A 288,358-nucleotide genomic window follows, 5' to 3' on the forward strand; every position below is an offset into this window, starting at 1 on the left:
GTTAAGTTACAGATGAACACACGAGAACATTAACAATAAAGTAACAAGTATAGCAGATAAGCATATATGTAAATATAGCCTGGCGGCTGAAAAGAGGCTCCTGAGCAATTCCGTTAAAATGTCAACCTTGCTATGAGAAAAATTAAGTTTTTACCAAAATACGGGAACGGTTTCTGTTTTTTTTTTTTTTTGTGTGATCAAGTATTTTACAGTACTTTAAAAAATACTCAAAAGTGCATCTGTCAATGTTTTCAAACTATTATTTGAATTATCAAAGTAACACAAGTGGCAATTTCACATGTCACATCCATAACGGAGAGATGTCAAATCAATAACAACACTTTTTCCTCATAAATGTGAAAATATTAAATAAAACCAATCATTTTTGTTTCATAGAGAGCCAACTTATATCCTTTTGATTATCATTGTTTCTTTTGGGTTGTGCAGATTAATTAGCAGAATTTCTACAAAGTATGTTGTGTACAGTAAACCCGCAGACTTTTTTGTCACATCCATAACGCATGTTTATTTTCCACATTTAAAGTACAAAACATGTTTACAGATTGATATTTTTCTGGTCCCTTAACACATAAAAACAAAATTCAATATAATGTTATAATATACTTTCTGTGCGAACTTATGTTTTGAGTTTTTAATGTCACATCCATAACGCTGGAATTGTTCATATTCATTTACCATAAATAAAATACGAACAATCAAATTGTAACTACTAAAACCATTACATTTTATTGGTTTCCATAAGGATTTATTGGTTTTAAAATGCCAGCAATAGAAGGGTAAATAAATAAATACCATTAGACTCACTGCAATTACCATTATAACAATAAAACCCCTACAAACCATTAAATCTTCTGTGATGGTTTCAAATGTTTTTAAGTATTTAAACCCCAAATTAGAAAAAAATGAAAAGAATAAATCACTTTTTTACCCCCGAGTTGCATCCCACATCCAGCATTAATACTCGTTCACCATCGCCAGAAGTGAATCCGATGTTTTGAAGCAGCGCTTCTGGTATCAAACTCAGGCGATTCTCAGGTGGGTTGAAGGTGTAACCCAGATAGCAAATTACATCTGGCCCAGATATGGCCCACATCCCCCATTTTCTTCTGGCCCACATACCGTGCGGAATGACGGCGATGACTCAACCTGATTGTGGCTGACATAAGGATCCAAAAGTCAGCTACAACTGAACCAGATCTGGGCCATATCTCAGAAAAAGCATGGTCCATATCTGGGCCAGATGTGGCCCATACATTTTCTCAGATCTGGCCCAGCTGCGGCCCATGCACATTCTCAAATCTGGCCCAGCTGCGGCCCATGCACTTTTTCAGATCTGGCCCAAATGCAGCCCATGCAGTTTCTCAGATCTGGCCCAGACGTGGTCCATGCAATTTCACAGATCTGGCCCAGATCTGGTTCAGTTGCGGCTGACTTTTGGGTTGGATGTGGCTCACATCTACATTTGGTAGCTATATAAATCACATTAAAAGGAATGCTTAGTTTAAATTGCTTTATTTAAAAAAATGCTTTAAAGGAAGCATATAAATTGATAAATACAAATATATAATTTATATAAATTATATAAATAGATGCATACAAAAAAAACAACAACAGTTTGATCAATGCAATACAAATAAATATATGAATTAGATAAATAAATGCATACAGAATTATCACAAATTAAATGCAAATAAATATATATAAAAGTTAAAATTAGGTAAGTGGATACACAGAATAAGAAGAACATACAAACACAAATGTATATACAAATTAGATAGATACAGAATAAACACAGAAAATATATATATATATTTTTATAAAATGCATATTATTTAAATTAACAAATATTTTATAACCATAAAGCCAGAACCAATAATTAAAAAGATATATAAAGGGCAATCCAAAAACAAGATCAAAGGCGAGGCAGGGGTCAAATAAACAAATGATAATTACAGAAACAAGATAAACAAGTATGAGTAGACGGAACAAACACAGAAATCGCATATTTAACTAAACATAATACTTAAATAATTACAACTAAATATTTATTAGCATTTTCCCAGAACCAAAAAATAAAAATAAAAATTAAATTAAATAAACTGAAAATCCAACAGGGCAGTCCAAGAGTGAGGTCAGGGGCGAGCAAGGGTCAAAGCCAAAAAAAAAAACAGTCCAATGCAAAACATCCTGAAAATAGGAGGACAACAATTAAAAGGTGCTGTTTGCAGAGTACATACAGGCACAACTCGATTAGACTTTTAAGCACTTTTTTAAGCACCTATTTTTATTTTTAAGACTGACAAGCAACGTATTGAACACCTGAAATGTATTCTCAGCAATACATAAAAACATTCCATAGGAACTACCTATTGATTTATAAAAAATAAAAAAATAATATTAATATAATATTTCAGAGTATTAAACCTATTTTAAATGTGCTTGTGAAATTATTGTTTTTTTTATGTTTTCGTAGTTGGAAAGAGAACTGAAAATTAAATTACAATAAATTAAAGGACTAGAAATACTATTACATTGCTAAAATAAAACAAATTTTAGTAAATAATACTAATACAGAGTAAAAGTACATGGTACTATTTTAGTTAGTTAAATTTGAAAAAAAAAAATCAGATTTTCATAACGGACAAACAAGTGTAAACTTGTTTGAATGGTTTAATTGTTTAATTACAAGACTACATAAAAAGAAATTTGCACTAACAAAGAAAGTTTATTTTAAGGAAATATATTTTCAAGCTTAGGAAGGTTTTATGTATATGATGAAAAGATGTAAAAATTTAAAATGTAGCCTTTTATTTACACATTTTACACAGTTTTTCTTGTTTGCTCATTCTGTGTCTGCCTTTACAATCTGGCAAATTTGTTGCTTAAATAACTTTTATAGTACTTAGATTTTTTTACATAATTATAAACAAATGACTTTACAAAAAAATATATTTTAAAAATAATAAAACAAATGACTTCATTTCATTTGAGGTATTTGAAATATTTTTTTACATTTTCTACATTTTTCGAAGCAGTGTTTTAAGAGCCTTATTGTTTATTTTGATAAATTTAATAACCGATTGCTTTGACCTGTAATGCCTGTACAATTTAGTGACGCTTTAAGACAGACTATGTATAAATCATACAAATACCTCATTCAAAAACGTTTCCATCATACCAACCCCGTGACGTCAGACACAGCAATATTACAAGATGGGGGTGCCTTTGTGCTAAAAGCTTTAGTAAAACATGCCCTTTTCATCAAAATTGTTACATTAATCAAGTTTGGTTATTATATTTTTATTAAATCGGAAAGCAATTTACGAAATAACGTAAACTTGATTGACTGCATCACTTCTACTACAAGACACTGGGAAGAATTTTTGCTAGGAAGATCTGACACTCAAAGTTTACTCCATCAATTCATAGTCTGAAACCTTGGTAATTAGTGAAAGTACCTTTGAACTGACTGCAGATCTTGATGTGGTCTTTTTTGATCTGGTCTTCTCCACTTTCGATCCTTCCCTGGGTTCATCTTTACAAGGAACCTGCTGAATGGAAAAAAAATACTTAGTGATAAAAACCTGGACTATATCATGCTCTAAAATGTTTGAAATAAAAGCAGCGTAACAGGACAAGCTAGTGGTGGAGGTTTGCTAGAAAAATCTGTGAGAGAGGATGTTGTGTGTGAGTCAGACTGAGATAGACTGTTGTATGAATGTGAGAATGCATTCACAAGAGTGTGTGTTAGTTTGAGGATTTTGCTATTTTAAATATTAGGGTCCAACAGAGTAATTTGTTTAGTTAAGTTGTTTAAAATTATTTTCATTGATTAAATACTTGCCCATTTATAGATGTAAAGAATAACCAAAAGAAATAATGTATTAAAATGTCATTATATTTTATATTCAATCTGCTAATCATTTGTTGTGAAATTTGAATGACTTCCATTCAGTATATGAATAAAATTAAATTAGAATAGGAATAAAACAATAGAACTCTAAAAAAAATACTTCCTATCAAAATAAAGCAGGTGCTTTTACCTAAAGGAACTTTATTAGTATGGTTCCCTGCTTCCAGTTAGTTCAATTTCAGATACCTCCATAATCTGTACTCTGGTGCTTTATTTGGTTCTTGACTTAAGAGTAACTGGTGTCGCATTCCAGGTCCATCACAATCTGAGCTAGAAGGACAATATGACAAAAGACAAGACAAATATGAATACACATAACACACAGAATAAAACATTTAAAGATGTAGTTTACTATTCTGCCACCATTTATTCATCCTCTACTTGTTTCAAAGCAGTTTGAATCTGTTCAACACTAAAGCAGATATTTTGAAGAATGTTAGAAACCTGTAACTATTGATATACATAGTAGGAAAAACTGGGTTTGTGTTCATTCATTTTCTTTTCAGCTTCATCCCTTTATTAATCTGGGGTCACCACAGTGGAATGAACAGCCAACTTATCCAGCATATGTTTTACACAGCAGATACTCTTCCAGCTGCAACACATCACTGGGAAAAACCCATACACTCTTATTTACACACATTCACTATGGACAATTTAGCTTACCCAATTCACCTGTACCGCATGTCTTGTGGGGGAAACCGGAGCACCTGGAGGAAACCCACGCCAACACGGGGAGAACATACAAACTTCACACAGAAATGCCAACTGACCCAGCCGATGCTCGAACCAGAAACATTTTTGCTGGGAGGCAACAGAGCTATCCACTGTACCACCGCACCGTCTGAGTTTACAGTATGTTCAACAGAACAAAAAAAAAAAATTGAAACAAGTGGAGGATAAAAGATGTCATTATTATGTCATTATTAGATTTTTAAAATAAGCTATGACCTCACACAGTGATAAAATAGCACCAATAAATCTTGTAATATTTTAATAATAAATAAAACATAAAATATATTATTTCAGTTCCCAACAACCAGTCTGACATATACAAGTTACAAAATATGTACAATATTGTACCTGGTGTGCTTGATGATGAAGTCAAACAATTAGTAATGCACTGATGTGAGAGTTGTCCTTTCCTTCAGCTTGCATCCTTGCATGATTCCTTTCTTTTCTGTAACAAATTAATAAAATACAATCAATTTATAAAAATATTATTTTTACTTGCCACAAAACCATTTGTTTGGACTTGATACATATGTACAAGATTAATGGTGCAATTCAGTTTCCAGGCTGTTTTGAAGTAATATAAAACATAAGATATGGATTTTAAGCTTATTTAACACAATTGATTTTATTTTTTAACAAGGTTTAATATTTCATAACACACTTAGCCTTCTTTTTTAGCTAATTAATTTCCTTCATAAGTCATTTAACACATCATGTTTCAACTGTGGATTTTTTTTCAAACGTTTTGGCTTTAAACATTTTTTTTATGCAGACCAGTCTCAACAGTGGCCAGCATGAACCACATAACGTTACTCTGCAAACTTTTGCTGAAACTTGATAAAACACACATTAACAAGCAAATCAAGATCATTAGGATTAACGTTACCAAAAAGAGACTGTTCGTTCAGTGTTTGAGCTAAAACCAGTACAAAAGCAGAACTCGGCACCTTTTACAACTGTATAAAACGGACAGCATATGATTCATTCATTCAAGCTCCCGTTTCGACACTGTTCTTCATATAACACGTCTAATTGATCATTTAATTGGGAATAAAGAGCGATTAAAAGGACAATTGTTACTTAAATGAATTTGTTAAAACCCCGAGCACAATCAACTTAACATTAACGTTACTGAACTGACGGCTGCCACCATTCTTAGCCGTTTTTAGCCATATTATCCACATATAAGTTACAGTTTTATCACTTTTCAAAACAGGGGCTTTTCTAACTAATAAAAACATTACCTGACGACAAATATCTCACAAATATGATTTTAAAATAATAACTTACCCGACATAAAGAAGAAGATGAAATGGCGGACTTGACTTCACTTCCTCGTTTGAAAAAAATAACCGTCATTCACGAGGCTCCGCCCACTCCACCGTAATGCAAGGATGAAGCGAAACACAAATTCGCCACCAGGGGGCAGTTTTACGATTATGTTTTTAAATAAATAAATAAATAAATAAATAAATAAATAAATAAATATATATATATATATATATATATATATATATATATATATATATATATATATATATATATATATATATATATATATATATATATATATATAAATAATATTATATATATTAGGGTAAGGGTAATTAGGCAAGTTATTTTATAACAATGATTTGTTCTGAAACTGTAGAAAAAATATATAGCTTAAAGGGGTTAATAATTTTGACCTTAAAACACTTTGAAAAAAATAAAAAACTGCTTTATTCTAGTCGAAGACTTTCTCCAGAAGAAAAAATATTATCAGACATACTGTGAACATGTCCTTGCTCTGTTATGTAACATGCTGTAATTCTAGAATATTTACTGTTATTTTTAATATTCAATAGCTTGTTATATAAAAACTATAACACTTTAAGATATATCTACAATTAACTAATTGCTAATTAACATGCTTATTAATAGCAAAATGTCTATAAAATTTGTGTACGCTGTTACAGGTGCATTAAAATTGGTCAGATTTATTTTATTATTTTTTGTGTTCTGTAGAATAAGTAAATAAAACTTTGTGTTGTTTACAAAGATCAGCTTATTCACGAACACATTCATGTTATTCACATTCTACTGCTCAGTTCTCTGACATTTTTTTCTACATAGTACATATTTTATTCATAAACAAAACATTTATGTCTATTTAATATTCAAATTAAATAAAAAAAGAACAATGTTGTATGTGGCATTTAATCAAACAAAATCATTGTAAAAATGTAGAATTGCAAAAAATAACACCAAGAAAACAGCACTTTAATTTAGCATTATTAGATTATGAATTCATTTGTAAAATTGTTCATTAAAAAGTAGTACTAATAGCAAATTAAATCCACCCAGTAGGTGGCGGTAGGACACTGTCTTAATTCATTCAAATGGAGAAACTGAACAAAACATTAATGGATCAAAACATAATAAATAATGAAACTCATTGCATTTATAGACATTTATAGACATACCAGGTAATATGAAAAAAAAATGAATTTTACTCATGCTGGAATATTTACATATAACAGATAATATAAATTTATATTCGTAGCAGCCTTAAAGTAAAAATAAATCCATTATTGAGGAAATAAACTGAATTAATATGTGATAAGGTTACAAACATATACTTTTCCGGATAAGCAATAGCTTATTCCTATTCTTAGTAACCTAAAAAATCTTTTTCAATCTCAGAAAGTCTTATTTAGAACATGCAATGTTATTATTTTCAGAGAAGGTGTAGCGCTCTCACTGCCTGATGAGGGACAATAATGTTAATATAACACAGGAAACACAGAACTGCTGCTGCTTCACCTCAGAGTCTGTGTAATGTTTGAGCAGCAAGCCCCTCCCACTCATTAGGTATGCAGTCAATAGGCAGAAGTAGCCGATTGGAAAAATGTAAATCCTTGCATCACATTACATTAATTTACAATATTTATTTTCTATTTTCTACTTCATAAAACGAAAGTGTACAGACTTAGAAAGACAAATTAACTTTGATTTTCAATTTCTAATAATTTGTAACCACTTCAAAGGCTCCCGTTCATTTATAGTTAAACCGTAACTAAAAATACACAACTCGCACTACACCCGATGTGTCACACACAGGCCACATCTGGCCCACATACAGCAGGCCACAACTCACACTAGACCCGCTGTGTCACACACGGGCCACATCTGGGCCACATATGGCAGGCCACAACTCACACTACACCCGGTGTGTCACACACGGGCCACATCTGGCCCACATATGGCAGGCCACAACTCAAACTACACCCGGTGTGTCACATACAAGCCATATCTGGCCCACATATGGTAGGCCAGGACTCACACTACACCCGGGGTGTCACAGACGGGCCACATCTGGCCCACATACGGCAGGCCAGAACTCACACTACACCCGGGGTGTCACAGACGGGCCACATCTGGCCCACATACGGCAGGCCACAACTCACACTACACCCGGGGTGTCACACACGGGCCACATCTGGCCCACATACAGCAGGCCAGAACTCACATTACACCTGGGGTGTCACACACGGGCCACATCTGGCCCACATACAGCAGGCCACAACTCACACTACACCCGGTGTGTCACACACGGGCCACATCTGGCCCACATACAGCAGGCCACAACTCACACTACACCCGGGGTGTCACACACGGGCCACATCTGGCCCACATACAGCAGGCCACAACTCACACTACACCCGGTGTGACACATATGGGCCAGATGTGGCCCATATGTCTCCTGCCATTGCCAGAAGTGAGCCATATGTGCCTTAGTTGGCCCAGATGTGGCCCAGAACTGTATGCTATCTGGGAATAGTTGATAAAGTTTCCATAAGGAGCAGCTCCTGGATTTTCACTTTCCTCTGAGTTCACATGGGCGTCATGAGCCTCCATGTCTGTCCAACAACAAAATAATTCCTGAAGGCGAGCGGTAGCCTAGAAAGTAAATAGTTCCACGTTTGACTAAAACTATACACAAATCAATGACGTTACAAACATTCAAATTCAGCAATAAAACTAAGATATTCGAGAATTTACCAAACTATAAATATTAGTTTTTAGATTACAAAGTTTATAAACGTAGTCTCTTTTTAAAAGAGAAAAACGCAATTATTAACGTTACTTTTGGCCCTTCTGCTTTGCCATAGAGTTACGAAAAGGAACTGCGCATGCGCACTAACACCTGCCTTTGACATTGAGAACAGCATTGCATTTCCTCATACTTTGAGTTGTAAACTAAACAGGTAAGACTTTGCATTTTGTAAATAAACGCAGCAACATTAATCTACATTCGGCCTTAAACGAGGGTATTTATACAGAAGGAACTTGAATGAAATGTATGGTGTTTAGTGCGAAAGAAATCGAGCTGTTGAGATCTAAGACGCTAACTCATGCTGATACTGTGTTTTCAGAAATCAAAGAAAATAAAATGAGTTCTCACGAACATCTTTCAACACTGTGGCATTATTTGACTAATGAAATTAGTATATGGGAGCCATTTTTAAAACAATGTTAGCTCATACGTAGTTCGAGACCCTTTATCTCAGATCAATTACTGTTAAATTAGTTATTAAAAGAGAAACACAAACTAAAAATCAACCTGTTTTCTTTTTAACAGCTATTAATCTCAATACAGTTTGTAGCTGATTTTCTAAAGCGATATTTTGCACATTTTCTTTAAGGGTTAGTTCATAAAAAGAGAAAGCCAATTGACTTGCCCTTAATCCACCCAAGAGAACACTATTTGTCTTAGTAAAACAAAAAATAAATAAAATTAAGCTTGTTTTCAGGAGAGCCACAGGCAGTGGTGTAGTCCTTGCTATATGAACTTATACTCAGTATGCTTACTTTTTTCCATGAGCTGTTTGGGTATTACGACTTCTGAGGATCATACCCTCGGTATACTCATTTGTTTTGGTGATTAGACTTCCCTAATTTTTATGTAATGAGTTTGGTGTTTGAGTTTTTCGAAGATCATAACAAATCAGCTGAATGATGTCTCGCTGTAAAGTAAAATTATAAAACAGCATGGGCATTGCTTTAGCCCTCCTATATTTCCATTCAGCCCCCCTAAAACTTTTGCGATTACCCTATGAACTGTACACTACTAAATGATCGCCTCATTCCCCTTTAAATTTAATGTAAAAACAGCGGCAGAATCCCGCTCCTAAACTTGTTTTTCAGTTAGTCAGCAAACCACAGCTGTGCAGACCGTGAGCACAAGGTTTGTTTATCAATAGATTGTTAGAATATCTGCATATTTGCAGTTCTTTGCTATAGAAACACTTGTTTCCTTGTTTGAGATATATATATATATATATATATATATATATATATATATATATATATATATATATATATCAAATGAATCAAAGACACATTGACTTTCGTCGTTTCTTTGCCTACTTTTAAAATTTGGATTGGGTGGGTAAGAGTACACTACCTTTTATTTTAGGACTACACCACTGGCCACAGGTATTCATTTTTGTTTCTCAGAGTGCTGTAAGCCATTGGGTTTAGTTTTAAAAATGAGCATGGCTACGCTTGTTTTAATATAGAAAATTAAGATATATATTTTTTGCAACACTCTACTAAAGAAAAAAGTTGCTGGTGTTGAGGGTGTGTAAAACAATCTCTGTTGGCTAGCAAAGCAAAGAATGTTTTATTAGATGGAAATAGAGCATTCCCTCTAGGTTGGGAGAACGTTCCTAAAACCTTTTTTTAGGTTGTTACCAAAAACCTTCGTGCAACATTCTGGGATGGTTACTTTTTGGTTAAAGTATGTACTCTCATTGAGGTAGAGTTATTTTTATTCACACATTCTGACCTTCTGAATAAAATAACTTCACAAAAATAATATTTGCAAATACTAAATAGTGAATTCATATTAGCAGCCAATGACTATCAAAGTACAACATTGTTCACAGTCAAATGAATAGTGCTAATGCTGTTTTAGAGTCATACTTACAAGTGATTTCAGATTGAACATTCAAAGTACCATGGTAAATAGAGGTGTGAACCTATACTGGTCTCACGGTTCGGTTACGATTATCATGCCTTCGATTCGGTTCAATTCGATATCATGGTGCATTGACGATGCTTTCCATATACAGTGTTATATTTTAGGAGGGAGGCTATAACAAACTGTCTGTATAAACCAGGGGTCACCAATCCTGGTCCTGGAGAGCCGGTGTCCCTGCAGGATTTAGCTCTAGCTTGCCTCAACACACCTGCCTGGGTGTTTCAACTATACTTAGTAAGACCTTGATTAGCTTGTTCAGGTGTGTTCGATTAGGGTTGGAGCTAAAATCTGCAGGACACCGGCCCTCCAGGAACAAGTTTGGTGACCACTGGTATAAACACACAGACACACAGCACCACACTGTCTCTCATTCAAATACATATACAAACATAGACAGAACCAAACAAACAAACAAACCAACACACACACACACACACTTAAGCTCTCGCAACAGGGAAAACGAAAAAAAAAAAAAAAACGGAAAAAAGAAGCACTTTTTCGATGGTCCCTTATTGAGAGCTCCTCTCAGCGCGAGCTCTCCCGGCTAAACACATATTGCGAGGCCTTAAATGGAGCAGCTTTAACCAGCTTTGTCTTTTTGTAGGAAAACACTTTAGATCTTTTTAGGGTAAGATGTTTTTTAGTTAATGCCGTCTATCACTAAATGTGTGTCAGGAATATCGTAAACAAAACCAACTGAACCGCGCTCATTTCGGGTGCCCCCCTGGATATACAGCGCCCTTAGCATTTGCCTATGGTGCCTATGCCACAGGCCGGCCCTGTGTTGGCTGAGTGTTGTAAATACTCACGCTCACCTCCCTCGCGACAGAGCGCACAGGAGATAAATGATGTCAGTGCATAATAACCGGTTATGATTATTACTGAACCGATACTGAATTGTCCGCGTCTGCATCGCAGTGCACCAAAGAAACAATTAATTTTGACACCCCTAATGGTAAACTATCGAGAACAGGTCGCACTGAATGAATGTGCGAATATAAAACCAACTTCACCTCAATTGTTATTTGGTTTCTAAAATAAATTATTGGGAACCAAATAGAGCATTAAGCTAAAGTTCATTGTTTGCAGAGCAGAACACTCCAAAACAAAAACATTATCGTCAGCAAATGGTTGAATAATGTTCCCCTAACATTCCTGAAACATTATACACTCACCTGCCACTTCATGAGGTACACCTGTCTAACTGCTTGTAATGCAAATTTCTAATCAGCCAATCACAGGGCAGCTACTCAACTCATTTAGGTATGTAGACATGGTCAAGACGATCTGCTGCAGTTCATACCGAGCATCAGAATGGGGAGGAAATGGGATTTAAGTGACTTTGAATGTGGCATGGCTGTTGGTGCCTGAGTATTGCAGAAACTGCTGATCTACTGGGATTTTCACGCACAGCCATCTCTAGGCTTTACAGAGAATGGTCTGAGAAAGAGAAATATCCAGTGAGCGGCAGTTCTGTGGGCGCAAATGCCTTGTTGATGTCAGGGGAGAATGGCCAGACTGGTTCCAGCTGACAGAAAGACAACAGTAACTCAAATAAGCACTCGTTACAACCGAGATCTGCAGAAGAGCATCTCTGAATGAACAACACGTCCAACCTTGAGGCGGATGTGCTACAGCAGCAGAAGAGCACACCGGGTGCCACTGCTGTCAGCTAAAAACAGGAAACTGAGGCTACAATTCACACAGGCTCACCAAAACTGGATAAAACTGCGTAATGCTATCATATCAAAATGGACCAAAATATCTGAGGAATGTTTCCAGTACATTGTTGAATCTATGCCACAAAAGTGGGTCCAACCCAGTACTAGTACGGTGTACCTAATAAAGTGGCCGGTGAGTGTAGATTTTCTTGTATGCCATAGTTGACTCACCTGTGTGTATTTTCACAGATCCATCATGGTCAGCGGGAAGCGCATCGCTGACGTGGGCTACAGGCTGTTTTCGGGCTCCATGATGCTGCTGACGGTGTACGGCGGGTATCTGTGTGTCGTGCGGGCTCAACGCTACATGCAGAGAAAGAAACAGCTGGAGCTGGCGGCACAGAGCGAAAACACGGCCTCAGAAATCATCAAAGAATGAGGACTTCATCACTATAATGGACACTGATCATGACAATGTGGAGACGTGTAACAACAGAAACCTGCACTCATTGGAAATGCATGTGGAGTTCAGTGGCTCAGAATGAGATTTGTGTTGTAATATATTAAATGTTCTTTGTTAAAGCGATGACTTCTGTTTGCTTTATTAATATGCAGGGTTCCCACAGTGGTTCACAAATATATATTTTTTTTTACATTTGTTATTGTTTTAGGTCAGGGATGTCAAACTCAATTCTTGAAGGGCCGCAGCTCTGCACAGTTTAGTTCCAACCCTGCTCCAACACACTTACCTGGAGGTTTCAAACAAGCCTGAAGGACTCAATTAGTTTGATCAGGTGTGTTAATTAGGGTTGGAACTAAAGTGTGCAGGGCTGCGGCCCTCGAGGAGTTGAGTTTGACATACCGTGCATTTTAGAGCTGAACACAAATTGAAATGATTTTATTTCAGTATTTTTGTTATTTAAATATTACATTAAAATATTAAATAAAACAGTTTAATTTAATAATAAATCAGAAAAAATAATAAAATAAAATTGTGTTTTAGCATTGTTATTAAATAAAAATATTAAATAAAACAGTATAATTTAGATAAAAATAAATTTGAAAAAAATTGTGTTTTAGTATTGTTATTAAATAAAAATATTAAATAGTTTAATTAAAAATAAATCTGAAATAAATAAATTGTGTTTTAGTATTGTTATTAAATTAAAAAATTAAATAAAACAGTATAATTTAATTAAAAATAAATCTGAAAAAAATTGTGTTTTAGTATTGTTATAAAATAAAAATATTAAATAGTTTAATTAAAAATAAATTTGAATAAAATAAAATTGTGTTTTAGCATTGTTATTAAATAAAAATATTAAATAATTTAATGAAAAATAAATCTAAAATAAATAAATAAAATTGTGTTTTAGTATTGTTATTACATAAAAATATTAAATATTTTAATTAAAAATAAATCTAAAATAAATAAAATAATTGTGTTTTAGCGTTGTTATTAAATAAAAATATTAAATAATTTAATGAAAAATAAATCTAAAATAAATAAATAAAATTGTGTTTTAGTATTGTTATTAAATAAAAATATTAAATAATTTAATGAAAAAGAAATCTAAAATAAATAAATAAAATAAAATTGTGTTTTAGTATTGTTATTACATAAAAATATTAAATATTTTAATTAAAAATAAATCTAAAACAAATAAAATAATTGTGTTTTAGCATTGTTATTAAATAAAAATATTAAATAATTTAATTAAAAATAAATCTAAAATAAACAAAATAATTGTGTTTTAGTATTGTTATTAAATAAAAATATTAAATAGTTGAATTAAAAATAAATCTGAAAAACAAAATCAATAAAATTGTGTTTTAGCATTGTTATTAAATAAAAATATTAAATAAAACAGTTTTAATAAATCAGAAAATAATGCATTACTGATGAAAAGAAAGAAAAACTACACATCAAAAGTACTAAAATGAAATTAAAATGACATATTTGCCAGTAATTCTTAAATGATTTTGCTTCAGGACGGCCAATATAGGTGCACAATTGAAATATTATTTTCATAAAACAAATAAAAATATCCTTGCGAACAAAAAACAGCAATTTTCCATCATCTGCAAACAACTGCATTATAAAAATGTACTTTATTTAGTTCAAGCCTTTAAAAAAAACAAACAAACAGACTTGTTCATCGTGGGAACCCTGAATTTATCATTTCCACTTTATAAATTATATTTATTTGCATTTATTTTATTTCATTCACATCTACCCAGAACATCAACGGAAGGTGAAAGCTCACCAAATTAAACCAACAAGCGCCTTATTACAGGAAAAAAGGCCCAGCTTTCAATTTTAATAAACTTATTTGGTTTTCCAAAATAAAAAACAAAAAAACGGCGAAAAAAAAGAACCAGCACAGGAAAACAAATTACAAACACATCAGTAACCAAAAAACAACCAATAAAAAACAAAATAAAGCAACTGCATGTGGAAACTCAAGTACATCCAACCATTAAAATCTGAAGAGGAAAGTCTCCAGCAGGAAAAACCGTCTCCCAAAACCAGGAAACGAGGGAATGCAAACATCACTAATTTAATCGTTTCTCTCTTTCACAAGCTTCTCATAGTGGCCGTACAGTCTTTATGGAAAAAAACAAAACAAAACTCCTCAAAAGCCACCATGGAGTGTCAGGAATCCCGCAGCAGGATGTTGTAGTTGGTGTTTTTGGTTGTTGGAGTGAGGTATGGGGATGAGGAATTAGTCCCGACGCCATATTTCTGGGACTGGAGTTCTTTGTGCGAAGGCCACGAGGACGAATTGTCACCATTCACTATGGTTTTGGCTCCAAGTTTTGGAGCCAAAATGACCGTTAGTGCCGTTTTCTCCTCGCGGCGAGGCAGATTTGAGTCGCTCTTTGCCTGACGTTTCAGTTTCTTCCTCAGAGCTGCTTTCAATATCGCTGCGGTCATCTTTGGACACCTAAAACAACAGTTAACAATCATTTTATTGTGTATTTTTTTGTGTACAACCCTGCCGACAAAAACTGCTTAAACCAGCATAGGCTGGTTGGCTGGTTTTAGCCAGTCGACCAGTCTGATTTTAGGGGGGGGTTTAGCCATTTTCAGGCTTGTTTCTTAGCTGATCAGGCTGAAAAATGACCAGTTAAAACCAGTTTGTGTAAGCCTAGTGTAAACTGGCTAGGCTGGTCATTTCTCAGCCTGAAATGGCCCAAACCCATCTAAAATCTACAACCAGCAAATATAGGCTGGTTAAAGCCGTTTATTCAGCAGGGAAATCAACAAGCTTTTGAATAATGTCGGTGGATGTCCGCTAGGTGGCGCTAATGTGCTTTAAAAGCATAATTCTTCAGCATTTGCACTCAAATCTTCCTAGTTTTTCTTTTAGACTATAGGTAAGGCCAATTAATTGTTTTATTTTTATGTTTTTAGTCTATGATGTGTTTCAGATTAATGATAATATCCTTCCAGCCACATGGTTATACCTATTTTTGAACAATAGAAAACAATAGACAATTATGTAGTTAGATTGCTTAGTATTTGAGATTATTTTACAAGTACAGGTCAGAATATGTATTTTGCTTTTTTAAACATGAAAATATTAAATAACTAAATATATTAAGAAATAGATAACTGCTCTCTATTTTTGAATTTCCAGTTAATTTACTGTTTGGAAATCAGAAGTGAGACTTTTTTTTGTAAATGATGATAATTTATTCTTAATTTATACTGTGTTTATAAAGTGCCATAAAAGTCAGCAAGTTTCATACCATCATAAAGTCAAAAATGTAAATATTTTTTAAATTAAAACGCTAACAAACTAATATACATAATGTGTTCATATTTGTCAAAAGCCAATTAAGAGAAAAATTCTTCTCAAATAAAAAAATAGTTTATAATAGTTTATTTTATTTAAACTATTTCAAAATAAATTTATTCAATTTGCTCAAAATAAGCAGAACTGTCTTAAAACCTGATTCATTCAAATATTTTTGAACATGACAAAATACAAACTAAATTAATATAATTAGTTCAAATGCATTAGAATAATATTTATTGGAATTCTTATGATAAAAATAACCTGTTTATTGCATATTTAAAGCACATTTTAATATATTAGCATTTAACATAATATTGCAAAAATCTGCTTAAAACCTTTTTACATTTTAGTATGTTTTTTGTGCTTTGCTTCTTTTTTAAACATGAAAATATGACAATACTACATTAATTTATGCATATTTTCGATGGTTCATAGTTTGTATGCTAAATAATCTCTCTATATTTTTGAAATCCCATTTACTTTTCAGTTTGAAAATCACAAGGGGGTGTTTTTTATTTTATTTTAATTTATACAGTGTTTATAAATAGCCATAAAAGACAGTAAGTTACATCATAAAGTCAAAAATGTTGCAAATAAATTTAGTTTTTGATTAAAACGCTAACAAACTAATATACATAATGTGTTCATGTTTGTCAGATATGTCAATTAAGAGAAAAATTTTAGTTCTCAAATAAAAAAATAGTATTCGTTTATTTTATTAAAATCATATTCAAAATGCATGTACTAAAAATGCTTAAAACAAGCATCAATGACTTAAAATCTGATTCATTAAAAATGTTTGAACATGACTTAAAATACTAACTAAATTAATATAATTAGTTTAAATGCATTAAAATGATATTAATTGGAATTCTTATGATAAATATAACCTCTTTATTGCACATTTAAAACACATTTTAATATATTAGCATATAGCATTTAGCATAATACTGCAAAAACCTGCCTCAAACCTTTTTTCATTTTAGTATGTTCGACAAATTTGCATCGCATTTAGTGTATTAGTTAATTATTAATCCAATGTCCAATGGTATCCAAATGTAAACAGTTAAGTTTGAGTTCACGCTAAATATACTATACTATGATCCAAATTGGACAGAGAGTTTATATGTAATTCCAAAAAGAAAGTCTTAAATTTATAAATAATATATCAGGAATTTAGGCCTACACTTGCCCAATTAGTTAAACTTGCTGGAAAAAAAGAAAAAGTAAAAACTCTGTAACCTAAATTTTATATGCAATTCTCGCACATAAATCTTCAACTTGCCCTCAAAAGAGCAGGAGGTTAAACCCACGATCCGGGACGGCAAACTACTTTAAAAGGGATCATGGGAAAGGAGTAAAGAAAGCAGACTTACAGCTGAAGAGAGAGAAAGAGAGAGAGAGAGAGAGAGACTAGCAGAAAGAGCGACAGATTTCTATTGGGAGAGAAGCTGAAAGACAGGAACCATCTTCTAGCCAGCGAAAGAGGGAAAAGACAAACCAGTTCTGCAGAAGAGAAAGAGATAAAAGAGAAGAAACGCACGTAACTACACCAACTTCTGGAGAATCTCCTCACTGAGAGCTAAAAAAACAGGCTGATCTGCTTCAGTCTGACGTCATGACACGGTTTCTGGGTCCAAACTCTACATCAGACGTCAAATGTGAATAACAAAATGGTGCCAATATACACTGATAATGTGTCATTTCAATATTAAAATCACGATCGCAATGATTTCAAGTTTGACGGATTTATTTTAGGAAGGTTAAAATTACTGTGTTGATCTTTATACTATTCAACAACTCTTCTGATTTTACATATTAATTCAGCGTATTAATAAAGTCATCTGGAATGGCAAAGAAAGCGTTCTTGCAGGACTCCCAGAGTTCAAAGATTATTTGGATTCATCTTCAATGCCTCCTCCTTTATCTTACGCCAGACATGCTCAATAATGTTTAAGTCTGGTGACTGGGCAGGCCATTCCTGGAGCACCTTGACCTTATTTGCTTTCAGGAGCTTTGATATGGAGGCTGAAGTATGAGAAGGAGCGCTATCCTGCTGGAGAATTTGCCCTCTCCTGTGGTTTGTAATGTAATGGGCAGCACAAATGTCTTGATATCTCAGGCTGTTGATCTCTGCAGATCTCTCACACATCACAACATCATAATACATCACAATTATTTTTATATCGTAAGTCAATCAGCCCTTGAATGTGATATGAATAACCATTGGCCATAAATGGAGACTGTTATCGAGTTCTCAAATGAGTAGAGGCTTGGACCCGGGAACAGTATTTCATTCGTCACGACTGAACAAATACAAAATGAAGTTGTTTTTTGCGCACCTTTCCCCTGACGATGGCTTTGAAGGCGATGCGAGCGATCAGATACGACCAGAAGATGTGTAGCACCTGCAGAACCAGCAGCAAGAAGTTGAAGAGCCACCAGGACGGGTACGGCCCGATGATCTGCCAGCTCTCAAACAGAGTCGTGTTCAGGATCCTGAGACCGTCACAAAAACAAATGAAGAATTGACTTAACATTTCTGAAAAATGCCCATTCTGACTTTGAAAGAAAATAAATTAACTAAAAACCCACTGACGACATTTCCAACCAAATTCATGAATTTAAATTTGAATATTGCAAAAAATAAATTTCTATATGAAGGTTCATATTTAGCTTAGAAATGCAAATAAAGCAGTTTTTATCCGGTGTTTAACAGAACTATATTTATAAAACATACATTTCTAACCAAAGTTGCAGACGTAACTTATATTGCAAAAAACATTAGCAAATTAAGTGGCTTCCTCCAATGTGTTCAAAGAACAAAACGAATGCAAAAAATATTTTCATTAGCTAATTTTCAATCAAAATTTAAGAACGTAACTTGAAATATTGCAAAAAATACGTACGTTACTTAAATTTCTATCCAAAATTGTAGTCGTAGCTATTGCAAAAAATGCGTAGTTATAATCCCAAAGTGTTTGAAAGTACTAAACGTAACCACAAAAATCTTTATACCATCAAAACTTCTATCCAAATTTGCAAAAGTAACTTGAAATAAAGCAAAAAAAAATAAAAAAAAATAAAAATAAAAATGGAAATAAAGTGCTGTTTTCAAAACAATTAGCTAAATTTCCTTCCAAAGCTGTGAACATAATTTAAAATATATTAGAAAAAAAATATTGCTATTTTTATCCCATTGTTTTCGAAAGAACAAAAATTTTTTATCAAAGTTTACGAAAGTAACTTGAAATATTGCAATGAAAAAATTGCGAATAAAGTGCTGCTTTCAAAAACAGTTAGCTAAATTTGCTTCTAAACCTGCGAACATAACTTGAAATATTAAAAAGAAATATTTGCAAATAAAGTTATACTTTTATCCTAATTTTTTCGAAAGAACAAAACTTAAGCTAATTTTTAAATTAGCAAAATTTCTATCAAAAGTTGCAATCGTAACTTGAATATTGCAAAAAATATAAACATTAGTCAAATCTCTAACCAAAATTGTAAATGTAACTTGGAATATTGCTGAAAATGCGTAGTTTCAATCCCAATGTGTTTGAAAGTACTAAACGTGACTACAAATCTTTACACTTAAAAATTTACATCCAAATTTGCGAAAGTAACTTAACATGTTGAAAAAAAAAAAAAGCGAAAAAAGTGCTGTTTTCAAAACAATTAGCTAAATTTCCTTCTAAAGCTGCGAACATAACTTAAAATATTAGAAAGTAATATTTGCAAATAAAGTATTATTTTCATCCAAAAGTTCGAAAGAACAAAACTTAACTCTAAATTTTTAATCCAAAGTTGCGAACATAATTAAAAATTTTAGAAATACATATTTGCAAATAAAGCTTTTGTTTTAATCCCAATGAGTTCAAAAGTACAAAACATTACCAAATTAATTTGTACTACATTTACCTAATATCTATATTTAATTATATACTATAATAATAATAATTAATATTTAACTTCAATTAAAACTATACAAATTTGGGGAAGTAACTTAGAATATTGAATACATAAAACATATATCAGTAATTTCTTTCCTCATTATTTAGCTCTCCACTTAAACAGAGACACTGAATCCAGATGCTTGGGTTTCATCTCTGCTGGAGTCAGTCAACGGAACAGTTAATTGAGCAATTACATTAACGAGCACACAGGAGACACACTGACCAGAAGGGGAAAATGATCAATCTCGTCCCGAAGAAGATTATCCCGAATATCACAAACACCACGTCACACACACGCTGGTATTTGGCATAGTTTGCTAACTTTGCCGCCTGTAAGAAGAGGGAAAACATAAATATCAAAGAAAATAACAGTGAAAAGTCAATAGGATAGAATTATACTTCAGCACTTCTCAAACAGATTCTTAATATAAATTATTAGAATAACAATTCGAATAAGACGATAAATTTTTGGTGATTTTGAGAGGATGATACTATATTTTTCTAATATATTCTTGAAGGATTTGTAGATTAGTGCTATTTAAAAGCTTTTTTGTCCAAAAAAAAAAAAAAAATCAATCATTAACATGGAATACTACAGAAAACACTTGAAAATAAAGCACTATTTTCATCCTAACATTTTCGAAACGTAAAAAGTACAACAGTCAAATTTCCATACAAATATGCAAAGTAACTTGCAATATTGAAGAAAAATGTAGAAAACAGTGTCTTTTTCAAACCAATGTGTTTGAAAGCTAAATTTCTATCCAAAGTTGCTAACATAACTTACAATTTAGAAAAGAAACATTTGCAAACAGTGCTATTTCTATTCTAGTGTTTTTAAACACTGATATTAGCTAAATAATATGCAAAATTGTGGAGGTAACTGGAAATATTGCAAAAAAATGTTTTGTATTTATTTACAAAAAAAATCAATTATTGACATATATAATGATTATCTTTAGATATTAATAAATTAAATGAACATAAAAATTATACATTGCAAAATTATAGGCTATGAAAAATTAAACATTAAATATGTAGAACTGAATCCATCAAACATACATGCATTTTTTAAGGATACTCTACTTTTATAATATATATACTTCATAGATTTGTATATATCTTTTTCAGCTTTTGAAAAATATTTAATGAAAACAAATAAATAATGTATGAATCAGTTATTCAAAGCCTAAAAGGAGAATAAATAAAGATATTAAATATTAAAAATTATCTTTAACTGGAAAATCCTTGGCATATATATATATATGCCAAGATATATACATGATATATGTCTATACATGATATATGTCTATATACATACATACATACATACATACATACACACACACACACACACACACACACACACACACACACACACACACACACACACACACACACACACACACATATATACATACATATATATATACATATATATATATATATATATAAATATATATATATATATATATATATAAATATATATATATATATATATATATATATATATATATATATATAATAATATGTTTCTGTAAAATTTTGATATTTGTTTTATTTAAAAAAAATGACAACTGAAAGCATAAAACAAATTATTTAGAATTATTTACATTATATTTATAAAATTATTTTTAATTATAATTACATTATAATTATTTACATTTAGAGTTAGTTACAGTATATATAGGAAAAATGTTTAGATCTTAATCAATTATATATATATATATATATATATATATATATATATATATATATATATATATATATATATATATATATATATATATATATATATATATATATATATATGCAGAAGTGCAAGTGTTTTGTTGTTGTTGTTTTTTTTACCTCCAGCAGGAAGTCGGAGGCATCATGAACACACATGACCAAACTTCCCACACGCAACATGTTATTTACATATGAGAAACTGATCAGGCCGATGGTGGCCAGATGATGAATGAACATGATGAGGAAATCCTGAAAGACACACAACATAAACCTTAAATGAATACACTAGATGCAAAACACAAACACATTATGCAAATTAATTACAGTCATACTACAGGGGCTGTTGGATGCTTGATTCTGATTGGCTGAGCATTCTAATAAAGATAAACATACAGCTAAATTAGTTCTGGCAAGTTTTGAATCTATACTGAGAATTGATTCAGATTTAATAAAAAATGAGTCGCGATTCATCAATGAATACATTTTTTTCACCCACCCGTACTAATAACACCTAAATATTTGGAGACATTGCAATGTGATTATAATTAAATTTGATTTATTTATTTTAAACAGTTTAAATCACACTCTTAAACTCATAAAAACAATTACGCAAACACAAATACATTTCACAATAATCAACAAAACACTTATATCAAATCTGCACAAACTCAAAATAACAATTGATTTTAACCAATTTGAAATGAAGCATGGTAAAGTACAAGCTTATAATTTATCAGTATGATCTGTATTTTGGTACTGACTCAATTTTACAGTATATCGGCACAAAAGAAAAAAAAAAAAAAAAAAAAAACGTTCTTGGTCCATATCCTTACAAATGGGTCAACTAAAAGTAAATCAGCATCTTAAGTATACAGTTTGACCGTTCCTGATCTCAAAAATAACAATTGAAAAGTGTCAATTATGCTTATAATACTATATTATTATACAATTATGCTTATAATATACTATAATACTCAGTATAGTGCAAATACTATCATAAACGTATACTTAAAACTATATAGTTTAAATACCACCGTAAACTTAAAAATAAAACTCAGTATAGTGCAAATACTATCATAAACGTATACTTAAAACTAAGTATAATGCAAATACTATTGTAAATGCATACTTAAAACTTGGTATAGTCCAAATATTGTCATAAACGCATACTTAAATCTTTGTAAAGTGCAAATACTATCATAAACGTACACTTAAAACTTTGTATAGTGCAAATACTATTTTAAATGCATACTTAAAACTTTGTATAGTGCAAATATTATTGTAAACGCATACTTAAAACTGTGTAGTGCAAATACTATCGTAAACGTAAACAACTCAGTATAGTGAAAATACCATTGTAAACGCATATATAAAACTTTGTACAGTGCAAACACTATCGTAAACGCATACTTAAAAACTTGTTTAGTGTAAATACTAACGTAAAAGTATACTTGAAACACTGTATAGTGCAAATACTATTGTATGCGTATACTTTAAACTTTGTATAGTGCAAATACTATCTTAAATGCATACTTAAAACTTTGCATAGTGCAAATATTATTGTAAACGTAAACTTAAAACTTAGTATAGTGCAAATACTATCGTAAACGCATATTTAAAACTTTGTATAGTGCAAACACTATCGTAAACGTACTCTTAAAAATGTGTATAGTGCAAATACTATCGTAAACGTATTCTTAAAAATTTGTATAGTGCAAATACCATCATAAACACATACTTAAAAATTTGTATAGTGCAAATACCATCATAAACACATACTTAAAAATTTGTATAGTGCAAATACTATCATAAACACATACTTAAGAATCTGTATAGTGCAAATACTATCGTAAAAGCATACTTGAAACTTTGTATAGTGCAAATACTATCGTAAATGCATACTTAAAAATTGTATAGTGCAAATTCTATCGTAAACGCATACTTAAAACTTTGTATAGTGCAAATTTCATAATTTTCGATTAAAGTATTTTCCTTCCAGCTTGATAACATGCACAACAGAAGCTCAATTAATTTCCTGAGTGTTACTGAAAAGATGAACGAAACCTCTGTGTTATGACTTTTGACTCACTGTCAGTTATTATACTAAACTATGGCCTCACAATGAACACCGCCGAGGGCCGAATCTTAAACAAATAAACCTGAAGACGCTCAGCGGACAGAAACAAATGCGTTTGTTTTCAAGAGCTGATGAAAATAAAGCAGCAGTGACAGGAGAAAAGAAAGCAAGTGCGTCTGACAGCTGTTCAATTCACACACACTCGTTCTGAAGGATTACTGCTGGAGTTTAAGGTCCTTTAACACACTAATCTGCACAAGCTTAAGCAGTTTAAATCTCCGTCACATGATGTAAGATCGCCGAGAGACGTCTTAAAGGGATAGTTCACCCAAAACTTTATCATTTACTCACTTGATTCAAACATTGATGAGTTTCTTTTTTCCTGTTGAATACAAAAGAAGATATTTTGAGGAATGATTGGAAACTGGTAACCATTGACCACAATAGTATTCTTTCTCCTACTATGGTAGTCAGTGGTTACCAGTTTATAACATTCTTCAAATTATCTTCTTTTTTTGTTCAACAGCTGAAAATGAAACTTGCATTTTTTTGTGTACTATCTTCTTAAGTGTGTAAAATAAGCGTATGTTGACCTCACCTGTATTTATTATAGTCACATACTACCTTGGTCGTTTATTTTGAAATGTTCTCAGGGGTCCACATATAATGTTAAGATTTTGACATAAAATAAATAGAGACTGCAAATTTTCTTGACCCATTCAGTTTTTTTTTGTAAGTGTAACCTGCTGATGTGATGTGACTAATTTAAAACTTTGAACAAGGATAGTCACAACACCTATTTATATTATACAAACAAAAAAAAAAACATCTGCTTTTATGCAATAATTATTTTTTAATAATTAAAATATTAGAAAATTATCAAAAATCACTTTGAAATGTGTTTAAAAATTACCTAAATATATCTTTTATTTCATAAAAAATATAAAAAAAATTACATTTTAAATAAACAGTACATTATTAGTGTGTGTGTGTGCGTGTCTGTGTGTGTGTTTATATATATATACCAGAATTGAATTGATAAGTATAGCAGATTTTTTTTACTCATGCAGCAAACATTTTAAAAATAGCTTAAAAGAAACACTTTTGACAAATTGTGTATAGTGCAAATACTATCATAAATGCAAATTTAAAAATTTGTATAGTGCAAACACTATCGTAAACGTATTCTTAAAAATTTGTATAGTGCAAACACTATTGTAAACGCATTTTTAAAAATTTGTATAGTGAAAATACCATCATAAACACATACTTAAGAATTTGTATAGTGCAAATACCATCATAAACACATACTTAAAACTTTGTATAGTGCAAATACTATCGTAAATGCATACTTAAAAATTGTATAGTGCAAATTCTATCGTAAACGCATGACAATTTGACAATGGCCAAAATTACATTTCAAGTATTAATCTTATATTAGTACTCTTTAATCTGGTAATCTGTGTGTGTTAGAGGAAGTGAATTTAAACAGGCGGTCATGGTGGCATACAGACTGTAAAACACCTCGAACACTGCAGTACGCAACATAGATTTGTTGAAAATATTCCAGAAAAATCTTCAGTCCTTGACCAATCTCTTCTAAAAAGCATGATAATTTAAAAGGGAACTATTTTCTATGCTGTTTTTGACCCTCATTAGAAAGCTTTAAGTGGGTGTGGCCGATTGTAGTCTCTAAAGTAAAGCCCACTTCTCAGACTGGCTGGAAATTTTTCATATTAAGGGGCCGTTCACATTGAATGCGCATTTACAATCCCAAAACGCACTGCCTTTTTGTTGACAAGAAAAAAAGGAACGTGTGCGCTTTTTTTTATGTCGCTAGGCAACGAGTGAATCAGCTGACACAAACACAAACACTGCAGGCGCCTCACGGAAACCCCGCCTCTGCTTCCATTTGATTGGAAAATGAAACAGACGCGAGTGATGTAGCGTGCTTTTCCTACTCAGAGTTGACTTTTTTTTTTTAATTGAGAGCGCATGGCATGCAAGGGCAAAAATGCGAGGCGCAGCAGGCGGTTAAAACGTGAGACGCGCAGGGCGCATAAGCAGCGCTCAAAACGCTCGCGGCTGTTAGCAAACTATTTGAGAGGCGCCTCTCAATGCAAAGAGCACATTCGTTGTGATCGGCCCATAAGAAAGCCAAATAGGCAGTTCAGTAGAAGTGGGCGTTAATCTTCTGTGGAGGTGGAGCTTATCCACCTTATGACATCATAGAGACAAACATTCCAAAGTCTGTGGCTTTGTCAGACGGCCTTCAATACAAGCCTTTTTGGAGGAAACTCAACGTTTTGAGCTCTGAAACGTACAGGATGTTCTTACAGTACTACGAGTCTTCATATGTCAAAAGACCAAGGGAATATTGGTTTCTGAGTTCATGACCCCTTTAAAAAAGAAATCTATTTTAAATATGTATCTCAGGGTGCTTTCACACCTGTGAATCGATTCAGTTGTTCCGAAACAGAGATTACAATTGTTACATTGTTGCTCTTTGCTCTTGGAGCGGTTCGCTTTCACACTGCAAAGTTTCTAATCGGACCAAAAGCCCTAAAACAAGTCACGTGCGAGTAAACTCTCCTCACATTGGTCAGAGTGTCAGGGTTTATTTTGCAGCGTCCCGCTCAGCTGTCAGGAGAGGTGGTGGTTTGGTGGTAATTGACAGGGTGCGCGCGCGATGTGTCTGAGGAGAGACGCGGTGGGGAGGGGTGAGAAGGGTGCGCGACGATGCCTATTTGAGGACCGGGAGAGAGACGCGAGATTACCGGGAGATCATCACTCGTTTGCGGGCATCCGGAGACTCGCGAAACTTCCCGCCCTACTCATAATTCTCTCTTCATATAGCCGTAAGCCTATTACATATCCATAAAACACTGTGATATAACCGCGCTCGGATCGGATCGCTTTCTCACTGCAATCGAACCGCACCAGGGTTCGTTTCAATCAAACCGAGACCACTTCATTCAAGCGATCTCGGAGCGATTACTTTGGCGCGGAACAAATCGCGATTGCCCTGTTCACATATGCCAAACGAACCGCGCTAACTGAGCAAACGAGACACGTTCCGAAACAAAAGTGTAGGTGTGAAAGCACCCTCCGATCTGGTAGGAGGCAAAGAGGTAAATTAAATGAAGTTTTGCTTTTATAAGGTTCTGGACTCACCTTTCTTTTGATGTCTGTGAACTGAGAGAACATGAGCGACCAGTAGAAGGCCAGTTCTGTTACATAATAATAATACAGGCCTGAGGTCAGCACCTACAACACACAAACACACACACAGACTTGGATTATAAAGCAGAAACTACTTTTGAGGAAACACTTAAAATGCCAAATTATAAATGGAAGTTGACATTTTTAAAAGACACTCATGTAAAGTTAATTTCTTATTTAAGCACATTCATTCCCCAAATCTTATATCGTGACTACACACAGTGCTCAGTATGAGTATACCCCATTATGAAAATAAATATTATACCTCATTTCTCAGTGAATATGAGTGATATATATTGGTGCATTTAAACAAAACATATTATTATTTTCCCCTGCTGTATGTGAGAACATACATTTTTTAAATTCAGGTTTTGCAAGGTTGTTGTTATTATCTAATAAACCATGCATGGTTGACAATGTTTTAACATGATTTGCTTCCAGAGAATGTCAAAGTTAACCATGGGGATTAATCTGAACCTGCATTAAAAATCATTCAAGCATTACCTGATAGGGGTAGTTGTACCAGCACTGTCTCGTATCCCACATCCACGGAGACTACAACACACACACACACACACACACACACACACACACACACACACAGTTAACTGGCATGAAAAAGCGTATAAATGTCATATCTGCATATAATCCTACACATTTCAGTCATATAAAATAGCAGGAAACTAAAAAGATCCATAAAGACCACTTGGAGAGCCAAACTCACCTGCCACAGAAAACGCATCCCATACGTAAATATAGACAGATAGAATGTAAACCTCCACCTGTAGAGAAAAACACAGCTGTTGTCAGAAAAACAACAACTAAACATACACACTCAAACACAGATAAGAGGAATCACATTGCATTATAATCACACTGGTATTTCCTCATTTACTCTCCACTCAACCTTTACATTAAAATCCGGTAAATATTCCTCATTTAATACTGCTAATCAACCAAACCAACCAGCTCTCTCAATAATGATTCGTTGTGTACTTTTTGTTTGACAACTAATGACTCTGACATTGTAATACTTTTAAACAGTATGCAATATACAAATATATGCATTTAGTGACTTTATAACAATTCCGCTAATATCGGCATGAACAAAATTACGTCTTATCATCAGTCTAATTGTATTTCTTTTATTGCTGTTTGGTAAAACAGTAGCTGGGTTTCCAACTTAAGGTGACGCAAATATTTTCAAAGTTCACCATACATCAAATAAATAAGTAAAAAAACTAAATAAACAATGCAAATGGGAATTAAGAGTGTTTCCGTTAAGTTAGTAAAGCAGCCGAATGTAGTATTGGTAACCTAGCAACCAACAGTAAACAAGGAAAAGATAATGGAGACTGCTGATTGGTCACGTGTGTGTAATGTCAAAGTTTAATTTGCAACAGCAATTCAGCAAACTTTATCGCACAAGTCCGAATCTATCTCAAGTGATCGGACTATGTAGTTTTTTTACAAATTAATCGATTATTATATATTTTTTTGCCTTTTTCATCGCTCATTTCTCAGGCGATATTTCAAAATGCGCATTAACACGGGATGATGTCAGCAAGAGTATTTATCCATCGAAAAATTTGTATTTAGTCGACCAAACTCCACAACATTTTTAGCTGGCGTGTGAATGTATCGTATAAAACGTCACTAATAGATTCCTTATTTTATTTGATAAATGCATCTAAAAATGGAAAAAGGTGGGTTTTGAGTGGAATTTTTATTATATTAAGAAGAAACGGTAATTTGTGAATGAAACTAAATTTAAAAATGTGCATAAAACAAAAAAGTACACGCAATTACAAGATTTACTTAAAACTTAACGCATGCTGTAGTGAAAATAATGTTGATAAATCCCTTAATAAAACAATAATTGATAACAAATACTGTATAGTAAATTAATAAAGTTTTACATTTCACAATGCATTCTGAATGGAATTTCCTTCATATCCGCTTGTTAAGTGTGACGTCACGCGAAGCGGCTTCCAGGTCCAAGCGCTCTATTCAACTGAATGGGACGGCTCATGAAATGGTAATAATAAACGTTTACAAAGCGATTTAATGCTTTCGAAAATCACGATTGCAGTATATATGTCCATTGCCTAATATCCGATGGCCAGAAAGTGATAAATTTTTTATATATTGTTACATTTTTGGTATTTGTTATGCAGCAAGCCCAGAGATAATTGTGTACACTATGACTTTATATAAGATTAACTTTAATGTGTGATAGGAATAAAACGTGATCATAAACGAATGATTTCTCCACTCAAATGAGTGGCGGCTTGGACCCGGAAACGGTATTACATACGTCACAAACACGTCACCACTCAACAAGCGGATTACAAAGAAACACCAAATGCTACATGATGAATAGATTAAAAATTCACCAAATATTAAACGAAAGTGAGAAATGTGCCTAAAAAAGAAAGAGTGAAAGCTTATATTTAATACTTGAAGCATGCTGTCGAGCAAATATTGCTGATAAATTACTTGGTGCATTTAATAAAATAAATAAACCTATACAATTCACCTCTGTGAAAGTTTACAATGAACACAATAAATAATTAAACCAAAATGAACAACCATAAAATCTAAAAATCAGCATGAAGCATGTCGTAATGCCAATAATTCCTCATTGTGTTTTGATTATGAATGCAGATATTCATTGGCATATTTTCATGTTACTCCACAAGCTAATTCGCTAGCAGGCATGCACAGTAGGATCAACTGGAAACCTACATGCTCTCGCAGAATTTGGTTCTTGTGCTGGGTTTGTCTTGGTTTCTTCTGTGTCGAAACCATCGCTGGACTTTTCGCACATCCCAGTCCAGCTGTTTAGACAGGCCTTCTGAATGCCTGGAGTCTGGAGACTGAAACAAACACAGAAATAAATAAATAAATAAATAAACAAACAGTTATGTTAATCTTTTCTCTAATTATTCTTCATTATATTGTGGAAGTGATGCTGACGGTAATGACATTTAGGCAATTTTTTTTTTAAATGTCCACTTTTAAACTGCTCTAAAAAGGCTAATAATCTTTATTAAATGCAATGAAATTTTATTTAACTTTTTTCAATCTGTTAATGTCACATAATATTGTAAAGTGATATTAATATCTTTAGTGATTTCATCATATTTGACAATACTTCTATTTCAAGCCCCTCAGTGACACTTTTGTCTGCTTAGTCAACAAGTATACTAACATTTAACAAAACTTTATCGGGCTAAAATAGTCTGTGATGGAAGTGATGTTATTCTTTCATTTTCCTTCGGCTTAGTCCCTTATTTGCCAGGGGTCACCACAGCGAAATGAACCGCCAACTGTTCCTGCATACGTTTTACGCGGCGGATGCCCTTCCAGCCACAACCCATTACTGAGAAACACTCATAAACACTCATTCACACATACACTATAGCCAATTTGGTTAATTCAATTCACCTATAGCACATGTGTTTAGACTGTGGGGGAAACCGGAGCACCCGTAGGACTCCCACGCCAACACGGGAGAACATGCAAACTCCACAGGGAAATGCCGATTGACCCAGCTGAGGTTTGCACCAACGATCTTCTTGCTGTGAGGCCACAGTGCTAACCACCGTGCCATTGACCATGATTGGAAGCTGCTCCAGAGATGTCTTTAAATAGCATATAAAACTTGTCTGTGAACTATGAGGGCAAAAAATGTATAAATAAATTACATTAATAAATCATAAATCATAGTAGATTTAATGATTAATTAATCGAGATTTTGATTTAAGGCCAAATCACCATGCACGGTGTTAAAGGGTCACGAAACACCAAAACACATTTTTTGAGCTGTTGACAGTCGTATATGTGTCCCACACTGCTAAAAACACTATTAGGACACCTATATTTCAATAAAAAGTGTAAATTGGTTGTTTTTGCGTTATTTTAAGCAAATTCGTACTTCTGGTTTGAAACAATTTTTGAAGCTGCGTCACGGTCATGACATAATAGTGTGTATTCCAGCGTGCAGACTGGGCGTCTGTGCCAGAGTGTGTCTTATTACGTCTTACAGTGTGATGCATTAATGCATGAGTAAGGCTTGGTTCAAACCAATCAGCGTGCTCTATTGTGCAACTTCATTAATATTCATTACTGTCACAGTGTTTAGACGACAAAGACGCCACGTTGTGTTGGCAAAACAAGCGTGAAGTGTTGCTTTTATATTTTGCTGCTGTTAAGTTTTGTTTTCATTTTCTCTCTGTGAGAGCTCAGCTGGAGTCACGTGTGGATTAACAGTGTACGCGACGCTCGACAACAATAACTTGCGTGTCTGAGGAGGATTATTGTTTACCTGAGAGCTGTTCTCATCTGCAAACGCTGAGATCCGGATTCGCTTTAGTCTCCTTTTTATAAAGACGCGGCTCTAGTTGCTGGTGATTGTCCTGTCTCTACAGATTTGGTAAGTAAGCGACCAGTGCTCTTTGTTTATTCAGTTTGTTTGTATCAAACTAACTATTGCACCAAGTGTAAACATGTTAGCACCACAACCAAACTTTAACCTCGTGTAGGGTTTTCACCGCATTTAGTGACCGGAATAACACACGCGGCTTTCTGACGCTACCTGCCGTGTGCATCTAAGTTTCCGGGAAATGCAGAGTTTTTTTTTCTCTCATTCGCCGTGCGGTATCAAACATTGCATGAAAAATACACGCTTGCAGAAGTTCCTCGAATCAAATATCTCGTTTGTCACGAGGGACATGAATGAATTCCCTGAATAAAAGAGCCAAACTGCAGTTTAGGTCCAACATTTAATAATTTGTCAAATAATTCGACTACAGATGTCCATGTAGGTTAAACACCATCACTTTGTGTGTGCCCTGTGTGTGTGTGTGTGTCCCCTGTGTGTGTGTATTTTGACTCTGAAACTCAGCGCGTGTTCAAATAGACACTCCCACACTGTGCCTCTTTTCTTCCTCCGACACTCCCCCCTAAACAGAGCTGGACACGCCCACTTTTCTGACTTTTTCCAAAGTAGAGGTGTGAAAACACCCTGCTGAAACGAGGGGGTTTCATGGCCCTTTAATATATATTTCACTGCTTCAGTTATTACAGTCTGAAACAGCAAGTCATTTTTGTATTATTGATTTACAATCAGGATCTGAGACCAACAAAGTAAACAAATAAATCAAATTCGAAGAATGCAAACAAGAAAATACATCAAAATCAGTGACAGCTTTCTGAGAAGCTGCAGAAAGACCTCCAGAATAACCAGTCAAACGAGAAGAGCGAAGCCCAGGCCGCATATTGACAGCTTCTGTCTTCCGGCGAGCGGCTCCAGTTATCAGATCAGATTTACACCTATAACAAAACGGCGCAGATAAGACACTTTTACAGCACTTTAAGCGCACGCCTCTTTGAAGTGACTGGTTATTGTAAAGTCAGAGCATTCGTTCCTTTATTTATCCATCCGCTAATGCTAAACCTGCATTTCTCGGCTAAAGTTGAAGTCAACGTCGCTTTTATGAGCTCATAAAATGCACAGGGAGAAGAAGAAAAACAGGTTCGTAAAAGAAAAAAAACAGACATTTATGACTGAAAACATGTTCATATTGCTGCTGTCGAATTGTATCCACCTTTTATTCTACATCCCATGATGCACTGCAATAATTATGGGAGTAAATAGAGCAAGAAGCTTTTATTAAAATCTGAGAGAGAAGTTTTAATATACAAAAAAAGAGGCGGGGTTATCCTTGATGCTACTGATGATGTCATCATTCTCGTTAACTATGCACGCAATGATTGGCTGGTGGGGGAGGGGTCTCTGTCAGAGATTTATACGTAAAATAACATTGAGAAGTGCAATATCATTATGTAGCCATATTCAAATAAAGGCATAAAAATAACCGTGTGGCCACATTTGAATACAAATTTGAATATGGGAATCTTTTTAAAATAAATGCTTCGAAATAAATGTGTTACTATATTTAGATAAAAGATTTAAATAACAGAATTAGGCCTGCCATATCGCATCCGCAATTATCACATCGCACGACTTACAATGCTGAGTCTGGATTAGAGTTGAGCAGGTGCCACAAAACAGGACTTTTAGAGTCACTGCTAAGATTAATCATAATAAAGATTGTTTATTACTTATTACTAGAGTAATGACTTTATTAAATATGACGACAGACAATTAAAGGTTAATTTTAGTATCTCAATAGAAGCTTTAAATGTAAACATGACGGGACAGTATGATGTCTGGTATGTTGAGAACGCCATCACTACTATGGTAATTCCAGTAGAATTCTAGTAGTTCCAGTGTTAATAAACATATTGCAGGTTCTACTACGCAAGCTCTGACTTGACCTGTATATGGATTATTTGCTGCACAACCTCACTATCTCCAGGAATTTGTTTATGTTTGAAAGCATGGGAAGTGCAACCCATAATTTGAACGGTGTTGTTTTTCCATTGCGCTGGTTCTGTCTGAATCATACCTTTGTGATGGATGTAAACACTTTCTCCAGGACGGCGTTGGGCTGAGCTCTCCTACTCAACTCCGTCTGGATCTGAAGCATGGAGGCACACGGACCTGCGATAAACCTTCAGGAGGAAATAACAGATAACATTACATTTAATCTACGAGTCGTCAGGAAAAACAACTCAACTACTGATCAAGATCAAATCTCCACTGATGTGATGCATTTTAAATGCTGATTGCTTGATTCTGATTGGCTGATTAGCATTCTAAGATGTGCTGTTATTTTTAAATAAATGCACAGCTAAAGTAGTTCCGGCAGGTTTTGAGCACATTACAGCTTCATATCACTACGCTGAATGAGTCATTAACAGCTTCAACAGTCACATCAAAACACAACAGAAGGCTTTGGTTGAGGAACTGGTCTATCATACATTAGCATTTTGAGGACAAAAACCTGACAAATGTCTGAAATACAACATCTGAACTGTGGCTTTAGCTTTGGGAACTATAAAATAAGTGAAATAATTGATGTCGGAATGTTGAATAATCAGAAAAATAATGCACACTTTCATTGTACATTATTTTATATCAATTCAACAGACCATCCTCAAATATTCTTGACATATTTTACTTAAAATGTTCAACACTATCGAGTTTCAGAGCAGCTTGCCCAACACTGGTAATGTAACTTTAACCCAGCTTAACCCAAAGTATTTCAAATTGGAGTTTGTTTACATTTAAAGAAACTAGAGATATTATTTAATTCAATTACTGAGCAGTTAAAATATATAATATTAATAATAATAATCTAAATAATAATAAATAAATCAATATAAAATTTGAAAGATGAATTATTAATATTGGCAAAGCAGTGGCGCAGTAGGTAGTGCTGTTGTCTCACAGCAAGAAGGTCGCTGGGTCGCTGGTTCGAGCCTCGGCTCAGTTGGCGTTTCTGTGTGGAGTTTGCATGTTCTCCCTGCGTTCGCGTGGGTTTCCTCCGGGTGCTCCGGTTTCCCCCACAGTCCAATTGGGTAGGCTAAATTGTCTGTAGTGTATGAGTGTGTGTGTAGATGTTTCCCAGAGATGGGTTGCGGCTGGAAGGGCATCCGCTGCGTAAAAACTTGCTGGATAAGTTGTCGGTTCATTCCGCTGTGGCGACCCCGGACTAATAAAGGAACTAAGCCGACAAGAAAATGAAATTAAATTATTAATATTGAAAGAATGCATTGTGTTCTAAGTGTAATGTTATAGACACAACAATTAAATAAATGAAATATTGCAAATAGTCTAGTAAGACGAGCTCAGTTTTCTGAGTGGCGGTCTGCTGTGGTTTGCCTCTTGGTTTTATCAGTTCAGAAATCTGTACTACGGATACACAATTTCAGCTAAGTGTTCTTGATCACTGTGTGTGGTTTAGCAGTGGTGAAGCTAATAAGAATGTGGCAGTCCTTCATATGAAACGTCTTTACAATTGATTAACAGTCAAATAAGAGTGACAAATGGGAAAAACAGCAGAATCAGTGATGGAAACAGGACTGCTGATGATTCAGATTCCACTGTAAAGACAGTAGTGTTAAAACTCGGATCAAGCCAGTTTGTTCAGATCAAGTCACTTTACTCAGACCAAACCACCTTGTGCAGATTAGGTGAGTTTTTAGGCTAGGTCAGTTTACACCAAACAAACCAGTTTGTCGAGATCAAGTCAGTTTATTCCAATCAAGTCAGTTTACACAAAGCAAGCTCAGCTTATTCAGATTGAGTTTGTGCAGATAACGTCAGTTTATTTTCAGAATGTTCAGTGGAAATCAGGTCATAGAGTTCAGATCAGTTTATTCCAATTAAGTCAGTTTACACCAACCAAGCCAGTTTGTCTAAATGAAGTTAGCAGATTCAGACTGAGTTTGTGCAGATGAAGTCAGTTTATTTGAGATTGTTCAATGTAAATCAGTTTATATAGATCAGGTCAGTTTGTTCAGATCAAGTCAGTTTATTCAAACCAAAAGAGGTTTGTTTAAATTAGAACAGTTTGTTCAGATCAAGTCAGTTTATGCCAAACAAACCAGTTTGTCAAGTTCAAGTCAGTTTATTCCAATCAAGTCAGTTTACACAAACTAAGCCAGTTTATCCAAATGAAGTCAGCTTATTTAACAATGTTAACAGTAACCTTATGCTAGCTGGAAAAACATGAAACAATAAAGAGTCTTGTTGAATTCTGAGGTAAGATTAGAAATCTACACAACAGCTCGAGCTGGTTTAGCTAGTCGGTCCTCAAACACACACATCCACTTCCATCAGCTGCGTTTCTGAAGAAGCAGAAGCAGACGTTCATTTGACTCATGCAAAACCCTGCTACATTCCAGAAACTTTGTCCAGAAAATTAGAACAGTTTGTCAAGATCAAGTCAGTTTATTCCAATCAAGTCAGTTCACACAAACTAAGCCAGTTTATCCAAATGAAGTCAGCTTATTCAGACTGAGTTTGTGCAGATGAAGTCAATTTGGTTCAGTTTGTTCAGACCAAATCAGTTTGTTTAGATTAGTTCAGTCTATGCAGATTAAGTCAGTTTACTCCAAACAACCCAGTTTGTTGAGATCAAGCCAACTTATTCCAATCAAGTCAGTTTACACAAACCAAGCCAGTTTGTCCAGATAAGGCCAGATTATTCAGAGTTTGTGCAGATGAAGTCAGTTTATTTCAGACTGTTCAGTTTAAGTCAGTTCATACAAATCAGATGAGTTTATTCAGATCAAGTCAGTTTGTCGAGATCAAGTCAGTTTATTTAGATCAAGTCAGTTTTGACTGACCAAGCCAGTTCGTCTAGATGAGGTCAGCTTATTTCAGATTGTTCAGATCAAGTCAGTTTATTCAGGCCAAAAGCAGTTTGTTTAAACTAGATAAGTTTATTCCGATCAAGTCATCAGTTTACACAAACCAGGCCAGTTTATTCAAATGAAGTCAGCTTATTCAGACGGAGTTTGTGAAAATAAAGTCAGTTTATTTTCAGATTGTTCGACTTAAGTCAGTTCATATAGATCAGGTTAGTCTGATCAGATCAAGTCAGTGTGTCCAGTTTACAAGTTAACAGTTTGTCAAGTTTACTCAATCAAGTCAGTTTATGCTTAGCGTTAACAACCAGTTTGATGATTTAATGAACTTCTAACATCAAATATTAAAGATTCAGTGTTTTTTTATATATAAATGAGAGATCAATAGTTCTCAAGGTCATAAACTAAGATGTGAAGATAAATTAAGATGCTTCAATTTGTGTAATTTAACAGCAAAACAGTAAAAGAAAAGACACAAATTTGTGAAAACTTAACACAAAATCAGCAATTATAGTCACTAAATTTTATTTCATTTTTTTAAAAATCCTGGAGGGACTAATTTGATTGAAATGTGTACCTAAATGTTTTGCTGTGATTAAACTACAATGCTAATTAGCAGTGTCAGCTAACACTAGTACCGTTTTTTATTATAGTTTGACAATTTATTAAACATCTAACATCAATTATTAAAAAAAAAAATCAGTGTGTAACTTGTCTTACAGTTTATCTGATAGAAAAATGTGTGATTCCTGTAAAACCTATCAAGTAGATGTTAACAGTAACCTTATGCTAGCTGGAAAAACACGAAACAATAAAGAGTCTTGTTGAATTCTGAGGTAAGATTAGAAATCTACACAACAGCTCGAGCTAGTTTAGCTAGTCAGTCCTCAAACACGCACATCCACTTCCATCAGCGGCGTTTCTGAAGAAGCAGAAGCAGACGTTCATTTGACTCATGCAAAACCCTGCTACATTCCAGAAACTCTGTCCGAAGCGAAAACAAATGATTCTGACTCACTGATTAATGAACGCCAGAAGCTGACGACAAAACCGGGAACATTAATGACTGTGGCACTTCAGGTTGGTGTAGATCTGCAAACAAATAAATCAACTGGAGCTCGATTTTGCATAGAATAATCCTGAGATTGTCAGAAGAGGTTTTTCCCCATTGTACATTATGAAGAAATCAAATTAGACTCAAATACATCCATGTCTATTTAAAGCAGGAAAGAAATAGAGCTTTGAATAATCTTGGATTTTCGATATAAGATATAAATTACGCAGTTTTACACAAGTATGTATTTTATGTATTAGTTGATGTTTTCTTTGATATTTTATAACTTTTTTGCCACTTGTTTCAACCCTTGTGCACTGTTCAAATTTACACTTAAAGTCAGAATTATTAGCCCCCCTTTTGAATTTTCTTTTCTTTTTTTAATATTTCCCAAATTATGTTTAACAGACCAAGGACATTTTCACAGCATGACTGATAATATTTTTTTCTTCTGGAGAAAGTCTGATTTGTTTTATTTTGGCTAGAACAAAAGCAGATCTTAAATTTTTATGAACCATTTTAAGGTCAAAATTATTAGTCCTTTTAAGCTATATATTTTTCGATAGTCCACAGAACAAACCATCGTTATACAATAACTTGCCTAATTACCCTAACCTGCCAAGCAAACCTAATTAAACTAGTTAAACTCATAAATGTCACTTTAAGCTGTATAGAAGTGTCTTGAAAAATATGTAGTCAAATATTATTTACTGTCATCATGGCAAAGAGAAAATAAATCAGTTATTAGAAATAAGTTCTTTAAACTATTATGTACAGAAATGGGAAGAAAATCTCTCCGTTAAACAGAAATTGGGGAAAAAATATACAGGGGGGCCAAGAAATCAGGGGGGTTAATAATTCCGACTTCAACTGTACTTGTTATATTATTGGTGAAAAACATCCACTGAATTAAACTGCTGTAAAAATACATCAGACAAATATATATATATATATATATATATATATATATATATATATATATATATATATATATATATATATATATATATATATATATATATATGTATATATATATATTTTATTTATTTATTTTTTTTTGCATAAATTTGTTAATCTACCTCACTCATGATAAAAACTACTTTTTTTTTTATTTTTAGAAAATTACAGCACTTTAACTCTTTAATTGCCAAATTTACAAATGATGTCACTGATTTGGTGAAAAAAAACACACACACAAAATGACGTTTTTTCAATATAAAAAGTAATTGTGGACTGGATTTTTTTTTTGTACCTTTTATCAAAGTCTTGGACATGTGAATGCTTAATAACAACCTTGGCTTTGATGCAATTTTAGATTTTCATTTTTCCTCCCTAATTTACTGTTGGTGGCAGTTTTTGCTGCATTGACTTTCATTATAACCACATTTGTTGGTGCACAAATACACAGTCTTTGTTTTTGTTTACTCCATGAAGTTTTGAGAGCTGAGATGCATATTTTTTTTTCTCAGACATATCAAGATAAGTGTGCAAAAGTCTCTCTTACACTCTCACAGACAAACATACACACACTTTAATTTGCTGTTATACTCCACATAAAATCCAGAAACTAAGCTTTTTTGCACAAGGGTTAATGGTGCCAACTGATGATCAACAGTAAAAATGACAAATTTGACCTCTTCCTAACAGGGAAACACCACCAACAATCAAAAATGCATGATTATACGCTGTCATGGTTTCGCAATCAAAAATGTGGTTTTAATGAAAATCAATAGGCCAAAAACAGCCCCGAACAGTAAATTAGAAAGAACATGTCCAATACTTTGATGAAAGGTTGTAAAAAAATCTAGTCCACAATTACATTTTATACTAATAATACATCATTTTGTGTGTTTATTTCACCAAAATCATTTGGGAATTTGGCATTTAAAGAGTTAAAATCTTGTAGTTTTCTAACCAATTTAGTAGTTTTAATCAGGGCAGAGGTTGATTAACAGATTTAAGCAAAAACATTTCTAAAAAATATTTATCTGATACATGTTTACAGCCGTTTAATTTAGTGGATGTTTTCATCCCGAACATAATGAAAGGGTGCTAAAATTGCTTAGAGTGTATTGTTGGGTGTCAAAATAAGATTTGTCACTAAAAATTATTCTGCTAGCTGAAACAGAAAGAGCTATGGCCCAATTAAGACTCAAAATCACCCCAGAGTGGATGAAAACATCCCCAACAGCACACAAGGGTTTCCAAACAGCTGTAATTGAAAATATTCACTTTTAGAAAGTTACATATTCCCAAATATTCAAGTTTTAGGAAAGTTTAGGAACATACATAGTAATAAACGTCAGTATTTGCTTAATTATTGTTAAATCATGTTATACAAATAAACAAAAATGCAACTTCGTAGTGTTTATTTATGAAAACACCCATTATTCATTTGTATTTAGAATATTACTGTACTTTACTTATTGCATTTAACACTTATAAACTTTGCTTTAATGAATTGATAGTCCAAAATCTTGGGTTTACTTAGAAAATATGTTTTTGAGTTTTTTATACAACTATGTATTTTATTCATTAGTTGATGGTTTTCTTTAAAATCCTTAACATTCATACTTTTTAGCCACATTTTTAAAATAATAAATAATTCATAATTTTCTTAATATTCGGCACTAAAAATATTTACTCACATTTGAGTTTTACAAAGTTTTTTTGTTTTTTGAAGTAAGAACATACATACACAAATACTGCCAACTATTACCATTTAATGTTAAATAATTGCATATATAAATTTTAAAAATATGAAATGTCGTAGTGTTATTCATAAAAACACTCCTTGATTATTTATATTTAGAATATTACTGTATTTTACGTCTTGTAAGTTATTGCAAAAAAACGACAACTATGAGCAACAATATAGATGCAATATTCTAAATATGCCAGAATTGCTCATTTTTAAATCAAAATACTAAAATGTGTGTGGTGAGGGGGCGTGGCCGAGAGCCGTGGGAACGGAATGAGGCCGCAGCGTAAGTGATGCACCTGTGGTGCACACCGGCCTCGAATCCCACGGATGGAGCTCTGGACTATAAGAGGAGGAACGATGGCAGAGGAAGCCGAAAGAGGACTGGGCCCGGGCATATTGTTTTACTTTTGTTTTCAGTCGTCCGTTTGTTTTGGTTTTGGTCCCTGTTATTAATAAATCATTTAAAACTGCGTCGGTTCTCCGCCTCCTCCTTTCTGGTGGCAAAAGGGCCCTAAACTTCATTACAATGTGTAAATAGAAATAGCAGATTTTCAGGTTTTCTTTTAATTTTTTGTTTATATCTGACAATTCTAACAATACTTCTCAAATTTGTAAGATACAAACTGGTATTTTCGAGTTTATATGCTGAAATTGTACGATATGAAGTTATAAACCCAAGAAAAAAAGTAATAATTGCAAAAAAATGTCAAAATTATGCAATATTTATTGCATTTCCAAATAAATATCACTTCTTTTAGTTATAAATCTGAATTCAAACTTCTTTTCACAAAAATCATACATCATAATCTGACAATGAAAGTTTCTAAGTTGAAACTGCGAGACAGTCATTTATTTTATGTCTGTATTAAGGATGTCGTTCCCATTTTTAAGTCTATTAAATGGCTACATTTGGGGTCGAAAAACAAAAAGAATGTCAATATATAATATCAGAGTTATGAAATATGTCTTGCAGGTAATATATTAGTTTTCAGGCATTAGAAATATACATAGAAATGTAGTCATTTATTAGAATTAAAAATGGAAAGGACATCCTTAAAACAGACATATAATCTTCATAACTGCATTTTTTTTTTTCAGTCAATTAATCATTATCCACATTTCATAACCCCAACAGTCCTGTTCCTCAAATCCTCACACCAAATATCTCCACCAAACCTTTACAAAAACCCACCCCAGTCAATTGCTGGTCAAAGTTCTTCATATAAAACTCGCTCCACGTCTCTCAAACCCATAAAATCAGAGCAGCGATCGGTTTAATAAATACACTGCTCCGTAATGACCGATATACTCAACGGCCGTTGCAGAAATGTGTTGACAATGGCTGTTTTGAGCAGTTCATTAACCTAGAATTGGCACACGCCGCTGAACTCATGTCTGCAGGCCGGCTAAACGCACAAACACTACAAACTAAACTGCGGAATCTGACACAAGCTGTAAAAAAAGCAAACATGACTAATATATTATAATTAAAAATTAGGAAAAGTTTTTTTTTTTGGAGTCTCACACTTGAGAATTTTGCATTGCACCAGAGTTTATTGCCGGGTCAAACATAAAGCTGTGTAAACACTGACTTTCACTGTTTGACACATTCGCAATATTTTATGACGACGAGGTCAAAGTGACTGCTGGGGCTGAACTAAATATTAGCTCGCTTTTGGGCAACAATGAAATCTCAGACGGTTCAATAGTAAACAAACACTGGAAACAATGTAATAGTTGAGCTTTTCACTGGCGAGTCTAGGATACCTGAACTGTCTGTCTGCATTTGAGTTTTTGAACAGCTTTAGAACTTTAGAGCTATGACATGTTTTCTGACATGATTATGATTTTCGTTTTTTTTTTTTGCTCAACTTTTGTTTGGGTAAAATTATTTTGCATTACTTTTGCCCACTTTAGGATTTTTTTTTTCGTTTTTTTGTTCAATTTTATTTAGATTAATTTGTTAGTTACTTTTTGGTTCGGCTCATCCCGTCATATTGAAATATACCTCCTCAAGTTCACTCTTTTCTCAGAGTAAGGTGGATAGGAAAGATGTCACACGACTTTCATTTTGCAAACACGTAGAAAATGTATTGTTGAAGACATCAGGTAAAGGTGAAGGTCATCTTTGTTTTTATTTTATTCTACAGTTCAGTATAGGGAAGAATGCGGCGCACGGTGCTGAAGATCTTTTCTTTTCATCAGTTTTTAGCGAGGTAAGGGGTTATTCATGAGTTAGAATTGTTTTGTTATATTTCTTATTTCTTACTCGAGTTTAACTAATTTTTGTTTGATAGCTACTTTATTTGAATTTGCTACTTTATTATATTCTTTTTATTTTTATTTTTTACTTTTGTTGGTAGTTCTGTTGTCAGTCTTTTACTTACACCCCCACATTGTGAAATTTCCACACTTTTTAAATGTTATTCCTTATAAGTAAGTTTCGTGAAAGTTAGGACAGATAGGCGTGAGATTTGTCTACGACGCGAATTATATTCCTGTACTCCACTGGAAAACAGAAACAAAGAACAATATTTAGAACAAAAGCTCATCATTATTAATACATTTTAATCAAATGTGATAAAATAAATATGTTTAAATTGGTTCAATTAGTTAGAGACAAGTGACGTCACTCTCAACAATGGGCAGCAAGGGGCGTGAGAGTACCGCAGTACATCACGCGAGTTTCGCGATGCGTATCGTGGTTGGTGTATCGCGATATTTTGGTTCGTTTTCCATGGCGACACAAAGTTTAGCTTATAACTAGTGGTCAATTCAAAATTTTGGTTCAGAATTCTGACAGTTACGCAATTCGTATACAATCCATCCTAAAATATTATTCGAAAATAATACATTCGAAAAACTGTAGTATGTTGAAAAGAGAATGCTAAAGATTCCTGGACTGTCAACTATTTCCGGTAGAAATTCAAAACATAGAACCATCCATACTCTAACTGCTAATATTGCACACAAAACATTGCGCAATGGACATAAATTCAATTAGAACTACAAACACAGCTAAAAAATGTGTAATCAAACTACAAAATCGGCAGATGCACAAGGCCAACCATCAAGTAGTAGCTATAAATTTCTTAACAGAATTTATTGCCGGCTCAAAAATGAATTGGTGGTGTAAACACTGACTTTAACTGTTTAACACATTCGCAATATTTTACGATAATGGGGTCAAAGTGACTGCTGGGGCTGAACTAAGTACTAACTTGCTTTGAGGCAACAATGAAATCTCGGACGGTTCAATAGTAAACATACAATGGGAACAAAGTAATAGTTGAGTTTTTCACTGGCGAGTCTAGAATCTTTCAACTGATTCTAGAACTTTAAAGCCCATATTCCATTTTAGTTTCCATGGCGACACAAAGTTCAATTAAAAAGAGTGGCTAATTCGAAATTTTGATTTGGAATTTCGATAGTTATGCTGCATCCTAATTCACATCCTATCTGTCCTGAATATTATTTGAAAATAAAAACATTCAACAATCGTAGTATTTGAAAAAAAAATGTATGCTAAAGTTTCCCGTATGGTCAATTTCCTGTAGAAATTCGAAATGTTGAGCCATCCGTAGTCTAATCGCTAATGATGAATTTAACTAGAACTACAAACGCAATTAAAACAATTTAACAAACTACAAAGAAGGTGGATGGGCTAGACCAAAATGTCAAGTAGAGAGGCAATAACATTTTTACAAGAATTTATTTCTGGCTGAAACATGAAGCTGTGTCAACACTGACCTTCACTGTTTTATACATTCGCAATACTTTATGGTGACGGAGTCAATGGGGGTGAACTAAATATTAGCTCGCTTTTGAAATCTCAGACGGTTCAATAGTAAACAAACACTGGGAACAAAGTTTTCACTGGTGAGTCTAGAATCTCCCAACTGTCTATCTGGAGTGCATTTTTAAACACCTTTAGAACTTTAGAACCTGTATTCCGTTTTAGTTTCCATGGCAACACAATGTTCAAATTAAAAGGGTGGCTGATTTGAAATTTTGGTTTGGAATTCTGCGTTTCAATTCGCATACAATTTATCCTAAAATAGTAATCAAAAAGAAAAAACATAAAAACTGTAGTGTGTTAAAAAGAGTATTCTAAAGGTTCCTGGATTGTCTACCATTTCCAGTAGAAATTTGAAATATAGAATTGTCCATACTCTAACCGCTAATATTGCCCACAATACATTGTGTAATAGACATACATTTGAACAGAACTACAAACGCAGCTTAAAAAAAAAAAAAAAAAAAAAAAAAGTGTAAACAAACTACAAAAGTGGTGAACAAGTGAGACCAACTCTCAAGTAGAGAGGCAATAATTTCTTTACCTTTATTGCCGGCTCAAACATGAAGCTGTGTAAACACTGACATTCACTGTTTGACACATTCACAATATTTTTTATGACGACAGGGTCAAAGTGACTGCTGGGGCTGAACTAAATATTAGCTCGCTTTTGGGCAACAATGAAATCTCAGACGGTTCAATAGTAAACAAACACTGAGAACAAAGTAATACTTGAGCTTTTCACTGGCGAGTCTAGAATTTGCCAACCGTCTGTCTGGAGTGTGTTTTTGAACACCTTTAGAACTTTAGAACTCCAATTCCATTTAGTTTCCATGGCAACAAAAGGTTCGATGAAAAAGTTTTTTTCGATTCGAAACATTAGTTCGGAATTCTGACAGTTACGTTGCATCTCAATTCAGATACTATCCATGTTAAAATAGTACTGGAAATAAAAAAATATATATTTGAGGACCATAGTATGGTAAAAAGAGTATGCCAAAGGTTCCCGGATGTTCTTTTTCCGGTAGAAGTTCGACGTTTAGAACTGTCCATACTCTAACAGCTAATATTGTCCATAATACTTTGCGCGTTAAGGCTGATTTTTACCTCATACAATAAGTTTCCATCTAAAGCTCCTCCATGAGACTCGACACTTTTAAACACTCGATCCATCTGGCTCATGGCTTTCAGCTACCACACACACTTGTCAACATTACCAAGCCAACCAATCACAGATCTTGTGATGCACATTGTTGCGATGTGTGGGCGAGGTGAGGCAGCGTCGGCATCAACAACGGCGAGGGCTATGCAACCACGCAAAGGCTTAGCCGGACCATATGAGTGTGCTTGACGCAGATATAAAAAAATCAGGCTTTAGACATGACTTTGTTTAGAACTACAAACTTGGGAAAAAGTGTAAACAAACATGGCTGACACGCAAGACCAACCGTCAAGTAGAGAGACTTTGGTACAGATGTTTGAATGACTATTAATAAAAAAATATCTAGTCTACAGGAAATACTTTAATCCCATTTTCATGCTATATTTATCTCCAACAATGTGAACTTATATAAAGATGTGTTTGGTCATTAATATCTGAAATAAAAATTATGCAAAGACCTCAGGAGATTTCTCTGCATAAAAAACTCGCGACTGGCAGATTCAGCTGCTGCTGAATCTCCAATAAGGTAGGAAATTAAATATAAAAGACATGTGGATGATGTGTCGAGATGATTGACATAACTAAGCAACATAATGGTCTTTTAATGAGGAGGTACAGTAGCATGTCCCAAAGCTTGCACACTCTTTTGTTATAAACTCAAAAGCATGTACTACTACTTCACAACAAAGTACATACATTTAGGGCGTAATATAAATAGGCTAATTGGGATGCAACAATGCATTGTAAGTTGTAACTGTGCTGCTCAAAGAGTTAATCTTCAATGCTGAAACCTCATTCATTAAAGCTGCTGCTGGCCTGTCGGGTCACGTGTGCATCTGTGTTTTGTTTCGGGCGAGTGAACGGCAGAAATGGTGGGACGTCTGAAGACACAAACCGGGGGAAAGAAAAGCTGCACTGGGATGAGCGCTTTTCCTATTTACAGACAAAAGAAGGTCTTGTCGTGTGAACACACACATGATCTTCTGTCGAGTATAAAGCTGTGTGTATCTGCACACAAGTGTCTGAAAGCTGCAGATACTGATGCTCTTCATTGGCGTTATTTTGCAATAATCAATGTGTGTTCACTTGAGAAGGAATGTGGATTAAGAAATGGTTGTTTTCTGAGAAATTGTTTGTTGATTTGAATGATTTTTGAGATAAAAATGATAATGAGTCTAAGGCGGGACGTCCATTATGATGACTGTATCAAAAAGTGTCCAAAAATGATCCTATAAATATGGAAAGTATAAAATTACATTGTCGACTTTAATGTTTCACATCATTTGTGATATTAAAAGGTAAAATAATTCAGAGATACACATGTTTAAGGCAGAAATTAAACATTCATTTATTCATTAACATCCGCTTTTCCAGGGTTGGGTAGCCGGGGCAACAGTGTCAGGATAGAACCCCAGACACTTCCTCCAGCTCCTCAAGGGGGATCCAGAGGCGTTCCAAGGCTAGCCGAGAGACATAGTCCCTTAAGTGTGTCCTGGGTCTTCCCTGAGGCCTCCTCCCGGTGGGACATGCCTGGTACACCTCCCTAGGTAGGCATCAAGGAGGCATCCGAAACAGAGGCCCACGCCACCTTAGCTGACTTCTTTCGATGTGGAGAAGCCGTGGCTCTACTCCGAGCTCCTCCCAGGTGACAGAGCTCCTCGAGCCATCTAAAAGGGTGTGCCCTGCCACCCTACGAAGAAAACTCATTTCAGACGCTTGTATCTGTATCTATTGGGGAAAAAAAACGCTCCTCTTTACTGTCTTTCCCTCTCCGCTTCACACACACACACACCAAACTGCAGCACCGCCCCTTAAAGGACCCGCACATTTTACAACACGTGTAAACATAACGGTTGTTTGTAATCCAATATGATTTTTTTGTTATTATCAACATGTTGCTTGCCATGTGTTGTTGATGTAAGAATGTATTCAGTTTGATCGGAATATTCACAATGATTTTAACGAGTGCGCGTTAGAGCTGCCACTGCACACACACACACACACACTGTGAGGTGGGGAATCCAGTCATAGGAGCTCTCAACTCGCCGCACATTCTGCCTTTATATTCTGCTCTGTGTTTGTCATAAAGTCCTGCTCAATGCAGGTTTTGTATCAAAATGTGACTCCGAGGGCAAATCTGCTCCAGCAGTTGAGTGAAACTCTCAGCAGTTTATCAAACTTTTCATCGATCATTTTCCCCGCAACTGACAGCAAGAACGAACATAGAAGCGTAGTCTGATCGACAAGCAGCACCAGCATGTGTTCAAAAGAATCTAAAACGCCAAATAGGATGAATCTATGTCGCATATCTAAAGTAACACTATCTGTATCTAGCTTCTCGTTTGTACAGTGGCTCTGAACAGTCAAAACACCTCTAAGATAGGCTTTACAGACATGACATATTTGTACATCACTGTAACACGTTTTATTCAAGAACAACTGAGCTGGCTTCAGCCCTTAGCTCTTTCCTTTTCATTTTATTGAAAGTATATTTAACTTGCTTGTTGATTAAATCCCATTTTGTTATTTAACCTACTATTTTTACGCAACAGTCTTATGCATATTAATTTGCTATAAAGACAAGGAAATAATTTATTTTTTGCATGTTGATTCATGTGAAATCGTGAATATAAGTCTATATAATCACCTTGCAATTTTGAAATAATAGCTTTTTTGCTCTGAGCATAAACTATTCAGTTTATAGGAGCGGTTCAATCTTTTCTGATGTTTGCTGAATAAAAATAAAACACTTTGAAATATTTATAATTATTGGCCTATATATATTGTAACGTTCGCTCGCAGAACGTATTTTGGATAAGTGTGTGCGTTCGTTTGTATGTGGGTGTGTCGTTTCATGCATGTGTTACAGGTACGAACGGCATTGGAGGATCCGCATTTCGTGCTGATGACGTTGGCCTCCAAGTCTGAGGAGATATTGGTTATCGGTATCGGCTAAAAAAATCTATATCGGTGCATCCCCACAAAAAACAATTCGTAAATACACAAATCCAATTCGTAACTTCAAAACACAACTGATAAATACAAAAATTCAGTTCGTAACTTCAAAACACAATTCATAAATACACAAATCCAATTTGTAACTTCAAAACACAATTTGTAAATACACAAATCCAATTCGTAACTTCAAAACACAATTCGTAAATACACAAATGTAATTTCGAAATTCAAAACACAATTAATAAAAATACAAAACAATTCATAAATTCAAAACACAATTCAGAAATATACAAAACACAATTCGTAAATACACAAATCCAATTCGTAAATTTAATACAGAATTCATAAAATTACAAAACACGATTCATAAATATACAACACAATTTGTAAACGCACAAATCAAATTAGAAACTTTCAAACACAATTCCTAAATACACAAAACAAAATTCGTAAATTCAAAACACAATTTGTAAATTCACAAGTAAAAAATCAAAAACATTCACCCAAGTGAATTGGATTTGTGTTCTTATGAACTGTGTTTGGCATTCACGAATTGTGTTTGTATATTTGTGAACTGTGTTTTGTGTATTTACAAATCATGCTTTGAAATCACGAACTGGATTTTGTAAGTATATAAACTGTGTTGTGCATGTATTAATTTTTAAGACTGATCTGGCTCCATAGATACAAGCAGCTCTGTTTCAGTGCGCAACAAGAGGAAGTGAGGCATCCGCAATAGCTCAGGGTCAAAAAGCCGAACGTTTGATTCATTCCCATTACATCACTGCCGTCACACGCATCATTTCTGGCACAGATTTCGCTGATGTTGTCATAGCGGGGATTCAGAACGGTCAAACAGGGTTTTTGGCCATATGTGTGTTTTGGGCTCAGCTTGCTTGCTAACAGAAGGGTTTATAGCGTCTGGCATTCTCTGGCTAACTCGATTAGAGTCTCTGATAAGTGAAACATGACCTGAGCCTGTCCTGAGCTGCCAGAGATCCGTTCTCTGTCTCTCAATGTCTTTGCTAAACAAAACCGTAGCATATGACAAGGTCAAGTCAACATGAGTCTGAGAAAGAAGACTGATAGCTCAACATCTGATAGTGAAAATTCAGCTTAAAACTATTTTCGGTGTTATATTTCTTGGGATATCTTAGGATATTGGTGTAAATGTTTAGTTTAATAAATGGTTACAAATCTCAAATTCTACACTGTTAAATTACTCTTGCTGCCTTAAATTTAGTTGAATCAAATGAACATTTCTAGTCATTTAAACTTACATCAGTCAAGTTGAACTTTGTATAACTTCATTCATTTAGCTGAAACCTGATTAACTTTTTAAAATAAGTTAAAGCAACATAAAATATTTGTTGTGTTCAAATTTTTCATTACATCTTTGAGAGTACATGTAATGCAATGGGAAAAACAACAACATTTAAGCAACTATTTGCTAAGCGAGTCTTTTTCTTATACAATACAAATAATATCTTATATATAATAACTAGGCATAGGACGATAAACGGTTTCAAGGTATACCAATGTTTGGAAAAGTCAAAGGCTACGTCTGAAACCCCCTATTACGCAGTAGATACTGAATTTCAATTTAAAAGTACTACTCGGTCGTTAGAAAGTACGTTTTACACAGAATGAAAAGTATGAATGGAATTTGGACGTATTACATCTGCCATTTTGTCATGTGACCGACCTTCGTCAGTTGCATCACTTCAGTCACATCATGAATTCTCTCATGGGGCATCATGGGATAGCGCAGCGTGCATGGAATGTGCACTTAAGAATCTCGCCGGAAGTAGTAAGTCATCCGGGTACTTCTCGCATACTGATTTTCGAATTCTATGAATTCCGACATACTACTCGGCTCACATACTGATTTTAGCATACTGTATAGTAGAGCTGCACGATTCTGGCTAAAATGAGAATCGCAATTTTTTTTGCTTAAAATAAAGATGACGATTTTCTCACGATTCTGTGGATGTAAAATAAAAGTATGGTAAAAACAAACATATGGCACAACCTCGATAATAATAATAGTATGTGTAGATCTTCTGGTTTCTATAAATAATTCTATTCTACTTATAATAATTCTGATGTTGATTTATTATGTTTGAGATATATGCTTGCAGTCTGTCATATTAGACAATTTTATTCACTGGTAAAATCAGACATTTGCCATTATCAGATTATATTCAACAATATATAGGCCAGAGTAGTTATACTGACATTATAAACATTTATTTAATGCACAACGGTGGGTTCACTATGAAAGAAAAACATATCAAATGCTTGTCAGAATCATTACTCTAAAATGCGATATGATCATTTAAATGAAGGGCACACTTTCGGTTTAATTTTAACTGCTAAGTGCTTGTTCATACTTCGCACGCGGCTCCCAAACGATCTCTCTGTGCCACAAACTGAATATTATTTACAAATGTATTACCTGTAACTCGCAACATATGCAGGTTCTGTTCACTAAAGTAGACGCGCGCGTCTATCATGAAGTAGAGCGCACGCTCGCGCCCTCTCTGTGATAACAGTTCACGGTCAGCAGCTCACGTCACGTGTGATTTCCCGATCGCGAAAACATCATTATATTAAGACAACGACATTTTTTTGTGAATTTTACCTTATAAATACAGTATGTGACTCATTCAACATCATTTGGAGGTGTCAATGTCACCGAGCAATGTGTGTAAAACAATGAAAAGACTCGTGCAGCCGCCTTCTCTCCTGAACTTGAAAATATTATTGGCAGAATCGTTGAAATGCTGGATTAATATCGTCAAGGGGGTCGAATCGAGATCTTTTAACGATTAATTGCGCAGCTCTAATTTTTGCGATTCTGTCAATCATATTGTCAAGTTCAGGAGAGAAGCAAAGGCGGCTGCACTTGGCTTTTCATTGTTTCACGTATGTTGCTCAGTGACATGGACACCTCCAAATAATGCTAAAAGAGTCACATACAGTATTTATAAGGTATAATTCACCTAAAAATGTCATTTACTTTACATCAACAGAATCGTGAGAAAATCTTTAAAAAAAAAAATTATATTAATAATTTGCGATTCTCATTTTAGCCAGAATCGTGCAGCTCTACTTCAGACTATATCGTACAACCAAAATCTATAAGGTTGCATCCTTAATTGTTCTGCTGGTTAAAACATAACATATAAATGTGTCTGAATGCAGAAGAAGCCTACGTCAGCAATGCACTGCTTTTGATGTGTGAAATGTAACATTTTGAAGGTTTGTAAACAAAAAAAAAAAGTCAATTGGACAATGCAGTTGTTTTAAAATACAATATATTAACATTTTAATGTAGAAAAAGCCAATGTGGGTGTCTTTATGAGCACAAATACAGCATACGGGCTCTTATATGCAGTTGTGTCATCACTCATATGGCAAGTCATATCTCTCCGGCCCTTCGTTTGGGATGCTTTTCATAAACCGACCCCCATGCCAAACTAAATGAATAGTCCTGGTCTAGGGGGTCAAATCGAGATCGCGATGTTTTTCCGATTAACGTGCAGCTCTACACAATAGCATCCTAATGTTTAAAATAGGGTTGTAACAATATACCGGTATAACGGTTTACCACGATTTGAACGTGCACGATTATCATACCATGAACAATTGCATATCAACGGTTTTAACCCTTAAAGACCGAGACAGGCGCCCGCGGCTAAAAATAAGTATTGCTCTTAAATGTTTAATAACTTTTGATCCGCTGATCCGATTCATACAATTCAAAGATTGGCATAAAGAAGAGAATCTCAGCTTTCCAGTGCTGTATTCCGGACTTTCAGAGGCTCCGGAATCAGTGCGGTTACATCATCAACATTTGACAACGCTGATTTGACAAAGAAACGCTCGTCACTGTGTCTCCGGACAAACCAGACATGATACATTGATGCATTGTCCCTCCTCCATGCCCAGATTGGTTCAAACTCGCTATATCACAACCAATAAGCATAGGTTTCGCTTTTGTTTGTGGACCAACAATGAGCTTTTTGAACAACACGGAATGAGAGAAAGGCATACATTTATGCGCGGCTAAATAAAACGCAAAAAAAAAAAGTTTTGCATGAAATAATTCTCATACTTAGTACTTTTGCATGCACAGCAGCACAGAAACATGACAAAACAGTGACACAGCAAAGACGAACTGCTGCTCTTGCTGTTTTCAAAAGACGTAAATGAAGATGCAGCTGTTTGTCTGCATTGCATACAACCATATCCAAATCCATATCCACAGACAACCATATCCATGCTGGCACATAAAACCTAAGGATGTTCCATATTGAATCTAGTTTCGTTATTTAACTATTTATAGTATAGTAAATATTTATATCTATTTTTTACTGAGGATTTGCACCATGTTTATTTGGACTTTATTTGGATTTTGACACATTATTTATTATTTTCTTATTTTTATTTGTTCATTGTAAGTGGTGTTGTTTATAGTAACTAAAAATATATTATTTGGAAAAAGTCAAATTTGCTTCACTGTTCTATTATTTTGTAACATACCGTATACCGCGAAACCGTCAAACCGTAGTATTGTTTTAGACGATTATCATACCGTGAAAAATTCATACCGTTACAACCCTAGTTTAAAAAAAATATAATCAAACTCATTAGGCGACCGCTAATAAATAAGGGACTGAGTAGAAGGCAAATTAATGAATGATCAAACTCATTAAAACTTTACTTTCTCTTTAAAAACACAGGAAGCTGAAAACATCAAGAGCCCTTTTAAATGTTAATTAAGCGTAATGATGTGTTCAACAGAACTTGACACTTATTTATAGCCGCGTGCGTAAGGCAACCGCTCGACGCATCGCATGACTCAGTCAAAAAACCCCAGCAGAGCTTCAGTCCTGGAGTCCAGAGCATTAACTATTCAGTGGCAGACTCCACTCCAGAGGGACGCAACCTGGAAACACACCATGACACTTCAGCAGGGGCTGAAAACATTGAGCAACGGCCAACGAAAGCAGAAGTCATGATGATCTGATGCCATCGTTATGAAAGTAAAACACATTCCTTCAGGAGAATGAGCCCAAACAAGCACGGCATGAATAAGAGTGTGTGCATGTGTGAGTAATGGTTGCGGAGTGAATGAAGGTGGAGTGAATGTTTTGAGTCCTCAGGCAATATTAAAAGCACACAGAGATATGTGTACACACAAATAAAGCGTGTGCTATTGTGTTAATACCACAGAGATGTACAATAGATAACAGATCAAATCTGTGCCTAAAACAAACGTTTACGCAGGAAAAAATTTTATCAGAATCAATAAACCACTGGACAAGAGCTAAACTATACATTAAGACAATCAGTCTTTTTAAACAGACACTGGTACAGACTAGGAATGCTCAAAACAATCGATTAACCATTAACCAAAAAGGTGCATTTTTAACCCATTAATAGTATCAGTTTATAGTATCATATTATTTTCAATATTTTTTTTAAAGTTTGGCTGCATAAGAGGCTGATCACACTGAACTTTTTTTTTTTTTGTCCTAAGAGGTGAATCTTTTGAATGGTTTACTAACAGCCATGAGTGTTTTGCACGCTGCTTGTTCGCCCTGCACGCCTCACATTTTTGCTGTTGCGCACTGTGTGCTCGCAGTTGAAATTAGTCAACACTGAGCGGTAGAGCTGTGAACCTACACTAGTCTCACGGTTCGGTTCAGTTACGATTATCATGCCATCGATTCGGTTCAATTCGATATTTCGGTGCATCATGGTGCATTGACGATGCTTTTCATACACAGTTTTATGTTTATGTGTGTGTGTGTTTGTGTGTGAGAGAGAGAGAGAGAGAAATGGAGTACTTTCATTCTCTCGATCTCAGTGAAATAGGGGCTTTTGTTGTATATGTCAGTGCAAGACTGATCCAGCAAACACACACAGTGAAATTGTGCACAGTTTATGAGTTTTAAGCGTTGTAAATACTTGCGTTCGCCTCCCTCGCGACAGAGCGCATATGAGGTAAATGACGTCAGTAATAACCGGTTATGGTTATTACTAAACCGATACTGAATTGTCTGCGTCTGCATCGCGGTGCACCGAAGAAACGATTAATTTTGACACTCCTACTGAGCGGAAAACGTTACGTCAATCGTGGCTTTTTCATTCTTCAATCGGATATAAGCAGAGGTGGGGTTTCCGTTGAGGTGACAGCAGTGTTTGTGTTGTCAAGAAGACTACGCAGAACTTTTAATGATGTGGAGAGAATAGTGCTTGCTGTTTCAAGTTACCCAGAGCTGTATGACTTTACAAATCTTAAATTTTGCAATATTATTAAATATTACAATTCTAACAATATGGACATAATTATAGATTGACAGGTTTTTCACAAGTGTAAGTTTGGAAATATGAGGGGAGTAAACCAAGTAGACACCTAGACCTTGTTTCGGAGCCTGACGCGTTTCCCCAGTTAGCGCGGTTCGTTTGGCATATGTGAATCCAGCAATCGCGCTCGGATTTGTGCCAAAACAATCGGTCTGAGATCACCTGAATGAGGTGGTTTCGGCTCGATTTTAACGAACTCTGGAGCGGATCGATTGTAGTGAGAAAGCGATACGATCCGAACCAGGCTATATCACAGTGTATTATGGATATGTAATAGGCATATATATGAAGACAGAATGATAGGGCTGGAGGTCATTCCTACTGGTAAATGTGTGATTCATGTCAAATACGAAAGTGAACGCATGCTAACTATTAACGAGAGCTGTTTATCCGTTAGGAAAATTGAACGAACTGCAGTCTTGGTCTATCTGTTATTTCACTCTATAATGGAGAATTCTAGCCAATTGCTATGTATGAGAAAGTCTTCTTATTTCTGGAGACGATGTATGTGGGTGTCACCATTCAAAATTAAAGCACAGATTTTCGCTTATACTGTCTTATTGCTTATGGTCATAAATAAAAATAAACGTGACTTGCTATTCTGGTCCGTTTAGAAACTTTGAAACTTTTTAGAACCGCACTAAGAACAAAGAGCAACATTGTAACAATTTTAATCCCGTTTCAGAACAAAGGAATCGATCCACAGGTGTGAAAGCAGCCTTCTAAACTAAGAAATGCCAATATGGAACAAAGATATGCCAATTGTACCAGCAATTCTAGAGTCAGCTATACATATGTGTGTGTGTGTGAGAGGGGTATCTGTGGTCTTCAGTCGGCACTGATGAATAAATGAAGTCACTCAGACGTTCCCCCTGAAACCAGACCAACCCCACTGGACCAACTAGTGTAATTGGCCTCCGCTGAGACTCTGGGTCAAAGACGAGCCTCCAGGACATGGTGAAACATGACAGGGGTGCGTGTGTTTGTGTGTGTGTGTATGCTTGACAACACACTTCTGCAGAACCAACAGAAAGAGCCTCAGTGAAGGAGATTCAATGCTGGATGTTCACTCTAAAGCACTGGACAATCCACACAATTCCTTCAAGTTTCCCCAACACAAATCGATTATCGTTCATTGATTTTCCTTTAGCTTAGTCTCTTATTTATCAGAGTTCGTCACAGTGGAATGAACTGAAAACTATTGTGGCTTGTTTTTACTGCAACCCAGTGTTGGGAAACATCCTTACACACTCATACATTACGGCCAATTTAGTTCAGTCAATTCACCAATAGTGCATGTGTTTGGACTGTGGGGAAACCGGAGCACCCGCACCAACACCGGGAGAACATGCAAACTCCAAATGCCAGCTCACCAAGCCGGGACTCGAATCAGCAACCTTCTTGCTGTGAGGTGATAACGCTAACAAAAAATTGCTTAAGTTAATTAACAAAAAAAACTCAAGAATTGTGTTGATTCAGCCCATTTTAAATAAGTAGTTGGAACAAGCAGCAAAAAAAAAAAAAAAAAAAAAAAAAACGTGTTGAAGAAGTGAATGTTCCTCAGGAGATGTAATGACATTTACAAGGTCTAGAGTGAGAATGAGGTCTGGCTGGATTCTCAAGATTCACCTATTCATAAAACAAAGCTTTGCTAAAGGCAAAAATAACAACGAAACAATAATGACAACTTCTCAACAAGAGCTATTAAAGTAAACAAACCATCGGCTGAAAAAATGTTCCACAAAACTCCTTCATGTTGTCCCAACACAAATCGAGTTCACTTATTCATTTCTACAAGTTTAAGTGGATTGAACATAAAACAATGAAGTTTTCCCCAAAAAAACGTAAGAATTATTGTGGCTTCAACTCATTTTAAATGAGTAGTTTGAACAATTTTTTGAGTGTAACTTGTTTGTTAATTTGATTAATGAAGAATCATTGCATCTAAATTTAGTTTCTGCAGATATCAATGTCAAATTTAAGACCTTTAATACCCTTAAGTATTACATTTAAGACAAATATCACAATATCAAAACACCCATAAACAGAGATAATGCAAAATCACAAAATTTACATGTGGACTAGTGAAATATAGAATTACAACACCAAAAAAACCAAGCAACAACAAGAATGAAATTAAATGAGCATTAGATGTAGCGTTACATGGATATTGAAAAAATAGGACCTGTGCAAAAGTATTTTAAGACCTAGAGCAGTGAATTTAAAACTTTTTAAGGCCTAAAATATAGATTTTTAAATTTTGGACTTTTTAGGACCCAGCGGAAAACCTGTATACACTGTATAAATATAACAGAAATGTATTCAAATTGAAAATAAATCAATAAAAAATGTAAATATTCATACAATTCAATATTACAAAAGCATTCAATGCTAATAAAGAAGTTGTTAATGGTAAAACTGTTTCTATATGAAATGAAGAGATACGAAATATGAAAAATAAAAATAGTATGAAATACAGATATAAATTGAAAGCTACTAATAATACCAAAGCCTAAAAAAATTACTAAATTATATACTATAATAAAAATCCAAACATACAACTAAAATCTGCATTTTTAAAAACAAACTTTCAGCATGTCATTGCTAACAAAAATCTCAAAATAGTGAAATGGTAAAATAACTAAATTAAATACAAATAAAAATAATAATGAGACAATCATTCATTTTCCTTCACCTTAGTCTTTATTCCAGAGGCTGACACAGCGGAATGAACCACCAACTATTCCCGCAAAAGACTTGTGCAGCGGATACCCTTTCAGCCACAACAATATTAATAACAATTATAATTAGCAATAATAATAATAATAATAATAATAATAATAATAATAATATCTCAATGGCAAAAAAACAAAAATAAATTAATAATACTAATACTACTACTACTACTACATATCTCAATGCTAATAAAAAAGCTAATTAATAAATAGTATCTAAAAAGAAAATACAGAAAAAATTTAATTAATAAAAACTAACAACATCATGTTGACAAATAAACAAACAAATACAGGCTAAAGTATCTAAAATGAAACAAAAAATTATTTTGAATGTCAATAAATAAATTAAAAAAAACAAATCCAAAAGAATCTCGATGTTAAAATTATAAAAATGCAATTAAAATATTCTAAACTTAACATTAAAAATCTAAACACTGAAAATAATTAACCTTATTTAGTTCAATCCTTTATTTAAAAGCATCCTTATAATATTAGCACAAACATATTTTAACGTTTCACACCTATAAAAATAACCCAGACACGTGTAGTGATGCCTCGTGTCTGTCACTTCTGACAACTGGTTTCGATTGTCATTTTCAGTAATCACCCACAAACCACACAAGCGCGAAACGTCTCAAACGACAGGTTTCAACCGTTTTACCACAACCGGTGCAACCAGAGTCAACTGGATCGTTAAGACGTGAACATCTGAAGAAGTTTCTCTCAACAGGTTCCTCGAGATACTTCTCATTCTGCACATCAACAAACCCTAAAGACGTTTTCTTTGGAAGAAACACCATTCAAATACCATTAGCATGCAAGTGATATTAAAATCCCATCTAAAAGTTCACTCTGAACCCAGTTTTTCTCAAGCACTTTGGGTTTTAGACATCAATCGAGGTCCTTCCCACCGAATCGTTCAGCTCTGGAATGTTTCTGCAGTCTATTCTTAGTCCTAAATCTACAATATTAGTTCAAGACGTCGAATGTGCTTCCTGCAGAAAGCCAACTGCAGATAGACCAAGGCTGGACCTTATGTAACATCATCATGTTATGACAGCAAACCTGGGCTTTGGTGTAACTTGCGCAGTAATGTTTAGCTTGTGTGAAGCACGTTTATTAAAATGAGAGCCAAAAATGTGGATTTAGTCATTTAAATGTGCTCAAAATGGAAAAAAGTTGCTTATAAACCAATAAAGCAGTGCATATAAGATATTATGTTCAATGGGTGCATTTACGAACCATCGTTTTCCAATAAAAAACAAATAAATGAAAAAATGACGCAAATTTGTGGTCCTTTTTTGGACGAAAATGGCATTTTGTGGGTCTGAATATGTAAACAATTGGTTACAGGGCGCAAGGTTTTAAAAATAATACATTATCTCTATATTTGTGTAGTGCGTTTGGTCTATATACACATGCGAGTGCTTGACGATCAAAAGCAACAATAGTAAACTACAGAAACGTTCGTGCGCAATCTCATAGTGTTTCTTTAAAAATCGATATCGCATCTAATGATCTGCCATGACAAGGTCTGTCACAATAATCAATATATTGACTTATCGAAGTACACAAAGACATGAGCTAAATTTTTGGTCATGCAACATACATCATTCATCAATTTGTTTAATTTAATAATTGTCGTCAACATTTGATCAGGCTGCACATTTAGAAAAAACGTTTAATACAAATTTACATGTACATTCTTTACTACTGCTGTCAATGTTTACATTATGACAATAACTTAAATATTTAATTACAGAATCTTGATAAGTTTAAAATGAAATGATTTTGTGCCTATTTGAATTATATTGCTGCTGTATAATCCTTATATGATCGTCAGCGGCATAAAATGCGCCTAAAATGACAATATTATCACTTATCGCAATAGTTTCAGTGCTAATATATAATCCCACAGAGAAAAAGCATTAATCGTGACAGGCTTAGCCATGTACAGTATAATACCCGTCAGTCGCTTTCATGGACACATGTAAATAGGGATTATTTCGATAATATTGTCTGCTGTGTGCAAAAATATGCAAAACACAAAGGGAAGAGTTTGAACCTTCTTAATTAATAAAGCTAACAATAATACAGAAATGCAAGTCATTAACGATTAGGGCCGTTTAAATTACGTTTTTGGATTTTGGCTGCATTCTTGTCATGTAAATGTAGCCTCGATTACACGTCGACGTGCCATACAAATTATTAACTTTGTATAGTTTTTTATTGTTAATAAAAACTTATTTAAAGTATAAACATGTTTTAATGTTTCAAACAAGAACGCCTAGTTCTCAGGACTGGTTTCACTTGGTTTTCTTGCTTATTGGTCACTGTTGTCTGTACGCAAAACCACAAATGCGAAAACTTTTCCATTATGCATACATTGCTATGGTGTAAACATATCCAGAGCCTTCTGAAGTCATATGATAAGTATAATGAATGAGATTATAGAAATATAGAAACCATTCATTGCTTTATGAATACACAGTGTGTGTGTGTTTGAAATCATTTTCAGAGCTTGTCAACAGCAGTCTGCATTCATTTTGAAAGTAATAGAAAAGACATTGGCTGCGTCTGAAACCGCCTACCAGTCAGTAGGTACTGCATTTCAATTAAAATGTACTATTCGGCTGTTAGAAAAGTATGCTCTATGCAGTATAAATGTGAGCAGTATGAATGGAATTCACATGTACAACATTCACCATTTTGTTATGGTCACATGACAGGGTCTCTGCACATTTTATAACAGCAAATTTAATAACTTTTAAGACCTTTTTAAGTCCTCTAAAAAGAATATTTAAGACTTTACCTAAACAAACCAACAAAAAAAAAAACAGGAAAATGTTCAGTGTGACAACACAGAATGATGTGGTGAAGCATTAGCGTGGCACAACTCACCATAGCAACGCTCAAGATAGGTCAAAGGGACGCGAAAACTTTTATACCAAGTGTTCATTGACCTTACAACCCTGACAACGGGGTGCCGGTTTCGTCAGTTGACCAATGTCTGACATGCAAATCATAAAGTATACAGTATAATACCCGTCAGTCGCTTTCATGGACACATGTAAATAGGGATTATTTCGATAATATTGTCGGCTGTGTGCAAAAATGTGCAAAACACAAAAGGAATAGTTTGAACCTTCTTAGTTAATAAAGCTAACAATAATACAGAAATGCAAGTCATTAACGATTAGGGCTGTTTAAATTACGTTAAATTTAACATTAAATTTAACCCCCCCATTAACAGTAAAAAAATAATGTTTTTTTTACATGACAACAGCCTTTTTGAAAATAATAATGGACCAATCTAAAAACGGGTTACAATGTCAGTCAGTGTAGTTAACAATTATACAGAAATGTAAGTCATTCATCTTTGGGGCCGTTTACACGACACCGATTTTAGTCCAAAACACAAATTTTTTTTTTGCTTATTTGTTTATGCTACAACACTTTTGGGACGAAAAAAAGAAAATGCAGAAATCTTAATTAAAAAATAAATAAATAAATAAACAGTAATGACAAAAAATACATAGTACATACCCAGTCAGAATAGTTAAGAACAATACTGAAAATTTAAATTATTAAAAATGTATTATTAATTATACAACCCTGACAACGGGGTGCCGGTCTTGTCAGTTGACCAATGTCTGACATGCAAGTCCAACTGTTTAGTTTTGGTTGCTGTGTTCATGGACTCACCGAACATTATGATGAAAGTGTCCTTGTTTGCCCGTAAAATTAGTTCCTTCTTTAGGTATGTGGTAGAGCTGTGAACCTACACTGGTCTCACAGTTCGGTTACGATTATCATGCCATCGATTCGGTTTAATTTGATATCTCGGTGCATTGACGGTGCTTTTCATACACAGTTTTATATTTTCTCCACGGCAGCAATTCTTGTATTAAAATGTATGAATATATTTATATACTATTTGTAAAACTATTTTGTCATTTAATAAAAAAAGTCAGATATATAAACTGTACCTTTAAACAACTCGAACATTTAGCAAATAATATAAACAAAAATAAATATCCCGCTGGCTTTCTGATCCTTGTCTTGTTCTCTTACACCCCTTTGATTGGTTACACCCTCAACAAAAACGGTTGCGATTGGCTCTTGCGCGCTGCTCACTTCATTGTGCACAGTTTCTGAGTTTTAAGTCGTTGGAGTGTTGTAAAATACTCGCGCTCGCCTCCCTCGCCATATAGCATATCAGATAAATGACGTCAGTACATAACCGGTTATGATTATTACTAAACCAAAACCGAATTGTACGCATCTGCTTGGCGGTGCAGAGAAGAATAAATTAATCTTGACACCCCTAGTATGTGGCAACACCAAATCGTGCTAAATAAGCTGGTTTTTCCCTTCCACATGTGAATGTACTCGCACACTCTGAGTCAGGGTACATTGCTTGAAAAACTAGGTTGTTGTCCTCATTTAAGGTGTACGAGTGGTGGCGGCTTACGGTTTGAAATACCCACAGTATTTCGGCCTTAAGTGTAGCTGCATTCGCAAAGCTGCTGAAGGCATTGCTTGAAGTGGACGGCCTTGAGGAAGGCTGAGAGATCGAAGTGCTCGATGAGAACATACTTATGGGCAAGCGACTTGCCTGCGACGACACATACTTCTTGTGCTTCTCTGCTTTCATGTGTGAATCGAGCACTTTGTGGCCCATTGTCCCCAGTTTTATCATCTTTTAACATTACTGGCTGTTTTCTTCAGCCAGCCCCGCCACTTTTCGTCTTTCAACCAATTGTCATCAAACAAACATTTGCCCATGCTTGCGATTTTGCAAAATGCCATGGTGGCGAACCATCAATGCAACGCATTCATCAATCACTTACTCGTATGTCACCGATGGAATGATGCAGGTTGCACCCACGAAGTGCTGCCCCCAAATGTTGCGCTGGTCAAATTGCGATTGAAAAAAAATAAAATAAAAATGACGAGTCGGACATGAGATTTAGGATCCCACATGAAATTTATGATCCTCCTTGTGGAAAATTACAGAATTCAAGACATTTTCAGACATTAAAAGTCAAATTGTCAGTTGCGTCGCTTCACTCCCATTCATGAATTCTCTCATGGGGCATCATGGGATAGCGTAGCGTGCATGGGATACGCACTTCAGAATAGCAAATCATCATCTTCTCGCATACTGATTTTCGAATTCTATGAATTCGGACGTACTACTCGGCTTGCATACTGATTTTAGCGTACTATATAGTATGGAAGTGTGCGAATTCGGACGCAGCCATTGACATTAAATATCTGCTGAGTTCAAAGTCTTTCTAAAATATTCAACATGTGAAAAATTTAAAGGTATAGGCAGCAACAATGCAATAAAAGATCTGTGAAAGTGACTACAAATGTTGTATTCTGGATGCAAAGCCAGCAAATGATAAGGAAACACTGTCCACTACTGTTGTTTAGGTACTCATTTATGGCTATAACACTCATTCATTCATTTTCTTTTCGGCGTAGTCCCTTTATTAATATGGGATCGCCACAGTGGAATCAACCGCCAACTTATCCAGCATATGTTTTACACAGCGGATGCCCTTCCAGCTGCAAACCATCACTGGGAAACATCCATACACAAATTTACACATATATACTACGGACAATTTAGCCTACCCCATTCTGGCTATTAATATATATATATACACCGAAAAACTAAATTTTGTTTTATTTAGCAGTTTAGTTTTAACTTTATTGTTTGTTCTGCTTAGCACAGAAAGGAACTTTCTCTTTAACACTGGTACAACAACATAAATAAAACCAAACAACAATCACTTACTAGCAAGATTCATCAAAACAACCACAAAAAATTTATTACTGCAGAGTGCAGATCATTTTTAACAACCGCAGCATTCACATTAAACAGTGATCCGATTTAATACAACAACTGCAATTGAGATGAATTACTTTTTATAGGCATTTCTTCGGGCTCTAGAATTTTTTAAGCTTGCGTCCTGATGGTAACATTTCAAAAACTGAGTGAAGGGAAGGTGTATTACCTTTGAAAATCACAACCGCAAAATAAAAATTTATAAGTTTTATAGTCAAAACGTTAAGAAAGGCCAGAATACATATTGTTTTTTCAGTAAAACTATACATATATACATATATACATACATACATATATATCATGTATTGTGTCATGTAAATGTCCAAAATTAGTATTGAGGTAAAGTTTTATATTCAGACATTCTACTTAATAAAATAATTTCACAAAAACATTAACTGCAAGTTCTGAATAGTGAAATCATATCAGCAGCCAATGACGATCAATGTACAACAATGTTTACAGTCAATAAATAGTGCTAATGTTGTTTTAAAGTCAAACTTATTTGTGATTTCAGAACCAATATTCAAAATACCATGGTAAACAATATAGAGAGCATGTAACAAGTTGTTTCTGATTGGATGTGCAAATATAAACCCAACTTTACCTCAATAAAATAAGTGGTTTCTGAGTGCACTAGCTCTTCTAAAACCAAACTTTCCCTCAATGACACACAAACAAATGTCATTGTCAAATCCCTTCAGCTCAAAGAACTCTAAAAATGCCAACAAATATACCTACAGTAATTTTTTACTAAGGTAATTTCATATTCACACATTCTTTGCCTTCTTAATTTAACTTTGGAAAAGCATTGTTTGCAAAACCTAAACAGTAAAATCATATTAGCAGCCAAATGGCTATCAAAGTTTAGCATTGTTCACAGCTAAATAAATAGTGCTGATGTGGTTCTAAAGTCATTCTTACATGCAATTTCAGACCTAATATTCAAAATACCATGGTAAACAATTTGGAGAGCATGTCATTAGTAGTCTATGATCGAATGTGCGACTATAAAACCGAGTTTACCTCAACAAAATAAGTAGTTTCTGAGTGCACTACACTGTAAAAAAAATCTGTAAAATAACAGTTAAATGACTGTATATTTTAACGGATTTTTTCCGTATACACGTATTACGGTTGTTTTTCCGTTTATATACATTTTCGAATTGCATTATGGGAAGGGGATCGCAGCTCAGGCAGCGTTTGATGGACACCGGGACATATTTCTTCCTCTGTTTTTTCCCTGGTAAGTACGATTAATAAAACATATAACAATATTTTAGTTAAAATACTGCTTTATTACATTTGTATCGTTATTTAAAATGATTTTTGTCTTGTCTGAAGCGGCCATGGAAAGTACAGCAGTAAATTACGTTTAATATTGTTAACAAGATCAGACTTTATATCATTAAGATCAAACTGAGCTATGAGTGGTTAAATGTAATTTAAACAAGCATTTATCTAATGAATTTTTACCTTTTTATGCGTTTTCCTCATCAGTAAATATGATATCTGTTCATTTACAGTTGTTTGTCCGTATTTTTCTAAACTGCCGTGCGCGGGAAGTGATGTGACGTCCCAATCACCCACTCACTCCCTCTGCACCTGCGCGAGTCAGACTGGATTAACGGTAAACGTCAGCTTGTCAGTGAGAGTGTAAAAGGTATGTTAATTATTTTATAGAGATAAAAATGTTTTCTTTGTACAGTGCATTGAACAAGGGATAGCATTTAAAGTTTGTGACACTGTGTAGTTTGGTTGATATAAGTTATAGTGATGAAGGTGTATTTCGATGACTGGTTAACGTTACCATTAATAAACCTTAACGTTAACGTGTTTCAAACGCTCGTAACACCTGACCGTCTGTGTTTGTTTGCATATTAATAAATAATTTCATATTTTTACTGACGTTATCAAATGTTAGCTTTAGTTTGACCGACGTATTAAGGCTGTGTGACCGAGTTTCAGTGGAACAGCTTTGCTGGTTTTTAAGTAACGTTATAAGTTAGACCCGCGTGAAATTGAGGCATTAGTAACTCGGTATGAGGGGAAATACACACTCATAAAGTTATTATTAGTGGTGGGCCGTTATCAGCATTAACGTGCTCGTTAACGCGAGACTTTTATCGCGCGATAAAAAAATATATCGCCGTTAATCTATTCTCAACGTTGGGTTGGGAGCTGGGTGACTTTCATACTTTGGTAGTTTAGCGCGGATGTATACCTGACCGGTGAGCCGTCTGACAAACAAGTGCCCTTCTGAATCAAATCAGCAGGATGCCTGACTTTAACTGCAGTTCGGCAGTTTCACTTTAACTCATGAACATTTCATTCATCCCGCGTAACAAACTGGGGTATTAGACGCAAATAAGAAGCAAGAACTGATGAGAGTGTTATGGAATTCAATAACGCTCACCAAATGGAACGAAAAAAAAAACTTCCGCATTTCGCGACGTGTGTTTGTGTGTAACAGATAACAGAGTGATACAGTAAGTGTGTGACATTTAAAATTATATATAGTGTTTAAACTGTCATGCGTTTTAGGCCTCAAATACAACGTGTACCTTAAAGCACACAATTAAATGTTTGTTGTAGTCGAGTTGAACTGTCATGGATATTATACTTATGAACGTCTTGTCAACTTGCAGATTCAGCCAAGTTCACTTTTAAGAACCTCAACGGCTGCTAATATGAAGATATAAATATGAGTTGTTCTTCCACAGTCCTAAAATTCTTCAAACTAACTGTCAGTTCGAATCATTATAGCAAATAATACTTTCTTTACTATTAGGAGATCAGGAGTTTTATTTTAATGAAGCCTTGATAATAGAGTGAACACAATGCATAACACATGGTGTTATCACAAATGAAATCTTTTTATGTAGATTTTGAGTCTGAGTGTTTTGCACATATAAGGTTCACTGATATTTTGTTTTGTTGACTTCCAGGTTCTTTTCAAGTACATGGTACAGGTAAATTAGATTCAATCCAAACTGAATTTGAATTAATATGGACAAATGAAATAAAATACACTTGGGATTTTAAATGTTTTAATTTTTTTATTATTCACAACGTTTGTGAAGTCTAAATGTATACTGTCTCAAACTGAATGAGTGTTATTTTTGTTGTAGGTGTGTTGGTGTAAAAATTAATCCTGACTGGTCAGTACTGCATTTTTAACCATAAAAATTATGATTTATATTTAGCATTGCATCTATTGTCATTTTACCAAGAATGTGTTTGCTCTTTCAGAACTCAGGCAGTTGTGCTGGACCTTCTGTACTTTATACAGGAGATGACAGTAAACTTTCAAGTTTAAGAGGTAAAATGTTCAGGGTTTTTCTGTTTGATTTTGAGTGTTTTGTAGATATAAGGTTCACTGATATATGATATAAGATTTGCTTTATGTTTATGCTGTCATTTTGGTTATAAGTACAAGGTACATGTACATTTTCACAGCAATCTAAATTAAAATCTTAAATTCAATCCAAACTGAATTTTAATTAATATGGACAAATTAAAACACACCTGGGATTTTAAATGTTTTCATTTTTTTATTATTTACAAAGTTTGTAAAATTTAAAAGTAGACTATATGCTGCATGTTTCAAACTGAATGAGTGTTATTTTTGTTGTAGGTGTGTTGGTGTAAAAATTGATGCTGACTCATCAGTACTGCATTTTTTAACCAATAAAAGAAACAATGATTTATATTTAGCATTGCATCTATTGTAATTTTACCAAGAATGTGTTTGCTCTTTCAGAACTCAGGCAGTTGTGCTGGACCTTCTGTACCTTATACAGAAGATGACGGTAAACTTTGAAGTTTAAGAGGTAAAATGTTCAGCGTTTTTTCTGTTTGATTTTGAGTGTTTTATATATATAAGGTTAACTGATATTTTGCTTTGTTGACTTCCAGGTTCTGTCATTTTGGTTATAAGTACAAGGTACAGGTACATTTTCACAGCAATCTAAATAAAAATCTTAAATCTTACGTTCAATCCAAACTAAATTTCAGTTGATATAGACAAATGAAATAAAATACACCTGGGGTTTTAAATGTTTTCAATTTTTTATTATTCACAAAGTTTGTAAAGTATAAAAGTAGACTACATGTTGCATGTTTCAAACTGAATGAGTGTTATTTTTGTTGTAGGTGTGTTGGTGTAGAAATTGATGCTGACTGGTCAGTACTGCATTTTTATAAATAATACAAAAAAAATATGTGTTTGCTCTTTCAGAACTCAGGCAGTTGTGCTGGACCATCTGTACTTCATACAGGGGATGACAGTAAACTTTCAAGTTTAAGAGGTAAAATGTTCAGCGTTTTTGTTTGATATTGAAGCTTTTATTTTTATTATTTGGCAAAACCAATTACTTGTACCTATATTTTTACTAAGTGTTTACAGGAACACATTTTGCTTCAGCAATTTTGAATTTTGTTAACATGTATTCAAACTAAAAGTACTGGGTTGATGTGGGTGTTTTATCTGGGTTTTTTTTAAGCTGCTACTGTAATCTGTTAAATGAATAAAGCAGTTATTTATTATTATTATTATTATTTATTTTTACAACATTTAAAATGTTACAAGTTTTTTATTTTGGTAATGTCTGTTTAAAATGATAAGAAAATAACTGGTCCACTGCTGAATCTCTTTTTTTTTCTCTCTTAGCCACCTGATGATGAGAAAGACATTTTCAATGTGGGCATCTTGATGGTGAGCCAGGCCTTCATGCTGATTTTGTGACCGTTTAATCTGTTTATCGTGATTGTAATAACATTTTTTTCAGGATGCAAAACTGGCTAAAAATCAACTTTAAATTTTAACATTAATTGTATGATAGTGTGGTTGATTTAACATTTTATTTAATGTTGGGTTCATTGTAAAAAATGATTTAATTTTGGTTGAATAAATGCTGATTTTGGGACAGTTTTGTCTATTTATCGTCATAGAATTAACATTATTTCAGGGTGGAAAACTGCCTAAAAATCAGTGATGACTTTTAACATTGTTTCAATGATAGTTTGATTGATGTTTTAACATTTCAATGTTAATTTAACTTAGGTCTGCTATCTGGAAAAGAACTAATTTTAAAAATGCAAAAAACTTATGAATGTGCCACTTGAATTTGGTATCACATGTAATTGGCATGTTATGGAATTTAACTATGGCAAATAAGTAAGAGGAGATGGAAAGCTATGATGTCTACACGTTTTCCTGAAACATTTGCAAGGTCAATTCTTTCTTGCATAAAGATAGTGGAAAAGAAGAAAAAGTATAACAAAATGGTTTGTCGTTTTTTTTATTTTGTTTTCTTTCCTTTGTTGTTTTTTGCCTTATTTTTGTTTCTGCACTATATTTATTTGATTAAGTAAATAATTTTTTAAAAATTTCTTTTAAATTATGTAACAGACATGTATTTGAATAATTTTACATAATAATTATATTATTTATATTATTATTAATAATATTAATAATTTAACATATAGGTGTGCATATAATATAGGAAAACAGCCAATTTTATATGTGTCACATATATCAAAAACCTATATTAAACCATATGTTTCTTTCCATATTCTTTCCATGTGGGCGTGTACCAGACCCAACACACAACTCACTTTTCTTTTCTTTTTTTCAGAAGAAGAGTCCACAGTCACAATAACAAGATCATTGAGCTGTCCCCTAATTGTGGTCAGCTACATGTTTAGTCTCTTATGTGCAAAACATTATGTAGCCTAAGGAAGCAGCCCTGACTCTGTAGTTTATATAAAGGTATGTTTTTACATTTTTAAGTTTATTTCATTTTTACAAGACAAGTAAGGTGATGCATGTTTGTTGTATTTACAACAGGAGCATGCTGAGTAACTATCCAGAACGTAGGTACAAAGCAGAAAAAAGGGCACCAAGCAGAAACATACCATCTAAACTCCTTCGATTCCTGTCAGACCAGAAAGACTTTCAGAATCCTTGGAAGATTTAAAGGTAATTAAGCACACCGATAACACTTTATAATAACTAAACACTATTGATTAATTTATTAAGCATTAGCAAAAAGTTCTGTTAAGCATTGACTCTACATTAATAGATCTTAGTATACAGTTTATAACTACAGCTGCAAATGCTGTAATCTTGACTTATAAGCACATCTATAATGTGCTTAATTATTTTGTTTTCATATTTTGTTAATGATTAATTTTTCATTCTAAATTTAGTATTGCATTATTTACAAACCAGTGATTTAAGAATAGTTGGTGTATTTTTTTTCTAATCATTCAGAATGTTTAAGTAAATGGTTAATAAACTATTCAAACTAACTTTTTAAATATCTTATTATTCAGGCATATAGTAATAGTTGGGCAGCACAGTGGCTCAGTGGCTAGCACTGTCGCCTCACAGCAAGAAGGTCGCTGGTTCAAGTCCCAGTTGGCATTTCTGTATGGAGTTTGCATGTTTTCCCCGTGTTGCTGTGTGTTTCCTCCGGGTGCTCAGGTTTCCCCCACAGTCCAAAGACATGCGCTATAGGGAAATTGATTAACTAAATTGGCTGTAGTGTATGAGTGTGTTTGTAAATAAGTGTGTATTGGTGTTTCCAAGGGCGTACTCAAACACACAGCAACACGGGGAACATCAAAAGTGGCTGATCTGTTCGGCTAAATATTTGACTGCGTGTTACTGCATCCCAAACGACTAAAACAAAATAATTTAAGAATTCACCACTGTGCTGAGAGAGAGCACTTCTTAAACTAAACGGGGCATCATCGATGATGTAAGAGTGCTCAGGCTTGAATGCAATGTGAATGCGGGATGTCGGGGGAGACGGTAGGGAGGACAAGCGTGCTTCGGCTTGGTTCAAGGCAACTGTACATAGTGCGAGTACACACTAAGCTGAAGGAAAATACATGAATGAATAGTAATAGTTATACTTGTATATAAAGTATAAAAAATAAGTATATAAAGTATATACAATACTTATTTTAATAAGTGCTTTTGTTAACTTCATCCAGTTTTGTAGCCTAAAGTGAGGATTGTTTATGCTTTGTAAATCCCCTTATAAATCACAATTAAAGGTTCAGTTATATTCTAAAAATGAAATTCATTTTATTGTATTAAATGAAAAATAAATCTTTTCTAAAATGAAATTACTGTACAGTTTAAACATAGCTAAATAACACTGAAATGTTGCATCGTAATATATCATTAAATTATTTTATTGTTGTTTTATCCAGTTTTATGTTATATTTTGTCACTCCTGCTATTCAACAAGGTTTCATATTTACAGTAATTACATTTTTTTAGATAAGACTGTAATGATTTATTGTTCATTTGATACTGAGCCTTTAACTGTCGTTTATAAGGATTTATAAATCATAAATAATCCTCACTTTAGATTAGGCCACCAAACTGGAAGAAGTTTTGTAAATAATGCAATATAATATAATATAATAATTAATATAATATAATATAATATAATAATTTTTTATATATATATATATATAAAAATAGTCATGTAAAATCAATCATTAAAGTTTGTTAACACAATTATTAAGCACATTATAAATGTGCTTAAGTCAAGATTACAGCATTTGTAGCTGTATTTATAACCGACTGCTAACATCTATTAATGTAGAGTCAATGATTAACAGAACTATTGACATGCTAGGAATCACCCCAGTTGTAAGTGAAATGTCATTAGTAATGTTTGTTTTTTGTTTGTTTGTTTTACAGCCATTGAAGTATCAGTATTGGAGAGGAAGAAGACCCAGTTGTATCGTCTGTTTCCTGCCATCTAGCAGTTAACCTGGTTTCTTAATGTAAAGTACTTGTAATTTGCCCACTTGTCCTCAATTATCTTAAAGCTAACATTTAAAACTAATTTGCTATGAGATTATTTGCCAAGACTTCTCACTGTGCGATTCACATGTCAATATGTATTATTGTTTGTATAACTAGCTATTTGGAATTCAAATGATTTGTTTTCATTAAAAAATCTGTTTTAATTGCAAAGTTGTTTTTGTACTAATCATTGTAAGTTCATAGATAAACTATTTACTGCTTCTCTACACATACAGTATAGAATAAGTGTTTTGTTTTACTATTGTAAACCATTAATAGTGTATTTCCCATATGTATATGTTAGTCCTTACCAATTGCCATTTCTATGCTGCTTGAAGACCATTAAATTAGTAAAATAATTATTTTTACAGTAGGTATCCCATTAAAACAAAGAATCTGTTAATTTTTTCACTGTAGGTATACTATTAAAACCCAAAAAACTCCTCTTTTTACAGTAGGTATACTATTAAAATACAGAATCTGTCTGTTTTTTTACAGTAGGTATACTATTAAAACACAAAAAGTCCTCTTTTTACAGTAGGTATACTATTAAAACACAGAATCTGTCTGTTTTTTTACAGTAGGTATACTATTAAAACACAAAAAAAGTCCTCTTTTTACAGTAGGTATACTATTAAAACACAGAATCTGTCTGTTTTTTTACAGTAGGTATACTATTAAAACACAGAATATTTCCGCTTTTTTACTGTTGGTATACCCTTTAAAACACAGAAAATAACCGTTTTTTATATAGAAAAACTCTTAAATTACTATAAAATGGTTGGTTATTTTACATTAGTTTAACTGTCAAAAAACTGATATTTTTTTGTTTTTTTAATGTGGACACACTTGTCAATTAACAGAAGTTTTCCGTTTTTAATTTACGGTAAAATATTTGTGTAATGAGCTGCCAGTACATTTTACCGTTTTTTTACGGAATTTTTTTTTAGAGTGTAGCTCTTCTAAAACCAAACTTTCCCTCAATGAAACATAAATGTCATTGTCAATTCCCTTCAACTCAAAGAACTCTAAAAATGCCAACAAATATACCTACAGTACTTGTCTCTTGGGATAAGGTTTATTTCATATTCACACATTCGACTTAACCTTCTTATTATAACTTTGGAAAAGCATTGTTTGCAAAACCTGAACAGTAAAATCATATTAGCAGCCAAATGGCTATCAAAGTATAGCATCGTTCACAGCTAAATAAATAGTGCAGATGTGGCTTTGAAGTCCTTACATGCAATTTCAAACCTAATATTCAAAATACCATGGTAAACAATTTGGAAAGTATGTCATAAGTAGTCTTTGATCGAATGTGCGACTATAAAACCGAGTTTACCTCAACAAAATAAGTAGTTTCTTTGTGCATAGCTCTTCTAAAACCAAATTTTCCCTTAGTGACACATAAACAAATGTCATTGATAAATCCCTTCAACTCAAAGAACTCTAAAAATGCCAACAAATATGCCTACAGTACTTGTCTCTTGGGATAAGGTTTATTTCATATTCACACATTCGACTTAACCTTCTTATTATAACTTTGGAAAAGCATTGTTTGCAAAACCTGAACAGTAAAATCATATTATTAGCCAAATGGCTAACAAAGTATAGCATCATTCACAGCTAGTTAAATAGTACTAATGTTGTTTTGAAGTCCTTCTTACATGCAATTTTAGACCAAATATTCAAAATACCACGGTAAACAATATATAGTGCATGTCACAAGTTGTCTCTGATTAAATGTGCAACTATAAAACTAACTTTAGATCAACAAAATAAGTAGTTTGTGAGTGCACTTGCTATTGAGGTAAAGTTGGTTTTATATTCTCACATTCGTTCAGTGACAACTTGTGACACGGTCCCTATATTGTTTACCATGCTATTTTGAATGTTCAATATCAATATTGAGGTAAAGTTGCGGTAAAGTTGCTTTTATATTCACACATTCAGACTTTCGCCCTTAATTGAAAAGTATAGCAAGTAGGGAAATCTTATTAGCAGCCAAATAACATCAGTACAACATTGTTCACAGTCATAAATAGTGCTAATGTTGTTTTGAAGTCACTTACATGAGATTGTTGTACTATAGTCACTGGTTGCAAATATAGATTTCTATATTTTTAATATATTTAATTTAATAGAATTATTAATATTCTTTGTATATAATATTGCTATATTTTCATGGAGAAAGTCTGAATGTGCGAATATAAAGCAAACTTTTTAAGTGATGCACAGACTGTATTGTTTACCATGCTACTTTGTATATCGTGTCTAAAATCTCATGTAATAATGACTTCAAAAACAACATTAGCACTATTTCAATAACTGAAACATAGGTATTGGCTGCTAATATGTTTCCCAGTTTGCAATACTTTTCTGCAGCTATATTATTAAGGAGAAGGTCTGAATGTGCGAATATTAAACCAACTTTACCTCAGTTACAAAAACAAATGTCATTGTCAATTCCCTTCAACTCAAAGAACTCTATAAATGCCAACAAATATACCTACAGTACTTGTCTCTTGGGATAAGGTTTATTTCATATTCACACATTCGACTTAACCTTCTTAATTTAACTTTAGAAAAGCATTGTTTGCAAAACCTAAACAGTAAAATCATATTAGCAGCCAAATGGCTATCAAAGTATAGCATCGTTCACAGCTAGTTAAATAGTACTAATGTTGTTTCGAAGTCCTTCTTACATGCAATTTTAGACCCAATATTCAAAATACCATGGTAAACAATATATAGTGCATGTCACAAGTTGTCTCTGAATAAATGTGTGATCTTTAGATCAACAAAATAAGTAGTTTGTGAGTGCACTTACTCTATTAAGGGTAAAGTTGGTTTTATATTCTCACATTCGTTCAGTGACAACTTGTGACACGGTCCCTATATTGTTTACCACACTATTTACAATGTTCCATATCAATATTGAGGTAAAGTTGCTTTTATATTCACACATTCAGACTTTCGCCTTTAATAGAAAAGTATAGCAAGTAGGGAAATCTTATAAGCAGCCAAATAACATCAGTACAACATTGTTCACAGTCATAAATAGTGCTAATGTTGTTTTGAAGTCACTTACATGAGATTGTTGTACTATAGTCACTGGTTGCAAATATAGATTTCTATATTTTTAATATATTTAATTTAACAGAATCATTAATATTCTTTTTATATAATATTGCTATATTTTCATGGAGAAAGTCTGAATGTGCGAATATAAAGCAAACTTTTTAAGTGATGCACAGACTGTATTGTTTACCATGCTACTTTGTATATCGTGTCTAAAATCTCATGTAATAATGACTTCAAAAACAACATTGACACTATTTCAATGACTGAAACATAGGTATTGGCTGCTAATATGTTTTCCTGTTTGCAATACTTTTCTGCAGCTATATTATTAAGGAGAAGGTCTGAATGTGCGAATATTAAACCAACTTTACCTCAGTTACAAAAACAAATGTCATTGTCAATTCCCTTCAACTCAAAGAACTCTATAAATGCCAACAAATATACCTACAGTACTCGTCTCTTGGGATAAGGTTTATTTTATATTCACACATTCGCCTTAACCTTCTTAATATAACTTTAGAAAAGCATTGTTTGCAAAACCTAAACAGTAAAATCATATTAGCAGCCAAATGGCTATCAAAGTATAGCATCGTTCACAGCTAGTTAAATAGTACTAATGTTAATTTGAAGTCTTTCTTACATGCCATTTTAGACCCAATATTCAAAATACCATGGTAAACAATATATAGTGCATGTCACAAGTTGTCTCTGATTAAATGTGCGATCTTTAGATCAACAAAATAAGTAGTTTGTGAGTGCACTTACTCTATTAAGGGTAAAGTTGGTTTTATATTCTCACATTCGTTCAGTGACAACTATATTGTTTACCACACTATTTTGAATGTTCAATATCAATATTAAGGTAAAGTTGCTTTTATATTCACACATTCAGACTTTCGGCCTTAATAGAAAAGTATAGCAAGTAGGGAAATCTTATTAGCAGCCAAATAATATCAGTACAACATTGTTCACAGTCATAAATAGTGCTAATGTTGTTTTTAAGTCACTTACATGAGATTGTTGTACTATAGTCACTGGTTGCAAATATAGATTTCTATATTTTTAATATATTTAATTTAATAGAATTATTGATATTCTTTGTATATAATATTGCTATATTTTCATGGAGAAAGTCTGAATGTGCGAATGTAAAGCAAACTTTTTAAGTGATGCACAGACTGTATTGTTTACCATGCTACTTTGTATATCGTGTCTAAAATCTCATGTAATAATGACTTCAAAAACAACATTAGCACTATTTCAATGACTGAAACATAGGTATTGGCTGCTAATATGTTTCCCTGTTTGCAAAACTTTTCTGCAGCTATATTATTAAGGAGAAGGTCTGAATGTGCGAATATTAAACCAACTTTACCTCAATACTAGCTCTTCTAAAACCAAACTTTCCCTCAGTGACACATAAACAAATGTCATTGTCAAATCCCTTCAACTCAAAGAACTCTAATAAATGCCAACAAATATACCTACAGTGCTCGTCTCTTGGGATATGGTTTATTTCATATTCACACATTCGACTTAACCTTCTTAATTTAACTTTAGAAAAGCATTGTTTGCAAAACCTAAACAGTAAAATCATATTAGCAGCCAAATGGCTTTCAAAGTATAGCATCGTTCACAGCTAGTTAAATAGTACTAATATTGTTTTGAAGTCCTTCTTACATGCAATTTTAGACCCAATATTCAAAATACCATGGTAAACAATATATAGTGCATGTCACAAGTTGTCTCTGATTAAATGTGCGACTATAAAACCAACTTTAGATCAACAAAATAAGTAGTTTGTGAGTGCACTTGCTCTATTGAGGTAAAGTTGGTTTTATATTCTCACATTCGTTCAGTGACAACTTGTGACACAGTCCCTATATTGTTTACCACACTATTTTGAATGTTCAATATCAATATTAAGGTAAAGTTGCTTTTATATTCACACATTCAGACTTTCGGCCTTAATAGAAAAGTATAGTAAGTAGGGAAATCTTATTAGCAGCCAAATAATATCAGTACAACATTGTTCACAGTCATAAATAATGCTAATGTTGTTTTTAAGTCACTTACATGAGATTGTTGTACTATAGTCACTGGTTGCAAATATAGATTTCTATATTTTTAATATATTTAATTTAATAGAATTATTAATATTCTTTGTATATAATATTGCTATATTTTCATGGAGAAAGTCTGAATGTGCGAATATAAAGCAAACTTTTAAAGTGATGCACAGACTGTATTGTTTACCATGCTACTTTGTATATCGTGTCTAAAATCTCATGTAATAATGACTTCAAAAACAACATTAGCACTATTTCAATGACTGAAACATATGTATTGGCTGCTAATATGTTTCCCAGTTTGCAATACTTTTCTGCAGCTATATTATTAAGGAGAAGGTCTGAATGTGCGAATATTAAACCAACTTTACCTCAATACTAGCTCTTCCAAAACCAAACTTTCCCACAGTGACACATAAACAAATGTCATTGTCAAATCCCTTCAACTCAAAGAACTCTATAAATGCCAACAAATATACCTACAGTACTTGTCTCTTGGGATAAGGTTTATTTCATATTCACACATTCGCCTTAACCTTCTTAATATAACTTTAGAAAAGCATTGTTTGCAAAACCTAAACAGTAAAATCATATTATTAGCCAAATGGCTTTCAAAGTATAGCATCGTTCACAGCTAGTTAAATAGTACTAATATTGTTTCGAAGTCCTTCTTACATGCAATTTTAGACCAAATATTCAAAATACCACGGTAAACAATATATAGTGCATGTCACAAGTTGTCTCTGATTAAATTTTCAACTATAAAACCAACTTTAGATCAACAAAATAAGTAGTTTGTGAGTGCACTTGCTCTATTGAGGTAAAGTTGGTTTTATATTCTCACATTCGTTCAGTGACAACTTGTGACACAGTCCCTATATTGTTTACCACGCTATTTTGAATGTTCAATATCAATATTAAGGTAAAGTTGCTTTTATATTCACACATTCAGACTTTCGCCCTTAATAGAAAAGTATAGCAAGTAGGGAAATCTTATAAGCAGCCAAATAATATCAGTACAACATTGTTCACAGTCATAAATAGTGCTAATGTTGTTTTGAAGTCACTTACATGAGATTGTTGTACTATAGTCACTGGTTGCAAATATAGATTTCTATATTTTTAATATATTTAATTTAATAGAATTATTAATATTCTTTGTATATAATATTGCTATATTTTCATGGAGAAAGTCTGAATGTGCGAATATAAAGCAAACTTTTTAAGTGATGCACAGACTGTATTGTTTACCATGCTACTTTGTATATCGTGTCTAAAATCTCATGTAATAATGACTTCAAAAACAACATTGACACTATTTCAATGACTGAAACATAGGTATTGGCTGCTAATATGTTTCCCTGTTTGCAATACTTTTCTGCAGCTATATTATTAAGTAGAAGGTCTGAATGTGCGAATATTAAACCAACTTTACCTCAATACTAGCTCTTCCAAAACCAAACTTTCCCTCAGTGACACATAAACAAATGTCATTGTCAAATCCCTTCAACTCAAAGAACTCTAATAAATATAGCTACAGTGCTCATCTAAAGGCGTGGTGTTCATTTATCATTCATTTCTGACTTTACTTACAGATAGCACAGTGTCAAACAGATAACCATGTACTTGAGCTCAACAAGGAAGTGTGTAAAAAGGCATGTTCTCCATAAATGAGAAAGAGAGAGTCCCTAAAAGTAGGTGTAAAAAAAACCACACATAAAACACAGTGAGTGAACAATGAATTCAATCCTCTTTTCTGAACAGGCCTTAAGCTGGTCAGCTGACAGATGCATCAGGCAGCAAGACTTCACAAGCAAGAAATCTCCCAAAGCCCAAATGAACTTTGAATACTTCAAGACACGTGCAAGCATCAACTTATCACACCCAACACTCATTAATGTGTAGCTTTCATATCTCAAGCTTGAAATTGTACACAGCAGTTGAGTTTAGCTGAAGTTTGTTAGGTTTAATTGGGTGCCAAGCGCGCTGAAAGCTTGTCAATAACGGCAGAAATCATACCTCTCGAAAAATATCCGCACCGCGAAGATCCCCAAGGCCAGCGGCAGCGCGGAGAGCAAGTGGCCGGCTTTCGGGTACTCCACCCCGGGCGCTGGGTCGGCCAGATCCGCCCAAGTGACATTGTGCGGAAGCCAAAAGCGCTCGTTCCAGAACCAGGCTGAGAGCGCAGCCATGTTTAGAAGAAAAACTACAGATCAGGGAGAGAAGAGGACGCGAAGAAAGAAAAATACGCGGGTGGCAAACGACTGACCGCCCGCTTCTCCCTCTTTCTCTCTCTTCCTCTGAATGTGGACGTGTTGAAGGTGTTTCCACACCCGTGATGAGGCTGCATGAGGAAGTGAGCGATGCGCATTACGTACACCTCAAAATTACGACACAGACAAGAGTGCTTGGTGGTACACACGCGAAATAGTCAAGAGGCGTAGTTTTAAACACAATGCCATTCTTTGGCTAATTATTTAGAAAATGTGCTGTTTGAGTCATTTTATGATTTGTAAATATTGTTTTGTTATTAGAATCAAATTGTGATCTAAATTACACATTTTACTCTAAAATTTAACGCTAAACCATGTTATATTTGACAAAAGTTCATTCATTTTTTTTTTAGTTTGAACTGCTTAATAAAAAACGCGCGAACGAACCGATTCTCTAAATCATTTTCAATATGTCAGTCAGTATGATGACAACTTCACCTTTTATTATTTGGCGCCCCACTGTGGACAAAATACAGCAGTTGAGGTATAGTTACATACCTCAATATCCAGACATATATGACTGCTTGATAGTACACATGCAAAATAGTATAGTAGTTTTAAGCATGATCTCATTTTTGGCTATTCCTTTAGAGGTGTTGTTCGAATCACTTGTTTAATGATTGTTCGTGGAGTAAAATTGTAAACTTAATTAAGCAATTTAGTCTAAAATTTAGCAATGAATAGTATGATATTTAATAAAATAGTTCACTTGAAATGATTAGAACTGATTTAGCAAAAAGAAAAAAAAAACGCGCGAACGAATCGATTCTCTAAAACGAATCATTCTTGCTATGACAACCTCATCTTTTATTATTTGGCGCCTCACTGTGGACAAAAAGTGTAATCGAAACACCTACGACATACTTGGTGGTACACGTGTAGTAGAGAGGTTTAGTTTTAAATGAATGGTCTCAAACTCAATTCCTCGAGGGCCGCAGCTCTGCATAGTTCAACTGCAACCACCTCCAACTCACACCTGCCTACAGTTTTTTTTTAACAGACGCTAGGATACATTTCTCAAAACTTTGGTCATTTTTACAAAACTCTTCACAGGATTCTCCTAACCCCCTTTCAGCTTGGCAAAGCAGTTCATTTCACAATTAAAATGCAATATAGCTACCAAAACACTTTTTTCAGGTCTCAAATAAACCCATTCTTCCAGAACACTAGCAAAGGTTGACAGCCAACAAACACACTGTCATCCACAAAACAATGAGCTAAAAAACATGTAGCATTACTCAAGTGTTTTCTTGTTTAAAACAAGGACATCCCTGTTTATAACTGCACATTGTGTTACTGGAATGAATCAGACATGATGCATAATTCCTCAATATTATATGTTGTTCATTTATTATTATTTTTTTTTGCACTAAGTAATTCCAAAACACAAGAGTTTGTATACACACCATCCACTGATACAGATACAATAGTAATGCTAATCTGGCTGGTTAAACGGCATTTTTAGGTTTGAAATATGTTTCAGTCAAATATTGCTGTTGAATTTTGCTCTCTTAGTCAGTTTTGCATTATATTATTGTTTTTAACATAAATTTAACAGTTTTAAAAACAGTAAGCATGTGCAAACTCTCCTGTACGTACAAAGATTTGAAAGATGTAGTCATTGAATGCATTTTGTGCCAAAACAATGATAATTGATCTTCAGTTTAGCCCACATAGACATCTGTTGTGCTCACTGTGTGAAGAGTTTCGCAAAAGTGACCCAAGTATTGAGAAATGTGTCCTAGCGTCTGTAAAAAAAACTGTAATAGTCTTCAGTAGTCTTGAACACCTTGATTATTTGGATCAGCTGTGTTTGATCAGGGTTGGAGCAAAACTGCGGAACTGTGGCCCTCCAGGAATTGAGCTTGAGACCTGTTCTAAATAATGCCATCTATTGGCTTATCATTTAAAAAGAGCATTGTTCGTATCAGTTCATGATTTTGTTGAATTGTTTTGTCTTGTTGCGTCAAAACTATGGAAGGATCATGGTTAAAAATTGTCAATGAGTAATGTTATTTTAACTAAAACATTCATTTAAAATGATTAGTGCTCTAGGAAAAAAGCGTGAACGAATCGATTCTTGTCTGTAGTGATGACAACCTCACATTTTATTATTCGGACGCCACACTTTCAGTTTAATCTAAACCTCAATACAATTAGTATGACACAGTCAAGACTTCTAGATAGTACAAATGCCTAAGCGTAAAGATATAATTTTAAACTTATTTTCATTCTTTGGGTAAAAAAAAGTGTTGTTTGATCATGATTGTGATTTATTTCTTACGTTTTTGTATTTGCGGCATTTGCAATATTTTGATTTATTTCTTACGTTTTTGTATTTGCTGCATACTTGGGCTTTTGTTATTATTTTAAAAGATGCATCTAATTATGGTTTAATTTAATTTATGTTTTAAGTTTTTTTTTTTTTTTTTTTTGGATAAATTTTACCTTGATTTATGTTCATCATGTTATGTAGAAAGATTTTTATTTTTGGCTATGTTTCTATGGTTTAATAACCCAATTCCTTAAATGTTTAGAAAATAATTAAATGAGTAATAAACTAGATAGCAAATCCAGTACATACAGTGCAATATTTAAGTCTACAGTCACTGGATCGTCATCGTCTTCATTTATAAATATATGAAAATATATCTCCACGTATAGCTGTCTGTCAGGGCCTCCAATAAATTCATTTGAAGATAGACAGACAAACAGATAGACTGATGCTTAAAGATAAATTAAAAGATGTAAACTGTTTATTTAATACTTTCAAATAAAACAATTCATATCTCAGTTAAAAAGAAAAGCTTATGAATCAATCATCTAAAGTATAAGGAGCAAAGGAGCAAAAAGTTAAGGAGCAAAAGTGAAAGCTACAAAGATGAACAGCATAGTAAATGACAGTCTCAAGTATTGAGGTAAAGTTGGTTTTATATTCACACATTATGACTCTCCTTAATAATATAATTTCCCAAAAACATTCTTTGCTAATTCTAAATTGTGAAATCGTATTAGCAGCCACTGACTATCAACATACAACATTGTTCAAAGTCGAATAAATAGTGCTGATGTTGTTTTCAAGTTACACATACATGTGATTTCAGACCCAATATTCAAAGTAGTGTTGTAAACAAAACGTTGTCACTGAACGAATTTGTGAATATAAAACTAGCTTTACCTCAATTCACAAGTAACAGCATAGATATCAGTAAAATGAAAATTAAGAAATATTGAATTGTTGCTATAATAATGGACTGTTTTTTTCATGGAAATAACAGTGGAAATTTAACACAACCGAGTAAAAAACATCATGCATGATTTAACAATAAAAATAACAAAGAAAGGTAGCTTTACAATTCATTTCACATTATTAAACAAGAGTTCTAACCAAACAAACAGCATTGAACTTAATCACAATAATACAAACTTTGATTTAAAGTTTAAAAAAGTGCACATACACAAAAATACATATTAAATAACCATTAAAACAAATTCTTAAAAAAATTTCCAAGATTTATTAAAAATTCATATCTAAATAAAATTTTTCTTTATATTTATACTTTGGATTTAAAAAAAAAATATATACACTATATACACTTCCGGTCAAAGGTTTGGGGACAGTAGGATTTTTTAAAGTTTTAAAATTAGCTTCTCCTGCTCACCAAGGCTGCATTGATTTCATTAAAATACAGTACAAAATGTACTATTGTGAAATGTTATTACACTATAAAATAACTGTTCAAAAATAGTTTAGAATTTAATTGAATTATTTATTAAAGTGATTTTAATGATGAATTTTCAGCTTCATTACTCCAGTCTTCAGAGTCACATGATCCTTTAGAAATCCCTCTAATATTAATTATTATTATTATTATTATTAATGGTAATAGTAAAAAAGCAATAATGACTGGAGTAATAAATATTTAATAAATTTTATATTTAATAAATGCCGCCTTGATGAACAGAATCATTTTCTTGAAAAAAAAAACAGAAAAAAACAGAAAAAAAGACCCCAAACCTGTAGTGTTAAAAATAAAAAAACTGCTTTTATTCTAACTGAAATAAAACAAGATTTTCTCCAGAAGAAAAAAAATTATCAGACATACTGTGAAAATTTCCTTGCTCTGTTAAACATCATTTGGGAAATATTTAAAAATGTGGGGGAAAAAAAATTAAAGGGGGGCTAATAATTCTGACTTCAACTGTATATATACATATGTATACACAGTTAAAGTCAGAATTATACAGCTGAAGTCAAAATTATACAGCTGAAATCAGAATTATACAGCTTAAGTCAGAACTATAACTCATCTCTAATAACTGATTCATCTTTGCCATGATGGTGACAGTAAATAATTTTTGACTAGATATTTTTCAAGACACTTCTATACAGCTTAACGTGACATTTAAAGGCTTAACTGTTGTAGGTGTATATATATATATATATATATATATATATATATATATATATATATATATATATATATATATATATATATATRTATATATATATATATATATATATATATATATATATATATATATGTATATATATATATATATATATATGTATATATATATATATATATATATATATATATATATATATATATATATATATATATATATATGTATATATATATATATATATATATATATATATATATATATATATATATATAATTGAAGCTAATGGGGCTAATAATTCTGACCTGTATATATTAAGTTTCTTTCTTTATTTTTACATTTGTCAACATTGTCAACATTTTTAAACATTTTTCATTTTAAGCCTAAAGCCTAAAATTGCACTTGGTAGTAAAATCACTATAAAACACATTAACTATTTAAAAAACAAATAAACACTCTGTGAGTAGGGATGTATACCATATCTTTTTTGATACTGTAGTAACAATTTTACACATTTTATAAAATAACTCGATAACAACATTTATATAGCAAAATAATGGGGCACAATTGTAAACTATAAAGACACTTTTTGTAGAAAATTGACCAAATAATATGACCTAAAACTTTTTGTGACCAATAAGCATCAAATTTTAGCAGAAAATATATATTTGTGTGCTATGGGACGAATTAAGAGACCACTTAAAACTTCAAGTTTACCTGCAAATATAATTTATATGAGGTAATACTAGTTTAAGTAAAACACTTTAATTTATTCTGTAAAATTCTGTTATTTAAAGCATTTTTGGACAAAGTATAAAAAAGGTGCTCTGTATTCATGTTTAAAACCACACAATACAAATGTTTTAGTTAAGAAATTTCTGACTTCCAATCATAATAAATGAAAACTTTTTCATTATCCTGAAAAACATTTGTTCTTCAAGACAATATTACTTATTTGAAATTCAGAATAATTGTTACCGGAACTTTTTGAATAACACAAACATTAATCTTTGACACAAACCCATACCTAAATCCAGATTTAAAAAAAGATTTCTAAATTATTTCCATAGCACTTTGATGCTTATAAAATGTTATTGTTGTTTGTTTTGGCTGATTGGGCCATTAAATCCAGATCCTCTCCCATCAGCTGGATTTGGCCCTTTTTCCATCAGTAGGACAACTAAAAAAATAAAAGTGTAAAGAGACAAATGAAATAAGCACATTTTGGCACTAATCAGTGAATAAGATTTAGATTTTATGGCTTAAAGGTCCCATGAAGTGTTTTGAAATGTGCATTTTTAAAAAAAAATTATGTTTGACGTAATCTCAACTGAAAAATGTTGAGAGTGTGGGACATATTGTGGCTCCTCCCCGTGAAAAAAAAAAAAAAAAAAAAAACGGCCAATAGCCTTTTATTTTATTACAGCTCTGCCAGTGAGAGAAGCCTCTTGATGGGGGTGGGGCATGTCAGATACTAGAGATTGGTTGGTCAAGATTTAATGAGAAACTGAAGTATGAGGTGATGTTAAATAAATCGTTGATCCATTTAGGCAGTAGTGACAAACTACAAGCTTTACATTTTTATTATTGTTTTACATTTACTAAATGCAAATTTGTCACTGTGTTGCAGCTCACTAGCTAATAGATATCCTTAAAACTAACAGACTGAAGTAACATAAAAAAAAGTAAAACATTTTCACAGGACCTTTAAAGCGAGTGTCACATCTCAACAGTTTCAACAGTATTTCACCTTTTTTTGGGGCTGCATACAGAATCTCTTTCAAGTTTTTCTTCTCATCTGTGTTAAAAAGCAATTCACACAATTAGAATCTTAGACAGAGTTCACCCAAAAATAAAACTTGTAATAATTTACTCACCCTTCAATTGTGTTCACTTTGTTAATACAAAAGAAGATATTTTGAAGAAAGCTGAAAACCTGCAATCACTGACTTCCACAGAAGGAAAAACAAATACTATAAAAGTCAGTAGCTATGTTTCCATCCACCTGTTTTTATACGAATTTTGGATATACACATAAAAAGACGGCCGATGGAAACACCATGATATGCATACATTTTGAAAATGCGCATAACTGTAGGATAAACTTTTTATTTGATAAGAAAAGATGAGCATAAACTATGATGGAAACACTTTTATTGCACAAATTCCAGGATGCGCATTACAAAAGTCATGTGATTTTGTTATAAGAGATCATATGGTAATCACTTCAGTATTAGTGTTATATTATTAATGACCTCCAGAATTGTCAAGAGTGTCTCACGCCTTCAAATGCCATACGTTCATTGCATGTCGGCATTCGTCTTCTGATGTACAAGCAATTTATCAAATACAATTTTTTTTAATCTATTTTCCCTGCCCCTGGCTCAGTTATATATGGAGAGTGTTTATTTATATAAAAAAAATTATATATATATATATATATATATATATATATATATATATATATATATATAGAGAGAGAGAGAGAGAGAGAGAGAGAGAGAGAGAGAGAGATTTTTTTTCTTTCTTTTTATTAATTTATTTTCTACTGTTGTATTCTTTGCATATTTGTATTTATATTTTTTGTGTATTGTTGTTTGGCCTAATATGTGTTTTTTTTTTGTGTTTTTTTAATTATTATTTTCCTTAGTGCAAGAATATGTAATTGTACTACTTTATTCACAGAGAATGCGAGCAAATTGTGTTCTGCCGCTACATTTGGAGCAGATGATGTCTAATGATTCTATGTATCTGATGCTGTGGCTCTCTGACTAATATATTTGAATAAAAAGCAGAGTGTAACTAATATAAATAAATAAAAAAAGAAGAAAAAAAAAGAAAAGACTGATGCAGCTTCTCCTACTGCAAAAAAAAATTACATTTTTTCTGTTGATATTTGGCGCCAGCGAATCAGTAAATCAAGATTTTGTTCTCTTTGACTTATTGGATTAACGCACGTCTTTTATGTGATATTCCTGTTTTGCGACTAATTTAATTTGCATCTTTGAATGGAAACATAGTGATTACCAGTTTACTGCTTTTTTTCAAAATTTCCTATTTTGTGTCCAACTTAAAATAAAATAAACTCAAAGGTTTGAAATCACTCAAGGGTGAGTAAATATGACTTTAATCCTTTCAAATTGGCCAACAAAAATGTTTTTATTACTTACTCTTTTTGGATGACACGCGACGATGGTAAATCACACCAACAGTTGTAGCAGCAATTACAGCAGCAGCAGCAGCAGGCAGCGTAAAATACGGTAGAATAGCTTTAAAAAGTGAAGATAAACCTGAAACAGCTAAACACAAACACAGATCTTCAGTGTTCTATATTCAATAGTTCACATCAGAGTGGAGTCTGGATTATTGACGACCAGGAAACATGCAAACCAAAAATCACTCTCGACACTTTCAAAATCTCTCACAATGATGACTGGCCATTGAAATATATAAAGAAATAATGCACACCTGATGTGGTGATGTGGACTGGTCATTATTTCCTAATAATTTAACAGCTCATTCATGTCAATTTTTATTTCGCCTAAACTATAATTCCCACAGCTGCAAACATTAATCAGATGTTGCATTTCAGACAATTGTCAGATTTTAGTCCTCAAGCTGCTCCTGTGTTAGGGCTATTCGATATTGGAAAAAATCCTAATCACGATTATTTTGGTCATAATTGTAATCACGATTATTCTAAACGATTATCAGTTTAATTCAAAATTATTAGCGCTCCTGAGAATTTAGTTTTTTTTTAAATAACTATTTCCCAAATTATGTTAAACAGAGCAATCAATATTAATAGTCAATATTAATAGCCCCCTTAAGCAATATATATTTTGATTGTCTGCAGAAGAATCTACTGTTATACAATGACTTGCCTAATTACTCTAATTAAGCCTTTGAATTGCACTTTAATCTAAATGCTTGTATTTTGAAAAACATCTAGTAAAATGTTATGTACTGTCATCTTAGCAGAGATAAAACAAATCAGTAATTAGACATGATATATCAAAACTATTATATTTAGAAATAAGTTTAAAAAAACTTCTTTCCATTAAACAAAAATTGGAGGAAAAGGGTTGCTAATATTCTGGAGGGCTAATAATTCTGACTTCAACTGTATATATATACAGTTATTTTCCTTCCTGCAAAGGAAAGAGAAACAAATACAATAGAATAAAAATATAAAACAAACTGTGCTTTAAGCATCTTCACCCTAAGAAAAACACTTTAGCTACAAATATCCTTCAGTCAAGAGCAGCGAGGAATTTTCTCGTCGTTTGATTAATGATAAAACAGGCGGCAGCATTTCACACTGTCTCTTTAATGGTTTCTCTTTAACGTGTCTTTTGATTCTCAACTCATTTATTACGCAAATGAGGGTTAATATGAATAATCACAAATCACCGCGTTTTGACACCTATTTGACCATTAAAGCACTCATGTTAAGATTACTTTAGAAGTCTGCGCTCCTCTGCTCGTCTCAGTGTGCGAATGAGACAGAATGCTGACAGCGTGCTTGTGCGCGTGTTGCACAAACACATAAGCACGCGGTCTTTCGCATTTTTGGTATATGATGCAATAATCGTTTATCTCGATTAATGGTTTTTCATAATCGTTAGAAGCCATAATCGAAATCGGATTTTCGATTATTTGCACAGCTTTATCCTGTGTGTAGCACTACTTTCTTACACGTCGCATCCTAAGCGTTCTGTTGTGTTTTGATGTGATTTTTCTACTGTTGGCTATAGCTGTGAAATAACTGAAATCATTCAGCATAGTGATATGGTGCTGTAATGCACTGCTTTTGCAGCTATAGCAGTGCATTAATCTAAAAAAATAACAGTACACATAAAATGTGCATTAGGTAATAAGAATTAAGCAGTCAACAGCCCAATAGTTTGGATAATGGTAATAAAATATGACAAGAATCTCAGATTGAACTGTGTTTGAACAAACAAATCTCAATAAAGCCAGATAACTTTGACAGATAAAGAATGCAGTCACAAAATTAATTGTATGATAATATTTACACAACACATTGTTCACCCTCAATAATTATGTTTACTTGGACATCAGTAATTAAATTGTTTGCCTTAATCTAATTAAGAAAATTATAAGATTAAGGTGTTTTCACGAGTTGCTTTTTGAATGTTTTTTTCATGATCCCGTTTTACATGTTATAGGACATATTTAAATTGACGTCATTGTGTCATCGTGCTCTCCGCATTTTCTCTGGAGTTTCATGCAAGTTCGGGTGTTTTATTATTAATTTGTCGACCTTAATTGCAGTTTGGCACTTTCACTTTCATTCAGGCATGTTCCTTATGACAAACGAGATATTAGATGCAACTATGAACTGCTGGAAGATTTGCTTTAATGGAAGTTCATGCCGCATGCTGAATGGAAGAAGAAAAACCTCCGCATTTCACGATGCAGGTGTCTGAGGTCTGCACTGACTCGGTAGGTGCAAAGAGTGTCAAACAGCCATGTGTGTGTATGTGTGTGTGTGGACTATCCTGTCACAAAACGCTGCGAAAAGTCCTACATGATGGTATTAGTTTGATTAAAGTGTTTACATGTGTCTGTAATGCATTTTAATAATGCGACTAAAATCGGCATACTCCACACGTCTTAATTCGATTTCTCTTTAGTTTGATTATGACCTTAATCTGATTAAAATTTATCAAAAAAATTGCTGTTTACATGGTCGACTCTTAGAGTATTGTCTTAATCGCATTTAAATCAAATTATTGGTGTCCATGTAAACGTAGTCAATGTCAGCCTCAATAATTTCTCTTGTAAAACATATTCATTAAACATGGACTTTGTTAGTTTCCAGACTCATTGCAGCAGCTCCTTTACTTTGAGCTTTTTAGTCCATTGTTTAAAGAGTTTTTTTTACCTTATTTTCTGTTTATTTTATTTTGCTATCTTTAACTTGCATAAATGAACTTTACTGCCCTGCAGACTCAAAGTACAGTAACTACACAATCACTAAAACTAAGAAAAATATCTTTATCTGTTACACCAGCTAGCCAATCATGTTGGTAGATAGTTTTGTTTCTCTGAAACAGGACGAAAAAGACTTTAAACACTATCACATTAAAAAAGTCCACATGAAATCAATATGGACAATGTTTATTTTACAATAATGCTGAGTTTTAAGCTGTGGTCACACTGCACTTTTCTCCCCATAGTCTTCCATTCATATGCACACGAAAGTGTCAGTCCGGTAACGCAAGCTCGTGAGACTTTTTTTTTTTAGTATGTATTAATGAATGTATATCATTGAAAGTGCGCTTAACTTGTGGGGTTCCCCAAGGATCTATTCTTGCCCCTGTTCTGTTCTGTTTGTTATTGTTTCCCTCGAGCTCAATATTCAGGAAGTATGGCCTATCCGGTTACTTTTATGCTGATGACACGCAAATCTATGTGCTTCTCGAACAAAACGAGAGTGCTAGTGTTACATCCTATGATGTCTTTAGGTAATAAGTTGTTGGTGTGAGTGGCAGCTTATTGCTCTCCCCTTTTGTTTTATTTATCGCTCTCTCTGCCTCTCTCTCTCTCTCTCTCATTGAGCAGCGTTCCAAACCAGCCGCACCTGTTTTCAATCAGAGCAAATCGGATCGGTCGCTGTTGATTGAGCTTCCAGGCTTTATAAAGAGGCAGAGCAGCAAAGCACGGAGAGAGTCCCTGTTTTCCCTAACCCAGTGATTATAGTGCAATAGAGATTTTGTTGGATATTTAGAACTTTGAGCTTGTGAATCTTGTGAGATTATAGTGTGAATAAGTGTGACGTGTAACTTTATGTGAAAAGTAAGCCGTGTAGAGAGACGAGTGCTGATTTATTTTTTTGTTTAGCCTTTAAGTTTCCTCCTGTTTCTGGATTTAGCCAGGTTGTGGGGTAAGAGCATTGTCATTGATTTTTGAGTCTGTCTGTCTGTCTATTTATATTTAAGGAAATCTAGAACTTTGTCAATTTAGGAAGCTTTTGTTTTGTTGGTTATTTTGGCCTTACCCTCTCATAATGATTTTGGTTAGGAGAATTTTTATTTAAGTATCTCTTTGTTTTTGTTTATCCTGTCTGGAAATGTAAAAATATATAAAAATTTGTTAAACAGTGAATAAAAGCTATTTTTCTTTTGAAATCTTTTTTTAGAGTTTTTTTGTTGTTGTTGTTGTTGTTGTTGTTATTATTATTATATCTGAAGTGAAAGTATGCTGGGATAGAGAAAAAAGGGGATTCTTCACGCACATTATTAAATATTAATTTATTATTAATTCGATCCAATTAAAATTTGAGATTTATTTATTTTTATTTTATTTTTTTTATCCTAATTTTATTTTGTTACTTGTCTCCGTACCCCTAGAAAAGGGACAAAACTGTAACAGCTAGGCTATGCATACTGTCTGCCTGTTTATTAGAGGTTAAGGCTTGGATGTCAAATTATTTTTTTTTAAACTAAATGAGAAAAAGACTGAGACAATTGTTTTTGGCCCTCTAGCTGGCTCGGGAAAGCTGAATCAAATGTTATTTGATTGATTGTACAATTTAGCTGACTGCGTTAAACCATCTGTAAGAAATCTAGGTTTTATACTGGATTCTGCCCTTCTATTTGACAAACAGATAAATGCAGTAGTTAAATCCTGTTTTTTTTTTTTTTTTTTTTTTTTTTTTTTTTTTTTTTTTTTCCCCCAGCTGAGATTATTAGCCAAAGTGAAGGGCTTTTTAACTCAGATTTTTAGCGCAGATTTGAAAGATTAATTCATGCATTTCGTCACCTTAGAATTATAAGGCTCTATCTGACATTTTTTGTCAAAATTGAGTTATTGACATTCTTATTAAATGAAATCTTATTTACGTTATGGTATGTTTTTTACAAGTTGTTTACATTTAAGACCTTTAATTTCAAAAACAAATGTTACACATGGACTGTTTGCTATATGGAATGCAAAACCTTTGAAGCTCGTTATCTCAATCACTCAGAACGCAGATAGAACCTTATAATTCCAAGGTAACGAATTATATCACCACGTTTGGATTATCGTAACTCCATTTATAAGAGTATTGGCCAATCCTTTATAAATCGTTTTCAAGTGGTCCAAAATGCAGCTGCTAGGCTTCTTACTGGCACTCTCAAGTTTAGCTACATTACTCCTATCCTGTGCTCTCTAAATTGTTTGCCGATATGTTTTAGAATTGAGTTAAAAATTTTAATGTATGTTTTTAAGGTTTTAAATGGCCTGGCTCTGATTTACCTGTCTAATCTTATCACTGTTAAAGAATCTGGCAGATGTTTAAGGTCATCTAACCAGAAAATGCTAGTTGTTCCCAGATCCAAAAAAAAAAAAAAAAAGGAGCTCGAGCTTTCTCAGAAGTAGGTCCTAAAATGTTGAATGGGTTACCCATGTCCATTAAAACAATTTTTTAATGAATCTTTGTTTAGAGGGAAACTTAAACTACACCTCCTAGAAAAAGCTTTTTAAATTGAGAAAATTAACCCTATTGTACCCGCTGTATCTGGTGTTTTGTTATTTATCGTTGTTGCTTGGTATGTTGAATGTATTACATTTTATCTTTTTATTTTTTTATGATTTGTTTTTAGGTTTGTACAGCACAATGGTCAACTGTTGTTTTATTGTGCTTTTATAAATAAAAAAACTAAACCTCTCTGGACAGAAATTTTATATATGGAGCAATCGCTCCGTTTTTAGATGTCTAATCATCTTGTTTAATCCTGCCCCTTTTCGTAGCAGCGTACAATAGAATTTTGCAAGCTCAAAATGTAGTGTGACTGCGGCTTTATTCTAAACCATGGTCCTGGAGCCACCAATTCATCAGTGTACTACTTATGCTGCGGTCCCACTAGAATTTCAGCATGCAAAATTCTATTATTCGGCAATAAAGCAAGGTGATTAGACATTTAAAAAAAGCGAGCGATTGGTCCATATTTTAAAGTTCTGTCCAGAGGGGTCGTGTTTTGATCTTCGATTGGTCTCACGCAGTCAAGTAATGTGATTTCGCAGGTCAGAGTTCACTAAGCTTGACTTTGTAACACAGCAAAATGTGAAACTTGTCGCATGCATTTTCAGTCTGACGCATTCGCGTGCGTATGAAGGGAAGTCTATGGGGAGAAAAGTGCAGTGTGACCGCGGCTTTACTGTTGCGGGGAGGGTGTGGTTGAACTACCTGCAACGCCAGAGAACGGGTTGGGAGACCGGCGGCTGAAAAAAATACATTAATCAAAGTAATCATGTTTTCTTTCAGTGATTGGGCCCGGAAAGACTAAAGAGAGAGGACGGATAAGGAACAAGAGAGAGGCACTTCTGAGTGCTCTGACTAAAAAATGTATAACATTAAAATCTTTTGAATTATCTGTATCGCCGACCCTGCCTCCTTCCAAGGGTTCTGCACCAGTTTAGTAAAAGTTTGTTTGGAAGAAGAAGGCAGGGTCGGTGGTACAGGTAATTCAAAAGATTGTATTGTCATCAATTTTTTTTAGTCTGAGCAATCAGAAGGGTCTCTCTCTCGTTCGTTCCTGAACTGTCCTCTCTCTTTAGTCAATCACAGAGAGAAAACATGTGTTAATCACTGTGATTGACATACTTTTTCAGCCGCCAGTCTCCCAAGCTGCTCTCCGCTGTTGCGGGTAGTTCGACCATGCTTGCATAATAAGAGTGGCTCTCTTGACAAATGCCCATGGCTTTTAATGATACTCACCAGTGACATTAACGCTGAAATTCTTTAAGATGGTGACATTGAAGTTGTTGCTTCTGCTGATCATGATCTCTACATAATAATCTCCAGAGTCTGTGGTGTTCATGATGGTCAGAGATCCAGTTTGATTGTCCAACATCAATCCCTCTCTGAAACGCTCCTCTCCATTTTCATTGATTTCAGCAATAAGATGGTCATTAAAATGCCACTTTATCACATCAGTGGTTTTAATTTGTATACGAGTGTCTAAAGTGACAGATTCTCCCCCTTTCACAAACTTTCTCTTCACTTTGGCAGCAGAATCATCTGAAACACAAACCAACAGATGAAAGAGGATGTTTATTTTAAACATAAACTGAAATATTGGATTGTAAGGAAATATTTTACACACAGTATTCCCTAATCCTGGGGAACAAAGTAAAAACAATTTAAACAGATTGTGGCTATTTTGCGACCAAAATTTTTTCCCCTATTAGAGTTTCGTAACATACTTGCATAGATGATTCTCAGCTTTATTTCCCTTCGAAATCAGGTACTGATAGTGTCCTTTTGTTGGCCTATTTTGATGACATTGAAAAACTGGATGGCCAATAATTTTCTTTAATTGAATTAAACAGGATTGAGGTTACATTGTTTGGCCCTCCTAACCTTTTTAAAAAATTAAGGCCAACTCTGGGCTTTAAAAAACATAAATTAAATAGTAAAACAGAGATTGAGAGGGAATCTTTTATTCTGAATTCAAATTTTACAAACAAATCATATCTGTAGTTAAAGCCTTTTTTAAAGCCAATAGTATAAAAATTCTGGTTCGTATTAACTCTATGCTGGGTCAAATATGGACAAACCTGATGTTTAGTTACTTTAATAAAATTTAATTTGAATAATATTTACCCCAACTGTTGGATTTGTCCATATTTTCAGAAGTAAAAGGAATTTATCTAAATCTAGGAACTTATCTAAAACTAAGAATTTTTTTTTTTTAGTTTTAATTAAACTGAGCTTGTTATTCATTCAGAAAGTATTCACTTTTTCCACATGTTTTTTAAGTTACAGCCTTATTCCAAAATGGATTAAATTAATTTATTTCCTCAAAATTCTACACACAATACCCCATAATGACAATGTGAAAAAAGAGTTTTTGCAATTGTTGCAAATTTATTAAAAATAAAAAAGCTGAGAAATCACATGTACATCAGTATTCACAGCCTTTGCACAATACTTTGTTGATGCACCTTTGGCAGCAATTACAGCCTCAAGTCTTTTTGAATATGATGCCACAAGCTTGTCACACCTGTCTTTGGGAATTTTTGCCCATTCCTCTTTGCAGTACCTCTCAAGCTCTATCAGGTTGGATAGTAAGCGACAGTGTACAGCCATTTTCAGATCTCTCCAGAGATGTTCAATAGGATTTAGGTCTGGGCTCGGGCTGGGCCACTCAAGGACATTCAACGAGTTGTTGTGAAGCCACTCCATTGATATTTTGGCGGTGTGCTTTGGGTCATTGTCCTGCTGGAAGATGAACCATCGCCCCAGTCTGAGGTCTAGAGCATTCTGAAGCAGGTTTTCATTCAGGATGTCTCTGTACATTGCTGCATTCATCTTTCCCTTTATCCTGACTGGTCTTCCAGATCCTGCTGCTAAAAAACATCCCCACAGCATGATGCTGCCACCACCATGCTTCACTGTAGGGATGGTATTAGCCTGGTGAAAAGCGGTGCCTGGTTTTCACTCCAAAGAGTTCAATTTTAGTCTCATCAGACTAGTTAATTTTGTTTCTTATGGTCTGGGAGTCCTTCAGGTGCCTTTTGGCAAATTACAGGTGGTCAGTGTCTTTCGTCTGGCCACTCTACCATACAGGCCTGATGGTGGATTGCTGCACAGATAGTTGTCCTTCTGTAAGGTTCTCCTCTCTTCACATCAGAACGCTGGAGCTCAGACAGAGAGGTTATTGATCACCTCCCTGACTAAGGATCACCGGCCAGCTCTAGGAAGAGTCCTGGTGACATCTTCCACTTACAGATGATGGAGGCCACTGTGCTCATTGCAACTTTCAGAGAAGCAGAAATATTTCTGTAACCTTCCCCAGCCTTGTACCTCGAGACAATCCTGTCTCGGAGGTCTAAAGACAATTCCTTTGTCTTCATGCTTGGTTTGTGCTTTGACATGTACTGTCAACTCTGGGAGCTTATATAGACAGGTGTTTGCCTTTTCAAATCATGTCCAATCAACAGAATTTACCACAGGTGACTCCAATGAAGCTGCTGAAACATCTCAAGAATGATCAGTGGACACAGAATGTACCTGAGCTTAATTTAGAGATTTACGGCAAAGGCTGAGAATACTGATGTACATTTGACTTTTTTATATTTACTAAGTTTGCAACAATTTCAAAAACTAATTTTCACATTGTCATTATGGGGTATTGTGTGTAGAATTTTAAGTAAATAAACAAATTTAATGCATTTTGGAATAAGGTTGTAACATAAAAAAAAATGTAGAAAAAGTGAAGCGCTATGAATACTTTCCGAATGAAGCACTTGATGTTACTAATCACCTTACTAAATTGTATTATTTTTCTATGCTTTGGTCGTCATCAAAGTTATTGGTTATTCTAAAATCTTGTTTATGAACTAAAGGGAACAGGGCTTTTTCATTTTCACAGGGTATATGCAGGAATCCTAATGGAAATTTCAATACCTTTTTAAGACGTTTTAAAGACCTTCTCAGAGTATTTAATACCTCATCGCTACTTCAAGTTCTAATCAGTATCAAACTTTAACATAATAAACAGTTAATAAACAGTTGTAGTTAAATAAATCTTTTTTCCAAGTTTAAAAGAATAAATTATATGGTTGTTTTCAGGGACAGGCTTCAGCTACTGTTTAAACTGGTCTTTCTCCACCTAGGAGTATTCAAACTTACATTTTCCCCATTTGTCATGTTTTGCTCTATCGCAGTGGTCACCAAACTTGTTCCTGGAGGGCCGGTGTCCTGCAGATTTTAGTTTCAACCCTAATCAAACACACCTGAACAAGCTAATCAAGGTCTTACTATGTATACTTGAAACATCCAGACAGGTGTGTTGAGGCAAGTTGGAGCTAAACCCTGCAGGGACTGGTAATCCCTGCTATATGGTTTCGCTACATGTGAAGAGCGACACATCACCTTCCCGCCATTGTTGCAAATGACGTGACATCACCCGGACAGAGGAGCTTGGCCAAACGATCATCGGCCCAAACCAATCGCGTTAATATTAATACATTGTTAATATTAGGAGGAAAATAAATACATTTATGCTTTTTTGGAGTCACTTTGTACAAAGCTTGAACAAAATTTAAGACCTTGTAAAAACATGATTAAGACTTTTAAATACCTTTTAAGGGCCTTCATTTTCTCATAATTATTTATCAACTCTTAACACTTTTTAAGACCTTGCGGACACCCTGTTTCAGTTTTTGGTCCTGTACACTGTGATTTATTAACTTTATCCATCAGATTATCCATCAGAATAATCTTTTGAAACATATTTTCCTCAGTATTTCTCTTAACTTGAAGAAGAAGAAAAAACACTTTTGTTTTTTAACTTTTTCTTTGTTTTGGTCATGTTTAGTATTATTACTCTATTTTATTGTACTAAACTTGCTAACATTCATTAATGACTCACCATTAACAGAAACTTTGAAGACATTTTGACGGGGTCTGCTGCTGCTGCTGAAGATGTTTAGTTTGTAATCTTCAGCTTCTGTTTTTCTGATGTTCATGATGGTCAGAGATCCAGTCTGATTGTCCAGCTTCAGTCGGTTTCTGAAGCTCTCAGTGCCATTACTACACTGAACATCTGTACAGATCTGACTGGGATTTACAATGATTTGAGCTATGAGAATATTCTGAAAATACCATTTAATTTTGTTCTGTTGGCTTGTTTCAACACCAGTGTGAAGAGTGACTGAATCGCCCTCTGCCAGTGAAATTCCCGTCGCGTCATCCTCAGACACACCTGCGGAAGGAATTGTTAATTATAAATCTCGTTTTAAACAAATAATTTAAAAAATGTAAGAGGAGATAATTGTGATTTTTTATTTTTTTTTTTACATCAATTTGTTTTTGGTGTTGTTGTGCCGACAGGTGCATTATAGTGCCAGTCACATTTCAAGAGTTCACACTTAGATATTGCTTGACAACTGTAAGCAGGTTTGGAATGCTGTCCCGGGAGAGAACCCTGAGCTCGGAGATAGTTGAGCCCAGGGCTCCCGCCAGGTCCATATAGCATGTGAGGGGAGTACGAGATCAGGTGGTTCTCGAGAGCTCCCCTTTTGTAAAGGAGAAAAGGAGGAGAAAGGGGGTGGATGGGGGGGGGGTTTCTTTGGAAAACGAAGATAAGGAAGTAATATCTAGCTAGGCTACTTATAGTGAGTTAGGATAGATCTGATTGGCTAACTAATGAGTGTAGATAGGTGGCCAGCTGCAGTCAATTATATCACGTGCTCCTCTCGAAATTAGTTTGAAAAACTTCACCTAAATAATAACCTACATTAAATGTAGTTGTTTAAATGCATATATTTGGAAGGAAAAACTACAAATGAAGATTTTTCTAAAGATATAACGTGTTTTTTGCAATAATACACTTTATACAGTACATTTATTATTATTTTAATGCATGTACAGCTTTTTGTTGTCATTGATTGATAAAAAGCAGCTCAAGAGTAGGGCTGGGTGATATGGCAAAAATCTCAATAATTGTTTTTTATATTGAATGATAATAATATATATTTCGATATATTAGTTGTTGATGCTTTTAGATTTAAAAAAGTACCCCAACAATGACTGGATCCACAACAATTTGAGGGTCTATTAAGCGACATAACATATTTCAGGCCGATACATTTTCGGTTGTCGAAAATTCTGTACATTTCTAACATCAACACACTTTAAGATTCCCATTGTTGCACATTTCTGCTGTGTGATTGGCTCTTAGATCAATATAGAGTAAAAAAGTTCAGTGCTGCTCCTTGTTTTTGACACAAATTTTATTGCAATTCGATATAATATCGTTTATCTGCCCAGCCCTACTCAAAAGTATGGTAATAATGTGTATTGTTAACTGTAAAGCATGTCTACTGTATATTACATATATTGTGTAGGCCTAGATGGCATAAGTCTAAAAGTAAATTGTACAGTATCATACGTGTATATATAAAATTGTACTTGACAACAGGGTGCAAATTATACAATTGAATCAATTTTTTCGGTTAGGGGAGAGCGCGGCGGAAAGTAACAGTTTTTGGTTTTGGCCAAAATAATGAACAAAGTAATGGAGCTGGACAAACCCTATTTTTTACCAACAAAACAAAAGCCTCTCCTACAAATGCGCGCTGAAATTATGATCGCTGGACCTATTGTTTCTGTGCAGTATTTCCAAAAAGTGCCAGGAGTAAAAATTTTACTATTTACCCCACCTGGGGGCACGTTGTAACAGAAAGGGGGTTAGCTTTAACATGTGCTTAACAAGGCAGATTTCACACAATTATCTTAATTTCTGTTTACTTTAAATAGTAGCTATATTTCCTCACTAAGCTCAATTTATAATTTTTTTTTAAATTTATTTATTGAATAAACACATTTGGATTTCTTTGGATTATTATCCATTATTATAAAATGCATTTATTTGCATTATTAGCAATAAAATATTTTTTTTCTATTAAAAAACATTTTTATATAAAAAGTTCTCAACATTACACTCAAAAATGAAACATTATTTTGTCAGTTTAATTGGTGTTCAACAGTGAGTGGCTTATTTGTAACACTTGGGGCCCTATCATACACCCGGCGCAATAAGGCGCAAGATGCGTTTCCCTGACGTGTTGCTATATTCAGATCAATGCAACCCTAATTTTCCCGTTTTTTTTTTGCACCAATTTGTTAAAATACCAAATCCATTTGCGCCAATTTGTGGACTCATGGGTGTTACAAGGTGTGTTAAGGCGCATTGTCTAAAAATAGACTTTGTAATAGACCAGTTGAAAGCAGGTCTAAAGTCCAGCGCAGAGTGCGTTAGTTGTGCGCTTCACATACATATTGCTTAAAACACACAGGATGTACAGCAATACACAAATATCTTTACTAATTAAAAAGAATGAAAGGAATTAAATATTAGAAAAATTATTATTTTTTAGATAAATATAAAAACCACTGCCTCTATGCCTTCTTCATCTCGGCGGGCTTTTTAGTTCATTCATGACAATTTGCTTTTGTATAATGTTATAATTATTAGAAATACTTATTATATGCATATTAATATTTGTTAAAAAAAAAACAAGTTTAGATGCGTCCACCTGTCAGGTTTTAGACCATATGGGAATAGGAACAGGACGTGTGTTTGAATAAAACTCTTCATTATTATTGTTCATTTATTCGTTTGCTGGAAATTAGAACTGAATTTAGAAATAGTTTGAAACAAATCTTTGTGCTTAACAAACGAAAGTAATTATGTAGGCTAATGTATGTGCGTACAACATGTTTCTTTATCCAAGAAAGAGAGAAAGTGAAAGAGAAAGTAAATTGGAGGCTGATTGGAGGAGGCTCATTCTTTATCCTCTCGCTGTAGAGGCTATTTAACTGTGTTCTCTCTAGTGATGCGTTCAGTTTTTCCACTTACAAAGTCCTCCATGAAAATGCACCGCGGCGCAGAGTGTATTTTTTCATCCTTAAAATAGCAAAAGTGGATTCAGACATACCCTTAATGTCATGTTTCGTGTTTTCCACAAAACTGGCTGACAGTCACTATATTTATTTTACATCTTTCAAAATGGTTCCATCTTTTAGCCTAGAGGTGGTAATTACAGCTATATCAAATTTTACTTACATACTTTCACAGATTTTTAAAAAATAAAATAACATTGACTATAATAAAAAATACTTTTATGCTGCAAAAATGGTTTCTCCTCTGTTTCTCACCCAAATTTCGCCGAACTTTTTCAATAATTGGCAGGAAGACGCCTGCCGACACTGTGGTGAAAACCTCTGAAGCATGCCATGGTTAACCCTGAGCAAATACCTTAAAACTCTGTGTTACATTTTACCCCCGTGCTCCCCTGTTTGGTAATATGCCTCAGTGAAAAAATGTTTATATTTTTAATTCAAATACATTTTATTTATTTGAGGGATATTGAGTGGTTCTCAATTACATTTGTGAAATTAAATAAAGGTAATTAATAAATGACCATGAAAGACTGCACATATTTTTTTATCTTACTGTTTAACTTCCATGTGCGAGCCAGTATATAATAACAAAATATGCATCTAGATTTACAGACACCTACAAACACTTTTTTTTAAAGAAACATGTTTTGTGAACATTTACAGTTGAAGTCAGAATTATTTGCCCCGTGAATTATTAGTCCCCCTGTTTACTTTTTTCCTCCAATTTGTTTAACAAAGAACAGATTTTTTTCAACACATTTCTGCACTTAATAGTTTTAATAACTAATTTCTAATAACTGATTTATTTATAGTAAATAATATTTGAATACATATTATTCAAGACACTTCTATACAGCTTAAGGTGACATTTAAATGCTTAACTAGGTTAATTAGGTTAACTAGGCAGGTTAGGGTAATTAGGCAAGTTATTGTATAACGATGGTTTGTTCTGTAGATTATTGGAAAAGAAATTAGCTTCAAGGGGCTAATAATATTGACCATAAATGGTGTTTGTTTTAAAATTTAAAAAAAAAGAAAAAAAAAAATCAAAAGGGGGCTAATAATTCAGCTTTCAACTGTACACTGTCTGTTATATTTTTCATGTAACGTAATAGCTTATATAGTGCTGATGAAAGGCAAATATATTTTAGTTTAATAGAAAACTCGGCCTCTTCATGATATAAGGATAATTTCCAACATATGTGCTTATTTTCTATTTATATATCTTTTGAAATATGGTAGTTGAGTGCGTGAAGTGTCCATCATTACACACTTCATTTTAGCGGCTGAATGAGTGCATCATCCGGGAAATTAAAGTGCACTTATTATTTTTATAGTTTTCAGTGTGAACACACTACTTACACTGTTTATACTTCAAAATGGCGTAGAATAGTGCATAAGTATGCGATTTGGGACGCAGCTATACTGTCTACTGTACGGTGGCCCAGTATGGACAAAACGCAAAACGCAAAAAAAAAAAAAAAAAAAACACAACACAATAACATAAAAACACCAGGGAAACATTGCACAAAAGCAAGATCAAGCATTAAACTGGGATTTTCAAACTATCCTGACTTAATTTTGTCCTTAGTTGCATAAAAGCAGACTAAATTAAGCTAGGAAGTTTATGGTTGCTTTTTTAATTCCGTTGTGTTGTGCACTACTGGAAATTTTTATTCATTCATTTTATTTTCGGCCTAGTCCCTTTATCATCAGGGGTCGCCACAGCTAATGAACCACCAACTTATCCAGCATATGTTTTACCCAGCGGATGTTCTTCCAGCCGCAACCCAACACTGGGAAACACCTATACACTCTTGCAATCACACTCATACAGTACGATCAATTTAGTTTATTCAATTCACCAATAGCGCATGTGTTTGGACTGTGGGGGAAATCGGAGCACCCAGAGGAAACCCACACCAACACAGGGAGAACATGCAAACTCCTACTGGAAACTTCATTTATTTATTTATCTAATTATTTATTATTGAATAACGTAAAGAAGTACAATACAAGTCAAGTACAACAAATGCAAAGAAATTTTCAAAGGCTATAGGGGAGATATGAACAATATCATAGGGATACATTAAATGATTTACAGACATGTACAATTCCCATAGCTTTTTGATTCTTTGAGAGTAATATAGACTCAATATATGTAATGCTTTACTTCATTTTTAATGCAAAAAAAAAAAGAATTTTTGCCAGAAAATTTACATTCATGAAAAAGAAATTGGGCTATTAAAATAAAGAAATTAATTTTAAAAATGTATGGGTCTTTTTGTTTCTAGAGTTTTCAAAAATTCCCAAAAGAACATCTTTCCAATGCAAACCAATATTTTCATCCTACTAGAAACTTTATGAATAGATTAAGCTGATCGGGAGCACATCAATCCACTCAAGTCATGTAATTTCCAGTGGTGTACAGTAACAAGCTACAAATACTCAAATTACTGTAATTGAGTATTTTTTTTCCTCAGGAATTGTAATTTACTAAGCAGTTTTATAAATGTGCACTTTTACTTTCCCCTGAGTACATCTTTAGTGCACTATCATAATTTACTAAGCAGTTTTATAAATGTGCACTTTTACTTTCCCCTGAGTACATCTTTAGTGCACTATCATAATTTACTAAGCAGTTTTATAAATGTGCACTTTTACTTTCCCCTGAGTACATCTTTAGTGCACTATCAGTGCTTTTACTCCACTACTTTTCTTCAAACTGCAGTCTCTACCTAAGATTTTCTTGTCTATGGAGATTAGAAAATTCAATCCTGTTAGTCCAATCAAATCACACAAAGAAGGTAAATTGCCTCATAATAAACTCCCTCAAGACATGGGCGATTTATAATTGCAGCAAACTGTTTGGAACCATTAAAAGTGTCCAAGAAGATGTCCAAAATCTTTACACGCATTGACCCAGAGACTGTTTAGATGCATGTCACTTATGAGAAGATGACGGATGTTTACTGTACGATGACCGAAATGACCCTAAACACCCAGCAGGCACAAGACATCAGATAGATGTTGTAGCCCAACATCGTGGGGACATTGCATTTTGTTTGGAAATGAAAATTGGGTTGACGTCCAACCTAAAATCACCCAAATATCAACTTATCACCTTGAAGATATGTGGATGTTACCATTGTGACGTCTATCAGATGTTAGATTTTGGTTGCCAAACCTGATGAATAAATATCAATATGATGTTGGTTTTAGATATTGGCTCGACGTTGGATTTTGGTCACTTTCTAACAACCTAAAATCAACGTCACTTGACATCATTATTGGACATCAAAATAGGATTGTCATTAGATGCTGGCTAAACATTTTATTTTGGTCACCTGACATCACAACCTAAACTTAACATAATATTAATGTCCTACGACATTGTGTGCCTGCTGGTGAAAAACTAAATGCACTACAGAATGTCACGTTTATACATCCACAAATTCCATGTAAATGCATCAACTTTTTACCGTGTAATCACTACTCTTGAGTACTTTTGAAAGGGCTACTTTTCACTCATACTTTGAGTATTATTTACAGCAGATACTTTTACTCTACTTGCACTACATTTTTAGGCAAGTAATGGTACTTTTACTCAAGTATGATTTTTCAGTACTCTTTCCACTCTTGGTGATTTCAGTAGATGGATCAGGTTTCTCTTTCATCAGAGTTAAGGTCTTAGTAAGGAATTAGTTTTGGATGGATTTTGTGTAATAACGTCATTATAATTTGTTCTTTGATTTAGTTTGAAGTATACGAAGGGCACTTCAAAGTGAAAACAAACATGACCACCCCTATTGAAGTATCATTCCAAACTGGTCACTTAAAATTGCTGTTCGGAATAAAGGATGTGCAGGGATAGGACCGATAGACACTTTAGGCACCGATGATCCTTTGCTCAGCAAATTTGATTGATGTCACAGAATCACAGCTGGAGTTTTACTTTGCCTATTGTATTTCTTTCTATAACAAGCAACTACTGTAATATTTCTGAATACATTTATAAAAGAAAACAGTTATAAGTAGAAAAATAAAAAATGCTAAATACAGTTGCAGTGAGAGTTACTCAAGCCCCTGAATTGTTAGCCACCTTGTTTATTTTTTCCCCTAATTTGTGTTTAACAGAGATTTCTCAACACATTTTTGAACATAAGAGTTTTTTATAACTCGTCTCTAATAACTGATTTATTTTATCTTTGCCATGACAGTAAACAATATTTTACTAGATATTTTTCAAGACACTTCTATACCAGCTTAGTGACATTTAAAGGCCTAACTAGGTTAATTAGGCAGGTTAGGTTAATTAGACAAGTTACTGTATAATGGTGGTTTGTTCTGTAGACTATTGACAACAAATATAGCTTAAAGAGGCTAATAATATTGATCCTAAAATATAGTTTATAAAATAAAAAAAAAAAAAAAAAACACTACTTAAATGGGGGCTAATAATTCTGTATATTATATAATTTCAACTGTATATATACCAAACACAACTATACTGTAATGAAGGGTCTGACACAGAGATCCATTTACAGTTTATTTATTAAAGAGGTTAATAACAAAAAGCACACAGATGTTATGCATGTGCGAACTCACATCAAACAGTTGCATCAAGTCGAACGGCTGGCGGCAGGCAAAAACAAGGTGAGTATTCAGGTATGGGTCAGAGGCAGGCAGCAAGGATCAAGTCGGTATACAGGCTAAGGTTCAGGGTAGGCAGCAGGCAAGACAAGACAAGACAAGGTTGAGATACAGTCCAAGGTAATTCACGGAAAAGTAGGCAAGGATAAGAACCGCTCAGTAGTGTTAGCCGGGGCAGAACAAGACTTCGCACTGAAGCGTGAGTGTGTGTGTGTGAGTGCAGCTTACATGTGTGTGCCAGGTGATTATGAGATGTGCTGCAGGTGTGTGTGACAATCAGTCAATGAGGATGACGTAATGTGTTAGAAGTCCGGTGATGATGACCTCTGCTGGCCTGTGAGGGGAATGACTGGACCGAGTCGGTGACATATACACATGCAGACAAAAAGTGAGAGGAAAGCACGCCTCCTTGATCGTCTCATTAAGCTGGTGCAGAAGTGAATTCCAAAAAGTTTAATAATGTTTGACTCTTTTTAATAACTATTGTTTGACAGCGTTGTCTTCCAGCATTATTCGTTGTTGCATGTCCATTAAAGCACAGGTGTCAAACTCAGTTCCAAAAGGGCCGCAGCTCTGCACAGTTTAGTTCCAACCCTAATTAAACACACCTGATCAAACTAATTGAGTCCTTCAGGCTTGTTTGAAACCTACAGGTAAGTGTGTTGGAGCGGGGTTGGAACTAAACTGTGCAGGGCTTCAGCCCTCCAGGAATTGAGTTTGACACCCCTGCATTAAAGCATCCTTGATCTATGTCACTATATTTAAAATGAAATGTATTAATGTTGTTACTTAAAGCTTTACTGCATTATGTTCTATGTAGTTGACATTTTTCCACTATTAATTAATCAAATCATAGAACTGACTAGTTTCAAATAGACAATCTGAAATCCTATTGCTCTAATAATTCTCTATACCATCTCTATTGCATTTTGCTAGGCTACATATTTAACATTTCCACCTGCCTTTCGTTTTTACATTTTTTAATGAAACAAAAAAATTTATTAAATTCATTCCATGTAGTATTTTTTCTAATAATCCAATGTATGACACAAGGGGGAGCAGTGAATGTTTCTGGTGACAAATACTAGTGCTTTCACTTTATGTCTAAAGCAGTTTTGTATTAATTTAGTCGTTCATTTATTTTATTTTCGGCTTAGTTCCTTAAATAATCCAGCGTCGCCACAGAGAAATGAACCGCCAACTTATCCAGCACATGTTTTATGCAGCGGATGCCCTTCCAGCTGCAAACCATCACTGGAAAACACCCATACACACTCATACAGACAATTCAGCCTACCCAATTCACCTGTACCGCATGTCTTTGGCCTTTGGGGGAAACCAGAGCACCCGGAGGAAACCCACGCAAATGCAGGGAGAACATGCAAACTCCACACAGAAACGCCAACTGACCCAGCTGAGGCTCAAACCAGCGACCTTTTTGCTGTGAGGCGACAGCAGTAACTACTGCGCCACTGCATCGCCCAGGAGATTTCCGGTCCAAGTAATAAAGATCGTCCTCCAAAATGCTGCTTTTCTGTGTTTATTTATCATACAGTTTGTACAATAGCTTTTTTCTTCTCACAGATCCATTTCATCATGCACTCATGAACCACATAAGATGGTTTTCTATGCTGCTTTTCCACTCTCCCCATCACAGTCACAGTCAAAAAATACTCTCTCCTTGATGACACACCTGTGTTGTCTTCATCTTCGTGTTTTTGAATTGGCGTTTGGCATACAATTTCGAGGTGCATTTCCGCCACCTAGTTAGGAGTGTGGAACAGAAGTAATATTTCCATCCACATATTCATTTTCTATTATATCCTCCTGAGACCCTTTTTTCTGTGATTTCCTACATCATTTGGGTTAATTATTATTATTATTATTATTTTTTTTTTTTACAATTTAGAGTTTCTACATTTTGTTTTTATTTTTAATTTTCAAGCATGTCCACTGTAGTGGACCACAGGACTTTTTTAGTTCGAAATGACCGCCAAACTCAGACAACAAAACTGAACAGGATATGCCTGTAAAGGGATATTAATCCAATATTAATATAACAAAAACTAAACAAAAGCCATTTTTTTCCTTTTGTATTGAAATTCCTGAAACAGTTTAGTCTGAACAACAACAAAAAGAAGTGATGCTAATCCAGAACAAATTTAACATAAAAGTGATTTAAAACTGATTGTCATTCTCTAATTGTCTCTTATTGTTTGATTGTCAGACTCTAGGTCAGAGTCTCCCTCAGCTATCTTATAAAGAATCCTCTCTGCTTCAGTTTTGCCTCCTACAACATGCAGCCATTAATTACATTAAGATGGTCCTGGTGTCCACTATAGTGGACTTTAAAAAAAGGATAATATTTTGTAACACAAACAAGTTAACAGCTTTGAAAGCTACATTTATTGTTCCTGACACTTTGATAAACAAATATATATGTAATAATAACAGGAAAAAAACAAACATTTAAAAAGCTCAATTGTACATGCCTCGCTCCTTCCCATGAAATGTGCTTGTTTGTATGTCGGCCATTTTGGATACAGTGTGAGAAGTGGTTCTTAGCATGCCAGCCAATCAAATAACATATCACTAGAAAGCCCAAGATGTCCTCTGAACAGTACAACAGGACTTGACAGAGTAGCTCAAAAAATTCAAAGAAAATTCATGAAAACGTAATGTCCACTACAGAGGACACAAGTCAATGGGCGAAGTCTCAGGAGGATATAACCCATCTCCATAAGAAACATTAGTAATGCTTTAAACCAGGCATGTCCAAACTCAGTCCTGGAGGGCTGGTGTTCTGCAAAGTTTAGTTCCAACCCCAATCAGACCCACCTGGGCTAGCTTGGCTCAAGCTCTTACTAGGCTTTCTAGAAACATCCTTGCAGATGTGTTGAGGCAAGTTGGAGCTAAAATCTGCAGGAAACCGGACACTGGACACCCCTGCTTTAAACCCTTTATCTCCTACTCCACTATTTGTATTTATCAGTTCCTAAAATTTCTCTCTTACCGTCTTAAGAGTGGATTACCTAGTTTTTTCTCAAGTAATTACCAAAAACAGGTTAAAAGGTTGCCCCTAAAAGCACCCACCACCTCTCTTCTATCCCTTACCGCTTGTTCAACTCGCCCCCAACACCTCCTCGCCTCCCCTGCTCTCCACTTACCAATCGCTCCCAAACTCCCCCATCCCTCAAGTGGCCTGATGTTCAATAAATGTCCCGGGCTAAAATACTCCCCCAGTCCACCCCTGGGATCTAATTTGCCTGTTTTTTTTCATCAGCTTTGCTAATTGGATTCAAGGATTATTTTGAACAGAAAACAATTAAGTTGTCCCCCCAAAAAATATCAAGAATTGTGTCGTTTCGACTCATTTCGAATAAGTATTTTGAATAAGCAGCAAATAATTTTTTGAGTGTACTTTATTTCGCAGAAAAGAATTTGTTTACCATCTAGCAAGTAATTGAGACTATGTGGTTAATAAGAGCAGGACAGGAAGAAGCCCTTCACCTACAGACTACAAAAACAAATGCACTGACTGGTGACAAACCAAAGACATTTCCAAAGAAATCAGACCACAGACATGTTTCAGTTTGACTCAGTCGAGCTGCCATTGTCACACCTCAGTGACATCCTTCTGGTCTTATTACAAGCACAATAGTTTATTTTAAATACATTATAAGTTAAATTATGAAAATAATCTTTGCCTACCATTAGAAACAGCAATAGATAAATCATAATTCATTCTGCATGCGTGTTGTTTAACCAGAAGGATATTTAAATCTAACATTTCTGACATTGTGGGGATTGTGTGACCAGCAGTACCCACTCGAAAAATGACTAAACACTAAATAATGCTTTATATAATAATGTAAAAAATATTTGATGGTTCAGTTTTTCCAACATGTCCTAAATGAAAAACAAACAAACATAGAAGCCTACGGTAAACCTCCACAAAGACAGATGCACAAGTATGTGTGTGTGTGTGTGTGTGTGTGTGAACTAGGAAGGCTTACTTGTGGTAGGAGGATTCACACATTTGAGTGTATTCAGCACACATTCTTATTCGATCAGATTATTATTCGCTGAACTGCTGGAGAAAATGTTCCACCTGCTTGTTTTAGTCTCTTTATGGCGTCTTAACGGTACGTTATACATATATTTTTATGGCTTAATATCATAACCTGAGCTATTTGACTTTTATTTGCAGTTCATCCAATATTTCAACAATAAACAATAACAAACTGTTAAAGCTCGACAGTAAAAATCTGTAAATTTAACAGTGTTTCCGGTAAATGACCGTAAATTGACTTTCCTAGAAATCCCTGTATTTTGTTGACTTACTACAATATGGTTATTTTAAGTTTTGTTCTCATCAGTGATCTATATTAGAGATTAATGCTACATTTAGTTTTGATAAACAACGTTTATTGCATTGCGTTAGTGTTGTGTGTGTTACTGTATTTGGTAGTAGTGTGTGTTACACTGAGTGCCTTTAATATGTTAGGATGTTTTATGTTTGTGGAAAAGCTTACCTTATAACTTTTTCTTCACTGCCTGCTTATAGTTGTTGTCTGTGTACAAAAAGTAAGATGTGTAGATGTTGGTACTTAAAAACATTGGTGGATAACATGAAATGAATGAAATAAGGTAGTTTACTGTATTTTTTAAAACTGGTTTCTAGTGCACTGTAAGCATGGTATGACAAAATATCAATGTCATGTAACTTTAATTTTAATCAGTTAATCAGGTTTCAACCCAACATTTTTAGTTATACAACGTTTAACTTAATACTTTTAGTCAGTGGTAACACTTTACAATAAGGTTCATTAGTTAATGCATTTACTAACATGAACTAATCATGAACAACACATGTACAGCATTTATTAATCATAATAGAACATTTACTAATGCATTATTAACATCCAAGTCCATGCTTGTTAACATTAGTTAATGCACAATGAGTTAACATGAACTAATAATGAACTACTGTATTTTCACTAACTAACGTTAACTAACATGAATAAATACGGTAGTAAATGTACTGTTCATTGTTTGTTCATGTTAGTAAATGCATTAATTAACATTAACTAATGAACCTTATTGTAAAGTGTGACCTATTCAGTTTGACTGTGAGTTGTGATGTCTAAAAAAGTTAATTTGATGCAACTTAAAATATTTAGGCAAGCAATATTTATTTACAATCTGTATTTTTAACACATGTGAACTTTAGTTTCTGTTTTGTACTTGTTTCTCTTCAGTTGTTTTCAGTGCCAAATAAATAGCTGAATTAAGCAATGAACCGTACTCTCATCAGATTTTACAACCCTGAATCAGAAAAGGCTAGGACAGTATAGAAAATGCAAATGAAAAAGAAAGAAGTGCTTTTGACTTGTATTTCATTGCAAGCAATACAACAAACATTATATAATGTGTTTCTTGTTTTTTAAAAATAATAAACAAGTATTTCAATTTTTGGTTCTTGCAACACATTCAAAAAAGTTGTAACAGTACAGGATTTACCACTTTGTAATGTTGCCATTACTTTTACAATATTTTAAAAAAAAAGTTTAGGGATTGAAGACATCATGTGATGAACTGTTTCAGGAGTTATTTGGTCCCATTCTTCCTCCAAACAGGTCTTAAGGTGGGCAACAGTACAGGGTTTTTGTTGTTGCATTTTGCGCTTCAAAATGCATCACACATTCTCTACTGGGGACAGGTCGGGACTGTAGGCAGGCCAGTCAAGTACATGTAGCCTCTTCCTCCACAGCCAGGACTTTGTAATGTCTGCAGAATATGGTTTTGGATTGTCTTGTTGAAATATGCATGGCCATCCCTGGAAAAGGCGACAGCATATTGTGCTCCAAAACCTCTATGAACTTTTCAGCAATAATGGTGCCATCCCAGCAGTGCTAGTTACTTTTGCCTAGGGCACTGACACATACCATGACAGACCCTGGCTTTTGGACGTTGCTGGATGATCCTTTTATTCTTGGTCTAGATCACAAAGTGTGCATTTCGTCCAAAAAAAACCTAAAACATATTGATTTATTTGACCACAGTATACGTTTCCACTGTGTGATTGTCTATCCAAGATGCCTTCAAAGCCAGAGAAGTAGATGGCACTTCTGGACACTGTTAACAAAGGGATTCTGGACACTGTTAACGTAGGGCTTCCTTTTGGCACAGTACAATTTTAACTGTTAGCTTTGTATTGGGGTACTTGACAAAGGTTTGACAAAGTAGTCCTAAGCCCATGTGGTGATATCGCTTATAGATGAATGAGGATTCTCGATGCAGCGCCACCTGAAGGATCTGAGATCACGGGTGTTCAAGGTTAGGCTTGCGCCCTTGTCCTTTACACACTGAAATTCCTCCAGATTTCTTGAATCTTTTACATTTACATTTGATCATTTAGCAGATGATTTTATCCAAAGCGACTTAGAAATGAGGACAAGGAAGCAATTTACACAACTATAAGAGTAACAATGAATAAGTGCAATAGGCAAGTTTCAGGTCTTTAAAGGCTAAGAAGGAAAGTATTAGTAATTTTTTTTTGAGTGCAGTTAGTGTGATATTCAGAGAGGAAATTGCAGATTAGGAAGTGTAGTGGAGACTAAATAGTTGAGTTTTTAGTCGTTTCTTGAAAGTAGCGAGTGACTCTGCTGTTCTGATGCAGTTAGGGAGTTCATTCCACCAACTGGGCAGATTGAACGTAAGCGTTCCGGAAACTGATTTCTTCCCTCTTTGGGATGGAACCACGAGGCGATGTTCATTCACAGAACGCAAGTTTCTGGAGGGCACATAAATCTGCAGAAGTGAGAGCAGATAAGAAGGAGCAAAGCCAGAAGTCGCTTTGTAGGCAAACATCAGAGCTTTGAATTTGATGCGAGCAGCAACTGGCAGCCAGTGCAAACGAATGAGCAGTGGAGTGACATGTGCTCGTTTAGGTTCATTGAAGACCACTCGTGCTGCTGCGTTCTGGAGCAGCTGAAGAGGCTAAGAGGCTTTTAATGATGTTATGCATTGTTGTAGATGAAATATCCAAATGTCTTCCTATCTTTCTTTGAGAAGCATTGTTTTTAAACATTTCAATCATTTTCTCTCGCATTTGTTGGCAAACTGGTGATCCTCGGCCCATCTTTGCTCCCAAAGTACTAACCCTTTCTTGGATGCTGCTTTTGTACCAAATCATAATTACAATCACCTGCTGACATCACCTGTTTCAAATCACATCATTTAACCAAGTTACCTGATTACCAGGCCTAAACTGCTCCTGTCCAAACCTTTTTTTGAAATGTGTTGCAGGTCTAAATGAAAGGAAAGGATTTAAATTTGACATGTTCAGATTGTCTGCAATGAAACACAAGTCAAAATAAATTTAGAAATCAATACTTTCTTTTTTATTTGTGTTTTCCACACTGTCCCAACTCTTTCTGATTTGGAGCTGTAACAGGGCCGGAGTGGGACTCCTTTTCAGCCCTGGAGTTTCAAGCCTCAGACCGGCCCACCTCCGTTCACGACTGACTATATTAAAATAAGGTCATTTCCAAATCAGTTTCTAATGACACTATCACGTCTTTTTTTGAGAAAACAGCTGCTTTAGAACTTCAAATGTTCAACAACCCTTACAGTATTATATGTCTTAACAATAAAATTTTTAAAAATTACATACTCAGACGAGGGTCAACCCGAGGTCAGCGGCATTGTAATCTAACATACTAACCACTGGACCACAACTGTTGTATATAGAGGAGTGACTAATCTGAGTTATATCATCATTAACTTGCAGGCTGGTTATATATAAAAAGAGCAGAGCTGTGGTAAAATAATGAATAAGAAGGCTGTGGTCAAGTAAATAAATAAATTAATTTTAAAAAGTGTGACTGCTGACAGCAACAGATTCTGAAGCTAGGGACACCGGCCCTCGCGGCCAAAAAATGGACCAGCCCACCGGGAATTCTCCAGGTGCTCCTGATTAGCCCATCCGGGTCTGAGCTGTAATTAGTTCGGAGTGTTTACATTTGTACATTTTAATTGCTGATATATTATTTCACATATTGTAAACAAAAACTGAAATAATTTACAGTATGTAAAATAAAAAAAAACATTAATTAAACACGTGTCTTTGCAATTTTAAAATCTGACCTTGTTTGTTCATCAGGTGTGTGTGGTGAATCCATTTCGGTGACGGAGGGAGATTCAGTCACTTTACACACCGGTGTTAGTGAAATACAGGACAATGACGACATAGTGTGGAAACTTGGAGCTGATAACTCTGTGATAGCTGAAATCAGCAGGGACAAACAAACTGATAACATATACAAAGACAGACTGAAGTTGGACGATCAGACTGGATCCCTGACCATCACAAACATCACAACTGAAGATGCTGGAGTTTATAAACTAGAGATAAATGCAGTGAAACTGACCACAATAATATTCAGGGTTTCTGTCTATGGTGAGGAGAGATGATTTATAGCTGATTAAAATGAACAAAATAATTAATTAAAATTACAGTAATTCTTAATATCCATTTTTTTCTGTTCTTTTTCAGCTCGTCTGCCTGTTCCTGTCCTCATTTTCAACTCTCCTCAATGTCCATCATCTTCATCATCACAGTGTAATTGTTCAGTGTTGTGTTCAGTGGTGAACGTGAGCGCTGTGAGTCTCTCCTGGTACAAAGGAAACAGTGTATTGTCCAGCATCAGTGTGTCTGATCTCAGCATCAGTCTCTCTCTACCTCTGGAGGTGGAATATCAGGATAAAAACACCTACAGCTGTGTGATCAACAACACCATCAGCAACCAGACCACACATCTGGACATCAACACACTTTGGCAGACATCTGAAGGTACAGCAGAGCTGATATTTGTGCTTATATTATTTATCAACTGATCTGAGCTCAGTGTGATGTGTTTGTTCCTCAGACTCTGTTCAGTGCTGTGGTCCTACTGAAGCTGTGACCCGATTGGCTCTCTCCGCCCTAGTGGGTGTGGCCACTGTGGCTTTTCTGGTATATGACATCAGATCCACAGGCGGAGACACACAGCGGATATCAGAAATGTTATGAGATGTCCAGGGAGTTTTAGTGATTCTTGGTTGCCAAAACTTAATGCCAATCAATGACGTTGGATTCTGTTACAGTGGATATGAAAATTCAGGATCAATTTACAGTTTCCTAAATTATGAGGTCACTGCTTAATGCTATGTGAGGTTATCCTAACAGAAGTGAACATAGTGTACATTCACTCACCATGCCACTTTATTAGGTACACCTTACTAGTATCGTTGGATCCCCCTTTAGCTTCAGAACAGCCTTAATCCTCTGTGGCAGAGCTTTAACAAGGTACTGGAAATATTCCTCAGAGATTTTGGTCTATATTGACAATGGTAGCATCACGCAGTTGCTGCAGGTTTGTCAGCAGCCCAAAGGAGCTCTATTGGATTAAGGTCTGGTGACTGTAGAGGCAATTTGAGTACAACTCAGACCAGTCTGGCCATTCTCTTCTGACCTCTGGCATCAACAAGGCATTTGCGCTCACAGAACTGCCGCTAACTGCATATTTTCTCTTTTTCAGACCATTCTCTGTAAAGCCTAGAGATGGTTGTGCATGAAAATCCCAGTAGATCAGCAGTTTCTGAAAAACTCAGACCAGCCCGTCTGGCACCAACAACCAATCCCACGTTCAAAGTCACTTAAACCACTTTTCTTCCCCATTCTGATGCTCAGTTTAAACTGCAGCTGATCATTTTGACCATGTCTACGTGCATAAATGCATTGAGTTTCTGCCATGTGATTGGCTGATTAGAAATTTGTTAACGTGCCGTTGGACAGGTGTACCTAATAAAGTGGCCGGTGAGTGTGTGTTATTTAATAACTGTGTAAGTAACTTTGTATTATAATTCACATTTTCTGATTTTTATCTTGTTAGGAATTATTTGAATAATGGTTTCATTTAAAGGGGACCGATTACACCCCTTTTAACAAGATGCAAAAGTCTCTGATGTCCCTAGAGAGTGTATGTGAAATTTCAGCTCAAAATACCAAATAAACAATGTTTTATAATTAATTGAAAAGACTCCTTTTAGGCTTTGATTCAAATTGTGCTATTTTGGTGTCTGTCGCTTTAAAATCGAAGGAGACTGAGCTTTTTTAAAACAGGGCGGAGCTACTACTGCCTATGTGTCAGCATAGTGGCAGATTCAATAACAATAACCTCCTATGCTGATGGGTGGAGTAAGTGCAATTATAAAAAAAAGTGAATTAAATTAATGACTTTTAACCATGACTTTTACTTAAAAGACATTGTGTAATCATTTGGTTGACTTTTTGTGAATGATCAATATAAAAAAACTGAAATGTTGCTCAGTATGGTGAGATGAAGAAAATTTTACAAAGGAAATTGGTCTTTTCTCAGCTTAAATGGAAAAAGTTAAACTAGAAAAAAGAAAGAAAACTTGGCTGAACATCAGGGATAAACTATTGTTCCCAGAAATGTTCAGGTAACCAACAATGGTTAGTTAGGATGCGCTACATCACCTCCAAAACTGTGAAATAAGGAGATGTGGAGGATGTTAACATGAGGCAAGATGATTAACAGGACAATTTAAAACATGATTTGCACCATATTGGGACGCAGTCTATATCAGTTAATTGTTGACACATTTAGAGAATTATTTGTTTTATCATAGACTCCTGTTTTTAGTATGTTGTTTTTGAAGCATAATTTGAGAAGTAGCAGATGAGATAATTTGTTGCGAGATGGTTTGCCGACCTCTAGTGGCGATTTTAGGAATTGCTGCGGGTGGATTTTACGTTGCAGGAAGACCGCTGCTGTAAAAAGGGGAGACCATAAACAAAGATATAAAGATATACTAATATATGTCAAACATCTAAGCTCAAACTAGAACTCCAACTGAACAAAAAAAAAAGAAAAAATGAATAATAATAATAAATAAATAAATAAAAATGAAGTCAAGGCAATCCTGACAATATTGCATATTGAATATTATAATACAGAACTATGATGATGTGGATGTGCATTTAATTGCTGAAATTAACTTAAAAAATTTTCAGCTTTGTTTTTTTCAGCGTTTTTCAAAAGTTCAAAAGCTAATAAGTTTAATGAAAATGTAACAAAATTAAAAGATAATGTGGAAACTTTTAAGAAAATTAATAACAAGTTTTTTTTAAATACTCTTAAATTGTACTTGTTGAAAAGTGAAAGTGAAACTAAGAGTGAAGTACATTTAAAATAAAAAATAGATACACAATGAAAACATAATGCAGAATGTTTACAGCAGCCATGGTGAAAAAAAGGAAATACAGAACTTAAAACCTGCCTGTCTCTCTTTCTCTCTCTCTTTAACACACTCCCCTTTCTAGAACACAACACTTTTAGACTGCCCTTGTATGCATCTTAAGGGAAACTATTTTAGACAGCGGAAGAAAATGTTTTGCTCATTTCTTTTTAACTGTTTGTACCTTTTCTGTCTAGTTGGTAAGTTTTACACACATATAGAATGTTACCACAATATTTTGAGGAATGTACTTTAGTTTCGGATGTGAGCTCATGTTTATAGCTCTATTGTAAGTTAAAATGTAGTTTTTGTTTTCATGTTGTCAATGGTGTAAAGATGTGTGTAAAATAATACTGCATATCTACTATAATATTTTGTCTATAGAGAGATATAATCTGCTTTTGGACATGATTTCATGTTTACAGCTCAAATTTTCAATTATCTTTTTGGTTAGATAAAGTTTAGTGTTCGCCGACTGTTTTATATTATGTATATGGAGCAACACGTACAGTTGTCCCTCATTTTCGATTCTTACTGTTAAGTAAAGTGGTCAACTGTGTAAAGGTGCGTGTAAAATAATGCTGTTTGTCTATAGTCGGATTATTCATTTTCCCTCACATGCTCATTGACCAGGCCGGAGCCCTGGGCTCAATTATTTCCGAGCTCAGGGACCTCTTCCGGCATAGCATCCCAAACCTGTTAATATTATCAAGCAATATAGTGTGGTCTCATGAAATTTTCAGTTTAGTTTGTATTGTGGTTCTGTGGTCATGCTTTTCTGCCTTTATTCCGTATACATTGTAAAAAAAAATTCCCCTATATTTTAACACAGAATATCAGAATTATACACAAAGTTTACAGTATTTTTAATAATGTATTCTCATTAACATGTACTCAAACAACTTGAAGAAAGACAGATTATTCTTAATAATAAAAACATTGTGATAATTGAAGTCAGTGAAATTCTATCACAGCAAGAGGGGGAATGCTGGTTGTTTCAACTTAGTTGTCAACTCATTGGCTTTTTATTTGTTTGTAAAAAAAAATGTTTACAAAAGTTATAATTAAACAAATTAGCTAAAACAAAAACACTTGTCAAAAATAAAAGGATAAGCATCTAAATATATCTTTCTATGAAAGCAGACAGTGCTGTAGTAGCTGTAGTTTAGGGCCCCAGGCTGATTCTTATATGATCGCACTGGTGCAACTAACTTTCTCAGTTGGTCGCACCAACTCACAATTTGGTTGCATCTGTTTTTATTAATAAGCGTGCACTGTTGAGAAAATGTCAGTGGACTAAAAAAATATATTTTCAGATAACTAAACCAATAAGTTCAGTACTTCACTTTAGTTAGCTGAAATTATTGGATTCTGCTTTAAAATCTTAAGCTAGCTGAAATTATTGAATTCCTCTTTAAATACTTAAGTTAGCTGAACTTATTAGATTCCGCTTTAAAACCTTAAGTTAGCTAAACTTATTCAATTCTGCTTAAAAAATTAAGTTAGCTGAACTTATTGGATTCTGCTTTAAAACCTTAAGTTAGCTAAACTTAATGGATTCCGCTTTAAAACCTTAAGCTACCTAAAGTTATTGGATTCCGCTTTAAAACCTTAAGCTTGCTAAACTTATTGGATTCCGCTGTAAAAACTTAAGTTAGCTGAACTTATTTGATTCCGCTTAAGTTTTTAAAGTTAGCTGGACTTATTGAATTTTGCTTTAAAATCTTAAGCTACGTACAGTAAACTTATTGGAGTCCACTTTAAAAACTTAAGCTAGCTAAACTTATTAAATTTCGCTTTAAAAACTTATGTTAGTTGAACTTAGTGGATTCCGCTTAAGTTTTTAAAAGTTAGCTGGACTTATTGGATTCCGCTTTAAAAACGTAAGTTAGCTGAACCTATTGGATCCTACTTGAGTTTTTAAAGTTAGCTGGACTTATTGGATTCAGCTTAAGTTTTTAAAGTTAGCTGAACTTATTGGATTCCGCTTTAAAATCTTAAGCTAGCTGAACTTATTAAATTCCACTTTAAAAGCTTAAGTTAGTTGAACTTAGTGGATTCCGCTTAAGTTTTTAAAAGTTAGCTGGACTTATTGGATTCCGCTTTAAAAACTTAAGTTAGCTGAACCTATTGGATCCTGCTTAAGTTTTTAAAGTTAGCTGAACTTATTGGATTCCGCTTTAAAACCTTAAGCTAGCTGAACTTAATGAATTCTGCCATAAAAAAACTTAGGTTAGTTAAACATATTGAAATCTGCTTTAAAATTTAAGTTAGCTGAACTTATTGGATAGTTTTAAAAACTAAAATAATCCACGCAAAAAAAATGAATTCAGTCAATTAAGTCAAAATACAAAGCCTGTGTATTTTAAATACTGAGACTGATTATTTTGGGAAAACATCAAAATACGTTATACACCTCTAAGGCGACAGAAAGCCGGTTGATGCGTTTACATGCGGAGTGAAATCTGTATAACTTAAAATCCAAAAATCTAGCACTATTTACAGTAACATTTCCCTAAATGAATATGTATTATTTGTTATAAAAGTTGAAAATAAAAAAAGATAAAAATCCTAGTTAGTATTTCTACACTAATATTAAAGTTATACTACTTTAATCTATATGAACATAATGAGGGATTTCTCACGAGACAACAAAGCATGTCATATTTTATGTTATAATATTTTTAACTTCATGCAGAAAGTCGGAGTGGAACTGATATACGCTGTGTGTTGTTCAGGTGTGTTTGCTGATTCAGATGTAGTGATGTCAGTGATGGAGGGAGATTCAGTCACTCTGGAGTCTGGTGTTGCTGAAATAAAGAAAGAACATGTGGTAAAGTGGCAGTTTGGAAATAAAAATAAAACTATAGCTCAAAAGAAACTGTCCGGAAACTTCTCCACATCTGATGTTTATATGGAATTCAGAGACCGACTGAAGCTGGATCATCAAACTGGATCTCTGACCATCATGAACACCACAACAGCACACTCTGGACTTTATAAACCAGTCATCAGCGGCTACACAAAGACCAAATACTCTCTCAATGTATACGGTAAGTCATGATTACAAGTTTGCAATGCTAAAATTAAGATAATCCTCTTACAAATGGATAAGATTGTCAAGGCCACAGTTTTAAACAATACCTGATGGACGCAGTCCCAGCTAACAGGAACAAATGCAATTACAGCGCTGTAAAATGTGTGGGTTTACAGACTCAATCAAACTGCTGTTCTCAAATGATCTTTACACAAACCATGAAGAGTTCAATGTGTTTAAATAAAATTATACTTAAATTAATTTCAGCTACACCGAATATACTTAAATATTCTTCATTCTGTTTTATTTTTAATTAATCAAATTAGGAATGACTTAATATCTAATTTATCTGACTTTATTTCAGCTCATCTGCCTGTTCCTGTCATCACCAGTAAATCCTTAAACTCTTGTTCAGTGTTGTGTTCAGTTGTGAACATGAGCGCTGTGAGTCTCTCTTGGTACAAAGGAAACCGTTTATTCTCCAGAATCAGTGTGTCTGATCTCAGCAACAGTCTGCATCTAGATCTGAAGTGTCTGGATGATTCCTACAGTTGTGTGGTGAACATTTCAAATACCAAACAGACCACACATCTCACCAACACTGAACTCTGTCAACCATGTCCAGGTATGTAAAAGATCAAATGTTAGTCAGTTCAGAAACTCTGGTGTTAAATGGTGTTTTCTACATGTCACCTCTTGTTGGGTTAAAATTGAAGCTTGTTGGCCCAATTCTGTGTGTAGAATCTGAATTGACCCTTCGCTAAGCCACGCCCAAAAGCAGCCACCCACCAATCGTGGCTTAGCAACTGTAGCTATACGTAGGCCCACACGGAATCTGAGCGCGCAGAATTCCACAGATTTTCAGCAGAATTCCGCAGAATTCCGCAGATTTTCAGCAGAATTCCGCAGATTTCTGCAGATTTTTAGCCCATTATTAATTCTGTTTATTTACTTGAGTAAATGTGTAAATCTGAATTTATTCAGGTTTTATTCAGTAATTTATTACTCTTTATTTCATATATTAAGGTCTTAGTTATGATACTCTGCTGGATACTCCCAAAATAATTCAGCAGAAATTCGCAGATTTTTACCAAAATTCCCTGCAAAAATAGCAAAAAACATCCGCAGATTCCGTCTGGCCCTGGCTAAACGCAGGGGCTCTGTCAAGCTTTCGAGCGAGTGCATATGGAAGGATTGTGCAAATCTGATACCCGGTGTCCTTAAAGTTTGTACGGGATGGTGAAATTTTTCCCTTTTCAAATCCTAAAACCCAAGAGGAGAACAGTCAGCATGGATCAAGCTGTGTGAGGGGAGCTAAAGGAGCGGAACGAATCTGCGAATCTGATGCTAACTTTACTGAACTTCATATTTACATCTTATTTCAAGCTACGAATATTTGGAATTATAAGTCACCAGAACAAAACCGAGACATGATCACAAACTGAGCAGCTGCGATCAATATACTTTACCCGCAGCTGTTTTTCAGTACTTTATAAAGAGCACAAAAACACACTGACAGTTATAGTTAACTTACTGTACATAGTTATGGGTCAATGATGCTAATATTCCGCACAAATCCATCAGTTTACCCTTTCTGTCTGTTCTTTCTATGAATGAACTAACATTATGTAAAAGCACTGTCATGCATGTTTCCTCGTCGGTTAGTAACGCTATATTTCATTGCACAACAATTAATCTATCAGGCTTTTTGGCTAAAAATAGAGAATTCAAGGTTTCATTATTATTAGATTATTTTTTATTGTCACCTCTCCTGCTGAGCATGAGCTAAGCTGTTGAATAGTTAGCTTATGAGGCGGCTAGGCTAAGCTAGCTTCAATTTTGATTGATTTATTCTCTAATCGGTTGCCTATTATGCCGTGAATATACTCCTGTAATGCATACTGCAGCGCTTTTTTGTCTGGCTTTCTCGAATATCTCACCTGTTCGCCAAAAATGACATTATATCCCTGGCAATGTCTGACACCGGCGCACACACATTGAAAAAGCCGTGCCAGGCACGAAAGCTTGATATCCACCCGTTGTGACTGATCATTACTGTGATAGTGGTACTAAGTGAACTTTATTTATAAACTTCTTGAGAGGATTATTGGTGCTTATGATTGATCACAGCTGGTCCTGCATTAGCTAACACATGATTCACCAATCAGATGATTCCTTACTCACTATAAATAACCAAAGTTTCATACCTCAGTCATCTTCGTCTTGAAGAATCCCCTTGTTTCCTAGATTGGGCGGCACGGCGGCCCCTGTGATTAGCACTGTTGTGTCACAGCAAGAACATCACTGGTTATAATCCTTACTAGGCCTGTTAACATTTCTGTGCAGAGTTTACATTTTCTCCCTATGCTCATGTGTGCTTCCTCCGGGTTCATGAAGTCTGTGATAAAAATAAAAAAAAAATCAATGAGTCCAATGGGTACAGTCCAGGAGAGTTCCATTATTTGCAATGTCCAAAAACAAATTGCTTGCGTGGTCCTTGAGGGAATTAAAACCTTGTTTTAGTCTGACAAGACTTGCTGCTGGATCCATTTTGTGGCTTTTATAACATCTTGCAGACAACAGAGGTGAGGATCCAACTGCAGCTTTTTTTAGGGATGGTCAGACAACCAAGGATGATACAAGAATACACCCGAGTATACAGACAACCCAAGAGAGTGGCTAGAATAACAGACAAATGGTCAGGACAGGTGGCAAAACAACAAGAAGAATTAACAAAACAGGTCAAATACACAGTAAGGCAGGACATAGATGATGCTTAATAATGTTCATGTGGGAAACGACAGCAAAAAGATAAGTGTGTAGTATATATCGTCCAAGTCATTAGTCCTCATGAGCTTTAGCTGTGTTAATCATGGGGTGAATGGTGTGCGAGAGAGGTGCATGATGGGATATGTAGTTTGGTTAAGTGGCAGATGTGTAGTTCTCCAGTGATCTGCAAACACTATATCGCTGGTGATCATAACACCCAAAGCCCAAAGACGTTCGGTATAGATGAATTGTGTAAACAAAACTGGCTGTAGTTCATGAGTGTCAAAAGGGTGTTTACACACACACAAAGTTTATTCTGTTTGCATGAAAAACGTATTATTTTAAACTAACAAAGAGTAAAACACAACAATGTCCATAAAGAGGCTCAACAAGGGTTAAATGATTTACTTGTTTTGACTTTTACAAACCAACTTCATTTGTTTGTTTAAAAATTAAAGACAGACCGAACAGTGTGTTATTATTATCAGCGGATACCTCTCACACATACTCTAATCCTGGGTGAAACTAACACTTCAGCAGAGTCACTTCATCAGTATGCAACATGAGAGAAGCAGACAATATTAGTAATTATACTAATATTAGTAACAATAGTGCTGTATGTTAATTCATGTAAGATTTCTTTCACTTAAGACTTTTTTTTTGACAAACAACATTCATAAAATTCTGTTTGTGTGTTTTTTTAGTTAAACTGTCTTTCAAGCCCAAAGTGAAATTGTGGAAGTAATTTCAACACACTCGCTGAAACACAGTCAGTGTTGACACTTTTAATGACAAACAGAGCTGTAAAATCCACTACCTCTGTCTGTTTGTCCTCCAAGCATGCAGTCAAAGCACATTTCTTTCCGGATCTACAAACAAGGCCTTGTGTGGGCCTGAGCTCTAAAATAACACATAGAAACATCTGTTTTCTGATATATATTATCAAAGTTGTGCAGATTGTATTGCTCATGTTTTACGCGTGGTTGTCATTCAAATAATAATCTTTCACCTTTTTATTATAAATATCTTTTCAGAGTAGCTTAGAAAGTGCATGTTTCTACATTACGATTAATGAGTGTAATGAGTGGCAAAAAAATGTCAGTGTACAGTTTCAGAATAGTACAAATCATGCAGTTAATGATCGTATTTACACTAAAAAGAAGAGCGCAATTAAAGGAAGTGCAAAAATGAAGAAGTGCAAACCCTAAATACTGTGTGCAAAAAAGTATTGTCATAGCTTGAAAATATTATATAGATATGCAAACACTTTAAAACCAATTTCGGATTGATAAAGCGCCACTCAGTTGTCTAAGACTGTCCTGATCTTGTGTGTGTATAAACATTGACTATAAACAGTGTTGGGGAAAGTTACTTTAGAAAGTAATGCATTACAATATTGAGTTACTTCAAAAAAAGTAACTAGTTGCATTACTTAGTTACTTTTTATGGTAAGTAATGTTGTCACACGACATTACTACTTAATTACTACTACTAAATTACGGCATTACTACTTAATTTTTTAAAAGTAATGCATTACTTGTTACTAAAACAGCCCCAACACCAAAGAGCTTAGAATGACCAAGAGGCGACATTCTAGTGTAATTTGGGAAATAGCCACTAGAGGGCGCGGCGGCCATTTTGGAATGAAAACGCCAATAGAAAAACAGCATATTATAAGTCTGTAAAATAAACTATTAAAAGTGCTGATGATTGTGATAATAAGTGTTGTATTGTCGTCTTTCAGGTTGTATCTCAGCTTTAATGCGCTTTTTAAATAGATAAATAAAAAAACAAAGCAGTTGCTTCTTGCCATCGTGACAGTAATGAGATCTAATGGACAGCCGATCACTTTCACTCCAAAATGATGGAATCCGGGGCTGTTGCTGGGCGCTGCTGTTGCAATGGAACGTTCTATTGAGTGTCACCTCTTGGTCATTCTAAGCTCTTTGCCAACAATGACTATAAACATCTGTGTTTTTTAAAAGTCACTCTGCCACTACCTTCACTTTCTACAGGACCATCAAAATGTGAACAACTCAATATCACTGAACTCTGCCAGACACATGCAGGTTAGTAATTATATTATTATTATTTTTTTTAAGCTAATACGCTCCTGACAGAAATTTGAATCTGCTTACAAATGCAGTTCTATTTTACTTTTATGCAATGCAATAAAATGTTTTATTTTGTTTTAAAGTACACGTCGGTGGTTGTGAGTCTACTGAAGCTGTGCTCCGATTGGTCGTCACTATAGTGATGGGCGTGGCTGCTGCGGCTGCTGTTGTTCTCCTGGTCAATGACATCAGATCTACAAGAGCTTCAATGATGAAAACAGGAGATTTATCATAAATATCAAGATGCACATTAGAGTCTTATTAAGCCAAAATGAAAATATATCCTTTAAATAAATATAACAGTTTAATTAAATGCCTACTTTCACCACTGGCACTAGTGTGCCATATATTGTATTTTGATGCAAGCGTCACTATTACAGAAGCATTGCTGTTTTTTGTTTTGTTTTCATTTGACTTTCACTTTTATGTGTGACCTCGTGCTTTGGCTTGTTTTTGAATTTTAAGGAAAGTATACTTTGTAAAGTTTTGTGTCAACGTTACATATTGGTTTCTTATTTCATAACAAAGGATCCAGCTTTATTTTGGCAGACATCGATAATGTACAAGAGGTGATGTTTTACATGGATACTGGACTCAAGTATGTCTTAACAGAGATATTCCTGTGTAACATTTGACTGTTAAACTATGATAAAAATATTTGTATTTGTGTGGAAAGAGATGTGTTTCAGTTTTGGCTTAAATAAAGGAGTAATGGCTTGATTTTTATATACCTAGTATACAGAAGGAAATTGTGTGGTATTTAATACTTGTAATACTTGTAATAAATTCATAGCTAGTTACATTTTGTGAATGTTTTCTTGTTCTGTTTTGATTGGAAACATTTAAAGAATTTACTGAGCTTAAAAGTTGCACAGTTGAACTTGATTTGATCTTCTCTAAAACAAAAAGCTTAAATGTTGCTCAAAAGAACATCATTTTAACAAATAAATGTATTTTTTTCTGTAAGCACCAGGGTGAAAAACAAGACAAAATAAAAGGGAATGTTCTGTTTACATGAAGAAAACTCGTAATAACTTTTCGTCACCTTTGAATTATAAGGTTTTATCTGTGTTCTGAATCATTTTGAGATATTGAGCTTCAAAGTTTTTGCATTCCATAGCAAACAGTGTGTGTGTAACATTTGTTTTTTAAATAAAAAGTCTTAAAATGTAAACAACTTGTATAACAACATCCCATAATGTAAATTGTCATTTAATAAGAATATGTCAATAACTCAATTTTGACAAAAAATGTCAGATAGAACCTGATAATTCTAAGGTGACGTTTTGTCTAAACAACAGTACAACAACATAAACTAACGTTATCAAAACATTCAGGGAACCAAAAACTGTTCAGTTGCGATGTGCTGCTACTTCTACAAAATAGAAAAATATTTAACTAAATAAAATGTGGAGGATGTTAACAGTGACAACTCACAATTAAAAGTACAATGTTTTTCTTCGGAGAAAGAGTTTAGAAAACAAGCATCTACAGAGGTCAAGGGGACCAAAACCTTTCATAAAAGTTGTAGTAAAACTATTGAACACCCACTCTTGTCTTAAGACTTTACTATTTTTTGGTCCACTTCAAATGTTGACTACTGTACGTTGAGTAATGTATACCTCTGCCTAAGCGCATCCCTCTAGAAGCTGCTGTGATCTGATTAGTCATCATATATAAGAAATGCAAATGCAGTAATGCTGACTGTCCTCAGAGTTTCCATCATCGTAAACCTAACAAATAACTGTTACATAAATATAGAGAAATATCTAAACTTGTTGAAACAAATACAAATATAATATACTGTAAATAGTTTGGTTTTGTGAACGTTAAATAATTAGTTTACTCCAAAAAAAAAAAAAAAATGCAAATGATTTCTTAATTTACTGTAAACACATCCTAGATGCTCTTCTTCTTTCAAAGGAACTGAATCAGACTTATATTAATATCCTTGGTTTTCTCAGCTTGTTTACTCTGTGTTCTTGCCACATGATTAAGACATTGGTCTGATTTTTGTAATAAGGCAGAAGAAATTATAAGAAGGGGGCAACTTCCCACAACACAAAGTCAAATGAGAAGGCTGGTTTCACCATTTAAATAGTAAAGAAATAGAATGATTTTCTACTTTTTTTTTACTTCCTATTGTTGCACAGATCTGCCATATGTATCCCCCTAAAATCTTATTTTTATTTTCTTCATTTATATGATTAATGACCATTTCATTAAAATATATATATTTAAATGAAAAAAAAAAATCATGGTTAACAGAATGTTTACAGCAGCCATGGTGAAAAAAGGAAATACAGAACTGTACAGAGTGAATCTCTCTCTCTCTCTCTCTCTCAAATGCACTCCACTTTCTACAGCACTTTCAGATCGTCTTTGCAAGCATCTTCAGGGAAACTATTTCAGACAGCGGAAGAAAATGTTTTGCTCATTTGTTTTCATCTGTTTGTGCTTTTCCTGCCTGGTTGGTAAGTTTTACACACATATATTGAATGCTACTATAATATTTTGAGAGATGTACTATAGTTTCAGATGTGAGCTCATGTTTACAGCTCTAATTTATTTAAAATATCTATTTGGTCAGTTAAAATGTAGTTTTTGTTTACATGTTGTCAACTGTGTAAAGATGCGTGTAAAATAATTCTGTATATCTATTTAGCTTATAGAGAGATGTAGTCTGCTTTTGGACATGGTCTCATGTTTACAGCTTTAATTTTCGATTATCTTTTTGGTTAGATAAAATTTAGTGTTGGCCGGCTGTTTTATATGATGTATATGGAGCAACACGTACAGTTGTTCCTCATTCTCGATTCAACAGTGTAAAGATGTGTGTAAACTAATACTGTCTATAATTGGGTTATTCATTAATTTATTTTCTTTCGGTTTAATTCTTTATAAATCAAGGGTCATAATCAGATAAGAAAGGGCATAAATCAACCAAGGTTAACATTTTTAATAAAAGCTGAATGTCTGAATGAGGTGTGTAAGATGGCTGACATAGTGAAGTTTTATAAACTAATTTCGAGAGGAGCAGGTGATACGAATGATTGCTGACTGGTCTCTTATCGCTAATCATTTGTGAGCCAATCGGATCATTCCAAACTCACTATTAATAGCCTGTCTAGCATTACTCCGTCATCTTTTTTTTTTTTGAAGAATCCCCCCTTCCACCCCACCTCCCCCTTTCCTGTTTTACCAGGGAGAGCTCTCGAGACCTACCTGATCTCGTACCCCTTACATGCTCATTGACAAGGCGGGAGCCCTGGGCTCAATTATCTCCGAGTTCAGGTTTTAATAAAGACCATTAGACCATTTAAGTGAGGTACGAAGAACGGACCCCAGGGCTCCAGACTCACACTTTATGATTGTGCACGTGCCACTAACTTTCTTAGTCAGTCGCACAAACTGACGATTTGTTTTGTATAGAAAAGCATACACAGTAAAAAAAAATATTTTTTGAGTTTTACTTATTTAGAAAATTTCAGCTAACTAAACCAACAAGTTTAGTAAAAAATAAATAAAATCACTTTAGTTCGCTAGCAGTTTAGTGAACTTATCTACACGAATTCAGCTTCAAGAATTAAGTTAGCTGAACTTATTTGATGGTTAAAAAAGTTGAACTTTTCTAAATAAGTAAGTAAAGCTCAAACTTTTCCATGAAAAAAATAAAATCAATTTTTTAAAGTTAAGTCAACATATATTTACATCCTAATGACCTTCTATATAATTATTTGATTATTATTTTTTTTAATCCGGGGTCGCCACAGCAGAATAAACCGCCAACTTATCCAGCATGTTTTTATGCAGCAGATGCCCTTCCAGCTGCAACCCATCTCTGGGAAACATCCACACACATTCACACACACTCATTCACACACACACACACACACACACACACACACACACACACACACACACACACACACACACACACACACACACACACACACACACACACACACACACACAAAACGGACAATTTAGCCTACCCAATTCATCTGTACCGCATGTCTTTGGACTGTGGGGGAAACCGGAGCACTCGGAGGAAACCCACGCGAATGCAGGGAGAACATGCAAACTCCACACAGAAGCGACAACTGATCCAGCCAAGCCTCGAACCAGCGACCCAGCAACCTTCTTGTTGTAAGGCGACAGCACTACCTTTTGCGCCAAAAATCTAGCTCTATATTTACAGTAACATTTCCCAAAATACATATATAATTATTGTTATGAAAATTGATAAACAAAAATAAAAAATAAAAATCACAGTCAGTACTTCTACACTAACATTAAAGTTATACTACTTTAATCTCTGTATGTGAATTAGAACATCATGACTGATTCTCAGTAAATTTTATACTATAATTGTTTTTTACTTCATGCAGAAAGTCAGAGTGTGACTGATATACGCTGTGTGTTGTTCAGGTGTGTTTGCTGATTCAGGTGTAGTGAAGTCAGTGATGGAGGGAGATCCAGTCACTCTGGAGTCTGGTGTTACTGGACTACAGGCAAAAGATGCGTTAAAGTGGAATTTTGGACATGAAAAGAAAACTATAGCTCGGATCAATAAAGAGGCTGGAATCTCCTCCACATCTGATGGTGATGCTGTGGGATTCAGAGACCGACTGAAGCTGGATCATCAGACTGGATCTCTGACCATCATGAACACCAGAACAGCAGACTCTGGACTTTATCAACTAATCATCAGTGGCCAGACAGCGATCAAATGCACATTCAGTGTTAATGTATACAGTGAGTCATGATTATAGATTTGTTCAAAATGTCTAACAGCATGTTAATAAACCAAAAGATAATCCTCTTACAAGTGACTGAGATCATCAAGGCCACAGTTTTAAACAGAACCTGATGGACGCAGTCCCAGCTAACAGGAACAAATGCAAATACAGCGCTGTAAAATGTGTGGGTGTACAGACTCAATCAAACTGGTGTTCTCAAATTAACTTTTCACAAATGACGAAGAGGTCATTGTGTTTAAATAATAATATTCCTAAATGAATTTCAGCTAAATTGCATATATATTCTGTTTTATTTTTAAGGAACCAGAATTAGGAATGACCTAATATCTAATTTATCTGACTTCATTTCAGATCATCTGCCTGTTCCTGTCATCACCAGTGAATCCTCAAACTCTTGTTCAGTGCTGTGTTCAGTGGTGAATGTGAGCGCTGTGAGTCTCTCCTGGTACAAAGGAAACAGTGTATTCTCCAGCATCAGTGTGTCTGATCTCAGTAGCAGTCTGCATCTAGATCTGAAGTGTCTGGATGATTCCTATAGTTGTGTGGTGAACATTTCAAATACCAAACAGACCACACATCTCACCAACACTGAAATCTGTCAACCATGTCCAGGTATGTAAAATGTTAGTCAGTTCAGAAACTCTGGTGTTAAATGGTGTTTTCTACACGTCGCCTCTTGTTGGGTTAAAATTGAAGCTTGTTGGCTCGAATGAGCATGTAGAATCTGTGTTGCTAAAGAGAGCAATCAATCTGACTGGTTATTTAGCAACAAATGACAGCACAAGGACAAAAGCTAAAGTATAAGTATAGTAGCACGTAAACAATTAAACTCAAGGAACAGAATGAAGCTGTCTGTAATTTCACTACATTTCTCAAATATTTGCAAATAATATGGATTATTAGAGTATCAGACTTAAATCCACCCGTCGTGACTGATCATTACTGTGATAGTGGTACTAAGTGAACTTTATATATAAACTTCTTGAGAGGATTATTGGTGCTTATGATTGATCGCAGCTGGTCCTGCATTAGCTAACACATGAGTCACCAATCAGATGATTCCTAACTCAATATAAATAACCAAAGTTTCATACCTCAGTCATCTTCGTCTTGAAGAATCGACTTGTTTCCTAGATTGGGTGGCACGGCGGCCCAGTAATTAGCACTGTTGCGTCACAGCAAGAACATCACTGATTATAATCCTTACTAGGCCAGTCAATGTTTCTGTGCAGAGTTCACATGTTCTCCCCATGCTCATGTGGGCTTCCCCCGTCTTCATGAAGTCTGTGATAAAAAAATAAATGTAAAAAAATCAATGGATATACAGTCCAGGAGAGTTGCGTTATTTGCAATGTCCAAAAAAAATTGCTTGCGTGTCCTCGAAGGGAATTAAAACCTTGCGATAGTCTGACAAGACGTCCTGCTGGATTCATTTTGTGGCTGAGTCTTCTACAACATCTTGTAACAAAGTAGACAACGGAGGCGAGGACCAAACACAGCTTTTTTTAGGGATGGTCAGACAACCAAGGTTGATACAGGAATACACCCGAGCATACAGACAACCCAAGAGAGTGGCTAGAACAGACAAATGGTCAGGACAGGGCGAGGCAGTGGCGCAGTAGGTAGTTCTGCCGCCTCACAGCAAGAAGGTTGCTGGTTCGAACCTCGGCTGTTTCTGTGTGGAGTTTGCATGAAACCGGGTGCTCCGGTTTCCCCCACAGTCCAAAGACATGTGGTACAGGTGAATTGGGTAGGCTAGATTGTCCGTAGTGTATGAGTGTGTGTGTGTGGATGTTTCCCAGAGATGGGTTGCGACTGGAAGGTAAAAAACTTGCTGGATAAGTTGGCGGTTCATTCCACTGTGGCGACCGCGGATTAATAAAAAGGGACTAAGCCGACAAGAAAATTAATGAATGAATGAATGGTCAGGACAGGTGGGAAAACAACAAGAACAACAAAACAGGTCAAAAACACAGTAAGGAATGACACTGATGATGCTTAATGCTCATGTGGGAAAAGACACTCAGCAAAAGATGAGTGTGTTGTATATATTGTATATAAGTCATTAGTCCTCACAAGCTTAAGCTGTGTTAGTGTAATCATGGAGTGATCTAGGAATGGTGTGTGAGCAAGGTGCATGATGGGATATGTAGTTTGGTTAAGTGGCAGATGGGTAGCCCTTTGGTGACCTATAAACACTATATCGCTGGTGATCATAACACCCACAGCCCAAAGACATCCAAACTGGCCGTAGTGCATGAGACTCAAAAGGGTGTTTTTCACACTCACAAAGTTTATTGTTTGCATGAAAATCATTTTATTTTAAACTAACAAAGGGTAAAAGACAACAATGTTCATAAAGATGTTTAAGAGTTAAATGATTTACTTGTTTTGATCTTCACAAACCAACTTCATTTGTTTCTTTAAAAAATGAAAGACAGACTGCCCAAAGAGTGTTGTTATTATCAGCGGAAACCTCTCACACATACTTTTATCCTAGGTGAAACTAACACTTCAGCAGAGTCACTTCATTAGCATGCAAACTGTGGACATGAGAGAAGCAGACAATATTCAGCTGAACATCAAACTACAGATAAATAATGCAGTATGTGAATATACTTGAGATTTCACACCTTCTTTTTGACAAACAACAATCATAAAATTCTGTTTGTGTGTTTTTAGTCAAACTGTTTCTCAAGTCCAAAGTCAAATTGTGGAAGTAATTTCAACACACTCGCTGAAACACACAGTCAGTGTTCACACTTTTAACAACAAACAGGCCAGTAAAAGCCACTACCTCTATCTGTTTGTCCTTCAAGCATGCAGTCAAAGCACATTTCCTTCTAGATCTACAAACGAGGCCTTGTGTGGGCCTGTTCAACACTAAAATAACACATTAAAACATCTGTTTTCTGATATATATAATAAAAGTTGTGTGTACAGTACTGCAGATTGTATTGCTCATGTTATGCGTGGTTGTCATTTAAATGTCAAGATAATCAGAAATAATAATCTTTCACCTTTTCATTATAAATGTCTCCTCAGATTAGCTTTACAAAAAATGCATGTTTCTACATTATGATTAAAAGTAATCAGTGAAAGAAAAAAAAGCCAATGTACAGTTTCAGAATAGTACAAATCGTGCAGTTAATGCCTGTATATACACTGAAAAGAAGAGCGCAATTAAAGGAAGTGCAAAAATGAAGAAGTGCAAAACCCTAAATACTGACACTGAGGAGAAGAAACTGCTGAATAAAGTGGTTATTTGTGTTTGTGTGTGCACAAAAGTATTTCAATAGCTTGATAATATTATAGGGATAAGCTCGTTTTTTTTTATTTTTGGTATCCCCTTAAGTGTGACGTCCTCTGTATGAGGAGATTTGACAAATGGTAATAACAAACACTTACAAAAATCATGATCGCAATAAACAGTATATATATCCATGCCCATAATCCAATGGCCAGGAAAGGATTAATTTTTTTAAAAATGGGTAAATCATTGGTGTCTGTGATGCAGCATGTCCAGAATCTGTTGTGTACACCATGATTTTATATAAAATTCACTTTAATGTGTGATATGACTAAAATGTGGTCATAAACAAATATTTTCTCAATTCAAATGAGCAGCATTCCATACATCACCAATACATAATAATTATAATAATTTAATTTTATTTATAAATGGCGCCTTTCTAGACACCCAAGGTCGCCTTACAATAAGCATCAGCAGACATGCTAAACAAATTAAACATTACTCAAAACAATCATTGACCAAACAAGTTAAAACGCAATAGCACATCACTACTTAACAAGAGAATTTTTCTGGACTTTAAATAAGTTGGAACATCCTGCTGTCTATGGAGGATGAGGGAGCTCTCCGATTTCACCTGAAATATTCTAATTTGCCTATAGATGAATACAGATATCAGGGGTTTGGAATGATATGAGGTTAATAAATTTAATCATTTTCATATTTGTGTGAACAAAAACTTTAAAGTATGTTCATTTCTGAATTGATAAAGCACCACTCAGTTTTCTAAGACTGTCAGTATCTGTCCTGATCATGTGTGTGTTGAAACCCTGACATTAAACAGTGTCGGGGAAAGTTAGTTTAGAAAGTAAAGCATTACAAAATCGAGTTAATCCCCAAATAATTAAGTAGTTAAGTTACTTAGTTACTTTTTATGGTAAGTAATGTGCTACATTACTTTTGAGTTTTTGAAAATTAAATAAAATAAAAAGTAACTCAAATATTATGACTTAATTTTTGTAGGTAATGCATTAATCATTTCATTAGAAAAGTAATATAATTACTTAAGTGACTTGCATTACTTGTAATTTGTCACCCTCAACACTGACTGTAAACATCTGTGTTTTTTAGTCACCACTATTAATTCTTCACCATCACCTTTACCTACTACAGAATCCTCAAAATGTGAACATCTTAATATCACTGAACTCTGCCAGAAACATGCAGGTTAGAATTAATATTATTATTATTTTTCAGGCTGATGTGCTCCTGACAGATATTAGCATCTGCTTAAAATTGTGGTGCTATTTTATCCTTACGCAGTGCAATTAAATTGATTTTATTATTGTTTTTAAGAACTCGTCGGCGGTTGGGGTTCTGCTGAAGTTGGTCTCCGATTATTCGTCACTGCTCTGATGGGCGTGGCTGCTGCGGCTGCTGTTGTTCTTCTGGTCAACGACATCAGATCTACAAGAGCTTCAATGACCAAAACGGGAGATTTATCATAAATATCAAGACACATGTTAGAGTTTTATTATGCTAAGATGGAAATATAACTAATGGAAGGAAATGTTACTTTAGATTGATCATTCATAGCCCCAAGTGATGAAATATGATATGATTTGATCTGGTGTTTAAAACAACAATTCCTTAATGTTTTTACTCTTTAGAGCAGGGGTCTGCAAACTTTGCAACCAAAAGAGCCACAAAAAAAAAACAAAAAAACAAACAAACATATTTGACCTTTAAATGAATGTTACACAGTTTAATAAAGTGCCTTGTTTCTCCACTAAGAGGCAACACTTTGTTTTTTTTTGTGCTGCTTTAATTTGACTTTCACTTTCATATGTGAACTTATGTTTTAGCTTTCATTTGACGATGCTTTACATGGATACTGGATTCAAGTGTGTCTTAACAGAAATATTCCTGTGTAACATTTGATTGCTAAACTATTATGAAAATATTTGCATTTGTGTGCAAGTAATGTGCATGTTTCAGTTTACCTTTGGCCTAGTAAGTAATAGTAAGTAATTTGTGTGTTATTATTGTATATGTAATTTTGCATTATAAATTCAAAGCTAGTTACATTTTGTGAATGTTGTCTTGTTCTGTTTTGATTGGTAACATTTAAAGGATTTACTGATAGCTTAAAAGTTAAACAGCCGCACAACTGAACTTGATTTTATCTTCTTTTAATAAAAAAAAACTTAAAATGTTGCTTAAAAGAACATAATTTTACCAAATAAATGTGTCTTTGTTTCTGTAAGTACCAAGGTTAAAAAAAGCTAAAGGCAATGTTCTGTTTACATGAAGCAAACATATAATAACTTGTCTAAACATCAGAGAACCATAAACTAACGTTATCAGAACGTTCAGGGAACCAAAAACTGTTTGAGACAGTTGTGATGTGCTATTTAACCTCCAAAACAGAAAATATTTAACCAAATGAAACATAGAGGATGTTAACGGTGAGAACTCACACTTAAAAGTACAAAGTTTTTCTTCAGAGAAAGAGTTTACAGGGGTCAAGTGGACCAAAACCTTTCATTAAAGTTGTATTAAAACTATTGAACAACACCCACTCTTGTCTTAAGACTTTCCTTTTTTGGTCCACTTCGACTACTGTCTCTGATGACTCTGACCAGAGTGCTTACCTCTAGAAGCTGTGGTGATCTGATTGGTGGACACTGCTCTGGTGGGCGTGGCTGCTGTTGTTTATCTGGTTTGTGAAGTCAGATCTACACCAGCCTTAAAGAGGGAAAAAAAATCCCCTTATTTTATTTTGTCATCATTTTTGTCATCCTCTGTACAAATATTTCAAATTGTACTTGCATATAACTCTATTCTAGTTTTTTACAGATTCAAAATGAAATTTAAAATGCATATAAACTTGTAAATATTTTGTCTAAATTGAGTGAAATCCCTGTAAAGAGGCTGAAGTTATATTAGCTTTGTAATATAAAATGTTTTATAAGACATGAGTTGTTTTTAAGTATTACTTATTTGTAACGACTCACCACAAGGATTGGGATTCATTTGCAGGCGTGGTCAGAGGTCGGCGTAAACTGAAGCAGGATAAGCAAGATTGTATTCAAACAACAGGCTATGGTCAAACAATCAATGTCTAAAATTCAAACAAACAGTCCAAAGGCCGGCAGCAAACTATCACAAACAGTGGGAAGGCTCACAACAGGAAGGCAAAACAGAATATAACGGCTCTGAATTGTCAACAACAGAAGAGCAAGACTTTGCAACGTGTGAGTACAAACAGTATGCAAAATAGACAGTGGATAGTTCTCAGCTGGACCGGTAATCAGTGCAGGTACAGAAATGATGGGAAATGTAGTGAAGAGTGAGTGATGAGACAGTCAATGTTCAGGTGAGGGCGCCCTCTGCTGGTCAGAGAAGAGAATCACAGAGTTCGTCTTTGTGACATCATTACTGATTCTTTATCTTCGTTATAAAATATACAGCGTCCTAATATTGTATTTTTATTTTAAGCTTTACGTTATATGTATCTCTTATTCAATTTATTGTATTTTTTCCCCCTTCTTTACTGGTTTATCCCCCTGGCATCTATATGTTCCTTATATAGTTCCTAATGTTTCGTTATGCTGTAATAATTTACTGTTTAATAAAAAAATAAAATAAAATAAAATAAAATAAATATACAGCGTTCAGAGTGGAGCTTATAAACACAGTTTATTTATAAATAATTTAAGGCTATTTATTAGTTTTGCAGATGATTTCATTTGGTTATTTCCACCAGACGGCACCAATCTGCCTCTATACACTTTAATTTAAGTAGATTTATAGCACTTTCTTTTAATAAAAACAATAATTTTTATATTAACAAAACGATTTTGTCTGATTCTGACCCAAAATTTGTTTTAGAACAAACCTGTTTTAAACTGTATATGTACTCATATAAACTAAGAAAGAGTAGGTACTCTAACTACACCTGAAACTATAACCTTAACACATGTTTGCTTATATAACCCAGAACTTCCTGTACTGTAAACAGTGTTGGTTAAAGTTACTTTTAAAAGTAATCTAATACAAGCTTAAATCCCTTTATAAAAACAAGTTAATGTGTTACAGATTTAAGGAAAGTTATCTGAAAGTATGTTATTTTTGCATTTTTTTAATGATCAAGATAACCTTAAGATTGTAATATATTACTTTTAAAAGTAACTTTACCCAACACTGTCTGTAAGTACAGGTGTAGCACATGTAGTGTAAAACAAAGTTAATTTATTTTAAAAGTCATCCTCTAGCTTTTTCTATTACATATCGGGTTTGCTTTACACAATTTTTTTAGATTTTTGTAGTATCTAACAAGTACTGTACAATCGCAAGCTTGGTTTAGTTGCTCTTTGCTGATAAATCATGTGACGTGATCAAGTGCATGCTGAAAAGGGGAGATTTTAGAAGATTGTGGTGGTGATTAATTGACTCCGCCCCTCTCTTTACCCAAGTGTCCAAGACATACGATCGGAGATTAGATAATACAACCAAAAAGTTGAAAGTTTTTTTCTTCTTAATTTTGCACGTTTTTATGCACATTTTAAGAATTTATGCTTATTTTGGTTTCCGTCTAGCATTTTTTATGCAGCATTCCTAACTGGACATAAAAACATGTGGATGTAAACATGGCTAGTGTTTACTCTGTCATCCTGACTTCATGCTCAGCACTGACTGGTTAGCTGTTATTAGCTGTTATTTTCTCTCTCTCTGTTGTTTCTACATTCTTTCTGTGGTTTCATCGTCTCTTGCCCTCAACAAACCACTACACTTATCTTAATATCAAACAAAGCAACGGATGCTTTATCAAAATAAAGCATCTGTGACCCACTTTAAAAATTTTATCAGTCCCTATACTCTGGTGGAAAAGTCGTGACTAAAGCCGTCTACTGTTTAGCAAATGTTTGAAATACAATTACACTGAAATTTTTTCCAGGTTCATACAATACAATGATGTGCCAAAAAATACAATTCTCTCATCATTTATTAACCCTTTACTTGTTTAAGTTATTTTCTTCTGTTAAACACAACAGAAGATCTTTTGAAAAATGTTGGAAACCTGCAACCATTGACTTTTATTGTAATTGTATTTCCTACTATGGAAGTCAATGTTTGCAGTTTTTCAGCATTCGTCAAAATATCTTAGTTTGTGTTTAACAAAATAAAGAAGCTCATAAAGGTCCTGAATCACTTGAGGAAGAGTAAACAGTGGACAAACTATCCCTTTAAAACTGATATCCGAGATACTTTCACCCAAATATTAATAAAGACAAGAAACAAGTTACATGAACTCAAATTTAGATTGTATTGAACTTAAACTGATTGAGTTGAAACAGATTTGCTTTGCTTTAAACTGTATTAGGTTGAGATTTATTGTTTGTTTGTTCAAGATTAATGTGTATAAAACAATTCAGACTCTTTTTGTGCACAAAATGTCTCTCTCTCTCTCTCTCTCACACACACCCACCCACACTAACTCAGACTGAAGTACTTTCTGCCAACAGATGATTGTAATCTTATGATCGCAGACCCCCGAACTGTTAAAGAAAATGTTAAACCTGGTTCTCTTTAACTGTTTGTTCTTTTATCATCTGGTTGGTAAGTCCTTAATGATTTTATGAATCTATTTCTGTTGTTTATTAAACTGGGGTCTAATAAGGATTCGAGTCTCACCTCAATGATACATCCAGAGCATTGGAACATTAATTATTCAGAAAATGCATTACATAAAGCTATTCAAATTATATAGGTGCAAACGCATTAATGCTATCCCAATGTCTCTGCTCTGCAGGTGTGTTTTGTGATACAATAAAGTCAGTTCCAGTGATGGAGGGAGATTCGGTCACTTTACACACCGATACTCAACTTCAGGCAGATGAAGATATAAACTGGCGGTTTGGACCTAATAAATCTCTCATAGCTGAAATCAACAATGGGACTGTAAGCTACTCAACACAGGATGTTTCTGAGGGATTCAGAGACAGACTGAAGCTGAGCAATAAAACTGGATCACTTACGATCACAAACATCAGAAATACAGATGCTGGAGTTTATGAGTTAAGCGGAAAAACCATCCCCAAACTCAATATCTCTGTTTATGGTGAGTCAATGATTTGATTGTCATTTTCCGTGTTTACTGCTGTACAAATTTTGACTATAATAGTTCACAAATATTTTGACTTCATTATTTTAGATGCATATCGCGATATATCTGCAAACCTTTGGGAGTGATCAGAAAAGTTAGTTTTAAAAGTAATGCCTTGCAATTTTTTTAGCAAAAAATATGCCAACATTTTAGCAATGCTGCCTTTCTAGACTGGATTTCTGGTTTGGCGTTTGCATTCCACAGTTTTATTCATATCAAAGGATACTGGATCTGTATAAGTTCACCCAAAAATTAATAATCAGCTATTTATTACTTACCTCATGTCATTTCAAACCCCTGAGATATGAGGACACGAGACATTCAATGTCCAGAAAAGAAACCAAAAACATTTCATGCATATTCAGTGGTTCAACTGTAATCATATGAAGCTCCAAAAACATTTTGTTTGAAAAGATTTCTGAAAAAAAATGTGTTTGCCAATTTTGCCACATTAGGTCAGAGTGTGTGTTTACTATGTACATTAAAAGGGACCACTTTACTCTCATTTATTGCCTATTTTTTTAATGATCCTTCATTTCAGCTCGTCTGCCTGTTCCTGTCATCAGCAAAGACTCTCCATTAAACCCTTCATCATCCTCATCAGCATCCACATGCATGTTGCTGTGTTCAGTGGTGAATGTGAGCGCTGTGAGTCTCTCCTGGTACAAAGGAAACAGTTTATTGTCCAGAATCAGAGTGTCGGGGCACAAAATCAGTCTCTTTTTACAACTGGACTGTCTAAACGGTTCTTACAGCTGTGTGGTGGCTTATTCATTCACCAACCGGACTACACATCTCACCAACCCCGAACTCTGTCAAGTGTGCCCAAGTACGTGTTAAATGTCAGATTTTGAACTAATATTGCATTTCTGCTGAATATCTCAATGAATTGTAACAGAACTTGAGGAGGTACAGAGCTTGAATTCAACTGCACTGTTATTCATTGGAGATCGCACACTTTTACTTTCACTTTCACTGTAATATCCACTTTCTCTTTTACTTTCAATTTCACTTTTGATTCACTTTAAATGATTGATAATTAAAACTTTTGACCCACATTACTATTACTCCTATTACAATAATTTTTCTCTTTTACTGTCACTTTCAATCACTTTAAATGATTGATAATTAAAACTTTTGACCCACGTTATAATCCTCTGGTATTACTATTACCACTATTACATTCACATTTTCTCTTTTACTTCCACTTTCACTTTCAACCACTGTAAATGATTGATAATTAACACTTTTGACCCACATATTTCCATTATTACATTCACTTTTTCTTTTACTTTCACTTGCATTTTTAATTGCTTTAAATGGTTGATAATTAAGACTCTCGTTATACCTACATTCTCATTTTCATCCTCCAGACTCTCTGATCATGCTGATTTCTGCTGCTGCTGGATCGCTGTTGTTTCTGGTAGTTGCGATTGGGATTTTCTGCATCTGCAGGAAACACAGAAAAACACACCACAAAGGCAAGCATTAGATACTAACACTTTTTAACAATAAGGGTTGGGTATTGAAACATATTTAACCATTATGGAGAACAAAATATTGGCAATGGAACTGTTTAAAAAGTATCGATATGACACGTAGGGTAAAATAAAAACAAACAAACTGTACCCAACCCTATTAACAATACACTTAAAACAATAAAGCACATACATACATACATACATACATACATATATATATATATATATATATATATATATATATATATATATATATATATATATATATATATATATATATATATATATATATATATATATACATACATACACACACACTACAGGGATCTTACACCTTTTCCAACTTCAATTTCCAAAACTTTTCAAGCACTTTCATGGTGCATTTTATGCTTTTCCAGCACCTAACAACCATGACAAATTACGTTTATACAGTATATGCTGTATGCACTTTTTCGCATTTAAATCCATTGCGCCATTTAAAAAAACACAATATAAACACAATTTTTCAACTTAAACTGCAGCAGTGAAAACTGGTCGCACGGCGATAATTTTATGCACTCGCATAAACGCCTCCAAATATATTTTGAGCTTGCATAGATACAATTTCGGGCGCATATGCAACCTAAACGGTCGCAATTTCGAGCCATGCAATTTCAAATTCAAGCAGGTTCAAGCACTTAAATCCAAGCACTTTTCTGACCTTGAAACCACTAAGCATTTTCCAGGATTTCCAGCACCCGTGCAAACCCTGAAACTAATATAAGACATGTTTTTAATCAATTATTACAGGAAAAGTTCAGTCTCATGAAGAAGAAAATGAAGTCATTTATGATGAACCGATGTTCTTCAAAAGAGAAGCACTGGAATAGGTAAGAAAATTTTATAGTCTCGACTTTAAAATGGGGGATCAAAAAATAAGGATCCAAAAACATGGACTTGGGTGTAAAAAATATGTGTGTAAATGAAACTCAGGACATGACAAATTATTTTGATTGCACTTTTTTTTGCTTTTTCCATCAGGGAGTCAAACAGGAGGCTGTGTTTGCTGCTGTGAAACACTGAGCAGCTTCATCATTGACGTTTTTTAAAATATATATTTCACAGTAAATCAATTTTAGATGCAAGCTAGAACGATGACACAGCACTTTACACACTCAACGAAGGATAAGGGGCAGAGCTATCGGACAATTACGGTGGATTAATTTATTTTGGATTATGCAAGCAGCAACATTCTCCTACATGACTGATTATCCTGCCTCCCAATGGTTTCACAAATGTAGCTATTTATCTAGCAGTAATTTATGTCCAAAAAAAGAGAAGGGGACACTATATTGTCGGTGAGCACCGTCTTTCGAATGATAAATTAAACCTGGCTCTCTGTGGTCATTAAAAATCCCATGGCACTTCTCGTAAAGAGTAGGGGTGTAACCTTGGTGTCCTAGCCAAATTATGTCCATTGGCCCTTACTCATCATGGCCTCCCAATCATCCCCATCCAACAAATTGGATAAGTTGGCGGTTCATTCCGCTGTGGTGACCCCAGATTAATAAAGGGACTAAGCCGAAAATAAAATAAATGAATGGTACATTTGGGACATTACTAAATTCATATAGTATGCTGTTGAGTGTGTAAGAGTGTAAGAACATAGTGCATAGGATTTACTGATAGATAAACAGTTTTAATAACCGCACAGTTGAACTTGATATAGTCTTCTATATCAATTTTGCTAAAAAGAACATAATTTTACTAAATAAAATTAGTCTTTATTCCTGTAAATACCAGGGTTAAAAACAAATCAAAACAAAGGGAATGGTCTATTTACATTGTAAAAATTTGAAAACTTGTGAACGTTATCAGAACGTTTAGGGAACCAAAACTGTTTGGGGTAGTTGGGATGTGCTACTTCATCTCCAAAAAAGAAAAATATTAAACCAAATGAATTGTAGAGGATGTTAACAGTGACAGTCACACTCAAAAGTACAAAGTTTTTCTTCAGAGAAAGAGTTTATAGAAAACAAGCATCTAAAGTGGTCAAGTGGACCAAAACCTTTCATCCTACAACTATTGAACAGTCACTCTTGTCTTAAGACTTTACCTTTTTGGTCCATTTTAAATGATGACTACTGTATGTTCAATAATGTACACCTCTGACTAGAGCACATACCTCTAGAAGTTGATGTGATCTGATTGGTCGTCACTGCTCTTGTGGGCGTGGCTGCTGCGGCTGCTGTCGTTCTTCTAATTAGTGACGCCAGATCTACAGTAACCTAAAAGAAAAAAAAAACTTCCCCTTATTTTATTTTTTCATTATTTTTGTCATCCTCTGTACAAGTATTTCAGACTGTACTTGCATATAACTGCATCGCTGTTCTTTACAGATTCAATCCTGAATTTGTTTTCGTATATTTCTTCTTTTCTAAATAAGTAAGATTAAAAAAAAATGTTTATGATAAACATCAAGCTAATTTGTAAACATGACAATATGATGTTATCCGATGATTGGTTAATATATTACATCATATATTTTATATCATATACCTAATAACATTTTTGCTTAGGATTCAGTACGTTGAAATTTTTTTTATATATATGTATATATATAAACGTATATATATATATATATATATATATATATATATATATATATATATATATATATATATATATATATATATATATATATATATATATATATATCAAGCTTATGTCTTGGAAAAGGATAAACATGTTTTCTGTTCCTAGACATTTGATTGCTTATTACTCACAATGCCGATGGCTTCACGTTCTGTTAAATGGCTTGTCACTGTAAACAAACAAACAAATAAAAAAGTTAACACTTTTAATTTAAAACATTTGTTTATATATAAGACAAATAAAAAAAAAAAACATTTCTGTTTTTTCTGTTTTTAAAAAAACATTTAGCTGCAACAGGAGAGATCAATGGAAACTTATAATACCAGCAGGTGACGCGCCTGGAGAACTGAAGATGCTGGTGTTGGAGCGCCACCTTGAGGACGAGTGTCAAAACAACTCTCCCTGAAATCTTAAAATCTGATGCTTAAAAAATTTCTGAATATTCATATTCATACTAAATTCACAGGCGGAAAATTAATCATTATTACATTTTGACTCCTGATAAGAATGAAATTCGGTAAGTACTAGAGATTTTAAACGTTTTCAGATTTTTTTAAGGTTTACTTCTTAAGTCAATTGTATGATATATATATACAATTGTTATATATATATATATATATATATATATATATATATATATATATATATATATATATATATATATATATATATATATATATATATATATATACATATATATATATATATATATATATACTGTATATTGTCCTCCCTCTTTTTAATGTACATAATTTTATTTATTTATTATTATAAAATTATTATTTTTAGGTTAATTGAGATTGACTTATTATGAGTTTAAACACAGTGTTACATTTATACAAGCTCTTTGTATAAAAACTGACTTTTTATTGTTTTCATTGATGTCTTTAACAGTATCAGACGATTACAGCTCCAGACAGCAAATAAAAAAAGACTCTAGAGGACGCTTTAATAATAAAATGAATAAATAAATGCATAATAATAATGTCAAAACAGAGATTAATAATCAGTATTAAGTATTAATTACACCTGATTTAAGAGACAGATTGATAAGATTCAGATTATACAAAATGTAAAGGCACAACTTTGATATTCTTGCAGTAAAAGATGATCAAAGCAATGAAAATGTCATGCAACAGTTACATAGATCCCAATTTTACTCTTCTCAGTTATATTTTATACACAACAACATTACAGCAATGTTATTTTACAATATATTTACAACAACATTATTTTACATTATATCATACAACAACAATATTCTACATTTTAAACCCAGCAGCTCCTGGAGGTTTTAGTTGCTCACATGAGAAATACGAGTTTGTTTCATTCTGAGTTATGATGTATGAGCTGTTTAATGTAATTCTGTTAAAAGTATTCCCATGTCCTCTGTCGTATTTCTTTTGCTTGCAGAGGGACCTGATAAAACATCAGATTAAAAATAAAGAATAAATACAAATACAAATTATAAGACACAGAAGACTACATATTTGACTAGATATTTTCAAGACACTTCTATACAACTTAAAGTGACATTTAAAGGCTTAACTAGGTTAATTAGGCAGGTTAGGGTAATAACGTAAGTATATCAGTGGTTTGTCCTGTCCTGGAGACTATCGAAAAAAATATATATAGCTTAAAGGGGCTAATAATCTTGTCCTTAAAAGGCTTTAAAAAAAATTAAACTGATTTTATTCTAGCCAAAATAAAACAAATGAGACTTTCCCCAGAAATAAAATGTTATCAGTCATACTGAGAAATTTTTAATGCTCTGTTAAACATCATTAAAAAAATAATAATAAAAAAAAATAATAATAAAAAAAAAAAAAAAAATATATATATATATATATATATATATATATATATATATATATATATATATATATATATATACAGTTGAAGTCAGAATTATTAGCCCCCCTGACTTATTAGCGCCCCTGTTTATTTTTTTCCCAAATTTCTGTTTAATAGAGGGAAGATTGTTTCAGCACATTTCTAAGCATAATAGTTTTAGAAACCTATTTCTAATAACTGATATATTTTATGTTTGTCATGATGACAGTAAATAATATTTTACTTGATATTTTTCAAGACACTTCTGTACAGTTTAAAGTGACATTTAAAGGCTTAACTAGGTTAATAAGGTGAACTAGGCAGGTTAGGGTAATAAGGCAAGTAATTGAAAAACGATGGTTTGTTCTGTAGACTATCGGAAAAAAAAATTAGCTTAAAGGGGCTAATAATTTTGTCCCAAAATTGTTTTTTAAAAAAAAATTAAACTGCTTTTATTCTAACCGAAATAAAACAAATAAGACTTCCTCCAGAAGAAAAAATATTATCAGACATACTGTGAAAATTTCCTTGCTCTGTTAAACATCATTTGGGAAAACTAAAAAGAGAAAAAAAAAAAATCAAAAGGGGGCTAATAAATCCGACTTCAACTGTATATATATATATATATATATATATATATATATATATATATATATATATATATATATATATATATATATAACTGTGGGCCGAAAATAAATATACCAAACTATTTTACAATAAATTGGCCATGGGTAATTCATTTTAGACACTTCTATACAGCTTAAAGTGACATTTAAAGGCTTAACTAGGTTAATTAGGGTGACTAGGCAGTTTAGGGTAATTAGGCAAGTTATTTAATAATGATGTTTTTTTTCTTTAGACTATCAAAAAAAAAATTTGTTTTAAGGGGCTAATAATTTTGTCCTTAAAATGTTTTTAAAAAATAAAAATAGCTTTTATTCTAGCCCAAATAAAATAAATAAGACTTTCTCCAGAAGAAAAATATTATCAGACATACTGAGAAAATTCCCTTGCTCTGTTAAAGATCATTTGGAAAATATATATATAAAAAAAAAAAGAAATCAAAAGGGGTATAATAATTCAACTTCAACTGTATCTGGAGCTGCATGACTTTATGAATTGATTCAATGGTTGCCTAGTAACATAAAATGCGCAGCATGCTTATTTTTTCTTGAAAACACATTCTTATTTCTCTCATATACATTCCTACAATCTACATAGTTGTGTTTGATTATGTGTATTATCATATGCATTTGTTTAAATAGCGAAACATGTTTTTTTTTTTAGCAAGAAGGTCCATACAGATTTCAAAGGCAGATAGTGATTAGATCAAGGACTGGTTAATATGTGGACTTTGGAGGTTTTGGGATGTGGTCACACATTGATTGGTCAGTTTGTATGTCTCAGTATTTGGACTTTGGTCACATGGTCAAAAAAAGAGACAAAATAGCCGGTAAACTCTGCTCTGGATCTTCTCTAATGCTATCAGGCTATCTTTGGGGCTCTCTCTCTCACTTTCTCTCTCTCTCAGGTAACTTTATTTTACATTTAAGCTGGGTACTCATATGTTTTAATCATTTCATGTTTTACAGTTTTTTGCAACGAATTCAGTTGTAACCATAGAGAATTACAGCCATTAAATCATTTCATTATCATACATTCTGTGATTTACTTTTGATTTAACATCACTTAATTGCTCCATATTGCAATGCAATACAGATCACACAAGAGTGACACTCTCCCTCATTTTAAGCTAATATAACCGCCCTTATTTCGGTATAAGATTGCAGAAGGATGTTGTCTAGAAATGTACAGTGTTTCACCATCAAACTGATAACTTTTTAGTCATTTGGCAGAACTTTAGTTTGAACCGCTGGAGTTAAAAATACCATTCTTACAACATGAAGATTAATTGAAGACACTTACCAGAGACAGAAACAGTGAATGACTTTGAGGAGAATCTTCTATTTGTTATGATCAATGCTTTATAAAGTCCGGAGTCTGTAGCTCTGGTGTCTGTAATGGTCAGATCTCCAGTCTGATCACTCAGCTCCAGCCTGTCTTTAAATCTCTCACAAATCTCCTCATTTCTAGTGTTCTCAATGTTTCCTTCAGTGACCTGAGCTAAGAAAACGGATTTATTCCCAAACTGCCACAGAACCACGTCATGACTCCGGATGGCAGCAACATCGGTTTTTAGCGTGACAGAAGCTCCCTCCACTTCCAGGACTGACTTTCTTTCACCTGTTAAGCATACAAAACAGAGAAATGCAGAAAAGAAATGACATAGAATAGCAGAGATACCCAAAAGCAGCACTGCATGCTTTGCATCTGACACTCCATTTTCTCATTATAGGGATGGGATTCACCATACTAAATATCCACAGTGCACACACACAAACACAAATACAAACTTTTATTTTGTCCGCGATTAGTCAGGTTTAATTGTTATATTCTAATATAGCTTGATTAAGAATAATGCAAATAAAACCAAAACAAAAATGCATACAAGTGTGCTGTATCAGCTATAATGCTTACCAAGTTGCTTTTGAAGTATAGAGATCCTGAAGCGATAGTAAGTAACACAAACAGCTGCAGCTGCAGGAACCAGCAGAACAACTACAGCTATTCCTGCGACAACACCCGAAGACAGAAATGAATCTGAAAACACAGACAGACAGTTATTGCAAGCTTCTCGCTTTCTTTTTATCTCACTTCAATCACAGGTTCAATGCAGGTACTGACGCAGAGGTTCACCCACCATCCTCCCCACCACCACCACCAGATTGGCCCTGTCCATGGGGGGAAGGCTCCACCCCTGCCTTTGTCTTTGGCAGTCATAGCTGGATCTAAAAGCTTTTTAAACCAAGCTACGGACGGGGCCTCCGCCAAACAAATCCTATGTTTTGTTGAATGATATTTTTGTCAAATAATACTCATCAATAAATGGAATTCAATATCATAATTAACACACACACACACACACTTCAGGGCTGAGTCTTGTTTATTTGTAAGCATTACAACATGTTTACCTTGCCTTGCCTTCCCGTGTTTGACCCTCGTTTTGTTTTGTTTGCATATTTACGTTGTATGCTGCCTGCCTTTTGACCATCTGCCTTTTTATCGACCACGACTGCCCATTTACATCTGTTTGTTCCAGTGTTGACCATTGCTTGTAGTCCATGTAATGATGGATTTGTAGTTCTAAGCATTCTACGTGTTTATCAGCCAGCTGCATGTGCTGGAGTTGTTAATGTTAGTTAATAAATTTACTAACATGAACAAACAATAAATAATAGCTTAACTGAAGTTAACAAAGACGAATAAATACTTTAATAAATGTATTGTTTGTTCTTTGTTCTTGTTAGTAAATACATTAATTAGTATAAACTGTTTCGAAAAAGCACTAGCTATAAATTGCTGATATTCCGATATTGTATTTTATTATCGGTTTCAATTTTCAGTTCTACACTCAAAACATGGTAAACAAGTAATAAATAAATGATAGCTATTGCACAAATATAATTTAGTACCATAAAAATCCCCTAAAATAACACAAATAATTAAAAACACGTGTTTGTACTAACATTGATTTCATTTAAATGAACTACGTGGTTATTTTTTGACCACTGTGCACACACACATACTGTATAAATGTGAATACACTGACAGATTTCATACTCACTAATAACAGTAAGACTGATTCTCTTGTTTATGGTGCGTCGGCTGCTGCTGATCTTCAGATCATAAAGTCCAGAATTGAGGATCCTGATGTTTGTGATGGTCAGAGATCCAGTCTGATTGTCCAAGTTTAGCATACCCTTAAATCTTACATCCTCTCCATCATAAGTATAGAATCGTCTGGCTTCTTTAAAGAGTTCTGCTATGACAGTGTCTCCAAACATCCATAGAGTGAAATCAGACATCTGCACTTCAGTAAGACCAGTGTGTAGAGTGACTGAAACTCCTTCCTTCACTGAAACTGCCTTTATTTCACCTGAAACAACAAACACAGTAGGAATCTTCAGAAACAGCTATTTGGAAATTAATAAAATGTGCAAAACATGATTACATTTTAAAATATTAAGGAGAAAAACGTATCTTATTTGTAATGTATGTGTCTTTTAATGCTACGAGTCGTTGTATTTTTGAATGATCAAAGTTATACATTTGCATAATCCCTGCCTGCAAAAGACATATGAATACTAAAATGGGTGTTTCATTTCAGACAGAATAGATACAGAAAGACCAATTAAAAACAGAATTGGCCCGCTGACCAATCAGAGCAGAGATGGTTTGTAAGAAAGGAGGGGTTTACAGACTAAATGGGGAAAGTCTAGAAGGGATACAGCTGCAGTCGTAGGAAAACTAATATTATTTATATTACTATAGAAATACAGTCGTTGTACAACAATAATGACCATTTTTACATTACTGTAAGGGGTGGGTTTACGGTTGTGGAAGGGTAGATATTAATAAAATACAATTAACTGGTAATTTAATAAATAATATAAATAATTAGCAAGCATCACCTCGGACAACAACCACCGACTTCATCGGTTCAAATCAAAATCATTTGAAAAATTATTCTAATACCTGAATTAAAATGTGTCTCATTCACTAAAAATTGCATTTTTTTATTTAATAGCAGATTTAAATTTCTCACAAAAAAATTCTGCCTATTTTACAACGTGTGTGTGTACGCAGTTCGTACTTAGTTTTTCTGTTAGTGAATATGGTATGTTTATTTCTGTTCTAAATTAGCGTCCACATGCAAAAGGTTAGTAATTTGCATGATACACACCTAAACCAGCTCCTTATAAAGGTTTTCTGCAAAAAGACGACAAATTGTGAATTAAGAAAAGACAATTATGGCACTTTTATGATGCCACACTGTATCAACGGTCTTGATATTCAGGCACTTTTTTTAAGCACCGAGTTGACTTTTGCCAACTGCAGGCACAGAGAGCGCTCCGTCAAAACACAAGGAGCAACAGGCCAAGGGGAGATATGTGCAGGGCACACGTACACCACTGCGAGGACTACTGCAATGCACTTTATTTTGGAGTTAAACAAGGGTTTCATCGTTTGCAACTTGTGCCCGCCAAATCATACCTTTTTGAATCTCTATCATTGTTTTGCAGTTGCATCTAGCCACTTGTGTTTTTGACCCACCAAGTCAACCTTTAAAGTACTGCATTCAGATTATTTTTACTTTCATTTTCTCTAAGTGTACGGTCGGGAGTCGCACACAAGCGTTTTAATTCTGTGACTGATTTAAATGTTGAAATATTTGTGCGTAACTGCTCTATTTTCACTGAAGCTCTATTTTTGTAAATATACAAGTGCTGTTATATTATTATAATTTTTATACCACCTCTATTTAGTTGCACAAACACTTCTTCATGGCTTACATATTATGCTGGTAGTGTAACAAATATGGTCATTTAGCTAATATCCAATTCAAACAACTTTATTCAAATGGCTTTATCTGCTTATTCAGTTCATATGCTCCTCCCTGAACCACCACCTTATCGTGGTGGAGGGGTTTGAGTGCCTGAGTGATCCTAAGAGCTATGTTGTCGGGGGCTAATGCCCCTGGTAGGGTCTCCCAAGGCAAACAGGTCTTAGGTGACAGGTCTGACTAAGTGCGGTTCAAAAACCCTTATGAGTTCTATAACATCAAGGACTGTGACGTCGCCAGGTATGGCGCAGCCAGGGCCCCACCCTGGAGCCAGGCCTGGGGTTGGGGCTTGTATGCGAGCGCCTGGTTGTTGGTTTTTTTCCCACGGAACCCGGCCGGGAGGAGCGGCGTGGAACCATCCTCCCGCAGGCCCACCACCTGAAGGGGGAGCCGTAAGGGGCCGGTGCATTGTGGAACGAGTGGTGGTCGAAGGTTAGGACCACGACAACCCGATCGTCAGGCACAGAAACTGGCTCTTGGGACATGGAATGTCACCTCACTGGGAGGGAAGGATCCCAAGCTTGTGCAAGAGATGGAACGGCACATTGTCAGCAGTGGTTTGCGATCTGCAGGCCAACTTCTGCTAGAAGTCCCAAAGTCAAAATACAAACAGTGGGGGGTTCGCTCTTTTGCACTTTGAAGTCCCTATCTGAGCTTCATATATAATCACTGACCTGCCACTGATTAAAGCCAAGCTTAAGAAGAAGACACTTTTTGAGAATTTTGGAAACTGGTTGCCATTGATTCCATAATATTGGTTTTTCCTATTATGAATGCCATTGGCTGACATTTTCAACATTGTTCAGATTATCTTCTTTTGTGTCTAGCAGAAGACAGAAACTACTGAGGGTGAGTGCATTCACATTTTTGCATGAACTATGCCTTTCAATTCATGACTACATAGAAACCCTTGATCAACTCACCACTGATGTTCACATTGAACGTCTTGTGTATGGTGTGTTTGCCGCTGCTGATGTCAACCTCATATAACCCAGAGTGTTTAATCCCAGTGTTCTTGATGATCAGAGATCCAGTCTGATCCAGCTGCAGTCTGTGTCGGAATCTCCCGTCATCACCATCCAGCGTACGGAAGGATCTCTCGAGTTTATTGATTTCAGCTATAAGAGCATTCTGAGGTCCAAACTTCCATCGTATCACATCGTAATTCAGCATTTCGATAACATCAGTGTGTAGAAAGACCGAATCTCCCACCATCGCTGATACAATCTGTATTTCCTCTGCAGACACACCTGAACAGCAAGAAGGAAGAGTTAGTAAAACTCAGCTATTCAGATCTTTACTAGTCTATATGATGTAATACAAGATTTAATGAATGAAATAACAACAAACAGCAAAGACAAAGATCATAAGCGGAGTTAATAATGCCATTTTCGAGGGTCTACATAATTTAAAATGATGTGTAGATAAGCAGTAAATCACTGAATTACAAATCAAACTCACCTTCGAGGCTGAACATCTTGTTTAAGCTGAACCTGTTGGTCACTTCATAAGGTCCAGAGTCTGTGGTTCTGATGTTTCTGAGGGTCAGATCTCCAGTTTGAGGGTCCAGCTGCAGTCTGCCTTTGAACTTCCCATCAAGATCAACGTCATATGTGTAGATTCTGTTTTGTCCCCCAACATATTTAGCTATGAGGTTTCCTTTCTCTCCATACCTCCACTCGATATCATCATCTTTCCAAATTTCAGTTAGATTAGTGTGTAGAGTAACAGAATCTCCCTCCTTCACTAAAAAGAATTCACCAAACACACCTAATAAAAAAAAACAAGCAGAAATGTTGCATAGAAAAAAATACACTCACCTGCCACTGTCGTAATTTAATTAAGTTAACTTAATCAATTGGTGTTGAGACAGCATGAAGGAATAATGTGGTACACAGCAGATTTTTACAGTGTAGGTTGCTTTAACTCAGCGTTGCATAAAACATGAAGAAAATATTTTAATTAAATTAAACCCAGTTGTTGGGTTTTCCCCCATACTCTGTGTAATAGTAGGTGGTGTGATATATAATCTTCTTTGTTATTATTTCATATTACAAACATTTAAAACGTAATGCAAGAAAAAAAATGTAAATTCAAGTCAAAAGTCTTAAAAGAGTTGCTTTGGGATTAATTCATACAGTTAAATATTTACCAATTAGCTCTAAAATAATAAAACATGAATAAACTCAACCATTTAGCAATGTTTTTAAATCATTTGGATTTTTCTTTTATTAAATAATATCTTTTTTTTTGTTGTACCACCAGCAGTTTATTACTATATATTAATAACAGGTATATCTGGCTTAACAAACATGTAACTATCCCCAAAAGTAGCTTATTAAAAGAAACTATTTGAATGAATACCTGAAAAAATGTAAGTAATAATCATGATTATTATAATATGGTAATGATTATTATAATGATTTAGTACATCCTCAAAATCCCAAATGCACACATTTAACAACATGTTAGATGCACAAAAAATGAGATACAAATCTCAAACGATAAAATTAAACCAGCCAATACTACAAAATGTGTGCATTAACATTTTATGTGTATTTTACAGTCTTTATGACAAGTATATAAAAGATTACAAAGGGCAAGAAATGAGAATTCCCCGAGAATTCCAAACCGAAACCGAAAATTACTTACTGTCAGTAAACAAAAACAGCAGAAGCAGTGATACAATGTTCTTCATTACGCTGTAGAGTTTAGACAAGGTTTGAGTTTCTTAAAATGATCAATGTGTTTCATATGAAGCTAATCTCCACCGTTGATGAAACGCAACAATATGTTACATTCAACATCGAGGCTGAGAAACCGGTTTAAAAACAACAACAAACACATTCCACAATCTAACACATTTCACACATGCATTTCCGGGAGTTGCAGCGCTTTGTAATCATCCTCACCTGCGTTGATTTTACAAAGAAGATGAGACATTAGAATGATCATTCTGAAAAATATTAGCGTTTTCCTTCCAAAAATGACATCACACTTTGTGGAATGTACGTAGACTGGTATTCAAAATAGAACATGGAAAGAAAACGAACACTTATATTCAACGCACTGTGTTTATTTTGCACCAGTTTTGTTCTTTATCTTTCAATAATGAGCATACATACTTAAACTCATGTCATCGAACCCGTTTGCTCCATATAAACAGAGATTTGTAATATTACTGGAAGAAAAAAATATTCTGAATATAAAAAAAGCGAAAAACACTGCCCCCTGGTGGGAATACAGCCTAGATGTTTTAACTACTTGGCACTAGTTGTAAAAGGTTTGACATTTTTAATCAGTTATAGTTGGCTACGATAATTTAATCACGTATTTGTGTGTTTAATGAGTTTTGGTAATAGCCCATATCACCTAGCTCGCAACACGTTTGAAGTTACTGGAGAGTTCCAATCCCAGATTAGTAAGGAGCAATCTACTGTAAAACTTTAAATAATAATAATAATAATAATAATATATATATATATATATATATATATATATATATATATATATATATATATATATATATATATATATATATATATATATATTTTTTTTTTTTTTTTTATTATTAATTGGGAGCGTTATATTGTTAGACGGCCCGCTCTCATTCAAATTACACCACAGTTACCGACTGATACCGCATTTTTCCGGAAATTTGGTCGGGTCTTGTAATACACCCACAGGAATGCAGACCTCTATACTGCACCTTAAAGACAAAAAAATATATATATATATATATATATATATATATATATATATATATATATATACAACACAAGTATGGATTTCATGTTTCTGACTCATCTTGCTTTTTCCACTACAAACTTGGCTCACTATACACATTTCATTTGGATTTTTGTGATATTTAACTACTATAGGTACTGTGAACTCGCAAACATGGTTTAGTTGCTCTTTGCTGATAAATCATGTGACATGATCATCTTAAAGAACACGCTGAAAAGGGTAGATGTTTGAAGACTGCGGTGGTATTTATGTGAAAAGGTCGAGTACATCAAAGACTATACATAAAAGAGACATTTTAGTCACCTTTATTTATGTGTTTTGTACAGTACACTCTCAGAAATAAAGGTACAAGAGCTGTCACCAGGGTGGTACTTTTTCAAAAGCAACACATTTGTACTTAAAGGGTCTGTTTTGGTGCCTCAAAAGTATATATTAGTAGCTAAAACATTTAAGACGTACAATTTTGTACTTTTTAGGTACTAGTATGTATCTCTGAGGTGTTAATGTTGACCTTTTAGGTACAAATTTGTAAATGTAAATGTAAAGGAACCACCCTACTGACAGTTCTCATACCTTTATTTCTGAGAGCGTACAGCTGTAAAACAAAACAGTGTCAGCTCAAGTCTGTTCGGTGCTGAATTGGTTAATATCAATTACAGAGTTTTACATCCGTTTGAAAACTAGTTTAATTCAGTATCAGGCAACCATATTGATCAATTAATTCAATGCCAGCATTATTGTGTTTCACAGAAGATAATACTGTATATAAGCACCAACAATAAGCTTATTAAGTTCAAATGTTATTTTGTTTAGCATGATAATCACTGCTGTGAAGAGAACTAAAAAATCCTATCCAAGCAAAAGTACTTGACACATCAGTACGAGTAAAAATATCTTACTACTCAAAGTATGAGTAATAAAGTAGTCCTTCTTAAATGCTGTGAAAATTAATCCACCATATTAAGAATGTAGATTAAATCAGTGTCGTTTTCTTTAAGGGTGTTCCTAAGTCAAATGATTTGCCATATGAATTAAAACTATTAAGCTGCGGTCACACACAGTTCAAGCTTGCAAAATTCTGTCATATGGCACTGCAAAAAGGGGCGGGATAAAACAAGATGATTAGATATCGATAACGAGACTGATTGCTATGTATTTTAAATATCTGTACAGAGAGATCATGCTTTGATCTTCTATTGGGCTCATGAAAACATGTGATGCGTTTTTGCCATTCACAGTCCACCAAGCTTGAACTTTCGACATTTACATGCCTAGCAAAACCAGTGTAATGTAAGGGACAAAACCTAGATATGATATGTTAACACAGCTTATGACCTTTCAACCCTGGCTAAGCCTTAAAAACTTGTGGCTTGTGTGCAGCAGGTGGCGCCACAAACCAAGTTCCTACAGCACTGATCTAATACATGCAATCTGTGTGTGTTTGAAAACGTAAAATTCTGTAGTGTATTAAGTTATAGTTTAAGGCCATTTGGTGGTTTCAGTCGAAATACAGTAGACATCGTCATCATCATCATCTAAACCCAACCTAAGCTCATTCTGAAAACGTAGCCCCACGGACATTTCTGGAGAAAACAAAAACTGCACAAATACGTACTTACTGGGATGTATTTCGCGGTCTCCAGAAACTACCACGTGGCTACGTTTCCAGAATGAGCCTGGGTTGTCTAAACCAGTGACTAATCCTGTGCCTGGAGATCTACCTTCCTGCAGATTTCAGTTGCAACCCAGACCAAGCACACCTGCCTGTAATTATCAAGTGCTGTTTAAGTTCTAATTACTTGGTTCAGGTGTTTGACCAGGTTTGGAGCTGAACTCTGCAGCAAGGACGATCTACAGGATCAGGGTTGCGCACCCCTGATCTAAACAGTCTCTTGCTCATTGTTTGAATCTTTTTTCATCTTTTTGGACACTTTTAATCCTTAAAAGTAATAAAATAAACCAAATAGTGACTGCAGGATCAAGTAGTGCAACAAAAGTACTGACACAGCACTAAAAATATTTCACATGTCACAAAAAACACCTTCTTTTAGCTGAGAAATGTCGCTAAGTTATGAAGTATGCTATCCATCTCTGATGCAGAAAAGCTAGTCAATGCTTTTATGACTTCTAGGCTGGATTACTGTAATGCTCTGTTCTCTGGCTGTCCAGCATCCTCTATTAACAAACTTCAGCTAGTACAAAATGCAGCTGCCAAAGTTCTTACCAGATCTATAAAATATGATAATATCACCCCAATCTTATCCTCCTTACCCTGGCTGTATGTTCAGTTTCGTATTGAATTTAAATATTGCTTCTCACCTATAAAGCTCTAAATAATCTAGCTCCTGTTTAACTAACAAACCTTCTGTCTCGCTTTAATCCAACCCGCTCTTTAAGATCTCAAAACTCAGAGCTTCTGGTAGTACCTAGAATAGCAAAGTCTACAAAAGGAGGTCGAGCCTTTTCATTTATGGCTCCTAAACTCTGGAACAGCCTTCCTGATAACGTCCGAGGCTCAGCCACACTCTCTTAGTTCCAAAATCGATTAAAGACCTTTATACTAATAGTAATAGATTACTAGAACTATGTTAAGCTGCGTTGACACAATCTACATTGTGAAAAGCGCTATATAAATAAACATGAATTGAATACAAATACATTAAAGTAAAAGTATACTTTTAAAATACAATTCCTGAGAAAAACTACTCAATTACTATAGTTAGAGCATTTGCAAATACAGAAAATAAACATACATGGTATGATGGCTTTAAGAAAACTACACAGGCTGTTCAGTGCTTTAGATCAGTGGTTCTCAAACTGTGGTACGTGTACCACTAGTGGTACGCAGGCTTCCTTCTAGTGGTACGCGGATGAATCAAATATGTAATATGTACATGCTACATATATTTAAATAAATTATCAAAAATGATTTATATATGAATATGATGACATTACGCCTATATTTATGCGGTCCAGGCAACTTTTTTAGGTGCTAATAAACCAGGAGTTATTTTATTATAATTTTTTTTACTTTTTAAGAACAGTAACCTACCATTTTTTACTTTTAAAAGCACATTTTCATTTAAATGTACTTAATAATAGGAACTAATATGCTTCGTTTTTTAACTGTACAGAGCTTAAGCTGTTTTACTAGATCTAATACGCTACTGTATTTTAAAACTGCTCATTATGGTGGTACTTGCAAAGACCACTTTTTTCCTGAGGTGGCACTTGATGAAAAACGTTTGAGAACCACTGCTCTAGATCATATTGGATGGCAAAAATGGAAGCACATAGTGTACATTTCAGATCATGAATTTTAAAGTTGGTCACAGCACTTGTGCTCCTGACCCAGAAAATGAGACTTTAAACCACAGTGCAAAGCTCAGCTTGCGCATCTTTCCTCCGAGAAGGTCTAAACAAAGAAATGACTTTGCGAATGCAAAGGCCTCTTTCTGAAAAGGTCAACTCTTACATTTGCCGTCTGCTAAAACTACTAATGAGTTACATTCGTCTCACTCTGAGATCATTAACACATAAATGAACTTTTCTACATTTGAGATTATGCCGTAGTTGAGGAATATATATATATATATATATATATATATATATATATATATATATATATATATATATATATATATATATATTTTATAAAATGCTACAAGGGTGTTTTTAAATGATAGATTCCTCTCATAAAGTAAAACAAAGTTTCTAAACTAAAGTTAAAGTTCACCCAAAAATGAAAATGTGAACGCAAGATTAAAAATTTATGCAAGATTAACGTGTAATTGTACACAAAGCGTATCACTCTCTCACCCCCTCACACACACACCCACACTACTGTAACTCAGACTGCAGTAGTTTTGTCTGGTGATGATTACAATCTAATGATTACAGACCCCTGAACTGCTTTAGAAAATGTTAAACTTGAAAATGTATTGAAAAATGAAAATGTATTCTCTATTTATGCACTAGTTGTTTGTTTCAAATCTGTTTAAATTATTTTTTTATGTTGAACTCAAAATAAGACATTGAGGAATAGTTTTATAGTCAAAACGTATGCGCATCTTCGCATTTCTATTAAGCATTTTTTATGCGATAATTCCAAAATGAACACAAAAACATGTGGATGGAAACATGACTAATGTGTTCTCTGTCAGCATTGACTAGTCTCATTTAGCTGTATTTCCACTCTCTCTTCTACATCCTTTCTGTGGTTTTATTGTCGCTCGCCCTCAACTAACCACTTCACTTATCTTAATGTCAAACAAACAAAGCAACGGATGCTTTATGCTGCATATCAAAATAAAGCATCAGTGACCCACTTCAATAGTTTTACTCGTGTCTAAAGTCTTTTGTATGATCATGTGCTGAATTATAACATCTGCTCATTACTTTTTGATGTTTTACATGTTTATAAATTATAATGATGTGCCTAAAAATACAATTCTGTCATGTTTTATTAACCCTTTACTTGTTTGAGTTTCTATTTTGAACACAAAATGAGATATTTTGTTAAGATGTTGGAAACCTGCAACTATTGACTTCCATAGTATTTGCTATGAAAGTCAATGGTTACAGGTTTTCAGCCTTCTTCAGAATATCTTATTTTGTTTGTTTATCAGAGGTAAAAAAAACTCAAAAATGTTCAAAACCACTTGAGAAATAGTAAACAGTGAGTAAAAATGTACATTTTGGCTGAACTATTCCCCTAAATCAGAACCTTAAGTTACTTTTACTCAACTTAAAAAAAAGTTGCATGAACTCAAATTTCAAATTTGTTAAGTTGAACTCTAACTGAGTTGAAACAGATTTGGTTTGCTTTAAACTGTATTAGATTGAAATTAAGATTTATTGTGGGTTTTACCCAAGATTAACATGTGTAATTGTACACAAAGCGTATCTCTCTCTCACCCCCTCTCACACACACCCACACTACTCTGTAACTCAGACTGCAGTATTTTCGGCTGGTGATGTATGCAATCTAATGATTACAGACCCCTGAACTGCTTTAGAAAATGTTAAACTTGGTTCTTTTTTACAGTTTGCTCTTTAATCATCTGGTGGGTAAGTTATAGTTTTTATAAATCCTGTTTCAATTGTTTATCAAACTAGAGTCTAATAAGGATCTGAGTCACACATCAATGATAAATCCAGAGGCTTTGAACATTGAATTATTTCGAAAATGCATTATATAATGCAATTCAAAATATAGGTGCAAATGCATTAATGCTTTCACAATGTCTCTGTTCTGCAGGTGTGTTTGGTGATGCAGTGAAGTCAGTGCCAGTGATGGAGGGAGATTCGGTCACTTTACACACCGATACTCAACTTCAGGCAGATGAAGATATTAACTGGCGATTTGGACCTAATAAATGTATCATAGCTGAAATAAAAAATGGGACTGTAAGCTTCTCCACACATGATATTTTGGAGGGATTCAGAGACAGGTTGAAGCTGAGCAATAAAACTGGATCACTTACAATCACAAATATCAGAAATACAGACGCTGGAGTTTATGAGTTAAGAAGAAGAAACATCTGCAGATTCAATATCTCTGTTTATGGTGAGTCAATGATTTGATTGCCATTTTCCGTGTTTACAGCTGTACAAATTTTGACTATTATAGTTTATGAACACTTTGGTATTAGTATTTTGGATGTTTATCATTATATATCTGCAAACCTTTGGGAGAGCTGGGAAAAGTGAGTTTTCAAAGTAACGCATTACAGCCTTGCTCTACTTTTAAAAAACAACTAAATGTGGTCATTACTACTAAAGGAAAGTAATGCATTATTTTTGTCTAGGCTGGGCTTGCTTATTTGTAATAGTAGTAGTAGTAATAGATACAGCTGAAGTCAGAATTATCAGTCTCCCTTTGAATTTTCTTTTCTTTTAAAAAATTCCCAAAATGATGTTTAACAGCGCAAGGAAATTTTCACAGTGTGTCTGATAATATTTTTTTCTTCTGGAGAAAGTCTTGTTTCATTTCGGCTAGAATAAAAGCAGTTATTAATTTTTTAAAAACCTTTTTTAAGGACGAAATAATTAGCCCCTATAAGCTATATTTTTTCGATAGTCTACAGAACAAATCATCGTTATACAATAACTTGCCTAATTACCCTAACCTGCATAGTTAACCTAATTAACCTAGTTAAGCCTTTAAATGTCACTTTAAGCTGTATAGAAGTGTCTTGAAAAATATCTAGTCAAATATTATTTACTGTCATCATGGCAAAGATAAAATAAATCAGTTATTAGAGATGAGTTATTAAAACTAATATGTTTAGAAATGTGTTGCAAAATCTCCATTAAACAGAAATTGGGGAAAAAAATAAACAGGGGGGCTAATAATTCTGACTTCAACTGTATGTAAGGGATAATGGCTTACCGTGGGTTAACAGATTTTGATGCACGATGTGGAGGAGAAAGACCATATTTATAATCCATTTATATAGACTATATATATATATAAACAAACGTCTTTTTTTGACTAATAGATGCTTTTTTTTATACCAAAAGTTTTTCTTTTTTTTTTTTTTGCTGCCTTTCTAGACTGGATTTCTGGATTTAAGTTTGCATTTCAGTTTTACTTATTTTACTTAGAGCTACTTGATCTGTTTACATGCTTGTGAGATAAGTAAATTATTAAAAGGTTAGTTCACCCAAAAATTAATGTTCAGCTATTAATTACTCAACTCATGCTGTTTCAATCCCAAGACCTGCGGTCCTGAGACATTCAAAGTCCAGAAAAGTAACCAAAAACATAGTCAAAACATTTCATGCATATTCAGAGGTTCAACTGTAATCATACAAAGCTGAAATAACACTTTTGTATATTAAAACATCCTGAATTTTGTTTGTCAACGTTTCCACTTCAGGTCAGGCTGTGCATTTACTATGTACAATACATTGACCACTCTCATTCTCATTTATTGCCTATTTTCTAAAATTATCCTTCATTTCAGCTCGTCTGCCTGTTCCTGTCATCAGCAAAGACTCTTCATTAAATCCTTCATCATCCTCATCAGCATCCACTTGTGTGTTGCTGTGTTCAGTGGTGAATGTGAGCGCTGAACTGTCTTTTGACTCTGTGAGTCTCTCCTGGTACAAAGGAAACGGTTTATTGTCCAGCATGAGAGTGTCGAGCCACAGAATCGGTCTGCTTTTACCACTGGACTGTATAAATGGTTCTTACAGCTGTGTGGTGGCTTATTCATTCACCAGTCGGACTACACATCTCACCAACCCTGAACTCTGTCAAGCATGCACAAGTATGTCAAATGTAAAATACAAACCATTAATATTTACAGCTTCACACAACAGCAGCAGGTAACAAGCCTGAACCCAGCTGTGCTGTTTTTAATGGGAGATTGCACTATTTTACTTTCACTTTCACTTTTGATTGCTTTAAATGGTCAATAATTTAAACTTTTTTTACCCACATTCTCATCCTCCATTATTATGACTGCCACTATTACATTCATTTTCTCTTTTATTTTCACTTTTGACCCACATTCTCATTTTCATCCTCCAGACTCTCTGATCATGCTGATTTCTGCTGCTGCTGGATCTCTGTTGTTTCTGGTAGTTGCGATTGGGATTTTCTGCATCTGCAGGAAACACAGAAAAACACATCAAGAAGGCAAGCGTTACCTAATATTCTATAAAATTTAAGGTTTAAATAAATATTAATACATTTTAACAATTAGGGTTGGTATTAAAACAGATGTAACTGATATTGAGGACTGAAGTGTAAGTAATATACCAGTAATCACTGCTAATCTGCAGAGATGGAGATTCATTTATCTAACGAATGTACAATATATAAGCAGCTCACACACGTGCTCTGAATCGTTTTTGTACAACTTAATTTGTTTGAGTTGGAAATAAAACAGAGCCGGAAAAACAGGAGTTTTAAAAAGTACAGACCAGAGGTCAGATTTATAAAATATGTAGAAACCTTCCTTCAACCTAAAAGTGAATGTACACCAAAATAAATAAGTAAATAAACAATTTTATTAATGATTGTATAATGATTTAAAGTGGTTCAACTAAGTCAATATATTTCAGCTGAATATGTTTACTTAGAGTTTACTTACAGCTGAGACATACACACATTTCTGTCCCTGTTTTGTGCATACATCCCATTCATAAAGGAGACAACAGGAAAAGTATAACATGATAGACTGTGACTTAGAAGATACAAGATCGGCCTCATACCTTTTCTATCAAAATATAATATTTATCATATAATATATTGTGTATTCAACTTTTTGAAAGGATCTAACAATAGATCTGGACATGCAGTTCAAACCTCTCCAGGAGAGTTTTTTTTTTTTTTTTTTTAATCAAAAAAGGCAAATATGGTTATATTTTATCAAAAGAATTGCTGAAAATAGAAAAATAAAGACAACTTTGTTCTATTAATGCTGCAACTATTGTTAACTTATTGACATTTTGTATTGAAATTTTGAAAGGTGGCTGAGGTTTTATTTTGATATAATGTCTACTAATGTTAATGTAAACTTTTAATATATTTAATATATTGTCAAATCTAAAGAATCTTTTCAACAAACACGGCACTTCTTTAACCCTTTATAGGGTTAAAAAGCTGAGGAACCATATATGGTAACTTCGTTGACATTGATAATCTAGTTTTACATTTTTTATGTGACTCTTTTTTTATATAGTATCGGCTCAAGAACTGTAACCATTTTAAAAGTCGATATGACATGTTTCGGTTAAAATAATAATAAAACAAACACTACCCAAACCTATTAACAATACATGTAAAACAATAAAACATTTTAATAAAATAAAATAATTTAAGACATTTTTTTTTTTTTTATCTATTTTTATAGGAAAAGGTCAGTGTCATGAAGGAGAAAAAGAAGTCGTTTATGCTGAACCGATGTTTTTTAAAAGAGAAGCACTGGAATCGGTAAGAAAAAAAAAGCATGAATGAAACTCAGGACATGACAGAAATGTTATTTTGATTGCACTTTCTTTTGTCATCAGGGAGTCAAACAGGAGGCTGTGTTTGCTGGCGCTGCATTGAAACACTGATCAGCTTCATCATTGATGATTTTGATGAAAAAATATTTCACAGTTCATTTTACATGCAAGCTAGAAAGATGACACAACTGTGCTTGATGGCAAAATCGTTACATTTGGGCATCAGATCAATAATACCAGCATAATACATCTTTGAATTGTTTTTTGTACATAAGAATATGTATTTTTTTCTGATTTGTTATGTTCATTCTATGTAACAATATATACAAATAGTATTAAAAAGCATAACCTTCTCTTTTAAGAATCAAAATGTGGCCTTAATTGTCACTTTAAATCACAGGTGTCAAACTCAGTTCCAAGAGCGCCGCAGCTCTGCACAGTTTAGTTCCAACCCTAATTAAACACATCTGATCAAACTAATTGAGTCCTTCAGGCTTGTTTGAAACCTACAGGTAAGTGTGTTGGAGCAGGGTTGGAACTAAACTGTGCAGGGCTTCGGCCCTCCAGGAATTGAGTTTGACATCCCTGCTTTAAATCATCCTTCAAACTGCTAAGTTTTACATACATTTATGGTTGACATTAATGTGTTTTAATCATTAAAAATCATCACAATATAAAACTGTGTATAACCGTGTGATGTTTTATTTTTTACTTGATTTACTTGATTACTTGAAAAATGATTTGTCACACTGAATTATACTTTAATCCTTATTCTGACAAATGAAGCATTTGCTTTACTTTTCTCCAGCTATCAATCAGACACCTATATCATAGTCTAGAATATCTCAACTGTCTCTCTGGAATGAGTTTTTGAACAGCTTTTTTAAACATTACACTGTATTCCATTTTAGTTTCCATGACGACCATGGAAGCTTAAACTAAGAGTGGCAGATTTGAAATTTTGATTTGGAATTCTGACAGTCACATTCTAAATTCTAAACATTCTAAATTCCACATGTGGAACAGCACTGCTCAGGGGGCAGTTATACAGTTCACAGTTATACACTATGTCATTGTTCAAAATAAAAGGTTTTGTGTGTTTGTGTGTGTGTGTGTGTGTGTGTGTGTGTGTGTGTATGTGTGTGTGTGTGTGTGTGTATGTATGTGTGTGTGTGTGTATGTGTGTATGTGTGTGTGTGTGTGTTTGTGTGTGTGTTTTAGGCAATTGACCACACCCTAAAATGATTTTTAAAATTATATGAATAAACTTTCCTTTGCACCAAACTGTCTTCAGGTTTGATGATTTTATTCAGTCTTTTTATGTTTTTTTTTATTTATATATTACTATATATAGCTTGTAATTATAATTGCAGGTTTTCAACAGCAATAATATGTATTGAAAAAAATTATATATCGACAATATAAATGTATTGATAAATGTCACACCTGTGGTATGTGGTATGGTGTGGTATGGTCTTTTTAATACAAAACCCCCAACACTTATTTGGACATGGCAATAATAAATATTTATACATTCTTAACTTGGCATTTTATGACTATTTAAAAATTTGTCTGGATCATCATTACACTCAATCAATGATTCCCAACGTGGGGGACACGGGACAATGACAAGGGGGTCGCTTGGTGATTTTCAAAAGTTAAATTATTTTTTGAAACTATAGGACTGCATTGTTATTTTAGGGGTCGTGGGCTAAAAAGTTTGGGGACCCCTGCACTAAATGACAAGTTTGAAGTTTGGACCATTATTTTAGACACATTTCAAATGTTATTCTAGTCTTTAAAAGAGACTTGTGTTGCATTTACTTGCTCTTAGCATGTTCTCTTTGTATATAAAAATCATTTTATTAACATTTATTTCGTCCAGTGACCAAAATGACACTTTTACAAAACCCCTAGCTGTGCATTATTCTGCCATTACTTAACTAAATAGTGGTCATTATTTTGTTAATAAAATAAATAATACAATACTTTTTAATTGAAGAATTGTTGTATGTAATTGGCTGAATGCAAGCAACAGTCGAGCAGCTCAGACTGAGTGAACCTGAAACCTGCTGGGGTTTGATTTCTGTAGATCTGGAAAAATGTGGTTTGTAATGTTTGCTGGACAAACAGCTTAACCAAGAAATTTTGTTACCTCTAGTTCTCTGTTTGTTTGTGTATGTCTTCAAGTGTGTGTGTGTGTGTGTGTTAAGTGTGAATGAAAGTCCAAATATTGATTGCTTTAAAAATGCATGCTATGAAACTTAAAGAATGTTCAGAATGCTCATACATGACAGGAAAAAAAGAAAATTAAAATTTTTGTATATATAATTTTTAGATTGCACAGTGTAAATGTGATTGTAAAATCAATGCACTGATCCTAGTCTAAATATATAATATTTCAAGCTACATCCATGCTTTCACACTCAAGCCTACCCTACACACTCTTGATTTGGCCTGCTAAGCTTTGCTACTTTCAGTAATATTCTGCTACAATTTTAGTCAAATTTATTAATTTTTTTAACTTACAAGTTATAATAAAACTTTCAGGTTCCACATTATCTACTGCCCCCTATATGTTGTTATTATTACAGTCTAATAATGTCCATCAATGTTTAAAACAATCATAATTTCATAAATATATGACTTTATACATAAATCACAGGTTTTTGTTTTAAAATCGAGTGATTGTTCACTACAAATTGTAAAATGCAGCATGTATGATGTCACTGCTAATTTCATTTCTAATAATCTGATATTAGTATATTAGTATTGGTATCTGACAGGCATAACATGACTGGCATAATATTACCTGAACAAGCACTCAATTTAAAGACAAGCACAAACTTGTGAGCATACAAAAATAACATTAGCTCAAATAAATGGCTGTTAATAGCAAAATATGTTCTTTGGTAGCAAGACAAAAAGGTTTAATTACATTATTGTGGCAAACAAGAGCACTGAAGACCACAGATTAAATTGTTGGACGCTACCGCTCTCTAGTGTTCAAACCCAGAATTAAAGGTGAATTTCTGCAAGAATTCGGTAGGCTATTTTACAAATACAGGGGACTATGAATCAATTTCACAGTAGAACAGAAAACTATGACAACATGTCGTCGAAATGTGGACCCAAACATTATGAAAAGTAACTCAAAACTTACCTCAGAGATGCTTTAAACTAAAGTCTACGTCAACCGGAAGTTGCTGCAGACTCTTATTTTCAACTGAAACGGAATATTGAGTCGGGGCGGGGCTTCACACGTCAGATCACACATATTATTTTTTCATGAGCATAATATGACAATGGAACTGACGTCAGTTGCACGACAGAGCAGAGCAACAGGGGTGAGATTTAACATACCCAAAGGCCTTGCTCATTTAATGAAATGCCACTTGTCATTTAAAGTGATTGTTAAAAAAAAGAATAAAAGTTTTTAGTTGAAGACAAATGCATTTACGACCTAAAATGTAGTACTAAAATATAAGAAACGTGTTTCAGTAAAAAAAAGAGGGGGAAATTCCTTTGGAATTCTCTAATAGATAGAATTAATAGGAAAAAGCTTGGCACTTACCTTACGAATGTTTATGTTCCCAACTAAGTTAATGGATTACATTTAAAATTGTTCACATTACTATTATTAGCTTTCTCATTTAATGCTTTAAATCCACTCAAAGGACAGAAAAAAATGAAGATATGTGCTTCTGGAGCGCCACCTAGTGGAGGAGCATTGACTCTTTCTGCAGATTAGTGCTTAAAATTAATTGACATTCACACTTAATTTACAAACTGAAATAAAATGTATTGGCCTTCTCCTCCAAACAACAGAACAGTATTTGATTGTGCGATTGTAATATATGCTTTCTGAACATATTATTCTTCAAGATGTTTTATATTTGGATTGTCATTTGTTTTATATTTACTATTTATAATAAATATAAATTTGTTTTATTCTGACTTCATCATTACTTTATTTACAGTAAGACTTTCTGAAAAAACAGAATGTTTATTTGTGTGTGTTTTAGGTTGTACTGTATGAGATGAACAGAAAACAGACAATGGCTAAAACAATTCGTCATTTGATTGTTTTATTGTTTTTTTTTTCTTCTTCCAGTAACAGCACAATGTGAACATTAATATACACTCAGCTCAGAACAACACATGTCAATGATTCTACTTGTATAAAATGCAATAACAGTCTTATTAGTAAGGCCACACAAAAGTGATGGTAACCCTTTACTTGAAGGGGGTGTTCATAAGACTATCATGAAACCTTTATAATCGTGACATGATGTGTGTCATGAATATGAATGAGATTTATTCATGAGACAGCTGTCAGTAATATAATTTTAAATACATAGATGACATTGTTTAACATGTCTTTGTTATGACAACTTGACATAACCAAGTGCATCACAACCTTTTGGCTTTGCCATGAAAACATCAAGAGAACATATCTTGTCATAAATCTGTCATAAACATGATTGTTTTGAGGTTATTATAATTGTGCCATTAATTTTATATCAGGGTGGCATGGTGGCTCAGTGGTTAGCACTGTCACCTCACAGCAAGAAGGTCGCTGGTTTGAGTAACGGCTGGGTCAGTTGGCATTTTGCAACCTTTTCATGAAAAAGGGACTAAGCTGAAGGAAAATTAATGAATGAATGACTTTTATATCATTAGCAGCTTTAGCATAGCATCAATAATAGTTTTACTGACCTCAACTAAAGTGTTACAAATTAAAATTGTTGTTAAAATGTTATTAAATGCCAATTAATGATGCTGTTTTACAATTATTTGACAGATTATGGACCCTTTTACTGAGAAATATACATTCAAGTTCATTGCTCCTCTGGAAAAAGGGAATATTCATGACACAATTATAATGGCCTCAAGACAATCATGTTTATGAAAGATTTATGACAAAATTGTCCTAACGGAAGCTTGAGAGCGAGAATAACACAAAATATAGATGGAAAAGACACTAAGGCAGTCATGTAGGACAGCATAAAGACACTTTATAATACAAACAAAATTAAAATAGTCAAAATAATTCCCAGAGTGACAGATCTCACATTCAGAGCAACAGATAATCCAAAGATAATTAGAAAATATTCAGATACAAAATATAGACAGATAAAATAAAATGAAGATATGTAATGTAGCACTAAACTATAACACTTTTACTATAGGTAAACACAAAAGCTAAATAACACTAAAGTCTTATAAATGCGTTAAACAAGTGTGGTCAGTTTGTCAGTGGCACATTGGATGGTTTTTGAATTAAACACAAACACAGGTCTTTCTGGGAAAGGGAAGAAAGTGCCCCGTCACTCTGATCTGACTCAAAAACAACAACTATACATGAATAAATGACCAGTTATTGTGGGAACAGCTTAGCTTAGCATGAATGCATCACATGCAAAGAGTAACAGGTACAATTTTCTTCTTAGATTAGCTTTACATCAAATAATGATTCAACTTGTTTTGTGGTTGCTTTAAAGCTCAGCTATATGCATCACAGCATATTAATATTGTACAGCTTCTTCATTTTGGGCTCACATAAGAAACATATGATTATTTTTCATGACCATACCTTTTGATTGGTTTCATTCATTGTTGGTATGAATGGGTTTAGGCACCAAGACATTGTCTCTGTTAACTGCAGGAAAAAAAAAAAACAATATTATTAATAATCAAATGAACTGTGCTGCTCTATGTGTGAGGAATCAATTAACTTGAAAAAACATATATTAGTGCTGTCAAAATTAGAGCATTATTAATTAGAAATATTTAACGTGTAAAAAAATTACGCAATTAATGTGGTTGCAGTTTTTATTTCCTGTTGTGGCCGACGTGTGTTCAACGTGCAAAGAAATATGGATAAGACCGAGGAAGGACTATTTGGTGGAAAGATTCAGTATAAAAAGATTAACTATCTAGTGTTTCATGTAATTTTGAGCGTTAATTTTTCGACTTTAACTGCACTTTCGGACTTTTTAGACTTAACTGTTTCACTTTCATTCAGCAACATATTGTGCATGCCCCGTGACAATTATTGGATGAGAATATGAAGTAAGGACAGGTAAGGAGAGTGATGTTTTAATGGAATTTGATACCAAACGTTGAATTGTAAGAAAAACCCTCTGCATTTTTTGACGCGGGTGTCTGTGGTCCTTTTAAGGGAATCAAAAAATCTCTGTTTACATGGTAGACTCTTGGACAGTTTGTCTTAATCATATTAAAATCTGAGTATTGGTGTCGATGTAAATGTACTCAGTGAAAGTGTCAGTTGATGTGGCAAGCTGTCAAAGTGCATTCCTCTACCTTTAAGTTGATCATGCGCCCTCAAATGTTTCATTAAGTTGGTCTTTTTCAGTTTATTTATAACAATTTGTTTTTGTATAATATTATTAATATCAGTACTATTTATTATAAGCTTATTATTTATTATATGCATATTTAGATTTGTTTTATTAAAAACAAGCTTAGATCCACCTGTCATGTTTTAGACCATATGGGGCACAGCATGTATATTAGGATATAACTCTTTGAGTTACACACTTCGTTGTTACTCTTCGTTTATTCGTTTGCTGGAAATTAGAACTGAATTTAGAAATAGTTTTAAAACAAATCTTTGCGCTTAACAAACCAAATTAATTATGTAGGCTAATGGATGTGTGTGCGTACAACACGTTTCTCTATCCACGAGAGTGAAAGTGAAAGTAAATATAAGGAGGCTTATCTCTCATTCTGGTACTGTAGATGCTCTGTTTAACTTTTTTCTCTCTGGTGAAATGCTCAGTTTTTCCACTTACAAAGGCCGCCATGTAAATAGCAAATGCGCTTATGGCGCGATGCAGCTGGCTCTTAAAGGGAATAGGAGATGAGACTCTGATTGGTTTATTCTCAAAACACACCTATAACTCATTAAGAGAATAAGCTCAACCCTGTTAGACCATGTGCCGCTGCGCAAAGTGGATTTTTCTATCCTTAAAATAGCAAAAGTGGATTCTGACATGCCCTTAATGCGTTTACACCTGGATCATCAAAACAGAGCCCTTTAAGTTAAAAAACAACAACTGAAAATAAATGATCATATTCATGCATTTCTGGTGATTTCTGTAATATGTTTCCAGCTTTCATTAGTCATACAAACTAACAACAAATCATTTAATAACATGAAAAGAGCTGATAATTGTCTATCAGTTGTGAGACTTACGCGATTTTTCTAGAACAGCAATCTTGCGGCGATAGTAAATGACCAAAGCTACAGCTACAGCCACCAGAAGAAGAAGACAAACAACAATCCCTGCGACAGCACCTGAAGACCAACCTGAAGGTCCGCATACAGGTACCCGTGGAGCTGAAAAGATAAAGAGAGACTGTCATTAATGTAACTTCTGTGTCATGAAAATTATCAACTTTCATTTGCTTTAACACTTTTAGATAGCTAACAACACCTAAAATCTTTAGACATTTCAGTAAAACTGTGGATGAGCATGAATCTGATTTACACACATCATTTATGAATATGTCAAATGCAATTTGAGAACTGACATGAAAAATTATGTATGATTGATATGATATACAGTATGTATGTATGTGTGTGTGTATATACATTGTATATGATGTACAGAACAAAATACCTCAATAAATCCGATCTGCCTGTTTACATGACAGTCGCATTGTCACATACATATCCGATCTATATATGATTTATTTCCACATATGAAGGAGATCTGAAACCGATCTCTGAATATCTGGTTGCATGCGTTTTTTTCGTGTTTACGCACTCATAGAACAGATCAGATCTGTGTCACATATGAGCAAAAAAATCGGAATTGGGTCACTGGCAGTGTAAACGGGGCCTATTAGAGCATATCACTCTCGTGCTTCTGAAAACAACAACAAAAAACCTGCTTTATTGACTTTAAAGAAGCTTTCAGTTGGTCAACTGTACAGTCAAATGCATTTGCTATTTAACCAACACGGCACAGAACGTGAAAATGATACCTGTGCCGAGCTGAAACTAGCAAAAAGCACTTGCGGGGTACCTGGCACTGTATTGTGCCAGGTGTATGATAGAGCCCATAGACTGATCTCAAACAAGTACTTCAAACTTCTGGCTGGAAGGACTAAGAAAATTATTGTAACTTTACCTTTTATTTCATTTACCAAATGTAAAATTAATGATGTGATGGAATAAATTCTTTATTAAATTGACAGACTCACCAATGACGATGACGTTGTATGACTTGTGTACAGTGTGTCCACTGCTGATAATGTCAGCTTTATAAAGTCCAGCCAGTTCAGTTCTGATGTTCTTGATGGTCAGAGATGCAGTCTGAGGATCCAGCTGTAGTCTGTCTTTGAACCTCGTATCAGTTTCATCATATTTAGGGACATTTCCAGCTTTTATTTCAGCTACAGGAGATTTCTGATATTCAAACCTCCACTCTATTGCATCATATATCTTTATATCAGGAACATCAGTGTGTAAAGTGACTAAATCTCCCTCCAGCACAGAAACGGTCTTCGTGAAGTCAACAGACACAACTGAAAAAGAAACGAGAACAGTTATTAAGATGAACGCTATAATTCAGATCTCTGACAAAAACTATATTAAGACTAGATGAGATTTGCTGGACAATGCAACAAACAACTCCTGGAAAGTATATGATCAAGTAAATTAACTTTAGCATGACATCTGTGTTTGGGTTCATTCACATCTATTCCGACACCCGCTTGTAACACAGAAGAAGAGGAAGAGAGGAAGTTCACTTGCTTGTTGTTTAAGTTACTGGTGACTCGAACAAGCATTGATGGTTCAAGCAGCAGCTCCAGCCCTAGCGATGAAGAAATGATTATTGTTCACCAGAGCAATAAGCAGCTCCATGTTCATATCGCCTCTGGGTGTCTTCTTTAATGTGCGCTCCCATTGACAGTTTTGCGCTTGAGCTCCTCAAAGTGCTGTTTACAGTAACTTCAGTAGCTCCGTGCACGTGAACAAAAGTGCCGATCTGATTGGTGGAGAAGATTTAGACGCAGTGCGCCAAAACAAAAACAAAAAACAAGCATGAGGTGTTTCTTTTAAAATGACGCTTTTGTGTCTGGTGTTTTGCACATTGGTGTGCACGATCACATTGTCGCCCTTTTTATAGTCTCGAGGTGTGCACGGGCCTTTAGAATTATACGGTTCTATCAGACGTTTTATTCAAAATTGAGTTATTGACATTTTCTTATAAAACGACAACTTATTTACATTAAGGGATGATTTTTTATAAGTTGTTTACATTTTAAGACTTTTTATTTACACATACTGTCTGCTATATGGAATGCACAAACTTTAAAGCTCATTATCTCAAAATCATTCAGAATGCAGATAGAACCTTATAATTCCAAGGTGATGATATGAATATGAGTTAATATGGGCTCAATACAGTCAGGTCCATAAATGTCGGGACTTTTTATTTGCTCATTGTAATTAGGATTTTGAGTGGATAACACACCTGTCCATGAAACAGCTGAGAAGCCAACTGTCCCATTACGTTTGGTCCTTTAACAAGTGCGAGGCAAATATGCAAACTGTTGTAATTCCTACACTGTTCACCTGATTTGAATGTAAATACCCTCAAATTAAAGCTGACAGTCTGCAGTTAAAGCACATCTTGTTTGCTTCATTTCAAATCCTGTGTTGTTGTAAAGAGCTAAAATTTTTAGAATTGTGTCGATGTCCCAATATTTATGAATTGATAAATATTGACTTTATGTGAGGTGTGCCATTATTACATGCAGTTAAAGTAGTTCCGGCAGGTTTTGAGCGTAATACAGCTCCATATCCCTACGTTTAATGCTTTCAGTTATTTTACAGCTACTGCAGTCAAAAATCACATCAAAACACAGCACAAGGCTTTAGATGAAATATGTGACTGAGTGATTGACAGCTGATATTAACCAATCATTCGCGTTCAGTTTTAGAGCAGTGAGCCGATAAGAAGGGCGGGGCAAGCATTGCGGGCTTTTTTACTTCAGCAAGTTCACATAACAACTGTTTTAATCTGTTCCTGAGTGCTGCGTTTGGCGTTTATAGGTGGAAAGATGGATTCTGCATAATTGTCCCCTAAATCCGCGCATGCCGTGAGGATGAACAATGAAACAATGAAAATTTATGGACTACAGTGAACTTCAACCCAACTCTCGTCTCCTCCACCAGCTGTGGGAAAAGCCATTATAATGACACAGATCACTGCCTATTCATGCCAGAGTCCCGCGGAAAAAAGCGATTGACAGGTGGTCATTTGTTTGTAACTTTATTTATTTATGATCTAGTTATGGGTAAAGCAAAGACCATGTGGGTCAGGTACTGAAAATGGTAGGCTACAACTAATAAATTCGTTATAAATTAATTGATATTTTACATCCACTTCCACCCCCCGCCTACGACGATGATGGCATCGTCCATCGCGATGTTTCACATTAGAAATCGTACGATGCCAAATTGGTCAACATCGCCCAACCCTAACGTAAAGTTAAACTATGTATGGCCTTTGCATGGACATAGAAAAATTAAGACCTAAAAGGCAATATTAAAGTGAATTTAAGACTTTTTGAGGCCTAAAATTTTGTTTTTGAAATTTAGGACAATTTAAGACTTTCTAAGAACCCACAGACCCGCTGCACTATTGTGCCATTGATCGATTGATTCTTCATTATATTTCGCCAAAATTGTTACAATTGTTCGTTATCAGGGTTGAGAGTGTTGTGCCACTTTATTTGTATAAAGTGAGATTGTGTATGTGTGCATGTTTGAGACCTGTGGTTTAGAGAGTTAGGTAAGTAAATCATTTTGTTTTATTTCATTTTTAGGATGTATGAAGGTTTTAAAATGTAACTTTCTGTTTGTTATTTTGGCATAGTCTTCCCCTAAAGTCTATTTGTACATTATTGTAAATATTAATTTATTTGTTCTTAAAAATCTCTTTGGTAGTGAGACCCTGTGCCTGTTTTCTGTTATGACTGGCCCCTACTGGTCAAACAATATTTTCTTCAACTCTTTGACAAAAACTGGCTATAGTGAACTTTCATCAGGTATAATACTGGTTGCTGATGATTTTCTATTTGTGAGTGCACAGAATTAAGGCTGAATTTCATGCCATGCCAGAGTTAATGCAATTATAAGGTCTCGAATTGTAAAAAGCATTTGTATCTTCATCATAAAACTTGTAAATACAACTAGCCAGCAGGAACATTTGTACATCTTGTGCCATTAAATACTTGTATTTGAAATGCGTATACTCACCACTGACTTTGAAACTCTTTTTGATGCCATTGTCATTGGATACTTCATAATCACCAGAGTCTGTTGTCATGATGTTTTTGATGGTGAGATATCCAGACTGAACACGCAGCTGCAGTCTGCTTTTGAAATTACCATCAAGCTCCTTGTTTAATTCAAAACTAGCTTTTACCTTGTTAATAGAAGCAATCATTATGTTTTGAGGTTGAAACCTCCAGAATATCACATCGCCGCTCTGTATTTGAGAATCGGTCTGTAAAGTGACAGAATCTCCCACCTTTACTGATACCACCTGAGCATCACCTGACACACCTAAAAAACAAAGATGACAGTTCAGGTATTAATCTATTATTTGCACTTTGAATGTTATTACTTTGTATAACAGTGATGTATTTTGGACTTGTTGTAAATGAGAAAAGGACTTGCATGGCTATAACTTCAAAAGCATTTTACCTTAGGATTATGGTTATTAAAGTGATAGTACATGCAAAAATCACACATTACTCACCCTTCACTTGTTCCAAACCTCTTTAAAAATATATTACTTTCTTTTGAACACAAAGAAAGATATACTAAAAGAATGTTGGTAAAAAGAATCTACTGACATTTATAATAAGAACAAAATATATTACGGAAGTCAGTGGTTGTTTTTTCAAACAATCCAATTCCCTCATAGCCTGGGTTGGGAAGGTAACTTTTAAAATGTATTCCACTACAGTTTACTAAATACTTTAAAAAAGACATTTGTAACATATTTTGCTAAATTATTAATACAAATGTCCTCCAAAGAAAAATGACATTGAGCACAGGACTTGATTTTCCTCTGCTTATTATTAACAAAATCAGTTTTGCTTTTTTTTTTTTTTGAGCAAATGTTTTCACCTCGTAACAGTTGTGTACGAGTCTTTCAGCTGTACTTAGTGTAGTAAGATAAATCTCAAACTCACACATTTACTGCTGCACTGTTGGGATAAAATGTAAGTAATTCATCAACCCCTAAAAAGTGCAGGATAATATTTTCTGAAGAGCAGCAGGCAGTTTAAAATTTCCCTCAGTTGAGATGAAGGTGTGCGTACATATACTATTCCAAAACAATCGTTTTTTTGTTGTTGTTGTTGTTTATTGTTTTTTTTTTTAACCAAAAATGTATTAAAGTAACATATTTAGCATCTATATTTTTAATATGTTATGTAACAGTTATGTAACAATATGAATATCCTACATTTCTGACACAAAACCATTGCCACAATTGGTGTTTAAGTAAACCTGTATGTAGTGGATTTGTGGATTGTAAAATTGTCTAACTGGATCATTTTGATGATTCTCCTGAGATATATTTGTAATACCCATGTTCATTTACATGAACTTTCTCACTATATCATGGTATACGAATGTTCATTACTGACAATACAAAGCAAACCTATAGATTAAGTTGAAGTATTACTCTTTCAATATTTGTTTCCAGTGCACGTTGCAATGCATGCATAATTAATTAATTCTGTCTAGCTTTTAAGCTGAATTCTTATTGCACGCTGCAGGTTTTAAAGAAACAACAATAATGTCAAATATCATGTGTCCATGTAGAGACGCTCCTGAAAATGCTTCAAAGTGAAGTCTGTGCTGGAAACGTAAAGGTCCTGACTCTTCGGGTATGAGTCATTTGTTAATAGCCTGACGTAACAGACGTCTTGAAACTTTTTAAGTTACTTTTGTTTGTTTTTAAGTGTCTGAATTGTGCTGCACCCCTTTACCTCTCTGAGCTTCTCTGGCCTTACCCAAGTGGTGCTCGCTGCAGAGCCATTTGAGGAGAGGTGAGCTCCAGAGAGGGGGAGCTTAAGCTTGAGCTCCACCTTTTTTGCACTTCTTCTATGAGTGATGTCACTGGGGGTAGGGTTAGGGGTGGGGTTGGTGTACGCATTAAAACAGCTTACAGGAGGAGGAGCGACAGCTCATGCTCCCCCTCTCTGGAGCTCACCTCTCCTCAAATGGCTCTGCAGCGAGCACCCTCTCGCCTTACACACCTTCTCGTTCGCTCAGGTCAGCCGAGCAGCTCCTCCTGGTTGTGCCCAGGACCAGTGGAAAGCTCAGAGGGGATCGGGCTTTTGCTGTGGCTGAGCAATTGTGTAATGAGTTGCCGTTGTATATTAGACAAGCCTCTTCCATTACTGTTTTAAATCTCGTCTTAAAACCCACTTGTTCAATTTGGCTTTTAGCACAACGTGAGATGTTGACATTTTATGTTTATTTATTTGTAAGTTTGTTTTACTCTCTGTTGTCAGCACTTTGGTCGACTGTGTTGTTTTAATGGGCTTTAAAAATAAATTGAATTGAAACAGAAATTGGTTTATAATTCCACCCTTCTTTTTCTCGTGTACGTATTTTGTGTTTTTTATTTTATTTTATTTTTTGGGGGGGGGGGGGGGGGGGGAGTTTAGTGATATGCTCGTTGTACAATGTAGCAATTTCATTAAAATTCACTTTGTTAATATGATCATATTCCTCTTAATAAAATATTTAATGTGGCAACAAACCATTGCTGAATGCTTTTAACTTTATAAACATCGATGTGAAAATCAATTTCATAAAGGTTTAAATTAGTAGGCCGAACTGTGAAAGTAAAAACCGAAGTCTTAAATTACCTTCCAAGAACAGCGAGAAGAGGAAAAACAATACAACATTTCCCATAATGCCTTGGACTTTAGAATCCGAGCTTAGTTGATTGTATTGGTAATATCCACTCCAGTGTTTTTTCGGGTGTGTCAGAACAGCAACAGACTGCGGGTGTAACGTTAGCAGTCGATTCTGCTCCCTTCTGGAATTCCAGTTCCCCCTCTGCGAAGTGTGTCCGCTGACAGCTTATGCAGACACCTATATAAGACACACCTAAACACAACTGGGTGTACGGAAAGCAAAGGGGTTCTAAAAGTACGTATTGCTTTTCCGAACTTGAAAATGAAAAGGACTAATATAACTGCATGTTTAGTTAAAACAAATATAGAGACAAACTGCCTGAAATGTTTTATTTAATCAAAATGTTATAGGCAAACTTTTTGGGAACTAAATTGAGCAAGTTTTAAGCAGAAAAAGTTACCAAAAGGCCTGATGCATCAATATGATGCATAATTAATTTATAAAAAACATGTATATGGTATAAAAATGTATCGTGATAGGATTAATAAACATGACAGTTCCAAAATTATTTATATTCTGACTATTTCTTCGTGTCAGTTTTAACAGGTTTAAGAATCATAATAATTGGGTATCTAAAATTTATATAGGGGAATTTTTAAATCCAAGTCTTATTTTCTTTTTTGTCTAAAATATATTCAGTAGGCCCACATGGAGTCTACATGCGCAGACATCTGCAGTTTTCTACAGATTTTTAGCCCATCATTGAGTCTATCTATTTACTTGTGTAAATTTGTGTACATTCATATTTACTCAGAATTTAAATTCATTTTACTAATATTATTGTGATATAATAATAGTAATATTAAAATGTTGATATGATTTATTTACAATACAGTTGGTAAAGTAGTGTTTTCTGCCTGTAAGAAAACCAGGCCTGGCCTGCCAGGGCTGTTTTTTTGCCCCAGTCCAGCCCTGAAATGCAGTGAATAAAATGTTCTCTTTTGAAGCTGACAGTCCATAAATTTACTACTATCAAAAGCGTTTACCATAAAGTTAACTTTTCGCACACTATACCCCTGTTGAAAAATCCAGCTTAAACCAGCCTAGGCTGGTTGGCTGGTTTTAGCTGGTCAACCAGGCTGGTTTTAGAGGGGTTTTGGCCACTTACAGGCTGGTTTCCAGCCATTTCCAGCCTGGTCTTAGCTGGTTAGGCTGGGAGATGACCAGCTAAAACCAGCTTCACCAGCCTAGCCAGGCTGGGAATCCAGCCAAAACCAGCTATGTCCAGCTTAAACCAGACTGGTCAAGCTGGTTTTAGCTGGATTTAGCTGGTCATTTTCCAGCCTGACCAGCTAAGACCAGGCTGGAAATGGCTGGAAACCAGCCTGGATGTGGCCAAAGCCCCTCTAAAACCAGCCTGGTCGACCAGCTAAAACCAGCCAACCAGCCTTGGTTGGTTTAAGCTGGATTTTTTAGCAGGGATAGGATGCAAATATGCGATTTCGGACACAGTTCAGGTGTGGCCGTGCGTCACTGTCCCCCTGCCTGGACAAAACCACTTCGTCTGCATTTATGTTTAACGTTACTTAAGTAAAAGCCCATGCATGCAGTGACTGACTGGCGATAATGAATAATTAATTATATGGCTGCCCCTTGCTCCCAAAAACATTAGAAGTTGTTTAAAAGTGTGGTAATAATAGTGTGGGTTAAGCTTACCAATTCCTTATTATCCAATTTGTCATGGCAGTTTTCATTTTAAGGCATTGTTTGTTCTCTTTTTGTTTTCTATTTTGCGCTCCACTTCCCTTTACTCTTCTCTTCATTTTTAACATGTGACTGTAACCGAGCAACGGATCAATCAAATGGTCAATGACGAAGGAGGGGTGGTATAATTTTTTTATTCAATAAAATAAAATTGTATATTTATATAAAATGCAGGATAAACATTTTTAACCAAAAATATGTATTTATTTTGTTTAATATGTATAATAATATGTATAATTTAAAAAATAGTTTTGGCACAATGGCCAAAGATACTCTTGTTTCAGTTAAATTATATATATATATATATATATATATATATATATATATATATATATATATATATATATATATATATATATATATATATATGGCGGGGGTTCGGGTGGTTCAGAATTTGTCCGTTTAATTAATTTATGTAATTTAATATTATACATAATTATTATACATATAATTTATTTAATATTTATTGTAATAAAGTGTAATTTTTAAATAACTCTGGCCAGTAATTCGACCTCCCATGGAGCCTCAAAGCCACAATAATGAGGTAACTTTTGAATCTTTGATGCGACATCCATACTGAGTAACGGCTATGGGTCGAAAAGAGCAAGAGAGGCAGAAAGGCAGCGGCGTCATTATGGCAAACTATTCAACATGTTCAAAAAGACTGCCAAACAGGGTAAGGCTAAAAGAGACTAGAAAAATTCTGAAGAATTCATTATTATTGTATTATTATTATTATTGTTGTTATTATTATTATTATTATGTTTTAATTATTATTTTTATTGAAATGGCCAAACTGTGACTGAGGACAGTTGAATGTGCTAGCCAGTTTGTTTTTAGTCAAAAAAATGACAGTAGGCTACAGTTTTTCCTAATGATATATGATGTCATAAATTTGTATTTTAAAAATGAGTCTTGTTTTAATTTTTCTTTTCTGCAAATTTTTAGGAAATATTTTTAGTACATCAAAAAGTGTGATTATGATGACATCTGACTAGCTATTCCAGCAAAACAACAAAAAAGTACTGCTTAAATACTGCTTAAAATGCAGTGTTTAAATCTAATAGTTAAATAAAAAAATGGAGGTGTATAACTGCAAAAAGGGCTTTTTGAGAAAAGAGAACCACCCCTTCCACCAGGCTGGCTACGGGTTTGTATATGCACTGAAAGCACACATGAAGTTTTAATGAGTGATAATTATGCATTCTGTTTAAAATTTTCAATTCAATTCAGCTTTATTTGTATAGCGCTTTTACAATGTAGATTGTGTCAAAGCAGCTTCACATAAATGGTCATAGTAACTGGATCAGGGTAGTTCAGATTTTAGTGTTCAAGTTCAGTTCAGTTTAGCTCAGTTCAGTGTGATTTAAAATCATTGCTGAGAGTTCAAACACTGAAGAGCAAATTCATCGATGGTTAGCTCTACAAATCCTAAACCATGCAAGCCAGTGGCGACAGCAACTCTTACCTGCTTGTTAAGGGTCTGTTTTAAGTAAAATAAAATTTCCCAGTGAACAGTGATGGCTGCCAATTCACAAACAGCAATTATTCAATTAATATGAATAAGTGAAGCAGTGGCGCAGTAGGTAGTGCTGTCGCCTCACAACAAGAAGGTTGCTGTTTGAATTACTTTCAAACAAAAGTCAGGTACCCAATCTAGGTTAGTCATGCAATACCTTGTTGTCCTAGACGGAAATTAACGCCCTTTCCACCCAAGTACACTTAAATCAATATAAAGAGTCAGTCGGATCCCTAAAACACAATTAGTGTGCCCAATGCTCCATCTCAACTGGATTCTAGTCCGTCTACTGACCTGACGCAAGAAGTGCCTCTACTAAAATTGTACAGATTGAATTTGTCATTAAAATGTCATTAAATGCTAATTAATGACGCTGTTATACAATTATTTGACAGATTATCGTCAATTTTACTGAGAAATATTAATTCCAATTCATTGCTCCACTGATAAATGTTCAATCATGTTTATGACAGATTTATGACAAGTTATGTTGTCTTGTTTATGTTAAGTTTTCATGACAAAGACATCTCAACCAATGTCATATTAGCATTTAAAATGATATAACCGAGCAAATGATACTTAATGACAGTTAATGACTATCTCAGTCATATTATTGACATGGCACATTATAAAGGTGTAATGAGAGTCTCATTAACAAACCCTTCAAGTAAGGTGAAGACCAAGTGATTAATCATCAACAGAATATAAAATTTCCACTTTTATATTCACAAGCCTCAAGCATCCATTGCATTGCAGCCCTTAATCTTTCCCTCATGAACATTTCTGTCCACAAAAGTCTTGAGTGTGATTCCTTCTGATTTAGTTTTGTTTTTTTTGGTGTTTGGTGGTTTGTGTGTATTTGTGTGCAAAAAAATAAAATCAAAAATAAATTCTAACAAGTTCAGACATCTAAAAACTTGTTGACTTTGGTGAACTCTTTTAGCTTATGTTTGTATAAAAATCTAAAAATATCAATAATAGCAATAGAAAGTAAATAGCAATAGTTTTCAAAGGTGTTTTTTTTTGGGGGGGGGGGGGGGGGGGTGTTTGTGTGTGTGTGAGAGTGTGTGCCTGACACATTGAGCATGTTGCACAGACTCAGACTTTCATTTTGGTTTATGTTTTATCTGCAATGCCTTGGATTAATTGATTTTTATTGGACAAATATTATATAGATTTTAGTATTTCCCATTCCTTTGCTATGGGTGGACAATTTTGTCCAAAGGGAAAGATTAAGAAGAGTTATTTTCCGACCACTTAACATTGTTGAATTGAGTCCTCTTTTTTTATCTCATGGCGTAAACTTTGAAAAAGAAGCCAAACCATGAACTGCTTAGATTAAGGCAACTATTTGTAAAAAACTCTAAATAAAATGATTTTGGACAAAATTGTCCTAACGGAAGCTTGAGGGCTACAATAACACAAAATACAGATTGAAAAGACCCTAAGGCAGTCATGTAGGACAGCATAAAGACACTTTATAATACAAACAAGTGTAAAATAGTCAAAATAATTCACAGAGTGACAGATCTCACATTCAGAGCAACAGATAACCCAAAGATAAAACAAAATATAGACAGATAAAATAAAAAGGAAAATATGTAATGATGCACAAAACTATAACACTTTTTACTATTGGTAAACACAAAAGCTAAATAACACTAAAGTCTTATAAATGTGCTAAACAAGTGTGGTCAGTCAGTCAGTGGCACATTGGATGGTTTTTGAATTAAACACAAACTCAAGTATTTCTGGAAAAGTGAGGAAAGAGTGACGTCACTCTGATCTGACTTAAAAACAACAACTATACATGAATAAATGACCAGTTATTGTGGGAACAGCTTAGCTTAGCATGAATGCATCACATCCAGAGAGTAACAGGTACAATTTTCTTCCTAGATTAGCTTTACATCAAATAATCATTTACCTTCCTTTGACTTGTTTTGTGGTTGCTTAAAAGCTCAGCTATCTGCATGACAGCATATTGATACTGTACAGCTACTTCATATTGATACTGTACAGCTACTTCATATTGATACTGTACAGCTACTTCATATTGATACTGTACAGCTACTTCATATTGATACTGTACAGCTACTTCATATTGATACTGTACAGCTACTTCATTTTGGGCTCACATAAGAAAAACATGGCTATTTTTAATGACCATACCTTTTGATTGGTTTTATAAATTATTTTCAGTGTTAGTCACCAACTGATCATCTTTGTTACCTGGAGGGAAAAAACAAAACAAAAATATGAATAATCAAATTAACTGTGCTACTCTTCTTGTAAGGAATCAATTAGGTTATATGCTATATATATATATATATATATATATATATATATATATATATATATATATATATATATATATGGGTGTAACAATATGTGTATTAGTATTGAACCGTTCGTACAGATTGCAAACCGAACGATTCGGTTCAGACTAATATCTAAAAAGATAAAAGAGAAGAAGTGCAAATATACTGTTTTCAGTGCAACAACGCTCAACATGGCATCCTAAATGATGTGGCAGACAACATGCTGCCTTCCCCGCTTTCATGTTAAACAGTAGAACATAGAATGTTTAGAACTTCCGTTCAACTGATAATTTGCGCTCCAAAAATGGGATTCAATAACATTTTGAGTGGATTACGGAGTGTTTTTGTGACACACAACTTTGAAAAGTGTGTGTTAAAGCCGTTATAATCTGTCAGATGTAGTTCAAGCACGAGAGAAAAACTTTCTCCTAGTTCACGTGTCTGCCAGAAATACAGTTTTCCCCCACTCACGCGCACACAGCGCGCACACACACACACACACGCACGCAATAATTTACTGCATTATAGAGCAATGGCACGAAACTTAACAGGTATAAGTCATGCAGTTTACTAAAATTACCAATAAAAATCTGTTATTGATACTTTGCTGGCTGATTTGCTGTTGATTCTAATGACTTTAGTTCAAAACAAGGCCGAGGCGATCAGCACATTTATAGCTATGGATATGAGAGACCTTAATCGGTAGTGGAAATTTCGGGTTTTAAGAAAATGTTAAATGTTATAGAGCCTGGTTACATTATTTCTTGATAAGCCCATTTCAGTCAGATAATTCCTGCTTTCAGATCCACTGAAATGGCAGGTGACAGTCAAATCAAGCAGATCTGTGCTATCTGAAGAAAAGGTGTAAACTAATCTTTCCGAAAATAAAAAAATACTTAAAAATTGATTGAAACTGAGTTCCATATACAAACTAAATTGATCTTTCCTTTTAATTTGTTTAACTACAATATATTTATTTTTTATAGGAAGCTTTTTGGTTTTCAGTATAAAGAAGGATTTGTTTTATTTGCTGCTAAGCAGAGCCCTACAGCTCTTTCACTGTTTAAAGTAAAACAAAAAAAATAGGATCATACTTTTATTATGTTAGTTTTAATACATAAAAAAAAATCTAAATCAGAGAAATCCTCTGGCTTTTTTCTTTTTTTTGCTGTATCGAAAACATACCGAACCGTGACACCACTGTGTCGTATCGAACCGAACTGTGATTTTTTTGAACTGTTACACCCCTAATATAGTGAGAATGTAGTTATTTTGATTGCAACTATGCAGTTTATTTGTAAGAATAGAGCCTATTTTCTATTTTCTTTTTTAAGGTTGACCGGATAAAGTCAATAGCCGCGTTTCCACTATCGCGCCTAAAGCGAGCGAGCCAGGGCGAGCCAAGGCCAGTCGCGTTTCCACAGTCACTTCCGGGGCCTAATCGGGCCAAAGCGGGGCTTTCTTGGGGCCAGCGGCCGGCCTTTTTCGGCCCGCCGAATACCTTGGGCCAAGGAGGGCCAGCTGGGGCTTCGGGGCGGAGTGAAAGGAGAGGCGGGCAGTTTTCTGATCGCACATGAGTACATGCGCCAAACAAATAAATAAATAAGGGAAAGAAAACATCTAGGCTTAGCCTAACCTCTGGGGTCTTTTTGCGTATGATCACCCTTATGTTTCCCTTTTAAATGTAAGGCTGCTGCATAAAACAATAAAGTAGTTTTAATTTATAGTGATGTTCTTTGCTGCATCCTCCTTTATGTTTCAATAACGCATAATAATCATTACACCATATTAAAACACAGCAGACAATAAAGGTTTTCAAGAGTTTTTGTTAAGTTTAAAAGGTGTGTTTGTGCGCGTTTAAATGCCTGTATTTGTGTGTGAGGGCAAGAGCGCTCCCTTCACAGCTCTGTTATGCCGCGAGTGGGCAGATATTGAGATAATACACAATATAAATACAACAGAAAGACATAAATTTGATCAAGTTACGTGCCCACTTTCGTAGATTTTAAACAATATAGTGTCATATCTTGATATATATATATCGCAGTGTGTGTGACAGAGTTTATTTTAAGTTTAAAAAATAATAACTGCAAGTGATTATGAAATCACTATGTTGATAAAAAAATATATGATCCTCTATTCATGCTTCTAACAGAAAACAAGAACCTATTCTTTTGTAGCATGTTTAAAACTTTCATTAGTCATTCAAACTAACAACAAATCATTTAATAACATGAAAAGAGCTGTAAAAATGATTATCTGATATTGAATTAATTAGTTGTGATACTCACAAGATTTTTTTAGATCAGCAATCTTGTTGCGATAGTATTTGACCAAGCCTATAACTACAACTGCCGGAAGAAGAAGAAGACCAAAAACAATCCATGTGACAGTACGTGAAGACCAACCTGGAGCCGCACATGAAGCCAAAACTGAATCTGAAATGATAAAGAGAAACTGTAAATAATGTAAAGTTACACTAAAAAGCATCACCAACGTGTCATGAAAATCATCAGCTTTCATTTGCTTCAACACGAACATTTTAGATTGCTAAAAACACCATAGATCTTCAGAATTTTTAAGGAAAAACCGTGAATATGAGCATGAATCTGATTTTCACATTTATTTATGAATTAGCTAATGTAACGGCAACGGAATAGATCATTTTATTGATTCACTGTTGATTACTGTTGGTAAATATTTATATCGAATAAAGGACTTGACTTGTTTTTACTATTGCAAATGTTTTTAGATATTTTCACAGATTAATAATTAATGCTTTCAAGACTTAAACCTAGTACCAGACTTAAAGCCCCAGTATACCTCAAGCTAAATCGAAGAATGAACTGAAGTGATGTCATTCTGAACAAAAACCGAGTTTCTATTGATATTGTTTCTGCAGTTGGAAATAGCTCACCAAAGCGAACTTTTTTGGGGAGTTTGTATTGTCTCCTAATAAAATACACATAAATCCACTGAGGAGTAGAGCAACAGAGGTGGTACAGATGTATCTGCACTTGTACGATGGCTCACAGAGATTTTAAAGACTAGTCACACACTGTACGAAAAGTCCACCTCCTCGTGACACATCTTTTCTACGAGTTTGTGCACACTGGCACGCGCCATTTGGTGTCTGTCTTGTAGAGAAGACTGGTTGCCAGATTTTTTTTTTTTACACTCAGCCATGATTGTTGTTGTGACAAGATTAAAAAATAAAAAATAAATAAACAAACAAGTTTGATAAATAAAACAATTCAAAGTGGTTAAAAAACAGGTTTAAATAGGATTAAAAAAAGACGCAAATAGTGCGATCTGTCGGACATAGCACAGTGCTCATTTGGTAAAGGCACAGCTAAACAGACGTGTTTTCAGTCTTGATTTGAATGTGCCTAATGTTGAAGCACATCTGATCATCACACCTATAAGATCATTATTAAACAGGTTTGATCTACTCACTAGTAACACTGACAACAAATCTCTCATGGACGGTATATCCCTTGCTGCTGATCATTAGCTGATAGAGTCCAGAGTCTGTAGTACTGGTCTTTGTGATGGTCAGAGCTGCAGTCTGATTGTCCAACTTCAATCTGCCGTTGAATGCTTCATCATCATCATGCAAAAAGAATCGCTGGTCTACTTTGGACAGTTCAGCTATGATAGTGCCTCCAAACATCCACACTATCAACTCATCTTTCAGTATTTTAGTACTATTAGTCTTCAGAGTGACAGATTTTCCAGCCAATACAGACTCAGTTTTTTTTTCACCTGTTTAAACAAACACATGCAGAACACTAATGAACAGCTAATCAGATTTTCAATACATTCATACAAAAATATTTAAATAAATAAATAATAATATTTAAACCTGTTCCTACAAATGCATTAATCTACATCCAATTTAGCATGCTACCTCAACCAATACATAAAATGAAGGCTTTACTGTCTTTACTAGACTATCTGTTATGCTCTGATGTACAATAATATATACTCAAGAATTAGTTCCATTTTATTGCAACTTTAAGCATATAAATCACACTATGGATTTAGCGTAGTCATCAATGCCAGGAAAACTGGCACTAAACGGTACCACAGGCATGTTACTTTGTGGTTTTCAACATGTAATTTGGTGCAATTGTCTTCTAAACTATTCACAAAGTTTTGCTCTATTTGAATTCATTAATAGATGTATGGACTCACCGGTGACAGTCACATAGAATGACTTGTGTATAGTGTGTTTGTTGCTGCTGCGGATGTCTACTTCATAAAGTCCCGAGCAATTGGTTGCGATGTTACTTATCTTTAGAGATCCAGTCAAATAATTTGCCTCTAGTCTGTATCGAAATCTTACATCAGGTGTGGAGACACTTCTATTCACTCTGTTGATTTTAGCTACAACAGGTTGTCCAAACCTCCATTGGATCACATCGTATTTCAGTATTTCAGGAACATCAGGTTGCAGATTGACAGAATCTCCCTCCATCACTATCAATGATTGTTTTTCCTCTACAACAGCTAGAGAATGAACAAAAAAAAAAAACAGTTGCTGAAATTTAAGTTGGACCAGAGAAACATTTTCAGGGTAAATGAACAACATCTTGAGAAGAACATATTATTAAAATTCAGTTAGCATTATGTGGCATGACATCTGTGACTAGTGAGAATATATTGGTGTTAATTTTAATCTTCTTCATTTTAACTAGCTTCATTTATTATTACATGCAAGTCATTTTGGCATTTGTTAAATGGAAACTCAAGTGAATAAAACCACATCACCAACCTATTTGTCAACTATTATTTGTACAAATTGCCTTTACACACTGAAAACTGTTAATACATGCAACATTAATGCACTTCATTTGCAAATGCAACAGGCTCTCATGTTCTTACCTAATCATATTTTTACAAATATTTTCATAGTTTAAAAAGTAAAAAAGAACATTAAAGTTCATGCAGCTCATTAAGATTTCCATGCAGTTACAGGAATTAGAAAAAGTTTTACTGTATAGGTGTATGGAACAACATCAATGACAAAAGAATTGAATTAAAAAGCTTGTTGAATAGCACAAACTGAAAAAAATAATACAAAAAAATAAAGATCTTGCATTTTAATGACTTGAATTCCAGGATTTGTATTTTTAGATCCTGAAATTTAACATATCTGTTTATTTAAGCTGTGAATATTTCAACTAAATATATTTCAAACACGTTTTCATAATTATAAATTCAATAATTCATATTCCATTTCCAGATTTCACTTACAAAATGTTCAATAACCTTTAAAAATATGCATAATATTGAAAAAGCAATTTTCAGTTTATTTTATTTCAGTTAAAATATTCGCTTCCATGAAATTTAGTGGTTCAAATTCGACTGTTAAAATTCCGACATTACATCCGGGAACTGTAGGAAAAGCAATAAATTGCATAATAATAACAACTTTAATTTAAATAATGAAAATATATAGCCTTTCCCAATCCTGACATAGCTGCGTTTAAACAGCGCAAACACTTCCTAGTCTAATAAACCATTAATGGTTATGCCATATATTAGACGGTTCTACATGAATAACTGAAATTACACGTCCCATCCATACCCAACATTAAATATACCTAAACACTCTTGATACGACCACAGACATCACATCATATAAGGGATGAGACAAACGGATCGGTTTCTTTATTAACTAAATAACCAAAAATTAACAAAGTGTGGGGAGAAAATACAAAAAAACAAAGGCTGAAAACAAAAGGAGCACAACTCCACGCCTTGACGACCGTTTAAATCTCCGTCACTGAAACACTGCAGCGCGAGCTCTTAAATCGCCAGTCAATGGTCTGCAGGTGCGGCAAAATCAATTTGAAATCAAAACAGCAACAAAACACTAGAGGGCGACAAAGTAACATAAATAAATAAATAATAAATACATGGAAGGCAAGGCAGTGGTGCAGTAGGTAGTGCTGTCGCCTCACAGCAAGAAGGTTGCTGGTTCGAACCTTGGCACAGTTGACGTTCCTGTGTGTAGTTTGCATGTTCTCCCTGCCTTCGCGTGGGTTTCCTCCGGGTGCTCCGGTTTCCCCCAAAGACATGCGGTATGGTGAATTGGGTAGGCTAAATTGTCTGTAGTGTATGAGTGTGTGTGTGAATGTATGTGGATGTTTCCCAGAGATGGGTTGCGGCTGGAAGGGCATCAGCTGCATAAAAAACTTGCTGGATTAGTTGGTGGTTCATTCCGCTGTGGCGACCCCGGATTAATAAAGAGACTAAGTCGACGAGAAAATGAATGAATGAATAAATACATGGACATGTGACAACTCTGTCTAACAGTTCCAAAGTAAACTGTTTTGTGACATTCTCATAAAATCTCTCTGGTTTTGAAACTAATATCTTTGTTCTTAATTGTCCTTAGCCCTGGTACTTATGTTTATCTATCTTGTTTATATTGTTTATATTATACGTTTTTATTACACTAATTATACTTTAGCAGTCGATATAAAAAAGTTAATAAAGATAGAGAATGTGTAATATCATATTTGTCAAAAAACGGTTTATGTGCATGTAACCCCACCAGTCCGAGCAGAGCAAAAGCCAGCGATACCACCATGGGAGACAAATGCTCTAAAGAGGAGGCTAAAGATTTCAGAACACGTCTGTCGCTGGATCACCTCTTGAGATCTGAGGAGTAAGGTTTACGGCTTACGTGATCACCAGCTGGCTTCCGTTAAGGCCAAATATAAATGTCCAAAACATTATTTACTCATTTTACTGATATTCACTTTATTACTTATATTGCCCAAGACATTGCTATTAATATTTAATGCTACTTTTGTGCCTTTATTAGTTTTTTTTCTTGCCTATTTACAGGGTTAAAAATCGTACATTTTTGCATTTCCACCTGCTGGTGAAAGAGCAGCAGGCGATTTTCAATCCATTGCTTTTCCTGCAGTTCCCGGATGTAATGTCAAATTTTAACAGTTGAATTTGAACCACTGAATTTTTGGAAGCGAATATTTAAACTAAAATAAAATGAACAGAAAATTGCCTTTTGAATACTATCATATATTGTATACGTTTTCGTAAAAGTACGAAAACGTGTTTGAAATATTTTTAGTTGAAATATTCACAGCTTAAATAAACAGTTTTGTTTATTTTCAGGATCTAAAAATACAAACCCTGGAATTCAAGACATTAAAATGCAAGATCTTGTTAATTCGGTGCATTATTTTTTTCAGTTTGTTGAATGATCTTTTGTTGATCTATTCAACAAGCTTTTTAATTCAATACTTTTGGCATTGATGTTGTTCCATATTGGTGTAGGTGTAGGTAAAGAGCTGTCAAAAATTTGGTTTTTATTACTTGGATCAACTGAAAAAAAAAAATATAGCAGGGTTAAGGGGTTTGTCCTAATATTTTTGTCCCATCATTGTTGCAATGTAAATTTTAGGATAAAATATGTTGTATTGTACAACTAGTAAACAACAAAAGCAAACTGAAACATCCAAAAACATCCAAAATGGCAGGTAGACATAAACCGATTCAACATATCATGATAATGAACATGCATGATATTTATATTGTACACTGAATAATTTTTATTTAAACTTTCTGAGTGTCTTCTAAGAATATTCAGATTTTTGTATTGGCAGTGGTTGTTCATTACAGCACAGCTGTTTATTTTCAAACATGAATATGTTTATAATCTGGCCTATGCTGTTGAAAATTCTTTGACTGTTTATAGGAGTTTTGTTTGCTAACTCTGTACAGTAGGCTACACTTAACATCAGTAAAAAGTCAATATAATGACAACTACAATGCATTTATGTTTTGGTAATGTTGATTTCTTATTTTTATGCATAATAATGCATTTAAAAAGTCATTATTGCATTAATAAACGTTAAGTAGTAAATAACTAATTCAATTCAGTTAACTGAACGTAAATCATTTTTAAATTACCTTAACACACTGTATATGGTTATTTCCCACTGTTGATTTGAATGCATTAACAAGCATTTGCTAATGAGACTTAATTGTAAAGTGCTGCCTATTGTACACTCTTTTGCCATTTAATTTGATTAAATACACTAAACATGTGCATACAATAATGTAATGCACAAAATAGTTTTTTGTTTTAATACAGTACCTGCTGAACAACTTTATTTAGCAGCTTATGTCAATATTTTGAAGCCATTGTATATATCTTGATTAAAAAGCTTTAGCAATTATTTACAACATGAAAATGTTATATCGTCATAAGCTTAGAGGCAAATAATTCCTGTGTCTATAAATCTAATTCACACATTTCTAGTTTTACCAAAACACATGGATTCTTTGTATATGTTGCATGTTTAACAATTATGTTTGTATTTTTACGATAAACTTCACGGACCAAAAAAATGTAAATAAGCTAAATGTAACACTGGAATGCATTATATACTCACCAGTTACATTAAAGCTCTTGTTTAAGGTATTGAAGTCGTTTACGTCATAATTTCCACTATGTTCAGATCTGATGTTTTTGATAGTGAGATCTCCAGTTTGATTGTCCAACTTCAGTCTGTCTTTGAATTTCCCATTGAGGACATCCTCCTTTATAGAGATCGAATTAATCGTTCTAATGATTTGAGCAATGACAATGGTTTCAAACCTCCATTGTATTACATCTTCCTTCTCTATTTCAGCAAGACCGGTGTGAAGAGAGACACAATCTCCCTCCTTCACTGATACTGAATCACCAAACACACCTTGCAAATGGAGAGAGAAACAGTTACAAGTAACTAAGTACAATTATTATAAAAACAACAATCGCTAAATAAAATTAATTTAAACAATAAACATTAATTGAGAGTCGACATCAAAATGTAAGTAAAACAAATACCAACAAGTAAGCATCAGGGACATGAATCATGGATTATATAAAACAGAATTACTATCTTTTTTGATTCACTTGGACAAAATTATTTTATTAGAATTATGCAGATGCATATTCATTTTCACACTAATAAAGCAAGGTTATTTGCTGTGAAAGACATGTTTGTTATTCGAATGGCAGCATATTTCATAAAAGGAATAAGGCTTAAAAATGTAATATAAAACCTTCATTATTAGGTTACAACAAACATTACGTGGACCAATTAGCACAGATGAAGATAAAGTTGGTTTTATATTCGCACATTCACTCATTTAACTGTCTCATATTGTTTACCAAGCTAATTTAACTATTCGATCTGAATTGTGACTTCAAAACAACATTAGCACTATGTAATTGACTGTGAACATTGTACAGTACTTTAACAGTCATTGCCTGCAAATATGATTTTACTATTTAGAATTTGCAAAGAATACTGTTCTGAAACTATATTATTAAGGAGAAAGTCTGAATATCCCAATATAAAACCTTTACTTTACCACTATAAAATAATGGTATGAATAGTCATAAAAACAAAAACACCATATTTATGACACATACCCAAAAAATGAACATGACCTTAATGTAAATATACGAATAAAGTGTTGTTGAATAACAAAGTAAATTACAACTGTATTAATGATTAGGACATGAAATATGACAATAAAATAAAAATGCGGAAAATGGCAAAAGTGAAGCCGAAAGTTCTCAAGAAAAATCCTAAACCTTACCATTCATGACCTGAAAGCATAGAAAGAACAATAAAATGTTCTTCATACTGCAGTAGATATAAAACAAGGTTTCCGATGATGACCAGTAGGTATTATTTGTAAAGATCCACTCCGCTGCAACGTTATTTTTGGGTGTGTCGAAACGGTGTTACGGTTTAACTGGTGACCGTGTTAACTGGTGTCCCATTCCAGATGTTAGCTAGTCACGTTTGCAGATTGGCAGATTCGTCATTTTTTCACAGCAACAAATCATGTCCATACCAAATAAAGATTCTTATTACTTGGTGTCAGTGTCATTGTGTGCATTATTGATTTTAATATCTGTGTAGCAGAACAGTATATAACCAAAATAAATCTAAAAAGAAAAATTAGAATGAGTCTTCCACAGGCTTCGAACCCGTGTAGAGAAAAGGGTTTCGCACGCGAATCAAGCGTTTTATCTGACTGAGCTACTCAGAACTACACATTTCATGCTCTGTTTTAATATCTTTCTCAGTTAAAACATGCCTTGCTGTGGTTGTGGACCCGTGTTAATATGTTTCCGATATTAACATGTTTACATGTTGTTTAGTTACATGTACTCGCGTTAACGTGTTTCTACAAACTCTCCCGCTGATAGAATAGCTCTCTGTGACTAAACGATGCTTCATCAGTGGCTCAAACCATGTTTTTTCTTAGTTCTAGACTCAGTGTACACTCTCCGTAGAGGGGGAACTGGAATTCCAGAAGACAACAGAGACTGCTACACCGGCTATATACCATCTGAAGGACGGTTACGGCATGTGTTGTGATGTCAGCCGTCACCGTAGAAAGTCAAATCTTTCGTTACTTTTTTGGACTTTTGTTTGAAAGCTTTAGTGGCACTGCTGATACTCTTGTTTCAGTTAAATTATATATATATATATATATATATATATATATATATATATATATATATATATATATATATATATATATATATATATATATATATATATATATATATATATATGGCGGGGGTTCGGGTGGTTCAGAATTTGTCCGTTTAATTAATTTATGTAATTTAATATTGTAATGGAAATTCATTTTTAGATAAACATGTGTAGTGGAAACTTACAGCAGAAACAGCGGAGCACCTGATGCACGTACAGAATGGGCCTTATTAGGATTTGACCTTGCAAGCAGTACAAACTAGATAGAACAGTGAACACACTTTGCTTCAGTGTCTCATTCTGTAGAAACTGTCGTCAGAATGGGCATTATTAGGGTTTGACCTTGTAAGCAGTAAAAACCAGATAAAAGGGTGAACACACTTGACTTCTGTGTCTCACTCTGCAGAAACTGTTGTTGCTGTATGACTGTGACCTTCTTTGCAAAGAATAAAACTTTAAAAAGACATTCCGAGTAAGACTTTGTTTCTTGACCACAGAGAGAGCCTCAAGAAAATTGCCACTACAATATTATACATAATTATTATACATATAATTTATTTAATATTTATTGTAATAAAGTGTAATTTTTAAATAACTCTGGCCAGTAATTCGACCTCCCATGGAGCCTCAAAGCCACAATAATGAGGTAACTTTTGAATCTTTGATGCAACATCCATACTGAGTAGCGGCTATGGGTCGAAAAGAGCAAGAGAGGCAGAAAGGCAGCGGCGTCATTATGGCAAACTATTGAACATGTTCAAAAAGACTGCCAAACAGGGTAAGGCTAAAAGAGACTAGAAAAATTCTGAAGAATTCATTATTATTGTATTATTATTATTATTGTTATTATTATTATTATGTTTTAAATATTGTTTTTTATTGAAATGGCCAAACTGTGACTGAGGACAGTTGAATGTGCTGGCCAGTTTGTTTTTAGTCTAATAAATGACAGTAGGCTACAGTTTTTCCTAATGATCTATGATGTCAGAAATTTGTATTTTAAAAATTAGTCTTGTTTTAATTTTTCTTTTCTGCAAATTTTTAGGAAATATTTTTAGTACATCAAAAAGTGTGATTATGATGACATCTGACTAGCTATTCAAGCAAAACAACAAACAAGTACTGCTTAAATACTGCTTAAAACGCAGTGTTAAAATCTCATAGTTAAATAAAAAAATGGAGGTGTATAACTGCAAAAAGGGCTTTTTGAGAAAAGAGAACCACCCCTTCCACCAGGCTGGCTACGGGTTTGTATATGCACTGAAAGCACACATGTAGTTTTAATGAGTGATAATTATGCATTCTGTTTAAAATTTTCAATTCAATTCAGCTTTATTTGTATAGCGCTTTTACAATGTAGATTGTGTCAAAGCAGCTTCACATAAATGGTCATAGTAACTGGATCAGGGTAGTTCAGATTTTAGTGTTCAAGTTCAGTTCAGTTTAGCTCAGTTCAGTGTGATTTAAAATCATTACTGAGAGTCCAAACACTGAAGAGCAAATTCATCGATGGTTAGCTCTACAAATCCTAAACCATGCAAGCCAGTGGCGACAGCAACTCTTACCTGCTTGTTAAGGGTCTGTTTTAAGTAAAATAAAATTTCCCAGTGAGCAGTGATGGCTGCCAATTCACAAACAGCAATTATTCAATTAATATGAATAAGTGAAGCAGTGGCGCAGTAGGTAGTGCTGTCGCCTCACAACAAGAAGATTGCTGTTTGAATTACTTTCAAACAAAAGTCGGGTACCCAATCTAGGTTAGTCATGCAATACCTTGTTGACCTAGACGGAAGTTAACGCCCTTTCCACCCAAGTACACTTGAATCAATATCAATAGTCAGTCGGATCCCTAAAACACTATTAGTGTGCCCAATGCTCCATCTCAACTGGATTCTAGTCCGTCTACTGACCTGACGCAAGACGTGCGGAAACAAAGATACAGAGTAATCTACTAGAACTAATAATTACAGAGCAAAATATGTTCAAACATTACAATTTATTAGTCAGGTAAATGTGTATTATGCCAATTCAATCAGTCAATTCATGAACGATTAATACAAGACATCAAATTATCAAAGATAAATCCAATATTAAAAGATGCACACCTGACTTCAAAATACATAACATGGAGCTTACACTGATCTGAGTAAGCAGATTCGCCCCAAACATTTTTCAAACCTTCCCTTAAGTCGGGGGTGTCCAAAGTCGGTCCTGAAGGGCCGGTTTCCTGCTGATCTTAGCTCCAACTTGCTTCATCACACCTGCCTGGAAGTTTCTAGTATACCAAGTAAGAGCTTGATTAGCTTGTTCAAGTGTGTTTGATTAGGGTTGGAGCTAAACTCTCCAGGACACCGGCCCTCCAGGACCGAGTGTGGACACCCCTGCCTTAGGTAATCCAAGAATCCCTTCAAGGAAAGGGGTGTGTGAATAACAAAAGGCATTTGCATTTAGTGCTGCCTGTAGGAAAGGCACAGCCTTCACAGTGGTACAAAAGATGCCTGAAGTAATATATTTATTGTTTTGATTATGTCTATTTCTGAGGGATTGAGACCATTGTACCAGACATTTTAAATGACATCAAACATGATAAAGTCACTTGGGTTGATATAGAACATTCAAACTTTGAAATGACCATATTGTGTGAGTTGGGGTGATAGAACAAGGGTTTCAAATGTAAATGTAGGGGGAGCTGTTTTCCCCCCGCATTCTCACCTGCTGGGTTGTGGAGTAAATTGTCTCTATTTTCGGCTCATGTTTGAATTGTCAAGGACATCAAAATATTTGTAATATCTCAAATCTTACATAAGTATAAATTAGTTTTATTCTGACTTCATCATTACTTTGTATACAGTAAGACTTTCTGAAAAAGCAGAATGTTTATTTGTGTGTCTTTTATTTGTCCTGTATGAGATTAACAGAAAACAGACAATGGCTAAAACAATTTGTCTTTTGATTGTTTTATTGTTTTTTTTTTTTCCAGTAACAGCACAATGTGAACAGTAATATGCACTCAGCTCAAAACAGCACATATCATTGATTCAGCTTGAATAAAATGCAATAACAGTCATTAGTAAGGCCACACAAAAGAATGGTAACCCTTTACTTGAAGGGGGTGTTCATAAGACTATCATGAAACCTTCATAATCGTGACAATATGTGTCAAGATTATGAATGAGATTCATGCATACAACAGTCATTAAGTGTATTTTGCTTAGTAATATCATTTTAAATGCAAAGATTACATTATTTTACATGTCTTGTTTTGCCAACCTGACATTTTCAAATGCATCATAACCTGTCTTTGGCCTTGTCATGACAACATTATCAAGACAACATGTCTTGTCATAAATCTGTCATAAACATGACTGTTATGAGGCTGTTTTAATTGTGTCATGCATTTTATATCAGTGGCTCAGTGCTTAGCATTGATGCCTCACAGCAAGAAGGTGACTGCTTCGAGTCCCGGCTGTTTCAGTTGGCATTTAGCAGTGTGGATGTTCTCCCTGTGTTTAAGTGGGTTTCCTCAGGGGTGCTCCGGTTTCCCCCACAATCCAAAGACGTGTGCTATAGGTCAATTGGATAAGCTAAATTGGCCTTAGTGTATGTGTCTGAATGTGAGTGTGTATGGATGTTTCCCAGTACCCGGTTGCAGACTGAAAGGGCATCCTCTGTGTAACAAATATGCTGGATAAGTTGGTGGTTCAATCTGCTGTGGTGACACTTGATGAAAAATGGGACGGAGCCGAAGGAAAATCAATGAATGAATTTTATATCATTAGCAGTTTTAGCATAGCATCATTAATTGTTTATATTGTCCTCTATTAAAATGGTACAAATTTAATTTGTTGTTAAAATGTCATTAAATGCTAATTAATGACGCTGGTATACAATTATTTGACAGATTATTGTCAATTTTACTGAAAAACATTCATTCAAATTGATTGCTCCACTTATAAAAGTTAATATTCATGACACAACTATTATGCCTCACAACAATCATGTTTATGACAGATTTATGACAAGTTATGTTGTCTTGTTTATGTTTTCATGACAAAGACATCTCAACCAATGTCATATTAGCATTTCAAATGATATAACCGAGCAAATAATACTTAATGACAGTTAATGACTATCTCAGTCATATTATTGACATGGCACATTATAAAGGTGTAATAAGAGTCTCATTAACACACCCTTCATGTAAAGCGAAGATCAAAGTGATTAATCATCAACAGAATATAAAAAATCCCACTTTTACATTCACAAGTCTCAAGCATCCGTTGTGTTGCAGCCCTTAATCTTTCCCTCATGGACATTTCTGTCCACAAAATCTTGATTGTGATTCCAATTGAGTTTTTTTTTTTTTGTCTTTTTAACAAATATCCCATATCACTGTCTATAATCATATAAAATCTGTCTATTTTTGCATTTTTATGATATATTGACTTTATAAATATATTTAATTATTCAGTTATTAAATTCCAATGGTACAAATTATGGAGTTGGACTCAAAGAGGAATCAAGTTGAATCAAGTCCTTTTTTTTTGTGTATGTGTTCAAGTTGAACCACTCAGATTTTGTTTTGACTGTAGTAGTCATTGGCTCTTTGGGAGGCGCTGTTTGGTGGTTTGTGTGTATGTGTGTGTGCAAATCAAAAACAATATTCTAGCAAGTTCAGACATCCAAATTCTAAAAACTGGTTAACTTTGGTGAAATATTTTGGCTTAAGGTTGTATAAAAATCTAATAATATCAATAATAGCAATAGAAAGTAAAAGGCAATAGATTTCAAAGGTGTTTTTTGGGGGGTGTTTGTGTGTGTGTGTGTGTGTGTGTGTGTGTGTGTGTGTGTGTGTGTGTGTGTGTGTGTGAGAGTGTGTGTGTGTTTAACACAAAGCATGTTGCATAGACTAAAACTTTTATTTTGGTTTATGTTTTTTCTGCATTGCCTTGGATTTATTGATTTTTATTGGACAAATGTTATATAGATTTTAGTATTTCCCATTCCTTTGCTATGGGTGGACATTTTTGTCCAAAGGTAAAGATTAAAAAGGGTTATTTTCCGACCACTTTACATTGTTAAATTGAGTCCTGTTCTTTTTTATCTCATGGTGTAAACTTTGAAAAAGAAGCCAAGGCATGAACAGCTTAGATTAAGGTAACTCTTGTAAAAAACTTTTTGGACAAACATGTCCTAACGGAAGCTTGAGAGCTACAATAACAAAATACAGATTGAAAAGACGCTAAGGCAGTCATGTAGGACAGCATATTAACACTTTATAGTACAAACAAAAGTAAAATAGTCAAAACAGATCTCACATTCAGAGCAACAGATAATTAGAAAATATTCAGATACATAATATAGACAGATACAATAAAATGAAGTCTTGCAATGTACCACAAAACAATAACACATTTAATAATAAAATTAAGCACAGCAGCTAAATAACACTGAAGTCTTATAAATGCGTTAAACAAGTGTGGTCAGTCAGTCAGTGGCACATTGGATGGTTTTTGAATTAAACACAAATTCACGTCTTTCTGAAAAAATGAAGAAAGTGCCACGTCACTCTGATCTGACTCAAAATCAACAACTACACATGAATAAATGACCAGTTATTGTGGGAACAGCTTAGCTTAGCATGAATGCATCACATGCAAAGAGCAACAGGTACAATTTTCTTCTTAGATTAGCTTTACATCAAATAAACATTCAACTTGTTTTATGGTTGCTATCTGCATGACAGCATATTGATTTATTTTTCATGACCATACCTTTTGATTGGTTTCATTCATTTTTGTCTGAAAGGGTACTCATGGTAGACATCAAGGTATCTTTTTTGTCATCTGGGGGAAAAAAAATTAAAAATATTAACAATCAAATTAACTGTGCTGCTCTTAGTGTGAGAACTTAATTAACTTGGAAATTACAGACGCACGCACGCGGACACACACACACACACACACACACACACACACACACACACACACACATATATATATATATATATACATACAGTTGAAGTGAGAATTATTAGCCCCCTGTTTATTTTTTCCTCTAATTTCTGTTTAACAAAGAGCAGATTTTTTTCAGCACGTTTCTAATCATAATAGTATTAATAACTCATCTTTAATAACTGATTTATTTTATCTTTGCCTTGATGACAGTAAATAAAATTTGACTAGATATTTTTTAAGACACTTCTATACAGCTTAAAGAGACATTTAAAGGCTTAACTAGGTTAATTAAGTTAACTAGGCAGGTTAGGGTAATTAGGCAAGTTATTGTACAACGATGGTTTGTTTAAAAAAATTAAAAACTGCTTTTATTCTTGCCGAAATAAAATAAATAAGTCTTTCTCCAGAAGAAAAAATATTATCAGACATACTGTGAAAATTTCTTAGCTCATCATTTGGAAGAAAAAAAAAGAGAAAAAAGGTGGGGGCTAATAGTTTTGACTATCACACGAGTAGCAGTGCAATGTGGCTGGCTGTATATCGGCACTGGTGGGAGGCATGCGTTGGCTTGAGGCGATATACAGCCAGTCACATTGCACTGCTACTCATGTGATCTTGCATTTATACAACAGTTCAAAGGCATAATATGTGTATATAAAAAAAGAAAATCAAACAAGGAGAATCTCACAACCCTTTTGTATGAGGAACTACTTTCTTCCGCCATTCATTCACATCTGCAGCTGATACCAGAACAGCAGAAAATGTTGCTACTTCAAAACCGCCACTTTAGAGCTAGTGTTTGAATGATTTTCTAGCGTAATGTCTAAAGTGATGACAAAACAGGTGATTTGCTCACATTTTAGGATTATAAGGCTAAACAGCATTAAATGCCATCAGTCTACAGAGATTTTTAAGTATTTGCCTGTTGCAATTGGGAGATCACAATAATTAACCCCGAAAAAGCCTAAGCAAAGCAAACACTACCAGATTACTGTTGTGTTTGGGATAACACGTGCACAACTTCGTTCTGCAGTAGCGAAAACAGGAGAGTCATTAGAAACAGATCGTCATCTTCGGTTTTAAGACTTTAGGATGAGCCCCATCTCAAACTCAATACACTACAATTACTATGGTATAAATGCAGCACTACAACATACAAACATGAAAGATCAACTTAGAAATTCACTTGCCTGTTTAATAATGATTTGATCAGCTGTAGTTTAAAATTACGCTGTGTTTTTTCTCTAAGGGCTTATTATGCGGTCTCTGTCGCTATCTTGTGGATGGACAACATCAACTGTCTTTGTTTTGCTCAATGACAGGCTAATGGCCACTGATGCGCTGTCTCTCAGGAATTGTAAATATTTTAAAATGGGCACTATCCTTATAAATAAACTGCATAGTTGCAATCTAAACAACTACATTCTTGACTAAAAAAGCCTCAAAAGTACATTATGTTGCCCAACAACAGCAATATTTGTCAAACCGTAGAGCGTCCTCTGCTTGTTGCTGTATGTGGGCGGTGTAATACACAAGGGTGAAGGGTGAAGAGGCTGGACGAGTGGACGAGCTTAATATTTTAAAAAGTAGTTTACTAATTACAAGTACTGTACTTGATTTCTGAAATCTGTTTTCATAATCTGATGTTATTACCTAACTCTGTATGTACTCACTGTGTGTATGTGTGTCAGATTAAAAAAAAAGTTGCAATTAAACATCTACTCGTACCACTGTGGATGAAAAATAAATTATCATCTTATTCGTGCTTTTTAACGGAAAACAGAAGCGGGCTTTTTTATGTTTTGTAACATGTTTCCAACTTTCATTAGTCATACAAACTAACATACCATAATTTAATAACATGAGAAAAGTAAAAAAAAAAATGTATCTGTTGTTGTATCAGCTGCCATACTCACATAATTGAGCTTGTAGATTAGCGATCCTGCGGTAAAAGTAAATGACCAAAGCTACAATTGCAGCCACAAGAAATGCACAAATCCCTGCTACAGCACCTGAAGACCAACCCGAGGGCCCACATATAGGAGAACCTGGAGCTGAAAGAAAGAGAGACTGTCAATATTATAAAGCTGTAATAACAAGTGATTGAGTTGATTGCTAAAAAACACCATAAATCTTCAGACATTTGAGTGAAGCTGTGTATATGACGATGAATCTGATCTGAATATAAACACAGAACAATTTTTTTGAAAATGTGCTCATTTTACAGGTGCCCCAAAGTTAAACAGTTGAGTTGTACCCTCTTTGAATCAATTCAGCTGATCTCTGATCTCTACTTTTAGCTTAGCATAGATTATTGAATCGGATTAGACGATTAGCATCATCTCGCTCAAAAACAATTTCCAATTTGAAGCTTGACTCTTCAGTGGTTATCATCTACTAACACTGACGGAAAATGAAAAGTTGCTATTTTCTAGGCTGATATGATTAGGAACTAGGCATGGGCCGGTATAAGATTCTGACAGTATGATAACCTTGGATATAAATTTCACAGTTTCACGGTATTACGGCATTGAGATTACTGCTCTAAAATATATATTATTTTTAAAGTGTCTGGGTAAAAAACTAAAACTTTTTTCCCTTTGTACACAATATATTTAAATTTGGGGAACATTTAAGGTATTTTGGAGCAGTAAACATGTCAGGCTAAAAAAATCTAATTAATTATAGACTTCTGCTGTCTTCATTTGTTTCAATAACACAGTTAAATCACGGACACTTCTGCCTCCATCCAGTAGAGGGTGCTGTTGTCTTAAATCAGACCGTAGTGTGCACATTGAAGAAGTTATAGGTGAAGTGTTTAGCGTTAAAAAGGAAAGGACTTTGGAGTGCTCTCTGTTAAGACTATCGTAAAGGCAGTTAAAAAGTTTTTTTCTGACTTTTAGCTCCTGGCTGATGAAGGGCACAAGGTATTGTTGATATGTTAATCAGAGAAATTTAAAAAGACTGTTTATTGTGAAAGTTTATAGTTGTTAATGGTCTTTTGGTTAGCATTTAATTGTTGTTAGCACATATAAAAGGATTTTGAGTTTCAGTGTTATCGATATTATTTGTTAGTTTTTTAGAAAAGCCATGTCATTTATTTTTTATTATAATTTGCTCTACAAATGGGACATTAACAGCCATTAAGGTCTTTATTTTGGTCATTTTATGTGTTTTAGATTTATCTTTCTAAAATTAACATCACTAATTGAGCTAAAATTAATTAATCGTTAAAGCTGTTTATATTGGAGTCTAATTGTAATTTATAAGGTCATAAATGCTTTATCTGCATTAAATATTGCCATTGTTAGTGTTATAGCAATTCAAATTATTTAGACTTATCCCTATAAAGTTAATTACATTTATATTTTATGCCTGTACAGTGAATTTGAGACTGTAAATGTGTATTTATCAGTTTATTGGCTAGTTATGAGCATTTGTTTAACGTCATTTCAAGGATATGTGTAATGAATATTATTTGTTTCTTTGTTTCTTTTATTCAGCTCTTACGATGATTTATTTTGAAGATTAAAAACTTTATAAACATCAGTCCCTGAGAGTAAAGTGCATCTGTTCAGCTGGGAATGCTACACAGATTTTTTTTTTTTAAATTTAAAACAGCATCTTTGGATATTTGTTTCTGCCAGAGATACTGCTGTCCTAAAAAACAAACAAAAAAATTAAACCAAAAAAAAAACTTACTTATACCTTAGGAATAGTATTACAGAAAATTTTTACAGTTTTAAAACCTTGACTTTTCCAAACTGCGGTATACCTTTGAACACGGTTATTGTCCAATGCCAATTAGGAATTATACTCACATTAGGAACATCACACAACACAAAACCACGAGAATTGTCAGGCACTAAAACAATATACTTTCTAATCTGAGAAGAAGATCAGCTACTGTAGGAAACCAGTTTCGATCATGCATTCTCTGCTCTCAGCTTTACCTTCTCCACCAGAGCAGCTCTACACAGAATGTCTAAGTTTTTAATACGGTGTATCTTGTGGGTCTATAATTATGTTTGGTGTCATTTTAAATGTCTCTGTGTGATCGGTAAAGTGGTTTTAATTTCACTGAAATATTTTACTATTTCCCTTTTATCAGTTAATTTGGGTTTCAGCTTTGAAAAGATCTTTGCCAGCTGTTCCACTCCAGGGAAAAAGGTCTTCACATCAAGTCATGACCAGGCAATGGCTTGGTGAAGCTTTTACTGTCTTGAATTTATGATGATTTGAGTATTTAAGGGAAATGTGCAGACGTGTCTGTGGGATCCTGTAGACAGGATACCCTGTTGCAGTGTTGAGTCTTTGAGCTCTGCATTAAGTCATATATGCTGCAACATATTTCTACATGGTCAGGTATTCATCTCTAACTCTTAAATTAATCTTTGGGTAACTAATGTTGTACGTTTCTGAATTGGCTGATTTTGTTTAATTATGTGAACTGGAATGGAAAATCTTTGCCTGAAAAATAAATGTAAAATTCTTGTTCAACTCTAATATCCACTGAAATCACTTAAATCTAGTAGATTGTTTCAGCTGATGTTTCCGCAGCCTACAACCAGGATTAGTCATGGATTCAGGCTCAATGGATCCAGCATAGTGACCTGTTGATTTCTGACAATTACTGACTTAGTATGATATAATCTAGGGGCTAGATCAAACATTGTTTATGTGCGAGCAAGCATGGGGCGGCCTATTATTATTTAACGGAAATTAGCTTACAGTTATATTCCCTATCTAAGAACCAGAACTGGCGAGGATGTGTCCGTGAGCTGATGTAACTGGCCAGCATACTGAGTCTAAGGGCCCTATCATACACCCGGCCCAATGTGGCGCAAGGGGCGGCACAGTAGTCTTTTGGTAGTTTCAGCTTGGCGCAAGAGTCGTTTTGAGGCGTTGCGCTACGCTGTTTAAATAGCAAATGCATTAGTGCTCGTTTTTGCACCCATAGGCGTTCTGGTCTAAAAAGGAAGGCGTTCTGAGGCGAACCGCTGGCACGTTGCTATTTTGAGAAACTATAATAGATTTTTCATTAGACCAAAACTAACCCGGTCTAAACTCCAGCGCAGAGTTACACCTCACTTACACACTGCTTAATACACACAAGAGAGCAATAGGCAAATATCTTTACATATGAAAAAATGTAAATATTAAGGATATATATAGGATATAATAAGAATAGATATAGGACATAAATATAAAGGATGAAAATATTACAAAACATATTATTTTCTAGCCTACATAAATATGAAAAACCACTGCTTTTATGTCTTCTTCATCTCGGGAGGCTTTTTCAGTTCATTCAGAACAATTTGCTTTTGTATAATGTTATTATTATTAGCAGTATTATTTATTATATCCATATTTATATTTGTTTTATTAAAAACAAGCTTAGATTTGCCCACCTGTCAGGTTTTAGACCATATGGGGCACAGCATGTGTTTTAGGATATCACTCAGGTTTTTGAGCACATTTTGTTATTTTTCATTTATCCATTTGCTGGAAATTAGAACTAATTTAGAAAATGAAACTGTTTTGAAATGAATATTTGCGTTTAACAAACAAAATTAATTATTTATAGACTGATGTCTGTGCGTAAAGGTTTCCTTATCCAAGAGAGAAAGTGAAAGTGATCCATTATCTCTCATGCTCACGCAGTAGATGCTCTGTTTAACAATTTTCTGTTTAAAAAAACTGTCAACCGTTAACTGTTTGCTTGTGAAATGCTCAGTTTTTCCACTTAGACTTACTTTGCGTCCTGTAAATAGCAAATGCGCTTATGGCGAGACACAGCTGGCTCTTAAAGGTAATGGGAGATGAGACTCTAATTGGTTTATTCTCAAAACACACCTATAACTCATTAAAAAAATAAACTCAACACTTTTAGACCATGCGCCGATGCGCAAAGCGGATTTTCCCGTCCTTAAATTAGCAAAAATGCGTTCTGACACGCCCTGAAAGCGTTTGCGCCCTGCGTTTTGCGCTCTGCGCATGAACCGTCAAAATAGAGCCCCTCTGTGACTTCGGGTAAACGATGAACCATTAACTGAAAATAAGGATTTATTAGGTAATCGATCTAAATCAGACCAAATCACAACCTATAAGGTGATCAGTTTGAATTAGATTAGTCTAAATTTGAATTATTATAAATTGGAGTCAAATTAAATTCGGAGTTGAAAACAATTTTAAATACATTTCAACAAATAATTTTTTTTTCACACGTGCTAAAAAGGCTTACACCAGGCGTGTCCAAACTACGGCCCGCGGGCCATCTGCGGCCCGCAATCGGTTTTGTGGTGGCCCGCGAGGATTTTAATAATATCAATAGAATCTGGCCCGCTATACAAAAATGAACGTAATTCAATAAATAACCACCGGGTGTCGCTATTACATGCATTCAATTAAGCAGCAGTTCTTGTTATGATCTATCTATCTATCTATCTATCTATCTATCTATCTATCTATCTATCTATCTATCTGTCTGTCTGTCTGTCTATCTACACACAGTTGAAGTCTGAATTATTAGCCCCTCTTTGATTTATTTCTTCTTTTTTAAATATTTCCTAAATTATGTTTAACAGAGCAAGGACATTTTACAGTATGTCTGATAATATTTTTTCTTTTGGATAAAGACTTTTGTTTTATTTCGGCTAGAATAAAAAGCGGTTTAAATTTTTTATGAACCATTTTAAGGTCAAAATTATTAGCCCCTTAAGTCTTCAGAACAAACCATTGTTATAATATAACTTGCCTAATTACCTTAACTTGACTAGTTAACTTGATTAACCTAGTTAAGCCTTTAAATGTCACTTTAAGCTGTATAGAAGTGTCTTAAAAATATCTAGTCAAATATTATTTACTGTCATCATGGCAAAGATAAAATAAATCAGTTATTAGAAATGAGTTACTAAAACTAATATGTTTAGAAATGTGTGGAAAAAATCTTCTCTCCGTTAAACAGAAATTGGGGAAAAAATAAACGGGGGCTAATAATTTAGGGGGGCTAAAAATTCTGACTTCAACTGTATTTATATTTATATTTATATATATATATATATATATATATATATATATATATATATATATATATATATATATATATGCGTGTCTGTGTGATGTGTAAAATTTGGCCCGCGACAACACTTGTTTTTTTGCATCTGGCCCTCGGCCCAAAAAGTTTGGACACCCCTGGCTTACACGCATTTAACCTTCACTAATACTGTTACTACTGTCATAGAAATAATAGATGGACCTTTACAATTAACTTGCATTCACTGACACATGACAGCCATGTTAGGGGTATAGGCATGTTCACAGATAATACATCAAATAAAAAACAATTGTCCTCCAACAAATAAGCTAATCTTATTTTACAAACAAGCATTTTGAAAAGTATTTTTTACCAAGAGAAAGTGTTAGTGTGATCACTAGTAGGAAGAGCTTCCTCTGAAACCTTCATTTTATTTCTTAATTGAAGAATTCAATAAAATAACAAGAGAGTGAGTAAATTGTCAAGATTTTTTAAACTCTTATCACAGATTTGTTCTACTCACCGCCATAAACAGCAACAGTGAATTTCTTGTGTATGGAGTATCTGCTTCTTATGATCTTCAGATCATAAAATCCAGAGTCTGTTCTTCTGGGATTTATGATGGTCAGAGATCCAGTTTTCATGTCCATATTCAGTCCATCTTTCAAATTCCCACCAGGAGTCAAGTCAGTGTCTTCAAACCTCCACTGTATTAAATCATTGACCTGTATTTTAGTACCAGTCTGCAGCGTGACTAAAGCCCCCTCCTCCTCTATGATCAGTGATTTAAAATCACCTGTAGGAACTGCAAACACACAATGAGAACTGAGCAGTTACTTAAACGCAAAGAAAAAAACTCACTGACAGTAATTTCAGTTATCATCTCTTACTAAATCTAACAATACATTTAACAGATCAAGAAGATGTATTTTAGATCTAACAATTGATTCGGTGTTTGCTGAGCAGAACACAATAATGAAAAATGATCTGTAACAAATGTAGCTTCTTTGATGCATGTAGACATTCCTAAATGGTTCTTTTACATTCACAAAAACAATGAGGAAAACAGAAACTGCACAAATAAAAAGGGCAGCAAAAAGTTTAAAGTGTTTACATTAATGATTCAATGATGTCTTCAATCAATAACACACTAAATTTGATATAAAAGAAAATAGCCATACTAAAGTTTAGTTAGAATAAAATTCTATTTCCCACTATTGTTTAGCTTAATCGAATTTTAGTTCTTAGAATTAGTTTTTCCTACTATGTAAGTCAATGGGGACAGGATTCAGCTTACAGCTAAATATCTTCAGAAAAAAGAAACTCAAGGTTTTGGTTTGAGGTAGAGTAAATAGTAAGAAAATATATATTTTTTTGGGTGAACTATCTCTTTAAATATATTATCTTTTTACTTCCTTCCGCATATATATATATATATATATATATATATATATATATATATATATATATATATATATATATATATATATATATATATATATATATTTTTTTTTTTTTTTTTTCGGCTTAGTCCCTTAATCAGGGGTTGCCACAGTAAAATGAACCTCCTCCTTCCTTCCGCAAATTTTACTGTGTTATTCAGCTGTTACCACTATGACATAAATAAAGCCTTGTTGTTTTAAGGATAGTATAAAGTATAAATATTTCAAAGACTAATGATTTTGAGTTTGCTGCACTGTGATCCTTAAAGTCTTATGATAATAAGGACATGACACATACAGTAACTCTTTTACACTGATATTGTTGGTGTCTGACCCATGCACCAATTCCATTTTTTTTAATAACATTAAGCAGCCCATAAGGCAACTGTATCAATATTTGACTGTAATTAACCAAATGCCATAATTTAAAAATTGTAATTTTATGTATTTTGCAATTTGTAAAAAAGTGTGTATTTACACAATATTGGTGTGCCTGCAAGTTAATGTCATTAAACATGCACTTCAGTTCAGTAGTTCTCTTTTGGCTTTTGTGATTGAAACTAGTGATGTGCGCAAGCAGTCGACAAATGAGGTGCACATTCTCAACCAGCTAGTTGATTATTAAAACACTTGAAAATCACAAATTGACAGAAGTGTCGAAAATTTAAGAAAGCATCAATTTGAATCATTCATTCAATTTCTTGTCGGCTTAGTCCCTTTATTAATCTGGGGTCGCCACAGCGAAAAGAACCGCCAACTTATCCAGCACATGTTTTACGCAGTGGATGCAACCCATTACTGGGAAACAATTTGAATCAAAACATGTAAACAATGCAATCTGTGAGTGGAGTCTGGAATTACACCAACAGGACAAAGCAAAAATTAGAAACTAATTTGGGGCAAAAGCAGCACAAGCAATGTTTGTCAGGATTCTGCCACTTCAGTCTTGTTAATTCTTGTTTTGATGGCAGAGTCCAGACACCAGTTCTGTCTTGTATGTATGTGGGCACTCATACTGTCTTGGTCTGTGTCTCTAGTCGTTGTTGTGAATGTGCGGTCTCGAGTGAGCCGTGCGCTCTTGTCTTTGTAGTGAGTGCACACGCGCCAGTGGAGGCTTAGTTCGCACGTGCTTGCTAGCGCTTTTGTTTGTTAGGTCTGCAGTGTGTGGTTTCATTTTCAGCGTCTCAGTCTAGTTGGTTTTAGTAGGCACTGGGATGAAACATGCACGTTGCATGTGTGAGTGCACGGTGAGTGTTTTTATTCATTGTGTACTCATGTCTTGCGTTCCGTTTGTGTTGGTGTTGTTAATGCACATGGCCTGGTGATTACATTGTGGCCGCATGCTGAGTGTTGTCTTGTGAACACGTGGTTAATGAGTTCTCTCATTGGCTGCGTGTTCTAGTCTTGTTTTCAGAACACATGGCTTGTGTTGCTTTTGTGTCATGGGTTTCTGTCTATTGTCTAGTCCCACACTTCTTGTTATGCCAGTATTAGTTTATTCAGTTCACCTGTTTTTTTGTTAATTCTTTCTGCTTATAGTCTCCTCGTGTCTGCTGTCCAGTTTATCATCGATTATTGCCTTGTCCTGTTGTGTCCGGCCTAGCTCTTCCCTGCCAGTCCAGCCCAGTCTAGTCTGTTTTTGCCTTTAAGGCCGCATTTACACAGCACTGTTCAAGTGACTCAATTCTGATTTTTTTTTTCTCCCATGTGGCACAGATCGGATATGGCCCATGTACGTGCAAGCAGGAACAAATCACATGGATTCCGATTTACTCAAATCAGATTCAGGCCTTGTTCATATGTGGAAATTTATCCGATATGAATGGGATCTGTGTTCTCGTGCCTGCAGTGTAAGCAAGTAGATCGGATTTTCACCTGTCAATGCGAGTCGCGCGTCATTAAAAACTGTATCGAATGACGTCAAGTCTGACACTTTCATTTCAGAACAGACTTCAGCAGAGTCCCAAACCTGAAACCTCATACACAAGGACTTGAATAGCCCTTATATTGTCATATAGCACAGGTATTTAAGCATGTTAATGAGAGCGAGAGAGCGCAATGTCTGCCACGCAACCAATATAAACTAATATAAAACTAGTGCATTCATCACGTGCATAAATCACACCATGGACATTACATTAAGATGCTTAAAGGTTTAAAAAGCCTATATATCAAAAGAAGATGGACAAATGAGAACCTGTCATAAACTTTAGTAAAACAGCTTGTCAAATGCTACGAACAGATTACACACAGGAATAGAGAAAAGAGCACTTTTTAATTAGTCAGCACCCGCTCTTTTTTTTTTTCCTGGTCATTGCGCCTTTGCTGTGTGCTGTGTAAATGCAGACGATCGGATACAAGTAACTTTTAAAAGATGATGTAAGCAGATCATCAAAAAAAATCAGATAGTCACAAAAATCGGAATTGACCATCAAGATCTGCTTTGTAAATGCAGCCTTTGTTAATGTTTTCCCCCTCTGGGATGTTTTTGTTGCTTTTTGTCTTTTTTTTTATTGTATTGTTAATAAAACCCATCTAAGTTACAGCAATAAAGTCCTCGATCCCTTTTCCAACACCGAACGTGACAATGTTGGAGTTGGGGGATCAGTTTGTCTGAGTTCCTAATGATGGACCGCACAGCTCCTAACAGAATCACTGACTATAATGAGCTTTATTGTTTTTAGTTATATTGGTCATGCTGCTCACATCTGATGTTAATGAAGTTAATGAAAGAAAACGTAATAAATTAATAGTATTAAAATAACTAAATTAATCATATTGCATTTTTACAATTACTAAGCCTTACAACAAATGCGCCAAGTTCAGTCGTTTACAGTTCTAATATAAATACGTATCACTATATTGACGGACTCACCAATGACGGTCACGTTGTATGACTGGTGTAAGGTGTATCCGCTGCTGCTGATGATGTCAACTTCATAATCTCCATCATGTTCAGTTCCGATGTTTGCGATGGTCAGCGATCCAGTCGTATAATTCAGAAGTAGTTTGTCTTTGAACCTCTCATCAGTATCATCATAAATAAAGATGTTTCCAGTCTTCATTTCAGCTATAGTAGAGTTGTGATGTTTAAACCTCCACTGTATTGCACTAATTCTCTTCATATCAGGAAGACCGGTGAGTAAAGTGATGTAATCTCCCTTTACCACTGATATGGTTTTCACAGAGTCATCAGACACAACTGGAGAAGAAAAAAGGAAGAGTTACTAAGAAGAAAGATTCATGCTGTAATGTAATGAATCACATGAACCAATTCATCCAACATAATAACAAATGAGAGACTAAATTATTATTTATTTTTTCTAAAAAGAAACTGTTAATCTTTGTAGATGATCTGAAATTTATGTTACCACAGTATTTTCAATGGAGTTTCTGTGCTCGTCTGTTGATCTTGACGACGCTTATGTTCTAAAGGTCTTTCATCTCATTTTACACTTGAACAACTAAATGAATGCTTGCGTCTATTTAACTGATTGCATTTTAATTACATTACTACATTTGCACTGTAAAAGGAAATTAAATTGATAATAGTCATATAATACTTTTAAGACGGATAGTCGAGCTCCAAAGGAGGACTGCAATTTTTCATTAATTCTTAGGGCATATGACAGAGGGCACAAAGTTTCAGTGTATTATAAATGGTTAGTGGCAAAGATGGGATGTAGTTTCTATTCTGCTCCTAATACTGATTGGAGTAAAGAGCTAAATTGTAAATTTATCGATGAACATTGGAAAAAAATTGCCAAAAGAATCGAATTGCCAAGGAATTTATGAATACGCTTAATACAATTACAAATTTTGAATCGTTTTTCTTGGAATCCGAGTAGGCTTTACAGGCTTGGGTTGAAGGACTCTGCTAAATGCTGGAGATGTGAAAGCGAAAAAGGAGACTTGTAACTGCCCTGTGGTCCTGTTCTAAAATACAGGAATTCTGGTTTAATTAATGAATAATTACATTCAGGATGTTTCTGGATGCTGCTTTTCATTTTGTCCTAACATATATGTACTGGAAGACCCGTTCGTGTTGGGATGCTTGTTCAAACTAATTTAAAATAAGCTAAATCAACACAATTCTTGAGATTTCATTGAGACAGCTTAATTTTTTTATGTTCAATCCACATAAATGTGTTAAAAGTGTTAAGTTAACTTAATCAATTTGTGTTTGTGGATACCTGCATTTTTACAGTGTGTCTGTGTGGATTCAAATAAGTTTATTGATTGGAAGACAAATCATTATGAGGGGATGGCGTTCAGCAGGTCCATTATCATTTCAAGAATGGGTTACAGAACTGGGGAAGGTGGCAGCATATGAAAAAATTACATGTAGATTACTTGATAAACTGAATGTTAATTAGAGAAAAGTTCAAGTGGCCTGCGCTCACTTTAAATATAAGGTCTGTGACAATTACAATATTGAGACACAGGTGGAGCTGTCGCGCTTCACCCTAGTCTAGTCGCTTTAACACTGCACGCGTCATGACTATTTTTGGGAGAACATACTCATGTGAACAAATGTTCCCTTAACCAAAACATCCCACAGATCCCGGCTCACAAACCACCATATTATGTCTGTAATGAAAGTAGCCATGGCAAGGCACATTACACCAAGAATAGATGAGATTGTTTCTATGAAAAGATGCAAGGTGTCTGGTAAGAGTTAAAAAATCCCTAATTTGTGTCCAAGTGTCCTTTGGAGCAAAATAGTCTAAATATTACAATTTCTAACCATTAATTTTTGTATAGGCTTAGGCTACCATTTATCTACAATAACCTACTGCAACGAGCACACACATGCCACGTCGCCCTGGTCGCTAATCCAACCCAGCTGGACCATCATCAGCACAGGATCGCTCACAGCTGGACGTCATCAAGCGGAGAGGCATATAAACCAAGCCCACGCCAGAAGAAGACGAGCTTCATTCCTCTAATGACTCCCTGCGCTAATGCTTGTCTCTCTGTCTCTCCACAGCAGACTTCAGCTCGTGACGATCCCACACCCGACTACTCACTGTCCTTCACTTACTTCCCGGAGCACCAGAGCACCTCACCTTGAAGAAGAGCACCGTTTGCACACCATTCACATTGTAAATAAAGCACCCTCCGGGGACTTGTCTGTAAACTTATCCAACTGTGTCGCTGTTTTCCCTCTGCCTCGCTACACTACTAATAAATATATTGCTTTATTTTTCCCCCCTCTGAAATTCACAAGTTCAGTTGTAGGCATCGGCAGTTGGCATGGATTATTTCATGATTAGGTTGCCTTTTTAAAGCTAATTCAATAATACATTATCAGAAACCATCAATTGCTTTATACAATGTGGTATATCAGCTGCTGGCTTTTTGTTTTATCATCAGTTTTTCTGAATATGAAATAGTTAGACTACTGTTCTATGCTATTTTAACGGAGGCTAGCTAGTGTGTGCTGTGCAGGTAAACCTCACTCCTCTGACCTCTAAAGGTGCTCTAGCGACACACACTAGAGGCCATGGTCTTTAGCCTCCTTGTTAGAGCAACCGAATCCTATGCGGAAGATCGCCGGTTCGATCCCAGCTCGGAGCAAGATAGGCGGTGTAGGACCAGCAGGGTTACACTAGCCTACTGTACTGTTTTATGCTTATATTGGTTAGAGACCATATTTCATGTTTTGATAGAGATAAAATCTACTGTGACATAAATGTGGTCTAAATTAAACATGAAACCTTACTATTTTGATAAATGTGGTTTAATGAAGTGTTATAGAGATGTCATACGGTTGTTAATACACTTTTATTTTCTCCAATAAATACATTTTGAAAATGCGCATGCACAGCCCCTGACTTTATTCAAAACACTCAGTGCGGCCCTTACCAAGTATGAATTTGACACCCCTGATCTTGCCTTTTGCTAAAGAAAAAACAATAAATGAAGCCCTTCAGTCGTATACAACAGCTGCTGATAAACATGTTGAGCTTTTATTCTATAAGAACAATCAAATGGATATATTTTAACGCATATACATGTAATCAAACACTGGTGTATTTTTTTATTGTCCCTCTAATTTTAAAAAGATACAAGGCACCTCTTCATTTTGAGATTTGAAGTTTTAGCACTGTAAAAACATTTGGAAAAAAAGTTAACTATAAATTTCAAATGTGTATACTCACCACTGACTTTGAAACTCTTTTTGACGCCGTTTTCGTTAGACACTTCATAATCACCAGAGTCTGCTGTCATGATGTTTTTGATAGTGAGATCTCCAGTCTGATTATCCATCCTTAGTCTGTCTTTGAATTTCCAATCAAGCACATCCTCATATACTTTACTTGTTTTGGCTTTTCTTTTAATTCTAGCAATGAGGTCGCTTTGCGGTCCAAACCTCCAGTCTATCACATTACCTTCCTGTATATTAGGATCAGTGTAGAAAGTGACTGAATCTCCACTTTTCACTGTTACCTCCTCAGCAAACACACCTGAAAACAAAGATGACAGTTCCGTTACACAGAATCTTTCCTGATTATAAAACACTGTCAGAATACAAATAATTTAGACTTGTCTAATACATTTAATCATCTAAAATTTTGTTCATGATTACTTTGAGAACATTTTGCCACATATCTGTAATATATTTTGAAAACAGTTTCTTCAAGCTCAAACGAATTTTGCTTTAAAGGACTGTTGTTAATGAAAACACCTGCATCATACATGCTTCAATATGTGTGTAATAAACAAAACCATGCTCATTTAGAATATTTCTGTTATCCCAAAGCTGAATTTTTGGCATCATTTTCCTAGTGTCATTTGAGTCACATAATCCCTCAAAAATCATTCTAATATGGTGATGATCAAGAAATTATTGCTTTTATTATCAGCATAGAAAATTACTGTGCTGCTTCAAAATTAGGCAGAATATAGAAAAACAAGCATTTCTTTTTTTCGGAGTAAAAAATTAGGTGCCTGAGAGAGACCATTTGTGCTACAAATGAAAAAACTGAAAAATACTAACACATGAGAAAACAAATTTGACAAAACACATGGCACAGCACATCCATGACTTCATTTAATTTTGAATTCAGTTTTTAATACTATGAATGTTTTCAAATGTGCTGATTGTTTTGTTTTCTCTTTCCAAAATTTTGCTTGCACTTCAAAGTGTGCAGGTACCAATCCGAGCAGGTACCAATTGCGAGCACCCTGTAGTGTTGGACGATCTAATGGTACTAGAAAAGAATCGCAACACTGCGCTTTTAAAAATAATATTATACCTCATTTTATTAGTACTGGTATTTTAAGAGGAACTGCTATAGTTGCTATTGATCGACAATAGGGGGAGTGTGAAGGCAGCGCACTGCTTCTATGGCATATTTAGTGCCTGTCAAATGTTGTATTTCCACTTAGAATTGACATCACTGCAAAGTACACTTGGCGACTATAACAGACAAAGTGATTAATACTCAGAAGTCTGGCAAATTATCAGTAATTTTTATTCGTATTATTTGTTCTGTTTATATTTTTTTAACTGACCAATAATGTGTCAAGCACCAAGTTCTATCACAAAAAAATTTGACTGACTGATTTCACATATGATCACGTAAAGCTTCTTTTTTTCTGAAAGCACAGGCACTTAGTGTGTATAAATTTTGATTACACAATAGTGCTCACTATTTAAAAGAAACAGCTTTATGAATAAAAAAAGGAGTAAAAATGAAAACTGTAGTACATATAAATTATTAACCTGCGCGCTAGTTTGCTAAATTATACTAACATCTTATTTGTAAACTCTCTTGTTTGTCAATTTGCTCTCTTGTTTTTTTTCAGTCATAGTATTTATTCATACATTCATTTTCTTTTCGGCTTAGCCCCTTTATTAATCCGGGGTCGCCATAGTGAAATGAACCGCAGATTTATACAGCATATGTTTTACGCAGTGGATGCCCTTCCAGCTGCAACTCGTCTCTGGGAAACACCCATACACACTCATACTCTACCGACAATTTAGCCTACAAAATTCACCTTCACTATATGTCTTATATATTTGGACTGTTGGGGAATTTGGTGCACCGGGAGGAAACCCACGCAAACGCAGGGAGAACATGCCAACTTCACACAGAAATGCCAACTGACCCAGCCTAGGCTCGAACCAGCGACCTTCTTGCTGTGGGGCCACAGCACTACCTACTGCACCACCGTGTTAATGTCAAGTCTCCATTTTGTTATTACCAACAACTTAATTTATTGTCGTTATATTTACATTTATTTCTATATTTATTGTCAAGTTATGTAGGCTTATCAAACATGTCAACATGTAGTCTATTCTAGATGTTTATTTTGAACGTATGTTAGTCATGCAATATGATTTAATGCTTTTAAGTCTTTGGTATTTTATTTCAGCATTGCATAAAACATGTATACTGGGTACTTGTATAAGAAAAGCATCAATATGACCCGCTGGAATAACGACGGCCAACATGCTACGTCTCTGGTCTTATGTTATAAACTTGACGCAAATGGAGAAAACGCTTAACTCGATATTTTGCACTCTATTTATGGAATTAGGGCTCGTTTTTTTTACAGTAGTTAATGTTAATTGCAAGTCAAATCTCACAGAAATTTGGGTTTATTTGACCCATGTTTAGGTACATAAAGCCGTTCTTCACGTTAAGCGTTTTAGAATGCCCACAACCCATTAAGCCAAACGTAGCCACCTTTCACTCAGTCTTCACTTTGTAAGTTAGCACAACCGTGTTTCATTTAATTTAATTGGAAATTCTCCAAACTGGAAGAGCAAACCTTGTCAAGCAAGCAATATTTTACTTGCGAAAAAAAGAAAAGACAAACCTTTATCAAAAGTGAAACCGAAAGTTCTTAAAATGCGAACCAAATCTAATCTTACCTTCCAAAAACAGCGAGAGCAGAAGGAAAAGAAGAACGTTTCCCATAATGTAGTATACTTTATAGCCCAATAGTTTCGAAGTTGATCTGTCGATTATATTTGTAATTTCTGCTTATTTGCGTTTGGGTGCGGTGTTACGGTTTAACTGGTGACCGTGTTAACTGGTGTCCCTTTCCAGATGTAAGCTATTCACGTTTGCAGATTGGCAGATTCGTCACTTTTTCACAGCAACAAAACATGTCCATACCAAATAAAGATTCTTATTACTCGGTGTCAGTGTCATTGTGTGCATTATTGATTTTAATAGCTGTGTAGCAGAACAGTATATAACCAAAGTAAATAAAAAAATAATTAGAATTTACATGTCTTTAACAGGATTCGAACCCGTGTAGTGAAAAGGTTTAGCACACGTATCAATCAACTTATCTAACTGAGCTACTCAGAACTTCAAACGAAGCGGTCTGTTTTAATATATTTGTCAATTAAAACATGCCTTGCTGTGGTTGTGGACCCGTGTTAACATGTTTCTATCGATGTTAACATGTTTACATGCTGTTTAGTTACATGTACTCGCGTTAACGTGTTTCTACAAACTCTCCCGCTGATAGAATAGCTCTATGTGACTAAACGATGCTTCATCAGTTGCTCAAACCATGTTTTTTCTTAGTTCTAGACTCATGTCTACCTGTGCCTTTGGAGTCATGTTAACTCGTGACCCATGCTCATACATGTAACGTAAATAAAGATTTTATCCAAAAAATGAATACAATGACGATATTATTATGCAACATATTATGTCTAATATATGTAATATATATTTCATATATAATATTATGCAACAGAATATTAGAATATTATGCAATCAGAATATAATAGTCCCATTGACTCGTGTTAGTCTGTGTCTACAAAGTTACACGAGCTGATATTTTCTCAGAATAGCTCTAAATGACTACGTTGTTCGGCTAAATAAGCATACGTTATAAATCGCAGTCCCCCCATTTTATTTTAAAGAGAATTTAAAAAAATCAGGCTGCATAAACAAAACTCGTATGTGGATTCGAACCTACTAACAAAAGAGACTCATGAAATGGAACATACGTTCTAACTAATTGAGCTATCAAGCATGCTTAGCAGCTTATAATCATTTTATCGTATGTAGCCAAATCATGTTCATAAGTACCTTGATACAGATGAAAAAACTTTTTATCACTTTTTAAAAAAAAAAGTGCACATCTAAAAAAAAAAGTTTTTTCTAGCACCGCAGGAAGTGAAAAATATCCGACTTTCTGTTGGGTTTGAGATATGGCTGAAAGTTAAAAGTAGTTTAAAGTCTTAAAGCAGTTTTAAGTTAAAAGTAGTTTAAAGTCTTAAAGCAGTTTTAAGTTAAAAGTAGTTTAAAGTCTTAAAGCAGTTTTAAGTTAAAAGTAGTTTAAAGTCCTAAAGCAGTTTTAAGTTAAAAGAAGTTTAAAGTCTTAAAGCAGTTTTAAGTTAAAAGTAGTTTAAAGTTTTAAAGCAGTTTTAAGTTAAAAGTAGCTTCAAGTTTTAAAGTAGTTTTAAGTTTATGTTGTTAACATGATTCTAGCCCAAATTAGCATGTTGTTAGCATGATTCCAGTATGAATTAGCATGTATTTAGCATGATTCCAGCATGAATTGGCATGTTGTTAGCATGATTCTAGCATGTAATAGCATGCTGTTAGCATGATTCTAGCATGAATTAGCATGTTATTAGCATGATTCTAGCATGAATTAGCATGTTACTAGCATGTTGTTAGCATGATTCTAGCATGAATTAGCATGTTACTAGTATGATTCTAGCATGTTACTAGCATGATTCTAGCATGTATTGGCATGTTACTAGCATAATACTAGCATGAATTAGCATGTTACTAGCATAATTCTAGCATGTATTAGCATGTTATTAGCATGATTCTAGAATGAATTAGCATGTTACTAGCAAGATGGATGGATGGATGGATGGATGGATGGATGGATAGATAGATAGATAAAACAGTAGATAGATAGATAGATAGATAGATAGATAGATAGATAGATAGATAGATAGATAGATAGATAGAAGCAATTTGAAAAAGGATAGATAGTTTTGAGGTCACAAAGTTAGATCTAATGTTAAGTCAATGACAGTCTTTTGCAATGGAAGTCTATGGGACAGTTGTTGCAACAACCAAAAAAGAAAAATTTAAGAAATTGGGTTCACTGTAAAGTTGAAATTATTAAATTCTGTTCTTTAAAAGGCTGCTGGTGGTAAAAAGGCTACAGGTATAAGTGAAACTGCAATGTGGCCGTTTCTGTCTGTAATTTATTTATTCAGAATGTCAGAGTGTGATCCTGAGAAATGCTGTGTGTTGTTCAGGTGTGTTTGCTGATTCAGGTGTACTGAAGTCAGTGATGGAGGGAGATTCAGTCACTCTGGAGTCTGGTGTTGCTGAACTAAAGGAAGAAGATGTGGTGACGTGGCTGTTTGGACCTAAAAAAACTCAAATAGCTGAAGTGGATACAGATGCTGCAATCTCCTCCACATCTGATGGTGATGCTGTGGGATTCAGAAACAGACTGAAGCTGGATAATCAGACTGGATCTCTGACCATCATGAACACCAGAATAGCAGACTCTGGAGTTTATCAACAAACCCTCAGCGGCAAGACAAAACCAACCACACTCAACTTCAGAGTTACTGTATACGGTGAGTCTCAATCACAGGTCTGTTCTCCTTGTCTGAGTACTTCTCATTATTAGTATTAGTATTATTAGTGTATTGAAAAATTGAGCTTGGATAGCAATAACATTTGTGCAACTTTTTTTTTATTTGCATGTTTTGAACTTTTGGGTTGTTAATATCAATGTTAGAACTTAAATTAGGTGTGAGACCAGGGGTGCTTATTCCTGAAAGTCAGGTGTCTGGCAGAGTTTAGTTCCAACCCCAATTAGACACACCTGAACCAGTTAATCAAGCTCTTTCTAGGTATTCTAGAAACTTCCATGCAGGTGTGTTGAAGGAAGTTGAAGCTAAACTATGTAGGACACCGGCCCTCCATGACTGAGTTTGGACACCTCTACTTTAGACCTTTTTTTACACAATATGGCCACTGCATGATGCTGGTGGATAAAAATGTTTCCTGACCTGCTCCTCCAAAACATCCTAAAGTAACAAGCCATGGTAAATGTTCAGCTTCAGTTTTATGTTCATCAAACCACTCTGTCACCAGTCTTGCTGTGTGTATTGGTGCATTATCATACTGATACAGAGCACCAACTTCAGGATGCAGTATTTGAACCATTGGGTGCACATGGTCCTCCAGAATGGTTTGGTAGCATTTGAGAGGGTGCTCGCTGCAGAGCCATTTGAGGAGAGCTGAGCTCCAGCGAGTGGGAGCATGAGCTGTCGCTCCTCCTCCTGTAAGCTGTTTTAATGCGTACACCAACCCCACCCCTAACCCTACCCCCAGTGACATCACTCGTAGAAGAAGTGCAAAAAAGGTGGAGCTCAAGCTTAAGCTCCCCCTCGCTGGAGCTCAGCTCTCCTCAAATGGCTCTGCAGCGAGCACCACTTGTAGCATTTGGCAGTGACACATCCCTCTAGCACAAGTATTGGGCCTAGGTAATGCCATGATATTGCAGCCCAAACCATCACTGACCCACCCCCTATGCTTTACTCCGGGTATGGGTACACTTTTTTGGGGCTTCTCCACACCGTAACTCGCATGGATGTGGGAAGGACAGTAAAGATGGACTCATCAGAGAACAATAAATGTTTCACATTGTTCACAGCCCAAGATTTTTGCTGATGGCACAATTGAACAACGTTTGACATTGGCATGAGTGAACAAAGGTTTGGCTATAGTAGCCTGGCCATGTGTATTGGCCCTGTGGAGCTACTAATAAACAGTTTTGGTGGAAACAGGAGAGTCAAGGTGCACATTTAATTCTGCAGTAAGTTGGGCAGCTTTGATTTTATGTTTTTTGGACACAATCTGGTTTAGCACCCGGATATCCCTTTCAGAGAGCTTCATCTTTTATCCAAAGTTACTCCTGTTGGATGTGGTTTGTCCTTCTTGTTGGTATGCTGAAATTACTCTGGATACCGTGGCTCTCGATACATTACAAAAACTTGCTGTCTTGGTCACAGATGCGCCAACAACATGCACACTAACAATTCGTCCTCTTTTGAGCTCTGATATGTCACCCATAATGTTGCGTATATTGCAATATTGTAAGCAAATCTGTGCTATTACTGTGCAAATTAATCCGTCACACTCTGCTCTTACTGGTGCAATCAATGAAGATTGGCGACCAGGGGCCTCATGTACGAAGACTTGCATGGAAATCATACTAAAACATTGCGTACGCACAAAGCTGTAGCTGAATCCCACGCATATTCTTTTGTACATCCGAATGAACGTGAAACTGAGCGCAACATGCACGAGCACAAAACCCCTCCCTGTCTCCTCCCCCGTATGAATATGCTAATGACTCTACTTTGGCAAAACTCAACGAAAAAGTAATGGCAAAAGCAAGCAAAAAGAGATACTTTGAACAGAATGTGAAATGGAGGTACTGCTTTCGGAGGTAGACCGGAGAAAAGCGGTGTTATTTGCAAGTTTGTTCTCCGGAATTAACAACAAAAGAAAAAAATAGAGTGGGAGAGTTTAGCTGATGCGGTTAACACAGTTGGGTCTCAACATCGCACTAATTGAATTTAAATAGTGCACCATAGTGCATAGTGCGCTGGAAAAGAGGTGCACGACACCTCACTTCATTTTCATAACCGGTCACTTTCGTTTTCACATTGGGGTTGAGGGCGGCGTAATCGTCCTCTGCCTAGAGCGGCAGTTCAGCTTGCTCCTGCCCCCCTAATAGTCTCAGTGGCGCAGCTCGTAAAACGCATGTCATCATGTTTTGACACGTTCGAACATGAACTTGGTTCGAATCCAGCGTCTTATGAACTCTTTCTTTTTTCCCCCGCTACATTTCAGATTTTGCCAACTATTTATCACGAGAAAGACAAGTAGGAATCATCAATAAGTTTGTGCATCATATTTTATTTGCACATTTATTGAATGGAAATGTTTCTGATTCATGCATGCAAATTCATCTTCAGATAGTGTCTTTATAGCAATGTGCGTGCAGTAGATCGCTCAGATTACATTGGGAAAACAGGCGACCGCTGCAAATTGTGCTTTAATGTTTAGCTGGTCAACTGTATGGTATGGAAACCTTACATACCTGCTAGATGAACCCGTCTCATACAGCTGCCATTGCAAGGCTTAGACACTTTGTAGAGAGGAATTTAACACAACTGCCTCTAGGAGTCGCCAATGGAAATAAAACAGAAACGCACAAAAAATGTGCGTACGCCAGCCATGAAGCTGCCGTGGAGCTGCGCACATTCCCACGTTCAGTTCATCGTTAGTAAATCCAAACGTGAGCGATTCTGAGCGTGAAACCTGGCGTACGCAAAGTTTTTGTGCGTACGCAGCGTTGATACATGAGGCCCCTGGTGTTTTGCAACACGTCTCTTGCTCATGTATTAATATTATGGTATGGTAATACTCCTATAATCAATGTTTAACTCCACCACAGCTAAATAAGATCATAGATGGTTCATGTTTGATGTCCCTGCAAAGCTAATTTGGTGTACTGAGCGATCGTTCACATTTTATGTTAATACATGTTAACATTTTAAGAAACTTTAAACATTTCTGCATCAACATACACCCAGAATGCATATGCAAATAACCAAGCTTCAGAACAAAGGATTATAAAACGTGCCTCGGGGGAGTTAAGTTCTCATTGTTCAACTTGGCTCTGGAAGGTAGTACAAAACCATCCTTATAAAAACTGGTGACTAAGGCCGCACCGCAAAGAAGAAGAGCAAGAACTGAAACTGACACAGACCCCAGGAGAGAGAGTTCCTTCCAGCTCAGGACAGCTTCTCTTCAGGTCCAGTGAACAGACTTGGACCCTGACAAAAATGGGTTAACCGCACAGCTTAGCCATTCCCATCTCCGATACCTTTCTTTCTTTCTTTCTTTTCTGTCGAGTCTAGTTAAGTATAGTGTGCTGCGAAACCAGAAGTCAACACGAATAGTGATGGTTGACTTTCTACAACTTTCTCCCATCTCCACCTCTCAACCTCAGCCATCACCACAGTGATCTTTGGGTTCTTCTTTACCTCCATCACCAGGGCTCTTCTTCCCTAATAGCTCAGTGCAGCTATCTAAAGTGCAGCAGAAATGTTTTTATAACCTTGGCCAGATCTGTGCCTTGCCACAATTCTGTCTTTGAGCTCTTCAGGCATTTCCTTTGACCTCATAATTCTCAAGTGCTTTGACATCCATTGTGAGCTGCAAGGTCTTACTGTATATAGACAGGTTTTCCTAATCAAGTCAATTTTTTTTTATATAAATCTGCAGAAATGTATAAAAATTCTGTGTTTTTCTGTCAATGTGGGGTGCTTAAAAGATTTTAGCAAATGGCTGCAATATAACAAAGAGTGAAAAATTTAAGGGGGTCTGAATACTTTATGTGTGTGTATTGCACAAGGAAACTGCCTATCCAAAAGTGCTTTATGAGCCTGTTTCTCCTCAGAGTTTACTGTGGTCTAAGCTTTTCACTCACCATAGCACACGTGCTGCTGATGATTTGACAATAAAAGTGATTTGATTCAGGTGTGTATTGTCATGTATTTCTTTGTTCCCTTTCCCGTCTGCATTAAGCTGTGGTCACACTGCATATTTCTCCCCATTGATTTCTATTCATATGCATGCGAATGTGTCAGAACAGAAACACAAGGTCGTGCTTCAAGTAACGCAGATCGCTGCGTTGGAAAGTTTAGGTTTGGTGAACTCTGACCTGCAAAAATCGCATCACTTGACTGTGTGAGAACAATTGAGGATCAAACATTGACCTCTCTGGACAGGAATTTAAAACATGGAACAATTGCTTGGTTTTGTAAGAAATGTCTCATCTTGTTTAATCCTGCCCCTTTTCGCAGCGTTGTTTGACAGAATTTAGCACGCTCAAATTCTAGTGTGACTAATGTTGACTTGTGTTTTTATTCTCACCACCTGTTGTAGTTCGCTTAGTCAGTATATTTAGTTACCGTTTTCCCCATGTTCCCTGTCCGGTCTTAATTTTTTTTTCCGCTTGCTGTTTTACCTGGATGTTCCTGTGCCCTGAGATGTGGATGCGCATATCATGTTAACTTTTTTATTAAACTGTTTATTGACTTTATTCCTATGAACTCTCCTCACTATTCCTTTACATCCATGACAAATATATGAGGAACTATTTCTTAAAGATATGTGTATAAATGTTTCTTATTGTAAATGATATTCTGTTTTTTTTCTGATATTTTCAGCTCATCTGCCTGTTCCAGCCATCATCATCAGAGACTGTTCTTCTTCCTCCTCTTCATCAGTGCAGAATTGTTCAGTGTTGTGTTCAGTGGTGAATGTGAGTGCTGTGAGTCTCTCCTGGTACAAAGGAAACAGTGTATTGTCCAGCATCAGTGTGTCTGATCTCAGCATCAGTCTCTCTCTACCTCTGGAGGTGGAATATCAGGATAACAACACCTACAGCTGTGTGATCAACAACACCATCAGCAACCAGACCACACATCTGGACATCAACACACTCTGTCAACCATGTCCAGGTATATTTATATACTGCACACTACTTTCCCTATCATATTTGCTGTTGGTTTTGGAATTCAATGTGTCAAAATTAGTTTGAGAGTTCATTTTAACTAAGTTCTTTTCTGTGTTTTCATATTTCAGACTCTGTTCGCTGTTGTAGTACTACTGAAGCTGTGGTCCGACTGGTTTTTTCTGTGCTGTTGTCTGTGGCTACAATTTCAGTGCTGGTTTATGACTTTAGATCCAACAAGGCTGTACCCTTGCAATGATTAACCATATATTCTCCTAGCAGGACACAAGGGTGTGATTTGGTTTGCATTTAAATTATTTGCTAAGTTAAGTTAAATTGTAATGCATACAAAACATGACATGTCCATTCTAATTTGATTGAATTTTTCCATTCTGTAAGCTATTATTTAATAATTATGTTTTAATTCAATAAAATTTAAAATTCTGATAACCTCACCCAATAGGTTAAGGCAAGTCTGTCAGAAACGGTGGCAGGCAATTAGATTGTAACAGCACATTTGTCATAACAGTATAATTGTTTTCTTGTGGTTAGATCTATAAATATGAGCACAGTGTAAAAACACAGTACAGCTTTATGCTTTTGCAACATGATCCACCAGTTGTAACAGTTATGCCTGAGGAAATCTGAAGTTGTGGGGAATGTAGCGATAGTGGCGCCCTGATTAGTGGTGTACCTTCACCCCCTTGTGGCTCCCGCAAGGAGGCATGGGGATGGGGTATAAATTGGGATTGGGCCTAAATTCCCATTTTTAACAGGCAGAGTTCAAAATAGGACTTAACAATATCTAGCAAATCAACAAATGGTATAATAAAAAGTGTAGCAGTCAAAGCTAAATAATAGAAGGGAAGGAGGCAAGTTAACAAAATGAACAGGTGACAAGATGGGAGGGGGCTGACTAATAGACAGATAGCACATGGCAAACAGAACACAACACAAGCCATGTGCTCACATACTGTAAAATCACAAGGCCATTAAACACAAGAACTGCATGCAGGACACACTGAAACAAAAGCATGCGGCTGTAAACACAAATTACATAACACGCAAACACATGGCTCAAGAAACCCGTTCAACGAGAAAATACAAGAATACATTGTCTAAGTGAACTCTTCTTGACCACATCCTTGTTGTTTTTATTCATTTTATAGCTGGAAATTAGAATTGAATTTAGAAATTGCTTTGCAAATCTTTGTGCTAAATAAACAAAATTACAAAATAAAAAAATTGAATGGGTGTATTGAGTGAAGTGCATACAAAACAGCCATTTTCCAAATCCATGGTCAAATGGAAGACTCGTTCCATAGATGTAGTGCTTTGGCACATTAACCTTGCGCACAAAGAGGTCAATTTCATTGCGAGTTATGCTGCGGTCACACTAAAGTGTGTGTGTGCAAAATCCTGTAGTGCAGCGCTGCGGAAAGCGACGGGATTAAACAAGATAATTAGACAGTAAAAAAAGGAAGCGATTGGACCATGTTTTGAATTTCTGTCAAGAGGTCATGTTTTGATCTTCGATTGGTATCATGTAATCATGTGATGCAATTTCACAGGTCAGCGTTCATCAAGCTTGAACTTTGCCTCGCAGTGAACTGCGAAACTTGACGCACAAGCTTGCTTTCCTCTTAAACTCTACCATGTAAAAAGGAAATGTGCTATGGTGTGACCACAAATGGCTCTTAAAAAGGAATGTAAGATTGGTTTAATACACATTACACCCAAAAAACACCAATAGCTCATGCTTTTAGACCATTTTGGACATGCCTTAAAACGCACCTGTGCCAAGCACTTTAGACCATGCACTTAAATCTTAAAGGGTCACAAACACCAAAACACATTTTTTGAGCTGTTGACAGTGGTATATGTGTCCCACACTGCTAAAAACACTATTAGGACACCTATATTTCACTAAAAAGTGTAAATTGGTTGTTTTTGCGTTATTTCAAGCAAATTCGTACTTCCGGTTTGAAACGAATTTTTGAAGCTGCGTCACGGCCATGAGATAATATTGGTATTCCAGCGTGCAGACTGGACGTCTGTGCCAGTGTGAGTCTTATTACGTCTTACAGCCTGCTGCATTAATGCATGAGTAAGGCTTGGTTCAAACCAATCAGCGCGCTCTATTGTGCAACTTCATTAATATTCATTAGTGTCACAGTGTTTACATGACAGAGACGCCACGTTGTGTTGGCAAAACAAGCGTGAAGTGTTGCTTTTATAGTTTGCTGCAGTTAAGTTTCATTTTCATTTTCTCTCTGTGAGAGCTCAGAGTCATGTGTGGATTAACAGTGTACGCGACGCTCGACAACAATAACTTACGTGTCTAAGGAGGATTATTGTGTACCTGAGAGCTGTTCTCATCTGCAAACGCTGAGATCCGGATTCGCTTTAGTCTCCTCTAAATAAAGACGCGGCTCTAGTTGCTGGTGATTGTCCTGTCTCTACAGATTTGGTAAGTGAGCGACCAGTGCTCTTTGTTTATTCAGTTTGTTCGTATCGAACTAAGTTAACTATTGCACCGAGTGTAAACATGTTAGCACCACAACCAAACTTTAACCTCGTGTAGGGTTTTCACCGTATTTAGTGACTGTAATAACACACGCGGCTGTCTGACGCTACCTGCCGTGTGCATTTAAGTTTCCGGGAAATGCTGAGTTTTTTTTCTCTCATTCGCCGTGCGGAATCAAACATTGCATGAAAAATACACGCTTAGAGCAGCTCATCGAATCAAATATCTCGTTTGTCGCGAGGGACATGAATGAATTGCCTGAATGAAAGAGCCAAACTGCAGTTGAAGTCCAACATTTAATAATTTGGCAAATAATTCGACTACAGATGTCCATGTAAACACAGTCACAGTGTCCGCTGTGTGTGTGTTTTGACTCTGAAATTCAGCGCGCCCAAATAGACACTCCCACACCAACCCTCTTTTCTTCCTCCGACACTCCCCCCTAAACAGAGCTGGACACGCCCACTTTTCTGACTTTTTCCCAAGTAGAGGTGTGAAAACACACTGCTGAAACGAGGGGGTTTCATGGCCCTTTAATGTGTTTTACCTTTATAAAGATTTTCATGTTCATGATTTTTTAGTTTCATTTAAGGAAACTCCTGAGATAAATAATTGATCTTTAAGAATAAATCTATATAAAATGCTGCACTTTTCATCTCCTTTATTCAGCCACAATGACTTCTGGAACCTCTCCAGCAAGTTTTGCTCTCAAGTCTGCATCAATGCGTCCTCAATATCAAGAACACAACTTTTACACGTCCTCCTTTTTTGTGGTGTTGAGTTATGGAACTGAACTTTGGCAGTTGATGATGACGTTACATGAGAACACGAGGAAGCAAGAACGCTGAAGAACACATATTTAGAAACAGCAATAGTCCCTCCCCTACTATGCAGCAGCTTCAAGATGCTCCCTGAAAAGTCCAGGAGGGCGGAGGGGTGGAGGTGGAACAGGGGGAGGGATGGAGGGCCAGGTCTGTGCAGCAGAAGTGGACTCAAAGTATGGAACAGAAGCAAACCGGTAGTGTTAAACCACCTGGTGATTTGAGGCTCTGGGTCAGAAGGCACCAATTTGGTACCTAAGGGTCAGATGGCTGTGACAGATCAGGTAGCTTTGACGGCTCTAGCAGGTAAGACAGCTTTAGCAGGTCTTATGGTTCTGGCAGGTCAGAAGCTTTTGGCAGCAGTAGTTCAGGCGGTAGTGACCTCTTAAGGCAGATTTATACTTTCAACTGGTACCGCGTCGTGGACCACCACTGACTGTGCGCAGTTCACGAAACGGACAAGGCTTTTATACTTGATGCAGTCACCATTGTGATAATCTTTAAAATGACAGGGGGTGGTCAAAACAAACTGACCATAAAGTCAGACGGATAAACAGAGAAGTAGTAAGTTTCCGGAACTACGTAATATCACTAATATCATTTAAAATTTTTAAACTAATTATTTTTAGTATTTTTAGAACCATTCAAGATTTTTTAAAATCAAACTTTGATGCATCACTTGTTTTTGTTCATATCTCGGATAGTTCTACCCATCAAGGTTAAATATCAATGACAGCAGAACATGGGTTGCTTTACAATTACATTTTTTTATTATGGCAAAAATAAAAGCAACAAAAAAAAAAGTACACACTAAAAATACTGACGTAACGTTTTTTTGTTTAGCCCACTCAACAATTGACACATTACTGTCTGGCTAGTTTTTGTCTTCTACTATACTGTAAACGATGGGTTCAAATATTCCTCTCTAGTTATCAAAGAAAAAATTTGTTACTTTATTTTAGGTTGTAAATATTAAATTGTTTTTAATTAAAAATTTTAATATTTACATCAGTGTTAAACCTATAAATGGTGGAAAAACATATTCTGTAATATTAAAATCACCTGGGTCTCCACTTTTGCATGGCCTGTCTTTTTGGTTTTGACAAAAACTTATTTTTCAGATTTTTTCAATTTCCCAAAAAGGTTCCTTCTTTCCCAAGGCTGTCGCAATTTCTAGCCAAGAATTATTGATCAACTGGTTATCTCTATGATGAACACGCAAGGACAGATCATAAAGGTGTCTGTACAGTCGTACCTGTTTCATACAAAATCTCTTTAAAGTGTTTCATATTCAAATTAATAGCTCGAGTCTTATCAAATTTTGTGCACTCCGCCAACCAAAATCATGTTGCACGATGATTAAACACAGCGATGACGTCACATTCACCACGCAAAATCAAGCGAATTAGCGCTGCAGCATCAACAGCTTTGGGAGCTATAGCTCTGATGGCGGGTTGCCACTCTTGGAAAAATCAGGTGGTGGCATTGATAGCTCTGTAAGCAGGAGTTCTGGTGGTGGTTGTAGCTCAAGCGGTGATGACCATTCATAGAGATCATGATCTCAATCAAGATCTCATGATTGTGGCCATCTTGACAATGGTAGACTGGTGGCAGCCATTTTGGGTTTTAGTGGGATAGCGGCTAAATGATGACAAACATCTTCAGAGCAGGCTGCTGAATGACGACGGCCATCTTGAGATTAGTAGTTATTCAGATGGCTAGTGAAGTGAGCACATGGCTGGGGTGCCCTCTATTGGGTCTTGTGGACACTGATGATCTATGCCTTGGTGACCACAGTTTTACAAGCACGAGGATCATTTTTATTTTAAAACAAAAATGCACTAATGATTTTTCCTGCTTTATTCCCTGGTGTAAAGGTGATTTGCCCATCCCAGCTGTCCAGGAAAGATGTTCGACTTGGAATTTTTAATGACAGATGTTGTGTTTATTTTTTTCTCTCTTAGATACTTTTTCTTTGTTGAGAGATAAATCATAAGTATTTTGATGACTAATGAAAATAAGAAAAATAGTCAATCAAATGCTAGTAGTCCAAATGCTTGTAAGCTGTTTCTTGTAGTTCTTGAATAAGGATTTTTTTGTCCACAAAGATACAAACAGCACACCAACTAACATTCAAAAAGTTAAAAAAGCATAATAGAATCCCTTTAAATGCAGAAATACACTGCCATTTTACAAACTGCATTAATTGTGCATACTCCATTGTTCTTTAAGTTGTAAAAGTTAATTTACTCTTGTTCCTTATTTCTACCATATTTGTCTTTTCACCTTATTTTTAAAATAAGTAAATAATTTCTATAATTAATATAATATAATATATTTTATAAAAGTGCTATAATTTATTTAATTAATCTAATTAATCTAGTTGAAGCAAATGAGTGAGCGTTAATCAATACAACATCATGAATGCAATGGCACAAAGCAATACAAAAATACTGCAATTTTGTTTATTTAAGAGAAAGTAGAGTCCCACCCCCAACAGAGACGCACTGTAGTGCATCACACAGTCAAACACTTTTCAACAGACCGTAACAGTTTCGCAACCATCCTCAGCGGATTACAGACTGCTAAACTGTTGAAGAAAATGTTTCAGCTGTTTGTTTTTATGAGTTTGTCTTTTTGGCTTCTGACTGGTAAGTTATAAATGCATTTATGGTTTGATACAACTGTATGACCTTGTCTAGATTCAGGGTTTTATGCTTTAAAATAGAATAAGCACATGAAGCTCATAAGTTTCTTTATAAAGAATAAATGATTTAAAAATATATTTTTTTAATATAATTTTAAGTGTAATTTCCAGCTGCCTCAGGGGAATATTAAATGAACATGTCAGCTTTTGTGTATTATTAATGATCAAATCCATTCTGCTTCATATTTCTGTGGAAACAGTGATATCATGGGTGTGTGTAGGAAACAAAACAGAGATGGTGAAAAAGCATAAATGTACCAGACTCATCCACGAACTAATGAAACACTGGGATACAGAGCAATAATTAATGAAATACAAGTAGGTGTAAGCAGAATCACTAAAGAAACATAAAACATAAATATAATTTCTCATTTTGTTAAAAGCTGAGTTAAACTTCTGCGTTGAGTAATCACCGTAACCCACAGTGCATGCCTTGCAGTACTCGTGCATTTATACTTCTGCGTTTTGTTTGTGTTGCTCTGCAATAACACTTCTGAAACACTTGCTGACAGTTGGGTTTCTATGCTCTTCTGTGTCATGTTTCTTTGCAAGTGTTTTGTTTACACCAGAAATACTTGTAATGCTACTTACTATAAAAATAAAATGTGGGAACCGGCAAACTTTAATCATAAGGTAAACACAGAACAAAGTATCCAGAAAGAGCTCCTCCACGGACTCGACACTTGTTAAACACTCGAGCCACGGGCTTGCTCCACTCAGCCCCTCCCACACTCATCAATGCTACCACGATGACCAATCACAGAGCTTGCGATTTACGAAAACTTGAAAAGTTGTAACCTTTTGACTGTCGATTCAGAGTCAATTCAAAACATGTTGGGGCAGCAGTCTCAGGAGGAAGCCACAGACACAGGCTGTTTCTCAATATACGCTCTTCTGCGATCTTGTGTATTGTCATCATCAACTGCCAAAGTTCATTTTCAAACCTCAAAACCGCAAGAACGGAAAATGCGCAAAAAGTTGTGTTTTTTATATTGAGGATGCGTCAATGCAGACTTGAGAGGGAAATTCACTCGAGGAGCCCAAAAAAAAGCTTTAAATCATCCAATTAAAAAAATGGTAATGATTCACGTCTAAATTATATAACTTGACCCAATAGAAAATAAATAATTTGCCATAAACAATATTTTCTCCACGAGAACAATTTGATATAACCTGGTACAAAGCATATGTCTCGTTGAAAGTCAATTAATTTAAAATTCTCTTTTTGTTCTAAACAATAAGACAATGGTGACGCAGTAGGTAGTGCAGTCGCCTCACAGCAAGAAGGTCGCTGGTTCGAGTTGGCGTTTTTGTGTGAGGCGTGCATATTCTCCACTCGTTCGTGTGGGTTTCCTCTGGGTGCTTTCCAGTTTAGTGTATGTGTGTGAATGGGTGTATGGATGTTTCCCAAAGATGGGTTGCACCTGGAAGGGCATCTGCTACGTAAAGGCATGTACTGGATGAGTTGGCGGTTCATTCTGCTGTGGTGACCCAGGATTAGTAAAGTAATTGCTGTGAATGTTTTTTTCTCTAGCAAGAAGTAAACCACTTAGGTGTTTGCTATGGATGCACTGCTGGCAATTTTTTTTCATTTTTTATATCAGCTTCCAATTTCACACACTTCTCTTCTCTCGAAGTGAACATTTATGTAAAAAAAATAAAATGATAAATACTATTATTTTCATTAAAGATTCCTAAAAGCTAAAACCTATCACAGAGAGTTTTCACAAAACTATGAAGTAAAAAGAAAATGGATCATTATAAGAATACTTGCTGATTGAGTTCCAGTAATTCATCCATTCATTTTCTTTTCGACTTAGTCCCTTTATTAATCTGGGGTCGCCACAGGGGAAAGAACCGACAACTTACTTTCTGCCATCACTGGGAATCATCCACAAACATACACTATGGACAATTTAGCTTACCCAATTCACCTATAGCGCATGTGTTTGGACTGTGGGGGAAACTGGAGCACCCTGAGGAAACCCACGCCAACACTGGGAGAACATGCAAACTTCACATAGAAACCCGAGGCTCGAGCCAGCGACCTTTATGCTGTGAGGGAAACATGCTACCCACTGTAAAAATTGATCATAATAGAACAGCAAGTTATAATAATATAATGATTTCTGAAGGACTGTATTGAAGAAAAAAATCATAATTACAATCAATATAAAAACTATTTTTCTTAATTAAAATATTTCATTTTTTTAAATGATACCACGGTGAGACATTTATTTGTTTGTTTGTCCCTATTCCCCAAGAAATGGATAAAAATAATAAAGAGGGTGTACTTATTTACTCTATGTTGGCCAGTATACAAATAACAATCCTAACCAGAAATGTTGATGTGTTCAATTACAGTAGATAGAAACTGATCTGCCACTGTGTGTTGTTCAGGTGTGTTTGCTGACTCAGGTGAAGTGAAGTCAGTGATGGAGGGAGATTCAGTCACTCTGGAGTCTGGTGTTGCTGAACTACAGGAAGAAGATGTGGTGACGTGGCTGTTTGGACCTAAAAAAACTCAGATAGCTGAAGTGGATACAGATGCTGCAATCTCCTCCACATCTGATGGTGATGCTGTGGGATTCAGAAACAGACTGAAGCTGGATAATCAGACTGGATCTCTGACCATCATGAACACCAGAATAGCAGACTCTGGAGTTTATCAAATATCCATCAGCGGCAAGAAAAAACCAACCACACTCAACTTCAGTGTTACTGTATACGGTGAGTCTCAATTACAGGTCTGTTTACCCTGTCTGATGAGTATTTAAGTGTATTGAAAAAATGAGCTTGGCATTAAAAACATTTCTGTGTCTTTATGGCATTGTAATAATTTGACATGGGTGACAACAAAGGTTGGATCCAAATGCAGCTTTTAATTAGAGTGGCCAGGCAGGCAATGTTCAATAAAGGAGCAAATGGCAGCATGAAGATAATACAAGGAGTGTGGTCAGTGTAAAAGGTAATTGGTCGAGGCAGGTGGCAAACATAAACAAGTAAAACACAGCTAAACTAGGCAGGGAAATGCTTTGTAATGCTAACCACAATGAAAACATTGGTGAAAACATCCAGGCTCAGTCCTGGATGAGTGTGTGTTTGGTCTCTATAAAGTACAAGTAATCAGTATAGATCAAGGGTCTTAAACCTGCAGCCCACAGATTGCACTTTACAGTTTTGTTTGCAGAGCTGACTGAACCCACCAATCACAGTAGGGTATATGGTATATGGGGGCGGGACATCGGCTGGTCTTGACGCAGGCAGATAAACATTTCCCAACGAGTAAAAGTTACAGCTGCGGCGCCATGGAGTGTTTTTTTCCCATGCCTGCTAGCTGCCTCATTTCTATTGGGCACACACAGACATTCGTCCCAGCGCACTTCATTCACAACACTTTAAAACAATTTTATTTATTTTTTTATGTAACTTGCTGCCTAGCAGGACATTATACATAGATAAATGTATATAAATCAGTGCTTAATTTGAGCAGAACCTTGCAGAATCCTATTCCGGGAAATGTCAGATATTTATATTTTTCTTTCCGGTAATTATTTTAATCGATTTGGCATTAACTTGTGTGCAGTGAATACCCGCATGTGTGTGTAAGTGAGTGAGTGAGAGTGAGAGAGAGAGAGAGAGAGAGAGAGAGAGAGAGAGAGAGAGAGAGAGCTGTGAATGCTGTGTTTGTGCACATGCATGACGTTATTTATGCGCTAGTTAATACAACATTCACGTTTAACTATTGGTCCTAAACAACAGTTTCAACCAATCATCTTTCTTGTGTTTACAATCACTTTCATTGGTTGGTGGTCATTGTTTTGCGTGCAGTGAGCAGAAAAGAAATCACGGTGATGCGTCTGCGGCGAGATAAAAGAAAAATAAGGAACTCAATGCAGCCTAATGTAGTCATCTGTCGGCCATTTGCATCGCTCTACCTGCATTGTATTTGCATTGCCTCACACAATAAACATTACATATATTTCTATATGATGTAAAAGGATTCAAAACAAATGACAATAACACAGTGTTGCTTCTTTTACCTGTAACAACAGCACCGCAGATAACAGTAAATCTAATTATAGTTATTATTATACTTTTTACTGATTGATTTGTTCCTTACTTATTTTTTATTTGTTTAATTTTTCATTTTATTTTGTGTTTAAAAAAATCCAATCTTCGCAAATATCTTTATTTTTATTAAACAAAATAAGATTCATAATTAATAATGTAATTAATTTATTGTGGAAAACCTGATGCGACCCAGCCTCACTCAGACTCTGCCTCCAGCAGCCCCAGGTAAATTGAGTTTGAGACCCCTGGTATAGATAAACTGCAGCTGTGCATGTGTGTGTGTGATCATAGGGTGAGCTGAAACTGGTGTGTGAGTGCTGTGCATGATGGGATATGTAGTTACTTTGAATGACAGAAAGTGTTCTTCGGCAGCCTGCACGAGCAACACTGCTGGTGATTATAACAGGCATGATTTGAATATTTGGTATTTGATATAAAATTGGACATTTAAATTTAGATATTAGACCTTATTCACACCACATGTAAAAGTTTAAATATTTATTTTACTGCTCATGATTAATAGGTTACAAACAACAGATTTATAAGTAGGTAAATTGTAATAGAAATCCTTTGGATGAAGATATTTGGTAGATGTGTGAATGTAAATCAACTATTAAAATCTTAAATCTGGAACCTGAGTGTTCTGCTAAACAGTTGGTTTTGTGTTTCTCAAAAGAAGTAAAGTCATACAGGGTGAAATTGAAAAGTGTGAAAAGAGGCTACAGGAATTATATGATAAACTATTTAGAAAGAAATTTAAGAAATATGTATCCAACTGTAAGTATCATTTTCTCTATTCTCTGACATTTCCAGCTCATCTGCCTGTTCCTGTCCTCATCAGAGACTGTTCTTCCTCCTCATCTTCATCAGTGCAGTCTAATTGTTCAATGTTGTGTTCAGTGGTGAATGTGAGCGCTGTGAGTCTCTCCTGGTACAAAGGAAACAGTGTATTGTCCAGCATCAGTGTGTCTGATCTCAGCATCAGTCTCACTCTACCTCTGGAGGTGGAATATCAGGATAACAACACCTACAGCTGTGTGATCAACAACACCATCAGCAACCAGACCACACATCTGGACATCAAAACACTATGTCAGCCATGTCCAGGTATAAAAAAATATACCATTTTGTAGCATATTTTCACTGCAAAATTGTTAATTCAAGTCTCATACAGACAATGTATATTTAAATAAATGATATAAAAATTACAGAAATTGAAATTATTCAGTGGCTAAATATTTTATACAAATCTGGTAAGACAAATGCTTTAAAGCATTTCAGTTCCTGCATATCATGATAAAGAATCAGCATATGAGCCATATTTAACATGCACATTGAATCATCAAACTTTTACCCAAAGACTTAAATAAATGACAGCAATAACAGCAATCAGTTCAGTAAAGTACAGTCTTTAGGTACCATTGAATCTTCACACAGATCTTCAGTTGCATAGCTGCTTAGACTTGGTTCAATCGAGCTGCTGCTTTAATAGTGTTTTTTCAGATATATACTGTCACTCACTGTTTGTCTTTAGCCACTTCAACACCAGACCCACAGACTCCTTTACATTCTTCCTTACACCCTTCACCACGGCCTCCTTCAACTACTCCTTCTAATCGTACCTCAGGAACTTCATCTCCAACTACATCTTCTCCAAACTCTCAGCTCATCCTGATTTCTGCTGCTGCTGCTGCTGGATCTCTGATCAGTATTACAATAGTCGGGATCATCTGGATCTGCAAGAATAGCAAAAAAACTGATCAGAAAGGCAAGTGTTACCGCATGCTAACAGATTTGTAAACAAACCTGAATTCATAAAACATAAGAATTTAAATACGATATACCTTAAACAACAAAGCATTTTACAAAGATACAAATCTAGGTTTATTGTTTCAATCCTTCTGTTATTATTGTAGAACCAGTTCAGAAACAGATTCGTGATGATCACCGTGATGATGAGGTCACTTACGCTGCTCCGACGTTCTACAAAAAAAATGCACAAAGATCGGTAAGATCATTTATGACCAGGATCTGTGTCTTACTCTTATTAGCAAATCTGATGTTTTTGTCCTGTGATTTCTTTTTCTTCCTTCCATAATAATACCTGAAATATAGCTATTAAATGCAAAATATGTAGATGTGTGTGTGAAATTATTAGGGCTGTCAAAATTAGCAAGTTAACGTATGCGATTAATTTAAAATGTTTAACACGTTTAAAAAATTTTACACCAATAACACAGTTGCAGTTTTTTTTATTTCCTGTTGTGGCCGACTTGTGTTTCGCGTGCAAAGAAATATAGATAAGACCATGGAAGCGCTTTTAGAAGGAAAGTTTCAGTATAAAACAATTAATGTCGCATCACCAGGCTATATCCAACGTTTCCTCCAGAGTTTCATGTAATTTTGAGTGTTTCATTTTTAATCTTTTGACCTTAACTGCAGTTCAGCAGTTCACTTTCATTCAGCAACATATTGTTCATGCTCCATGACGATTTTTGGATGCAAATGTGAAGATTGCTGTTTTAATGGAATTTGATACCGCATGGCGAACGGAAAGAAAAACTTCTAAATGTGTGATGCTCGCGTGATGCTTTAAGGCAGGGGTCTCAAACTCGCGGCCCGCGGGCCATTTGCGGCCCTGAGTGCAATATTTTGTGGCCCGCGCCGACCGCTGTACACTGACAGAATCAGCGGAGCGGGGAGAGAGAGCGCTCCCCGCTCCGCTGATTCTATCCGTACACAGCGGCCACTGGCATTCCCCGCCCGCCATGTAAACAAAGGGGCGGGGATGCCGGTGACGTCACCACGCACCCCGCCCCTTTGTTAGACGCTGTGACGGGCGGGAAGTTTTAGGAGGGAACTCGCGCCGGCCAGAACCAAGGTAAGCTGTTCCTGCCCCTGCCTGACATTTAGCTACCTATCTGCAGCCTGCCACCTACCTAGCTACAGCCTGCATCTTATATATATTATAGGTAGATACAGACTGGCACAGACTGATGTGACTGGAGTGGGGTGGGGGTGTTTTATTTATACATATATACGCCTTTTTTATAGGTGAGGGAATGGAAGTTGAGTGAGTTCCCCCACTTTTTTCTGTGTGAGAAGTTATTCTCCACCTTGAACTTCAATAAGTCAAAGTACAGGTCTAGACTTAATGATGATCATCTTCAAGCCATACTGAGGGTCTCAACTGCTTCCGCTCTAAAGCCAAATGTGGTTCAGATTTGTGAGAAGAAGCGCTGTCAAGTCTCTGGCAGCAAGTAGGCAAAAGATGCCATGTTCAGAAGAACTGTTCATAATCTTCACTCAATGTTCTCTTAATGTTCAGGACACTTCATGTTCAGAAGAAATAATTAAAACTGTTAATAATGACATTTGAGGACTTTTTTTTTGTGAAATCCCTTATGCGGCCCAGCCTCACCCAGACTTTGCCTCCTACGGCCCCCAGGTAAATTGAGTTCGAGACCCCTGCTTTAAGGTAATCCAAAATTGCTGCTAACATGGTCGACTCTTAATCTGAGTTTTATCTTTATTATAAAATCAGAGTATTGGTGTCCATGTAAATGTACTCTGCAACAAATGTCAGATGATGTTACGCTAATAGGGTGCGCTGTACTGCATGCATTGTCTGTCTGTGTGTGCATTTCTTAGTAGAGCAAATGCATGACATCGCTGACTGTCCAAAGAAGTCTCTTTAAGACATTCTATATGTATTCTATAGTCTTTGCGTTTTCCGTATCCCTCAAAGCTGTTTAGAATTAAATGAATAGAGATGATGTAATCAAAGTCCCTGTAAGAAATCTGTAGTCTTTAGTACGTGATTTTGATGTACCCCTTGGCCACATTTTTTCCATTTTCCATATTTACAATGCCAGTATTTTGGATTTTTTTTGTTTTTTTGTTGTCCACTTAGGATCCAATATGGAAATCATTTTGTTTGTTATTGGCATTGATTGTTTTGAAATTCAAATGGCCCTTACATGCCTGTGTCTTTATTTCTGTAATAAATATGGTGTTTCATGATTATTCATGATTAATTACAAAAAAGTGTGATTAATTAGTTAATTTTTTAATCAATTGACAGCCCTAGAAATTATATGTAAATATGTATGTAAAATTACAAAATATGTAGTTTTCTAGTGAAATCCCACAAGAAACTCTGCGTGATTCTGTAAAAGCATACAAAGTATGGTATGCCTCAAAAGTTTAAATGTCAGCAAAAAGAAGTAAGAATGTTAAAGTCAACTCTGTGGAAAAACCCTGCAGCACAGATGGTTGACAAAATGGGAAGTACACTGAAGCTTAGTGATTGAAAAAAAACCTTGGTGTGACATGAGATCAGTTATGCTGACAAGATTATGATTAAGAACACAAAGTTTTTGCACAAACTTAGGGTCAAATCAGCTCAGTTCCATGTTAGAGGGATAAATCAAAAAGAGGAAGCTGAAGAAGTAGAATCCCAAAGAGGAGGTGGGACGACAATCAACAAAGTTGGACCCAGAGGTTTGAGAGAGCCCACTGAAGCCAGTTGGAGTATGGGTGACAGTAAAGACAAAGGAGCACAAGCTTCTTTTCTACTGCAGCGCTACTTTGAGATGGTTTGGCTCACTTCAGTTTGAATTTGTTTGGCTCGGTTTTCATTTCCACAGCAGTTAAGTAGCTATAGTTCTTGCCTATAGAGTGGAGGGTTGCCACTTGATCGTACCATGCCATGTTAAAGTATCTATAGAGCCAATGGGTCGGAGGACCAAGGTGGAGACAGGTTTTGAGGTTGAGACTGTTGTGTTTTGTTTCTCGCCTTTCTATCAGCAGTCGAGTCAGAGGGTCTTGATTTTAAAAAGGGGATTTATTGTCAGACAATAAAAACGAGAGGCTTACAGACAAACAACAGTCTCTACACAAACCTCTGCCTCTGTGTCCATGGTCTTGCTTTCATACATGCAGTTTCACCTCCTCTTGTTTTTACTCAGAATACAATTCACACATATAAGGTATTTAGGGTACTGTGAAATTTCTCGGCTCTCTGTCCCTCTAGCTCAGGTATATTCTTGGCTGGGCTGTGATACTGACAGGAAACATCAGAAGTGGAGTTTTGATCTAGTGTATAAATAAACAAAAAAACTTAAACCTGTAAAAAGGTCCACCCAGTCAGTCCAATGTTGGTGTCTACTGGTGGATGAAAGTTTACTGAATATACGATCTTTCCAGTGTCCAGTCGTGGCCAAAAGTTGAGAATGACGAAAATATTGGAAAAGTTGCTCCTTAAGATTTATAAAAGCAATTTACATATACTCCAGAATGTTATGAAGAGTGATTAGGTGCATTGCATACTCCTTTTTTGACATGAAAATTAACTTAATGCTGAAAAAAACGTTCCACTGCATTTCATTGCTGTCATTAAAGGACCTGCTGAGATCATTTCAATAATCGTATTGTTAACTCAGGTGAGAATGTTGACGAGCACAAGGCTGAAGATTATGTCTTGCTTTAAATTAGCCCACTGGCCTCTTGTCAATCATGGTCTCCTAACCATTCCCATAATTTGCTTGATTACTCTGCCTCCGCTCCACCAATTAGTTTGTGTGTAGTGTTCGCGCAATATGGCTGCCGTCTTGTCATCCAGGAGAAAGCTGCAGACTGTTGGTGGTTGAGGAGATTTCCTTCAACATCAGTAAATGATGTTTGATTATTTTATTTATTCTCGTTTCTGTATATTATACTCGCTCATTAGGATTCCTGCAACAAAGTCTTGTACTGGCCAAATGATCTCTTAATCACAAACATATCTGTCTTGGTCATTAGCCAGTAGAGTTGTCACAATACTGGAAATTCTAACTTCTAAATTCTAAACCTTGAAGAATATAAATATTCAATGAAATTTTTCGATACTGCAAGGATATAGCATACTGGACTTCAATATTTTATATAATATGGAGCATGAATGCCTCATTTCATGGGCTGACCTAGTTACAGAATCCTGCCTTGAGCTTCCTGAACCTCTTGAAACTTTTCCTTAAATTCTCAGAGCACGACATCTCCTTCAGGAAGGGATGTGAGAAACAACAAAGGAAATTTGCATAGAGTGGAATGTTAGATAAGACTTTCTTCTACTTTCTTTCAACAAATGGTAATTTGAATAAATAAGTGGGCCAAAAGACCCCTGAAGTAATAAATATTATTTTGATTGTTTATCTCTGAAGCAACAAGACCCTTGCAGTCAAGTTATTTCAAATGATATCAAACGTGATATATTAATTCAATTGCATTGATACAGAACATTCTTATACTTTGATATGACCCTTCTGTGTGAGCTGAGTGGTGACTAGAGCGAAAGAAGACAAGGAAGCTCAGGAGAAAGGTCAAATGGAAACAAAGTAAAGTACAAATATATGCTTTCCTGCATTCTCACTCTATTTGGCGAGGAGGCAATTGTCTCTGTGTGAATATACCATGCTTGCATTGTCCATATGTAGAGACATATAAGTGTGTAATGTATCTCAAACCTTATGCCGGCAATGAACTGGAACAAACACAGGAAGTTAAAGAGTTGGTTTATGAAACTTCTATTATTAATTAATCACACTTATGCTGTTTCCAACCCTTGAGACTATCATTCATCTTCAGCACACAATTTAAGATGTTTTAGATCAATGGTCTCAAACTCAATTCCTGGAGGTCCGCAGCTCTGCACAGTTTAGCTCCAACCACTTCCAACTCACACCTGCTTAAGAGTCTCCAGTAATCTTGAAGACCATGATTATTTGGATCAGCTGTGTTTGATTAGGGTTGGAGCAAAACTCTGGAGCTGCAGCCCTCCAGGAATCCAGTTTAAGACCTATATTTTAGATGAAATCTAAGTTCCCCTCTCCTCCATTACCTTCAATTAAAATATTATGAAGCTATGAGAATAATTTTGTGTGTTCATAAAATACAACAGCTTCATTCTTTAACAGTGTCAGTATATTGTGCACCTTAATTAGCTCTATGAAGTGAATGAGGTAATCTTACGTGGACATACCCTGGACCACTTAAATTTGACTGAGGAAGCAAATGTGGTAATATGTCTACTTCAGAACATATGTCCCAGAATGCAATGTGACAGTGTAGCTTCTAAGTGCTTAAGAGTTTAGGGCATTAGATGTTCCGCCATCAGTGGACACTTGTAAAGCTTAATCAATGACATACATCCAAGTCAACAAGATAGAGGGAAGTTAGCGATTGAAGGGCGTAAAAAAATTCAACTGGTATGCAAAGTCTGAGCCAGAGGATGGAAGGAGCCCAGCCCAGTGAATAATAGTGGGACAGCTGTGAACTGACGACCTTCGTGGCTAATAACTTTCTTATCTGTTGAGCACATAAACACAACGGCCAATTGGTGGTGTTTAAGAATGAGCTCAACAGTCCTCAACTCTCCTACTATGGAGACATTACAAAGGTCAATACACCCTTATTTTCTTTGTGTTTTAATCATGTGTTGTAATTTTATGTATTTGGGCTGCTTGCTTGTTTGTGTGCACATTGTGGATTCATGTACAATAATTTGGCTCATTGTGGTTGGTTGAATGGGTACCAACTGGTACCAAAGTTGAAACTTTTGACAACCCTAAACCAGAAGGAGCTGGCAACTCTCCATTTTCATCTTTCACCTTAAGTTTCATGCTGAAGATTTCAGACCTAAATTAAAATTATGTTCAGTCCTACATTGTGCCATTTAAATGACATGCAAAAAACAAGGAAATTTATCGTGCTTCATTGGATCACGATGAGCTGATCTGTGTGGCAGCTTATAAAGGAAGTGCTCTTTGCATACTTTCTATGCTTCATGTAGTACTTTAAAAATTTGAATAATAGTTTTTATTTAACATTCTGAACTAGTCTAGACATTACTCATGGTTGACTCTTTTCCATGCATCTCTTTGTGTCTTGTGTTTTTCCGACAGGAGGATGAGGTGGTGTATGCAGGCATCGTTACAAGACGCTGATGATCAACAGTCAGTAATGTTTGCATTAACGCTTAAAAAACAGAAATGGCAACAAAACTATTAAATGTGCAAAAGTGATGTTTGATTTGTAGGTTTAAAAAGAAACTTTTAAAAAGCATCACTGATAGTCACTCGGACTCGGTTACATGTATTTACATTTAAAACATTTATTTTGGTTGCATTTTCCCCCTTGTTCGTGGGTTTCCTCTGGGTGCTCCGGTTTCCCCCAAAGTCCAAAGACATGGTGAAATGTGTGAGTTAAATTGGCCATAGAGTGTGTGTAAAAGTGTGTGGGTGTTTCCCAGTGCTGGGTGTGGCTGGAAGGGTATCCACTGTGTAAAACATGTGGCAGTTCATTACGCTATGGTGACCCCAGATTAATAAAGGGACTAAGCCGAAAAAGAAAATAAATGGCATGAACAAAATTCATTTTGGGGCACAGATGTTTAAGGAAAAAAAAAAAAAGACAACTGTAAATTATTCAAAATATTCATTATCAAAGTCAAGCCTAAATTAATTTAATGCATAATTAATTATCAGTATTTTCAAGTATGCTACACCAATCAATCTCATAAGAACTATAATAACCACAGCTATTAAAAATGCTGAATTATTTTGATGTGAATCCTACAAAAAATAAGATTTTTAGAAAATATAATACTGAAAGACAAGCCCTAAACACAACCATTACTGGGGTCTAAACAGATCATACAGAAATAATATACAAGTGGGAATAAACGTAATTGCTACATATGTATTTACCAAAAAAAAAATAAATAAATACACGGTAAAACCCAAAAAGTTGAGGTAACGCAAACCATTCAAGTTCAAAAACTAATCCTAATGAGTACCGTGAACTTACTCCATTTGAGTAAACGAAGCAATTTGAGCACAATAAAATAAATGAAGAGAACTCAAACCAACTGAGTACTGCAAAACCCAATGAGTCAATTTAAACCGTTTGAGGAAACCGATTGCTACAAACCATTTGAGTTAAACTAATCCACACGAGTACTGTGAACTTACTCTAAGTTGAAGTAAAGAGGTATTTAATTAACACTGAGTTCAAAACTCTTTTCAAGTGAGTAGAATTAACTTTCAGTACATTTTGAGTTAACTACACTCATTTCATTTGATAAAGTTGACTGGTGGGTTTTAGTCAAAACCTGATGTCCCTTGCTTTGCTAAAACTAATACATATATAAAAAAAACAACATAATGTGATATAATATAATATAGTATCATACAATATAAAACTTAATTTTGCCCCATACTGTGACTACTGTTAGCGTTCACACGGGAACGACTCACATATTCACCTTCAGCATTTATTTTTAGCCGGGTGGGGGGGGGGGGTTATTTTGCCTTTCATAGTTTTTTCACTTCCTTTAATTGCGCTCTTCATTTCTATTTAAATACTAAAAATACTTAACTACTTTTAATTTCCTGAAACTGTACATAGGCTATTTCTGTCAACGACTGCTTTCATTCGTAATGTAGAAGCATGCATTATCTGTAGAGCTACTTTCAAAGGGTATTTATAATGAAAATATTAATGTTATTTATCTGTTGGTGCAAATGTAAATTAAAACCACGCATAAAAAAATGAGCAATAAAATCTCCAGAACATGCAATTTTTATTATGTATACAGTCAGAATTATTAGCCCCCCTTTGATTTTATTATTTTTTAAACATATTTTCCAAAAGATGTTTAACAGAGCAAGGAAATTTTTACAGTATGTCTAATAATATTTTTTCTTCTGGAGAAAGTCTTATTTGTTTTATTTTGACAAGAATATAAGCAGTGTTTAATTTTTTAAAAACCTCTTTATTAGCCCCTTTAAGCTATATTTTTTTCAATAGTCCACAGAAAAAAACATCGTTATACAATAACTTGCCTAATTACTGTAACCTGCCTAGTTAACGTAATTAACATAGTTAACCCTTTAAATGTCACTTTATAGAAGTGTCTTAAATATTTAGTCAAATATTATTTACTGTCATCATGGCAAAGATAAAATAAATCAATTATTAGAGATGAGTTATTAAAACTATTATGATTACAAATGTGTTGAAAAAGGTCATCTCTCCATTAAGCAGAAATTGGGGAAAAATAAACAGGGGCGAATAATATATATATATATATATATATATATATATATATATATATATATATATATATATATATATATATATATATATATATATATATATATATATATTTCTATGATATATTAGCAGCAAACAGATGTGTTTAGTGTTGCACAAGGCCTTGTTTTTCGATCTGGAAAGAAATGTGGTTTGGGTGGATGCTAGCAGGACAAACAGCTTGAGACTGTGGCTTTTACTGGACGTTGTGGTTAATGTGCAATAGTGTTTGCATGTATTAGCGTGTTAACATGGAAAGTGTGTTACTGCCAGTGTGTTTGTGTAAAAATTTTCACAATCTCACTTCCTCTTTACCCGAAAAACTTTAACTTAATAACATGCAGAAGTTTATGAATGTTTTATAAATGTTTACATTTTTCCAAAATAAAAAAAAACCATAATAAATATCACTGTGCCGTCTTATAATGTGAGTGTGAAATACAGCACACAGCACTCTTTAATATAGAAAATAAGTTTAAGGTTTAGCTGAATATTGTTTGCTTCCCTTGCATGTTCACAGTTTGCAAACTAATGAAGTCACACTCCTGATCAGAAGTGCGATGTTTCACTTAATATGCAAAGTATTTCTGAGAAGTTTCCACTGATGATGATATCGATAATATCACACTTTAGTCAGCCTATGTTTGATATTAAGGTGACAGATGAGGTTGGTTTGTAAAGATGAAATCATTTAACCCGTGTGCATCTTTATGAGCATTGTTGTATTTTATCTTACTTTAGTTTAAAATAATTGTTCCTTAATTAATGCAAACTGCATAAACATTAGAAAAAAAAGAGGTTGTTTTTATTTTAACTTTAGTATTTCACCCTCATTTGCATTAAGCAGAAAATATAGTTAGACTCAGGAGAATAATTTCCACACTGAAACCCAATAAAATGGAAATATTTCATCCCCGTGACATTTAAAGCCACAAAAATGTACAATTCTGTCATCATTTACTCATCCTCCATTTGCCACAACCCTGTTTGCTTTACTTTTCTCTCTACACAAAAGACGACGTTATAAAAAAATGTTGGAAACCTGTAATCATTGACTGCCATTGTATTTTTTCCAGAGCAGCCACTGGGTTAGTGGTTAGCACTGTAACCAGTGGTGTAGTCCTAGAAAAAAGATGGTGTACTATTACACCCAACACAAATTTTAAATGAAAGTAGGCAAAGAAACGACGAAAGTCATTGTTTCTTGGATTCATTGGAGATATATATATATATATATATATATATATATACATATATATTTACATATATACATATATATTTACATCAGTTACCTGTATTTAAATTAACTCAAAAGGGCCTGTGCATACATGGAAAGACAGCTTTTTAGCTGTCTTATTACAGCATTTACTGACTTATTACTTTACGTTTTATAGGTTCCTTTAAACATCAATCAGCAATTATTTTCAATGGTCACATTCGTGCATGCTTGTTTTAAACCAAACTATTAGGAGTCCGTCTTCTGTTGTCGCTATTATATACTAGTAGTTACCCTTTTAAATCGCACATTGTTACGCGATTTATGAGAAGTGTTTGCCTAATTGTTTTTAGTGTTATATACGGTGAAGTGTCGTTCACTGGCGGCACAATTAAGACAAATGTGAAATACTGTTTTACAGGGGCGATTTTAGGATTTTAATTTTAGGGTGGATCTGGATCAGATCTTTTTGGGGTAAACAAAGAAAAATGTGTAATATATATATTTAAGTAGAATTGTAAGAGATAGGCACATCTTTACAAATTAAGTTGTGAGTTAAAAAAAAAAAACCCAGTTAAAGGGGACGCAAATACATGTAAATTAGGGAAGTTTAATCAGAAAAACAAGTGAGCATACTGAGGGTATACTCAATTATTAATCCTCAGAAGTGGTAATATCCAAACAGCTCATGGAAAAAAGTAAGCATACTGAGTATATGTGCGTATAGCAAGGACCACACCACTGACTGTAACCTCACAGCAAGAAGGTCACTGGTTTGAGTCTCGGCTGGGCCAGATGGCATTTCTGTGTGGAGTTCTCCCCGTGTTGACGTAGGTTTCCTCCGGTTGCTCTACACCAGTGGTCACCAAACTTGTTCCTGGAGGGCCGGTGTCCAGCAGATTTTAGCTCCAACCCTGATCAAACACACCTGAAAAAACTAATCAAGGTCTTACTAGGTATACTTGAAACATCCAGGCAGGTGTGTTGAGGCAAGATGGAGCTAAACCCTGCAGGGACACCGGCCCTCCAGGACCAAAGTCATGGGCTGTTTCTCAATTCCAAGAACGCAGAGAGAACAGACTTGCGTTCTTGTGAAGACCTCGGAAGAACGAACTTGTAAAGACGAAAACAGAGAATGCGAGAAATCTGAGAAATGAGATGCTGGGTCGTCCTGATGGTCACATGACCTTCACACGTTTTTAACTGAAACTCATTTAAACATTACAGCATTCATAAAACATTTATTGTTTTCCCCCATTTCCCAATATATACTATACATAAAGAGCTAAATATACAATGCACAACACAAATAAAACTAATTTTAATGTGAATTTCAGCAAATAAACGCAGTTAATGTGTTTATGCCTTTATGAATATTTCCATGTTAATGTTTGCTTTCACCTACTCATTTGGGGAAACTCCAGAGATAAATAAGTAATATCTCTGAACTTTAATAATAAATCTAAATAAAATGCTGCACTTCCCACCTCCAGTCGCAATGACTTCTGGGACTTCTAGAGCGAGTTCGGTGCTCAGGTATGCATTGGTGTGTCCTCGATGTCAAGAACACATCCGGGAAGTTTTTACGCGTCCTCTGTTCTTGAGTTTTGGACCTGAACTTCGGCGGTTGAGGATGACGTTACACGAGAACATGAGGCTGCAAGATCACTGCAGAATGCATATTGAGAAACAGCCATGCTCTATAGGTGAATTGGATGATCTAAACTGGCTGTAGTGTATGAGTGTGTATGGGAGTTTCTCAGTACTGGGTTGCAGCTGGAAGGGCATTCGCTGCATAAAACATATGCTGGAATGGCTGACAGTTCATTCCGCTCTGGTGACCCCTGATAAATAAGGGACTAAGCTGCAGGAAAATGTATAAGTATTTTTTCCCACTATGGAAGTCAATGGTTCCTGGTTTCCAGCATTCTTCGAAATATCTTATTTTGTGTTCAACAGAATAAAGAATCTCCGAAAAGGTTTTGGAACCACATTAGGGTGCATAAATTGTGAATACATTTTCATTTTTAGGTAAACTATCCCTTTAAGCAAAAAGTAAAAGAATCCTATTGATTTATTTCTGCATGCATGTATTTATTTATTATTTTGGCACATTTTTCAAATTTGGTTTGTTGAGTATTTTTGCCCCTATTTTCTACTTAACTGATATAAAACTGTAATGCACTCAAAACCTATATTAGCTGTGTGTTTATCTGAATATAATGGCAGACCAAAAGGAGGTCTCATACCAGAAGCAATCACGCCATGCATTTAAAATTCTAAACATAGGTTTCTATCAGGGTACGCACACCGGCAACGCGAGTCCGCAGCTGATCTCAACAGCCAGCCATGACTGTTCATATTTCTGCCTCACCAAAGAACACCATCTAAATAGTTTCGTTTAAAACATGTCTGGTGTGCGATACTTCCAACTGTCATGTGTGCGCCGTGTTGTGGCACCGAGTAGGCATGGGATAATAACCGGTTTTAAGGTTTAATAAGGTTTCATATATATAAAATTATATGTTTCCTAAAATAAATTATATTGTTTCCTAGAGATGGGTTGCGGCTGGAAGGGCATCCGCTGTGTAAAAACTTGCTGGATAAGTTGGCGGTTCGTTCCGCTGTGGCGACCCCGGATTAATAAAGGGACTAAGCCGACAAGAAAATGAATGAATGAATTAAATTATATTGTGTTCAATGGGGGGAAAAAAGTTGTTGTTTTTACCCAGATATTTAAAAATAACTTGTTTTAGAGCAGTAATCACAATACTGTGATACAGAGATATTATTATCTAAAGTTATCATACCGTCAGAATGTTATACCGGCCCATGCTTAGCGCTGAGCAGCGCTTCTGGTGTGCGACCCCCTTTAGAATGTTCATCAGCCAATCAGAATCAAGCATTCATCATCACCATACTACAAGTAATTATAATTATGTGGGTGTACTGGTAGGGATAATAGAGTTTGTTTTGTACTTGGAATTTTCCACACTCGACTATCACACTTTTATTTACTTTTATTTTTTGATTGAAGTATTTTTGTCCTGTATCCAGTGCAATGTATTGAATAAGTCTGTGTTGTTTTATGTGATGCTGTAAAATCAAGCTAAAAAAAATTGAATGTATATATAAGAGAAATGTGTATGTGTGCAAAGTGGTGTTACTTTGTTAAACTAATTCATTTTAACAATAATAATGCATCTGGATTCATGTTTTTTTCTAATCACCCAATATAAGACTTACAAATGATCCTGTAAGAATAATAGTAATAAAATGTAAATCCATTTGCAAAAGTTTTGTTGTTGCTTGTTTACCTTTATTTAAAATGGTGGAAAATAATACTTTTGGATCAGATTTTTAAATGAACATTTCTATGTTGAACGGGTCTGCATTGTAATGTAAAATAATAAATAATAAAGTGATGATTTTAATAGTTTTTGTCGATTTTGTACAGTTTTTAATCTACATTAATACTAGTTTAATTAGCATGTCTTTTTATCAGTTGCATCTTTCTTGTGATAACAACACCTTTTAAAATAAAGCAACCGCATCACGAAAAACACATTAGTCTCTCACCAAGAAAAAAACCCAACAACATCTAAGTTGAGAGAATACACAAAAAATATGGTCAAACTTTATTTGATGGTCCCTATTGCACATTTTGTTGACTAAAAGTGGCATTGAAAATTCTTATTTGAGTATTAGTAGACTGTCTACTTTATATCTGCTGATACTGCTACTTCAACAGACGTTTAACTGACTATAAGAAACTTTGCAAGTACATGTCAACCTACACTAACCCCAACCTAACAGTCTACTTATAATCTAATGAGAATTAGTTGGCATGTAAAGGCAATGTGACTTAAATCCAACAAAATGTGTTAAAGGGACCATCAAAATAAAGTTATACCAAAAATATTACATTCCATAAATAGAAAATATGATAAAATATGACAAAGGTCCAGAACTTGTCCCATACATGAGCTCATTTGTCCTACTTTGACTGCTTTGCCATCATAAATAGTGAAAATAACTAATCGAAAAAGGTTTTAAGGCCAAGTGGAATCCTCTGTTGGCTGTCGCTTCAGAGTGACTTTAGCTAATCAGTTTTGGCCAATGCTAACGAATATTTTTCATGAGTCCAACATCTTTGCAAGAAAATATTCCATCTGAAGTAAGTGAAGTCATCTTTCCCTACATTACTGTTTTTAAATCGAGACAAATACTCTTGAAACAAAAAAATGACCAATAAAAAGATGTGAAGCACCAGAAGCGGTTCATATAAAAATTAATTTAATTATTTTGGCTATTGTTGTTATCCATAAATTTTCAAATGTACTTTTTTTTTTTTTTTTTTTTACAAGAGAGGCTAGAAAAATTGTGAAGCTCTATATTATTATTACTATTAAAATAGTGCTTAAAATGTCAATAAAATGTCACTAAAATATTTAAAACTCAAAATGAAATAAAAAATTAGGGGTAGAGCTGAAAAAAAATTCCACTTTTTGAGAAAAAAAAAACACCTCATTCACGAGGCTGGCTACGGGCCTGTTGTGAAATTACAGTAGGCTATGTAGGCCATGCTATGAGCACGCTGGCTCCTGATGTGAATGTGTTACTAGCGCTCTCTGGTGTTTAGAACAAGAATTCACATTTAAATATACCCTTTTTTATCAGATCCCTGTAGCAGTTTCCTATTTGAATGTGAACAAATATTTAAAAAAAAAAATAAATAGCTGATAACAGACAGGCTACTTTAAATTAGTTTTAGCATACACCCATGCCTAAAACGCTACTAGTCATTCACAACAAGTCAAATTTAAAAATGAAATGGCGGACAAAAGGATACATCTCCAACTCAGGGTTCAAATGGGATATATCCGTCAAGAGAGTATTTAAGAATTGGATTTGGTTTTTACTCTGATAAATGTATGTTTTGTGATGATAATGAAACAACAGATTTTGTGTAATTAGTTTTTTCACTGTATGTTTGTGGATGTATTATGGTCAGATGTTTATGATTGGCTTTACCCAAGGATTACACACCTCAGGATCTTTGATGTATGTGAATTTAATTAATAATTGATGGACTTGTAATGGACAGTAATGAAAATGCCTTCCTATTTAACAACACCCTTCTGCTTGGAAAATTTTTCATATATAAATTAAAATATTTGAAGGTGAAATCAATTTTTGTGCTTTTTATGATTCGTTCACATAAAATCCCTTAAGATAATGAAAACAAAAAGTGCACTTATTCCTAAATTAATAAGTTACAGGAAAACCCCTAGTCCTTTTTATTTATTATATTTAGTCATATATTATTTTAATTATAATTATTTTATGTAACACAATATGTAGGTAATTTGTTCTTTAGTTGCACCTGTCTACTTTGTAATGTAAAGGTGTATTGCCAAGTTGTTGTACAGTATGTTCAACAAAAACAGAAAAAGAAGAAAAAAACTCTGGGTTCAAATTACTGTAGGTAAAGATTCACTTCATTTAGTTTTATTTCATATTTACTGTCTAAACTAAAGCATCGCTTTGTTAGTGAAGACTCTCCGAATGATTCAATGAGGCACAACTGAATGAATCTTTTGGACTGAATCGCGAATCAATTCCACCAGTTCTGCTATAGTTCATACATAAACTGTAAAAAAAATAAATAAATAGTCAAATCCAATTCATTTCCCAGACAGCACACATACGTTGGGCCGACGTCGGCCGAAGGTCAACACGTCGGCCCCTTTAATTCTAACATCGGTATATGGTCGGCCAAACATACGCATGATCGTTCGGTCGTGTGTTCTATTGTTCCAGCTCAACAAACGTCGGCTCTGCATCGGTTAACGACCAGAGGCCGACGAAGCACTTCATAAGCACTTTATCTCTCATGCCCATGAAGGAATCCGGCAACATATTTGGTTTACAAGTAAGTTTTTGCGTGCATAATAAATTAGACAAACGCGACATGCATCATGTGAACTGCGTCGGTCGGTCCAGCTTTAAATAGTCTACATTAATGCAGTAAAACTGACCAAAATGCCTACAACACATGATTTCAATTAATTAAAATATAAAAAGTTTTGTTGTTATGCTTAAATAATGAAAACGTTGTTTTTTTTCTGGTGTTAACTGCTGTTTGCTTTTTTTTTATTGTGGCTTTTTCTAATACATTTTTCCCAGTGTAAAAATCAAGTATGTTCTGCATGTTCGGCTGTTTAATAAAAATAAACACCTTTTTACAGAGTGACATCTTTGTTTTATATATACTTGCATTTATATTTATTGGTTATTTATTTTTGACAGTGAATCTGATGCACAAATAAGTGTTTGTTTTGTAACAGTTTAGTAGGCTATAAAGCTCGTCTTAAAGATAATAGCGTATATAAAACTACTAAATACATTTTTAATTCAATATATAAAATACAAGGTTATTATTTAAATAGTCTATGGAGTGATCATGTTTATAAATTTAATACTGCATGACTTTGATGTGCGCGCGCGCGTCTCATTCCAACACTGGAGCGGAGGGGATGTTGCTATGGGAAACGAAGCTACAACACGACACGACACCACCTGAAAGACACAACACGACTTCTCTCAAGCTGCCGTTTTGACAGTTTTCAGGTAAGTTTAGTCCCTAAAACAAAGCAAATACTACATAAAACTGTTCCTCACACTTTTATTATTGGCAATTGATGAATATTCAGTTGAATATTATGTTATATAAGAGTGGTAAGTCTTCGTAAAAGTCCGTTAGCATATTAGCACTGGTAACGTTAGCGTCGGGGTAATATTACGTTAACTTACTTAATGTTAGCTCTTGTTAAACTTGTTTGTTAAAGTTTAGGCTTTTATTTATTCTTTATGTGTAGATGAGAGGTTTTGTCAATGTTTTATTTAATGCACTCCATATGTAACGTTAGTCTAATACGCATTGTACTGTAAAGGACCGTGAATCAAAAGTTCAATCGTGTTTTGATATTTCATAGTAACGTTATCTTAAACAAATGTTAAGTAAAAAAGTGTTCTGTGGTTTCAGGAGTGAGAGAATAACCCCCTGCTACAGAAAACATAACACAAGATTCCTAAATTTCTGAAGGGAGCTGATCACAGAGATGCAGAAAAGACAGGTAACTTTAAGCAGAGGATTAATTCATATGAATTTCCATTGCACATCATTATGCAAATGTTACATGTCTATATATTATGCATCTGTTACTTGTCTTTATTGCAGTTATTTTAAGAAAGTTTTGACATTGAAACATGTGAGTGGTGTTAAATTTCACATCACATGATTCTTCAGAACTTAATAAATATGCAGATTTGCTGCTAATGAAGTAATATTTGTTATTTTCATTTTGTTTAATTTTTTTATGATTAATTGATTTATTAAATCTTAGAAAAAAGTTTACACTAAATTATTTGTCATCACATCTGTTTTTAGCATTGATAGCAATCAGAAATGTTTCTTGAGCAGCAAATCAGCACCATTTGATAATCACCATTATATTAGTTCAACCTCAAGCACTAAATCAACATCTTTAAAAAAGATTTCTGAAAGATCAAGTGATACTGAAGACTTGAGTAATGATGCTGAAAATTTAGCTTTACATCATAGCTATGAATTACATGTATATTTACACCGTTCACCCATCCCTTACACCTTAACTCATCCTCAAACAAGTCAATTTAAGCCCTAAATGAATACATTTTGATTTGTACAGGCATGATATGCAACTTGTATTCAGTCGTTTTGTTTTTTCTTTCTTTTGCTTTTGTTTTCCACATCAACTGAAAAGGAGGTCAAAGTTTAACCTAAGTGCTGTGTAGCTGATGAACATCTTTATATGTAAGTATATTTTTGACTGACTGCCAGACACTTGTCAAACAGTGATGAGCAAACGAGGGGCCGTTCTTTTAAAAAGATCAGGGAGATACAAGTCTGAAGATAAATATACATTTTAATTCAAAATTGATTTATCTGTAAATATTTCATAATGTTTTGAGATATGTGCCCTATATCCATTTAGATGTCCATCCATGTTTAAAATACTTTTAAATTTAACAACGGCTGCAAGTTATAAAAACATAAACACAAAAATGTTAAAGTAAATTGAGAAAACATTTTCATCAGTTTGACAACATACACAATCTCACAAATAGCATAGAAAAAGTGACAAAGCTGTCTTCTTTGTCTGTGTTTTATTACTCTCTTTGCACTCTCGGCCACTGTATGTAACAGTGATTAGTATAATGTAACGGTAGACAGATGAGGAATGTGAATATGTAGTTTAACTTTAAGGAGCGTTACTACTGGAACCATTTTTTGTACAAATATATATATATATATATATATATATATATATATATATATATATATATATATATATATATATATATATGTATTGATTTACCTGTTAAAAAAATTAAGCAAAAAATTTATTATCAGGTAGATCAGCTCCTGACAGACATGTTAAGAGGTCAGTTTAACTTTTATTAAATTCATTCATTCATTCATTCATTCATTTTATTTTCTGATTAGTCCCTTTATTAATCTGGGGTAACCACAGCGGAATGAACTGTCAACTAATCCAGCATATGTTTTATGCAGTGGATGCCCTTCCAGCTGCAACCCATCACTGGGAAACAACCATATACGCTTATTCTCACTCATACACTACAGACAATTTAGCCTACCCAATTCACCTGTACCCCATGTCTTTGGACTTGTAGGCAAAACCGGAGCACCCAGAGAAAACCCACGCAAACGCAGGGAGAATTTGCAAACTCCACACAGAAATGCCAGCTGATCCAGTCGAGGCTCGAGTCAGCATCCTTGCTGTAAGGCAACAGCACTATTGTGCCACCACGTCATGCTCTTATTAAATTATATTTATATAATGTTGTGTTTCAGTACATGCTATTTTGGAAAGACAAAATATATTCATAAGCTCTCAGAAAATTCAATAAGACAATTAACTGCACAATTACTTGAAATGTGTGGATGGGATTACATTATTTGTTAACCCAAAGTGAGTTTCTCTTTCTTTGCAGTATTGGATGCCTGATTGCAGTTCAACTCCAAACTCAGTTGGACCAGCTGATCAGTGTCTTCAGTATTACCACAAGCTACTGGGCAGATGTGTGGACACGACAGCTATGAGCCAAACTTGGGACGTTTGGTTTTTAGGTAATACCAGTGACAAAGTATTCAGTAAATTGCTTATAATAAAAGATGCTCACTGCTTACCCCCTTATAGTTAAGTTGTTTGCAGTTTCATTGTTGGAAAAATACCATACTTTTTCCTTTTTTATCAGCAGGTGGAGAGACCGTCTGGGCAGCAGAAACAAGACAACTAATCATAGTTGAGTTGAGATTAGTTGTAGCTGCCGTCAGAAGCAATGCTTATATATTACACTCTATAAACATAAACTTTACATTAAAAAGTCAATAAATAGATAAAATGTTCAAATTAATCATTAGAATAAATAAGTAATGTATATTTGTTGTTAATGCATGTTAATTCATTTAAAGTTATTTAACTAAAACTATAAGGGGGAGGGGGGAACCTTTTCTTGTTATGTTTAGCTTGGGAATTATTTCATTGTTGCAATGAAGATATTCTTCCGATCCACTACAAGTAGTTCAGCCACAAGGTGCTGTGCTAAAACAAGTTTTTAAGGTTTAAGAAGTGCAAAGAAGTTTGTTAAAGAGAAACTGCAACCCTTCAAGTTTATTCCTCTTGAGTTAGAGAGGCCAATGAGGTATGTGTTGTATGGTGTTAACGTATGTGAACGTGTATGATTATGTGTCCGTATGTAATGTATAATTAGCCAATTAAGTGTATTTCGTTACATGTTGAATGTGCACTTTATTTTTTGTTTGTATGTATGTTGTTTATTACGTGCAACATCACCTTTAAAGGGTTAATTGAAGTTTATGTATTTCTTTTCGTAGTTCTGACGGCAATATTGGGACATAAAGGAGTGCAAGGCTAGAATGTACAAGACATACTACAGACTCGTGTCCGAATAAATGTCAGTTAAAATAAAGAACGACTTGAGCCTTTGTTTCATCTCGAGGGGAGTAACAGTCAGAACTCAGCCTGTTTCGCGCTGGAAGAGAGGAGAGGAGGAGAGGAGAGCAGAGCGGTGCCGGTCGCAGCAGCGGAGCTGTAAACGAGCAGCTCGTTAGGCGGTGACGTCGTTCTCAAGCATCAAAGGAAAAAAGGACTGCAAGCGCGCAAATCCCACATCAACGGCTGTCGGTGTATAAGAGTGCAGCGTGGTTAAGCTAAGAAGAAGTAACACATTTAAAACAAGTTAAATGTGAAGCAGATTAACCTTGTTAATTTAAAGGGACTTTATTAAGTGTTTACAGGGGTAAAGTGCAGTGGTAAAAAATTTGAGACTAAGCTGAAGTTATTGTTTGTTTAATATAAGGTGACTGTTAGCTACAAGTATTTTATTATTCATTTAAGGATACATTAAGATATATTTAAAGGGAAGTCATTGCTTTTTCATTTTTTATATTTTATATTTTGTAACAAGTGAGAAAAATTTAAAATTTATAATTTGGCTTATTAGGTGTTTATGACACACATTTAAGTTTATCTTTAAATAGTTGAGAAATTTACTGCTATAAGCACATTAAAGACAGTGATATCACTTAGTTGAGATATAGTTATAAGTAACAAGTTTAAAGCACACTATAATAGTGGTATGGCAGATCAAGAAGACTGTGATATTGATGCTGTGGAGTTGCAGTTACAAGTCAGTCCTGAAGATGAAAATTGTGAAACAAGCGCACAAGAGCCAAGCACAAATGAAGCTGCTAAAGAAGAGAGCTTGAGGAAAAGCCAAAGAGTTAGGAAATTCACTGAAAAGGGTCAAGCACTTCACGATGAAAAGGTGAATAAGTTTCAAACTCACTTTAAGGCATGCTATGATGAATGGAAATCTGCTGCTAAACAAGCTAAAAAGGCACTTGAAAACCCTGTTAGTGTAACATTGCATGATCACATTGCCCACGTCCAATATGCCTCATCAGAAGTAAAACAAACCTATGATAAGCTGCGCAGTTATGTAACTCCTGATGGAGACACCCGTCGAAGAGTGGATACATGCGATGCTGTTTCTCAAAAGCTTATAAAACTAGCTGAAGATTGGCTTGTAGAAAGTGGAAGTGTAAAGGATGTAGCAAAGGGGTCACTACGCTGGAGTGAAGCTGGTTCAGTGTTCATCTCAGCAGCGTCTCAAAAATCTAAGAGTGCAGGAAGCACATATTCAAGTTCAAGCAGATTATCTGTAAAGAAACAGGAAGCAGCAGCTGAATTAGCTGCAACTGAAGCTGCTCTTAAAGTTATGGAGGAAATGGATCGTGAAAGAAACGAACTTGAAAATCTAGAAGCAGAAAACCGGCAAAGGTTAGCAATACAAGAAGCAGAAAATGCTGAAAAACTAAAAGCATTAGAACAGAAGCGAAGAGAGCTAGAACGTCTAGAAACTGTAAAGAAAATGAATGCTGCCAAGGCACGACTGAAAGTGTACGAGGAAGAAATTAATTCAGATGAAGAAATCTCAGACCTCCTACATGACAATGTTAAACAAAGGAAAGCTGCTCCTAAGCCAGGAAGTTTGCCTGAACCTCTGCTAACACCATCAAAACCTACTGTAAAACTGCATCAGTTTTCCGCTTTACCACAGACCACAAGGTGTCAACTTCCGAACAATGCTACACAAGAAGATAGCACTACTGCTCTGGCTAGAGCATTAGCAGAATCCATTAATATAAGCCGTCTACCAGTACCAGAGCCTGCTGTATTCAATGGAGACCCACTCAAGTACAAAGACTGGAAAATGTCTTTTCAGACACTGATAGATCGGAAAAACATCCCAGTAAATGAAAAGATTTACTATCTCCGCAAGTATGTGGGTGGACCAGCCAGAAGAGCTGTTGAGAGTTACTTTCTACTGGGCACGGATGAAGCATATTATGCGGCATGGGACACTCTTGAAGAAAGATATGGAGGTTCATTTGTGATCGCCAAAGCCTTCAGAGATAAGCTAAATTCATGGCCAAAAATCGGAACAAAAGACAGTTCTGAGTTACGAGAGTTTTCTGATTTTCTCAGAGGCTGTGAAGCTGCTATGCTACAAATCAAGAATCTTGATGTCTTAAATGATTGCAGTGAAAATCAGAAAATACTAAGTAAGCTTCCAGATTGGTTAACAGCAAGATGGAATAGAAAAGTGATTGAGATTGAAGAGCAGCACGGTTCCTTTCCAACATTTAGTAACTTTGTGGACTTTATCACAAGAGAAGCCAAGATTGCGTGCAACCCAGTAACTTCACTACATGCACTCAAGGGAAGTGACTTAGAAAAAGTTAAGCCTACAAAGACTCGAAGTATCGGAACTAAGGTGCTGGCAAGTGCTGCAGAGGAGAAACCAAATATACAGAAATGTGTTTTCTGTGACAGATTGTACCATAGCATTCACACATGTCGACAGTTTATGGACAAGTCAATAATGGAGCGAGTCAAGTTCGTGCAAACAAAGGGATTATGTTTTGGGTGCCTTAACCCTGGACACCATTCAAAGAAATGTGGAAAGAGAAGTGTTTGTGACACATGCAAAGGGAAACACCCAACCTGTTTACACGAGGAACGGGATAAACAAATCAGAAAGAATAAAGAAGGCATAAAAGACACAAAGGAAAACAAACAAAGCAAAGAAATACCATGTGAGACAATATCACACCGTGTAGTTCAAAATAATAGTAGTAACCTCACATCTACAATCAGTCCAGTTTGGTTATCTACAACAAACAACCCAGAACATGAAATCCTGGTGTATGCTCTTCTAGATAGTCAGAGTGACACAACATTCATTTTACAAGAAAAGGCAGATGGTCTGGATGCTGACAAGAAGCATGTACAGTTAAAGCTTTCTACACTGTCAACCAGAGATTCAGTTATCCAAAGTGAAAGGCTGTCTGGGCTGCAAGTCAGAGGCTTCTATTCCTCAAAGAGAATTCTTCTTCCCGTAACATACACAAGAGAATTTATTCCTGCAAATCTAAATCACATATCCACTCCTAAGACAGCAAGAGCATGGCCCCACTTAGAGCACCTTGCCGAAGAGATAGCCCCTCCTATAGAATGCGATGTTGGGTTACTCATAGGTTACAATTGCTCACAAGCGCTTTTACCTAGAGAAGTTGTGTCAGGAAAAGACAATGAGCCATTCGCTCAAAGAACAGACTTGGGTTGGACAATAGTCGGTGGAGCTGACCCTTGTGTTGACTATGGTGATGCTATGGGAAGCAGCCACAGGATTATTGTTAAGGAAGTGACACCCAAGTTGTCATCAGATCAGTTGCCAAATGAAGTCCATTACATTTGTCGCACACAAGTCAAAGAAATAATCACACCACCAGACGTGATTAAAGTTCTTGAATCTGATTTCAGTGAAAGAAAGGTGAAAGAGTCTCACTTCTCCCAAGAGGATCTACGATTTTTGTCTATAATGGAAGAAGGAGTAAGGATAACAGCAGACGGACATTGTGAGCTACCATTGCCATTTAAAGAGGACAGGCCGTGTCTGGCAAACAATAAAAGCTGTGCAGAACACCGACTCCAATGTCTTAAGAAAAGACTTGAAAGAGACAAACAATATTGCAACGACTATACAACATTCATGAATGAAACTATAGAGCGTGGAGATGCAAAAAGAGTTCCACTTGAAGAACTTGACAAAAGCTCTACCTGGTACCTTCCGCATCATGGGGTGTACCACCCCCAAAAACCAGGGAAAATAAGAGTAGTGTTTGATTGTTCGGCCAAATTTAAAGGTGTGTCATTAAATGATCATCTGCTCACAGGGCCAGAGCTAACCAATACCTTGATAGGTGTCTTGTGTCGGTTTCGCAAGGGTCCAGTGGCAGTGATGTGTGACATAGAACGTATGTTTCACCAGTTTAGAGTCAGGGACGAAGATCAAGACTACCTCCGTTTCCTGTGGTGGGACAATGGAGATTTTCACTTAAGTCCATCAGTCTACCGAATGAGAGTTCATTTGTTCGGAGCTGCTTCGTCACCGGCTTGTGCAAACTTTGGTCTCAAGTACATTGCAGCACAAGGTCGAGGCCAGTTCAGTGAAGCAACTATAAGATTCATTGAAAGGAACTTTTATGTGGACGATGGCCTTATCAGTTTCCACTCCGAAGAAGAGGCTATTCGTTTAGTCCATGAAGCGAAAAAACTCTGCAGTATTGGAAAATTGCGACTGCATAAGTTTGTTTCTAACAGCCCACAAGTTCTTGAATCTCTCCCTAAAGAAGATTGTGTAGAGACAGTAAGAAACCAAGATCTAGCACTGGGCGAGCAACTGATTGAAAGAGCTCTAGGGGTTAAATGGAGTGTTGCTTCAGATCATTTCCAGTTTCGAGTAGTAGTGAGTGAGCGTCCATTCTCCAGACGAGGAGTCTTGTCAACTGTAGCTTCCATCTACGACCCACTTGGATTTGTGGCGCCTTTCGTTCTGCTTGGCAAGCAAATTCTACAGCAAATGTGTCGTGACAAGTCAGACTGGGACACACCACTCTCAAATGAGCATCAGTCACGGTGGGAGTCCTGGCTTACAGATCTAAAGGACCTTGCGCATGTCAAGATTGATCGCTGCTATCTACCAGCAGATTTTCAAGAAGTTCAGAGATATGAACTCCACCATTTTTCAGACGCAAGTGTTGCAGGATATGGTGTCTGTACGTATCTAAGAGCAGTCAGTAGATCAGGACGAATCCACTGTTCACTTGTCATTGCAAAGTCCAGAGTAGCACCCACCAAGGTAACTACTGTACCAAGATTGGAGCTGTCCGCAGCAGTAGTAGCGGTGCGCATAAGTGATATGCTCAAAGGAGAACTAGAGTTGGAAAATGTTCAAGAGTTCTTCTGGACAGACTCTCAGGTTGTCCTGGGATATATAAACAATGAAGCGAGGCGTTTTCATGTTTTCGTGGCAAACCGTATCCAACGAATCAAGGAAAGTACTAAACCAACACAGTGGAAGTATGTTGCATCAGAAGATAACCCTGCTGACCATGCGTCTCGAGGTCTCAAATCTAAAGAACTCATTGCTTCCAACTGGTTTAGTGGCCCAAGTTTTCTTTGGGAAGATTCACTTCCTACTGGAGAGATTAAGGTGGGAGATCTTGACACAGATGACCCAGAGGTACGCAAAGTTCTTGTACACCACACCTTGACAACAGAGAATTCTCTGGCAGAACGTTTCAGCAAATTCTCCAGCTGGACAAAATTAGTTAAAGCTATTGCAAGACTAATCAGATTTGTAAAGGAGTTGAAGGGCTCAATAAAGCGAACCAATAAAGCTACAAGTCTCGAAGAAAGGCAAGAAGCTGAACATGTAGTTATTGCCATTGAACAAGGATTAGTCTTTTCCAAAGAAATCAAGGAACTCCACTCCAAGAAGGAGTTAATTACTAAAGACAGAGCAAGCAGATTGTATCGACTCAATCCCTTCTTGGACCACAAGGGCATCCTCAGAGTGGGAGGAAGATTAGAGCATGCAACTTTACACCCAAATGTCAAGCATCCATTTATCTTACCAAAAACCAGTCATATCACCAAGTTACTGATTGATCACTATCATCAGAAAGTGAAACACCAAGGGCGTGGCATGACCACAAACGAACTGAGATCTAATGGCATATGGATTCTCGGCTGTAGTCAAGCAGTATCATCATTTATCTACAACTGTGTCAAATGCAGAAAATTCAGGCGGCAAACAGAAGAACAAAAGATGGCAAACCTGCCTAGCGAAAGAATGGAGACAACTCCTCCCTTCACATATTGTGGGATGGATTGTTTCGGTCCATTTTACATCAAGGAGGGAAGAAGGGAACTAAAGCGCTATGGGCTGCTGTTCACATGTTTGTGCTCTCGTGCAGTACATATAGAGTTACTTGATGATTTATCAACTGACGCATTCCTTAACTCACTTCGGGCATTCATTGCTTTACGTGGAAACGTTCGTCAGCTGCAATCAGACCAAGGCACCAATTTTGTTGGAGCAAGGCGTGAGTTTTTGGAAGCAGTGAAAGAAATGGACCAGGAATGTCTGAAACAACTAGGCTGTGAGTTTGTCATGAACCCACCCTCTGCCAGCCATATGGGTGGAGCCTGGGAACGGCAAATCCGAACAATCAGAAGTGTGTTGAATTCCATCCTGGATCAATCATCTAGAACTCTGGACAGTTCATCCTTAAGAACATATCTATATGAAGTGATGGCAATCGTAAATAGCCGACCCATAACAACACAATTACTCAACGATCCTACTGGACCACAACCACTTACACCCAACCTTCTTTTGACAATGAAATCGTCAATAATACTGCCTCCACCAGGAGATTTTGTAAAGGAAGACCTTTACCTTCGTAAAAGATGGCGTCGAGTGCAGTATCTGGCTAACGAATTTTGGCAAAGATGGAAAAAGGAATATTTGTTGAGCCTACAACAAAGACAAAAGTGGCACAAAACGAACAGAAATGCAAAAGTCAATGACATCGTCATAATACAAGATGATACAACGCAGAGAAATGATTGGAAGCTGGCAAAAGTTACTGCTGTGTACCCAAGTCAAGATGGATGCATACGAAAAGTGCAGCTACTAATCAGTGACTCCACATTAGATAACCATGGAAGGAAACTGTGTAAACCTGTCCATCTAGTAAGGCCAATCCACAAGACTGTCACATTACTGGAAGCTGATTAGCACAGTTCACATTTCATTCTGGAAATCACAAGTGATTGGTGGGAGTGTAGCTGCCGTCAGAAGCAATGCTTATATATTACACTCTATAAACATAAACTTTACATTAAAAAGTCAATAAATAGATAAAATGTTCAAATTAATCATTAGAATAAATAAGTAATGTATATTTGTTGTTAATGCATGTTAATTCATTTAAAGTTATTTAACTAAAACTATAAGGGGGAGGGGGGAACCTTTTCTTGTTATGTTTAGCTTGGGAATTATTTCATTGTTGCAATGAAGATATTCTTCCGATCCACTACAAGTAGTTCAGCCACAAGGTGCTGTGCTAAAACAAGTTTTTAAGGTTTAAGAAGTGCAAAGAAGTTTGTTAAAGAGAAACTGCAACCCTTCAAGTTTATTCCTCTTGAGTTAGAGAGGCCAATGAGGTATGTGTTGTATGGTGTTAACGTATGTGAACGTGTATGATTATGTGTCCGTATGTAATGTATAATTAGCCAATTAAGTGTATTTCGTTACATGTTGAATGTGCACTTTATTTTTTGTTTGTATGTATGTTGTTTATTACGTGCAACATCACCTTTAAAGGGTTAATTGAAGTTTATGTATTTCTTTTCGTAGTTCTGACGGCAATATTGGGACATAAAGGAGTGCAAGGCTAGAATGTACAAGACATACTACAGACTCGTGTCCGAATAAATGTCAGTTAAAATAAAGAACGACTTGAGCCTTTGTTTCATCTCGAGGGGAGTAACATTAGTATTATTAACTTGACTAGTTTAGTTGCAGACTTGTTCAATACTTAACAATTTGTATAAGTTACAAGATCAATGGTCCTGCTATCAATGTTTTTGTAACTTAAATTCATTACAGTTTAGATACAATCAAATGTCCAAACCATCTCTGAGTGAATGACATCAAGGAAACAGGATCAAAAGATCATTCATTATAGACCGTTTCATAGGTAACAGCACATCCTTTGTGAAAAATAATTTTTTTTTTGTGTCATCATCACAAGACAAAATACATTTCAACTGATTTCAGTTGGTTATATTTTTCAGGTCATTCTGTTCTCCTGGTGGTGAGGATGTGCAGAGGCTGTATTTGTGCAGCTGTATTCACACATACAAGTAGCCGACAAAGAGTTCTGGAGCAGGACAGACAGGTAGTTCACAGTGGCTAGGCAAGAAATTTATACTTGGGTGGCCAGAAAGTGGCCTCCGCTATTTTGGGGGGTCCATACAAATAAACCAGTGTAAGCTATACTATTGCACTGAAAAAATTAAATGAAAGAATTAATTAATCGGTTGAACACAAAATATTTTAAAGAAAGCTTGAGTATCAAGGTGGCAATATACAGTATCTGTTACATTGTAGTACATGAGCTGGCTAATACAGACTCGTAAATGTTTAGTTGTTAAGATTAGTTAAATACTAAATCCTATACTTGAGACCGGCTGCATATACAGCTTTAACTGAACTGAATTTAACTAGAACTACACCAGCATTCCAAGTGCTCTAGACTAGCTTTTTGCACTGGTGCGTCTAAAATGTTTGATGGCATTGCATTTAACACTGCAATTTTACATGTTAAAATCACAATCCATATAGGCAATATTGACTTGTAAATGATTAATAAAAATCGGGTCAACACACATTATGGGGATTGTGTGTAGAATTTTGAGGAAATTAATGAATTTAATCCATTTTGAAATAAGACTGAAACATTAAAAATGTGGAAAAAGTGAAGCGCTATCAATACTTTCCGGATGCATTGTATATGGTTTTTAGCACGTTATCAAAGACTTAAAAAAATAGTCCAACACTATCTACAGCAGCAAAAGACCCTCCACATCAAAAGCTACTGGTCAGCTCACGATTCAGCAAACATCTGAAAAACAAATAGCTTATTATGCCTTCACAAGAAATCAGTGTTTTTGAGTCTAATGAAGATAGTACTATTTTATTAAATTATTATTTAGCCTGGCATGTTTACTGTTACAAAATATTTTAAATGTTTCTTAAAATAAAACATATTGTGTTTAATGAGGAAACAGTAGCTGTTTTTTTTACAGAGATAAAAAAAACACATTTCAGAGCAGTAATCACAATACTGTGAAACTGTGATATTTTTATCTAAGATTATACCCTCAGAATCTTATACCTGCTCATTCCTAGCCAGTTACTTAAAGCATTCAGTCAGAGTTTTTTTTATTTTTTTTTCAGTTGTCCTATATTCTGTTTTTCTTTGTTCTTGGAAATGCTGCTGTGCATGAAAATGTGACGACATATCCAGGTTCTATAGTTAATTCTGAAATAAATCTTAAAATGAAACAATATTTAAAAATGCAATATTTAATGTGTCAGACACTAAATAAACATGTCAATTCATTTATATTAATCTGATTCCTTAACAGGAGAGCACGGTGGCGCAGAGGGTAACACGTTTGCCTCACAGCAAGAAGGTCGCTGCTTCGAGCTTCGGCTGGGTCAGTTGGCGTTTTTGTGTGAAGTTTGCATGCTCTCCCTGTGTTGGCGTGGGTTTCCTCCGGGTGCTCCGGTTTTCCCAAGTCCAAAGACATAGGTGAATTGGGTATGCTAAAATTGACCATAGTGTATAAGTGTGTGTGAATGAGTGTGTATTGGTTGCAGCTGGAAGGGCATCCGCTGCGTAAAACATATGCTGGATAAGTTGGCCTTTCATTCCGCTGTGGCGACCCCAGATTAATAAAGGGACTAAGCCCAAAAGAAAATGAATCCTTAACAGTTAATATTGGTATAATGAGCAGCAGTTGTCATTTATGTAAATTAACCATTTGAGCGTGCTTAGTTTGGGGTATGTTGTGCCATTAAATTGTCAATTGTCAATTTCTACATTTTAAATCTGCTTTAACTTTCTTCTTTCCTATGAACCTGGAAATATAAAATATATATTTTTTTGGTTTTTAACAAATTGCTTATTTTATTCTTAGATTGGTGTACGCTGATGGTCTGCTGAGAATTCTCCTGAGTTGAAGGGATCCTCCTGTCAGACAACCTCTCCAAAGTACAATAGGACTAGTAAGTAACATCTTAAACATACACTAATGTTTCATAGCTTTTAGGTTGGTATGGTAAATTCTCTTCTGATAGTGTCAGCTTTATTTAATTAATACAGTCAAGCAGTAATACTGTGAATTTAATACAATGTATATAATTAATAGTGTCACATGATCCTTCTGAAAAAAATAGTATTCCAATGTACTGATTCTCTCCTCAAGCTGTTTTTTTAAATATAATAATAATGTAATGTGGTATCTGAAGATTAGACATATATTTAGATACACATTTATACTAACACAATGATACTAAAAACCAAAAAAAAAAAACATTCATTATGATTTCACAAGGAATTTAACTTTCAAATGGCTTTTCTGAAAATTAGTGCTCAGACACACTCTTTAAGTTTAAATTAAATTACACATTTTAGCTAGGCACTTGCATAACACATACTCCAGTTATATGTCATGAAACAAATAATATTTATTTGTGGTAATATGAACTGCTGCAATGCTAATCTTTCTCCTTTTGGTTTCTTGCTTTATTTAAGGGTTCCCACTACAAGGATTAGATTTGGCTACTGCAGTCCTGGTTTGGGCCAGCCTCACTTGTGAAGACTAAAGATGAAGACAACATACAAGAACAATTTAGAGGATGGCGACACACTTTTTATTCCACCTATATATGCCCTTTTATGTGTAAGCAACATTCCACAAGAATAAAACAAAACTAAATGACAGGTTATTTCTTTTAATTTTGTCTGATTTCTTGGAACATTGTACACAATTTACAACCAGTTTATATATATATATATATATAGGTCAGAGCAAGAAAATGTTATGTTTTCTTCTGGAGAAAGTCTTATTTCTTTTATTTATATTTTAGTTTTGAATTTAAAAAAAAAACATTTTAAGGTCAATATTATCAGCCTCTTTAAGCAATTTTTTTCGACTGTCTACAGAACAAACCATCGATATACAATAACTTGCCTAATTACCCTAACCTGCCTAGTTAAGCCTCTAAATGTCACTTTAAGCTGTATAGAAGTGTCTTGAAGAATATCTAGTCAAATATTATTTACTCAGTTATTAAAAATGAGTTATTAAAACTATTGTGATTAGAAATGTGTTAAAAAATATTTCCGTTAAACAGAAATTAAGGGATTATATATATATATATATATATATATATATATATATATATATATATATATATATATATATATATTTATATATTTATATATTTATATATATATATATATATATATATATATATATATATATATATATATATATATATAATCCCTTAATTTCTGTTTAACGGAAATATTTTTATATACAATATATATATATATATATATATATATATATATATATATATATATATATAATGACAAAATCTGTTTTGTGTCGTGCATTAGTTTGCTTAAAAAAACTGGTTATCTCTGAGAAAGTATTGTTATTTTATATTATTGATGTGTTATTAGTTCATAGGAGATTTCAAATTGTTGAATGCCATTTATAAAAAAAATTGTACTACAGACTTTAATAAGATTTTATCAGACAATTATTTTAATTTGTATGATTTTATTTACTACTGTAAATATTGTTTGCTTGGTATTTATTTTGTGTTTGTGTTCTCTTTTATTATTGTAACTCCCTGAAGAAAGTCTTTTGGATACTGAACACATGACTGGAATTATCTTGTATTTTAAAATTATAGTCTTGGAAACATGCATTTTCTTTAACACTATTTAAGAAATTATAAGCATTATAACATGTGCTTACACACGTTATTTGTGTTTTTACTATAGTAAACTATAGTCACCCTTAGTGTACATGTTTTGAAGTACTTGTAAATATTCCTATGGTCTTAATATAAATGCTGCAATGAACTTTGTATTTAAAATCTTTATTGCACAGTAGCTTAGCCATGGTTATAGTACAACTTGTTGGTTTTGTTTTAAACGTGGTGGTTATGTGTGATAAAAGTATGTTAATCTATTTGTATGTTTGTGAAAATATTAATAAATCTTCAACTGTTATTGAGAGTGGTGTGTCGTGTTTATTATAAATAAGCAGCTGCTGCAGCTAGTGGTCCATAAGTATGAGCAAAACGCCTGAGAATAGCGCCTCCGCGGCGCGGCCGGTATTTCCGGTTGCGTCGTCCTAACATCGGCCGGACAGCGTTTCCGATCATTTGCCGACGTCGCGGCGACATTTTGCCAATTAGCAAACGCTCCCTGAGCGACATCGCACCGATGGAATTTTGAAAATCGGCACGACGTCGGCCCAACGTATGTGTGCTGTCTGGGTTATAAGGATCGACTGATAAGATTAATCGGGGGTTCCGTCAGACTATACTACAAATTAAAAACACCGGACAATACAGAAATACAGACTATAAAAGAGTGGATTAAAACTACTTCACTAATCAAACTCTTCATCAATTCACTCTGTGGCTCTGCTTCTGAAGAAGTTCGACGACAAACTAACAATGTTTACGTGTTTCTAAAGTGTATTTATAGCAGGTCTAATGCTGGTGATAAAAATAGAGTAGGCTAGCCAGTGCGTGTTTTGAATTGATAACATATCGCTACATCTATTTAGGGGAACTGACCTCGATGTTTTCGTGATAACTTCACGCTTTTTGGACACGAAACTGCAGAACAAGTATACGGAATTCAACCAGTATTTCAAATTAAAAACATGTATCAAGCTAGCCACAACTTCCAAATTTTTGAAGCGAAGAGTGCCTGAATGAACTCGCTCACCTCTACCGCAGTCCTGAACACGTTAGTGCTGGATACAAACTTCCCGAGGCGTTGATTCTGGACAGCTTTAATGATATTTTATGTACTAAGGTGTTCTGTGTGTTTACTGGTACTTGGCTACTAATAAAAACCTACAATTGATCGAATTCCCGCGTACATTTTGAGATGTTTTACCCGTTTTATAGTCGTTATTGAGCGGAAGTACAATTTGACGTCTGCGAGATGCGCGTGACCGTGATATCAAGTGAAGATGGCGGCATACAGCGAGACAATCACAATCAACGAGAATAAATTATGCCTGTAATCAGAAATTGATTTACTACTACGGGAGATTAGAGGACTCGTCGTCATTTTAAACGGTAACGGCTCGGCTAACTTGGATCACGTGTGTGACACTCGTGCCAATAATATTTGCCTCCATTCCTACTTTTTGTATTTTAAATAATTTTTTTTTCATGAATCAACATGCAAAGAAACAATAACAGCAACTAAAACAATGAAAATTAAAATAAAATACAAATAGAATTTTTTTATTGTAGCCTACACAAATATAAAGGCCTTTTAAAGGATTTTGATCATCGACCTTTTTGAAGTGATACTTTCAAAGCATGATTTAAGCAAATTAAAAACAAAATGCATTATCCTCCAACAGTTCTTTCTATTTTGTTTTAAATCTTTTAATCTGTCTACTTTTTGCCTGTTCTTTATATCCAAAAACAAAAAAAACAAACAAACAACAAAAACCAAAAACAAAACATATGCAAGCTAAAAACTTACCAAGACATATCACAGCATCTATATATCTGGTGTTTTGAAGTGCTTCAGTTATTAAGTCCCAAAACCACTTGGGATAAAAACGTCTGGTAAGTAAATAAGTGAAAATGTACTGCATTACAAGAGCGCCATCTTGTGTCCAAACCAGGAGTATTTTCTTTTTTTTTTTTTTTTTTTTTTTGTTTACCAGGAGTATTTTCAAGTTTCCTACCAAAGACATTTAGATGATGCATTGGCTGATTGTCACTCAGGATTATCTAAAAAAAAATATTGCAGTACAATCAAACAAACACTAATCTGGTCTGTTTTAGCTAATTATAAATCTATCAAACAGTGCTTCACTAATCACTTATAAAGTACAGTTTAAAACTTTGTAGATCAGCTGTGTACTTGTAACTCTAAAAGTATTAGGTATTAAAATAATGTCAAATCTCTATTTTTAATTAACTTTTGTTCTGTAACTTTTAAGTTTTGGACCTATAATCAATATTGTATATTTCCTGTATCTCTGCAAGTTTAGTGGCTAAAAATAGAAAATCAGAAACTAAAACACTGTAAAAAATATTTTTTTGTATAATTATCATAGGCTATTTGTTACACAACCAGCATAGTGTAAGCCATGAAGAAGTGTATTTAGATTGGCATATTAAAATCTGTTTTATTTATATTGTGTAAAATATCTTTGTAAGGCTTTCTGTGCCTGTTATACACATATTAAAATAGGAAACAATCATTATATGAAAACTGTAATATTTAATAAAAAATTTTTTAACTAATGCCAGGGTAACAATAACAGCATCAAACAAATTTGTTACACAGATTGGAGAAAGTCTTTGTTTTATTTCAGTTAGAATAAAAGCAGTTTTTAATGTTGGAATATCAAGCCAATTCCATGCGTGTTCAAGAGAAAAGGTCAGGAGAGGTTTTTCTTCAATGTCAAAAATCGTAACAATTTATTAGATACAAATGAATAATTGGATGACAGAGCTCTGGGTTACATTACCCCAATGCAATACAAGAATTACATTCAAGAGGTTCGCAACTAACATACATTTCCTGACTTCAGCATATATACACCACGGATCTTAACAGGTGGAGTTTTGGTGTAACGTCACTTGTCAGTCATTGTTCAGTCCTCCATTGGCCACACCTTCGACATACTTCCTCTTTTTCTATGACTTCAGTTCAGTTTTACCACCTTTCTTCAGACAGGAAGTTTCTGCAGAGCTGAATTTAATTTTGGACCTGCATCTATCTACTTCTGAAAAAATGCTAATTAGTATGCACAGCACTCACCCACAACATTAGAAGTTCAGTTAATATATGACCCTTACATGACCAATACAAATAATTGTTTGATTAAAAGAAAAAGAGACAAAAATAATTTAAAAAAACTGATTGCTATTTTACAACATTAATTAAAAAAAAGGTCAAAATTTTTTAAGGTCAATTACATTTTAGGGTCAATATTATTAGCCTCTATAAGTTTTTTTTTTTCTTGATAGTCTACAGAACAAACAATTGTTATACAATAACTTGCCTAATAACCCTAACCTGTCTAGTTAACCTAATTAACCTAGTTAAGCCTTTAAATGTCACTTTAAGCTGTATAGAAGTGTTTTGATAAATATCTAGTGAAATATTATGTACTGTCATCATGGCAAAGATAGAATAAATCCGTTTTTAGAAATGAGTAATTAAAGCTATTAAGATTAGAAATGTGTTTAAAAAGAAATTGGGGGAAAATAAACAGGGGGCTGTAAATTCTGACTTCAACTGTTTAAACTCAATATACATTTACTGTTGCTGCTTGTTCAAACTTATTTAAAATGAGTTGAATTAACACAATTCTTGAGGCTTTTAACTTAATAATTTTATATTCAGTCCACTTAAATTTGTAAATAAAATTAAGTTAGCCTAATCCATTTGTGCAGGGACAACATGAAGGAATTATGTGGAACACTGCATTTTATACAGTGTACATTTTGCCAAAACTTACCTTTATCAGGGTGACTGGTGGTTAATGATTAATACATTATATATATATATATATATATATATATATATATATATATATATATATATATATATATATATATATATATACCCTTTAATGTTTTTAAGACCCCGCAGACACCCTGAGTTAAATCCCATCCTTAATATTTAATAACATTAACTTGTGTGTGTATGACCATGTATCAACTTGGTGACAAGCAGAGCTGACCTAGTGATATGATGCTTAAACCCTCCTGAAATGACTTCTAAAGGGTTGTTGCATGGTGTTTGGAGCATTCATAATATCATCTGTTTTGCAGCAGATTGAATCAAGTGGCTCCTGTATTTTTGTTTTCGGCTACAAAACAACAGATTCAATAAAAGAACAGCAACCAATATGAGACCCCCGAGACCAGGGGTCTCAAACTCAAATTGGTGGGTGGCAACTGACACTTCATAGGAGGGCCATTTTAACAGTCAAGCACAAGAAAAAAGTGGAAACCTGACATAATAGATGCGTCTTAGGACAACAGACATGATGTTTATATTTGAAGCATTACCTGTCACGAGTGATAACGCAAATCAGCATGTTTATTGTCACACATCAGCTGCTAAAATATATCGGTGGTTGTTGTGTACATGGCCAAGCGTTAGACACACACTCATTCTTCCACAGAGTATATGCAGTCAAAACTCCATCTTTTTGTTTCTTGTCATACATATTAAAGGGGAAGTTTAAATTGCTATGAAAATACTACAAATAATAGGCATAATTATTATTATTCTGTCCCAACCAATTGTATTGTCCTGGAAGTGTAAGAACAGCAAAAAGCAGTTTGGGTAAATTAAGTGGCATCACAGGCAATTGTTCTTCTCAAAATCTTTCTGTTTTTGTAAAACTACAACTAAGCGAGGAAAAGTATGTACATATTCACATTTACTTTAACAAGTTCAATTTAACTAGCAGTACTATTTTACTAATGTTCACAGTTTTTATGCAAACCTTAATATGCATATGAGGAAAATCTATTAAATGAGACCATTTGAATGGAATATTAGCAAAATGGTCATATTTGTTACATCACCAGCATAATGTGTGAGCCATGGAGAAGTGTATGTACAACAAAATACAAGTGGAATGAACCTGCTAATAATCAAACGAACCTTGTATATTTACAAAAATAGAGCTGTTACGGACATAAATTTCAACGTTTAAACCAGCCACAGAATTAAAACGCTATTTCGACCGTACACTGAGAGAAAATGAAAGTAAAACTAATCTGAATGCAGTGCTATAAATGTCGACTAGGTGACGGGTCAAAACCACAAGTGGCTAGGTGCGACTGCAAAACAATGATAGGGGGCCAAATGATTTGAAGGGCCGAATCTCGTCATATTTTTATGTCAGTTATGAGCCGGAGGGAGGAGGAGAGGGGGCCGCAAATGACCCGCGGGCCGGCAGTTTGAGACCCCTGCCCTAGACATTGTGATTGCTGAATCCAATGCGATCCTGCGAAATTTTTAATTTATGGAAAATGTTTGCAAAAAACTTAAATAATCTCATAAAACATCCAATTAATAGCCATATAATCAAATTATATTTATTTCAGTTGCAATTAATTGTTTTACATGACTTATAGGTGTTGCGCTGTAATTTACTGCAAACATGTACTGTTGTAAAAACGTTTTAAACTTGTAAAACTCAATCTTGACCACATTTGATGATGATTGATGATCACAGAAAGCTGAACAGATCTTTTAATCCCGGTTGCTTTGCGCACATCCTGTCTTCTTGATATGATTAAATGCATTACTACGGAGACATGTTAAAGATCCCATATTATACATGAAATAGGGTCATATCTTGGTTGTAAGGGTCTCCAACAACAGTTTAATATGCATGCAAGGTCAAAAAACACTTTCATGGTCTTATAATCTGCATTTATTTTTACCTAATTATCCCAGCGACTCCCGTATGAATCGTCCAGTAATTCATTTGTTCCCAAACCCCTCCTTAGCGCAAAGCTAATCTGCACTGATTGGACCGATGACAGCCTGATGCGATTGGTCGACTGCCTTTAGTGAAATGCACAACAGCTAATCAGCAATATAAAAGTAATCACAGTTCATACACGCTCGATAGTGTAGGCGTGGATTTTAGCTGCCAGTGGGTCAATGTAAATACAGTCGATGGACTTGAAAATACAGACGACTAACTATTTTATTGAGCAAAAACTCCAAGAACTGGTGAGGAGATCTCTTAGCTTGTGTCACACACAAACACACACACAAACACACACACACACACATAACCCTCCTCCGGACGACAACGCGAGCACACGCACGCACACACACACACATAACCCTAATCCTGACGACAACGCGCGTGCACACACACAAACACACACACACACACCTTCGGACGACAGCGAGCACACGAACACGAACACACACACACGCACACGCACACACACACACATTACTCTTCTCCACCAAACATAAACAAAGCAGCACGCGTTGTGTTTTTAACGTGGCTTTGCACGCGATTTGAGAATATGTAGCGAGTTAACCTGATACAGTACACTCGGTTACAAGTAATAAATCACAACTAAAAACATTTGCAAGCTAGAGTCAACGAGGCAACAACTTTAATCGCACGTACTTACACTTGAGAAATGGAGGAAGAAACCGATGCATGTCCTGACATGTCCATCATTAAGTTACTCCTTACTGATCCTTCCTTTAAAAAAGCGTAGATGAAGTATTATTTGTAGCATGTAGTTTCCAGTAGTTTCCAGCTGTTCAAGGCTTGGCTATAATGCTGATGTTTCATCTTTGGGTAGAGACTCAATAATATCCATCTGCAGTGTGACTTCAATCGACCGGCATGTTTGTGTGTGTGTGTCTGGGTTTCTGCGTCAGAGGGCGGGGCCTCAGGTTTGAAATCTCCCGGGTTTGCACGTGCACGTGAATAACTTGGTTTCGTTAGTACGTCATGGCGAAACACCTAATGACTCGGTATCATGGCGACTCGTTTGAAGCACTATGAGTCGACTCTTTTATGGATGAATCAACAGTTTTAAACACTGTATTCTTACAGATTTAAGCCTTAGCTGGATACTTTACTTCACTTAGTGCTGTGTTACACACTACATGGAGGGGAATTTTCAAAAACCCATAATATGGGCTCTTTAATATGCGACTGTCAATCAATTCGGTGGATGGGAAAACCTCACTCCTACATCACGTTACATTCAATATCAAAATGGTAAAGATTTGGATCCTATTTTAATGTGAGGAATTATTTTAAAAAGAGGCTTATTGTCCTTCTATAACCTCAATATGACTGTGGACACACTGTACCTGCACACAGATATGTCCAAACATTTTTGTCATCATAGATGCTCTTTAAGGCTGTATTTTTTTCATGAGAAAACAGAGTCTCTTTTAGAAAATGACCATGAATGTTGCCACAGTCAGAAAATAATGAAAGGGGCGTTTCACCACAAATGGCAGCTGCCGGGAATGGGAGAAATAGTTGGGGTGGATGGATGATAACCATTAAGGAGTACCTTATGCTTTGATAGAGTATCAGAAGGATTTGCATCATTAATTTAGATGAGACAGGGCTAAAATTCAAAAACCTTTGCTTTAACCGAGGAGAAACCAGAGACTGAGATGTGGGGAAATAACTTACTCTGATCTAAACACCATAAACATATGCACACATATAGGCTATTACCCTGTTGTTATGTATTTGTGTTTTTTGTGCTCTGTTTCTCTGTGTTTTTTCCCCTCTCTCTCTCTTTCTCTCGCTCTAGCTCTGTTCTCCCTTATCTGCTCTCATGTATTCTCAGGTTCCGTTCATTGGTCCATTCAGCTGTCAGTCATTCCTCCCCGGTTACGTCACTCTTACGTCACATCCAATAAGCAAAGACCACCCGTGTTAAAAGCGCGCGCCAGACCACTCGCTCTTTCTTGCTTGCATTTTTCTCTTTTGCTGTTTGTCGCTTGTTTGTATTTACCGCGTGCGTTTAGAAATTACCCCGTCTAACTGTGTTTTGTTGTTGCTTGTTTCTGTGTGCACGTTATCCGTCCGTTATTCGTACATTGTTCTTAGTTTATCGTTGTTTACGAGGCTTGGACGAAGCAGACAGGTAAGAAGGTCACGTGACATACATTTCGCAACACTTAGGACTACTCTGCTGTCTAGTACACTAGGTTAGGGGCGAGCGCCACTCCTTGTACTTTTGGATAGATAGAGTAGATAGTTAGGACTCGGAAGATCTTCGTGTGTTAATTATACTGTTTTTCACATAGTTAGTTAGCTAGATGCTTCTGGGAAGTTAGATTTAGTTTGGGTTTTGTTCTTTTCATTTCTTTAGCGCCGCCCGCGTCCCTTCTGCCAGCTCTCTTGTTTTTCCCGTCTTTATTTGTTTCAGTGTTGTACATATTGTAAATAGAATATTTTTGCTTTACTTACTTTTTCTTTATTTTTGATTAATTCGTTGTTGTTGTTCAGTTTGCGATTGTAAATAAAAGCACACATTTTTTGGCATTACTTTGGTTGTCTTTCCACTCATTCACTGTTTATATAAATATATTTTAATTAAATAAATGTCAAACCCCACACCCTAGACTAACATCAGGGGTTTGTAACACCTGTTTTATATTATTTCAATAAAAATATATGAGGCAGCTGTGTCATATATTTGGGACTTGTGGAGCTGCGCATCGATGGATTTGCTCTTCAGTGTTTGGACTTTTAGCAGTGAATATTAAACCACACTAAACTGGACTTAAACCCTGAAAACTGAACTGACACAGTTTCAATTCAATTTACTAGAACTTATGTTAAAGCTGTTTTGACACAATCTACATTTTAAAAGCACTATAGAAATAACGATGAATTTAATATATAGGCCTGCAATTAAATATACATGTTTTATATATACATGTATATATTTTTGATTATAACTATGTGCTTTAAATATTTTTTTCTTTCTTTTTTATATAATATCTGACTAGTTTCCAAGGTTGAAATGGCTAAATAAATGCAAGGTCTTTCAAATTGTATTCATGACTATTTATAGTAGAGCATCACCAAACTTGTTCCTGGAGGGCCGGTGTCCTGCAGATTTTAGCTCCAACCCTAATCAAACACACCTGAACAAGCTAATTAACGTCTGTCTTGGTATACTTGAAACACTCGGGCAGGTGTGTTGAGGCAAGTTAGAGTTAAACCCTGCAGAGCACTGGACCTCCAGCAACGAGATTGGTGACCCCTGATCTACAGTGTATCTAATTAGTTAGTGTGACCGAGTTAAACGTAGATTTGCATTAGAGGAAATTCATATCCTGTAGGACCAGGGCGGGGCCAAGTTAGAGCACTCACTCTGTCCCCCCTGGCTCTGCGATTTGTTGTGGAAATTTCAAATTGAACCAAAACAAAACGATTACAATTGGCATAAAATTGGCAATGGAATTTTAGGACATTACAACCGGCAGCTTAAAAAAAAAAAATAATAATAATAATTTCCTGTAAATGAAGACTTTCTGCGAATAAACTGCCACCTAGTGGTCTGGTTCATTTCTGTTGTGTTGTGTTTTATCAAGATGGACTACAGCTAATAATTCTGCATAGGCTATTTTGAGTTGTTGCTAGATCGGATACGTTTGCTGCTGAAAGTTAACAAGAATTATTTATATCATTTATTAAATTTCCCATTTATTGTATTTTATTAACGTCAACCGCCACCGCAACCCTAAACCCAACCGTCCCAGTAACATAAAAAACAGTAGATGTACAGAGTATTATTTATGTTATCTTTTAAATTACCCAATAAAATGTATTTTTTAACACTTACCCCCACCCCAACCCAAAACCCAACCGCCACAGTACTGTAAAAACATAAATTATTGTTATACAGCGTCATAAATTTTTTTTATATTATTGTTCATATCACACTTCCGGCCGGCCGCATATCCGATCTAGACTTTACCGCTATTTTGGGGCCAGCCACCATTGTGGGTGCACACTTGAATTCATCTATTGTGGTATATCTGTAGTTGCTGTGGTAATACAAGTAGTAATATAAATAAACAACACAATACTGTCATTTTATAAACTATAACATAAATATTAACTATAAACATTACTAGCCTAAATACACTAATTATTACAGTTTATCAGTTCATAATCGTTAATACTACAGTTATTACTAGTAGTATTACTACTACTATTATTAATACTTACCAATAATGAACAAGCATTTATAAATACTATAATTTGAATAAAATATTATAGCATATGTGCACTGCAAAAAATGTCTGTTAATAACAGTTTTTATATTTTGTGATTAACAAGTGTTTTCAGTTTATTTACGGTGGTGAATTGCATTATGGGATCGTTATTTTGACTTTGATGTTGAAAATTCAACTCTACAGTTTAACTAAGTAACTTTTTTTGACAATTTAGTAGTTTGAAACAATATAATATATAAGAATTAATAAAGAGAGAAATAAGTCTATAAAGTAACAGAAAATGTAGTGTCATTATTCCAAGGTGTCTGTAGCGTAGTTTTATTAAAATTTTTTATAAAAGTCACTTTTTCGAACATTTCATGGTTAAAAGTTGTAGGAAAAAAGATCAAAGACCCAAAATGCAATTCAAAAGCATAAATAAACAGTGAAAATCAAAACATGAATCACAACATTTAAAGTTTAGGACATTGACGCACATACAGTTGAAGTCAGAATTATTAGCCTCCCTTTAAATTTATTTTTATTTTTTTAAATGTTTTCCAAATGATGTTTAACAGGGCAAGGACATTTTCACAGTATTGCTGATAATATTTTTTCTTCTGGAGAAAGTCTTGTTTGTTTTATTTCAGCTAGAATGAAAGCAGTTTTTAATTTTTTAATTTTAATTTTTTAAAACACCATTTTAAGGACGAGCTAAAAAAAATTCTATAGTCTACAGAATAAACCATCGTTATACAATAACTTGCCAAGTTAACCTAATTAACCTAGTTAAGCCTTTAAATGTCCCTTTAAGCTGTATAGAAGTGTCTTGAAAAATATCTAGTCAAATATTATTTACTGTCATCATGGAAAAGATAAAATAAATCAGTTATTAGAGATGAGTTATTAAAACTATTATGATTAGAAATCTATTTAAAAAATCTGCGCTCCGTTAAACAGAAATTGGGGGTCTAATAATTCTGCCTTCAACTGTATCATTCCAGTTTTACTCTGTAAAGGTATTGTCACCGACTCGGTCCCAGTCATTCCCCTCGCTGGCCAGCAGAGGTCATCATCACCGGACTTCTAACATTACGTCATCCACTTATCTATCTATCTATCTATCTATCTATCTATCTATCTATCTATCTATCTATCTATCTATCTATCTATCTATCTATCTATCTATCTATCTATCTACACGCGCGCGCGCATACATACACACACACACACACACACACACACACACACACACACACACTCTCACACACACACACACACACACACACACACACACACACACACACACACAGTTGAAGTCCAAATTATGAGATCCTTCATTTTTGGTTTAATGAAGATAATTTTTTCCAACACATTTCTAAACATAATAGTTTTAATAACTCATTTCTAATAACTGATTTATTTTATCTTTGTCGTGATGACAGTAAATAATATTTTACTTGATATTTTTCAAGACACTTCTATACAGCTTAAAGTGACATTTAAAGGCTTAACTAGGTTAACTAGGCAGCTTAGGGTAATTAGGCAAGTTATTGTATAATGATGGTTTGTTCTGTAGACTATCAAAAAATATAGCTTAAAGGGGCTAATAATTTTGACCTTAAAATGGTGTTTAAATTTTTTTTTTATAAAAACTGATTTTATTCTAGCCGAAATAAAACAAATAAGACTTTCACCAGAATAAAATATATTTTAAAATATTATCAGACAAACAGAAAATTTCCTTGCTCTGCTAAACCTAATTTGGAAATATTAAAAAAAAATAAAAAATAAAAGCGGGGCTAATAATTCTGACTTCAACTGATCAAAATCTTTATAGACTATACTGTTAACATTCAATACAGAGTTTCTTAAAATGATTCGTGATATATGTTATAGTCTTCTCTGTTTTGTTTCTGAGTCTGTCCAAGTTTCAGCAAACAGGTTGACAAAAAAAATCTAATGAAATTAAAGGTTAAGATTCATGACTATAGTCAAAACCGCTGAAAGTATCTAAAAAAAGGTTGAATGTTTGCCTGATGCAAAGACGCACAGCGTCATCTAGTGACGTAACTAGAAATTTAACACGCCATTAATATTCAATCCAATCTTATTTGAATATCGTTTTTCACAACATTTACAAAAAAAAAGTAGCTTTACCAAGGTAGCATAATATCGCCTTACAATCAAATAGAGAAAAGTTAATAGTTAGGCATACAACTTTATTAGTTAATTAACTAGTACTAACAGCTTTTTTTTTTTTTTTTTTTAACAGTTAAAGTTATTATATATAAACATAGTTAACCTGCAGTTAGCCTATATCGTATAGGTCAATGAAGTGTATTTGTGTATTAAGAGTATGTGAACTAATAGCCTATACGTGATAAATAAGCCTACAGGAAGACTGTACCCTGCACACAAATCATAAATAGTGTAACCTTTTACGGGAAATAAAACTGTAAGTTCGTTCAACGATGAACCTATACAGCTTACCTTCTGTAACAAATGAACGAGAATGAAGCGAAATTAAAGACCTGCAAGATGGAAAAACAGCTAGCGGACTGAAGCCCTCAAGGTAAACAACTAAACTGATTGCACACACAGGTTAAGACTAGCGTGTTTGTTGCGTCATCTAGAGGTGATTAACAAACATCATGCGATTTTTGTTTGTTTGTTATTAATTTTTTTTAACTTTGTTTTACCTATTGAGTCTATATACAAGTTTACTTTGTTATGCTCTTCATATATTTTTATGTACACCCCGGCATTGTTTTTTACTCGTCGTTAAAATAAAAAAACATGGGACTTAAAACTGTCAGTGACATATTAACGCCACAGGATGTCGCACTTGGTTAGCAATACCCATAGAGCAATACCTTGTAGTCAAAATCAGTCATCTTCATTTTTAAGATACATATACAGTATACAGAGATTTGAAATTACGTTTCTCTCTGATTTAGATCAATGGTCTCAAACTCAATTCCTTAAAGGTCGCCGCTCTGCAAAATTTAACTCCAACCACCAACTCACACACCTGGCTTATAGTCTTAAGTACAGACAGACAGACAGACAGATAGACAGATAGATAGATAGACAGACATACACACAGATAGATAGGATAGATAGATAGAAAGAGTGTGTCTGATTAATTTCTTGCGGCAAGCCACTTCTGTTTAAGCAAACAAATCACTTCCTGTATGAAGTTCTATCAGCTTTCTGAATGATTTTGAGATATCAAGCTTCAAATTTGTTGCATTACATATAGCAGACAGTATGTGTGCAACATTTGTTTTTTTGAATTAAAAGTCTTAAAATGAAAACAACTTATTTAAAAAACATCAGACACTGTAGATTAGTTGTCATTTAATAAGAATGTTAATAACTCAATTTTGACAATTCTAAGGTGATGATTATCTAAAACGTAATGATTTTAAATGTTGACCTTGCAGCAGTAAACACTGCTGAATTGATAGTTTGAGAAAGCGGCTTATAAGAAAACACCTGATTCAAACTGATCAACTTGTAGGTTCACAAAGAGCCCCTCCCCCCAAAAAATTGGCCTACTTAAATAGTGTTAATGCATATTTATTAGTAAATACTAGGCTATATCAAAGTTAGTTTGGTAACACTTTATAATAATGTTCATTAGTTTATGCATGTACTAACATGAACTAATCATGAACAACACTTGCTTAGCATTTATTAATCATAATTGAACATTTACTAATGCATTATTAACATCCAAGTCTATGCTTGTTTAGTTAATGCACCATAAGTTAACATGAGCTAACAATGAACTACTGTATTTTCATTAACTAACATTTAATAACATGAATAAATACAGTAGTAAATGTATTGTTCATTGTTTATTCATCTTAGTAAATGCTTTAATTTTAACTAATGAACCTTATTGTAAAGTGTGACTGTTATTTTGAGAATTAAATTTTTGGATATTTAGCCTGAATACACATTATGATTATAAAGTTAAGTATTGTCAACCCCTCAGCCAATCACACAATCACATGAGGTTCTTTGCATATTAAAAAAAAACAAAAAAACATTTTATTTAATGATACATGGCAGAACATGCAAAGTTTCAATAACACCACCAAATTGTACATTACAAATATAATAAAAAAAAAAAAAATTGAAAACATTTATTGTTATGACTTTTTTTTTTCTAATTTAAAGGAATAAAATGTCAAAGGTTTACATTAATCTGTTGGGTTAATCTGGTCTTAGCTTTACATTGTAAAGCATCAGGCGTATTTTTTGCCTTTGTCAACCTATATTACACACATTGGTTAATACTGTTAGGAAATTTCTCTAGCACCAGGGAGATTTATAAAACAGAAAAATGTAAAAAGTATTATATACATAATAATAAAACAGAAATTCTTAAAAGCCTTTGTCGCTTCCCTTGTTTGCTCTCTCTCTCTCCCTCTCTCTCTCTCTCCTAAGAAGCCAGTAACTCAAGTGGTAATAACTACCAAAAAAAAAGGTAATAAATCTTACAAAACAAAGATAACATTTACTCCCTTAAATGTACAAAAAAAGATTTTTTTTTTTTTTTTAAGCGTCAACTTATCCAGCATTACACTGTTTTACACAGTGGATGCCCTTCCAGCTGCAACTCAGTATTAAAAACCACCCATACACACACATACACTATGGCAAATTTAGCTTATTCAATTCACCTATAGCGCATGTGTTTGGACTGTGGGGGAAACCGGAGCACCCGGAGGAAACCCCCACCAACATGGAGAGAACATGCAAACTCCACACAGAAAATGCCAACTGACCGAGCCGAGGCTCGAACCAGTGACCTTCTTGCCGTAAGGCAACAGCACTACCCACAGAGCCATCATGCCACCCTTAAAACATAATGCAAAAAAGCAAGAGAAAGAAATAAAGGGAAAAAAAACTAAAAAAATTGGCTAAGTCATCCCATGACAGAATCTCCTGGAAATCACAAAAGCCTTTCCCTAGTTACATTGTTGGTAAGACACGTTAGGCTGAGGGACCCTAAAAGGCAGACACATTATTGCATTATGTATCAAGAATATAATATTGTACCATGTAAATTTAATTGAGCATATTTTAAAAAATTAACAACATCAGCTAAATGTATTGACTGAAGAACACCAGAAGATGAAACCACAAACAACTGCATTCTGTTTAGCAGGAATTGGAAGTCTAGAAATCAAAAAAGAAAAGTAATGATTCAATATAATGGAGCAACTGTGTCAGTAGTAAAATGTTCCAAAACAGTGTTTTGTTCATTTTAAGACTAATTGTGATTGTATGCCAGTAACCAGGGGTCTGTTCTTCGTACCTTACTTAGCAGAACTGTTGCTATGACAACAACTCTCGGATGAGTTTTGAAAAACTAAACGATCCTGGATTGTCAAATCATTGAAGGATTCGGATTTCTGCTTTCCAATCTGTCTCATCATGGACCAACGTTTATCCTTTTCATCATCCTGTTTCTCAGTATTTAACTGTGAATTGATTTTAATTAATGAATAAGTTAACACATTGCTTAATTTAAGAATGTTCAGTGCATTTGCCTGTCTTTATAACTATTTTCAGGAGCCAGCAAACTAGGTCAGAGGTCATGGAGACCTTGAGTGGAACTGAGGGCTGAGGACTGGAAGCAACTGTTTCTATTGTTATTTCTACGAGTTAATACTGTTCAAAATGTCTAAAAGTTATTTTGCTATTTTTACGGTTAAATCTTTTAAAACGGTTAAATCTTTTAAAGTGAACATTTACTAATGTATGACCAACTAAACTTCTCTGACCACATTTCTAGAACTGCTCGATCGTGCAGATTTGCACTCTATAACATCAGAAAGATCCGACCCTTCTTATCTGAACATGCAGCTCAACTCCTTGTTCAAGCTCTTGTTCTCTCCAAACTGGATTACTGCAACTCTCTACTAGCTGGGCTTCCAGCTAACTCTATCAAGCCTCTTCAACTGCTCCAGAATGCAGCAGCACGAGTTGTCTTCAATGAACCTAAACGAGCACATGTCACTCCGCTGCTAGTCCATTTGCACTGGCTGCCAGTTGCTGCTCGCATCAAATTCAAAACTCTGATGTTTGCCTACAAAGTGACTTCTGGCCTAGCACCGTCTTATCTGCACTCACTTCTGCAGATCTATGTGCCCTCCAGAAACTTGCGTTCTGTGAATGAACGTCGCTTCGTGGTTCCATCCCAAAGGGGGAAGAAATCACTTTCGCGAACGTTCACGCTCAATCTGCCCAGTTGGTGGAATGAACTCCCTAACTGCATCAGAACAGCAGAGTCACTCGCTATTTTCAAGAAACGACTAAAAACTCAACTATTTAGTCTCCACTTCACTTCCTAATCTGCAATTGCCTCTCTGAATATCACACTAACTGTACAAAAAAAAAAAAAAAATAAAAAATACTAATACTACTAATACTTCCCTTCTTAGACTTTACAGACCTGAAACTTGCCTTTAGTACTTATTCATTGTTGCTCTTAGTTGTGTAAATTGCTTCCTTGTCCTCATTTGTAAGTCGCTTTGGATAAAAGCGTCTGCTAAATGACAAAATGTAAATGTAAATGTAAGTGATTTTATTCAAGATAGACTTTGTGTAGTAAGAATATAACTGTCTGAATGTAGATTATACTGGTTTTTAAACAATTTGATAAAGACGGCTGACAGTACACTCAGCCTTGGATAAGAAACAGATTATACTTTATGTGTGTGTGTTCTATTTGATTGTTGATCCGTTTCACAGGTCTGGAGTCAGCTCTAATCAGTCTAAAGGGTGTCTGACGTTTATGTTTAGATATTGTTCAGAATTGTACGCACGAACCTCACGTGGAAATGTTCCTAGTCTCTGTGTTTTAACCAATCAGGTTAGAACACCTGTATGTATGATGCAGTTAATGATGTGAGAGTATAATTGTTATTGATTGGTGATTGTAAGCAGAGCGGCCTAGGAACTCATTGCGAGTGTTGAAGCTGGCTTCTGCTGATGAAACTGCAAACTATCTTCAGTCAACCTGATTTATTTATTTAAATCTCTGACTCCGGCTCTTCTTCATCTACCAGACTGGTCATTCTTTGGGTTAAACTGTAAACTATCCCTACATCATCAATAACCAAATCCAGCTAACTGAGTAAACCATGTACAAAGAACAGACCCCTGGATAACGAAGCTTGCATATGAATGTTAGAAAAACTAGAAAAGCTTGCATAGTTATCATTGCTTCATATGTTCTGAAAAAAAAAATATTGATTATAAGTGGGAGTTTTAATAGTTTAAGCAATGGCAGTGTTGCCATGTCCACTTATTTTAAGTGACCACAGGGTAGTTATTTTGGTTGTAAATCTTATTAAATTGTATATACCATTTTAATTCAGCCACCACAGCAGAATGAACCGCCAATTTATCCAGCATATATTTTATGCAGCAGATGTCCTTTCACTCATACACTACGGACATTTTAGCTTACCCAATTCACCTGTATCACATGTGTTTGGACTGTGGGGACAACTGGAGCACCTGGTGGAAACCCAGGGGGGAACATGCAAACTCCACACAGAAACACCAACTGACCCAGCCGAGGCGATCTTCCTGCTGAGAGGCGACAGCACTACCTACTGCACCACCGTGTCACCTTAATTCTTTTTTAAAATATACATTTTCTTAAAAATAGTTTTTCTTCTTCCCTTTTCAGGATCTGGCAACATGAATAAGGCAAAGTTTGTAACTTTATCCTCGTGATTATTTCCCTTCTGTGCCACATACACAAGAGAAACAAATCTATGATATACATTAAATAAAATGTTACATTACACCAGGATGCCGAATTGGAGTGTGGGGGCGGGAAGAGAGTAGAAGGGCACTCCTAGAACCCCTCAGAAATGTAGAAGGTCCTGTCCAAACACAAAATCTCTGTGGTTTCCATCTGTGGTGACTGGAATTAAATACTGTCACTGAAGTGTTCCTGCTACAACAAAGCTTCTTCCTCTTGCACATTTCCGAATCCAGCAGGATCTGAAAGAAATCCAGCAGGACAAATGATGACAATAAAGAAAAGCTCGGATTTTGTATATGGACGATACTTTGATCAGTGAAAAATGTGTAGCATTTAATATACATTAGGTCTCAAGTCAGTGTATTTAAAAAAAGACATATCAAGATTTTCTACAATTTCAATCTTATTCAGAGGATTTTTTAAAGTACAGTTAGTTATTAACTATAACAGTAACACAAATTCTGAAGTTTCTTCTGCAAATAAAAATATGTATTTACATAAAATAAGTCCCAAATAGCATACTTGTGCACTATTCTACACCATTTTGTTGTATAGATAGTATAAGTAGTGCATTCACACTGAAAATTCTGAAACAAGTAAGTGGATTTTGTCCTATAGGTGCACTTTTGACTTTTGATTATTATGTTATTATGTCTCATCCTGATAGTGAATGCAATTGTACTTATAACAGGTGTTATTTGGTAGTCTGGTGATTCAATCATTTGAAAACGTTGTTTGTTAATCGTAGACTGGAAAACAGTTTAAATTATTTTGTTGTTAAAAAAATTTTAGTGTTTCATATGGTATGAAATGCAAACTCACTAAATTAATGCACTGCACAATGAGTTTAAAAGTGCATAATCTCTATAGTGTGTCATTTGACCACACACACACACAGATGAAAATACTTCAAAATTATTTACATATTTATATTACCTATATTTCATGTATAAATAAACCTTTTATGCACAATACACGCAAACATAGTATGCAAGCAGAAATAATTTAACTTATTTGTATTTTATTTCATAGTTTAAATTCAATTCAATTCAATTCAGCTTTATTTGTATAGCGCTTTTACAATGTAGATTGTGTCAAAGCAGCTTCACATAAATGGTCATAGTAACTGGAACAGTGTAGTTCAGTAACTGGAACAGTGTGGTTCAGGTTTTAGTGTTTAAGTTCAGTTCAGTTCAGTTTAGCTCAGTTCAGTGTGATTTAATCATTACTGAGAGTTCAAACACTGAAGAGCAAATACATCGATGCGTAGCTCTACCAATCCTGAACCATGCGAGGCAGTGGCGACAGCGGAGAGGGAAAAAAAACTTCACCTGATGGGAGTGAAGAAAAAAACCTTGAGAGAACCAGACTCAGTTGGGCACGACCATTTTAATTTCTCCGCTGGCCAAAAGTCTTGTGCAGAACTTCATTCGCCGTGGTTTAAATGAACAATATATAAGATTTTATTTTGTAAACATCCAAAAAACACTTGAACAGTGTTATATGTTATGCTGACTTTTGTATTTACGTTATCCCAAATGTTTGTTCAAATGCTCTGTGTGTTCATGCTAATGATGTTACATACACTATTTCTGGTTTGGTTTTTATATAAAACAGCAGCGAGCCTTCAATATGTAACGTGTTTTATTAGACTGCACAGAGCAGCATTAAATGTATTTAGTCAGTTATGTGATAAAACAGTGTGGCTTCTTCTCCATGTGATTACAAGCAGAAAAACTTGAAATGGACTGTGGCATAATAAAAGCTCTGCTAATTTAGTTCCGCGTAATGTTTGTCTCTCATTAGCAATTACTTCAGCACTCTCAATTTGCTTTCTTTCTTCGTAAGATGAATACCACAACTCCCATGATTCCACACTCACTTATGCTATCATCAAACTATGCCTTTGTTTGTTGTGACTATGCACCCTCTAAAGGCAAAAAAAAAATATCACATACTATGCGCTCAACAGAATTCAGTATATTGTTGTCATATAACTCATTCATTGTCCTTCCCTGTTTTTCAAAATAATCACCATATTACCTGAAAGTATTTGATTAGGACTGGAACTGAACAACAGGAAGAAGAACCGCCATGATCTAAATGACTGGCACAATGTTAATCTAAAATAAGGCCATTATTAAAAACTACTCACCAGAGATGGTAACAATGAATAACTTGACTGAGGTCTTTCCACTTCTGATGATTTCTAGTTTATACTGTCCAGAGTCTGTGGTTCTGGTGTCTTTGATGGTCAGAGATCCAGTCCGTTGATCAAGCTTCATTCTGTTTCTGAATCTCCCACCTGGACCAGGAAGCGTATTGGACTCTCTAGCCCCCCCTTTGGTTTTAGCTATAACAGAGGATTCATCTCCAAACTTCCACAGTACCTCATCATCTGGCTGTAGTTCAGTATCGGTCTTCAGGATGATTAATTTGTCCATCATCACCAACACTGACATTGCGTTATCTGTCACAACAGCACAGAAACAAGCAGATTTTTATTATTTTTTTTTAAATAGGCCATACTGAAAAGCAGCAACAGCAACATGTAATATACATTTTGCAATGAATCTAATACAAAAATAATAAGCTATAAATAATTCTTGAATTTTTTTGACAATTTTTTTTGCCAAAAAATATATATGCCAATTTACTAGTATTATTGTGTGAAAGTGGCTTTTGCTACACCTTAAGACTTGGAGTTAAGTGTTACTCACCAAAGAAAGTAAGGTGAAATCTCCTGAATAAGGTTTTTGCATTTCTCCTGATCTTTAATTTATAATATCCAGTGTGTGCTGTTCTGGTGTTTGTGATGTTGAGATCTCCTGTCGTCTTGTCCAGCATTAATCGGTCCCTGAATCTCCCATCAGGTCCATGATAATAGATGATCTCTCCTGTGTCTTTGATTTCGGCTATGGGAGTGTTTTCATCCCCAAACGTCCACAGTATCTGATTTCCTGTCTGTAACTGAGCATTACTCAGTAGAGCGACACTAACTTCTTCCATCAACCAGAGTGACTTCACCGGATCTGTATAGGCAGAACACAGGAATGGTAGAAATAGAGAAATTACAACAACAAACCCAACAACCGCATAAAATGATCAAAATCAGCAGCATCACTTGCTCTAAATCTGGTACCAACTCATAATTGAAACCTGCTAAACACTGATCCTCTCAGTATCTGATGTACAGTTGAAGTCAAAATGATTAGCCCTCCTGTAAAACTTGAATTCTCTTTAAATAAATAAATAAACAAATGATCAGCACTGTTTAGTTTTCTTGGTCATCACATCTTTATATTCGACTTGCATTGCTCTGTGAAATCAGCATATCTATTATTTATAGTTGTTACATTCCTGTACATTTCTGTGTTGCGTAATTATTATTTATATATATATATTTTTTCTCGCTAGTCTCTTTCTCTCTCTCTCTCTGTGCTCGCTTGCTCTCTACCTCTCTCCCGCTTCCACTTATACAGTGGCTCCGATTGGCTACCGCTGCCCAGCTGTTTGCCGTGCCCCCCTTGACGTCATCTAAGGTCTCCAATCCAGCCGCTGCCACCGTGGCATAAAAGTGGTGACAGGACGCTACTCTGGAGGCCCTGAATTTCTGTGTTGTGCTGTGTGTCTGTGTTTTTTGATATATGTCTACTGTGTGTTACAATTTGGTATCTGTCCGTTATTTGTTCTCCATTTGTCTACCGTCTGTGTCATGCGCATCTGAGGTTGGAGAGTGGGACAGGTAAGAATGTCGTGCGACATACATTGTGCACAAGTAGCTTGAAAATCTCTGTATTAGACACACTAGGTAAGGGGCGTGCTCCACCCACTGTACTTTTGGTTTTCCCATCAGAGATCAGCGTAGGTTAGGTAGTGCGTATTAGACGCGAAGATTTCTTTTCAATAACTTCTGCATTTTTATTTTGGATAGATAGGGTAGAGATTGGGCCAAATAGATTGCTTTTGTTTTATTTATTTTTATTGTTTGGATGCCGCCCGCGTCTCATTTCTCCAACTCTCCCATATCTGGTCAAACATCTTAGGTCATTTGTTATCTGTGAAATTCAATGTCTCTTTGTAAATATTCAAGAATCTTTCTATATACATTTTTTTGGCATTCATTATTATCACTATTTTTGTAAATAAAATCACGTATTGCATTTAGCTGGTCTTGGTTTTTGTCCCTCATTTATTGATGTTGTGTGGTTGCTTATGTGTTTCACCCAAAAGTTAGTGTTACTCCTCTTCCCCTTTATTTAACATCTTTTAAATCGTAACAATAGTATTGTCTATGTTCTTTTTATGGTTATTGCTAGCCAGTTAATGAATAATTTTATTTGTGTCTAACACTTTTAGCAATGAAGTAAAGAAAAAATGACAAATAAGTATACTTGAGTACACTAATACAGCAAGTACACTAATATCAATATACTACACCTATGCTTAACGTTTGTAAGAGTAAATCACAAAACTACTTGGGAGTAAATTAGCCTTTTAATTAACGTATATTTATAAGAATTTCTTAAGCGTAACTTTTTAAACTAGCTTAAAAACAGTATAAGTTAAACCTGAGCAAATTTTTAGCTTTTTAAATTACACTTTGAAGCAAACTGTTTCTTTGTCCTGTGGCTGCCATCGCATCATGCAAGTGGATGCTGCACACTGGTGGTGTTGAGGAGACTGTATATTGTGAATATAGTAATATTTTGTTGTAATTTACAGTTTTTTACGATGGCTATGACACTTTTTTCAATACATTTAACAAGTTTCCTAAACTCTTAACACGGTTAGCACAACTTCCGTCTTCGTGGGCTATACAATTAACACATTTCTTGTTGCTTTGACACAAAATGCATCCAGTTAACACAAATTTAAAATGCTTGAACTTCTTTTACACACAAACTCAACCAAAACCAAAACAATGTAATTTTACAGTCCAATTTACCAATGCTTTCACAGAGTATGTCAGAACAAATAACATCATGTTCTAAACAGAACCTATATAGGCTAAAGCC

At 34.8% G+C, this 288,358-nt stretch overlaps 17 protein-coding genes, 1 long non-coding RNA gene and 1 other non-coding gene across 96 annotated transcripts in view; 10 read left to right on the forward strand and 9 right to left on the reverse strand.

Annotated features, from left to right (window-relative positions):
* Window positions 1-8,746, reverse strand: part of bcdin3d (BCDIN3 domain containing) — a 10,190-nt gene extending 1,444 nt beyond the window's left edge. The window contains exons 1-2 of the mRNA NM_001423406.1: window positions 8,473-8,746; window positions 950-1,092 (exon numbers count right to left, since the gene is read on the reverse strand). Coding sequence (NP_001410335.1) covers window positions 950-1,092; window positions 8,473-8,569 — 240 coding nt within the window. The 5' untranslated portion in view covers window positions 8,570-8,746. The remainder of the gene's footprint in view (window positions 1-949; window positions 1,093-8,472) is intronic.
* Window positions 1-87,555, reverse strand: part of s1pr4 (sphingosine-1-phosphate receptor 4) — a 525,180-nt gene extending 437,625 nt beyond the window's left edge. The window contains exon 1 of the mRNA XM_073936349.1: window positions 87,415-87,555. The gene's annotated coding sequence lies outside the window, so the exon portion shown is untranslated. The remainder of the gene's footprint in view (window positions 1-87,414) is intronic.
* On the forward strand, window positions 8,817-12,944 carry cox14 (cytochrome c oxidase assembly factor COX14). Its single transcript, NM_001302766.1, has 2 exons — window positions 8,817-8,919; window positions 12,608-12,944. Exon 2 carries the CDS (start codon window positions 12,615-12,617, stop codon window positions 12,795-12,797), a length of 183 nt encoding a protein of 60 aa, NP_001289695.1. The 5' UTR covers window positions 8,817-8,919; window positions 12,608-12,614; the 3' UTR covers window positions 12,798-12,944.
* cers5 (ceramide synthase 5) lies at window positions 14,452-78,371 on the reverse strand. Of its 3 annotated transcripts, XM_021469303.3 has the most exons (11): window positions 78,089-78,371; window positions 33,627-33,732; window positions 29,899-30,029; window positions 27,875-27,932; window positions 27,655-27,705; window positions 27,103-27,195; window positions 21,972-22,100; window positions 20,344-20,450; window positions 18,507-18,663; window positions 17,541-17,670; window positions 14,452-15,306 (listed from the first exon to the last, which is right to left on the reverse strand). In XM_021469303.3, exons 1-10 carry the CDS (start codon window positions 78,259-78,261, stop codon window positions 17,578-17,580), a joined length of 1,098 nt encoding a protein of 365 aa, XP_021324978.1. In that variant the 5' UTR covers window positions 78,262-78,371; the 3' UTR covers window positions 14,452-15,306; window positions 17,541-17,577.
* Window positions 64,285-71,141, forward strand: LOC103909524 (uncharacterized). 3 transcript variants are annotated; one of them, XR_012397664.1, is made up of 13 exons: window positions 64,285-64,325; window positions 64,606-64,742; window positions 66,028-66,051; window positions 66,211-66,240; window positions 66,332-66,401; window positions 66,717-66,750; window positions 66,843-66,912; window positions 66,998-67,025; window positions 67,320-67,389; window positions 67,752-67,796; window positions 68,719-68,852; window positions 68,931-69,062; window positions 70,806-71,141. It is a non-coding gene; the product is annotated as an uncharacterized lncRNA (long non-coding RNA). The 3 variants fall into 3 exon arrangements; XR_012397663.1 differs by lacking the exon at window positions 66,717-66,750; XR_011008170.2 differs by lacking the exons at window positions 64,285-64,325; window positions 64,606-64,742; window positions 66,028-66,051; ... (1 more) ...; window positions 66,332-66,401; window positions 66,717-66,750 and adding an exon at window positions 67,235-67,264 and having other exon boundaries at window positions 66,884-66,912.
* si:rp71-36a1.5 lies at window positions 83,099-96,479 on the reverse strand. Its single transcript, XM_021469531.3, has 5 exons — window positions 96,141-96,479; window positions 92,480-92,782; window positions 85,920-86,048; window positions 84,500-84,547; window positions 83,099-83,929 (listed from the first exon to the last, which is right to left on the reverse strand). The coding sequence occupies exons 1-5, from the start codon at window positions 96,235-96,237 to the stop codon at window positions 83,841-83,843; spliced, it is 666 nt and encodes a 221-aa protein (XP_021325206.1). The 5' UTR covers window positions 96,238-96,479; the 3' UTR covers window positions 83,099-83,840.
* Window positions 96,480-107,825: 11,346 nt separating this feature from the next.
* Window positions 107,826-114,753, forward strand: zmp:0000001161. Its single transcript, XM_073937085.1, has 4 exons — window positions 107,826-107,973; window positions 111,996-112,292; window positions 112,389-112,685; window positions 112,762-114,753. Exons 1-4 carry the CDS (start codon window positions 107,931-107,933, stop codon window positions 112,902-112,904), a joined length of 780 nt encoding a protein of 259 aa, XP_073793186.1. The 5' UTR covers window positions 107,826-107,930; the 3' UTR covers window positions 112,905-114,753.
* Window positions 114,754-115,182: 429 nt separating this feature from the next.
* On the forward strand, window positions 115,183-123,853 carry LOC108181220 (uncharacterized). The gene is made up of 5 exons (XM_017353479.4): window positions 115,183-115,335; window positions 117,874-118,188; window positions 118,537-118,797; window positions 122,957-123,010; window positions 123,139-123,853. Exons 1-5 carry the CDS (start codon window positions 115,248-115,250, stop codon window positions 123,288-123,290), a joined length of 870 nt encoding a protein of 289 aa, XP_017208968.1. The 5' UTR covers window positions 115,183-115,247; the 3' UTR covers window positions 123,291-123,853.
* LOC101884151 (uncharacterized) lies at window positions 115,978-164,738 on the reverse strand. Of its 15 annotated transcripts, XM_073937061.1 has the most exons (14): window positions 151,305-151,588; window positions 150,114-150,422; window positions 149,576-149,902; window positions 146,874-147,185; window positions 145,727-145,849; window positions 145,115-145,432; window positions 141,484-141,521; window positions 140,883-140,985; window positions 138,590-138,686; window positions 134,086-134,133; window positions 133,723-133,816; window positions 120,686-120,851; window positions 120,380-120,570; window positions 115,978-117,945 (listed from the first exon to the last, which is right to left on the reverse strand). In XM_073937061.1, exons 1-11 carry the CDS (start codon window positions 151,348-151,350, stop codon window positions 133,807-133,809), a joined length of 1,731 nt encoding a protein of 576 aa, XP_073793162.1. In that variant the 5' UTR covers window positions 151,351-151,588; the 3' UTR covers window positions 115,978-117,945; window positions 120,380-120,570; window positions 120,686-120,851; window positions 133,723-133,806. The 15 variants fall into 15 exon arrangements, with proteins under 15 accessions (XP_073793162.1, XP_073793161.1, XP_073793163.1 ...); XM_073937060.1 differs by lacking the exons at window positions 120,380-120,570; window positions 120,686-120,851; XM_073937062.1 differs by lacking the exons at window positions 115,978-117,945; window positions 120,380-120,570; window positions 120,686-120,851 and adding an exon at window positions 126,214-129,102 and having other exon boundaries at window positions 150,114-150,398; window positions 151,565-151,665.
* si:dkey-222f2.7 lies at window positions 125,091-133,151 on the forward strand. Of its 6 annotated transcripts, none has more exons than XM_073937074.1 (5): window positions 125,091-125,529; window positions 127,487-127,813; window positions 128,170-128,430; window positions 132,200-132,295; window positions 132,425-133,151. In XM_073937074.1, the coding sequence occupies exons 1-5, from the start codon at window positions 125,313-125,315 to the stop codon at window positions 132,574-132,576; spliced, it is 1,053 nt and encodes a 350-aa protein (XP_073793175.1). In that variant the 5' UTR covers window positions 125,091-125,312; the 3' UTR covers window positions 132,577-133,151. The 6 variants fall into 6 exon arrangements, with proteins under 6 accessions (XP_073793175.1, XP_017208970.2, XP_073793178.1 ...); XM_017353481.4 differs by having other exon boundaries at window positions 125,112-125,529; window positions 132,242-132,295; XM_073937075.1 differs by having other exon boundaries at window positions 125,406-127,204; window positions 132,242-132,295.
* LOC110438293 (uncharacterized) lies at window positions 157,281-163,920 on the forward strand. Of its 2 annotated transcripts, XR_012397661.1 has the most exons (7): window positions 157,323-157,469; window positions 157,660-157,968; window positions 159,371-159,676; window positions 159,940-160,047; window positions 161,267-161,346; window positions 161,424-161,760; window positions 161,891-162,649. XR_012397661.1 is itself a non-coding variant. In XM_073937078.1 (6 exons), exons 1-6 carry the CDS (start codon window positions 157,421-157,423, stop codon window positions 161,469-161,471), a joined length of 900 nt encoding a protein of 299 aa, XP_073793179.1. In that variant the 5' UTR covers window positions 157,281-157,420; the 3' UTR covers window positions 161,472-163,920. The 2 variants fall into 2 exon arrangements, 1 of the variants encoding a protein (XP_073793179.1); XM_073937078.1 differs by having other exon boundaries at window positions 157,281-157,469; window positions 161,424-163,920.
* A 696-nt stretch (window positions 164,739-165,434) lies between the features above and the next one.
* Window positions 165,435-180,805, reverse strand: si:rp71-36a1.1. Of its 2 annotated transcripts, none has more exons than XM_073937080.1 (5): window positions 180,746-180,805; window positions 172,663-172,971; window positions 169,596-169,919; window positions 168,583-168,726; window positions 165,435-167,022 (listed from the first exon to the last, which is right to left on the reverse strand). In XM_073937080.1, exons 2-5 carry the CDS (start codon window positions 172,850-172,852, stop codon window positions 166,970-166,972), a joined length of 711 nt encoding a protein of 236 aa, XP_073793181.1. In that variant the 5' UTR covers window positions 172,853-172,971; window positions 180,746-180,805; the 3' UTR covers window positions 165,435-166,969. The 2 variants fall into 2 exon arrangements, with proteins under 2 accessions (XP_073793181.1, XP_700664.3); XM_695572.9 differs by lacking the exon at window positions 180,746-180,805 and adding an exon at window positions 175,299-175,506.
* On the reverse strand, window positions 179,608-190,688 carry si:rp71-36a1.2. Its single transcript, XM_003200972.7, has 6 exons — window positions 190,528-190,688; window positions 189,330-189,632; window positions 185,092-185,406; window positions 184,351-184,659; window positions 183,186-183,332; window positions 179,608-180,805 (listed from the first exon to the last, which is right to left on the reverse strand). Exons 1-6 carry the CDS (start codon window positions 190,571-190,573, stop codon window positions 180,759-180,761), a joined length of 1,167 nt encoding a protein of 388 aa, XP_003201020.2. The 5' UTR covers window positions 190,574-190,688; the 3' UTR covers window positions 179,608-180,758.
* A 3,683-nt stretch (window positions 190,689-194,371) lies between these two features.
* Window positions 194,372-214,948, reverse strand: si:rp71-36a1.3. 2 transcript variants are annotated; one of them, XM_068216402.2, is made up of 7 exons: window positions 214,767-214,948; window positions 212,041-212,346; window positions 208,752-209,078; window positions 204,958-205,239; window positions 199,312-199,449; window positions 197,213-197,284; window positions 194,372-196,978 (listed from the first exon to the last, which is right to left on the reverse strand). In XM_068216402.2, the coding sequence occupies exons 1-6, from the start codon at window positions 214,810-214,812 to the stop codon at window positions 197,226-197,228; spliced, it is 1,158 nt and encodes a 385-aa protein (XP_068072503.1). In that variant the 5' UTR covers window positions 214,813-214,948; the 3' UTR covers window positions 194,372-196,978; window positions 197,213-197,225. The 2 variants fall into 2 exon arrangements, with proteins under 2 accessions (XP_068072503.1, XP_003201021.1); XM_003200973.7 differs by having other exon boundaries at window positions 194,372-197,284.
* Window positions 214,949-215,154: 206 nt separating this feature from the next.
* LOC141380145 (uncharacterized) lies at window positions 215,155-223,650 on the forward strand. Its single transcript, XM_073937086.1, has 4 exons — window positions 215,155-215,225; window positions 217,140-217,469; window positions 222,147-222,440; window positions 222,565-223,650. Exons 2-4 carry the CDS (start codon window positions 217,175-217,177, stop codon window positions 222,690-222,692), a joined length of 717 nt encoding a protein of 238 aa, XP_073793187.1. The 5' UTR covers window positions 215,155-215,225; window positions 217,140-217,174; the 3' UTR covers window positions 222,693-223,650.
* Window positions 223,651-228,186: 4,536 nt separating this feature from the next.
* LOC100002141 (uncharacterized) lies at window positions 228,187-241,347 on the forward strand. Of its 2 annotated transcripts, none has more exons than XM_017353220.4 (6): window positions 228,187-228,432; window positions 230,889-231,218; window positions 233,376-233,669; window positions 234,097-234,330; window positions 234,479-234,570; window positions 240,503-241,347. In XM_017353220.4, the coding sequence occupies exons 1-6, from the start codon at window positions 228,384-228,386 to the stop codon at window positions 240,542-240,544; spliced, it is 1,041 nt and encodes a 346-aa protein (XP_017208709.2). In that variant the 5' UTR covers window positions 228,187-228,383; the 3' UTR covers window positions 240,545-241,347. The 2 variants fall into 2 exon arrangements, with proteins under 2 accessions (XP_017208709.2, XP_068072504.1); XM_068216403.2 differs by having other exon boundaries at window positions 228,284-228,432; window positions 234,190-234,330.
* A 9,111-nt stretch (window positions 241,348-250,458) lies between these two features.
* On the forward strand, window positions 250,459-264,649 carry LOC141380148 (uncharacterized). Of its 50 annotated transcripts, none has more exons than XR_012397675.1 (12): window positions 250,459-250,542; window positions 250,958-251,048; window positions 251,153-251,183; window positions 251,718-251,767; window positions 252,461-252,759; window positions 252,973-253,108; window positions 253,240-253,301; window positions 261,476-261,679; window positions 261,760-261,880; window positions 263,133-263,204; window positions 263,688-263,775; window positions 264,305-264,644. XR_012397675.1 is itself a non-coding variant. In XM_073937124.1 (12 exons), exons 5-8 carry the CDS (start codon window positions 252,718-252,720, stop codon window positions 261,628-261,630), a joined length of 264 nt encoding a protein of 87 aa, XP_073793225.1. In that variant the 5' UTR covers window positions 250,459-250,542; window positions 250,958-251,048; window positions 251,153-251,183; window positions 251,718-251,767; window positions 252,652-252,717; the 3' UTR covers window positions 261,631-261,679; window positions 261,760-261,880; window positions 263,133-263,299; window positions 263,688-263,775; window positions 264,305-264,649. The 50 variants fall into 50 exon arrangements, 39 of the variants coding, with proteins under 39 accessions (XP_073793225.1, XP_073793224.1, XP_073793226.1 ...); XR_012397677.1 differs by having other exon boundaries at window positions 252,652-252,759; window positions 261,777-261,880; XM_073937124.1 differs by having other exon boundaries at window positions 252,652-252,759; window positions 253,240-253,283; window positions 261,589-261,679; window positions 263,133-263,299; window positions 264,305-264,649.
* Window positions 253,523-261,434, forward strand: LOC108179085 (uncharacterized). Its single transcript, XM_005161635.5, has 2 exons — window positions 253,523-253,683; window positions 253,877-261,434. The coding sequence occupies exon 2, from the start codon at window positions 254,641-254,643 to the stop codon at window positions 260,713-260,715; it is 6,075 nt and encodes a 2,024-aa protein (XP_005161692.1). The 5' UTR covers window positions 253,523-253,683; window positions 253,877-254,640; the 3' UTR covers window positions 260,716-261,434.
* Window positions 264,650-278,885: 14,236 nt separating the features above from the next.
* The window catches only part of LOC100331974 (uncharacterized), a 35,343-nt gene continuing 25,870 nt past the window's right edge, over window positions 278,886-288,358 (reverse strand). For both annotated transcript variants that reach the window (XR_002456454.3, XR_117958.6), the window contains 3 exons: window positions 286,061-286,372; window positions 285,496-285,810; window positions 278,886-283,579 (listed from right to left, as the gene is read on the reverse strand). This is a non-coding gene — a transcript (uncharacterized protein). The remainder of the gene's footprint in view (window positions 283,580-285,495; window positions 285,811-286,060; window positions 286,373-288,358) is intronic.

The sequence above is a fragment of the Danio rerio genome, chromosome 22 (genome assembly GCF_049306965.1).
Source record: "Danio rerio strain Tuebingen ecotype United States chromosome 22, GRCz12tu, whole genome shotgun sequence".
Taxonomy (NCBI): domain Eukaryota; kingdom Metazoa; phylum Chordata; class Actinopteri; order Cypriniformes; family Danionidae; genus Danio; species Danio rerio.

Coding starts and splice junctions, on each gene's coding strand:
- si:rp71-36a1.1 (XM_695572.9), bottom strand. CDS start 175,344: ATGGGAAATGTTGTATTGTTTTTCCTCTTCTCGCTGTTCTTGGAAG. Junction 169,920..172,662: donor AAAGAGTTTCAAAGTCAGTG/GTGAGTATACGC, acceptor TTTCTTTTTCAG/TTGTGTCTGTTGACTTCACG. Junction 167,023..168,582: donor TGCTGTTCTAGAAAAATCGC/GTAAGTCTCACA, acceptor TTTTTCCTGCAG/TTAACAGAGACAATGTCTTG.
- zmp:0000001161 (XM_073937085.1), top strand. CDS start 107,931: ATGTTCCACCTGCTTGTTTTAGTCTCTTTATGGCGTCTTAACG. Junction 107,974..111,995: donor CTCTTTATGGCGTCTTAACG/GTACGTTATACA, acceptor TTTGTTCATCAG/GTGTGTGTGGTGAATCCATT. Junction 112,293..112,388: donor ATTCAGGGTTTCTGTCTATG/GTGAGGAGAGAT, acceptor GTTCTTTTTCAG/CTCGTCTGCCTGTTCCTGTC.
- cox14 (NM_001302766.1), top strand. CDS start 12,615: ATGGTCAGCGGGAAGCGCATCGCTGACGTGGGCTACAGGCTGTTTTCG.
- LOC108179085 (XM_005161635.5), top strand. CDS start 254,641: ATGGCAGATCAAGAAGACTGTGATATTGATGCTGTGGAGTTGCAGTTA.
- LOC101884151 (XM_073937056.1), bottom strand. CDS start 151,350: ATGAAGAACATTGTATCACTGCTTCTGCTGTTTTTGTTTACTGACA. Junction 141,522..145,114: donor ATTCACTGTTTCTGTCTCTG/GTAAGTGTCTTC, acceptor GTTTGTTTACAG/TGACAAGCCATTTAACAGAA. Junction 140,986..141,483: donor AACGTGAAGCCATCGGCATT/GTGAGTAATAAG, acceptor TTTTTCTTTTAG/GTTACTGTAGATCTGGCGTC.
- si:dkey-222f2.7 (XM_073937074.1), top strand. CDS start 125,313: ATGGTTAACAGAATGTTTACAGCAGCCATGGTGAAAAAAGGAAATACA. Junction 128,431..132,199: donor AATCTGTCAACCATGTCCAG/GTATGTAAAATG, acceptor TGTGTTTTTTAG/TCACCACTATTAATTCTTCA. Junction 132,296..132,424: donor ACTCTGCCAGAAACATGCAG/GTTAGAATTAAT, acceptor ATTGTTTTTAAG/AACTCGTCGGCGGTTGGGGT.
- si:rp71-36a1.5 (XM_021469531.3), bottom strand. CDS start 96,237: ATGAACATCAGAAAAACAGAAGCTGAAGATTACAAACTAAACATCTTC. Junction 86,049..92,479: donor TTTCAGCGTTAATGTCACTG/GTGAGTATCATT, acceptor GTTTGTGTTTAG/CTGTTTCAGGTTTATCTTCA. Junction 84,548..85,919: donor TCGCGTGTCATCCAAAAAGA/GTAAGTAATAAA, acceptor TTTTTAACACAG/ATGAGAAGAAAAACTTGAAA.
- si:rp71-36a1.2 (XM_003200972.7), bottom strand. CDS start 190,573: ATGAAGAACATTTTATTGTTCTTTCTATGCTTTCAGGTCATGAATG. Junction 189,633..190,527: donor ATGCTTTCAGGTCATGAATG/GTAAGGTTTAGG, acceptor TCCATTTGCAAG/GTGTGTTTGGTGATTCAGTA. Junction 184,660..185,091: donor ATTCTATGTGACTGTCACCG/GTGAGTCCATAC, acceptor TTGTTTAAACAG/GTGAAAAAAAAACTGAGTCT.
- LOC108181220 (XM_017353479.4), top strand. CDS start 115,248: ATGCATCTTAAGGGAAACTATTTTAGACAGCGGAAGAAAATGTTTTGC. Junction 115,336..117,873: donor GTACCTTTTCTGTCTAGTTG/GTAAGTTTTACA, acceptor TGTGTTGTTCAG/GTGTGTTTGCTGATTCAGAT. Junction 118,798..122,956: donor ACTCTGTCAACCATGTCCAG/GTATGTAAAAGA, acceptor CACTTTCTACAG/GACCATCAAAATGTGAACAA.
- LOC141380148 (XM_073937087.1), top strand. Junction 252,760..252,972: donor CTCGAGTCAGCATCCTTGCT/GTAAGGCAACAG, acceptor CTTTCTTTGCAG/TATTGGATGCCTGATTGCAG. Junction 253,109..253,236: donor TTGGGACGTTTGGTTTTTAG/GTAATACCAGTG, acceptor CTTTTTTATCAG/CAGGTGGAGAGACCGTCTGG.
- cers5 (XM_021469303.3), bottom strand. CDS start 78,261: ATGGCTGCGCTCTCAGCCTGGTTCTGGAACGAGCGCTTTTGGCTTCCG. Junction 33,733..78,088: donor GTGCGGATATTTTTCGAGAG/GTATGATTTCTG, acceptor TTCCTCCTGAAG/GTTTATCGCAGGTCCGTGTG. Junction 27,196..27,654: donor GGTACAACTACCCCTATCAG/GTAATGCTTGAA, acceptor TGTGTGTTGTAG/GTGCTGACCTCAGGCCTGTA.
- si:rp71-36a1.3 (XM_068216402.2), bottom strand. CDS start 214,812: ATGGGAAACGTTCTTCTTTTCCTTCTGCTCTCGCTGTTTTTGGAAG. Junction 212,347..214,766: donor GCTCTCGCTGTTTTTGGAAG/GTAAGATTAGAT, acceptor CTTTGTTTTCAG/GTGTGTTTGCTGAGGAGGTA. Junction 199,450..204,957: donor CACTGTTGCTGTTTATGGCG/GTGAGTAGAACA, acceptor TCTTTCTTTCAG/CTCCAGGTTCTCCTATATGT.
- LOC141380145 (XM_073937086.1), top strand. CDS start 217,175: ATGGAGGGAGATTCAGTCACTCTGGAGTCTGGTGTTGCTGAACTAAAG. Junction 217,470..222,146: donor CTTCAGAGTTACTGTATACG/GTGAGTCTCAAT, acceptor TGATATTTTCAG/CTCATCTGCCTGTTCCAGCC. Junction 222,441..222,564: donor ACTCTGTCAACCATGTCCAG/GTATATTTATAT, acceptor TTCATATTTCAG/ACTCTGTTCGCTGTTGTAGT.
- LOC100002141 (XM_017353220.4), top strand. CDS start 228,384: ATGTTTCAGCTGTTTGTTTTTATGAGTTTGTCTTTTTGGCTTCTGACT. Junction 228,433..230,888: donor GTCTTTTTGGCTTCTGACTG/GTAAGTTATAAA, acceptor TGTGTTGTTCAG/GTGTGTTTGCTGACTCAGGT. Junction 233,670..234,096: donor ACTATGTCAGCCATGTCCAG/GTATAAAAAAAT, acceptor GTTTGTCTTTAG/CCACTTCAACACCAGACCCA.
- LOC110438293 (XM_073937078.1), top strand. CDS start 157,421: ATGTTAAACTTGGTTCTTTTTTACAGTTTGCTCTTTAATCATCTGGTG. Junction 157,470..157,659: donor GCTCTTTAATCATCTGGTGG/GTAAGTTATAGT, acceptor TCTGTTCTGCAG/GTGTGTTTGGTGATGCAGTG. Junction 161,347..161,423: donor AAAGAGAAGCACTGGAATCG/GTAAGAAAAAAA, acceptor TTTTGTCATCAG/GGAGTCAAACAGGAGGCTGT.